At 41.8% G+C, this 285,654-nt stretch overlaps 5 protein-coding genes, 2 long non-coding RNA genes and 1 pseudogene across 20 annotated transcripts; 4 read left to right on the forward strand and 4 right to left on the reverse strand.

Moving 5' to 3' along the window:
* Nucleotides 1-11,717: 11,717 nt before the first annotated feature.
* Nucleotides 11,718-14,307, reverse strand: FGFBP3 (fibroblast growth factor binding protein 3). The gene is made up of 2 exons (XM_083740010.1): nt 14,173-14,307; nt 11,718-13,184 (listed from the first exon to the last, which is right to left on the reverse strand). The coding sequence occupies exon 2, from the start codon at nt 13,092-13,094 to the stop codon at nt 12,309-12,311; it is 786 nt and encodes a 261-aa protein (XP_083596136.1). The 5' UTR covers nt 13,095-13,184; nt 14,173-14,307; the 3' UTR covers nt 11,718-12,308.
* A 10,014-nt stretch (nt 14,308-24,321) lies between these two features.
* LOC310845625 (D(1)-like dopamine receptor pseudogene) lies at nt 24,322-27,002 on the reverse strand (annotated as a pseudogene). The gene has a single exon. The product of its transcript is annotated as a D(1)-like dopamine receptor pseudogene (transcript).
* An 11,303-nt stretch (nt 27,003-38,305) lies between these two features.
* Nucleotides 38,306-83,691, forward strand: TBC1D12 (TBC1 domain family member 12). Of its 4 annotated transcripts, none has more exons than XR_014564864.1 (14): nt 38,306-39,918; nt 51,996-52,119; nt 62,042-62,098; nt 68,095-68,210; nt 68,718-68,800; nt 70,759-70,876; nt 71,412-71,518; nt 72,509-72,589; nt 74,557-74,651; nt 77,609-77,680; nt 79,190-79,318; nt 79,946-80,055; nt 80,438-80,842; nt 82,015-83,691. XR_014564864.1 is itself a non-coding variant. In XM_083740881.1 (14 exons), the coding sequence occupies exons 1-14, from the start codon at nt 39,140-39,142 to the stop codon at nt 82,081-82,083; spliced, it is 2,199 nt and encodes a 732-aa protein (XP_083597007.1). In that variant the 5' UTR covers nt 38,314-39,139; the 3' UTR covers nt 82,084-83,691. The 4 variants fall into 4 exon arrangements, 2 of the variants coding, with proteins under 2 accessions (XP_083597008.1, XP_083597007.1); XR_014564865.1 differs by having other exon boundaries at nt 80,653-80,842; XM_083740881.1 differs by having other exon boundaries at nt 38,314-39,918; nt 80,584-80,842.
* Nucleotides 83,692-86,473: 2,782 nt separating this feature from the next.
* NOC3L (NOC3 like DNA replication regulator) lies at nt 86,474-104,719 on the forward strand. The gene is made up of 21 exons (XM_083740880.1): nt 86,474-86,624; nt 87,384-87,591; nt 89,903-90,020; nt 90,806-90,963; nt 91,063-91,122; nt 91,792-91,919; nt 92,996-93,157; nt 93,506-93,599; nt 93,971-94,146; nt 94,319-94,447; nt 94,728-94,859; nt 97,199-97,279; nt 97,845-97,945; nt 98,531-98,603; nt 98,679-98,742; nt 99,304-99,375; nt 99,655-99,836; nt 101,470-101,598; nt 102,176-102,273; nt 103,451-103,535; nt 103,635-104,719. The coding sequence occupies exons 1-21, from the start codon at nt 86,616-86,618 to the stop codon at nt 103,764-103,766; spliced, it is 2,391 nt and encodes a 796-aa protein (XP_083597006.1). The 5' UTR covers nt 86,474-86,615; the 3' UTR covers nt 103,767-104,719.
* Nucleotides 104,720-107,682: 2,963 nt separating this feature from the next.
* Nucleotides 107,683-235,582, reverse strand: PLCE1 (phospholipase C epsilon 1). 7 transcript variants are annotated; one of them, XM_083740820.1, is made up of 36 exons: nt 225,109-225,677; nt 224,785-224,913; nt 205,964-207,463; nt 173,757-174,039; nt 162,754-163,070; nt 149,056-149,201; nt 147,746-148,004; nt 144,674-144,888; nt 138,559-139,234; nt 138,110-138,292; nt 135,774-135,891; nt 135,020-135,182; nt 134,622-134,744; nt 134,391-134,527; nt 133,438-133,676; nt 132,324-132,385; nt 132,075-132,240; nt 130,745-130,852; nt 129,421-129,537; nt 129,155-129,313; nt 128,884-129,013; nt 127,868-127,909; nt 127,048-127,172; nt 124,838-124,955; nt 122,914-123,045; nt 120,513-120,806; nt 119,053-119,216; nt 118,284-118,545; nt 115,274-115,392; nt 114,460-114,588; nt 113,385-113,594; nt 112,176-112,337; nt 111,404-111,622; nt 110,710-110,910; nt 108,337-109,135; nt 107,683-108,078 (listed from the first exon to the last, which is right to left on the reverse strand). In XM_083740820.1, exons 3-34 carry the CDS (start codon nt 206,915-206,917, stop codon nt 110,731-110,733), a joined length of 6,711 nt encoding a protein of 2,236 aa, XP_083596946.1. In that variant the 5' UTR covers nt 206,918-207,463; nt 224,785-224,913; nt 225,109-225,677; the 3' UTR covers nt 107,683-108,078; nt 108,337-109,135; nt 110,710-110,730. The 7 variants fall into 7 exon arrangements, with proteins under 7 accessions (XP_083596946.1, XP_083596948.1, XP_083596945.1 ...); XM_083740822.1 differs by lacking the exons at nt 224,785-224,913; nt 225,109-225,677 and adding an exon at nt 235,510-235,582; XM_083740819.1 differs by lacking the exon at nt 224,785-224,913.
* Nucleotides 235,583-246,809: 11,227 nt separating this feature from the next.
* On the reverse strand, nt 246,810-264,560 carry SLC35G1 (solute carrier family 35 member G1). Of its 4 annotated transcripts, none has more exons than XM_083740927.1 (4): nt 264,227-264,560; nt 263,129-263,186; nt 256,310-256,490; nt 250,227-254,340 (listed from the first exon to the last, which is right to left on the reverse strand). In XM_083740927.1, exons 1-4 carry the CDS (start codon nt 264,533-264,535, stop codon nt 253,581-253,583), a joined length of 1,308 nt encoding a protein of 435 aa, XP_083597053.1. In that variant the 5' UTR covers nt 264,536-264,560; the 3' UTR covers nt 250,227-253,580. The 4 variants fall into 4 exon arrangements, with proteins under 4 accessions (XP_083597054.1, XP_083597053.1, XP_083597052.1 ...); XM_083740926.1 differs by having other exon boundaries at nt 263,129-263,210; nt 264,227-264,556; XM_083740928.1 differs by lacking the exon at nt 263,129-263,186 and having other exon boundaries at nt 246,810-254,340; nt 264,227-264,553.
* Nucleotides 257,542-261,251, forward strand: LOC310845643. The gene is made up of 2 exons (XR_014564877.1): nt 257,542-257,679; nt 260,810-261,251. It is a non-coding gene; the product is annotated as an uncharacterized lncRNA (long non-coding RNA).
* Nucleotides 264,561-264,663: 103 nt separating the features above from the next.
* Nucleotides 264,664-270,311, forward strand: LOC310845652. The gene is made up of 3 exons (XR_014564885.1): nt 264,664-264,973; nt 268,167-268,286; nt 269,561-270,311. It is a non-coding gene; the product is annotated as an uncharacterized lncRNA (long non-coding RNA).
* The last annotated feature ends 15,343 nt before the right edge of the window (nt 270,312-285,654 follow it).

Raw genomic sequence — 285,654 nt, forward strand, 5'->3', positions numbered from 1 at the left:
GACTGTCAGGAGCAAGTGAAGTAGTTGTTTTGGAAGTCCTTGTTCTTCAAGTAGCAGGGTTCCCTGTACAGAATGAGATTTAAAGTGACCCCCACCCCCCAAAGTTGGCTATACAAAGGAATAATCATGTTTCCCCAATCTTTGAGTTGCTCTTTGGACCACAAAGGCAGCTATGTAGGATAGGCACAGACACACAAAAGGACATTTCTATTGAGAAGTTACTCACTTTTGCCAATCGACACTAAATCTTATGATTATTGTAATTAACCTCCTTCATGCTTCCATATCCTTGATGGTGTGAGTGAGCTTGCTTTGCTCTCCGTTCTCACCTATGTAAAGTAGCCATACACATACTCCTGAATGGGAAGTTTTACATTAGTTCAGCTATAACATCATCCCAATGTTCTAATAAGTGGTTAGCATTGTTGCAATGCTGCCACTTTTGATTGACAATTCTCTCAAAAAGTGATTTGTAATAGTGCTTGCACAGTAGCTGCTTTTGTAGCATTCCTGGAAATACTTGGTTCTGGAGAATTTCACTTCCTCAGAAAGCTGACATGCACACAGGAGAAATGTAATTGTTACAGAAATTGTACCCCCAGCACTTCCTAATAGTACAGCTTTTTGTTTTCTATTTTTGCACTAGGGGGCACTAGATCCCAACATTCAAATGTGCCGGGGATTGACTCCTGATAAGAGTTGTCTTAGGTCTGTAGTCACTGGAGGAACTATAGAAAGCAGAATTATGTCCTTTTATTTTTACTGTGTTACTTTAATAGATAAAATAGGAAGGAGTTGGCATATCTCCTAATTGTCCAGTAAAAAGAAAGAAAACCTCCCACTTTACAGTTCTGCCCAAGCAGCAGAAGATACATAACAAGATTTTTAAACGCTAAAGATTTTTTTAAAATTAATAACATTAAAATTATTGTAGATTAAAAACCCATCTTTTATAAAATAACTTAGTGGGCTGCCCATATGGGACTCAACCCCATTAAGTACAAGGAGACTAACTTCTGAATAGACCACTGTACAGTGGTACCTCAGGTTAAGTACTTAATTCGTTCCGGAGGTCCGTTCTTAACCTGAAACTGTTCTTAACCTGAAGCACCACTTTAGCTAATGGGGCCTCCTGCTGCTGCCGCGCCGCCGGAGCATGATTTCTGTTCTCATCCTGAAGCAAAGTTATTAATCCGAGCTACTATTTCTGGGTTAGCGGAGTCTGTAACCTGAAGCGTATATAACCCGAAGCGTATGTAACCCGAGGCACCACTGTATTTATTATAAGTTAACGACACACTGGATTCTTAATGACTAACTGGAGCTCTGCTACTTACTTACTTATTTGTAGGGCGTACCTTATCTCAGACAAAAGAGGAAAGGTGCATCTTGTTTGGAAGAACCGAAGGGGCAAGGAATCTAGAACGGCCATGTTTACCGGAAATGGTCAGTTAGGCTTTGGGTACTCATGTTTTCCAAGTAACGTGGGAGCTGCAGCAAGGCTGATCTTCCCCATGTCAACAGGGTGAGACCTTGATGTGACTTCCCTGATCCCAGTCACAGTTTCACCTGATCTGCTCTTGCATTTGCACAGAGCATTTAATGCTAACCCCACGGCCAGTGCTGGATTTATGTATAAGCTAAACAAGCTATAGCTTAGGGCCACACACTCTTGGGGGGCCCAAAAAAAGTTAGAGGGGAAAGAAACTTGGATGTACATTTCCAAAATATAAGATAAAAAAACAAATAAACTAAAATCTACATACAGCAACAGTGGTTTGTGTTGTGTAGGCTCCTATGATGTAAGTAATGGGACCTAGCTGCTAGCCTGCTCCCTAAAATATCACTGGTTTGCTCATTTCTATATATAGGGTGCCTACATCCTGCATGGACTGGTTGCATGGCAACATGTACAAATAGCTTTAGATACCTATTAGGTCCATTAATTACAATATAGCATATATTCAACACAAAAAACAGCGACAATGTGTTGTTGACAAAGGACAGCTGGACATATATATGGCCCCATTACCTTCAGTAGCTTAGGGCCTCATCAAACCTAATTTTGGCCCTGCCCGTGGCGCCAGAACGAGCAGTGCTGCTGTAGCTCCCATGCTATCACGTGACACAATGGCCCGGCTTTAACATCCATAGTATTTTGAGGTAAGTTCACCATTCAGTTTCATCTATCCTGCTACCCTTCTTGGCCTCTTCTTTTCGGAACCCTCTTCCAGAAAAGCTCAGGTGGGGCTGTCACTTTCTTCCATAAATCCCTTCGTCAAAACCCACTTTCCCCATGAAGCTAACCCAGAACATGCTGCTACCTGAGGTAAAAGAGAAGATGGCGCCTCCCCACTACTAACTACAAAAGCCAACCAGACTGGTCATTGAACTTTGTTTCAAGCGTGCTGCCTGAGGTAGTGGCCTCTCACTGCCTAATGGTAGAGCTGGTTCTGACACCTGCACTCTTATCCCCGCTTGAAACAAAGTATAATAATGTATGTTTAGGGAAGTTTTTAATGTTTAAAGTATTCTTCTGTTTTTAATGTTTTGTTGAAAGCCGCCCAGAGTGGCTGGGGAAACCCAGCCAGATGGGCAGGGTAGAAAGAATACCGGTAAATTATGATGATGATGTCTGCATTCATTAATATACGTCCCCAGTCAGAATAAATGGGCGTGGTGTTTCATATTTTTTTTAAAAAATATCTCGAATAGTTTTTAAATGTTTTGTATACGAAACTGCTTTTAATTGCTTTTACATTTTGCTTTATGGCTGTAACATGTGTCATTTGTTTTATAATTGCGTATTTTATTGTTATAACCTTATGGTAGCTGCCTCAATGTAAAGGGCAAATAAAATGTGATTATGATATGACAGAACAAATAATGCTTATCGCCGTTCAAGCAGAATAAGCACCCCATCATGATATGAAGGATAATGTGAAATTAGCCTGTTCTTCCAGAGGTCTGCTATATACCTCATAGACTCATTTAACAGCAAGTTAATTTCAGAAAAAACATGGCTGCTCTTTGCTTTAAAAACACTTAATGCTGGTGCGAATCACTTGAATTTACAACCTTAGAAAATCAAGTAGCTTTCAATTTAACAGTTAACATGAACTTTTGAAAACTCGGGTCTTTTAACTGCATGTAAGTTTTCCACCCACAGGTATATATACCAAAGGTCAAAGTATTATTGTCAGAAAAACCCAACAACTCTGGCGGCAAAACGAGAAGCTCGTAGCTCAGTATGCCGAAGCCAGCACAAGAGAGACCACCAGTTCTGACAATCCGTCATTCACGTTTCCCACTGTTTGGCTCTATTGAGGCAAAATGTGAGAAGCTGCTCCCAAGTCCTCCCCACACAAAGCTCTTTATGAGTCTTTACTGAGGCGTGATCCAGGCAGCTACGCTGAAGTTGCCAGCCTGAAAGCAGCCCCCTCCTCGTGGCATTTGGCAGGCTGGCTTTGGGAGGAGGATAGATTTATGAGTTGTAAAAGATGGGCAAATTAAAGTCCTGGGCATTCTTGATGGGATTAGACTTTCTAGGGCATGGCATATATTTGCATATGGCTCTGACTTAGCACATTAGCATTGTCTTCCTGGCTCATTTTAATATGCTTCCCAGCCTCACTTCCCTGCCTCTTCACCCATTCGCCCACTCCCTCCTCACAGCAGCTCCTCTCACATCCTTTTGTTGCCTACCAAGATAGTAAATAACGGAGAGGCCACCTTCGAGTTCCAGTCAGGAGCATGGGAGGGTTTTTTTGAGCCTGCCGTTCTTTGCTTAACTGCTGAATTAAAAATGAAGAAGCCCTACATTTTCACAGAAGTATTCCGGTTTCAAAGCCCCATTTCATGTTACCACATGCTTGTTAATAGAGGGTCCATAATGCTCCTCCTACATACATGATTGATTGTCATTGCTGTTGCAAGGGCCTGAGAGACTAGTCAGTGCTATGAAGTGAGCCGCTCTGAACACCCAGGGAAAGTGCTGTACAAATGGTAAATAATATTATAAAACCTTGCTTTAAAAAATAAATAAATCCCCAGGCCCACGTCTAATAAAAAACACCATGTTTTCTTCTGGGTCATACCAAGTTTGTGTCTCTTTCAATTTCCCCTCTGGTATAATTAATTTGAACCTTCGCCCAGGCCCCCCAATAACTCTTTTCATTGATGGCACTGAATACTGGAATGTATCAACCAGGAGATGAAGAACCTGTGTGTCTTATGTTGTTGGACTACAACTCCCATACCCCTGACCATGCATGCTGGCTGGGGCTCATGGGAATTGGAGTCCAACAAGATCAGGGCAGGGGGGGGGCACAGCTGTTCCGATCTCTGGTTTAAGCTAACGTGTTTTCTAAGCACGTGGAGAAACATTTAACCCAATCCATAGGCAGCTAGGGGGGTTAACATAAAAAACACCTTCCAGGTCAAAGATAAATCGGTCTGTTTCAGGAAGTCTGAACCTTCACAGCGCTTCACTTATTATAATGTAACTGCAGGCAGGGCCCTATGTGTTGTTGTTGCCGTTGTTGCCATTGTTGTTGTGGTTGTTGTTGTTGTTATATTTATGTATTATGTCTATATCCCACCTTTTTTCTTCAATGAGCTCAAGGTAACATACATGGTTCTTCCCACGCCTCATTTAATCGCTCCAACAATCCTATGAGGTAGGTTAGGCTGAGAGGTTAGTGACTGGCTCATGGTCACCCAGTGAGCTTCATGGTTGAGAGGGAATTTGAACCTAATCTCCCAGGTCCTAGTCCAGCACTCTAACCACTATACACCACTGTTGGGGCTTCTAGCTGTTGTGTAGAATATATAGGCTGTTACACTTGGATTAGAAAGACTTGAGTCTGAATGCCTGCTGAAACATGAAGTTCACCAGCTCAGAATGTGTGGGCAAGTCACATACTAGGAACGGGGCGGCTGTAGTGAGGTTAAAATGAGATGATGCCGAACTCCACACAGCACTGAACATGAACATGGAGGAAGGATGGGATAATGAATTAACAGCTGGGAACTTTGATCTCTCACGTTTCCTGCTTTTGGTCCTAATTTTGCATCGGTTCTAGTGTGCCATACCACGCCTTCTCTGCCCTCCTACATGTGACCTTGGCTTTAGCAGACATTTTCACCATCACTCTCTGTCTGCATTTTGCCTTCATTAAAGAGCAGTGTGCAGCTGTATCATGTCCTTCTTTAACCACAACACCCATGCCTGGTAACACATAGGAACCTGCCTTTCACAGAGTCAAATTACCGGTCCATCTAGCTCAGTATTGTCTACACTGACTGGTAGCCTCTCTCCAGGGCTTCAGCATGGAGTTGGTTACATCTCTAGCTGGAGATACATGAATTTCCTGAATTTCCTTTGGGAGTTGCTTTTTCAAACACTAGAGCCTGCGGAATTGCTGTCAATAGGCACAGTAGTCTTTGTTATGGTCCAGAGCAGGGTCCTTATTGGTCCCTCTCTGGGTGGCATGACATCATGCCTTATCTTCAATAGGTCCTTTGGTTTGCCTAAATATCAGCGGATAGCTGTTAAATAATAGGAGAACCACACAGGAGGGGGGTATATGCTCCCGCTATGTGGTCTCAGATCCAATGAAAACACAACTTGCCTTGGGATAAAGGAAACCCTCCCTCCGCCCTACCCGCCCTCTCCTCAAAGTTGCTTGTGGTCTTGCCTTTCCTGTTAAAAGGGTGATGAATTGCAAGCTACGATTTCATGTCAAGGTACATTAGACAACAGAATCTGAAAGAGCTGTTAACCCTCAGCCCAAGGTGTCGGGAGGCCTTTGCTCTCTGGGCAGAGGCAGGCAGATAATTTTTACATCATTCGTCCTTGGACAGAGGCAGTGGCTCACTTCTAAATCTCTGACATCTTTGTGCCTATCAGCATGAAGCAATATTCCTCTGTGACCTTCTTGCTTATTCTTGTTAATTCTTTCCTACCAGTATAATCTGAGCAGCAATTTTATTCACTATTATGAAAGGGCTTTTATTTGCTATTACAACAACAACAACAACAACAACAACAACAACAACAACAACAATAATAATAATAATAATTTAAAAGCAACTCTATCCAGTGGTGCTGTTCTGCTCAAGCAACAGGCTGCCACTACCACAGTAAAACTTCCCCTTTGTCTCTCCTGCAGCCTCCTCCACACCTTCAAAATATGCCCCACAGAGTAGAGGGACCCCTTGGAGCAGATTTGGGGAACATGTGAAAAGACGAAGGGAAAGCCCGAATCATAATCATAGCCGTAATAACAATGGGCAGGAGTATTCATTTAAGTACTAATGCAATATATACTGTATCTCTTTGGTGATTGCTATAATAAGCCAGTCTTTTCCTGATTTCTTGGCCTTGGCTGGGGAGGGCAGGGTATAAATAAATTATTATTATTATTATTATTATTATTATTATTATTATTATTATTATTTCTGATTCCATGTATTTCATAGAATCATAGAGTTGGAAGGGATCCTGAGGACATCTAGTCCACCCCCCTGCAGCTGTCCAATATGGGGCTCGAACCTGCAACCTTGGTGTTCTCAGCACTACGATCTAACCAACTGAGCTATCCAGCTTTTTCGTTCAGAAAAGCTTTAAGCTACATGGATGTGCCTGCTTTGCAACTCCTGCAGTACATCTATATATCTTGTACTCGTGTCCACACACCCCAGTACAGAACGTACAGCGAGAAATGTTGCTGAATAGAGAGCATTGACATGAATAATGTCCCCTTCTAGGTACTACGCAGCTATTGCGGTTGACGTGGCATTTGTCCTTTCCCCTTAGAGTTTTTTTTTGCAACCCTGGGAAATTCTCAAGGCCTTTGTCGCATTGAAAACTGTATGTGAGCGAAGTGGAATGTAATGTGCCTGTAACAAGGGCCTTGGTGCATTCCAGGAGGGGAGGGTCTTGTTCTGTGGGAAGGCTGGCTCTTGATGAGTAAAATCACGCCATCCCCATCACGCCACTTCCTCTATTCAGGAAAGTGGGCTGAGTTAAGGGTGGCCCAGCCTTCTCTCTCCTGCCCCTCTTTCCCTCTTTCCCCCAAAGGTACAGGCATAATTAACCTTGTGAACACTTGAGAGCAATACAAACGAAACATTGGCCCTGAAGTGAGGGTAGCTTGGGATGTACAGTGCTGTGTTTTCACCAAGTAAGGCACGTAGAGTGGGGTGGGGAATGGCTAAGCTCTAAGGCGCCAAATTATTTCCAAAGCTGTTTAATATTTTGTACAGGATCTTGCTTTGGAGATTCTTTTCAATAATGAAAGGTTTGTGGGGGGCAAGAGAATTAGCTCCAGCCTCTAGCATTTCCAGCTGAAAAGCCTTGGTGGTGTTTAAACATAAAATCCTTAGAAATCCAAAATGAATGAAGTAACTTGTTTTAGTAAGGTAAGGAAAGCCTGCCATGGAAATGCCTATTGTTTTATACTCCCCCCACCTCACCCGCTGTTCTGTGTTTCAGAAAAGCAGCCGTAGAGCAATAGAGAGCAAAGTTAAATGAGAAGCAATCTCTTGTACATTTAAAAATTCAGCTTTCTAGTCTGCTTTTGTATCAGCGCTTGGGTTTTGTTTTTGTTTTTGGAAAAAAACCAATATATAATTTTAATTTAGTTTTCTTTGTACTGTAATATAACTATGCAAATGATTATTTAAATAAATTATATGCATGAACATTATAGTTAAAGTTTCTTTTCAAATATGAAATGAACGAGATCCACTTTTTTACAATTTTGACCAGGCAGGTACCATCTGTGTCAGACTGGTATAAATGAATTTGGACTATTGCACTTCAGATCAAATTTATTTACTACAAGAGCGAGAAAGAAAATACATCAATGGTCAAATGTCAAGCTCTTTTTCTTTTGAAGGGTTGGTTGGATTTTGTCGCATCTTTCTCCAAAATCACAGGTCATTTAACATGCTTGTAAAAAAAAGAATCACTTTCCAACCAGTTTCAATTAACTCCGGTGATCAAGCATACTTAAGCTATTAACTAATGTTCTTCACTACATAACTAAAGGCAAGTTTTCAAAGTGTTTCTTTCATCTATAGTGAGTCTGAGTTATATCTTTGGTCCAAACATGTTATATTTGGTTGCACGACTCCTGCAAAAAAAAACCACAGCCTCATGTCTCACCATCCTCTTCTTTTGTGCAGGAGCTTTTAGTAAGGGAAACCATGTAATGTGATGCCATTAACTTTGCAACTTTCTCTGTATTCTAGCAGATAGAGGAACTTGCAGTGGTGTCACCTGTTGCTTGACAAAGGAGGGAGAAAATGTGATGTCATAAAGTTGTGGTGGATCCTGAAACAAGGCTTAATGGGAGCAAGGGCACTCACACAAGCCCCACTCCAGTAATCTTCACATTTATCGTAGTCCCAATGCTTTGTTGTGCTGTTCAGGGAAGGTTGAGGGGGGTGGTTTCTACCCTTGTAGACCTTCCCGACATACCATGGAGGTCAAGCAAACACAACCCCCTTGCTCAACATGGAAAGGTCAGGGGCTGAATGCGAGATGTGATGCAGAGAGGGATGTTGAAAGCAGTAGGGGTTTTTGTGTGTGTGTCCCTGTTCCCCCACCCATGATAGTGTTTCCATGTTCAGACAAATGGCCAAGCACATCTCTAGCGTGTGTATCAAATCATCGAATCAAGGAATTGTACAGCTGGAAGGGACCACAAGGGTCATCTAGTGCAACCCACTGCAATGCAGGAATCTTTGGTTCGCCCTAGGGCTCGAACCACAACCCTGAGGTCAAGAGTAAACGGGCAAGAGTAAACGAAAGTAACAATATCCACATTGCTGGGGCAGGGGAGCAATGGCACTTAATTTCATGTAAACTCATTTCATGTCAGAGCTCCCGAAACAGTATTTACTAAAGGTCAGCCTTATGAGGTGGAGAAGATGAAAAATGTTGAGGTGTTTAAAAGCCTGAAGGGAAGTTAAATGAGAGCTATAAATTCCCTTAGGTGAAAAAAGCTTCTTCTTCCATGTGCATCTCTCTCTCTCTCTCTCTCTCTCTCTCTCTCTCTCTCTCCACTGCTGCACCAGCAACTTCTTCACCATCCTCTTTTCTGATTCAAACATTTTGGTGCCTCAGCAGCACCCAGTGTGGGGCCTTGGGCCCAATCATTCCCATTGTGCTTCTTGCTCCCAAGAACAAAAGAACAAATAGATCAAAGATTTGGGGAGGGGGGTGCTGCCTAAACAGTGTCACGTGACCAGCTATCTCTGGGGTTTGCAACCGTCAAACTGCAAACAGGCCCCAGTTATCCTTCACTATTCATGTGGAGGCCCAGGTTACCTAGCAACAGCTTCCTGCAGTCATTTGCATAGCTTTATACATGCCTGCGGCTGCTTCCTTATGATAGTTTCTAAACTTTTAGCTTTTTCGAGCTTCATTCTGGGTGCCCCCATGGGTACAGCCTGTCTACACATGTGGTTGTAGTACTGTGAAGCTGGAATAGTTTCTGTTCCACAGAAGCCCCCAAGCACCTTCATTCTTCAGCATTTAAGATTTTGTACAGGCACAAGTATCTCCGCAGTACTGGAATGTGTTACTTTCCATGAAATACAATGTGCTAGGTGAAATGCTTAGGGCAGTGGTTTTCAAACAGTGTGCCGTGGCACCCTGGAGTGCCTTGAACAATGGTCAGGGGTGCCGTGGGCAACACTGGCCTCTACCCCTCTTTCCTTCCCTCCCTTCCTCTGATGCCCTCTCACATCTCTGCCTCTGAAAGGCTAGCACAGCTGTTTGTTGCAGCATCCCTGCCTACAAGCTCCCCAGGTGAATGATGCCTCTGGGGCTGGCCAGGGGATGCTTCGCAGGCCCCTGTGGGGCAGTGGGAGGAGGCACCTCTCTTTGGGGTGGGGGCAGCTCAGAGACCAGAGGCAGCAGCTGCGGCTGCCCAGAGGACTCTCAAGGAGAGGGGAGAAGAGAGGAGGTTGAGGGGAGCCTCCACAAGGGAGGGGTGAGGAGCTGACAGCTCTGCAGGCAAGGGGTGACACAACAGGGCTTCTGATCCCCACAGGGGTGCCGCAGAAAGAATGTAGTTGGTCAAGGACTCAAAAAGGTTGAAAACCTCTGGCTTATGGCATATTATCCAAGCTCGGATGCTATCCACTTCTGTATCACTTCTGAAAAATCAAAACTGATCACCTGATTGTGAAGTTGGACCCTTCTTGTCTCAAGGGGCCCCTACTTTTATATGTCGTGGAAAATGCCAAGATAAAAAGTCCCATTTGTTATGTCAAGCTCATTAAAAAAAAAACACCTCTCTGATTACCTTATTCTTTCATTATCGTTATTCTTTCCTTATTTTATGTGTTTGTCTCTCATTGAAACATAAGCTCCTTAGGTGTTTTTTTCTTAAAATTCCTCAGGTAGAAGAAGGCAAATATAAGTCTCCCTTCAAGGCTTTTAGAACAAAGATCAACATTCTTACCCTCCAAGATTTTCCCAATTGTTCTTTTACTATAGAAAGCAATACCTCTTCCCATTTATCATCCTCGTATTTGTTCTTCAGCATCTGCTTAAGTGAAAAGGAAAAATTGGCACATATGTGTAAATGCAAGCACCATTCTCCCAATCAAAACAGGGCAAGTTTTTAGGTAGCTCCCGGCTTGCAATGTTCAATGCTGTAGTCTCAGGGAAAGTTGACCATGCTCTACAGCTGCATGTACAGAACAGTCCTAAACCTTAATATTGAAAGCAAATTCTGAGCTTGATCTCTCTTGGAATTTACCACTGGATAGAAGCTTTTTAAAGGCAAGGTTTAAAATGTAAGCACTAGGCTTCCCTTGAGAGAAAGTGACATTCTTTGGATCGACTGCGGGAACTATGTCCTATATATCTATATTGTATGATAAGCAAAACTATTGTGCTCTATGTAACCAGTGTGAAATGGGCTATGTGAAGTAGCAAGAGCTCTGATAAAAGTTAGAACAGTCTGTTGATAAAATTGCTGCCACGGCTCTAAGCATAAATCCCAGCAACTGTGATACAAACTATGTGCGTCAAGAACATTTTGACCGATTATGTTGTGGAAGAAGAAGAATCTGACTGAGAGTGGGAGAAAAAACACACCCTACCTAACAGAAAGAAGGTCTCCTTCAGTACTTCTCAGAGGCTCCACAGTGCAAGGGAGGTGGAACACAGAAAGCAATAGCTTATTATGGTGACACTTCTGTTGGCCCATAAATACTGGCTCTTAGCTATTTCAGGCATTTGACAATAGGGTGGTACATAAATTCAACCAAGTCACTCTGCATCAATGGCTAGATTCATTAAGAGGGAAGGCTAGAACAGTGAATTTAAAAGTGATGTGTGTGCGTCCGTGTGTGTGTGTACACACAAAATACACAGTTTCCCCAGGACTGAGGAAAGTCCTGTGAAGATGTAGGGAGCTAATAACTTGACTGCTCAGCAAACCTCCCTCATATGCTAATGCTTCCTGGGGCATGAGGGCACATTTACTGAAGCTAAGCTGGTTTGGGACTGGTTAGTGGCTGGTTGAGAGGCTGCCTGGGACCTTCATGTATGCTAAGTTGCCTTGCATTTCATCCTGCTTTGGAGGGATACAAACACATTTAAAAAATACATAAATAAAAGTTTGTAAAATGTGATAGCATTGATACTAACAGCAGAGATTTTGACACTGCGTAATGAAATAACAAGCAGGTTGCTGTAAAATAATTTCATTTATTATTATCATTAATGTAATTACGCCCAGTAGCATCTATTGTGTTAGAGAAAGAACCTTGCGATTATTTTTTAGACATGGCAAACCCAAATATCTTTTATTAGCTGAGAATTAGCTACTTGATTGTGGGTAGGGAATAAACAGCCTGATGCAACAGGACAGTTTACTTAACAGCTGGAGCACATCTAGCATGGAAGGAACAATATGTCTTTCATCTTAACCTACCTTTTTCTAGTGCACACCCTTGGCCACTTTGTTAGCAGCTGCTGCAGGATTAGTAGGAATGAGTAAGTTATACATCCCATAAAAGCACAACTGCCGCATCCTGCCTCCCCTTCCTCACTGCCCCAAATCTTCACCCACACTCTGTTGGCGCTCAAAAACTCCCATCCCACTTGACTCTATTCACCCCTGCCTCCATTTTGCCCTCGTCCCAAACCACCACATTTGCCTTCATTCCTTCCAACACTATCTCTACCTAGGCTGTCTGCTGTACACTCTGCCTTTAACCCCCTTGCCTTTAACCCTTCCCCCCACCCCGTGCCCCACCCTTCTCCCAATTCTCCAGGTTCAGCCGTTCCAGAAATTCACAAAGAAGTTACATAGCGAATGCCACTTCTCTTCGCAGTAGGCCTCGACCACGCCTGCATTGAGCTCTGTGGGCTGCTCCGTGCCTCCTGCGACTGATGTAGGTTGCATGCTGGAGGGCTGGGTTGGGGCCGCTGAGGAGCCGGGGCCTCCTTTCCTCTTCCCCTCTTTGTTTCGCTTGGCTGGGGCCTCCGCCTTGGCTGGGCTGCTGATTGCCCTATTCCTGGGCGCCTGAGGTGGCTTCTGCGGGGCTGGCGCATCCTTGGCACGGCCTTTCCCCTTGGATCTACCTTTAGCAGTCCCCTCAGTGGCCCCCGGGGCGTCAGTGCCGGGAGCGGTGGGCACCAGGTGTAGCTGCGCTTCAGAAGTCCCCTTCTTGCTACTGCAAAGCCGGGATTTGAGTGGGCTGCCGTCCTGGCATGGGTGCTGCTTCTTGCGGAGTTTGCCCAGGATCTGCTTCCAGAACTGGCGGCCTTTGGAGCTGTAGGCAGCGCATAGCTCTGGCTGGCCCCGGTAGACGCATTGCTGCCTCTTCCCACCCTCCTCTCCAGGCTGGTGGCAGCTGAGCAGGAGTTCGGTGGCTTCTTCGCCAGAGATCACCTGCCAACTGCACAGGTGTTTGTCACGGGTGGAGAACTGTCCAGACTGTGCCCATGGCGAGGAAGCGGGCTTCACTTTTTCGCTGCTCTCTTTGATCTTCCTGCCGGTGGTGCCTTCCAGGCAGCTCAGGAAGAGAAGGGTGAGCGGAAGGGTTTGAGGGAGCCTCATTTCCTGAAGTCAGAGGAGCTGTTGACATTTATCATTCAAAAGCATCCGTGATAGAATCTCAGATGAGGGGCCCTCTACATTCCCAAAGTCCTATAGAGGAAAGAGATATAGGTCAGCTGTGGACACACACTGGGCAGATAAAGATGAGCAGTGATAGCTCATTGCAAGCAATGCATTCTTCTTATCTTCAATTCTCAAACCTTCACTGGCATAAAATTCTTTTTAACTCACTGTGTGACCCTCAGCAGTGGGTAACGCCTCCAGTATCTACCCTCTGTACAAAGCAGACACTTGTTATGTTTGTTATGCATGTGTGCCAACCTGGTCTTTTGTGTTCCTAACAGCACCCCCTGGGATACCCAATAGTTTTTATGCAGTTATATCAATGGTGCTGGATTTTGGTAGTAAGCAAAACTCCTCTGCATCTTTTGTTTTACACAGAGAAAGACTAAAAACTTGGCAATCTTAAGTAGAAAAGCCACCCCTGTCTACATTCAACAGAGGAGTTGCATTCCTGTTTGAGTGCCATCCATGTGGTTAAAGGGATTGTCCTGACAATATTATGACAACATTAACAAACAAACACAAATTCGTTTAAGATGCATTCAGAGTAAGCACCATTGTTCTCAATTGGCTTACGTCTGAGTAAACACATATAAGATTGTGTTGTTAGAAATCTATCAGATTTCTTTCTATGATACCAGAAAAGTGATAGCAAGGTTTCGTTGAAGTGCTCTTTTCTACTGCTGCCTTCCTCTCTTCTCCACGCCCCCGTCCTGCTTTTAACAAAGACATTTCAAACTCCCAATTTCTTTCCTGCTTTCCAGGTTTTCTTTCATGCATTTTCCAAATGCAAAACCATCTCTCCAGTTTGGTGCTGCTCTTAAGACATAATGAATCTGTTGGTTCATTTGGATGTGAGATCACTGGTTGCATGGTGCAAAAAACAAATATTTTTGCTTATTGCAGCACCAAAGAAACCGCATGGGAGGATCCCCAAACTTGTCACCAAGCTAAATTAAACAGTTCCAGTACTAATCCCCCCCCCCCGCCCACTCCTTCTGGCGGTTATACTTACAGTTCATTGCAAGAGGCAGAGAGCTCTCCAGGAAAACTGCAAGCCTGCATGTAACCGTAGTCTCTGTTAGAGAACTGTACAGAGCATGCATGTGTTATCAACAGTCCAGTAGGGGCCAGCCACAACCGAGGCCCCTCCCCAGTTTTATGCATGCAAACACACACACACACACACAAACACACACAAACACACAGCAAGAGGAGAATCCTGAAAAACAAACCTCTTGACAAAGAGCAATCATGTTGTGTTCTTTATGTATTTATAGGCAACGTACTGAATAGCTAAATAAATATGATCCCAATACTCACTGGCAGAATTTGTTACTGCTCATCTCACAGTAGCCCCCACTATCTGCTCTGTTCAATTTAATCACTCTACAGCATTAGATCTATTGCAAAGTAATGATCATTCACGGTACCCATTCAAATAGTTCTTACTATTAAGATGGCCATGGCAGGTTCTGCTCTTTGTAGGCAAAGCGTTGCATTTGCTTAGACTACAGCCATTTGTTTTGTAACGTTGCCTAACACCTCAAAAATGAATTTAACTGTCAAGGAGCCAAAGCAACACACCTTTAATGACAACTGTCTGTCGAAAGTTTGGAGCAATGAAATCTTTAAGCTTGTACCACTTTTAGAGACAGTACATAAGATGTTGTTTTGCTGGTACATGACTGCAACCAGATTGAATAAAATTGTACAGAACACATTCACACAAAATGTAAGATCAAGCCTTTTCAGTTAATCTTTTATGTTGCAAAGGTAATTTGTTGGAAGCCTACAGAGCTTGAAGCTCAGTGACTGCTAAAGTTTTTTAAAAAAAAATAATAATCTCTACTGCAGTTGCTATTATTATTATTATTTTACAATGCAGCCTTGTAAATAAGCGTGCTGAAGTTGCTAGCCGATTAAACATTGTGCTAGTCTGCCCGTACATAGCAGTGTTGCTCATTTGTAGCATGTCAGTGACCTTGAAAGGGGGGGGGGACAGCTTGAGAGAGATGGAGAGTTTTTCTTTAATTTTAAAAGTTTCATACTTGGTAGAAGTGACTGAACTGGTGGTTTACTTATAAGTCAGTCATAAGGGAATTTTATGGTGTTAGTTGTAGAATTTCTTTCGAATGTGTATGGAAAAGAAAGGTATACATATTTTAAATAAATATTGTTAAATAATTACATTTCCCCTCCTTTTGCAACACAGCAGATTTAATACAACGGCTGCACGAGCTATTTTCATAGTCTCAGCTATTCAAAAGAGCAAATTAGAGACAATAATCCATTTTTCAGCATAAAGGAGACACCTAGTGGCCATTTTTTAAAAAGCAGGGATGCCTTCTCTTCTAATACTGTAGTGCAGGGGCTACTGAAAGTGGATCCTGAGAGGTTTCTTACACCTTTTTCTTTGAAGAGTCTTTTTTTTTTTTTTAGAACATCTGAAAAGGGCACGAGACGTGAAATATTGAGTATTCTGATTACTTGAAATTAATTGTGGTGAGAAGTTGTTCGCTGCTCTAAGTGTTCAGGCTCTGATCAGTTAAAAATGTAAACCAACATAAATAAATGAGATTAATGTGCAAAGGTAATCTCAGAATTCACACTCTGTGTAGGATTTCTCCATGCAATCTGACTGAATAGTACCAGACGACACGTAGATTGTTCATACACAGAGCCTTTCCACAAATAGCTTATACATGTATAAGCTTTATGTTTGGAGGGCAAGAAGAGGTTTTCTGTCATGATCCTAATTCCTTTCCATTTACTGAGTCTATATAATTAATATACAGTGTCTGTGGGAGAAGTATCAGAATTGCTCACAGCTTCCCTTTAAGGCAGGGGTCACTCATGCTGCAGTTACAGTGCTGTGGCAGGAAAAATGTGGCTCGCATCTCTATCTCTAGTGGGTCTGCAACAGACACAAGTTTTGGAGCAAGAACTTTCTATTTCAGATCCTTACAGTGAAACCCTAAGGATAATTACTCAGAAGGACAATGCACTATTATGTTCTATGGAGCTTACTTACTTCCAGGAGTGTGTACATTGGATTGAACCACTTACCCAGGAGAAAATCCCATTGAAACATACCTCTGAGTAAGCATACTGTTAGGAAGGTTGCACACCACCCTTAATCTCTGCCAAGGGGGTAGCCAAATTCCTGGGGGTTCCAGGAGATCACCCACTGCTGTGTTTCTGTTGGAAAAATCAAGACACAGCGGAGGCTAGTGTCTTTTAAGAAATATGGTTCATTTTGTACCTTCAATGGATGGGGTGCAGAACATTATATCCCAAGAGTGTCTCTCCTTGCCCCTCTCATAGCTTCAGCAAGGCTGGGTCCAAAGCAGTGCTCAGTCATGGCTCCCAATTTCTCAGTGCAACCTCCTCCAGCCAGTGCCAAGATGGTTTTGCGTATTTTCTCCTTCTTTCCGGAATACCTTTAGATTTCAAAAAGGACAAATTTTCCTGTGACATCACACACACACACCACCTCCTGGTTGGGGAGGGGGACAGTTCTTTTCCATTGCCAATGACCCTTAATGGCTAAGTACTGGTTCCCCATTGTTCCTTAATAGCTCTGCATTTAACGAGCCTGGCCAGGCTCATTTGCTAATTGTCTGGCACAGTTCTGCAGCTTCTATTTCCCCCCCATATCTCAAGTATTATGTAAATACTAGTGTTTATTAATTTCTCCTATTCACTAACAGACTCTGGTACTCTAGATCTATGACACTATCAAACCAGCTTTCAAGCCTCTGCCAACTTCCCTGGTGCAGCTTACTGGCAATTGTAATAGCCAGAAGGTAGGCAACCCCAGCCTTCATTTGGATGCAAAATTGCACTTTCTTATATCACTTGCATACCAAAAATGATTTAAAACATGAGCGGCTTCTGCCTCACACTGTGGAAATAGGACTTGGATAGAATGAAAATGCATTGATCTAGGGAAGAAAGAGGTTGTTTTCAGCCTGAAATACACTGCACAGTTATCATCCTGCGTGTTACTGAAATCTCTGAGACAATTACCTTAAGCTTCTGAACCAAAGGATTTATTAGCACACCACACTGGCTTGAACATGAAGCAGCTCATAATGACAGGGGCGATAACTATGGTTAGCTTTCAAAGCAGGACTGCACTGTTCTGAGAACCTCTGATACCCTCTCAGGAGCTCAGCCACTGGGAACAGATAGATTTCTCTGAGAATGAAAGCAAAGCTTTCCAAAGAAGTATTGCCGTTCACTGAAATCTGTCCTTGTAAGTCTAATTTTCATATGGCTTTAATGCTAACCTTGATTGTGTTGCTTTTTACACTCATTTCTACTTAGAATCCACTATCATGGCTGGATTTGCCCCAAAGGCCAAGTTCAGCATGGAGGCTGCTCAGCTCTTAATCATCTGACATCACCTAACAATGTTAGGTGACCAGCTTTTTTTGTAGTGCAAACCCACCTAGTGTTGCACTTGCAGACAGCCTTGTGCAGTGCTTTAAAGCCTCACCGATGACCAGCTGATTAACAGGGTTTCAGAGTGCTATGCTTAACATGGGGATTTGTAGATGCCACCAATCAGATGACCAACTTTCCAATAGACAAATAGTTGCTGTTGCACTCAGGTCTTGTGAGCTTCCTAAAGGCCCCTGGTTAGGTCCTATGACAGGATGCTGAACTAGATGGTACTTTGGCCTAATCCAGTAGGACTCTTCTTACGTTTTTAAAAGCCATATGTTGTCCCCCAAAAGCAGCCAACAATATGAGGAGGCTATTTTGAAGAGGGTATGGACTGAGGATGGGATAGTGACCAAGAACCCACAGTTCCTTAGTGTAAACATAACAAAAATGGGAGGCTAATGAGGTTTTCCAAAAACGAGCTATGACTAACAAACAATTTCATTTTTCACTTCCTGCTAGTATGACTGCTCCAAAATGAACTAAGATTGTCAGCTGAGGACACTGTCCTTCAAGTCTCACTTCAACCAGAAAAGTCACCATCCACAGCATACATTTAATGCACATTTAAAGGGCATAGCTTCCCTCAGATAATCCTGGGAATTGTAGCTTGTGTGTTAAATCATGTGCTTGGACTCTAGTACTCTCCAGATTTTCTGCTGCGAACTCTCAACATCCCTGACTGTGGCTGATGGGAGTTGGCTCCAACAACAGCTGGCCACAGGTTCTCCATCCCAACACAAGGTGATATCATCATCATCATCATCTAGACAGCTGAGGCACGTTCTTCCTTCTACCAAAACAGATGCTCAGGACAGCTGCTGGAGTGATGCACAGGTGTCAGAATGCATGGGAACACTGTGTTGGTAGAGAAACTAGGAAGTTTATTTGCATGACCAGGATGAACATATGTGGAGGTGAATCAGGAGACAGGAACAGGGAGAATGACAGGGATGAATGTGGAGGTGGAGGTATATTCACAGCCTGTTCTTTTCTTCCCATAGACCTTGCAAGCTGTGAAGATATCGATCAAAATGTAAACACGCTCGCTATGGTGTGGGGATTCAAATGACGGCCAAAATTAATGGAGTAAAAATGTTCTAGCAAAAAACAAATAGAACTGCCAGCAAACTCTTTCAGTGCTTACTACAAAGTCTGCTCTGAAAAAATGTGTGCCTTGCGATGGAAGGTGTGGCAGTTCTACACGGTTGCAGGAGAATTCCACTGAGGGTGTGCAGCGTGGCACAGTTGAGAAAATGTGTCAAAATATCCGTTGTACTGTTTGCATAGAATCAGACCCCAATCAAGGTGATCAGGGAGAAGCTACAAGTGACTTCTGTTCTCCTTCAAATTACCAGCATAGGAGCTTGATCCAGATCATGGGTAGGGAGCATTGTAACGTTCACTGGACTTTCTTTTCTTTCTTTTTTGGTAATCACCACCATCATTTTATTTGTACACCGCCTTTCCACAGTTAAAACAATGCTCAAGACGACTTACAATACGAAAAGATTTGCATAATTACAAACATAGCAAAGTGGTCATAAAAATAAATAAAACACATTAAAAACTACATAACCAAACTGGACCATTTCCACATAAAAACGACGATACAAAATGTTAATATCCGTAACAACAGCAAAATCTCCCAATGAAACTTTCCCCCCAGTACCCCAGTCCATGCTGGGCAGCAGCCTCAGCAGCAGTCCTTATGAGGCCAGTCAGGCCCTGTCCTAGGCCAGGTGGAGAGAAGCAGGAATGGGACCCTCAGGCTCTTGGCAGGGGAGATGCAAACTGCAAGTGTGGGTCTACCCTTTCCTCCACAAAAATATCTATTATCCTACTCTCCCCCCTCCCAAAAAGAGGTTGGGGTAATGTTCTCCTCACCTGTTATCTTCACAACGACCCTGTGGACACTGGCAGAGGAAGGGGGGGTGCGGTGGGTGTGGTCCGCCCCGGGTGCCATCCTTGGGGGGGGGCTGATATTGCCACCCTGCCCCCCTGGGACGCTCACCGCTCACCATGGGTGGCTAGCCCCAATCTCTGCCTGTGGGGTAAAATGGACTAAGAGATAATGACTGACCTAAAGTTACCCAACAGATTTGCTAGCTGTGAGGATGTGTTGTCACATAATCCAGCTAATGAGTTCATTTCACTAAAACTCAGACAGGGGGAACCGTTTAATACTTTTGTTTTTACTCCTAGTTGTTGTCATCTTTGTGCCCAGTTTAGTAATTAATATCACATATCTGCTTTATGTTCAAATGCACTTTGGGGACCAAGAGAGGGAATACTGGGATATGATGGCATAACTGTTGATAGGTTTCTTGACAAGAGGTTCATTTGGAGCTCAAGTGAAACAGATGGATGCATCACAGTTTCTTCTTCTGCTACATAACCTAGGGGCCCATATTGAAACTCTGTCTAGATAATTATTCCTAGAGTTCTGTTTCTGTAATAATAATAGTAAGTTCAGTTCTACTCAAAGTAGAGCTCACTTTCAAAATCACAGTGCTACTAATTTGGAAGAAATATACGTAAAAGGTAAAGGTAAAGGACCCTGGACGGTCAAGTCCAGTCGAATTTGATTATGGGGTGCATCACTCATCTCCGCTTTTGGGCTGAGAGAGCATATAAAATGCCTGGCAGTTGTATCTAAAGCTAGCAAAGTTCATGGCACTTTCATTCATCCAGGAAGAACTGTAATTTTTCCCCAGCTACGTAGTGATTAATATTCTGTATTCCCATGCTAGCTTTCACCTTGTTATATTTCAGCTATTTTGTGTCAAACCAATGTACTGTATACCTATCAAATTCTGCTTTAATTTTAATGGCTTTTCCCCAAGAGTAATGGGAAATGTAGTGTGTGACCTCTTTGTGTTTAAGCCACTAATGCGTACATACCCTCAGTTAAGTGTTTTGCAAGAAAATGGATATTGGTGATCTGACTGCTACTTGCATTTCTGAGAAAACAATCATACATTCAGACTGCCGTCAACTGTATAGAATTACACTCAACAGATATAAAACTTTGTTGCTAAGTCAGCATTCATGACTTTATTTTATGGGGAAATTGGCAATATGCATAAAGCAATCTTTTCCATTTTTGTAGGGGTAAGCAATAATTTTGCAAAGTACTTTTAATCCTTTATAATTTATATAAAACATTTAGTGAAATATATCCAACTGACTACTTACATAATGACTTGACTGGGTTTCATCTGAATACAACCTTCTCAGGAAAAAGTGTTAAGATTTTGCTGGCCTAATATTACATTCCTTGTGCAAATGTAAATCAAGTCCATTCAACAGACAATGGGCGACATCCAATGATGTCTGCTCGCTTGTGCAACAGAAATCCATGTGTGCAGGGGACTCCCAGCTTGTCTTTCCCCCCATCCAGCCACTTGCATGTCCTCAGAGCAGATTTGGGGCACACAGGGGTTCCCATATACCAGCAACCCATCATATTAACTAGGGGTTAGCTCATCTTTGGTCCTCCAGATGTTGTTTGACTCCAGCTGCCATCAGATTCAGCCACCATAGCAAACTGCCAGGGATGAGACAGCCATTGACAACATCTGGAGGGCCAAAGTCTTCCCACCTCTGCTTTAGTTGGTCTTGTGCATTACTGACTTAATTCAAAAAGTGGTAGGTCTGTTTGGGCGATCTCCTACTCACTTTTCTGAGTGGAACCTTGGACTTCTGCCTCCAAGCCTTGATAGCCACGGTGCCTGAAATCCATCTAGGAAAACTATATACATGCATTTCCCAATTCAAAAACAGATCTGTAGCAGCTCCCTTGCCTGATAGGAGTGTTTTTTAAAAACTCAATATACCAGTGTGAGAGCTTGGACCATATAATGAGTCTTGATCTGGTGACCTGGCACAAATGCTACAAAATCTAGAGGTAATACAGATTATGGTTGTTGTTATGAACATGATTTTTGTCACTGAGACAAAAGGATAGGAAAACAGTACGCCTGCTTGATGTAGCTGTACTATTACACTGGATTCAAATGAAAGAAGTGTTCATTTTGGCAAAATTGTACCAAGCTTTTAAAGAGCCTTTCTTTAATAGCCAAGCTGGATTTTTTTCCCCTTATGGAAATGCATTTCTGCTAGAAGATTTTATTTTCCAGAGAGCCAAACAGTACCATAAAAAAATGAGAAACAAATAATTACATTTCCCATATAATCATATCTTCATTAGAACTTGTGCAACCCCACTGGCTTCACATTTCTTTTGAACAGCATAATCCCAATATAGAGCAGCAGCCTATACAAGCTAAATACCAATGCAATAGATGATATTTTAAGCCCAGAGCAAGCCCTGTTAAATACAAGCACAGGGGCTAGGTAACTGTGCCCCACATGATGTATTTTAAATAACTTGTAGAGTATTGTTTTCATAGAGATCTTGGGGGGCTTTAAACATACATACAAGAGGAAGGCAAAAATAAACTTCCATTGATTTATACATTCAGTTACCATCAAAGAAGATTTAACATTATAAATTGTACAGCTCTGTTAAAAGTTGTGGGCAGCACAATAAGATGTGAAATAATTACTGCACTGCGCCTGGGCATAATTTACACAGCTCATTACCATAATGTCAAAGCACATATTTATATATGTACAGAAACATGCAATTAACCATCTGTCTTCACATCCCTGGTAATGAAGCAGATGATAATGCTTTTCTCAGTCCAGTCCACCCTTCTACAGCTGCTCTGCAACAACAGGAACTCACAGTGCCATCAAAGCCTTAGGATCTTGTACGCATTTACTGTAGCTCCAGCACACTCCCACTGCTGGTGCTTGAAGCCGTGTACACATGGCATTGGCCAAAATTCATACCTATCTTGCTGCCACCCCATTTGCAGACGTGAGCCACATTCACTTTGCAGTGAAACTGAGGTGTGTACACTTGAGACAGCTGTTGCACATGCACAGATGACAGTTGGTTGCTTTGGGGTGGATATTGCAGTCCAACAATATCGAAAGCAACATCTGTAGACCTGTTCTCCACCCCGTGCTTAGGGCAATCAGGATCAGGGGTGTACAAAGCGGGGGGGGCGGAGGGTGCCCGGGGCGGTGACAAGGTGGCCCGCTGCCTCCCCCAGCTGTAGAGTGATGGAGGGTGCGCACACAGTTGGTGTGGACACCGCTCACGCTGCATTTGCATGGCGTCCGTACAGGCTGCCACGCCTCCACAGTCCGCACGGGCTGCCACTTGTGCACAGTGTCTGTACGGGCGTCCGTATGGGCTGCTGCTCGCGTGGTGACCATATAGGCTGCTGCGTGCGCAGTCCCTACAGACGTCACATGTGCACAGTCCCTACAGACGTCACACATGCGTCACCAGGCGATTTGCCCCGCCCCTCAGCAGAGAGGGTTCCTCCGCCACTGATCAGGATGATGTCAGCACCAATATCTTGGCAGAGTGAAAGAGGGTGGGGGCAGATAAGTGTTGCACATGGGGGCTTCCTGTTCCAAAGACTGGTGAATGCATTAAGATACAGTGGTACCTCGGGTTACATACGCTTCAGGTTACAGACTCCGCTAACGCAGAAATATTACCTCGGGTTAAGAACTTTGCTTTAGGATGAGAACAGCGGAGGCGCAGCGGCAGGAGGCCCCATTAGCGAAAGTGGTGCTTCAGATTAAGAACAGTTTCAGGTTAAGAACAGACCTCCAGAACGAATTAAGTTCTTAACCCAAGGTACCACTGTACTTCAGTTTCTTAAATATCTGTTTCAGCTCCTCTCACATCACAGAGTTGGGAATCATGGCTCTTGTGTTAGACCATGCTTGCTCAAACTCGGCCCTCCAGATGTTTTTGGCCTACAACTCCCATGATCCCTAGCCAGCAGGACCAGTGGTCAGGGATGATAGGAACTGTAGTCTCAAAACATCTGGAAGGCCGAGTTTGAGGAAGCCTGTGTTAGACAATCAACCTTCAGTCTTACCATTGCCTCTAGATACACCCTAAGAGAAAGACTAGTAGATCGCTACTCAGTTATGCAGGAAAGAACTTTCGTGCAGATTGTTGCAGACTCAGGAGTAATGTCTAAGGCTCCAAACCAATGCACATTTACCTAGGCATAAGACCCACTGCACACGCTAGGACTTCTGTTCTGATCAAACATGCAAAACTTCCTTGGACCCAACCATATGAGCTGAGTGCCAATGGATGGGTCCCAAGTGATCGGGCCCTTACATTTTAGTTAGGTCATGATCCCAACTGTGAAGAAGCCATGCATGGCAGATAGAGCTATCATTGGCTATTAAACATGTAATAGTGAACCCCTGGAGACAGAAAGACAGACAGGCCATGTATCCATAGCAATGACCAGAGGAGGAATGACAGCTGGGTGGAACACAGAGAGGAGAAACACTAAGGTGCACCTGTAGAAGCAAAACTGGACACCTTCATCTATCCCAGCTGCAATCAAACATGTCTCTCCTATATCAATGTCTACAGCCACAGCAGGCGCTGTAACTCTGTTTGAGTAAAGCTGTTTGACTTTACCCTGAAGGCGCACTCTCCTAAGACAGACAGATGCCAACAACAAGTGAGCCATCCTCACAGTTGATTGGACAGCATAGATATCCCTAAATAAATAAGTAGTTCTGACAGCTATGTGATACCTCCAGAATCAGAGCCAGTGCACCTCTGAATACCAGTCACTGGGGAACAACAGTAGGAGACAGCGAAAGGCCTCGTGTCTTGTTTGTGGGCTTCCTATTCACATCTAGTCGGCCATTGTGAGGAAAGAAAATGCTGGACTAGATAAGCCTTCAGTCTGAACCAGCAGGACTCTTCTTATGTGATTGTGTTCCTTTGTGGCCACTACATGGTCCCATCCACATACCGCTGGGATGTGGCAGTAAAGATTCTAGTGCCCAGTAATCTCTGCAAAGGGATCAAGAGTCTCCAAAGCTACCACAGCCTCACATTCAGAGGGGAGCAAAGCTGGCAGGTGAAGCTTTTTGCTGTTGCTCCTCTGAGCGGCCTGACGTGAGGACAACGTCTCTTTCTCTGGCAGGGTTCCTCCATTGCTCTCTCCTTCTCCTTGGGAGCTCACTGTGTGGGGCAGGGATCGATGCCAGGCAGCAATGGTGGGGAGAGGTGACGGAACTGGCTCTCCTCCGCTCTTGTGGGAGGAGGAGTCGTGGTGATAGGAGACCAGCTCGTGGCTCAGGTTGACTCTCTCCACGGCGGACCTGCCTGGAGCCCAACAAGGGCGGCGGTGGCAGCCCAACAGGCTGCTGAAAGCCTTCCGAAAGTCTGCATTGAAAGCATAGATCACTGGGTTGACCGAGGAGTTGGCCCAGCCAAGCCACATGAAAATGCGGAAAGTCGTCTGGCTGACGCAGAGAGCTTGCCCAGAAACCCTGCAAAAGGGTAGCAGGCAGTTAAGGACAAAGAAAGGCAGCCAGCAGCCGACAAATACCCCCAGGATGATGGACAACGTCTGGAGGACCTTGGTTTCCTTGCAGAGCGAACTGCGCAGTGAAGAGGTGAGCTCTTCCCCCTGCGCAAAGCCCAGCCCTCCAGCCTTTTCCAGAGATGAGATGCGGCGGATCTGAGCCTGGGCGATGCGGTAGATTCTTGCGTAAGTGCCAATCATGATGGACACGGGGATGTAGAAGCTGACCAGGGAGGAGGTGATGGCATACGTGGGGTTGAGCCGGGCGTCACAACGTGGCAACTGTGGGTCAGTCCCCTCCTGCTCCTCGACTCTGTGCCAATGGAGCTGGACAGGGATGAAGGAGATGAGGACAGAGAGGGTCCAGGCCAGGGCGATCATGGTGGAGGCCAGGCCCCGGGTCATCCGCCGCTCGTAGCGGAAGGGGCTGGCGATGGCCCAGTAGCGGTCGAGGCTTATGATGCAGAGATGGAGGATGGAGGCCGTGGAGCACATGATGTCGGCGGCCACCCACGTGTCGCAGAAACGGGTGCCAAAGAGCCACACCCCGCCCACCGCCTCCGTGACTGCCTGCCAGGGCATGACCAGCAACGCCACACACAGGTCAGATGAGGCCAGTGACAGCACGAACCAGTTGGTGACTTTGGCTCGCAGGTGGCGAAACCGGACGATGGCCAGGCAGACCAGGGCGTTGCCCAGCAAAGTGCTCAAAACCAGCAGCCAGAGCAAGCAGACGCTTAGCACCACCCCATTCCCGCCAGGGACCCGGGGCTCCAGGGGCCCCTGGCTGCCGTTGGAGGCGTTCTCCATCAGAGGGCGCGCAAGGGCTCCCGGAGCCGACCGCCGTCCAGGAGGGTCTCCTATGGCCGCCACCCGCGCGCCCCAGAGAACTGGGTCCCCGCGGCCCCTTCGCCTGCATCAAAGACGTGGCTGCGGCTCCCGCAGACATCGGGGGGAAGCACTCGATCCTGAGCCTGGACGGGGCGCATCAAGAACTTCGCGCAGCGCCGCCGGCGCCGCGGCAGAGAGATCTTGGTGAGCGGCAAGTTGGCTGGTTGGAATGAACGCGGAGCCGAGGGCGAAAGTTCCCCGACGCCGCTCGCTCGCTGCCTTCCTCTCGCAACCAGATCCAAGCGTCGTCTGTTCTCCCCGGGCTTCTGGGCACCCTCCGGTGCTGGAGGAGAAGATGGGGCAGAGAAAGCCGCGGCGCTTTCCGCACTATCTGTCCGTTTGGGTTTGCCAGTCGGGGCGACGCCTTGTTCCCTACGTCTCGTGCGCGGCGGCGGCGGCAGGAGGCGAGAAGAAAGCACATGGGGAGGATCCGTGCGCGCGATCCTGTGAATTGATCGGCGGTCGCCTTGCGGGGACCTCTTGCGCTGCTCGCTCGGGATCGCTTCACTCAGCCAAAGCTTACGAATGGATAAAATGTCAGAGATGGCAGGGCTCAGCTGTGGCTGCTCAGCAGAACTGATGGTACACAGTTCAGTCCTTCGTCGGACCCCTCTCCGCGCCCCAAAACTTCTTCTCTTGTCCTGCCCGTCGCGCCCTCTGATCTGCCTCCTTTCCTGCCTCCCCGCCCCCCCCCCACTGCGCCCTGCTGAGCTTCTAACAGGCACAAATTCTGTAGGCGCAATTTTCACTGACAAGAAAAAACTGCGAGCAAGGAAGCTTTACTTGTTGAAATTTTGCCTGCTCTACAGAATACCGTCGTCAGAATCACAGGTGTAGTCAAAGCACATAGAAATAAAATATGTGTTTTTATTATTTTTTAAACGCCAGCGGCAATTGTGGCCACATTTGAGGAAACTTAAGAGGATAATTGTCAGACTTATTTTCTAAATAAGAGAATGCTGCATCATGGACGGTGGTCCTTTGCATCATTGATCATGTAGCTTAAGATGCAAAAAACGGAGGAAAGTGGAGATAGGTAAAGACAAGTACAAAAAGCCATCCTGGGTTCCTTTACCTTTTATAATAAATACTGCATGACACACTGTCTGAGTTATCATCTTCCAGCACACCCCTTTTGATGATTAAAGCAGACACAGCCACGACTTTTAAAAAATGTTAGAGCTGTGAAACTGATATGACATCTTGCGAAAAACTGTTGCCTTTAAAATAAGAAGCCAGCTGGATTTAATTTGAGTGTGGGAACTGCTAACAACACGATTAAAAAACAACTGTTTTTGTGCTGCAATGGTTGCAAATTGTGGAGGGAAATCTGAAGCCTTGTATGTGCTGCTGGAGGGAGTTAGGATGAGACAGAGGTGTCATGGCTTCATGGCTACATAACCCCCCACCCCAAAGACTGCTGAAAGTGCCACTGCCAGTCAAAATGGAGTGACCCCAAATGGGGCATTACAGGGGGGGGGGAGAGAGAGAAACTAGGAGATGGATGGACTAGGAGATGGAGAGGCCATTTTCTGGAGAGAGGCCTGATCCCAGAACCTCTGCTGCAGCAGCCTAGAGCTGGCACAACAAAGGGAAGTAGGAAATATTTGCTCTGCTTTTATCCTGGCTGGTTGTGAGTGGCAGTTCTTCAGATACAGCAGTAGACCCATTGCTCTATTCTGCTGCACTACTCCTGGCCTGTGCTTTAGTTTTCAGTGGCTCTAAAATGCAAAAGAAGCCTCTGATATCCAAAGCAGGAAGTCTTGTTTGAGCTTTAAGGTAAAGGCAAAGGGATCCCTGACCATTAGGTCCAGTCGCGGACAATTCTGGGGTTGCGGCGCTCATCTCGCTTTACTAGCCAAGGGAGCCAGCATACAGCTTCTGGGTCATGTGACCAGCATGACTAAGCCTCTTCTGGTGAACCAGAGCAGCGCATGGAAACACCGTTTACCTTCCTGCCGGAGTGGTACCTATTTATCTACTTGCACTTTGACGTGCTTTCAAACTGCTAGGTTGGCAGGAGCAGGGACCGAGCCACGGGAGCTCACCCCGTCGCAGGGATATGAACTGCCAACCTTCTGATCGGCAAGTCCTAGGCTCTGTGGTTTAACCCACAGCGCCACCCGCGTCCCGCTGTTTGAGCTTTAGTGTTCCAAAATTAGTCATGATCTCCGTTTGTGTGTTGTCCTTCCATGTCAACAGATGCTGGTAAAATGCTATGAAAATTATTATTCTCTCCCCTCCACCTCCTAGATTTCTGCTCATCAGAATACTGGATACCTTTCAAGCATTGCTGGATGAATTAAAATGTTTTGTATGTGACTTGTAGAAAACTTGCCATTTTTCCCAAACTAGCTTGGAAAAAATAGATTTTCACACAAGAGGGAGACCATTCACCAGAAGCAGTAAATGCAAGAAAGAACTGGTGGGTTGACTTCATAGTGCCTAGTTCCAGTCAAACCTCATGCTGCCATTTTTTAACCTAGCTAAGCTTTCCAGACAATCTGCAAAGACAGTCCCAAGGGCAATGCATTGCAATCATCTAACCAGGAGGTTTATCTAATGTGCATTCCAAATCTAAGGCCTAATTTCTTTTAATCTTAAATATGCAATCCTAATCTAAGGTCTATAACCCCTTTACTTTTTATTTCGTAAAAGATGTTATTGAAATCTAATCAGAAGCTTTAAAAAAACACACAAACCACTGATAAAATATTTTTATAACATCACAGCAAACAAATTTAGAAGAATAATCTGTTTCTTAAAATAGTGTTTTTTGTTTTCTGTTAGGCTAGATATATTGTGTACTCTCAGAAACACAAATGTAATGTATTAAATATGCAGGAAATGAGGCTTTGCTGATAAGACTAATAAGTATTGTAATGCGGACTGCAGCACTGTTCTGGGAAAATTTAATCACAAAGAATTTATTTTGCAAAGCAATGGTTTTATTATGGCCCAGTTAAGCTTTCTTCTAATTTTAGAAGAAAGTGCTGCTGTTTTAGGACTGGGAGATGCAAGGAAAGTGCAAAAAGGTCATTTCCACAGTGCAAAGTGAGTGCTTGATTGATCAGAGACCATGTCCATTTCCTGAGGATATATTCTGATTTGTTTGCTGGGAGGTTATATGATATTGTGCCAAGCAGTTGCTATCCCACACTTTCCAATGCATTTTCTCATCACTTTCCTTACTGCAAAGTAACCTATATTTGGGGAGAGGAGCGGCTTTGTTGTGCAAGAGTGCCAAATCAATTTTTTATTGCACAACCTAAACATGTTTGTATGTGATTGAATCCCAGCCAAATATAGTGACAATCTGGAAGTGCCCAGAATCTGCAGAACAAGGTTAGCTCAAACATTCTAGGGCATGCTGCCTCTGACCATGCCCTAAGCCTGTGCCTCAGAAACAATTCAGATTAGACACGACATCTCATTGAATGATCCCTTCAAATAGAAAACGAGCATGTCAAGGAGAGAGCTAGGCCTGAACCCTTTCTGTGGGATTTAGAATTCAGTATGCAGGAAACATCATTTGGCGGAAGAGCATTCCATCATATAAGGCACCATCTGCAGTCTGATGTGGTACATCCTAGAGAGGACCAGCTCTGGGGTTATGGGGCCCCTTGGCAAAGTGTAGGGGTGCCCACTTAGGTGGACTACCTAGCGCTGACTGTGGGCCCCTGAGAAACTACTATTTTAAATGTCCTACCATGCTCCCTAGTGATGCAACGTTGGGCATCCCAGAGCATTGTGGGAAATTTAAAATGGCCTCCTGACACCTAGTGTCAGGGACCCTAGCTGGCATCAGCTCAGGTGCATAGCTGTCAACTTTTCCCTTTTTTAAAGGGAAATTGCCTTATTCCGAATAGGATTCCTCTCAAGAAAAGGGAAAAGTTGACAGCTATGCTCAGGTGGGTCCCGTCAGGTGCTGGGCCCTGGAGCTACCCAAGGGCGTTCATAGTGAACCTGACCACAGAAACAGGTTTATTACCTCAGTGAGAATTAGGTTACTATCTCCACCTTTTCTGGTAACTACTTTCACAATTCATCATTACTTACAGGTCTCCTGCAGCGACTGTAGTGCCTTTTCCACTCCCATCAAGAACGTGGGAGGGAGAAAACTAAGGGTTGTATCTAAACTCTATTCCCAGAAGACTCATTTAAATTAATGGGCACAAGCTACTCATGACCACCCATTGCAATGGGTCTACTCTGAGTGGATCTCATGGAGGAGTCAACCCACAATTACATGACTATTGCCTGGGTCAGGAGAAGCCACAGGGGACAGGATTAACCATTTAACGGCCTGATCCTGATCCACAAGCCTTTGCCAACATGATTCGTTCCAGATGTTTTTGATTGCAATTCACCGCCAGACAGCATGTGCTCATCCCTGCCTCAGAACAGAGAACAGCTGTAAATGGAGGTATATTCATGCATGCAGATGAACATTTTGTTCAACCAAACGATTTCAGGGGAAACGGATAAAGCACAAATTCTTGAATTTTGATTTTTGTTCTGTTTACTGTTTGATACCTTCTGTACCCTTGACAGCATTGAAAACGCGGAAATGCAAACAAAAGGAAAAGTGCAAATCTCAAAAGCTAACACTAGGTGGTGCGCTCAGCTTTATGAAAAACTCCCGATTCTGGCTGCAGGGTCGTCCCTCGAAAACCACTTCTCTTGTTAAATTAATATTCTAGTCTAAGCAAAAATAATTCTTTCCTTTTTTTAATGCTCGCTTCCTCTTGGTCTTGTTAGAAGACAAACTGAAGTTGCAAAGCATTTTGGACAAATACAAGAGGTAAGGAGAAAAAGTATATCTGGTATGAGTAATCTCTTTTAAAAAAAAGTTGTAAAATTGACTTTAGGCATTAACATAGAATGTTGAAAATTGACTTGCAATTATATATGATATTGGGTGTAGTTTCCAGCTTGAGCTTTGAGGAATAGTAAAAAATAATATCAGCCTAATGAATAAATATTTTAGATAAATAAATACTTTCTCATATTTAGGAAACATTTAAATTCTTTTATTTTATTTATAACAATCCAGGATTTGGCCCACCATTTTCATGAAGTTTCTAAACTGCTTTTTCAAAACAGTTGTCAGAAATATGTTGAAGTGCTGCTTTAAAATGCTCTTACTGATTATTTTTTTTAATTGCGAGTTGTACATGCAGAAGTGAATGTCTGTGCTGTAGGATTTCACCCTAGAAAATAAAAAAAAATTCTCAAGTAACTAGGTCTCTCCCATACACCCATCAATTCCACGATTTAGACCAATTGAATTTTTTGTTCCATGCATGTTTATTGAAATTAAAGTGCATAGTTTTAGCAGACGTACATTTACCTATCTGGTAAATAGTCCAATGTTTACGGCATTGGTGGTGGAAGAACATGAGACTGTCATGGGTGTAGCCAGGGTTTATGTTGGGGGGCAGGGGACAGAACTGAATTATTTGTGACACAGTTGGTCAGTTAACTATTTTTATTGATTTACTTTATTTAGGGGAGGCAACTGCCCCCCATGCTATGCCCATGGAGACAGTTAAACCACCTGACAAGCATATTATTGAATTTCATATTCAGGGCTAGTATATCTGAAGGATATACCTACATATACCGATGTTTTGCTATTACATTGTTTAAAAGCTTTGTGTCGCTTTTTCTCTCTCTTATCGCTTAGTTACTGTAAACAGGCTGTTCCTCTGAGGGAGTCACCAATGAGCTATAGAAGGACACAAAATATTCTGCAGTGACAAAACTATAGTAAGTGTCCCTTGAAACTGCCACACATCCACACCCATTTCTAGGACCTGAGATTCCCCCTCATTTTGAGTCGTCTCAGCTTATTATATTTCACAACTGAGAACAACGGAGAGGTTCACATGACACCCTGTCACATGACACTGCTGGTGTAGACAACACTGAGCAAGATGGACCAGTGGTTTGACTTGCTATAAGGCAGCATCCTATATGACTCCGTGCTGGGAAGTGGTACCCATGTTTTAGAAAGCAACATTGTAAGATTGTCATATGTGCCCTGTTCATCCTTTACTTGCATGTGGTTCCTCTGCTGATGTAGGAATGGGCCATATTTCTGCCTTTCCCCATCTCATATGTGCCACATTGCTTGGGCTATCTCCATCCTCTCAGTGGTTCCCAACCTTTTTTTGGCCATGCCCCACCTAACCATCTCTAAAACCCTGATCCCCCCCCCCAGTGACATATAATTCTTATTATTCAAAAAGTGAACTCCTATTCATGTGGAGGAAGACTAAAAGCCAATTAACTTGGTCTAAGCAAGCTTCCAAATTGCCCCCCTTAAAAAATCAAATTGCCCACCTGTGGGGCGTGTGCCCCACATTGGGAACCATGGCTCTAATTATTAATTGGGGGGGGGTGGAGATTCTTAAGTGTTTCTTTGCTGATGACAGCACTCAGCACACAGACATTGGCTAGTCCAGGAGGCAGGACATTAGGGACTGAGTCCATTCCTGTTTCATCACCGGAGTGTCCCACAGGTGAGAAAGGTGTGAATAAGCCTGTACAGATTTATTGAAAGTGTCTTTCCGTGGTAGCTGCGGGATTGATTCAGCCTGTGTGCATGTGCAACCTCACTGCGTGGCTCAGCTAAGCTCCCCTTAGGTGGTTGGATGCCATGCTTCCCCCAGGAACCTTTGGCTGTGATGTAGACACCAAGCACGAGGCCGTATAAGTAGCGGGCCCAAATTGCTTCCTGCACGCAGCAGCTGCCTTGTCGAAATAGTTCAAAGAAGCCTTCGTGAGCTACTCATCTTGCAAGAAGGCGTCCTTTTGCCTCTTGCAACAAGGAAGCACTTCCTATTGCCCAACACAAAAAGAGCGATCGTTCCTCATGTGCCAGAACCACTCCTCAGCTGAAGGCAATAAAAGAGAAGGCGAAGGATTGCCTGTGAATTGGTGGGACTAAAATGAAATCAAACCCCAGTGCACCAAACGGATGAAGAAAGGGCAAAACATTTTGCTAAGGTTTCTGTGCTGGCACCGAGTTATTTGGAGGAAAGACGGGGTAAAAGTGTAATGAAACAGTGCTTTTAAAAAAAAGGGTTGAAATCAAATAAAAAGATATTCAAAAATTGTACTACCAAAATGACAACCCCAGGATCACTGGTAGGGATTGGAAGCAGCTGTGACGGCTTGCTTCAGGGCACTCACGTGAATTAAGGGGCTGAGCAAGCTTTGAAGTGGGAACTTCTGATTCACAGGTCATGTGCTGCTCAGCAACTGTGCTGCACCAGAGCCATCCACGTGTTCAGAGCTTTGCAGGGCTGCTGTCGAGCTGAGCAATCCAATCCAGCTGTTTATGCAGAATAGTGAAAGAGGCCTGGGAATCGAGCCCTGCTCACAGCCAGGCAGCTTTCCAGGGTGCTGTGAGGCACGGAATTGAACATTATTGAGAGCAGTCATTTTATCTGAACAAAGGAACTCTTTGATCCCCACCCCCCACCCCAGTCTGCAAACAATTTTATTTCCTTTTATTACTTGGCATGGAGCATGCGATTAGTATAGGAGATCTGGCAAAGTTTAAAGACTTGCCTATACGTTAATACAATTTTGCTCTGAATAAATATATGAAATGAAACCTCTGAGACTTATTCATCTGTCTCTGTATGTTAAGGAGGGGATTTTTATTTGTACTGGAAAAGTCCTGCAAAGACTAGGTTTGAAGGAAACTGACAATAACAAATAGCCTTTACAGATAATACATTAGTTGAGAAATGACGGCATTACTGTAACTCTTTGGCATCTGGAGATATTGAAGTCTGTCTTCCCTTTCAAGGCTGTGCTCAAACAGACATTTGTGAGGCAATTCTCCTTCTAGCTGGGGCAGCCGTTGACACTGATGTATGCAAAGTGGATGAATGGCCATCCCAACTGGCAGACCAGGCTCTTTCAGTGGTTGCTGCTCTGAAGGAGGTGTACCCCATGGAGGAGGCTTTTCAGCGGTGTCTCCATGGCTGTGGAATGATCTCACAGAAATACAATTACCAGAAGGATTGGTTGTTAAACCACTCGGTGAATTACAGCTGTGTCAGGGGATTGGGAGACTTCTGACAGTTCTCAGCAAACTACAGTTCCCGTCTTTGGCAGAAGCTGCGACTGTTTAAAGTGTTATGCTGCTGCTTTAAATGTATAGTGCAGATGGGGGTCTCTGCTGGTTTTGCAACAGCAGACTAACACGTGGATACCCCTCTGGAAACTATATATGCAGGGCTTTTTCCCCCAGCTGGAACTCACCAGAACTCAATTCTGGCACCTCTCAGATGGTCACCATTGCAATTATAAGAGAACAAGGGAGTTCGTGGTGAGTTCCAGCACCTCTTTTTTTAAAAAAATATTTTTATTGGTTTTACAAATATAAAATTTTAACCATGAATCAAAAAGTATATCCATATAAAGAGATTCATCCAAATCTCAGGACTCCCCCTCCCATGGGGTCCCATTATGAACATTTAATACTGCATATTTTTCTCTATACTCCAACTTTTATATCAGACCATATTATCCATGGTAATTTTTAAACTACAAATGAAATCAAAATCCTGCTAACGTTTCCATCTGCTTACAGTGGTCTCCTAAATAGCTTATTTCCCCCATTCTTTTATAAAGTTTTTATCCTCTTGGTTTCTGAGTTTACCAGTCAGTTTTGCCATCCCGGCATAGTCCATCAGCTTGGTTTGCCACTCCTCTCTGGTAAGGACTTGGTCTTCTTTTTATGTATGGAACAACAGTCGCCCGGATGTTACTAGCCTAGAGAGGGAAAGAAGACCAGCACCTCTTTTTCTAGAAAAATAGCATTGCATATATGTAAGTTGCTGCTGCTGCTGCCGCCGCCAGTAAAACAGTGAGGTTTCCTTTTCTGCAGGGCAGCTTCTAATTTAGGACATGGAGGAAACAGCTTTGATAGAAATGTTTCCAGCAGCTATCTAGACAACACCAGCTTCCTTTGGGGTCATTGTCATTTTAAAGAATGGGTAAAGAAGAGTAGGGAAGCCACATAGGGGAGCAGTGTGAAGGGAATTAAAATTAATGCGAGAACTTAATACTGTTGACTTTACTAGCCTTGAAATAGGAACTGTGTGTGTTGTGGTATCATTGTACAATGCAGACTGGATCCTGCTTACAGACACTATTGTAATTAAAACAATCAATAATAAATGAGCTCAATAGGTTTTGGTAATTCAAGGTGGGCATCTAGCAATATCTCTGCTAGCTTTGCTGAAATACTGTTTTTGGAAAGGTTTGTGAAAAACAAATATAAATATAAATATTTTAAATATAAGCTGCTCTGAGTGAGAAAGAAGTATCAGCTTGATGGAGGAGCTCTTATTTGAGTGTGTGATGGGACACCAGGGTTCCTGGGTTTTCACCTGGCCATCTAAGTAGGACCTGGTAAGCACCAACCAGGCAGTGGCTCCTAAGGAGAACACATTTGGACATTGCCTGGAGACTTCACCTATGGGAGAAGGGTGGAACAGGAAGGAGCCCAACTGCTGTACCTTAGGCAGAATGAAGGGTGGGGAGACAGGGAGGCTATAAAATGCCTCAGGGAGAGGGAAGAAGGGGCAGAAGTTCAGTGGAGATCCAGGGATGAGTGTGGGTAAAGGAGATTATCAAATAAGGCTCTTCCACACAGTCTTTGCTTTGCTGCTGGATACGGCATACCCAAAGCCTATAATTACCTAGCATCTACCCGCTCTACTCCCTGGGTATAGGAGCCGTGGATTTAAGCCTGCCAAGGGCATTAAGGTAGACTACACCTCTCTTCTTTGGTGGGGTGGGGGAGAGAATTTTCCCTGGAACCTTAAGGCATTGTGAGGATCCTGACTGTCCAGGGGGCTTTTGGACCTACTTTTGAGGAGACTTGACTGTAAAAAAAAGGGGGGAGACTTGGGACACTCCATTGTAAGAACAGCACTGAAGTAGCTACCTTGGAAGAAGAGGTCTGCTAATGGGTTTATTGCTGAGAACATACTGGGCCCTGGGGGAAAGCAGATAATGTGAAGCAACATTTCTGAAATGAAGTCTGACGTACAACTGACCAAATGTGAGTTGGTACCTTCTTTGACTCCCTTTGCTAGTTGTGGCCCATGGAAAGCATGAAAGGTGCCTCTTCCCCAGCAATACGTAACAGTGTTAGCAATTTGGTCTTGATCTTCACTATCGTCATACACAATTAGTTGTGCACCGCAGCAAATGGCTGTAGACACCAGCAAGCACCTTTTGCATTAAAGGTGTATCTAGCCTTTTAAGTGGGTTTTGAATGATTTGTAGAATGGTAGGCATGTATTAAGGTGCATCATGGATAAATGGGTGTGTGTGTAAGGGGGCAGGGAGATGGAGAGAAGCGCAATCCTCAGTAGACAGTGCAATCCTATGAATGTCTACTGAGAGTAGGTTTCCTTGACACACTCCCAGTTTAATGTGCAGTCTGAGTGTGGTATTTCCAGATCTGTAAAAATAAGATAGAATTGTAGAGTTAGAAGGAACCTTGAGGGTCATCTAGTTCAGGCACCCCCAAACTCAGCCCTCCAGATGTTTTGGGACTACAACTCCCATCATCCCTAGCTAACAGGACCAGTAGTGAGGGATGCTGGGAATTGTATTCCCAAAACATCTGGAGGGCCGAGTTTTGGGATGCCTGATCTAGTCCAACCCCCTACAGGAATATGCAGCTGTCCTATATGGGGGTTGAACTTGCAAACTTGGCATTATCAGATCTACACAAACACCACTTCCCACTTACAGCTCCCAGTTAAAAACTCTCACATATATCCTCATTGATCTCCACAGCATTCTTTTTCTGGAAATTGCAGCTGTGCGAGGAGAATAAGGGTCTCTCAACAACTCTCAGCACCCTTAACAAACTACAGGTTCCATGATTATTTGGGGGAAGCCATGACTGTTTAATACGTATAGTGCAGATGGGTCTTAACAATGGAATCCTATGTATATACATTCAGATATAAGTTCTACTGAGTTCAATGATACACCCATATAGGGATGAGGTGTGTGTGGATTTTCAATTTAATTTGTATTTAAAGGTGAACGTATGAAATTTGCACTTTCCAAAGCAATACAAAGACTGAAACATGACCATTTTTCAAAAAGTTGCACTTACCTGAATTTTGCAACACAGTTCTCCATCCATACTAAAGTGTGCTTATAAATACATACATTAGTGAAAATAACTTACCAAAACACATATTGGGGGAAATGCTTTGTAAAAGTGTGGCTGTTAGTGTCATTGGCACTAAAATGCTGATGAACTGAGGACTTACGGTATCTTAAATAATGCGAACTGATGTGGAAATGTGGAGAACTGGGAAAATGCGAAACTGCAGGAAACTGAAATTGACATATTTCGCTTTCCACACTCCCAGGTAAGTCTTTGCAAAGGACTGCAGCTTATTAGAATTAGCCCTTTGGAAGTTTTATCTGAATGTTTCAAAATTACCTGTGAACTATTTAATTTTCAGATAGGGGCACACTATGACAAGTTTCATCTGGAATGTACTTTCGTGGCTGAGTTACAAACCTGTGGAAACAGTGCACTGTAACATTAAAGCCAAACGGCTCCTGAATGACAATGTAGGAGATGCAACACAGGGTAAGAAAAGTTCTTAGATGAAGTGTAAACAAAATAATAAGGGTGACATTGAGTTTGTCACACAAGATTGGCTGTAGACAGGATAAACTTGTTTTGGCCTCTCTGCAACAGGATACTCCCTGCAGTGTAAAGTTATATGGGGAATACTGTATGTTGGCCTGTTATCTTGAGTAGAATGCCCCTTTCTCCAAAGTATTTGCTTTTATACTACAAATGCAATATTCTTCTAGAAAAAATATATTAAAGAGGACTGAATTGCAAAAGTTTAAAATTCCCATTGGGTCAAATGGGCTCAGTTCACTGTCCCAATGTGACAGAATGGATGAAGCAATTCAGAATGAAGGTAAGAGGATTCATGTTTTGATTCCTTCCAGTGTAAAACAAAACATTCCCTGTAAGCAGAAAACCAGACAGGCAGGGAGAGGGTTATGCTAGAACCTTTATTTATCCTTACGATAAGAGTTTTGGTTTCTAACTGCAGGGGATTTCATTACACAGGGTGGCTGGGGGCATCCAGAAATTGTAACCCCAACTTGAGTTCTGGTACAGTGCATTTTACCATGTCACTGCCTACATAGACAAAGTTCTTTTGATGCTAGCAGGAGACGCTTGAACACGTGTCTTGGGCTGGATGCAGACGAAGCCTGCAATCATTTACAGGCATTCCTGTGTTCTACGAACACGCAGTACTTCCAAGCACTGGTTTGCACTTTTAGTTGAGGTGAGGCTACACGGGAACTTAGTGGAGCAAGTTAGTAATTTCTTAAACTCCACGGGTGGGAACTACCCGTGCTTGTACTCAGAAGCAAGTCCTCTTGAGTTAAGCAGGGTTACGAGGGCAGCTGAAGCTCAGCCAACCTGGGTCTGGATCCAGCCCCATACCGTAGCACGTGATACCTGACGCCGTAATCAATGGGCTCCGGTGGCTGGATAATGAACTCTGCAGAGGGAGACTAAGAAGCAGCTGACACCTTGCCTGTCACCCGGGATACCGGAAAAAAAAATGTCAGAGGTGTGTGTCCCTTCCCGGCTACACACGCGCACTGCGAGTGGAATACGGGAAACAGCGCAAGGCTGGCTGAGCTGCCCCAACGGGCTGGTTACCAAGAGGGATATGTAACAATACCGTACCGCCCTTTGTTATAGGCGGGAGCCTTAGATGATATACGGTAAACCTGCGAGCCTTCCATCGGCCCGCCATGGGCGTCAGAGGGCCGGATGTTTACAAGGCGCCACTTCCGCGCCAGCAACGTCGTCTCTATGGTCGGCGGCGATGACCGCCGAGAGGCCCCCGTGCGCCTGCGCGAGCCGGGCCCCCTTAGGCCGCTCCTGCCGCCACCATCACCGTAGTCGGCTGCGTTGAGCGGGACCGGCTGGTGGAGCCGAGGAGCGCAGCAGCAGCAGCAGCCGCCGGCGCCCCGCCCCGTCGGTCCCTGTGCGCCACCGTGAGGGGCCGGGCCGCCTCCTCCTCCTCCCCCTGCCCTTCCCCGCTCCCCTTCCCCGCTCCCAGCCGCGCCGCTGGCTCCCCGGGGGTTCTGCGTCGGCAAATGGTTGGGCCGGAGGATGCCGGAGCTCAGGGCGGCGCATCCTTGCTTCCCTCGGGCCGGGAGAAGGAGGAGGCGGCGTCGCCGGAGGAGGAGGCGAAGGGCGGCAGCGGCGACGACGACGACGCGGAAGCGGACGGCAGCCGAGAGGGCCCCGGGGCCCGGCTGCGCTGCTACCTGGCCGGCAAGAGGCCGCCCAACGGGGACGCCTGCGGCGCAGGGAGGATGACCAACGGGGACGCCGGCTTCCTCCTGTCGCCGCCGCCGCCGCCTCCTCAGGGGGGCACGTCGAGCCCCTCGGAGCCGCCGGCTTCGCAAAGCACGACGCTCCACAACGGCGGCTGCGCCTTTTTCCTGCCGGTGGCCCAGAGCGCGGTTGCTCTCGAGGAGGAGCCGCCGCCGCCGCCTCTGTCGCTGAAGAGCTGCGGCCTCGCCGCCGCCGCCCCGGCCATGTCTCCCTCGCCGCCCTCCTCGTCGTCGTCCGCTTCAGGGAGCCCTTCTCCGGCTTCCGAGGAGGCGGAGAGCCTGGCCTCCCCGTCGGCGAGGGCTCTCCCGTGCCTGCCCTCGCTGGCTTTCATGGACATCAACCTCAACTCCCGCAACACCTTCGAGGTGAGCCGCCGACGCAGCGCCCCGGAGCATTTGCAGCCGCAGCAGCCGCCGCCGCCCGCCCTCGCCTCCGGCGCCAATGCAGCTGCCGCCGCCGGCGGCTCCGAGCAAGGGGACCGGGCGAAGCGGCTGGGAGGCCTCGCCACCTCCAGCTTCGCCGAATTCTTCACGAGGTGAGTGACTCAAGCGGCCGCTCCCCGGGACTCCTGCGGGGAAAAGGGGTTGCCGCATGCGGGAGGAGAGCGTAACCTTGTAACTTAATAGCAGAGAAAACCAGCCGGAATCCCCCTCCCCACCCGCTCTGGAAGCATGCTTTGAAACGGTGCCGGAGCTGTCATTTTAAACCTTAAACCTCTTGCTTGAGAGTTGTGGCCATTACGGTCAAGGTGTCTTGACTCTGTATCCCTTCAGATCCACTACCTGCAGTGCACTCTCCCAGGTGTGCTTTTTTGCCCACCCCCTTCCCCTGGCTAGTATAATTGTAGCTTGGTATATCGTTAAGTCTTATGAAGCTGATCTGCAACAAGAACTCCTTTTTAAAAGTTAAAACGGTTGTGATAACTCTCTTGGAAGAGGAAAGTAGCAGTGGCCAAGGTATGCTTAAGCACCCTTTGTGATGGACCTGTTTTTGATGAGAAGGTTTTAAAGATGAGGGTGTGGGTGTGTAAAGAACCTTCATAGAGAATTTGCCCTTGTATTACTGAGCTCATGGGTAGCCTAAATCCAAACTGTGGTCAGTCTGGCATAGTGGTTAGAGTGTTAGACGAGGAAGGGGGAGACCCAGGTTCAAATCCCTGTTCACTTAGTGACCTCTGCTCACTGGGTGACCTTGGGCCAGTCACCACATCTCAGCCTAACCTACCCTGCATGCTTGATGAGGATAAAATGGAGAAATGGGAGAACTGTTTATGCCACCTTGAACTCTTTGGAGGAAAGGTGAGGTATGAATGTAATGATGCAGTAATAAAAAACTTTTTTTTGGTATCTTATTTAATGCTTATACATGAAGGATGACGTTTTCTATGATGCTTTTGTCTCTACTCAATTGAATCTATTTGACTAAGCATGCAGTAGCATTTTATGCTTTTCAGCGTCACTAATCTATTTTCTGAACTGAAGACTACCATGTCAACAAGAAATTGTGATAGCGTTCTGTGTAAGATGTCCTGCTAAATAGTTGAGTCTCAAGTTGTTTGCTTTACTACACATATCATATTGAATACTAAAGCTGCCTCTTGTTGCATCTTTTCTCCTATGTTTGATTAAATAGTTGTTTAGTTAGAAGAGAAAGGGAAACAGTTCAGCATAGTGATACTGTACAAACATTTATATATTGCTCTTTAGTAAAATATTGTTCTCAGGTGTCACAAAAGAGGAATGTATCATGTACTTGCCCAAGTGTACACTACTCTTTGTGGCATCTTTACATGACATACCTTGATAAACAGAATCATAGAATCACAAGAGCTGGGGGGGATCACAAGGGTCATCTATTCCAGCCCCCTGCAGTGCAGGAATATTTTGCCCAAATAACTAGCACATATTTGATTGGGTTTGTCTAGTGCCTTTGCAATTTTCTGGAGTGACTATCCAAGAACAGTTGAGTAGGCACTGGGAGCAATGCTTATTTTGTCTAGTTAAAATGCTAATGGAATTCTAATGACTTCCTGCCTTGTGTATATTTTGCTGTATAACAATTGATTATTTCCCCTTATTAATCTTTACTTCATGTGAATTTCAAAACTTAACTTTATTATTTTTATGATAATGGGGAAGATAATGTTCCCTTTGTAAGCCAGCTTTGATTCTTTTTTTTCCTTTTTCTTTTCTGCAAGCAGAAATGAGATGTTCCAAGTTGAACAACTGTTAGCCAAGAATAAAGTAAGGTTTTGTGGCTATGTTGTAGCCTGGACTTGAAGAATCAACACATTTTTATACATAGCTGGTTTCTCTGGTCACAATGATGGAAGACTTGATGGGTATTGGGATTGAGTGGAATGCAAGTAATATACCATTTTAAATTATTCATTTCTCCGAAGGGGTTTTAGTTCTCTCATCTGCCAGTTTTCAAAAAGCCTCATTTGCTTCCTGGATATTGAAACTATGTCTTAGTACTGATTGTTTATGGCAGATACTCGATGCTGATTTTAGCATTTTGGTGTTATGTGAAATAATGTTAGGGATACCTTATTCTTTTCCACATACTGTGGACTCTGTGTTACACTTGTAAGGCATCTGACGGGGTGCAAATTAGTTCCCTCAAGCTTAGGATGACTGAAAGGGCTGGGAGGTGCTAGAATGGACAAGCCCAATTGAATATCCCACAGATTACAAACTGTTATGTCATTGCCCTGATAGGATTGGTGAAAGTGTTGCACACTGACGCTGCATCATAGTGTGTAGGTCTTGTGTTGGGTAACCATTAATGTCATTCTGTTATTTACTGGTAAGTTTTTCTAGTTTCTCTCTGGCTTGGCTCTCACCACACCTCAAATGTGTTTGAACAGCTACTCTAGTATTAATTACTGGTTTGACTTTTCCTCTCTGCCTGAACTGAACTGCTCACCATTTCATAATATAACTTTGTGTGGTAGAAGAAGGTGCTAGTACACATTTCCCTAGATGCCATTATCTCCTAACAGGTGGTTGTAGGATTGTACTGTTGCTATCCCTAAACTCTATTCTGATCTGTTTTTTAGTACTTCCTTCAGTATCCTTCATTGATGTTTTCTGATTGCATTCCTGAGTATAAGTAAAGTTATGATGATAATTTATTGGGGAAATTACTCAGATACCAAAAGTCTGTGTAAATATTGGGTCTTTAAGATTCTAAAGCCATCGCAAAAGTTGGTTGTTCTCATTCCTCATTTTGTATTCAACAATTTTTTCATGGTCTGGCGAGTTCCAATAGGAAAACATCAATTTAAAAAATGCTTTTTATAAATATAGGTGATGATGTCAAGTAGTTTCAAGCTTTGTTCATAGAACAGGAAGAGATGCTATCTTCCATTGAATCTCCGGGAACAATGTGGAATGCTCTTTGCATTTTCTTATGCATTTTCTTATGCAGTTTCTTTTTATGGTTGTGACACATGCTGATTTGGTTCAGATGACACAGTAAACTAAACTATGGCTTACTGAGATCGCCCAGACACCCAACGAGGGGTGTATACTCACTTTGCTCTTCCCCAGTTTTGCACTACACCAAGCTAAGTAAACGTTTGGTTTAACATGTCACCTGAACCAAGACTTGCACTCCATGTCTAACCTTGAGCTGTAGCCAGGGTTTGTAGAATATAAATGCTGTGGGTTGTTGTTTTTTTAAGTCCATAAAAATGGAGCAAATTTATGATTTGATGCTTGTGAAACTGACAGAATGAAACTGACATAGCTACAGATAAATATTAGGCAAGCTTGGCAGCTAGGGTAATTCTCTGATGCAAATTACTGTATCCAAATTACCCTAATTTGTATAGGAAGCATCTTTCAGTTCAAAATGTTCAGGGAAAACTCGCATCACTGTTCTTCCTCCAACCAACCACATTCCTTTTGGAGCTTTTTGGTCAACTCTGAGGAGACATGGTAGTTCAGAAGCTTACAACTAGCATGATGTAGAATAGGAATACATTTGCTTGAGTTATAGCATACTAAGTGATTCATTGATAGTGCTTCTGTGTAAGTGAGACATGCAACAAAATAATTGTAGTGTGGAATACTCCTTTTCATTATTCTAGCCACTCTATTCTGTCCTGTCCTCCGTTTTCTATCGTCTCAATAGTCAAGGCAGCATTTTGTGGCCATTGAGTGTGCTTAGTCCTTATTGAGCCGTTTGTGAGGTTCCCTCCTCATGTTTTTTCTTTTAAGGTTTTGTACTTCTGCAAACCGTGTGGTTTTTCTGAGCCCCTTGATACCTCCCTCTTGTGCATGGGTGGAGCTATGTTGATACTTGCTGAATTTTGCAAATCTAAGTGGTGATCTGACTTTTAAAGAAGATACAATATATCTAGGTTAATTCCTTTGGTTAGGTCAGTTTTAAAGCTAAAAATAGAGGAACAAACCTACCAAATACTGTCTCTGCTGAGTCTGAATTCTGGAATCTGTATTGGAAGCTGGTTATCTCTGACCCATGCGTTGTATTAGTAGTGGGTAATAATTCTCTGTCCCTGGACTGGTGAGTGTCTCTCAAGCATTCTCCCTAGCAACTGCATTACAGCAACCTTAGGGGTCTCAGGTTCCGTGGACACGAGCTTTGTGCCACAACCCTATCACTAATTAAGCACTGGGATTCCTGGTACAGAGACCCATAACAATTAGGATGTTAAAATTAGGACTCAGTGAAATAAGTTATATTTCAGTATTTGACATTTTTAAAAGCCATTGAATCTTGCTCAGAAGCTTGGGGCAACTGTGTCTCAGTAATGACATTGTATTTTGATTTCTAGAGGTTAAGTATTGTATTTTGAATATCTAAAAATCTGAAAATCATTGTTGGGGCACTTAAAGTATCCTGCCATGTGGGCACTGATTGGGGCAAGTGTTTTTACTTTTTAAATTGGCTTACACTTTTCTGATTTGACATCAAGCTTCTTCTTTTCAATACTTTTATTGAACATTCAGTATTAATCACACAGGGCTGCACATTGACATTTTGAGCTTATGAACAAAAAAGACCAGCGAGTAAAGAAAAGCAGAAATGGCTAAATATAAGTGTTAAAAGCTACAGTATGCTTTCTTGGACATCTTATGAAGACTGTTTCAAACAAAGATATCATAATATATAAAATATATGTTTTTCTTATACTAGCTATTATACCTTTCCTGTATTACTGTGAAATCTGTAACTATGATTTCAATCCTAAACACACCTACTAGGGAACAAACCCTGTCGAACATGGTAGAACTTCTGAGTACAACATGCAAAATATTTCATTTCCCATTGTTCACTTTTTAAAAACATATCTATTAGTGCTCTAAGACAACAGAGAAATACACAGAAATGTGTTCTAAATAGTCTTACCTGCTTTAAATGGAATGGGTGAGAAATTGTTTTCCACATTCAATTACAGGCTTGTATGAGGATAGTACTCCACATAACCTACTTGAGAAGTTGTTAAACTTGAATGTTGAAGTAGTATAATGTGCAGTGGCATGTTTCACTGTGCTCTAGCTTGTAGTTGTGGTTCTTTGGGAATCTAATTCTGTTCCAATTAAAACAAATTAGAATGACACAAATAGAGGCAAAAAGCCACAATTTATTTTCTTGGTGGTCCCCTGCGATTGTACACTAACATTGCCATTGTTAGTGTAGTTCTGGTAGCAAAGACGAAATGAAATGTTTTGAAATTTAAATTCGTATTGCTCATAGATGAAACTTTCTCCTGGTATAAATGTTTCTCTTTCCTATATGTGGAGGCAGTACTTACCTGTGTGCTGAATTACTGTCACAGTATTCTTTTCACCTTTGTTTCAACTGGACAATGCCCTGGCCTGCCAGAAATTCAATTTATGTGTAGGGGCGAATAGTAGGAGCTATGAATGTTTTCCCCACCCTGGGTCGTCCCACCCCCCAACTCTGCAAACCTTAGTTAGTTTAAAACTAACTTTGATTTTCTGTGTAACTTTTAAAGGATGTGGGGGGAACCTGTGGCCCCCAGATGTCACTTAACCACAACTCCCTTTATCCTGGCCATTGGCCATGCTGACTGAGGTTGATGGGAGTTAGGGGACAGGTATCTGTTGGATCTAAGTTCCCCACACCTGTGTTACATGTTGGTGAGAGTTGTTTCTCTAGATCTGCAAGTTATTTGTGTCTTTAGTTCTGTGCACAGTTAAGTAGAAGCAATGTATAGGACTGTAGCTGATACTGTAGTGCAACAATGGGAGTGTCTGAAGATGTCATATACTATTTATTGTTCCTGTGATGCTCACCTCTCATTTACTCTTCTTCCACAGTTTGTCTGTCCATCTCTCCCTCTCTCCCCCCCCCCATGCACCCTGCTGCAGCAGATACAGTGGTACCTTGGGTTAAGAACTTAATTTGTTCTGAAGGTCCATTCTTAACTTGAAATTGTTCTTAACCTGAGGTACCGCTTTAGCTAATGGGGCCTCCTGCTGCCGCTGCACCGCTGCTGCACAATTTCTTTTCTCATCCTGAAGCAAAGTTCTTAACCCGAGGTAATATTTCTGGGTTAGCGGAGTCCGTAACCTGAAGCGTATGTAACCCGAGGTACCACTGTATAGGGGATGAAGTGGCAGCCTTGAGTGTGGGGAGAATAAACTGATAAAAATTGCTTAACACTATTGGATACCATGCTTACAATTGCAGATATCTAAGGAGACGAATCCACTTTCCTTTTCAGGGTAGCATGGAAAATTTAGCAAAATGGGTTCATTATGTATGAAAATTTTGTTTTGTGATGCAGTGATGGCCTATTAACGTGATATAAAGCTTAACTGCATCTGAAGAACCAGCCATGCCTCCTTATGATGTGCATTGGTAAAGGCAGGGCTTCTACCTTAATTACTTTAGAGGTGCATTAGGGGCATACTTAAGAGCTCTTCGTCACTTTTTACTTTGACGGAATGTCTCTGCAAGTAATTCTTGGTGATAGTGTTTGAATGCAGGGACAGAATTCTCTGCTGTGTTTCTACTTTTTAGGCTTCTTCCTGTGTTTCCCTTTTATCTCTGATGTTCTAAAGAAGTAATGTAACAAGCACCAGTGTAAGTTTCCCTTTAGAGTTAGACAATAGAAAGTAAAATACCAGTGATGGTAAAGTACTCTATGGTTTTATGCAGTGCTTTTTTCTGGGGGACACACAGGGGTACGCATACCCCTAAACATTTTGTGAATCTTTGTACTTTTGTCCATTTACTCTATTTTTCCTGATGTGAACTATAAAATGGTGATTTTCTTGAGTCAAAATGAGAATACCCCTAAACATTTTTTTTTAGAAAAAAGCACTGGTTTGGTTTTATGTATTTTTTATTGTAAACCGCTTTGCTGTTTCTTCGTGTGAAATAGCAGTTCATACATCTTTTTAAAAATAAAGAAATAAAATAATTTGTTACCAGTTGGATACTTGTAATGCAGAATGGTAGCTTAGGTTGGACAGACTCCATGTGTCTCTTTCAGTGAACAGATAAACCTGGGAGTAAGAGCCACTATTCTGACAATGACAGCCGTCTAGTTCCAAGGTAGTGATGAGGCTGAAACTAACCACAAGATAGCATACCCATATTGCCTTAATGCATCTGTTAAGCAGGTGGCCCTTTTTTGTTAATTGCATTTTATTATGTTTTGAGAAGGCTGTGTTGACAATTCTCTTATGGGGCAAACTTGAAAATGAGAAAACTCAGTGAGATGAGAAGCAGGACTCATTCCATCAGCTCTTTTGAAAGGCCCCTGAACTGTTTCCATCTGGTTATAAGAACTTTTAAATTTTAAGAATTGGCAGCTGAGTTTGCTTTTTTCCTCTTTCCCTTGTATGCTATGTCTTTTAGGTTGTCAGCCTGCAGTGCAGGCAGGGTCTGTCTTATTTAAACAGACTGTATATGCAAGCCACTCTAGGAGTCTTCCTGACTGAAGAACGTGGTACAAATGCCCTTAGTAAGTAAGAGAGGAAGAAATAACCTCATCAATAAGAAATAACACACCATTTAAGAGGGTACAAATGGACCTGCAACATTCCTATTGTAAGGCTGTTAAGTGAAATTAGGATTGCCAACCCTTGCTGGCAGCTGCTTTTTCTTTTCTACATCTAACAACCTGCTCATTGGGTGACATAGGGCACGGGAATCAACATGACCCCCTATTAATGTTACCCATGCTCCCCCCCAAAAAAAATCATTTATGGTTGTTAAAGGTGCAGGAGCAGAGAGACCAGGGCTTTTCAAGTTAATTGGCAAGCCTAAAGAGTATCAGTGCCAGAGGGAGAAGGAAATTCAGCAGATAAAGCAGACTCAACTCCCTACATCTTCTTCCTTTTTCCCTGAAGGTTATCCTTCAGCTTCAATAGCTGCCCGGAAGATGCCCAACTGCTGTGGTCTTTGGAGATTTTCTCCTCTTGCCCCTGTATGATGTCGTTCTCTCTACCTAGAAAGTCAGCATGTTGGAGAGGGCTAGGCTACAGTCTCTCCCCCACCCCCATACTTGATTTCTTTGTAGGACAAACTTATTACATGGAAAAGCATATGCCATGTCTGTCTGTCTCTGTCTCTGTCTCTGTCTCTGTCTCTCTCTCTCTCTCTCTCTCTCTCTCTCTCACACACACACACACACACACACACTCAAACTGTTCATTCAGACATAGCCTTACCACTTTCCTGAGAACTAGGCCAGGGAACTAGGAAAAAATAACATTTAAACTGCACATTCAGGCAGTTTAGTGCTGTGTTTTGTTAAATATAACATTGCTTATTCCTCTTCTTGACTTTGATCCATTACAGGTGTGGGGCATCTGTGGCCCTCCAGATGTTGCTCAACTATGGTTCCCATCAGCCCTAGCAACCATGGCCAATAGTCAGGGATGATAGGATTTGCAGTTCTGCAGCCTCTGGAGGGCCAAAGGTTCTGCACACCTGGTCCTGCTAGTTAATATTATAACAAAGAACCACAACCACGGCTGCAGATTCAGCTTCACTCATTTATTCTAACCTAGGTTAATGCACATTTTAAGTGCCCGGTTTTTACGGTTTCTTTGCAGGTGCTTGCCAGGGCAAGTGAGTGGGAAGTTAATTCTGGACCATAACCTTGGATTAGATGGAGCAGAAGCAATGTTAACAGCAAGAATAAAACACTCTGAACTACTTCAGCTTTGTGAAACAAAGTTCAAATAGCTTCATTATGTGTAAAAGGTGACTTTGTTCTGTGTGTGTGTGTGTGTGTGTGTGTGTGTGTGACATAATACTTGTACCTTTGGAACCAAGACTCAGGTTAGATTTAGATGTGACTTGCTCTACTGATTTCTTAACGACAAACATGTAAGCAGTTCCCTGGTGCTGGGGACTAACACCTAAATGTGGCAGAAATTGTCAACCTGTACATTTTGATTGTTCATTTATAAAATAGTGGGTTGGTGTTTTTTTTAACATAGTCCCCTCAAGATGGCTTACTCAGTACAAAAACAGAATGTAATAAGTTTACAATAGGAGCAGCATTAAATATTTCATACGTTGGTCACTTAAAACAGAATACAATTCATTCACCCCTCCATGACATGTCATTCTTTCCCACCAAACCATAGCTTTTCTCCCTGCAGAGTGTTCTCTAGGGTTTAACATGTTGCCTCATCTGCATAGTGGCAAAGTAATATGTGTTGTGGGGCTTAGAAGCTTTGGGACATGGCAGATAGTGACGACTGAGATGGAAAAATAAGCCTTGTGTTGCCATTGTGCTATCAAGATTTATGTCCATTTACCAGTGCCTGGATTGGCAGCTTAGATACGGCTGGGAGTACTGGTCTGCATAGAAAGAGCAATATAGCACCATAATGGCTGCTTATGCATACTTTCTTCACCTTTCCACTTTCCTCCCCCTCCTCCCATGTTCATGCGCCTTCCCTGGCTTCGTATCTGCTGCCAGTGACAAGAGAAATAAAGGGAGGGGCCTGTTGACACCCAAGGCTGTGCAGAGATGCCACACCTGGTTGCTGTTTATGTGGCCAGGTTGACTTTGATAGGTGCCGATACCCTATTACAGGTGCTACAAAATGCATTATTTGGACCTGAAATATTGGGGGGCGGGGTGGGTTTGCTTGCTTAGTTGGGTGACTAATGTGCCAATGCAGTGGCAATTCTTTTTATAAAATTTTAAAATGTTATACACTGCGGCTGCTAGAGCAGGATACCTTTAGTTGAAAGTTTCTTAAACGCCAGGACGGTATTTTGATGTTACAGAAATGGCAAAGGTGTGCCTACATTTTCATAGATGGTGAAAAAAAACCATGCTTTCTTGGTTCACCTCTTCCTACCTAGTATAAATGCCAGTTAAATCACTATTAGACACTAAAATAGCTAAATCAAAACTACTTAATCATTGGAGCCCATTCAAATATAAAATGTTCATGAGAGCAGAACAGCATTTGTTGCATCAACTTTAGCTCTTCCAGCCCTGAACAAAATATATGGACTGTATAGCTAGGCTGAGATTGGATGGTTTAACAAAGGTTTATCGTTTGTATTCTGTGTAGGTGACAGATTTCCCATCACTGTCTAGGGGTTTTTGCCGTGAGGGATATTCCTCTGATGGACTTGCTTGGCAGGCTTCTCTGCTGTGGTTGCTTCTTTGCATTACAACATTCGTCCTCCTCCCACAGAACTGGAATGTGTATTTTCACTTTCCAATAGAAAATTATGGAAGGAAGGCTAATGCTACTATTCTGTATGTGTTACCTATTTTTTGCCAACAAAAAGGAAGCAAGAAGAACAGCCCTGTGTTCTCAGTTGGAAAGGAAATATAGTTCATAAAATTAATACTTGTACATCAGCCTTGTGAATAACTAGCAAGCAGTGTTTGAAACTCCCATTGTTCTTGGCGCATTTTGTGACTGGGAATTTCATTAACATGAGCAGTTTCTGAGCTCTGGGCGCAATACTGTGCCTAAGAGTTCAGATTAAAACTGCAGTGTAAGGAAAGGAGGACCCCTTTCTGCCTCCCCAATTCTAGCTCCTCTCTGAAGACTGGAGAAGAGACCCTCTTAAGAATATTAGGGGGGGTGGGCAGGGGAAGGACCAGACCATGTGAAAAATGAACATAATATTTTAGCTGCAGTTCATTCATTTTCAGCTTTGTATTCTTGCTATAAAAAAGCGTGCCTAGACATTTTGGGGGAAGGCTGGTGCTGCTCACACAGAATGAGAAATTGCTCATCAGGCATAAATGCTTCCTTGCAGAACCAGGTAGCCAACTAAAGATACATAACCATATAACATTGATTACACAAGCTCAATTTCATGTCGATACAAGTGCTAAATACTTGCCAAACATTAGATTACTGTTTCTCCCTGGAACCTGTCCCCCCCCCCCCCCACACTGTGCATGGATTATTTTTGCTGCCATGCCCACACTTTTAAATCTTACAGAAACCACAATCAGATTTCAGAATCTAGTCCCAAAAATACGGTATTTCTTATTTAAAGATGGTTAGGCAAACTGGTACTTGTTTTTTACTTGTGCATGTCTTCCTAGCCCTTTCTCTGCTAGAATGTATACCTTGAAGCAAAAAGAAAAATACACTGAAATATCACTATTTATGTTTAATGATAATAGGCTTCACTCTAATGATAAAGGGCCTCCTTTCAGCAAGATGCTATAAATCAGAAATCTTTAACAGGGAGGCCATTCTTTCTTTTATTTTGCAAACGTGGACCAAAAAGTAAGAGTAACGGCTTACTTCAATATTACTTGGCTAGGAGATGGGACTTAGGTCAGTTTTCTTGCCAACTCCTTTTCCTTACAGCACGCCATACTCTTCTCCCCTTAGACTTGTTCTTCCATGGCTTGCCTGGGCCACCCACCCACCCACCTCTCTCCTCTGACGTGGTAGCATTGGTGTGACGTGGGCTGCAGCTGCAGAGCAGGATAGTTGATGTGATGCTCTCTTGTCGTGTCCTGACTCCTTCTCCACAGCTTACCTGGAGCCCCCAGTCACCTACCTCCTCCTAAGTGTTGTGCTGTTAACTAGGCCTGACCAAGGGAAAGTTTAAAAAGTATTAATTTCATAAGTTTTGACATAGCAGTCTCTTTCCCTCTCCTTACCCCCCCACCCCAAAAAACAATCTGTAGAAAGTAAAAGGTAAAGGGACCCCTGACCATTAGGTCCAGTCATGGCCGACTCTGGGGTTGCGGCGCTCATCTCGCTTTATTGGCCGGGGGACCAGTGTACAGCTTCCGGGTCATGTGGCCAGCATGACTAAGCCGCTTCTGGCGAACCAGAGCAGCGCACGGAAACTTCGTTTACCTTCCCGCCGGAGCGGTACCTATTTATCTACTTGCACTTTGACATGCTTTTGAACTGCTAGGTTGGCAGGAGCTGGGACCAAACAACGGGAGCTCACCCCGTCGCGGGGATTTGAACTGCGGACCTTCTGATTGGCAAGTCCTAGGCTCTGTGGTTTAGCCCACAGCGCCACCCGTGTCCCACTCTGTAGAAAGTAGCTGTGATTAATTGTTAATCTTGATATTTAAGAAATTGACATCAACTCCAGCAAACACACCTTCAGTTTTAAACTTCTTTGTGCGTTTTTTAACAGGAACTTCTTTGCTAAAAGGACAAAGGAACTCAAACCTGCTGTCCACAGTGCTCCTGGCTGGAAGTTGTTTGGAAAAGTCCCACCGAAAGAAAACGTACAGAAAGACTCCAAGATTATTCAGCAGGTGAGCATCTGTAAAATGATATGCAAATCTTTCCCCATTTTGTCCTTGAATTTCATAGAGCAGACTTCTGTAAGGTAGTCCTGCTTAATGTTAATTTATTTACTAGGGACTTCCACTCCTGCTAGTGTTGCTTGCCCACCCTGCCAACCCCACTGTCCCTCACAGGTCCTTCAGCCCTCCCAGACCCCTCACAGCTACTTCAGCTCCCCACCTGCCACCCCATTCCCCAATCTTCCTCTCCCATGGTTTGCCCCAAACTCTCCTCTCCCCCACAGTCTGCTGGAAACTCTCTCCTCCCCACCCTTTCACAGATCACCCCAATCTCAAGATCCTGCTTCTCTGCCCCTTGCAGAGGAGAGGGGAATGAAGAGAAAGTCTTTCTCCCCATGCTCTGTGACACCGGCAGAATGAAGGGTGCGGTTGCCCGGGGTGAAGAGGAGAGTTCTCTTCTTCTCTCCCCTTTTCTCTGCAGGTAGCAGTGGGATCTTGAGATTGGAGCAAGTTATCTGGGGATGTGGAGTGGGGAGGTTTCAGTGAATTGTGGGTGGTGGCGGCAGCAGCAGCAAGGGTGGGGAGCATGGGAAGACCTGCCTGCTTGCTCAGCTGGGCTGCTTGCACATTCAGACTACTGTTGTGGGTGCAAAGGAAAGGGTGGGTGCCGGGTGGTGACACAAGGAGCATGGAAAGGTCTTCCTGGGGTACCTGCCTGCTCTCTGTGCTGGTCAACCCACTTACACCCTCAGCCTGCCTGCTTTGCTGGCTGAATCTGCCTGCTGTTGCCGTGTGACTTGCAGCATGACCACTTTTTTCCTTACAAAAACATTATATAGTAAGATAATCATTTTTACCCTGCTCTGAAGAGTTCCCACAGTACCTAAAAGAAAATGTTTAGGGGTACTCTCATTTTCCTACTCATGTTGAAATACTGTCCCTGAATAAGGCCAAACTTAGATTCACAAAATGTTTAGGGGTTTGTGTACCTCCAGAAAAAAGCACTGCCTAAAACAATTAAAAGAAGCTGCGGCTGAAACTTTTCAAGAATAGTTTTGAGTATATGTTTGCCTTAACAAATGGATGGAAATGTAAACAGAAGTTGCTAGTGCTTTGTGGCAGTCACTTGCAGTTGAATAGTTTACTCAGAACCCAAAAAATATTTTAGTCTGCATGCATAAGAATAATAAATTTTCTGTATCTGTGGAGGTGGGGAACAACTAATTTGGATTAGATGAGTCATAAAATGATGTGGCAGGGGTTCGAATTATGGCTTCAATTTAAGTTTAAATAGACAGGGTAGTTCTTGCATAAATGTACAAATAATTGCACAGTTGTTGCTTGGTAGTTGCTTGTGTGAATGTAGTCCATTGAAGAGATCTATTGGTAGAATATATTAAATCAAAGTAATTTAAATCTGCAAGAAAAGAATGGCTTTAAATTAGTTTTCCTATTCTGAAATAAATGTATTTCCTGAAACAACATGCATCTTAGCTAGTTGCTAGAACAGAGGATGCTATTCAACGTTAGTTATACTTGGACCCATTGTAATCAAATATGTTGCCCCTTCTGAGTGTGACACTCATAGTCTTTATGCAACCTAGAAACATAATCCAAAATCTATACTTTTTGCGCTGCAGAACAGTATTGGTTTAGAGACTAGGTACATTTATAGTCATCTTGAATCAAATCCCATTGAACAAAGTGGGTTTTTGGATGGGATTGGACTGTTAAGAACTTTGTCTGGAATTTTGTAGATGTGTACGCTGGTTGTTATTAGGCAGAAGTAAATATCTGTGGTGTGTGTTTGGTAGTCCTAAATATTCATAATTTGCAGCTGAACAAGTTGCAGAACTCAAGTAGTCTGCTTATTTATGAAACTTGTAACTCACACTTCACTGGCTGGCTGGTATTGCTACAAATATTACAAAACTACCAAAACAATAAAACAGCAGTGCAGTGCAAGATAAAATGGCTAACCAGTAAATTTAACTGCAGTTTAATTGTGAGCTTAACCTTGCAGCAGCAGTTAGAGGACACACAAGAAATGCAAGATTTCTCATATGGGTTTGGTGGATGATACTGATGAGCTATGAGTTGGCTCTCATGAAACCTAGAGCCCTTGACAACTTCCTGATCCCAGTCTGGAAGGAAGCCAAAAATATGACTTTGTTATTTACAGTATTTCATCTTAGACATTTTGCATTACGGTTCATTCTTACACAGAAAAGCAACTATTAACTCCCTCACTCTCTCTCTATGCTAAATGGGGGCATGTTTTTTACATGTAGGCTTTAAACTACATGCCCTTTCAGATTTCACTGGACTCCCAACTCCCATGGTCTCTTACTTTTGGCCGTGCTGGCTGGGGTTGATGGGAATTGGTGTCCAGCACCCCTTGCTCTATGGGTTTTATTCGCTGTTGCCTGTGATATCCCATTCACACATGCAAGCTCTTGGCATAAATACCCATGTTCATTCAGTGCTTCATGACTTAGTGGCTGCAGCGTTGACTAAAATTGTTCCTCTGTCCTGGTGTAGTGAGTATCTGCTTGTGGGACTGATTTGGCCCACCAGAGCTTCCCTTTTGGCCCACAAGGCTGTTTTGACCAACCCATGCCCAGCTGCCCTGGTAAGGCGGATCATTGCTGTGTAAGACTCTGCAGCTCAAATGGGAAGATATGGTGGGGCAAATCTGGCCTGTGGGCCAGAGGTTCCAAAGCCCTCAACAACTAGTTGATTGTCAGGTGCTTCAGCACTGCACTTTGAGATGTGTCCATCACCTGATGTCATTGTGACATCAGAGTGACTGGTAGCAAATTTTGGGGGTAAGCATGGGATTGTAGGGGGAGGAGAGGAAAGTGAAGTTCTGTTGTGGAAGTGGATACAATCCTTTGTCTGTAATTCCTGAAAGGAAGATAATCCATTATTGTGTTCAAGCAAGGTGTCTCTTACCTTTGCATAGAACTTCAGTAATGAAGAGAGAATGAAATTCATGTTTTTAATCTCTACTGCCAGTCAGTGTTTCAACTTTTGACCCAGTGTTGCTGTGTTACTTTCCACACAACACTAAGGCAAATCTGATTGTTATACAACTGTGTATTGGATGCATACCATTGAGACGTGCAACTTGCTTTCAGCTGCTAGTTTGTTATAAGCAATGGTTATGCTGTTGTAAATGTTTGTTTTGTTCTTTAAAAAAAAATCTGAATAAAAGCAATTGGTAAAGTGCATCTTCACTTGTGAAAAAGCCAGAAGATTTTACTTGAATCTTACTCTGAACCATTTTCCCATCATCCATTTTTAATAGCTTCGTTTGAAGTTTTAACCTCAATACGTTATTCATACTATGGTCTCATTTCTCTGTGAATAAACAAGCCATTTACTGTTACCTTGCACTTGAACCCTAAATCTAGTAAATCTATATATAGTAAGATATTCTAAAATTAAAAGCTGAAGCTGAATACAGACACTATGAAATTAACTTACATGCAGAAGTGCTTTAGTCGTAGAAGTTAATATTTCAGATATTGAAGTTGGATGTATTTATCATTGTGATGGATTTTGTTAATTGGATTTTTAAATCTCTGGCACAACACATGTGGCTATATACTGTCATTGGCAAAAATAATAATAAAAGCAGTAGTAACATTTTTTTCTGCACCATAAATGTGAAATGCATTTTTTGTATTTAAAAACAGCAAATAATACATAAGTTTTATGTTTTAACTTGCATATTGTTCCTTTTGTTCTAATATTTTCTTTAAACAGGAGTATTACATTTTCTGAATGCATGGCTTAAAAGAGTTATGCATGTATCTTATGCTTTGTATAGTTAGAAAGTGGTTTATCACAATGACAACGAACTCAAAAGTCGTTGCTTTTGGAGGCAGAGAAATTGCTCTTATGTAACTTATTCTCTTTCAATCCAGACTCATTGAGACTTCCAGGGTTTCTGGGAAAGCATTCAGCTGACTTCTAGAAATAGTTTGGTGTTTAGAAAATAGTGAATCAAAATGCAGAACACTTCTGTGGAATGTGAATGATTTCCTGTAGAGTAGCTGTCAGTGAGGGTAAAAAGCATATTACCATTGACTAAGGCTGCATTCCTAGGTACACTTACTTGGTAGTAATCCCCAGTGAAGTCAACAGAACTTACTTCCAAAAAGGCATCCTTAGGGTTACACTGTTTATGATTTGGACTCTTGTAAGTTTACAAGCAAAGCTACAGAAAAATCAGTTATATCAGAGGTCTGGTCATGTTTCAGTTGCTTTGCTTCAGGATAATGGTCAGGGTCCAGGGTGCTATGAAATTAGTTTTGATCACTTCTCCATTCCCACTTCCTCCTTTTATTTCGTCTGTTCTCCTTTCCTCATCTGTGCTGCATGACAATTTTTAAAACAAAGAACAGTTTGCAATAATGTCAGAAAGGTTGTTCAAAGAAAATAATAATGCAATCCCAGTGGAACATCTGTATCACTCACTATTTGAATGCGACTAAGCAGCTATTTTGATCTCCACTGAAGAATCAGGCAGAGCAATTCTACGGTTGGGTAGGGAGGAGCAAAGGTAGAAGAACTGCCAAGCCTGCGCCAGCGGAGCAAAATAAGTTTGTGTGTGTGTGTGTGTGTGTGTGTGTGTGTGTGTGTAATCTGCAATCTGCATTTTCCTTCCCCCTGTATCTTTCATCTTTTAAAAACTTTGCTTCCCATTGGTTTTCCCTCACTCCAGCAACATGTCAAGCAGGGCCGTCTTAACCATTGGCGCTAGGGGTGCACGGCACCCGGGCGCTGGGTTCTTAGGGGCACCAGGCCGAGAGTCCGGGGCCAAGCGTTGGAGTCCGGGGAAGAGCTGCTAATAGCCGAGCAGAGCAGAGCAGAGCCTGTCGGAGCACCACGGGGTCTTCTGCTGCGGGCGGCTCTTTCCCGGACTCCAACGCTCGGCCCCAAACTCTCACCAAGCCGCTTGCGGCGCTCCAGCGGGCTCTACTCTGCTTGGCTGTCGGCTCTTGCTCCAGCTACATGGCGGCTAACTGTTTCGGCACCATGCCCAGAGCACCGTATAATGTGGGCACTGCATGACACATCCTGTTCCATACACTGAGCTGCCTAAGGTGGGTGACAGCGCAGAACGACAGGGAATGCAAGCAGCAGCAGAGGAAACATCTCCGGGCGGGATCCGCCGACGGCAGCAACAAAACCTGACGAATAGGAGTGCGCGGATCCCATCCAGAGATTTTTCCTCCGCTGCCACTTGCATTCCCCATTGTTCTGCGCTGGCACCTCACGTTGGGCGGCACTGGGAGCGTGTACCGACAGCGGAAAAGCCAACAAAGTAGCCCTCAGCTTGGCACACGCAACAGGATGTGTCGCGCAGCACCCACACTACGCGTGCTACACATGCGGCCAAAACAGTTAGCTGCCATGCAGGGGGGAGGCAGTGGGTGTACAGCGCTGCGACTGTGCCACCCGACATTCTCCCCCCCCCCCAGCATGGGACCTGCACCCACCTTCATATGCCCCACAACCCTTCTAAAGGTAAACAACTATTTCTTTTAAAAAAGGTGAACTTTGGCGGTTCTCTCCCTTAAAAAAGTCAACAACTTTGGACAACCTAGGGGCGCCGAGCGGATCTTTGCACCCCGGTGCCGCATATGCTTAAGATGGCCCTGATGACAAATGTCAGGTCTGGAAGTGGTTGCTCGTGAGTAACCAGACAGGACTCAGACCTGTCTTTCACAGGTTTTATTGGTGCAAACTATTTACAGTGCAGAACCCCAAAGTTCATGTCCATCTCAGTCACTTGCAGAATCCAGGAGTGGCCCCTTCTGGTTTCTCCCCCAACATAAGAACTTAGACACCCCAAATCTCCGCCTCCCCTCCTTACGTTTCACCCCTCTGTGCAAGCTGGGTGACGGAAACGGCATGTCTGTTTCCTGGCCAGCTGGGCTAGGTGAGGCGCTTGGGCTCTCAGTCGCATCTTCAAGCCATCCCCTCGCCTGGCTATCCACTTCCCGCTCTGCTCCACTGGAGGTGTGGCTTCCCTTGCTGCTGGATGAGGAGCTGCTCCTCAGCAGCGTTGGAGGCACTCTGTATTCTCCTGCCCCCCTCCCCTGTTGCGATGGCAGTCCCCTGACATCAAGTATAGCACACTTTGCTTCCCTGACACTCCCTTGAAATACATACTCCTGCTGCCAGAGAACCGAAGGCAGAAGAGTAACAGCATCAGTGATTTCATTGATTGTAACAAGGTAAAACAAAAAAATTCCTTCCAGTAGCACCTTAAAGACCAACTAAGTTAGTTCTTGGTATGAGCTTTCGTGTGCATGCACACTTCTTCAGGTAAGTGTGCATGCACACGAAAGCTCATACCAAGAACTAACTTAGTTGGTCTTTAAGGTGCTACTGGAAGGAATTTTTTTGTTTTGACTATGGCAGACCAACACGGCTACCTATCTGTAACTGTAACAAGGTAGTCTCTCTTTGCCTGCAGAGAGGAAGATCTGGAAATTTTTATGGGCTCAGATCCCTCCCAGTGTCCATAGGATTGTGCCCTTTAAAAAAATAATCAGTATATTATCTGGCAGAAAAAAAGAATACATTTTTCTTCAGCATACAACCACTTACTTCTAAATACTTGTCATGGTATCAGCATGGATTGAAATATGTGATGAATAGCAATATTTCATGTTTTTTTCTCTATCTGAAAAACGTATGTGATAGACTGCATTCTTTAAAGTGCCTCATTAGCAGTTTTTGTTTGGGATGGGAATAATTGCAGCTCCTAAAATCAGCAATGTTACTTCCTTTTTTTAAAAAAAAAAATAAGCTTGACTTTTCTCTCCTTTTTGCTCACCACTTCCTTTTATTTCTCTCACTGTCCTGGTAATCTCTCACTATACATGTGTATGAAATTTTAAAGTTCTTTAGCAATCTCTAGAGTGTCAGGCTTCCTTAGAAATTGGTTTAAAAGCAGCTGAATGGTACTAGTCATAGGAAATTGGACAGGGTGTCTGTCAGTGTTCGAAACTTCCATTGTTCTCAGTGCATGTTGCGACAGGGAATTTCATTAGCACAAGCAGTTTCTGAGCTCTGGGCGCAAAAGTGTGCCTTAGATTAAAACCTAAGATTAAAACCACAGAGTGGAAGGAAAGGAGGACCCTTTTCTCCCTCCCCAATTCTAGCTCCTCTCTGAAGACTGGAGAAGAGACCCTCTTAAGAATATTAGGGGGGTGGGGAGGGGAAGGAATAGACCATGTGAAAAATGAACATAGTATTTTAGCTGTAGTTCATTTTCAGCTTTGTATTCTTGTTATAAAAAAGCGCACCTGGACATTCCATTTTTGCGCCCATAACCTAAATTTAAGGTTCTATTTGGCTCCTAGCTTTCATATCTCAGTTTCTAACACTGCAGGGTGTCCAAGGGTGGTTTGAGCTTTAGTTTATTGAATAGTGGTATTTCTAAAAAGCAATATGATAAGGACACATTGGTTTGCTATTTAAAGAAAAACTTGGTCTTTCTGTCCAAGCTCCATGGAGTGTCTAAAATAGCTCAGCAAAGGTGATGTTAATTGACACTTTCCAATTAAATTGTTTGGAACATTCATATTGATCCTATGACCTACAGCATTCTGTAACATCTGTTACCCATAAATGAGCATGGTTTAGTGCCCGCAAACAATGAAGATCAGCGAAAGTATGTTAAACCAGTTAACGAAGTTCCTTGCTTGCTAATACAACTTACTACTACACTGACACAATGTGGGGAAATGTTTATCCCATCAGAGAGGTGCTTCCAAGGTTATGGGAAAAGATTCCTAGATAACTTGGTGCGCTTGGCGCGTGAGCTTTTGCTATCAAGATTCCTGGTATCTTAGTTAAACTACCTATCCCATGTTCATAGACTTTCTGGAATAATGTTGCCATAGTGGGTGGCCGATCTGTCACTAGATCTCCCAAGGACAAATGGAACTGGAGAGAAATTTGCTGGGCCCTAGAAGGCTGCTAGTTGATTTGCCAACCAGTGTTCATACTGAGGTCATTCGCTTTTTCTGGCATGGCGAACCTCTCTAGGTTTGAAGTATACGTTTGGTCACCTTGCTATTAGTTTGGCAGGGTTTACATCTTATTCTCAGTAGTCCCTGTTTCTGCCCCTCCTGATACGCGAAGACATAATATTAGTCAATTTGTACAGCCCTTTCAGTACTGCTTCAGGTGTGACGCAGTCTGTTTTTGTGTTAGTTACTGTATTTTTTGCTCTATAAGACGCACCAGACCACAAGACACACCTAGTTTTTGGAAGAGGAAAACAAGAAAAAAAATATTCTGAATCTCAGAAGCCAGAACAGCAAGAGGGATTGCTACACAATGAAAGCAGCAATCCCTTTTGCTGTTCTGGCTTCTGGGATAGCTGTGCAGCCTGCATTCGCTCCATAAGACGCACACACATTTCCCCTTACTTTTTAGGAGGGAAAAAGTGAGTCTTATAGAGCAAAAAATACGGTATGTAGGGAGCAATCTAAACTCCTCCCTGGCACGAAAGGGGTTTTATGGAGTAGCAAGACCATCACTGCATCTGCAGCTGTGCTGCGCATGGGGGTGAGCAGGCAGATTGCTCTGCCAGTCTGGAGCTGGAGCAGTGACCAGGCCCAAATGGGGCCCAAGGCCACTATGTGGCATCAGCAGGGATGGCTTGGGATATACCGTATTTTTCTGTGTATAACATGACCCCTATTTTGTGGGACTCTAAATTGAGGAAATGGGGGGCGATTGCCCAGAGTTGTTGAGCTTCTATGGGGGGGGGGTGCCAACGGTCGTTCACCCGCCTGACCGTCGCTGCCAAACAAACGCCTCTACGAAGCCACCGATCGCCTGCCCGCTTCTGCCAGCAGCCGCCAATCGCCAGCAGACCTTGCTGCACCATCCAACCACCCACTGAATCGCTGATTGTAATGTACTGCATGCGGCCACCAGTCGCATGTCCCCCTCTGCACTATCCGTGTATAAGACGACTCCCAATTTTTAAGAATTAATTTTAATATGAAAACCTTTTTAATTTTAATATGAAAGCCTTGTCTTATACACGGGAAAATACGGTAATTTATCCTGGCCAGCCCAGCCCCTTCCCCACTCCTGGGAAGGGGAGCTCCGCTGCTTTTACTCCAGAGGCAGTGGAAGGCTGATAAGAGACCAGCAGCCCTGTTGGGAGGGGTTTGATTTGGGTGGAGGTGCATTTGCCCAATCCAGCCCCTGCCAGCCTAGCCCAAAGGAGGTTTGAATTGCTCTGCTAGTTTAGGACATTGGTCCCTTGATGCATCTTTACTGCTGTGCCAAATGCTTCATAAACAGAAATGAATGCTAAGATAGATCTGAATTTAAAAATCCAAATCATTTCCTGTCGACTTTCTTCCCTGCTTAGTCCTCGTGGAACCATTCATTTTAGCTATCTAAAACATATGCAGCTCACTAAAAAGATTTAAAACTAGTAGAATTTACATATAAGCTTATCAAAAATACCAGAGAGAAGCCAAATGTATGTTTCCACAGATGCTAACCATTTAGAGTGGGCCTTTCTAATTGAGAAGATCTGAAGACTGCTGGCTAGGGCATGACTTGGCTATGAAGGCCGTAACGGATTATTATTTTTGTCCTCTTTACGTATTATACAATCTGTGCCTTAAACTCTCGGTGATTTTTTGATAGAAGCTTTGAATTTTAGCTTTTAATGTAGAGTATGGGTATATGTCTTAAATCTGCCCAATGCCTCAATCTCAATCTGCATTGGAATTGAACATGAGCATGCTTGAAAAAGCAGTACGCACTGGTGGTCCATATAAACTGTAAAGAAGAACATAAAGTTTGCATGCATGTTGCTGTATATTAATGACTGTCAATTGTTTCTCTAAGGATTTACTTCTGTTTTTCTCATTAGGATGAAAGTTCTGGCAGTGTTGCATCAGTATCTACACTCAATCTATTAAACACAGGGGTATGAAATTTAATATTTTTCTATCACATTATATGCCATGCATGGGATCTTTTTAGCAATCATTGAATTAGATGGCATATCACATAATTGTAGCATGAGTTAACAGTACTAACTCATCAAGTCACTGAATACCATTATTGAAAAGCAAGTTTTACTCATTTCCCTTGTTCACAATTTGCAAATTTGATATGAATTTCTTTGTTTCATTTCTTTCATTTGAAAATGTATCCAGATTAATTGTTGCAGTTCAATGAAATATTCATTCTTGTTCACTTAGCATGTGGCTTTCAGCGATTTTTAAGCAATAGTCTACAAATGTTTTCAGCAACTTCACTGATGTCTGGCTGTATAGTGAAATTAAATAATTGTAACAGTTTCCAATGTTAAAGGTCGCCATTCCAAGTGGACTGGTGAAGGGAAAATATGCCAGAGTTGAGCTTGGCAAAGGCTGCAGCTATATTATAGTGCAAGGAGAACTTCCTTAAAAGCAAAGGACTCGGGTTTTTTTCTTGACTAGCTGTACTCATAGTAAGCTCTTAGCCATGGAGCAATACTTTCCCATTGTATTAAGACCAGCTATTGCTCTCTGTTCTGCCACTATTATCTATGAGCAATAAGCCTTGGTGCTTTTCTAGATAACTGATTAAATAATGAATACGCCATCTAAATTGGGGGTGTGATCTACTTAAAAAATGTGTACCCCTCCATTCTCTTGTTCACTCAAAACTCAGGGTGGCTGTAGATGCCTGCTTATTAACATGTTAAACTAAATTCTCTTAGTATCTTGAACCTTAATCCCAACCCAGTCGAAAGTAGTATGTACTGTATTTGAAAAGCCGATTTTCAGGCCATCTTGATTAATGAGTCATTTAGATGTTATTTCCTCTTTCAACCATTTAATCCCCTAGTTTCTAACTATTCATTTGTTTAGTAGCTTTGAATAGGGAACAGCCTGCAGTAAGAATATTGGCATTTGAATGGGGTCATGTCAGATAGGAGTCCTATTTTCTCCTCTTCGTCAAATACACTACTAGATCAAAGTGTCAGGATCCCCATCTGTTAGTAACATAATTGGACACATGCTGAGAGAATAAAAGAATATTTTGGCAGATGTAAGAGAGCTCAGATTGTTGGAGCTAGTCCCTTTCCTCCCTTTTCTTCCTGTTTATCTTGGTTATGTTAAGCATGCTTTTCTGCCTTTAAAATATTTGAGTGCCTTTCTTTGAATTATTATTATTATTTGCTTGTTAAGGCCTTAAGGGTTAAAAAAGCACAAATGTTAACCCTAAAAAAATGGAACACCCTTTCCCCCTCCTCTGTGTGTTTTGTTGCTGTGGGGGTGGGGGTGGAGTGGGAGGAAGGATGGCATTGAGTTGCAGTGCCTTGTGAATCCTGACACTTGAATCTATTGGAACTTGATCATCAGTGGCACTGAAATGATATTGTTTTCTTTAGAGAGAGTGGAAATGCTGATAGGCTGACTCTGCTTCCTCATCTTTCATTCTCTCCAATTTCCCTTTCTTGGGGTAATTGTATGTCTGTTGCCATATCTACTGCCATTCACACTCTGCTTTTTCAAATTCCTTTAAACCTCTATAAAAGGCTTGCTTTTTAATATCTTCTGAGTTGCCTTTGCTGTAATGTATCAGCAACTCCTCTCTCTGATGCAAATTCCTGAACTTAAAAAGGTACACCTCTATACACTGGCTTTTGACACTTGATGTATTTTTAGGACCCAGGTTATTCTGTAATTTTAAGTTGTTTTAAGCTGTTTTTAAACATTGTGCTTTTATTATTGTAACCCACCTTGGAACAACAACAACAAGCTAATCCTTAGGTTTGGAGTTCTTATTTGTTAGTGGCAAGGTAGACTTGACAAGAACAATGAAGCACTTGGGTTTCAGTTTGATGAATATAACATGTAGTGGATTCTGCACTTCATTTGAACACAGTCTTTGTTTCATATCCCAGAGAATGATGCTACTTACCGCAAGGGGGGGGGGGAGTGAGTGACATGGTGCCCCTACCAGAGATTGTCTAAAATACACTTTCATAACACTATGATAAAGGGTTTTCTTCTTTGCTTCCCACAGTTATCTTGGGATCTCCATTTATAGATTATCCTGGTTCAATTTATTGGGTGGATGGTCGGAATTATCAAGAGACTAGACAAAGTTGGAGAACTCTGTTCAGTTGGCTGGGTATCTGCGATCTGATGCTAGGAATCTATTTTTTTCTTCAGTGCAAGGACCAGGAATAGTATTTTATCAGGCATCTGAATCTTACAAAGCACACACATTTTTTTAAGAGTGTTGCTGCCTGAAAGCTTATGATTTAATAGACATACCACCAGAGGAAAAAGCGATGGAGCAGGGAATATGTATAGAACTATCAGATGTTTAAAGTTCTAATGAAGAAAAATTCCCAACCCAGTAAGGTATTATTGGAGCTGGGGCGCTTTAAGATCAGCCTTCCCCAACCTGGTGCCCACCAGTGGTCATGCAAGCTGCGACTGATGGGAGCTTTAAATATATGGAGGGCACTAGGTTTGGGAACACTGTTTAGGATGCTGTTACATGCTTCTCAACTGAACATTTGAGGCAGCATCACACATTATGCAGTGATTACCCTGTTACACTAGGGTTTCTCCCTGAAAACATAACATGTGAATGATATGCTTTCAACCGATGCATTACATATTTTTGGAGCTGTCATAATCGTCTGATATGGTTAATAACTGGTGCACTCCAGATATGTTGGGCCACAACTCTCATCAGTTCCCACCAGCATGACCCAAGTCAGAAATGCTGGAACTATTATAGTCCAAGTATCTAGAGGCCACCAGGTTGGGAAAAGCTCCCCTAAGGGTAGGAATAGTCAGTTTCTTGCCATGCATGGTTATCTTCATAAGAAACACTGAATTTCATCTCTCTGATATTCCTTCCATACCTCACATTATGTCAAATAAGGTTTGTCAATTGGCAATCCAGAAACTCAATGTTAGGAACATACAGTAGTTATTTTATTTTTACTTTTAGTCCATGCACATAAAGTAGCCTCTTGAAATGCTTGCTACGCAGGCAGTTGAGGTTCATGAACATATTTGATATCTCCTTGGCTGGTGTTTATAGCCAAGAACAGTCACAAGGTAACAGTGTTAACTTTAATTTTACACAGTCAGAAATACACACAATTGCTCAAATGGCAAAGCATTCAAACAAGCTTGCTTTCAGTTTGTCACATCACAAAATAAACAAGGAGTTAAGTGTTCAGAGTCTTGCATCCCTTCCTTGCCCTTTATGCATTCAGTACTGACACAAGGAAACTCGTGTCCAAAATGGCATTCTTCATTGATTTTCTGTCTTACAGACAGTAGCAATTGTCAAGAAATTGCTGTGTATAGGAGGTACCTGTCTCAGCTAGCCTATCTAAAAGTGCTTTCGCAAAGGCTGAGTGTAGCTGGTGTTTGCACTGTGCAGGCACAGAAACTGGTATTGGGTCCAGAATTCAGTAGCCTGATAATTTCTAGTCTTTGTGGCTGGGAAGATAAACTTGGAAATATTGTGGGTAGTGCCTGGTAAAAATTAAAACAACAAACAAACAAAACAGATGAGGCAGAGTAGGGTTTCTAGCGCAGGGCTTCTAATGATCACAGGGTGAAGCTTTATTGTACTGAAGAGTTTCCTTCTACTATCTACGATTAGCAGACATTTAAGCAGAGTGAGCAAACAGAATTTATGCAGGGTGCAGATCTTGCATTATCTTGGCACAAACCTTTTACCAGCATAAAGTATACACAGCCCTAACTGTGACTAATCAGCCTGGCAAGCATCTATACTTCTTTGTGTCCACTGGAACAACATTTATCTTTTTTTTGCACTCCATTGCATAACTTATAAAAATGTATTTATTGCTTCTAACATTCACTGAATAGATGCTTTTCCCAGCCTCTTAATTTGACCTTCTGAAAACGTCCAAAGGTCAGTTACCTTTCCCATGTCTGGAGGACAGTAGCTCCCATTAATGGGTCTGTTGAAGTCTTCTAGCCATTGTAGTTGTGAAGACAAGCTTGGAAATATTATGGGTAGTGGCTGGTAAGGCCAGCCATGTTTGGCAGAATTGAATCTTGCTGATTCTAGTGAGTCATTTCATCCCCAAAAATTAAGATTAGGATATCTGCTACATCTGAAAAATGTAAATTATATTTCTGAATATTTATGTTAGGCTGAAAAATCATCTATGCAGTTGCCATAAATGTATTTAACGTAGTGCCAGAAACATGGTAATGTAAATGGTGTGGCCTTTTCATTTATGTTGTAGCTGTCCCAGCAGCATTCTCTAAAGCAATTATAATGCTGTGGATTGATGCCAAATAAGTGCTGCAATCTATACAACCCTGTCGCTGCATCAGGCAGGGAACCCCTCTTTTAGCTGTCTGACCAAACCATAACTGATGAATTTGATGCCACAGTAACTTGCCATGGTTGGATGCTTTAAATGAAGTGGTATTCTTGTTCTCCAGCCAACATGCTTGCAAAAGCGAAGCCACAAGCCTCCTGTGCCTTGCTCCGATTCTGAATGCTAGCAAACAGTGTCCAAAAGAGCCAAACTCCTTTTAAAAGGTGGCACCAAACTTTTATTATGTTATGAAAACTCATCCTCTGTTAGGCCCTCATATAGTATTGATATTTTGGCAGAAGGGATTTCTGAATAGTTGAGGGGTTTGGGGGGTTGGTTGGTTTTTTGTTTGTTTGTTTTGTTTTACATTTTAGGTGAACCAAATTAATTAAGGAGCTTTATCTGGTTGGCCACAGTCAGAACAGGATGCTGGACTTAATGACCTTTGGTCTGATCCAGGAGGGCTCTTAGGTTCTAGCCATGCATTTTAAAGGCGAAGATAAAGTTTTCATGAGAAAATTAGTGTGCTTGCTTTGTACCTCTTGGTGCATATAATTTTTATCTCTGTAGCTGCCGCAAATCCAGTTATTTAGAACAGCATATTTTTTCAGTTCAACTGATTTGTTGCTTTTTATGTTTTGAAATGGGCTAGGTCTGTGGAATTTAGCAGTGTATTTGAGATATTTTTAATGGGGGGGGGGGGATTTGATTCAGTATGTAGCAGTATTTTGCCCTGATCTCCTTTATACTAAAGAGTGGCCAAACCTCTAGTGTAGTTGTTACTGCAAAACCACTGTGGGTACAGTTCTTTGATACAAACCTTTTAGATTGTGGTTTGGCCACAATTAATGTTTCACCTCACTTTTTAATACAATTAGCAAGAATGTGTGTTGGTGAGGAAGAAACATATGCTTTATAATTATTTTCTGTATAATCAACCTAAGTTGATCAACATTTTTATCTGATAGCAGGGTGGTGGTATACATTCAGATTACCATACTACTGACAACTGAGATAGTAAAGACAGTGGCTTCGTCAGACATGGTTTATCATTACAGGAATGAGCCCATAGTAAGCCTTGTGCTTGTAGACTTTCCGTCCCCCTTCTGTCCTTCCTGTGTGATTGGGAAGAGCAGTTCAAATGCACTTACTTCTGTTTTACACTAATCACAGTTAAGTGTTATGTCTAAACCAGGACAAACTTAACTATGGTTAGTTGAAACTTGTGAACTTCAAACCATAACGGTAAACCGTAGTTTAGCACTAGGTTACATCAGAATGGGACCAGAAACTTTCAATAAGTAGCAGATTATTTCTCTTGTCTTGCTTCCTCCTTTTATATGGATTTTCCACACACTGTAATTTGCAGAACGTTTACTCTTTCAGCTTGTGTTGGTTACAACACGATTACTAAATGCAGCGCCTTTCGCTCTGTCCTGAGTCTCAAGCTGATACTGTGCATGGCTGCTAGCAATATTCATCTGACTCTGAAGTTGTCGTTACCTAGGCGACTCATAGCTTCATTGATGGAAGCTTAAACTGGTGCCATTTATCCCATCTGTGGATCAACTAAAATTATATCATTCAATCTTGTTTAGGAGTATGAAGCACGAACAGGAAAAACATGTAAACCTGTACCCCAAGCGACAAGACGTAGACACTTTGAATTTGAGCCACTTTCAACTACTGCTCTTATTTTGGAGGATCGACCATCGTAAGTCGCTACGAGTTCTTTTGAAAGCAGAGTATCAGTTTCATGTTAAAGCAGGTTGTTATGACCAAAGTTATGCCTGGAAGGATTTGCCTACCTCCTCCTGAAGATCATATCAAAATTTAATGTTGGTTTTTGTGGTGCACAGAAATGTTCATTCAGGTAGCCCTTCAGATACCCTTGCCCTAAGTTGTAAATGACTTCCTAGATCCATCCCAGCAACTTGAATTATGTCCGGAAACAAACGATGAAGGTTTGTACTATAAATATTGTATAATGTGGGTCAGTCTTACCTTTTCCCTTATTTATAGTCTGCCTGCCTCCTGAGATATTGGGCATAAATCTTTGCTTCAGTAAGGTAATTATGGTATCTTGCACGGCTCAGACGGGAAGGTCCTATTGGGAGTAAGCAGAGTGGAATAATTTATTCCCTTGTATAGGAAATGAAACAAAACAGAACTTTTTAATTTGATTCATTTAATCTTACCTTTGCTTATGTTTCCCCCCCAGGAACCTTCCTGCAAAATCTGTAGAAGAGGCTTTACGTCACAGACAAGAATATGATGAAATGGTGGCAGAAGCAAAAAAGAGAGGTATGGCTAGTCTTACTGTTCATAATGCTATTTTCTAAAAACGAAAATGTGGGAATATAAAAAATAGAATGCAAATTATCCTGGACTAAAAGAAAACTCTTCTTTCTTTCTTTTAACACAGAGGTACAGTCTTAAAATGAAGCTAATTTGTCCTTCAAAGTATGGCTGCAATTTTAACACTTTAGCACACTCTGTGTGGAACTGAAACTTTCACATTTGTTTCATTCATTGCTTTGTACTTGGGATTCTGAAGACAGATATTCATTAATGCTTTGTGGGTGTACACACACAGCACGCAAAGCTAGATATTTCTCTCTAACACACACAACACATCTATTTCACTGTTACACTCACCTCTGCAGCTTAACATGGCAGAAAAAGCCAAAGCAGTAGCTTGGTAGCTTGTGTTCCGCTGGAAAGAGTCACAGTTTAGATATGTGCCATTTGTGTATGTTATGCTGTTGAACTGGTATACAATGCAGTTAGTGTATATGGAAATGCAGGTGATCACTGCCTTTTCAACTTCAGCAGTCTTCAGCAGATGGCGTTTAGTGGATTCTATCCTCAGCCTAAAACCTGTTGTCATCCTGCACCAAGACTGTGTGCAAGTTGAAAGACTTGAGGCCTTGACCTTACAAAGGATACATTTGCTTATCTACCCCTCGGAGCTCGTGCCAGTGTTGAAACCATAACGCTGTGCGTGTTTATTAATGTTTGTGCATAACTTTCTTACACCCTTGCAAGTGCTTACCCATGATAGCATAGATTAGCACTCCAGCGTCAATTAAAATATTTTCTCAAAGGCAACTTGCTTCTTATGTTGGCTGGTCAGTGCAGTCAGCAATTTGTTTTAACAGCCTGTCAAATAGAATTGCTTTTTTTCTTACATGAATTTGACCCTTTACGTAAGGGAAAGTACGCAGGTGACATGTACAGTGTGGTACACACACTTTTTACATAAAACCTGCAGAACTCATGACCTACCTTGCCAAAACCAACCCACCAGCCTTGTATTGTGGTGGGTACCCCTCCTATTCTCCCTCCTATTCTCCCTGTCCCAAGCAGGCAGTAGCACCACAAGGGTTTCAGTGAACCCCTCTGGCTTAATTGGGTTTGGGGTGAGAAATTATAGAGGTCACTCATGTCTGTGTACAAAAACCAGTAATATTTGAAACAGTCCTGAAAGCAAGGCGGATTTCCATGAGCTTCCTGCATTGCACAGGGTTGAGCTAGAGGACCCTTGGGATCTCTTCCAACTCTACAATTCACTAAATAACACAAATTCTAACGTGATAAAGGAAAATACAGGATTGGAGACTGAAACAACTGACTTGCTGTTGTGTTTCATCTTTGCCTCTATATACTGATGGTATCTGAGAAGGTGGATTTTTTTTTGGGGGGGGGGGTAAATGTTGGAGTTGGAAATGTAATCTCTTACTTGAAAAATAATAATCTTTGTTACTCCAGTCATTCTACTTGGAATCAGTAATATTGCTTCTGCTCCAAACTGCTGGCTCTCTCTAATTTCCCTTAGAATTCACTATTACATTACTCTCCCAGCTTTCTGAGATTTAATTAGTCATCCAATAACATCTGTCCTAACGTGGCTTGTCATGGTTCATGCAACAAGTGGTTTCTTACGAAGCTCCTCTAGAACAGCTTATACAACATTATTTGAGATGTTGGTTAGTCAGTGTGCAGCCCTACTTCTTCTTACTAGATATACACAATTGCAGACATCCACTGTGTCTTGCAAACTTGGAAGAGGAAATGGGGAAATTGACAGTATTGGGAGATTCATATTTCTGTCGAGAGCTAATCTCAACAGCGCCGATATGCAAGACATTTTGGCAGTTGACTTAATCTGGAGAATGTAACCCCCAGAACATTTTCTATCTTGATACATTTTTGAAATGTTGATTTTAAAATTAAAATTAAAAATATTCTGGATTTAATAGAAATTAAGGATGCACATAGAAGGAAGAAAATAATGAAAGAACGCTTCAAGCAAGAGGAGAACATCGCTAGCGCTATGGTGATTTGGGTCAATGAAATACTGCCTAATTGGGAGACTATGTAAGTATAGATGACTTTGTAACATCAGGAGCCTTTTTACTGATGCTTGTTAGCTGCTATGGAAGCCTTTTTGACTGAAGAGCAGGATGAAAAAGCATTAAATATACGCTTCACAGGCTTTTATATCCCTCAAAAGCCTTGAATGTTTTTCTTTCTGTTCTCAAACATGTATTTGGGCTCATGATAGCCTAGAATTACTTTTTCTGTTCAGTAATCTCTTTAATAAATTGTTGTCATTAGCAGTTTGTCTAAATGCTCACCCTGTGCGAAATTGCGGTCTTCCAGGGCCAGGGGGTTCCCCTGGGTGTGGCATCTAGGAGAAACCATAAGGCACTGTTGGCTTAAATGGGATAAAGCTGTGTCAAAAGCCCTCTCAGGTGATCTGGCTTCCATAAGGGAAAACACTTGACTTTCCACTATATGGAGCCAAAGCTTGCTGATGTTCTTTGCTTCTGGGGCAACCTGGAAATGCCAGGAATGGCAGCTAAATTACCTGTACTTACCAAAACAACCCCCCCATCTTCTCTTTTTTTAGGCGTTCTACAAGGAGAGTTCGAGAATTGTGGTGGCAAGGGTTACCTCCAAGTGTTCGTGGGAAAGTGTGGAGTCTTGCTGTAGGAAATGAACTGAATATTACTCCTGGTATGTGTTCTAAACATGCAAACTCTTATCTCAGTAGGATGGTGGTCTCAAGAAATAACCCAACATTTCTTCCACTGAGTTTGTAATAGCTTTTATTGATACAGAAAGAAGTTGCTTTTAGAAGAGATGAATTTATGCCACAGAAGTTCAAAAATGTATCTGTTTTGCTTCACCCAGGAGAGGTAAACTGGCCCAGTCTCCCAATACCAGTTTTAAATTGAAGCCATTTAAAGATGATAATGAAAGGGACAACTTTTTCTAGCTGTCAAATACTTTTCAAAAAGCTAGAGCTTGTTAATGGTTTTGTTGGGTTGGGGAGGAGACAGCCTTTAAATAATGGGACTTGACTAAATATTTTAGTTCAAGAGACTGTTTTTAATATGCAAGAAGACTCACTCTTTTTAGGAAGAGGTCACTTGGTTAGTAGATTTTAGCATGTTTCAGTTTCATCTCTTTCAAGAAAGATCTGTATAGCTGGTTTAAGAACTGGAACAACGTAAAGATTCTAACAGTTCACAAATCTTTGTATGGAGCATGCCTAGATCTCTATGTACTTGTTTGGACAATCGCGTCTTGGATTAATACCCAGATACACGAAGGAGCATTTTAGCTGAGCATGAAGCCCTTTTACATGAGTTTCCATTAACAATTGTTTCCTGGTTAATCTTAACTAGGAATATATGTTCAACAGTTCTGGAATATGAAGCCATGGTTTGAAGTTGGTTAAATTTTGTTAATGGAGTACCTAGTGGTCTGTTTGTGTGTGCAACGGGGGATATACAAGCAGCCAAAAGGCTTGTTCATGTCTCAAGCTAAAACTAAATTCAGGGAAGCTGTCCCGAGTCAGTGGCTGGATATTACACAGTATGATTTCCCTCCCTGGTTTTTATAACTAAAATGCATATAATAAAAAACAGGATTACTGTGAAAATTGTATAGTTCTTATCTGTAAATTTGCCCTTTGGCTCCATTTTGCTGTCTGTTTTGCAGAACTCTATGAAATCTTCTTATCTAGAGCCAAGGAACGATGGAAGAGTTTTGGGGAGATGGGTGCTGAGAATGATGCAGAAGGTAGGTTACAACGATACCCGTTACTGCTTTTACATTCTTCTAAGTAGAATGCACATGATTAGCCAAATGACACATTCAGAAATATAGCACAGGCTTTTTGGGACTAGATCATTCATTGTAGGATCAAACGTTTGATACTTCCACATAGAAAGCTAACGTTATCATCAGCTAACATCTACAGTTTGATGTGGTATAGTTCTGAGCAAGTTGAATCCCAAACAGATTTCTGAATTTGTTCATCTCTTTGTTTGGAGATTCAAACACAGTGGCAGAAAGCTTAAAATTGTCTGCTTGTTGAAACGAGGGTTTCCTTCAGAGAATATTATACTGTTATGATCCAGTGGATTTGCCATAAATACTGAAGCTGGAAGAGCTTAATAAAAGTAGGTTTTGCAGGGAGGATACCAATTTATCAAACAGAACTGGCAATATCAGTTCAGAGTAAGTCTGGTCATTTGTGATCCAACCTTATGAGCAGTACAAAATTAGAGGGGTGAGGGAGAAGCCCTTTTCCGATATAAACGTATGACGTGATGATATCTTAGCATGCTTGCTTGGGAAGAACAGTATGTCTCTAAAGAAGTCTGAAACCTGATTTCATGTTTGGGGAATAAGCCCTTCAGGAACAATAGATGGATGAGGGAATATAGTGTTGTGCTGAAGAGTCTCTTTTTTCTATGGGCCCCAGCTCTTTGTGCTGGAGAGCAGGCTGCTGTCAGCCTGGAAGAGCTGGCCAAGAAACTACCATGCTTTCAGAATAAACAGGAGCACAAACTGGGTAACTTAGGTCTTTGGCTTGAATAGTGGAACACTCCATAAGGAGTGGAAAACAACTGAGACTTCAGGATGTAACCCTGAAAAGGGGAGTTTTAAAATAAATGATGATAATGCCCAAATCACAAGTCAAGTGCTGAAGGCTACTGAGAAAGGATGGAGAAAGAATAGGACAAGTGGCCACAAGCCCAAATTGCACAACTCTGTTCTAGTTGAAGGGAGAAGGTAGAGGCAGAGCAAGGATTAGAGAGAGAGGAAGAAGAAGCAAGCAAAAAAACCAGGCAGAAAGGGAGGAAGAGAATTAATGAAAGTGAGGTTTTTTCCCTATCACAGAAGAAGGACTGGTGAGAAGGATCCTTGGTGGAGTAAAGTAAAAATACAGGACACAGTAGAGCTTTTACTGCGCAGTAAAGCTTTTACCAACCCAGAATGAGTTGGGCACTGTGTCTGCTTGCAGGGCTGCTCTCAGGAGATATCATTTCCCCAGAATTCTAAAAACAATTAGTTTTGTAAAATTGAAACAGGAAGTCTGTTGAAAGGTGTTTTCCAGAGGAACAAAAAGGGTGGATATGCTTTGGCTGTTTTCTAAAACAGGGAATGAATGGTGTGGTTCCATTGTGTCAAAAGGGCATGGGGATCTTTGTATTGCCAGTTTAATGAGTAGCAGGGTATTGTCCAAATTTAAATTAGGATGCAGTTGCTTTTGACTCTGCAAGTCCAAGAAGTCTGTAGCTCCTGGACATTTAGGGTTTAGGAACTCTCTTTCCCAGGTCAAGAGAGAGTAGTGCACAGTCCAGATAGCCTGACAGCCTTGTCCTGGGTTGCCGAGCCCTTGCCAACTATAGGACGGAAATTCTGAGACAAAATGGAGGTGAGGGGACAAAATGGGAGGACTGTGGCAACACATCTGTGCCTGCTTGAGTTAAACCATTTTTTAAATCACCTCTTAAAAGCCTTTTTTTATTTTTGCAGTGGTATACCAAACACGACTCATAGGTTAAAACGATAGTTGAACGAAATAGTTGTTCTCTACACCTTTTCCTGCTTTCTGTAAATTAAGTTAGTATTTTCTTAATTTCTGATTGGAAGTAATAGTCAGACTACGTAGAAGATGGCCATAGTCTTACGTTACTGTATAAATAACTCTACAGACATATACATATATAAAAATCTGCATGCTTTAATCTCTGTAGATGCTGGAGTATCAGTTGCTGATCGGGAGGCTAGTTTGGAGCTAATAAAATTGGATATATCCCGCACATTTCCATCCCTCTATATTTTTCAGAAGGTAAAATGTTTTTGACTTTGTTTAGATACAAACATGTTAAACATGAGGTCATTTTCCCTGCTGTGGCTGATTTTCTTAAAAAAAAAAAAATCTGTCAATGAAAGGTTGTTTTTTTAAAAAATGGAATTTTCTGCCATGGATTCAAGCAGCTGAAGAATTCCATGCTACATTAATAGTAGTGTGACTCAAAAATAATTTGAAAAGGCACTTGTGTCTCAGGTATTAACTCTATAACTTCATCTTCTTGGCATGGTACTTAGAGAGAGTGTTTTATCTGACCAGGTTAGCAAATGTTCTGTCTATGCATCTGTTTCCCTGCAGTCGAATAGTTAGATCTTTGACTTGCTTTACGTGCTTGCAAGGGTGGAGTGTGGGAGGGAACAAAGCAGCTATAGCAAGCAAGCTAAAATTCATTTTCCAGGCTGGCGAGTGCTGGGGTTTGAGGAGAGGTTGATTGATGTGTCCAACTAAAGCAATAGAATGTAAAAGCAGCTTGCAAACCTTGTTGCCTTCATTCACTGAGCAAACATAGCAGGTCTTCCAGGACTTAAGCCATTGTTTCTGGGGGGTGGGGCATAACTGCAAACAAAAGATCACCTGGTCAGCTAGACTTCATGCTTGCTCACCACTGCCAACTGGGAAGGTAAGCCAGTTCCACGTCTGTTCAAATAACAATATTCTGGCAGAAGTACAAGCGTACAAATCTGCAAGTGTTAAGTGTTTGGCTTTTTAAAAACATGAAAAAATGGCATCTTACTATACTTACAAACAGATTTCAGAGAAATGTTTGATAGTATATCAAATAACTAAATGAATGGTATAGTATAAGGGGAAAAATATACTCACCCGCCTCCCTTTTCGAATATATGTCAGACCTCTGCATATGTTTTAATAGAAAAACGACAATGCCTGCACCTTTTAACATTTGTGGACTTGGAATTTTAGTATTGGCATTCCAGTCTATAATGCCACGTAAGAAGAAGCCCCTATGCAAAGTTTTTTATATACCGTATTTTTCGCCCTATAGGGCGCACCTAGTTTTTTTTTTGGGGGGGGAGAATAAAGAAAAAAAATTATTTCCCCCCCAGGCGCGGGGCTGGGGCAGGGGAAGGCCGAGCTTCCCCCAACCCCAGCCCCCAGAACAGGCTGCTATCCGCAAGCCTGGGGAGCCCGGCGGGAACTCCCGCGGGCTCCCCAGGCTTGCTGATAGCTTCCTGAAGCCTGGAGAGCGAGAGGGGTTGGTTTGCACCGACCCCTCTCGCTCTCCAGGCTTCAGCGAAAGCCTGCATTCGCCCCATAGGACGCACACACATTTCCCCTTCATTTTTGGAGGGGAAAAAGTGCGTCCTATAGGGCGAAAAATACGGTAGTTCCATCTCTGTGTATGCTGTTACAGTGTAACAAGCAAAATAGCAGGTCCCTTGACTCAAAGAAGCTTTTAATCCCCAGAGTTAAAATAGGATTTGTTTACTCAAGAGACTTGAGTGGTCTTCCTCTTTTGTTCCTGGTGAAACCGAAAGTGCATTACAACTAGACAGAATAAAAAAACCCCAGAGAGCTGTCTATTACAGAGTTAGTTTGCCTTGCTCAAGCCTCACCTGAAACTTTGTGTCTAGATAGTTTCCCTTCTTTGTTTGCTTAGCCAATTTGCATTCCTAAATGAACAGCCTGCAAACCCGAAAGTTAATTTTCAGCTCCGATATGAGTTACTAAAGGATGAAGTAACAAATGTTCAGGTGTGAGGCTTTCTGTTTTGTTTAGTTAACCTCACCCCTGCTGCTACTAAATTGCAAAAAGTTTCTGTAATTTTCATTTATATGACAACCTAATGCAGCGTTGCCAACCTTTCTGAGCTGCAGTGGCCGCTGTCGGGGGTTTGGCATAATGGCTGCCACATTTAAAAGCGCAGAAGAAAGGACAGGCCCTCAATGTGGTGCTGTCCTATCCCCCCCCCCCCCGCCATCAGCCACCTCATCGGGGGGGGGGGGTGAGATGCAAATATCAACCACTGCTGCAGTTACTTACAACGAGAAGCTGTTTGTATCTCTATTCAGAACGGATGAGGAGGTATGTGTCAAATCCTGGCATCCAGGGAAATGTAGACATGTTTAAGGGAGTGTGTTCAGTTTAGGGGAAGCTGAGTCAGTGCAAGGAGGAGCTGAGCAGGAAGAGCAAACAGTGTCTCATGGATATTTGAGTGGATAGTTACTGAGACACGTTGTGGGTACTGTAGGAGGTACAGGTGGGCACACTGTAACAGTGTTGGTGACCTCTGACCTAATGTCTCCACTAAAAAAGGAGGAGGAGGAGGAAATTATTAACGACCAAGATTCTGTCTGAAATTACTTTTTCACAATCTGGGACAGGGTGATAGTGGTGGAAGAAAATACACAAGTCGTTGTATGCAAGGCTTTTTCCGCATCTAAAAACGCTTGCTGGATCGAAAGTGTTGTGAATTCAGAGTTACGTTTTGTCAGCACTGAAACAGGTCTTGGCAGTATGTATAGTCCAGAGAACATTAGGAGAAACAATGCACTTTGTCTATACAGTTTGGAACTGGGATACTAATAACCAAGTTCACCCTCTGGGGGTGACTGCCAGCGTTCCTAAGTGTTGACATTTTTTAGCTCACTGTCCCTTGTTTGCTTGGAGGTAGTAGAATAGAATGGAGAAAGTGTGCACTCGCCCACACATGTGTTCATGGGTAATGGGTGGAGGGTTTTTTTTTTTACTCTTTTGGAGCTGTTACAGTTCTATGCAGTCAGGAACAAATGGACTTGTAGGAATTTCAGTGCTGCTGTCACACATATATAGCCAAGCTTCTGGGCATGCCTAACTTTGTATAGATTGAATATATTGTGACCCAGTGGAAATAGTCTTCTGAATTCAAAATAAAGCTAGAAAAACAAAATAAATGTTAACATATACGTTTCTTTTTTCCGTTGTTTTCACTTCAGGGTGGCCCTTATCATGATCTTTTGCACAGTGTCCTGGGAGCATATACATGTTACAGACCAGATGTAGGATATGTAAGTATCCTTAAAACATTGCCGTTCTTCACATTATAATGACGTTTCATACAAATATTAGCTTGACGTTTATTTTATTTTTTTATAATATTTTTTATTGAGTTTGTAAAGTACAGAAAAAAGAATAAAGAACATATTATAAGAGTAAAGTAGAAAGGCTACAAGTTTTCTTGTTCTTCTTTCCAAAGAACACACAATATCTCCATAGATACTTCAAAACATGATAGTTTTTTTAATACATACATAACTTCTATTTGACTCCCTACCCCTCCTTTCCTGATATTTATTTTATTACTCCTTTTTATTAGCTGTTTTAAAACACATGTTTTTATTATCTAAACCCGATACCATTAATTCTTTCAATAATCCATTGCTTATATTTCAAATCCTGCCTGCAACTTCATGTATGGGTGATAGTTTTATAGATAATCCAATTGCTCTGTTGCATTTAGAGGAGTGGTGGGATACCACCGGCCAATGAGCCTAATTGGATCTGGCAGGGGTCTTACTCTGGCTCACAGGATCATGTTCCTCATTACACACCCGCCTATCCCACACCTGGCATCAGATGTGGTGTTGCAGTGAAGGAACAACTGGGAGCTTGAAGTACACTTCCAGTATCTCTTTGACAAGGAGGTATTGTTGATAACATGGCTCAGCTGATTGGCGCTTTGAAGTTGTATGTTTACAGTTGTGGTTTAAATTCAAACTGCATCAGCAAAGGGATGTTTTCCCTCTACTGACCAACTGTGTGGACAGCTTTGCTGGTACACAGAGAATAAATGTCTGTTTGCAGATGTGGTTTGGATTCAAACTGCACCAGCAAATGGATAAAGCAGACGGTTAGCTGCTTGGTGCTGATGACAAGCCCCTTTGATGTTACATGACATACCGATGTAGCCTCTTGTGGATGGGAAAGCTACGAATCTATCCTGGAGCTGAAAATGTTTCCCAGCCCTGGTCTAGAGGTAATGGCTCAACTGTAGCCTGCAGAGATGAGTCTGTAAATCCTGTTGACATGTGATTGGGACTTCCCAGTAATTGTGCACCAGATTCTACTATAGATGTTCCTTCCCTATGGCATTAGCCCCTAGAAAAGCAAGGGGAGAAAATCCCTGAATGTATATTATTCACGTGTTGGCTTCACCACCTTATATTTGTCTGGTAACCACCTGCCAATTCTTCCTACTGAAGCTATAAAAAATACATTAGCAACCTCACCCCAGGATGCTGTAGATTCCACCCATACATCCATGAGTGGAAACTTCAATGACTGAAGCAGGTCTAAGTTGCCCTAATCACTTTACTGCCTTGAGCATTTGAATGATAACTCATTAAGTACTGAATTTAGCATTTCTGTGACAGGTTAGCCTGTTTTTTTTTGTCAAAACTGTAAATAAATTTGGTTGCGTTCTAGTTTTTACTAATACTGTAGCTTATAGATCCCTACCTTAATATAAAAATGAGACTGTTTACTTAATGCACTTTCACTGCTTTTGTTTTTTGAAGGTCCAGGGAATGTCCTTCATTGCTGCAGTCCTTATTCTCAATCTGGAAGAGGCAGATGCGTTCATTGCCTTTGCAAACCTCCTGAACAAGCCATGCCAGTTGGCCTTTTTCCGTGTGGATCACAGCATGGTATATACAATTTCCAGTGTCTCGTAACTTACTGTTACTATTTCACTTGAACCATTTTGTGACTACTAGAATCTTTTTAACAGGCAGGAAATGGGTGTCAGTCTACACCCAGTAGAATTTCTGCTTTCCTAAAGAACAGTGCTTTGCATTCATACTTGCCACTAGCAGGGGTACTTGTGTCTCTGGAATTAAATCGGCAACTATTTCTTTTCTTAAAGTTTACCATCCCTTTTCAGATTTCTGTTCTTGTAGCTTCCTCTCCTATAATTCGTTTTCTGGAAACAATGGGCTAATGACTACCCTACAGCCAATCTCTTGCTTTTGTGAGGATGGAAAGATAGCAATGAAAACGTGACTAACTCATTTTTCTGTTGTCTACACTGTAAGTGTAGTTGGCTAAATTTGTTGCTGGAGAAGTACAGACACTACAGTTGTCATAGCAACTGCACTGGATGTTTTACTATTTAAATGATGTGTGCTGCCCTTTCTTCACTAACACCAGCAGAATATGTCCTGTAGACAGGCGTATAGCTTCCTTGAAGGCTTCATTAGTTATGGCACCCCGTGCGTCGTCGTCCCCCCCCCCCCCGACTTTTATTAGCATTTTTCTCTTTTTTTTCTTTACAGATGCTGAAGTACTTTGCAGCATTTGAAGTATTTTTTGAGGAAAACCTCCCCAAATTGTTTCATCATTTTAAATCCTACAAACTTACCCCTGACATATACTTGATAGACTGGTAAGTTGGAAGATTGGTTGAATAGGTTCTGTTTTGTTTTCTGTGTTAAATGGATAAACTTGCAGCTGAAGTTTGATAATGCAGATAATGGGCTCTCTGTAGAAATTTCTGTCTGGTTGAGGCGGGCGGGGTGAGCAGTTGTTGGGGCAAGTTGGGAACACAATTCCCATCTAGCTGTGATTGTCGGTGTCTAAACAAACGTACGCGAGTGAATGTCTGCTCACGCAGTATAGCTTTCCCACTCCTCCTCTCTTGCAGCTTCTTGTACCATGCTTCTTCAGCCAGGAAAAGCCTGGTACGGGGGACTGCAGTGGATTGGGAGGGGGAAGATCAGGGTAGTCAGCTTGTGTGAGTGGGATACCTATCAGTGTGTCTTTCCCAGATCCAAAGTATTAATGGACTTCTAAATAAAATACCACTGACAGTGAAGGAGCTCAAAGTTCACTGCACAAAAGTGATGGCATGTAGTTTGTCCTCATGTTCCTGATACTTCTGATTTCCAAAAACAAACAAACCCCACCCCCCCAGGATCTTCACCCTGTACAGCAAGTCACTACCCCTTGATCTGGCCTGTCGCGTCTGGGATGTCTTTTGTAGAGACGGAGAAGAATTTTTGTTCAGAACTGGATTAGGAATTCTTCGGCTGTATGAAGATATCCTCCTGCAGATGGACTTCATTCATATAGCACAGTTTCTAACAAAGCTACCTGAAGACATCACGTCAGAGAAGCTCTTTACTTGTATTACATCTATTCAGATGCAGAATAGTAACAAAAAATGGGCTCAGGTAAGTGTTCATTTTTATTATAAATAAATTGGGTCACATTAACTGTTGATTTTCTGCCCTCAAAAACATGTTGCCTAGGACAGCTTAGCGAGAATAAACGCAGTAAACAATTAAAATATATGAACATACTTCCTCTCTCTCTCTCTCTCTCTCTCTATATATATATATATATACATACACACACATAAAACAATATTAAACCATCAGCAGAAATGGGAGATAGGCTCTGGGAATCTGTGTGCAAAGGCAAAATCACATAAAATCAGGAATGCCCCTGGAACAGGACCCCCCCCCCAACCTCTATCTGTCCAAAGCCGACGTGCTGAGTAGGCCTTGCCCCCCACGCATGATCTCGGGATCCTTGCGGGGTCTTACCAGAGGCTGGTAAGCAAGGTAGAGGGCGTACAAATCTCCCACCTTGCTTAGCAGGTTCTGGGAAGGTCTCATGAGGGCCCTGGTGTGTTCCTGAAAGATGTTCTGTGTCTGCCTGGGGAGGCAGTACAACTTGCCTACCTGTCATTTTCAGGAGGGAGTGGGGCATGCTGTCACGGTGAGAGAAACCATTCAAGCCCCCTGAAGTGTTCTGCTACTTCATGGGTGGTGTACTGAACTCTTATTAAATGGGAAATACCTTTAGCTACACTTCCTTAAACTCAAAGCATTTGTATTTTAACCGCATGGCGAACTACTACACAGCTACAGTGTGCAGCAATATTTCTGTTCTAAGTTCTTGACCCCGCAATTGTCATCTAAGGCCCTTGTGTGCCTCCTGCTCTACAAGAGTCCCAAAAGAGCAGGTGGTGTAAAAGGAACAATGTATCTTTCCATATTAAACCCTTCTGTAGACTAAAATGGAAAATTAGCTGTGTTGTTTTAAATTGTGGATAACCCTTGTTGACTGGAGAGCAGAAAGAAGGGCTTCATGTGTTTCTAAGGCAGACCATTTTCAAGAGTCATGGTGCTTTTTGTTCCCTATTTTCTATTAATCACTTGGGGATTGATACTTTGTATATTGGGTTACTCGGGGGAAAAGAGATGAAGTGGGAATGAAATAATCTTCAGTGATTATGATGGATGCAACGAACCTGCAATGAGGTATCAGTATTGATAAAAGTTAATGGGAGATTGAATAGTGTCTAATTTTTAACACTTACCTAAAAATCAATTTGCAGGTGTTTGCATCATTAATGAAGGATAGCAAAGAAGGAGACAAGAACCATAGTCCAGCACTAAAAAGTTAATTTCAAGTTTATTGGAAATAATAAAGAAACCACTTGCTTGTTAAAGGATTCTAAACATCTTATCAATGAAAACCACTAAGAAGAAACAGCTTGGGAAGACCTAAGGAAGAGACAGTATTTGACTGAGTACAGTGGTGGAATTTGATGAAATGTTCACCCTGTTGCCAGTATTAAAGAGCTTTTTGTGGGAGGAGCCCTTTTCACAGGAAGCAAAACAATAAAAACTTACGAAACTGAGAAAGTGGCTAATGCATATTTAATATTTAAAGTTGAATGCAATAAAAATTTGTAATAACTTTTGTTGGTACTTTAAATTTTTAGGGATACCTTTTTTATGATGATCACAAAGGCACTTTTGGGAGGAAAGCAGGCGTTTAAAAAGTAAGGCCCAAAAACTGCTACCTGAACCAAACATTTTGGTACAAATACCTCCAAATTTAACCAGTGAAATTCTTAGGACCAAATAAGTTTTTTTGCTTTGGTATACATGCCAGATAATAGGAGGCTTTATATATGTCTTGCTAAACTCCTTTTAAACTGCAGCTTCACTCTTCGGTTAAATGAATGTACGTAAGGTGGAACAGAGTATGCTGCGTCAAGTCTTGCCGCAAAGTCATTGGCAAAAAGTCTTTTGGCCTAAAGATGGCAGTGGTTAAGAGAACTATTTTAACTGTGTGCTTGTATAAGCAACTGATGGGTTTCTGGAATTTTGCTTCCTGAAGTACTTGGTAGGTAGCTTGCTTACATTACAGAAAAATTGGATTCCTATTCCACGAAAATCAGATCAGTTCTTGATTTATTTTTTAAATCAAAGTGACTTATACTTGATGATAAACACTAGTATAATTAATAAGCTAGTGACAAATGCTTTTGCACATTTTAAGCAATGTTAATGTGAAAGTTTGAGTCCCTGTATATTAAAACCTTTCTCACTTAAATGCAAAATGGAATAGTTTTGAATTGCAGTGTGTACAATAATTAATACCCTAAATCCATACTGTCAGTCACATCTAACATCAGCACTGTACTGTAAATGTGATCTATGGAAGCTCTTAAACTTCCTTCACACTCCAAAACATTTTTAAAATGACATTTGAACTGGAGGGGAGATGGAAAGGATACCTCTTAAACTCTGAGCAGCTAATGCTTGTTCTTTCTAAATCCATTTTGATAGTATTAATGTAAATAAAAATGCATTATGATTTTTTTTTGTACCTGGTCCCTGTACGTGGAAATGAAGTGGAAATTTATCATTGCATTAAAAAATTGAAAGAAAAGAGAGACTACTTCAGCTGTCAAGTGTTAAAAGAAGTTGCAGAACCGGTTTTAAAGATTTGGGTTACAGTATGTTGGAATATTTATGTATCGTTATCAGATTTAAAACTACACTTTATATTACTTACAACATACAATTTGAAGTTAAAATGTCTTTCTTTTCTTATGTATTTACTTACTTGGTTCCCGTGTATGTCCTCTGTTTGGGTTCTCTTGTACAGTTTTCTTACTTTTCAAGTAAACACATGTATATAAATTGTAAATAGAAGGTATTTTGCCTTCATTCAAGACCACTAGTAACTATTCCTATGTAAATAAAACTTGTAAGCAGAATGAGTGATGTCTCTTCATTTAATTCTCCCGCTCAGATGCAAAGCTATATTGAAAACTTCTGAATCTTCAGTAGCTTCTACAGATTTATATTTCAGACATCATAACCCCATCTATAATGGAAGCTGGGATTCTAAGGGGTGACATTTTAAAGTCTACAAATAAAGTTCTCGGTAAAAGGTTATGATTGGTTGAAACTTCACAGGGAATTACAATCCTTCTCACAAACATTAACTCGGTTTGGAACAAGTCTGTGCAAAACTATTTTTTCTTAAACAGAGTGGCTAAACAGCTGGCCCTGTGCCAGGGAATGTCTTGGCAGAGAAGCAGAACGCAGAGAAGCAGAGCTCAGACATAAACCGTAGGGTTTTTTTACCCATCCCTGTTAGTTCCTAAATGTGGTAGTTTGGTACAAACCTAAGGCAGCTGCCTACAGGACCAAATGTAAAGTACAATTTTTAAAAATCAGGATACATGTATAGCATCATTACAAATGAACAGATTTTTCAAGATTCCTCACACAGACTAGGAAAGAATACTGATTTCTGCGTTTTTTTTTTATCCCGTGGTTATCAGAGTCTGGACACCTTGACAAGGCATACATCGAGAATGCCAGCACCATGATTTGGGGTTCTTGAATAAGGCAAGCCTCGGTGTGGAAGACATGGGGTATGCAATAAAAGCATTTTTTTCTTAGATTTTCTATGATGTTTTATGTAAATGGAGTGGTTCTGTTGAAAGGCCCTTTTGCTGCTGCGGGGGCTACAGCAAATGCCTTTGGAGCTGGAACTGAGGTCAGGACTCTGAGAGAGAAGTTCTTTGATAAGTACACCCATTGCATGAATGAGTTGCATGAGATGAGCCAGGTCTAATAGGTGTAAGACCTGTGAATTAATTCCAAAGCAGTGTTCTTGTGAAAACTTAGGCCACAGACTCCCCTGAAGCAGGCTGAGGCTTAAAACAGTGATAGGTACCTGAGCAGAACAATTTAAAGATTTTTTCCCCCATTTGTTGCCATCTACATTTAGAAACCACCTTTCTGCTATGTGATGCTGGGTTGAAGTAATACGTAATTGCATTCTGAAGAATACTCTGACATGTGCCTTGCTGGCTAAACCTCCCTTAAATGTTTAGTATGTACTTTTTCAGGATATTGGCACGGAGAGCTGAGCTGCATCAAACCCATGTACTTGCTTATAGCAGTTTTTGCTAGTCTTAGAAAATGTCCGGCAAGTAATTTGCTATAATTGTTTTAAAGCTTAAAACTCTTGCTATAGAATTTATACATGCGAGTGCCTCACCCTCTGCTATTTTATATCCCCTTCCTTCTACGGGGAAAAAGGAAGCACTCAAGACCTTTGGTTAAATGAAATTTGTGTTTTAAAACCCCATGTGCAAATCTTTGGGTTTCTAATGCCACACGTGAGATGCTATAGCAGGCAGGTTACAGGTCTGGATAAATGTAGGTGAACACTAGATTAGACAACACTACTATCTCCTAAAATAAACTTTGCTTTGTTCCTTGGTAATGTGCACCTCCACAATCGCAACTGTTTTCTGACCCCTTCAAATGCAGCCACTTTTTTTTTTGGCTGAAAGTATTGATGCTAATAGGACGCGGGTGGCGCTGTGGGTTAAACAGAGCCTAGGGCTTGCCGATCAGAAGGTCAATGGTTCGAATCCCCGTGACGGGGTGAGCTCCCGTTGCTCAGTCTCAGCTCCTGCCAACCTAGCAGTTCAAAAGCACATCAAAGTGCAAGTAGATAAATAGGTACCGCTCCAGCGGGAAGGTAAACAGCGTTTTCGTGCGCTGCTCTGGTTCGCCAGAAGCGGCTTAGTCATGTTGGCCACATGACCTGGAAGCTGTACGCCGGCTCCCTCGGCCAGTAAAGCGAGATGAGCGCCGCAACCCCAGAGTTGTCTGCAACTGGACCTAATGGTCAGGGGTCCCTTTACCTTTACCTTTATTGGTGCTAGTCTCCTCATCCCATTTCTTGGCAGGTGGGGGAAGCTGTTTCTGTTTAAGAGGCACAAAAATGAAGCCCGCCACGATTTGAGAATGCTTGATAGTGGACAATCTCTGATAGGGTAGGAGGCATTAAACCTCATCTCTTCCTAACCTTTTTTTGTTTTGTTTAGGCATCCTAAAGCCTGTCCCCACAAAACCAAAGCCTTGGCGGGGCGGGGGGGGGGAGGCAGGTACATCTCGATGATGCCGACCTTTCCTCAGTCATGTTGCCGTTTTGATTAAGTGGGGGAACCAGTCATGGGTGTAGCCAGGATTTATATTTGGGGCGGGGGGGCAAGGCACCCCACCTGTCATCACCCTCAGTCTGGCTCTTGTCTAGCAGATTCAGAATGAAATGTCTTGACAACAGTTGTTCTAAATTTCTTTTGACCCCAGGAAAAAAATCTGTCCAAATCTTTCTACAATTTCTACTTAAGTATTTTTTATTTATTTACTTGATGGGGGAGTGTGTGTGTGTGGAGCTGCCTCCCCCCCCCCCCACACCCAGGGAACCAGCGATGGTCCACGCATGGGAATTGAGCAAAAAAAACCCAGAAAGCTCTTCCTGGTCTCATTTTATGTCTCTTCTTCCCTCTGCGACTATATATTCTGGGACCGAGCCCCATTTCAGCCTAACCCACCCCTTTGTGCGCCCACCAAAGCGCTCCTGTGGGCTCATAAAAAACCCTGAGAAAGTGAGAGTCGTCGCTGCCCCGCGCTGGGCTTGCAGGGAGAGATGCCTTTTGCCTTCCTTCTCCTCTCCGACAGAGGTCGCTGTGGGGAATCAGGAGCCGCCTGACCTGATGACTTTTCCGGCCTCTCACTGCCCAGAGAGAGCCACTTCCGGCGCCTCGCGTGGCTGAGGCGTGTCGGTTTGCTCCGAAGCCGAGCGTGTTCGCCTTGCTTGCTTTCCGCTGCCATGAAGCCGGTGAGAGAGGGAGGGAGAACTGGGGTGGGGGTTGAGATTTGGGGGGCGGGCGGCTGTTTTGGCTGTGGGGGGAGGAAGCCTCGGGATACCCTGACGGGGTTGCTGGTCGGCGCTTGGGCTGCAGGAGGTGGAGCGGAGGGATAAATGGCGAGGCGCCGCGGGAGCGGCTCGTTCAGGTGGGCTTGGCGGAGGGAGCGCGGCAGGTAACAGCCTCGTCGTTAACAGCGACGTTAACCCCCCCCCTCTCCACCTCACATGTTGTTGGACTACAACTCCCGTCATCCCTCCCTGCTGGCTGACGCTGGCAGGGAATGATGGGAGTTGTAGTCCAGCACCCTATTGGTGTGCAGAGTGGCTCCTCTGGGGTGCGCGTGTGATTTGGAAACTGGAATTTTCAGCGATAGCGTTTATCCCCCCCCCCCCATTTACAAATCGTCTTGCATAATTTGGCTTTTCACTCTAGGGTTCCTTAGCCTTTATTTCTATATTCCTCTTAATCCAAATCAATCAATTGCGTTCTTAAAAGTAGATATTGCGCCTTAATCAAACTCATTCCTACTAGCGTGTCTTCCGTCTATCCCAATTCTTCTTTCCCGTGTGATGTTAGCTTAATATTTCCATCTCAAGCATTTTGAAAACCTTCGCCGTCATTTATGCTGCTGCTGCTGCTTAAATGTTATAGGGCTTAAGTTAAAAAGGTCTTAGGAATATTGTGGATAGATGTGTAAGGTCAACTAACTCAGCCCTTATCGCCTCCAGAGAAAAAGCAAAAAACGGGTTCCCAGCTTCCGCAAGCTGTTGAAAACAAGTAAAATAAAACTTGACAACAAGTTAAAAAACAAACAGTTTAAGCAGCAGAGTACTGCCAAGAAATACCGAAAAGAACAAAGGAAGCTCAGACAAGCTGTCAAAGATGCTGTATCCAAGAAGCCAATGCCTTTGGAGGATAACAAGAAAAAACATCCAGGTGAGACTGGTGTGTGTGTGTGTGTGTGTGTGTGTGTGGTGTGGACATAATAGTAATAGGCTTCTATGGTACCCAGAGGTTTTCACTATGGCACGGAATATGAGGTCCCCTTTTAGACTGTGACCCTTCATGTGATCGAAGAGCTTTTCATATTGTAAAATGTTATGCATATGTCAAATCAGGCAGTTCGCATGTGAGCAATACAGGTTATTGAAGTAAACCTTGGCAGTTAATAGGCTGGATGCAGCCTACAGCAGTTGCACCATCTTTCGGTGTTCCCTACCCCACTAGAGCATTTTCTCATAATGTTTTGATTTTGATAACTAATTCTAGGGACTGATTATATTTTTGAGCAGTGATTCTCAAAATGAAGCTGCCTTACCCATAGAATAAATGTAAGTAACAGGGATTCTGGTACAACAGGTCATCCATTGCATCTGAAAAAAATGGGCTTGAGTCCACAAAAGCTTGGGCCATAAGAAGGTTGGAATTCTATACTAACTTACATTGGAAGTCAATCCATTGGGACTTAATTTTAATACACATGTATAGGATTGTGCTTTAATGCAGTGTTTCCCAACCTTGTGCCTCCAGATGTTTTTGGCCTACAACTCCCATCATCCCTGACCACTGGTCTTGCTAGCTAGGGATGATGGGAGTTGTAGGCCAAAAACATCTGGAGGCACAAGGTTGGGAAACACTGCTTTAATGTATATATTTTTATTTAGTGCATAATTCTGTTTCCACCTGGACAGCTGGGTACCTCTGGGTAACCTACAAATAGAGCATGATGGGAACTAGCTCTTCTCTGGGTTGTTGCTGTTTTTTAGCCTCCAGTATTTGGCATTTCAAGGTATTATGACTAGTAGTCGTTTAATTCTACCCAAATTTCTAGCCCATCCAATTCAAAAGGCCTGTGGTAGATAACAGCACTTATGAGTAATGTTTTGAATTATTCATTTAAAAGTTGGGGTCATCACATTAGTGGTTAAAGGTAAGTATAGTCTTCATATAGTTTTTTTCAAGGCAATCCATTTTTAGTGCAACAAAATTTAGTGAGGAGAGAGACTCCATCAGGCAAGGCCTCTTTCCACCTGCTTGCCCCACCCCCTAGCCCTAGGTTTCTTCATAAGGAAGCTGTGCTTGGAGGAAGAACAGTGAGGGGAGAGACTTCGTCAGGCAAGGCCTCCTTCCACCTGCCTTGCCCCACCCTCTACTCTCTGCTTCTCAAGTTGTATTGTATTATTTTATGTACTGTGGCTTGCCATTGTTTTATTGATTATAGTTTAGAAATTATTTATTGCAACTGTTGAGTGGATTTCTTTTTAACTTTTATATGTTGATATTATTATTTTGTATAATTCTAATAATTGTTGAATGCTACTTTTTGATGTAGGTTGCTTATTTTAAAGTTTTGTTTTATTACGTTTTTGTATTGCATTAGATTGTTATAAGTTGTACATTTTTTGTTTCTTCAGCTTGGAAACCACCTTGAGTATTTTAAAATAGAAAGACGGTATACAAATAAAAAAAGATGATGATAATTGAGAATTGCTCAGTTAATTGTATGAAATCCAGATGTCTTTACTCAAGGAGTGCTTCTCTTTCAGCGACTGAATACTTTTCCAGTATTCAAACTGCAAAATATTGTTGCTTTGGGAATGTGGAAATGCTATGTGGAGTGAAGTAGTATTTCAGTGGATAGTGTCCTTGATGATACAGAACTGAAATGCCCACATTGTCTTTGGATTAAGTGATCACTCAGGAGCTAAGCAATGATGTAATGCCAAATCTCAAAGCAAAGGTTAATGCCAAATCAATCTTTGGCATTCTGTGAGTGAACATTGAGATCATGCTCTCTCTTGAACATGGCCATTCCCTCCCAGGCTCTGGTCCAGGTTTGAGGCAAACCATAGCTTGCAGGTTGTCTGAACAGCTGAAGTATAGTTTACCTGGAAGCTATGATTAGAAACCAACATTTTACCAGGCACACATGAGCTCTACAGAGAGCAATATACAGGTAGAAAAATACAGTTGGATTCTACATACAGGGTGAGTCCTTTAAAAGAGGCCCCGTGGATACAGAGTACAGTACACATGTTCCACAGGGCCTCTTTTAAAAGACTCACCCTGTACAAAGGTAACTGTTTACTCACAAGTGTTCTTTTATATTCTCCCTCGTTAAACTAATGTGCCGCAGTTGTGCCCCTCATTCAAGAAAATCAAAGTAAAAGGTATTTCCATCTGCCTTTTGTGGTGTGCATCTCTCTCAGTGCCTCTGAAGTTATTCTGATTTTATTTGCCTTGGCAGAAAGGGAAGAAGAAGAAGAGGAAGCTCTTCCTCTGGATATGATGGATGAAGATGATATGAAATTAATGGAGGAACTTGCTCAAAGGGCATCTTTTATTACACGAGATCTTTCTTCCAAGTAGGTGTTTGCAAAGTAGGGAATAGCGGACATTGCAGCACTTTTGTTGTCTATTTGTTCGTTGAGAGTTTATTCAGCGTATGTTGAATCTAAATTTGCCCCTCAGTGTCAGACCTTTAATACAAAAGGCCTTTTTCCTGCATGACTAACTCTTCTCTGCTTGTTTTACTATTCCAAGCAATATCAACTTCTCTGTGTAATAAGAGTGAGTTTGTTTGTTTGTTTGTTTGTTTGTTTGTTTGTTTTGTTTGTTTTGAAGTCAGAAGTATGTGGTCAAGTGTTGCAGAGAATGAGTTCACAGATTCCATATGGAAGGGAGGAAGGGACAAAGGCAGAAGTTTGATGGTACATTCACAATAGCATGGGTAGTTTGCAGAAGAATTCCATTGCACTTTAAAGTTCAGGGCATCTGTGACATTAATGGAATCACAAACCCCACAGGTTAAGCACCTGCTGTAGTTATACTTGCTGTGAAAAGAATCTCTGCTTGGCATTAGCTTGGGCTAGCTGTTTGTAGAAAATGTAATGTAATGGAAGCACTTAATAAGGGTCTGGATAGTGACAATTTCATTTGTCCCCATTGGTAAACCCCATTTGGAAAAGCCTTCAATGGCAGATAGTTTGACCAGTTTAATCTTTTTTAAAAGTCTAAGTGGCATCATAGAGAAAATTATATGTGTTTTCAGTGTAATCATTCCTTTGTAGTTCTGTTTGTGAAAATAGTATATTTAAATGTAAGTTATAAGTTATCCATATGAGAGCCTGACAAGTCTTTCACTTTATAGTGAACCTGTTCATGCCAAGAAACGTAAGAATGAGAGTGTGATTGAGAAATATGAGAAGAAGCCAAGGCGCATGCAGACTGAGCCTGAAAAAGAACTTATTCATCTGCTTCCCATCAAAGACAAACGTGGAATTATTCCACAGACCATGGAAAAGCCAGGTGAGGCACAATCAAGATTGCCAGGCAAGCTGTCAGTTTGATTTAAGAACTGGATCATTCGCAATGCTGAATTTTTAAAGAGCTTGCTCTTTCTTGTAGTTAAAGAGGAAGAGGAAGAGGAAGAGAAGGATGAAATAGAAGAAATGGAAGAGGCACAAGGTATTTAAGACTTTTTTAAAAAAAAGATTTTGTACAGATTAAATATTAATGGACATTCAAATGGTGTTACTGTTCTTGAAGCATATTAGTGTAAATTACTTCATTGGTTCAGAGAACATTTTGTGGTTTGTCCTCATTGCTGAGTTACTGGATAGATCAAGTAAAATAAGTATAATACTGCCAAAGAAATGAATTGCTTTTAAAGTGTTTCCAGATGTTGCGTTTACGGAGTCAACCTAAATTGAATAGAAACCTGACTAGGGTAGCTCACAAAGGAGAATGGAAACCTAAACTATTATTTGAAAGTCTTGGCTGAATACAACTGATTGCCACCCCCTGAAAAACTCAACCAACTCCTAAAAGGTCTGTTTACCTGAATAAAGGTTTGAGCAGGGGCTGATGAGAATGCCAGCAGAAGTTTCCAGTCTCCATTTCAAATGTTCAACCTTTCCAGCTGTGGTGTGGAGGCACACACGTGCACACGTACGCTCTAAGACAGGCTTCCTCAACCTCGGCCCTCCAAATGTTTTTTGGCCTACAACTCCCATGATCCCTAGCTAGCAGGACCACTGGTGAGGGATGATGGGAATTGTAGTCTCAAAACATCTGGAGGGCCAAGGTTAGGGAAGCCTGCTCTAAGACATGAACAGCGTTTTTCTTTATCACCAGCTCTTGAAGAACCATTACCTGTTCTCACTGCTGAAGAACTGCTAGTTCATAGGAAAAAGAAGCTACAAGAGAAAAAGATGCACATAGCTGCCTTAGCATCTGCCATCTTGTCTGACCCAGAAAATAATGTAAGTAACATTTCAGTTGAGTTGAAACTGGCCATGCTATAAAAAAGTAAGAGAATGATTTTTACATGCCAAAGATTCAGATGCATCATATTTAGTGTGGAAACAAATGTTGGCTTTTAATGGCTTGGCACAGTGAGGTCTCACGGGTTATGTGCTGTTGTTCATGCTCTCATCTCACAGATTTTGTGTGATTGCCTTCTGGATTGGAAGGGATAGTTTCCTTTCCTTTAGGCTCCTTTTACAGTATTTTTCTTGGATGCTGTTGAAACAGTTTTATGCATGGAATTAAATGAATACCATTAACCTTGCTTTTATTTTTTCCTCTCAATGTTTTTGCCATCCTTTTGAGAAGTTGTTCCCTAAAAGCAATGTTCTGTAACTGCTTCACAGGCAGTACTTCAATTTAAAAATTTGACTTGTCACACACACACACACAACACAAATCTCTGGGGGGAGATTAAAACTGCTTTCATACCCTGAAGTGAAACAGTTGGCAGTGTGAAACTGCAAACTGAAAGGCTTAGAGAGACAGGAAGAGCCCGTGGATTCCAGGTATTTTCCATTTGAAATGTAGCCGCTGTGATTACTGCTTTTGTGATTGCTGATGAAAACAAACTGGTCCTTGCCAATTGTGAGACTGTGTCTTTTATTCTTTCCAGGGTACATTGGGAAGTAGACTTGATGTGATCTGGCAGTTTTCATATAGTCTCAGAAGGTGTAGTTGTTTGGTTAAACTAAAACCCCACCACACAAGCTAAAACAAAAATCAGTGGGGGCATGACCTCAGTTTTGGGAAAACCTAGCACCTCCTCACTGATACAAATCCTTTAAAGCTTCCTTTGAAAAATGGGTGATACCACAGAAATTGATGGTATAAAGGTAGAGTGTTACTAAAATATTTTGCACCATATGAATATCTAGAATATGTTGCGATCTTGAATTCTGTGTGTATGTTCTCTGAAGATGGCAGTAGTTGTTGCTCCTCACATTACAATGACAGTATATGCATAAATTTTGTCTGCTTTACCTGTAGTTGCCAATTATATTTCATGGTTATGTCATCCTTGCCTGAACAGATAAAGAAGCTGAAAGAGTTGCGTGCGATGTTAATGGAACAGGATCCCAATGTGGCCGTGATTGTGCGAAAGCTGGTGATGATTTCTCTGATGGAGCTTTTCAAAGATATTACTCCATCTTACAAAATCAGACCTTTAACTGAGAAAGAGAAAAACACAAAGGTGAGGTTGTAGTATGTTTCAGAGTAGCTTAATGTCAAGTTGGGAGAGTAATACAACTTGTTATATTTATGGAGGAAGGAATTAAGAGTTTTTATCTATGAAATTATTTCTTTCCTTAAAAATAGCCCACAGTTTTTAAGCTTAGTTGTTGAAATGTTGGCATTTGGGGTACCAAAAACGAAGAGTACACCTTTCTCGCAAAACTGTTGGGTAACTAATTTTCCCAAATACTTCTTGAAAAGACTTAGATACTGCAGAGGGTGACATCTTCTGAAACTTAAAATGCGTTGCAGTTGTCACACAGATTTATGGCAAGATATTTTACATTGTTTCTTTGTTTATCCACAGGTTAGAAAAGAAACTCAGAAATTAAGAGAATTTGAAGAAGGCATTGTCAGCCAGTACAAGTTTTATTTAGAAAATCTGGAGCAATCTGTGAAAGGTACAGCAGGCAGGGTGTATAGCTGAGGATGGGGATATGCTCTTAAATGTTAAGCGCTAAAATTGTTTTGTTGTTGGAAATAAGCAGCTATTGGTAGTATCCCTAATACAAAGCATGGAGAAGATCCCCGTTTTAAACCCTAGAATCTCAACTCTTGATCCTGAGTTGCAGGGCTAGGAAAGTGTTTTTCCTAGTATTTTTTTTTTTTAAAGGCTATGGCGTTGTGTTTGTGTTTTCATTCTAAGCCCTATGTGTCATTGTGGCAGGAAATATGCAAGTAATATATTTTTTCCCCTACCTGGAAATAATAGTAGTAATTTCAGAAGCTGGGATGGCAAAATACTCAGGCTTTTATGCAATATTTCACTTAGATTGGAAGCAAAGGAAGCTGAAGAAAAGCAATGTGATTTCACTAAAAGCATATAAAGGCCTTGCAGAGATTGCTGTGAAGTGCTTGTGTGAGCTGTTGGTGGCCCTGCCTCACTTCAACTTCCACAATAATATTATTGTACTCATCGTGCCACTCATGAACGATGCTTCAAAACAGGTAGGCATACCCCATAGTCATGACAGCAGCGGTTACTAGTATATTGAAAGATTGCATGTCATTTCACTTTCTGGAAGGGTAAAAATCTTTGTTCATGGCATTTTACATTTTTTCATCCAGAAAGCAGTGCTGGTTGAACAAACACTGATAATTGAAACTTCCAACTTTCCAGATTTCTGAAATGTGCTGTGGTGCAGTAAAGACCCTCTTCAAGCAGGATAAACTTGGCTATGCATCACTTGGTGTGGTGAAGGTGATTTCTGGCCTTGTGAAAAGCAGGAATTATGATGTTAGACCTGAGGTAAGTTCCTTCCTTCCTTCCTCTCCAGTGTGGAGCAATAGTTAAAAATGGACTTTAAATATTTACTATCCTTGTTGAAGTACTATGGCATATCACAAACAAAAACCACACCAATTGTCTCCCGAACCTTACTCTTTCCATTCTTCATGAGTTGTTGGCAAGGATGGCATCTATGCACATGTATATAAAAGAGAAAGAAATGGTCTCAGGCAGTTTTATGTTTTGTAAGATCTGTGCTTTTAATGAATTTGAGAAATAATTGTTACTGGATTATCTTTAGGTGCTAATGACACTAATTCACCTAAGAATTAAGGAAGTAGAAGTGAAAAAAGATGCAGAAGACATCACGCCAAAGAAGAGGTTCATGTCTTATCAAGAGAAACGGAAAAATCTGTCAAGGATGCAAAGAAAGGTACTTCTTATCCTGTAGTGTACACGTATAATTTGAATTTCATTAGAAAATGGAACAGTTTCTGGCTTGTATCCAAATAACTAACCAGTGAGTTCCATTGTCCAAGGATATTTTGAAACAACACCTCCTCATGACATCCTCCTTTTGAAACTATATTATGATTTGGCGAGGAAGCGACTGCTGTTTGAGAGAAAGTGTAAATAAATCTCAGCTGAGCTTGCTGAAATTCTTGGGTGCCCCTAAATTAGCTCTTGGGTTCATGTCTCAGGACTTTCATTTTGTGGCCATGTGAACACTGCAAAACACAGTTCTGCAGATTGTTTCTTACTGGTTATGTATGGGAAGATTTTTTGTTAAAGTGATCCCATCATGCTTTTGCTGCTGAGAGGCTTTTAGTACAGCTGAAAATAGTCCCACCCCTGTTTCTCATGTTGCTTTAAACATCATGGTCAGTTCACATATAATCAAAATCATGGTTTAGGGCTACATGGGCAAACCTCCATGAGACAGAGCAAAGCATTGGGCTCGTGTACACACCTCACTTTTCCCCACATATCTGGGATAATGGTTTCGGTTGTGTTTTTCTCAGTCTCTACTTAGCACTGTGTATAAATAGCTGTCAACATTTTCCTTTTTTTAAGGGAAATTCCCTTATTCCGAATAGGATTCCTCGCAAGAAAAGGAAAAAGTTGACAGCTATGGGTTAGGTGCTAAACAAGCCAGCTTCTTTAGGAACTACCGTATTTTTCGCCCTATAGGACGCACCGGCCCATAGGACGCACCTAGTTTTCAGGGGGGGGGAAATCAAGGAAAAAAATATGATTTCCCCCCCGCAGCTCTGGGAGCAGCGGACAGGCTGCACGCAGCCTGTGCGCTACTCCAAGACCTTCTTCCTGCTTTTGTGGGAGGTGGCGGAATTCCCCCACCTCCCGCAAAAGCCCACAGGAGCCGCGCGTGACTCCTGCGGGCTTTTCGACCAGGAGAGAGAAGGGACTGAAACGGCCAGTCAGTCCCTTCTCCCTCCTTGGGGAAAAGCCCCCAAGAGCGGCACGCTCTTTAAAGGCTGCACGGCTCTTGCCGGCTTTTCTGCGAGGTGGGGGAATTCCCTCACCTCCCGTAAAAGCCAGCAAAGCCTCGCAGCGCCTTTAAAGAGCGCCCGGCTTTTGCCGGCTTTTGTGGGAGGTGGGGGAATTCCCCCATCTCCCGCAAAAGCCCACAGGAGGGAGAAGGGACGGACTCCGCCAGTCTGTCCCTTCTCCCTCCTTGGGGAAAAGCCCCCAAGAGCTGCGCGCTCTTTAAAGGCTGCGCGGCTCTTTCCGGCTTTTCTGCGAGGTGGGGGAATTCCTCCACAAAAGCCCACAGGAGGGAGAAGGGACGGACTCCGCCAATCTGTCCCTTCTCCCTCCTTGGGGAAAAGCCCCCAAGAGCTGCGCGCTCTTTAAAGGCTGCAGGGCTCTTGCCGGCTTTTCTGCGAGGTGGGGGAATTCCCCCACCACCTAGAAAAGCCAGCAAAGCCTCGCAGCCCCTTTAAAGAGCGCCCGGCTTTTGCCTGCTTTTGCGGGAGGTGGGGGAATTCCCCCATCTCCCGCAAAAGCCCACAGGAGGGAGAAGGGACGGACTCCGCCAGTGCGTCCCTTCTCCCTCCTTGGGGAAAAGCCTGCTTTCTATCACCGCCAGCCTCCAAGCTGGGTTGGAGAGTAGCAGGAAGGCTTCGCGCGCCTTCCCACTGCCCCCCATCCTCTGGGGCTGGCGATGGGGGAAGCACTGCTTTCCCCACCGCCAGCCTCCAAGCCGGGTTGGAGAGTAGCAGGAAGGCTTCGCGCGCCTTCCCACTGCCCCCCATCCTCTGGGGCTGGCGATGGGGGAAGCGCTGCTTTCCCCCACCACCAGCTTCAAAGAGCAGACTCTCCTGGCTTCAGCAGAAGCAACGCGAAGCCTCTGGAGCGCAGGCTTAGGAGGCTTCGCGTTGCTATCGCTGAAGCCAAGGAGCCTGCATTCGCCCTATAAGACGCACACACATTTCCCCTTCATTTTTGGAGCTGGAAAAGTGCGTCTTATAGGGCGAAAAATACGGTAACAATGGTTTAGAAGTTTTTCAAACATGGCCTGTGTTTCCAATCCAAATTTGCAATTCTGGTTTGGAGAGCAAGCATTTGATGAAAAGCCAATTAGGTTGCCTGTACCAGGAAGAAGTAACTTATCTGACCACTCATAGTCCACAAGAGGAGGAAGGAGCATGCGGCATGTTCCTGATCAGAGACATTACATCTGAACTGACCCAACGACTGCATACTACCAGAATCTTGTGTTTTCTTACAAAAAACCTTTTACATTTTCAGTGGAAAAAAGCAGAAGAGAAACTAGAAAGAGAACTCTTAGAAGCAGAAGCCTCAGAGAGCACAGAGAAAAAACTGAAACTGGTAAGTATATTTTCATGTGTGTGGTGTACTGCTGAGTTTTGTATTATGCACAAGTAAAATAAGACCAGATATTGCCAATTGTAATATTTGTTTCAAATTCTTGCTTTGGTTCTGTGGTTCCTTAGAAATGAGTTTCTAGTCATAAAATGTGGGTGGGCTGTATGCACAGTAAACACAAAGACTGATACTATAAGCATGGATTTATCCCTCATTGTGGTTAATTTTTATTATTAGTAGTTGTTTTTGCTCAGCACAATAGTTGAGGGAGTATAAATAGTGCAATAACAGACTAGGGGTCTGTTTTTTCCTTGCAATTCAATAATTACTGGTTTAGGGCATTATGTATTACAATAGCGGTGTCTATCCATAGCTTTCCCTGCTATGACTCATAATGATGTAAACCAGTAATTAGGAACTGATCTTGCTAGCAATTAAGTAATCCTAGGAAATTTAAAGTGGTTTTTGATTAATGGCTTTCAAATCCAGGCAAGTGTGAACAGAACTTAAATACGGTGAACTCGGAATGTTCCATATGTGTTCATTTGTGGGTGTCTTTTCTCTACAGCACACAGAAACCTTGAATATTGTATTTTTAACTTACTTCCGAATACTGAAAAAAGCACAGAAGTCTCCCCTTTTGCCTGCTGTGTTGGAAGGCCTTGCAAAGTAAGAATTTCAAAGCAATTTTTGAGTGACCATTCTTTATAAAAGTTCCTAACAAGGCACATTATATCAACATAAAAACTTTCATTGAAAAGGTTTTACTGGAGTAGGCTCATTGCAATTAATGGAGCTAAATTAATCATGTCCACTAATTTCAGTGGGCCTGGGTAGAACTTAGTTAAATGCAACCCAGTGCTTAAATTTGTTTAAACACTTCGCTTAAAATTACTCAGAAAAATTAAATAAAAATCAGGGTAGAAGAAAGTCGGAAGAATAAAAGCAATTGAAATTCAATGCAGTTCTAAAATAACATTGCTAAAAAGTTTGGTATGCATTTCATCTGTTTCATGCTTTGCTTGTATAGCATCCTGTTTTGTTTTCAAAATGATAGCTGGCAGATGGAGGAATGCTGTTGTTTTTTGGATTACAAGTAGTGTGTGATTAATGAACATATTGCAAAAGAGAAGACTACTTAAGAATGTTGCTTAAGATAGTTGCACTATAAAACAAACTATAATTGCAATGACATGCTTTGAGTTTGACAGATAAATCTTCTGTAAATTCACAAATCTAACTCCTTGATTTTAGGTTCGCCCACCTCATAAATTTGGAATTTTTTGATGACCTTTTGCTTGTTCTACATTCTCTTATGGTCTCAGGGGTAAGTTTATCCTTTGTCTAAAGATATATAAGACTTTTGGTCTATATCTTTCTGATGCATTTCCTTTATTTTCAGGTGTTAAGCCACAGAGAGAGTCTGCACTGTATTCTTTCTGCTTTCCACATTTTGTCTGGTCAAGGTACAGTTTAATTTTCATATTGCATTTCTTTTGTGATTAGCCTGAATGGGACCATTGCTAGGTTTGTCTGATGGGCTTGAGTGGTCAAAGATTTAACAAAAAGTTCCATCCAAGGAAATGTGATAGACTTTGAGGAAGGACTAGAGAGACAGCGAGAAGACACTTTTTGTTTTTGCTCTGAACCAGGATCAATGTTGCCTGTTTGTTTTAAGGAATCTGAATTTTTCCAGTTGACTTTGCTTGTATATTTGTAACTAAAGGAATATATTGCACAGGTTCAACCAGTCTCCAGCATGCACTTAGCTCCAGAGGAAACTAAACCCCACAGCAGTGTTTTTCAAACTTGGGTCTCCAGCTGTTGTTGGACTACAACTCCCATCATCCCTAGCTAGCAGGACCAGTGATCAGGGATGATGTGAGTTATAGTGCAACAACAGCTGGAGACCCAGGTTTGAAAAACACTGCTCTGAAGTATTCCCTTTGAACGTCTCGCCATTTGAGGAAGTAAGTTGTTTTACGGTTACAGCAACAAACCTACTTAACTGGAATTATTTTGGATAGGTGATGTCCTTAACATTGACCCTTTGAAGTTCTACACACACCTTTACAAGATACTACTTAAACTACATGCAGGTAACTCCTTATCTCAATGGTTTCATGATAACAAAGCTCAAGTACTGTCTTTTATATACTTCTATGGTAGATAGAGTGAAACTGTATGACTTGGTATTTTCTCTACAGAAATAACCCATCAGTGGGTTTCAGCAGTGTTTCTTTCTTTGCTAAATAGCTGGTGTAATTGTTAATTGGTGAATCTTGAATAAATTAAAAATAGAATCGGGAAATAGCGGGTGCCTTCAATCTCTCTGGCGTTCTTTTGGATATATGTTCAACCACACGTGTTGTTTTAAGGTGCTACAAATGAAGATGTGGCGATAGTGCTGCAGTGCCTGGATGTGATGCTCACCAAACGTAGGAAGCAGGTGTCCCAGCAGAGAGCTCTTGCTTTCATAAAGCGCCTCTCCACAGTAGCCCTCCATCTCCTTCCAGACTCCTGCATTGGTATCTTGGCAACCAACAGAACATTAATGCATGTAAGTTCTTAGAAAGATAGCTAATGAGACCCTTTAGCTACTGGGATCTAAAATTGTTGGATGTTTCAAACTCATTCTGTTGAAACTCCTACATCATATTTAAAACATGTCATGCCTTCACAAATCTACACATGTGTGTGCAGACACACACCAGCATAGAGGGTTCCATTTAACTTTTAGCTGTGCCAGGCCAAGTTTTCATTCTTGTCAGTAGAGATGGAGTCATTCCAGCATTCTCCTAGGGCTGCCATATGTCTGGATTTTCCCGGACGTCACTGGAATTTCAAAGGCAGAATTAACATCGGGGGGGGGGGGGGATTTCTGAAAGGCGGTGTTTTTGTTTAAAAAAAAAAAGCCCAACAACTTTTGGATTTTCCAAAAAACAAAACAAAACAAAACACCAATCTCAACAATTTCAGTGGTTTCCTTAAAAAAAACCTCAACAATGTTGTGGTCTTCCTGGTATTTACTTTTTGAAATATGGCAACCCTAATTCTCCAGCTTTCCTGCCTTGTTGTTTCTTCAGTTATTCTTTCTGCTAGGGGCATCAACATCTTAGCTCTTTCAGTGCATTGGATTTAGTTTTTAGAGGGGAAATGCCCACTGGGCCCAAGCTGTCACTCAGAGAATCAGGGTCACCTTTTCACTGGAGTTGGCCTATAACAGTCTGAGGGTGTCTGTTATAGATACCTTGTATAAAGGATAGCTCCAGGGGCTGAAAGCTTGATGACTGGCTGGTTCAGTATGCTGATGGCAGTATTTCAAGAACTTGGGTGGTGAGACTGATTATTGCTTTTCCACTAAGATGCAGGTATTTTAGTTGCTGCAGTTTGAAAAAGGTGTTTGGATTCTGATCTTAAAATGACATAGTTTGGTTGTTAATTGGAATTTCTTACATATTGCACTAAATCATGATTTACCCCCATGTGGCTGAGCAAGAATGAAGCATTGGGCTTGTGCCCCTTCCCTAGCTCTCAAAGAATCTTGACTTTGCATTTCATACAACCCTGGTTTAAAACAAACAGTGGCTAGTTTTCTTAAGAAGCCAAATTCAAACAATGGGCTATTTGAAACCGGCTTTTTTAAACCTAACCATTGCTTTAAGCCAGGGTCTCTAGCACATATGTAATACTTGTTTGAAACTGATACTCAGTTTGGCAGAAGTCCTGCTCCCAGTTGCATTTGATTCGACTGGTGGAGTCTCGTCCATTTAATGCTAAACTGTTGTTTTAGCATTAGGTGAGAAGGCAGCAATTGTATTTGACTTTTGTAGGTTTTTCTTCTTCTTGCGGCCTACCCTGAGGTAGGCTACAAATAAAATGCCCCTTCCAACACAATGAACAAAATGGTCCACATGTGAAATATTCTTAACATATTTTGAAAATTATTACAGCAGACGTGAGTTCTCCAGAGTTGGCTCATTTTGTTTTAAATTAAAGCAGAGACGTTCAACATGATCCATCATGCTATATACATATTCAGATATCTTAAGTTTCTTACATCAGTAGTTATCTTTTCGGGGAGATATAATCTTGTTTTCTGAGGCAAACATGGTAACAACTTTGTAATTATTATTCCATTTCACGTGGGACTCTTTTCTTTTTCCTTTTTCTTTTCTTGGATGGTATTGAAGACTTTCCCAAAGACAGACCTTCTCCTAGACAATGAATCTCAAGGGAGTGGACTTTACCTTCCTGAACTGGATGAACCAGAGTACTGTAATGCTCAGAACACAGCACTGTGGGAACTGCATACTCTGCGGGTGAGTGTCACAGAAGCTAATGTCTTGTTGCCTTATTCTACACAAGTAACTAGGAAGCTCTTTTTCTGTTCAGAATACATTTTTTTAAAGTCAGAATTTGCAGGAATGAATGTTCTTGAGTATTCTAATTCTATTTACAACATTTTTATATTGCAATTAATCAGTTTTCTTCAGTGGCAAATACGATTTTGAACTTCAGTAACCCTTTTCACTCTTTTAATTAGACTGATTAGCTCCATCATTCTGCTTTGCACCTTTCTTCTTCCTACCTCATCTTATTTACTGAGAAAGTAATGAGCAGTGATGCATGCGAACCACCCAGCATCTTCCCATCTTCTCCATTTAATTGATCTCCACTGCTAGGTGCTTTAACTCTCTTCTTGGAAAAGGCTTAAGATTACCCTGTCATAATTGTCTTGCATCTCATGGGATGTTTAACCAATCGAGCTTTTGTTCCTAAAGCTGAGAGAATACAATTTTGATGATAACCTTTTGTTCAAATAGTCAAATGCATTACATTAATATAGAAAAATTTACATTCCCAATTTCTCATCAATGCTCTCTCCCTAACCCCCAGAGACATTATCACCCAGTCGTTCAGAAATTTGCAGCTCACCTTGTGGCTGGTGCCCCAGCAGAAGGATCAGAATCTCTTGGGCATGAATTTAGTCGGAGGTGAGAGAAATGTGTTTGCTTTGAAAAAAAAGTGTGCATAGATTCAAAAGCACAATTTAGGAGCCAGGCTTTCAGTGTGGTGGTCCCTCCTCCTTAGAGCTCCCTCCCATAATGTGTCACACAGGCACTGTCTATTATCTTTTTGATGCCTGCTGAAGACCTTCCTTTTCCCACAAACCTAGTTTTGTATTGGTCTGTATCCGTATAGAACCTGAAATGGTTTTTATCGTTATATTGCTTTGGAATGCTTCACGGGAAGCAATTCATAAATTATATGAATGACGTTTAGCAAAGAAAACCCTGCAGTCTTTTCTGATATAGAACCAGAGACTCAGCAGCTTACGTATGTATACAGGGATGGGGAAATTTTTGACCTGGTGGGCCAGATCTTTATCTCCACCTCACACCCTGTGGGCCAACTTTGACAGTGGGAAGCGCTAGCTACCCATCAGTTGTCTGAGGTCATGATGATGAGGTCATGGCTGATAGGTCTTGCCAGAGTTGAGCCGTGGGGTGAGCATGCAGCAGGATTGAAATCTTTGCTCCCCAGCTGAGGAGTGGAAGCTGCAATCCTTCTCCCTGGAGGGATCTGATTTTCCCTCTGACAAAGATGGGACAAGATCTATTACCTTTTTCTCTCTGTGCTCAGTCAGGTGCTCATGGGGTGTGCACAATAGCTCTTACCCCAGCAACTGGCATTCAGTGGCCAGTTGCCCCTGAACCTGGAAGCAGTACTTAGCTACCATGGCTAATTGTCATGGTAGATGGATCCAGTTACTGAGTTCTTTTTATGAGTGGAAAGTACATTACTACTGTTTAATATTAGCTTCAACGTGAATTAAAGGAGCAGATTTTTAAAAAATGTAGCTGTGTAATGTTCACTTTCAAACTTTTTATACAATAATCCTGGATTCCAGTATCGATGATAGGAAAGGAGGGAAATGTCTGCATGCAGAAGACTTCAGTCTTGCTCCATTATTCTGTTCAGTGTTTTTTTTGTGTTCATTTCTTTGTTTGCCTCAATTTTTGACATATTTAAAAGGTGCTTTGCAGGGCTGTTCAACTCTCCAAAGAAATACTAAAATTTAGGGTCTTTGGTTTTTCCCCAGTCTTGCTTTAGGACACAATATATATTTTTGCAAATAGTATATTAAAATGAAACCTGTATCCATCATAGGTTGCCTACAGAACTTTTTGAGGCCTACAGTATGAAAGGAATGACTTTTAATCCTCGTGTTGCGTCAGTGGCACCCAGGAAAAAGGTACCGCCTTGCACCATTCTCTTCTTAAATCACACACAATGATTGATAATGCAACATTTTTATTTTACTTCGTAAAACTGTAACACTTGTTCATTTCAGGGTAAATTTTCACAAGAGGCATCATTTCTGAATGAAGACTTGAATGAATTGTTTAAGGTTTATTTTGGAAGGCCAGTTCCACAAGGAGCCCTCGATTTCACGAAACACTTAAAGGGATTGCCAGTTTCCTAAGTATATTACAAACCATTGCGATCTATTTAAAGGAACTAAATACATGAAAGAAATACTGACCTGGTCTACAAATAATTTAAATAAAGTGGGTCTTTTTATTATGGATGCTGGATTTCCAGGAATGAAAAAGCAATTAATGAACAGCACTGTACTTTGGAATCTTAGGACCACTGATTCCATATTTATTGCTGTAGTTATTATGGTTTGTAAGCTTTGAGTTTATGTATAATATTGTACAATATTTTCATTGGAAATGGATGATTTTTCTAAAATGACATGAATTTGAATTGATTCTAGAAAACTATTTTAATTGTATCAATATATAAACCTTTTTTTAAAAGAAAATAAGATTTCAGGCCAATCGTTCTGTTGTTATCTCACCTACCTATGATATAAACGATAAGCAGGTATTGAAAAACAGTGGTGCGTGGATATCCACTCCCACAGAGCACAATCCCACCGTTTTATGTTTATTTTTTAATTTAATGTCTCTATTAAATGGGCTATGAGATAGTGACTGCAATTAACATTTAGCCCCTCTCCCCCTACATTGAGATTCCCCACACCACAATAGTTTGTACAGATATAAGGTTACTCTTCCTGTATTGGGCCTAGTATCACAAAAGCAAATGGGGATTCATCATAGCATCTACCAAAAATTTCTGTGCATGGCCTAAGTGCCCAACCAGACATTATAAACAACTGCCCTGATGCTTTTTTTTCTTTTTAAATGACATGTGGGCTAAATGTTAAGTGGGGAAGTCGTGGGACAAGGAAGGCTGCTTAACTGTTTTCCGTCAGCTATTTTCCTGCTTCAAATCTCCCTCCCTACTCCTGCTGATGGAAAAAACCCAACTTTTTAGCAGGGAAACATTTTCTGTAATATTGCCATTTCTTCCTTTACATTTTGTGTCCCGAGGCTGCTTCCCACTGAAAAATAAAAATTGCACCCAGCTAGGTGTAATGTGTAGTTTTGCCCTAAATTGTAGACCAAGTTAGTATTTTCCTGCTGCAGTGTGAACACAGTGCATCTATTTCAAGCATCAAAAGGAGTAGTGAGAGATGGATAAGGTACGTAAGCATTTTGTTCTGCACATCCTCTTTCTCTCTTCCTACTAAGAGGTTGGTATTGCTTTATGAACTAATCTTCATTTTCTTTCTAGTTGTTGACCTGCATAAGAGCAATGAGCAAGTAAGCATTCTGCCCTCCTTATTTGCTAGTGGTGAAATGTGCAGATAACTGGAAATATATTGCTATTCAGTACAAATGTTTTATGGTTGCACTGTATTGTAGCTGAAAGAAGTTTGACAACTTTTGGCTCTTCATTTGTTATATTGGTGATCTAGGTCTCAATTTGAGTGTCAGCCTGCAATCCTAGACTGCACACTTACCTGAGAGCAACCTCTATTGAACTTTCTGGGGCTTACATCCAAGTAGACATAGTGCAGTCTCATCATTTGGGAAATGCAGGTAGGTCACCTCTGTTTCATCCACACTCCCTTCAGTACAGCAGATCAGGGATTTAGATTGCTCTGCTTGAATGTAACTATTGAAGGGTCCATGTTTACTAATTGATTGAGACACCTTGTTTAGACGGCAGTACTCTTGTGATAGTAATTCACTGTTGCTGGAGGTGGGAATACTGACAACAACTGCTCCGTATTGGTCACACCCCCCAAAATTGCCACTGTACCACAGACAAGTGGAAGGTGATGGTGGGGAACAAAAATATGATGTACATATAATTCTTGGGTTTTTTTTCTAAACACCTGGGAGCAGATTTTTACATTGGTGGCTGTACTGCTATCCAAGCATTTCTAGATGGGATTTTTGGCTCTAGTTTCCATCATGTTCCTAATAGAAGCACAATGTGTGCAAAAGTAAATAAAAAGTAAAAACAACACTTTTTGAAATTCTCTAGGTAGCCAGAGACTCTTAGTCATCCATAAGGAGTTCTATGATTAAATTTGATTTATTCCACCACCTCCTCTTTAAAGGACCTTATATAACATGTAGCTTCAAATTTAAATGTATGGTACTTACTGTTAAACATCTCACATTGACTGTTTAGGTCTGTCTGCTGTTTTCAGAGGCATGGTTTTTCTGGCAAGCCGTGGCTTTAGAGCTTGTCTAAATGCTATGAACTCAAGTTGGTGTGTAGAAGTCATATGATAGCACTGTGTTCCATTTACTGAGGCTTTTTTTAAAAAAAAATTGTCTTTATTGAAGGATTTTCATAGACAACAAGGGTACATACGGTTCTTTTCTCAGTTCCTAAGAGTCCTTTATATAGGTCAGTTACATTCAGTGTAAGACACTACTGTAATACATATTGTGAGGTTGCGGGGGGGGGGGGAGAATGAATTGGAGGGAGGGAGAGAAGAGGGGAGAATGATCTCGTTCTTTTGCTTAGTGTGTTTTGGCAGTGTGAGAGGTTGCAGAGCCCAGAGCACCAGCTTCCGAGGTGTTAGGTACCATTTATAAAGAGTGGTTTAGACCATTGGGTAGGATGTTGCAACTTAGTCTTTGATTTTGGTGAGGGATTTTGTCGGGTCTTGGAATAGTATTTTGTATATTGTGTATACCATCACCTTGCTGTGTCCCTCTCTTGTCAACAGAAGTTTCTCAAAGGTGGTCAGAGGCCTAGTGGCTGCTGGTTTGATTACTGGGTTATTTAAGACGATGTGTTGTTGGTGATGAGTCAGCCAGAGTATTTGGGTGTCCCCTAGTTTTATCTTATACTTCTTGTGTTGGTATGGGTTTGCGATTGTTGTGGCAGTATAAGCCTTTGGCTTGCCAAGTTTCTGTTTGGGAGCTTTGGGCTGCATGGTAGGTCAGGAGAATTAGTGGGGATGGGGTTTGGACTGTCTACCTGCTTTTTCCTTCTGTGCTTCAAGTGTGAACCTGCTTAGCATTGTGGGAATGGACACACTGTGGTGGGGGTGTTTCTGATTGTGTCTATTGCCATGTGCAGCCATTGTTTCGTTTTGTCCTCTAGGATGTAGGGGGTTATGTGGTGCACTTGGTTGGTGATGTAGTAGAGTTCTATATTAGGAATTTTCCAGCTTCCTGGGGGGTGTAGGAACTTGGAGCTTACTCCTGGCTTTTTCTGTGAGAAGGTAAATGAGTGTTACTGTGGCATTTTTAAAGTGTGGTAATCAAAACGTCATCATTTTCTTGGCTAAGAGATGGATGACCTGCTTACAGCAGGGATGGGAGACAAATGGTACCTGTCCAGGCCTCTTTGCCTGCCTGGAGGGAGGATAGAGATGGCTGGGTTTAGAAACTTGCTCACTGTAGAAACCCAGAAGTCACATTAGTTGTTCTGCCCACCCCCTGGCATGTGGGGACTGATCAACACAATTGCAATCTAGAGTCCTGCCTCCAGAGGGCACTATGTACATACAGCTGTGTTGTTGTTTTTTGCTGTGCCAGTAAGGCATTTATTTTCTGTTTATAACAAATGATTCCCCTACCAAGCCCTATGACTAAACATAAACAAAACAATAGTCTTTTCTGGATTTAAGTCCTGACCTTCCTCCCCCCTTAGCTAATTTTTTAAAACTTTTGGAGTTAAATTGGCTTTCCTTAATATTAGCTTCCTACTGGCTGCTTCTCTGAGGTGAAGGGGCCTTGTGGGGATTAGAGGTGAATGGCTACATTTTGCAAACCATGAGTATTAAGCTTTGTAGAACATCCAATCTGATTATGACTCTGCATTCCATTCAGGTTCAAATTGTTTTTCAGCATTTTGCTTTGAACTTCAGTTAACTGAACAAGCTCTTTTCTTGATTTACTCTCACAATATGATCCTGGTGAACAGCAGGTGTGTTGATGTAGGTTCCACAAAGCCTGTTTTTGAACAGTTTAAAATTTGTACTATCATTATCAAAAGACAGTCAAAACCAGTTACTATTTCAGTTCTTGCATGCTTTATATGGGTAGTATTAAATTGCTTTAATTGTATTATTAACAAAAGGAAGGGAAGTTACAGCCGGTGTTAACAGCCTTATAAAAACAACAAAAGCCCATGGTTTTGCAAACATATACAAATCTTTACAAATACTTTTATGTAAACAGAGATTGCAAGGTTTATACTGAAAATGAACACACTAGTATGCTTTAGGTTTAAATTTCTTATTTAAGGCTGCCAGCTATGGTAAGAGTGAATATATATTTGACGTTAACAATTCAGATAGAAAAAACTTCAAGTTGTTAATTTCTCTCAAAACACCTTTATAATAGTGAATTGATAGTGAACATACAGATTATGTTTCCTGAATGTACTTCTCATTATAATGCTTATCTTCTCTAAACAGAACAAAAAAAATTCCTTCCAATAGCACCTTAAAGACCAACTAAGTTAGTTCTTGGTATGAGCTTTCGTGTGCATGCACACTTCTTCAGAAGTTAGAACTAACTTCAGAAGTTAGTTCTTGGTATGAGCTTTTTCGTGCATGCATACGAAAGCTCATACCAAGAACTAACTTAGTTGGTCTTTAAGGTGCTACTGGAAGGAATTTTTTTTGTTTTGACTATGGCAGACCAACACGGCTACCTATCTGTAACTTCTCTAAACAGAGATACATATAATTTTCTGTAAAGCAAGGCATGATAAATACATTATACAGTGGCACATACCTTAGAATATTAAAATAAATAATCATTTTTTAAAAAAACAAAAACTAGAATACATTGCATGAAGAAATGTTGCTCCTAATCAGTATCGCTATTAAAATAGGTATACTTACAGCTGTACACTGACAAATCATAACTTTTATATTCACCATACTGAAATCTATGAATTACAATGTACTTTTTATCTGCCTACAACCACCTAAAAGTGTGTTTAGAAGCTGCTTTTAAAAAGTGCATTATTGTTATGTAACACACTACAGAACATCCTCAACTTTCATTTTCCCTTAAGATGTCTAATTAAATTATTTTTTTCTTAAAAGGCAGATTTCTGCTTGCAATGGACAATATAAGGTGCTTACTTTCCCTCTTGTCCAAAGGTAGTGAATATGAAGACAAAAGGAGGAACATTCACCAATGCTTCCAGGGTATTCTTCCAAAGCCTCAAAAACATAACTTCCTCCACTGTTCACAGACTTGGCTCTTGCCAGCAGAAGCAGCAACTAGATTGCACCTGCACTGGTAGCAGAGATTCAGCTGGGCCAGCCAGTTCCTTAGCAGTGACTTGCTCCACTGTACGAAGGTTTGTCTCTTATTTAGACACGTTCCAGTTACACCCCCATCTCCTCCCAAAGCAAGACTGCGCAAAGAAGCTGAGGGAGTGAATCCATCGTCCTTTTCTATCAACTTCACTGCAGCTTTTGTCTCTTGTATTTAAGGCCTTTGTAATTTCCTAGAATCAGGAGGAAATGCAGAGAGGTTTAAATACATTTTTTAAAAAGATTTTGAGCAATTAATCACTTAAATACTGCTGCCATATGTTGAATGAACAAAATCTAGCAAAAGGCAAGTACTGAGGTTCTGTTGCTTAAATTTCTCCCCTTAAATGGGAAGCTCTTATGCTGTTGTCATTAAATTACCGTATTTTTCGCTCCATAGGGCGCACCTAGTTTTTAGGGGGGGAAATTAAAAAAAAAATTATTCCCCAGCCCCAAAGAGCAAAGAAGCCAAGACAGCGAGCGGGATTCATCCCGCTGGCTGTCTTGGCTTCTTCTTTAGCCGCGGGGTTGAGCTTCCCCCAATCCCAGCCCCCAGAATGGGTCTGGGAGCAGCAGCGAGGTTGCATGCAACCTCGCCTTCGCTCCTGGAGCTTGCTGCTATCCGCAAGCCTTCTGAGCCTGGCAGGAACTCCCGCCGGGCTCTAAAGGCTTGCGGATAGCTGCCTGAAGCCTGGAGAGCGAGAGGGGTCAGTGAGCACCGACCCCTCTTGCTCTCCAGGCTTCAGTGAAAGCCTGTATTCGCCCTTCATTTTTGAAGGGGAAAAAGTGCGTCCTTTAGAGCGAAAAATACGGTAGTTCAGAAAATAGCATTTCCTTGGAATTACTGATTAACAGGAAAGAGAACCTCTCATGGATTTCATATCTGGTTGCCCCATTTTAATGTCACATTAAAGATAGCCTAACATGATGGTTTAGTGTGAATAATGCACACTGCTCAGAAGTTCCCAACTCTGCATCTTCCAAACCTAGGTTCATTGTTTCTTCCATGAGCAATAAGGGAAAAGCAAACCAAGGTTAACAATTGTTGCTTGTTTGGAGGAAAGGCAGCCTGGCTTGCCTTATTCACCAAGCACCAGAAGTGTGGGGGGGGGGGTGCCATGGGAGCTTTGAAGCAGCCTGCATCAGCACAGCTTGTTCACAATAAACCATCTTTCAGCTCCTCTACAAGTAAACCTAGTAAACTGCATTGGTGGTACAAGATGCTACTGTTACGGGTGTAGGAAACTCACCAACCATGGTGACCTGCACAGTAAAGTTCCTGTGACAGTCACAACTACACTGTACACAGGCAGATCTGTCCTTGAACCAGAAGCACTTGCTCAGTGGAAAGTATCTTGATCCCATGCAACAAATTAGAAGCAAGCACACGTAGACTGCTCTATATTCTGATTGTCTGGAAAAGCCGTTTTTGGGGATTAAGCTCAGCTGGGAGCGTGAGAAGTTGCCATCTGGATGCATCCTAAATTTAACTCGATGGCAATAAAAGTCTCCCAGTTTTTTCCCTTCTCTTACAGGGTAACTAGCTGGAACAGCAAAAATGAAAGGGAAATCTGTGTTAACTAAACCATTCCCCTACTTCATCACTGATTATAGAAGACAACGGTATTTTAAGGAAGGCTTCACAGCATTAAAAAAAAAAATATCAGGAGTTTATTACTTGGGTTATTGCAAGCTTAGCAATGCTTATGTAGTTTAAATTGGTATATAAGTACACTACATTATTTAGATCTCTGCCAACATGTCTTACCTGAATACAAATCTCTGGAGGTTATTCCATCGTGTCGCTGTAAGTCAAACTGCATGCAGTCTTGTCATCTTTACTTTGCAGACCCTCTGAAGATGTTTGTAGAGATGTGGTTATAAAGCCCCTGTACTGCTTACTTGATTTAGTTAATTTCTTAAACTCATTAGCAAATGAAATACCTTTTCTTTTATCATCTCGGCCTGCCTATGAAAAGAAAAAGCCAGGGAACCAAAATAACCAAGTTGCAAAAACATTGTCAGTGTTAGCTTGGCTTGTGGGGTGAACAGTTCTGCACAAAAGAACAGTTCCATGTCAATCCTCTATTATATCATTTATGGCAGGAAAATGTCACCACATGGTGACTTTGCCCTACCTCCCCTCCCCCTTTCCTTCCATAGTGAAACTTTCTCATGGGTAAACTTCCACAGAATGAGCTGAATATTCAACCACATCCTGAAGAATGCTTTAAAAAGGAATTGAAAATGCAAGTTGAGTTGCCTTCAATTCTAACAAATGTCTTGATAATCCAAAGCTATTAAATGCCAATTTAAAGGATTTGTTATGAATCTTCTGCCCATAGAATGAATATAAAACTTTTGCCATTTTTGCTAGAGATGATAGTATGTTCATTTTCTAAATTTGCAGAGCTTTATAGAACAGCAAAGTTTATACAAATTTAGTAGAACAATTTACTTACTTGGACTTGTTCTTTAAGCTTAAGGATAAATTTCCCAGCTCCCTTCCACCTGTTTTGAGCCTGAAACACACACTCTTGGTCAGCAAGGATCCTCCGAGACATTTTGGGTGTAGAAGACTTCTTGTTTGCTGCCTCCTTTGTCACTTCCTCCAAGAGAACATAATCACTTGGGTTGGGGTGGTTCAGAATACTGTAGGAATACTTAGCCTTGCATAAAGTCTGTTAAAAGAAAATTAAAATGCAAAACCGAATGCTGTTTAGTTATCATTCACTTCTAAGGCAGATCTCACCTTGCGCAAACAGAAGGGATAAATCATTCATTTGCTGGATGTACATTTTGTCTAACCCATGGGTAGGCAAATTAGGGGCTGGATGTGGCCCAATTGCCTTCTCAATCTGGCCCGTGGACGGTGCAGGAATCAGCATGTTGTTTTTTACACAAGTAGAATATGTGCTTTTATTTAAAATGCATCTCTGTGTTATTTGTGGGGCATAGGAATTCGTTCATTCGCCCGCCCCCCAATATAGTCCAGCCCCCCACAAGGTCTCAGGGACAGTGATCCGGCCCCCTGCTGAAAAAGTTTGCTGACCCCTGGTCTAACCTAAATCATTTACAGGCCAAAACACATTTAAAACCTAGTCCTGTGGGCAGAAGTGTGTTAGCAATGACAGCCAGTAGAGACAATCTTTTTGACATGATATTCTGCTGTTCTTTATGCAAGAGACTGGTGTAACTCAGCAAGTGAGGGGAAAATGAATTAGGACATCCTACCTGTTGGATGACATCCTGGGCTGTACTGAAGCGAGATGCTTTGATGACTGTACGAGGTTGCTCTGGGGAAACGTCATGAACTTGAACAAAAAAGCTATCATCCTCAGAGCTAGCAGTTGCATCATCTTTCTCCTCCAGAAAAAGATTTCTGTTGTTTAAGTTCTATAGAAAAACATGCAAAAATATAGATTTTCCTGGCTCTGAAAAGGAGACCTGTTGCTTAAGGAAATGTGGAGGTAGCTTCTTCGAAAACTAAAATTATGGTATTCATTCCTTGTTTTCAGATTTAATATGTTGTGAAAAAGCAAGAAGAATCAAGCTTTGATGGCAAGGGAATGGCAGTTGTGCACCTAGTTGCACGAGTGCTAAAATAACTGGAAGTACTTTTCTCTTTCTTCCAAATTGTGTCAATGAAAAGCATACTCTTCTTCCCTATGCTGTCCAAATGAGAAAATTCAGAAGGCCTGTTGTTGTTTAAACACACCTACACAGAGGGAGTGGTTTATGTGGGGTGGCCTGATCCTCACTGTAGTCTGCCTATGTTGCGATGGATCTTACTACACAACCAGTATGCCACCAGAAAGCATAATCAGCTGGGCAGTGGCATGTTGCGCTTGAGTGATCCCTCTTGCTGTTCTGGCTTCTGGGATCGCTGCGCAGCCTGCATTCACTCCATAAGACGCACACATATTTCCCCTTACTTTTTAGGAGGGAAAAAGTGAGCCTTAGAGCAAAAAATACGGCAATTTGGATAAATCTCAGTTGTTTAATCAAGCTTTGACGGCACTTTGGGCACAGTCCAGTCAAAATTCATCACGCCTAAGCACCAATGCTAGCACAAATATGTGCAACTATTCACAGGGCTTTTTCCCCCCTGCTGCTGCTGATCCCTTTCTATACATCGTCTTTCCTAATTAAGCATATGTAAAGTTTACTGTATAGATCTACCTATAAATAAATAATGTAAAATAATTGCCCTTAGGATGAGTTCATGTATTTAAGTGTTTCAGCAAGCCATCTTTTCAGTGGTGCGTTGTAAAAAAATAATAATACACCATTAAACACTGCTGGGCTTTTCTGTATTACTTCCTTTCCTAATGCTCTATGTCAACAAGAACAAGTTCCAGGAAGCCAAGCAATGAATATGTTCTTTTTGTCACCCTCTTGATACTATCAGCAAGCAATATATGTCAAGGCAAATAGACTCACTTCCTCGCGGGTTTTAAAGATAATTCTTCCGACGTAGCCTTCTTCTGGGAACCAGCTGTTCAAAAGCTGGACAATCTCTTCCTCCGGACTGAGCACTCTTTGGAATGGTGGCTTCCTGTACTCATTTCTTTCTTTAGATATAAAGCATTTCTCCTCCATCAAAAAATAGTCTGTGGGATACTGTCCAATACCTTTTGTAGTCGCCAAAATCTAAAGCAAAAACATGTTAATAATTAGAATGGCAGAAGGTTGCATGTTCAGTAAGCTGATTGTGTTGACAACAAAAAACCCTTTATGATCAATTTATCTTGTGTACAAAATATGCTTTTGCTGTATTGCTAGCCATTCAAACTGTCTTTCCTGGGGCTATGTACTATCTGGGTAGCTGACTATTTCAGCAAAGGCAACTGCTGTTTAATCTTATTTCTGTCCAGCTTGGCTTGCCAGACAGTTTATTCAAATTCCCAAGACAGTAGAGCATTTTCCCACTGCTGGAAAACAGCCTCCACTGAGATAATCAGCTGGAGGTTTTTCCACTCATGAACTTAGCCCTTTTAACTTTTATTCTGCATTTCAATGATGTTTGAGAAAAAGACATTATGCAGAAAAGCCTGGCCCCTATGACAAGGGCAACCAACTTGGGCCATCGTTCAGAAAGCAGCCCCCTTCCTCCTTAATAGACATATTTCTAATACAGAACATGCTGTCCAAGCAAAACTTCATAATAATAACAGCAAAAGCTTTATGACTGTCAGTGCAATTCACTTTCAGCCTGTGCTTGAGGGATCTGGATCATTCTGTACCTGAAATGCTTTAGCTCCACTGTTTCAGCATTACAAATGTTTTTGGCAACAAACAAGCCTCTTTGCCTGTAAAGCTCCAGTAACTAAGGAAGTTAGGATAGGATCTGTGTTTGTCACTAAGCTTTTGCATGTCTCCATATCAGTAAATTGGGCTTAGTTATTTTGGGGCTTAGGCTGCCCAAATCCAACAGAAATCTTAGGGAGCGAGTTACACAGCACATGGTTGGTTACTACAGATTTGAGTCCTGAACATCTCAAAAGTGCAGGCTTACTTGATGCAGAAGCTGAGCTGCTGTGGTTCCTTGCCTTATCGTAAAAAGCGTGAAAGGTTCTGGTCCTGGAACTCCGTGTATAGTGACTTTGTACACTGCAGCCTCTCTCCTCTCTGCAGTACTGAAGCGCTGTTTAAAATAAACATGCATCTTTAACATTTATTGACTATTTCATGATTTAACCAATGCAATAAGTAACAAGTTCATCCACCACAAACATGGCCACAGGATATCTGAAACATGAGGAAGAATATGAAAGATAGCAAGTGGATGCAGAAAACTTTGAACTGAAATAAGTTATGAAAAATGATCACAGATGGCCATTAGCTAGCTTCCTTGTGGTCTAATAGCCTGTCTTCAAATAATATCAATTTAAAGACACAGCCAGGAAAAGCTTGAGGGTAAGCCTCTGCGCCAAGCTTCTGAAACAATGTGCTGGACACAATGTACTACTGAATGGAGAAAGAGTGGGCAAAAGGAAGACCGAGATACACAACAGCTACTTTGATTTTGTCTATATAAATAAAGTAAGAGATGACTCAGTAGCAGTAATAAAAATAAATGAGGATGAACAAAGGACAGAACAGCTAAATAAACTTAATTAATTCAAATTAGTAGAGCTGAATAAATTTCTCATATCGATAACTCATGGAGAACTGGCAAGGTTCCAGGAGACAGGAGATAAACAAATAGAATTGTCTGCTTAACAGTAAGGGCTAGAGGAAAACAGACAGACCACAGTCATTGTCTTCCTGGAAGAATCTTCTACATTGACCAGGAGAGCATGCTGACAAATCTATTAGAAATAAATTACCAAAGAAGCAGGCACCATGTTTCCAGAAGGATTCTCTTCCATTCTTCGGCTGTTAATAAACAAACTCGAGATTTCTAGTGCTTCATTGTGCAGGCTTCGTAGCTGCAGATGCCTGTATCCTTAAACAAGATAGTAACACAAAATTGGGAGGTGGGAGAATAAACCAGTCAAATAGACTACATGTTCATAGGTTACGTACGTTGCAGAGACAAATGTAACAGTAGACACTTAACTGTCCCTGAAGTGTAAGGATATTTGTCATTTCCTCTTTCATAAAATATCTATTGGCTACACTCCAGAGAAGCTCTGCGAGTAGACAAGGGCTTGTGAGTGCATACCAGGACATTGCGCTATTTTGTTTTGAAACACAGCTCCCCAAGCAACATTGAGGGCTACTGTAGAAGTTCCTGTGAGAACTCAAGTAGCATATAGGGCCTGCTTGCTGGAATGTAGTATCATCCTGCTCAAAACATGCTGTATTAGGTGGGTGAAAAACTGAAATATATAAACACAGGTCTTCTGGTCTATTAAAAGTTCTTTTGAGTGATTTACCTTCATAAGACATTTGCCCCCTTACATTACAGAAGCACCAAGGTATTTCAAATGGCCATTGCAATCGACGCTGCTTCACACGAATGGCTGAAAATTTTGAGATGGATACCAGCTTATATACTGTGGTGCCCCGCAAGACGAACGCCTCGCAAGACGAAAAACCCGCTAGACGAAAGGGTTTTCCGTTTTGGAGGCGCTTCGCAAAACGAATTTCCCTATGGGCTTGCTTCGCAAGAAGAAAGCCCATAGGGAAATCTCCGGGGACCTCTTTTAAATGCTAGCGGTGGGGAGCAAAGACTTCCCCCCCCTCCGGCCTTCAGAAGAGGTCCAGGAAGGCCGGCGGGGGCCGAAAGGCTTTGCTCCCCACCGCCAGCATTTTAAAAGCAGTCCGGGATAGCAGGGAAGCGCTTCCCGCTATCCCGGATGGCTTTTGAAGGCAGGCAGGGGGGAGCAAAGACTTTTGCCCCCCGCCCGCCTTCAGAAGAGGTCCTGGACCTCTTCTGAAGGCGGGCGGGGGGCAAAAGTCTTTGCTCCCCCCCTGCCTGCCTTCCGGGAGAGCGGAGAAACGCAGCGCTGCGTTTCTCCGCTCTCCCGGGAAGGCAGGCAGGGGGGACAAAGACTTTTGCCCCCCGCCCGCCTTCAGAAGAGGTCCAGGACCTCTTCTGAAGGCCGGTGGGGGGCGAAAGTCTTTGTCCCCCCTGCCTGCCTTCCCGGGGGCTTTTAAATCGCCCCGGGACAGCGGAGAATTCCTCCGCTGTCCCGGGGCGATCTTAAAATGCTGGCGGGCGGCAGCGCTGCTGCCCGCCAGCATTTTAAAATCGCCCCGGGAAGTCTCCGCTGTCCCGGGGGCTTTTAAAATGCTGGGGGACGGCAGCGAAGGGTTCGCTGCCGCCCGCCAGCATATTAAGACCACCCCGGGACAGCGGAGAAGTCTCCGCTGTCCCGGGAAGGCAGGCGGGGGGGGGAGCAAAGACTTTCGCCCCCCACCGGCCTTCAGAAGAGGTCAGGGGACAGACTGTCCCCGGACCTGGTCTGAAGGCGGTTTCCATAGGAACGCATTAATTGATTTTTAATGCATTCCTATGGGAAACCGTGCTTCGCAAGACGAAAAACTCGCAAGACGAAAAGACTTGCGGAACGAATTAATTTCGTCTTGCGAGGCACCACTGTACATATTTATTTGGACATGCTAAAACTTGCCTAAAGATTGCACAAATATTGTAGGCACCTGCCTATGCTGTAAAGTGTCCACTTGCACAAAGGTCTGGTGAAAGACGACAAGCGGCAGCTGTTAGGATATTTTGGAACTAATTGCCTGTTAGCTAAGATTTCAACATACACTTACTGAGGTCCAGCATGTTCTGTCTATACACATACACCAACAGGTGTAATACCAGAAAAGCCTGGAGTCAGAAGTCCATTCACAAACACACCGTGTCCCTCCTAAAACACTAGTGTTTGAAACGCTGAAGGTCTATTTTTTTAACAATACACTTCTGCTGAAGCAGGAGTGTCGGGTTCATTTCCTTAACCACCTGGTTCCATCTGTTAGAACCTCAGGGCAGCGCACACAAATAATAGTTAAAACAGTACATTTAATAAAAGTAATTTACAACCTCAATCAATGCTTTTGACCATCATCTTAGAGCAGTAAAATACAGCACTAGTCTATCTGACCTAGAAACAATTAGGCTCTCCTGAAGGTCTGAGTTAAGGTATGTGTCTTGAGACTTACAGAAACACATTGGAAAACCATAATAGATCCTGGGACCTCTTTCTGAGGTGTAGGCAATTATTAAGAAAACAAAACAAAAAAATTTAAACATCATACATTAAGATGCTTAGAAAATTGAGTTAATTTTTAATCTGTTTTAGTTTTTTAACTTTTGAATGTTTTAAAGTGCTGGCTATGATTTCCCCCCTCATTTTCTTGTTTTATCCTTTTGTAAATTGCTTTGAAGGTGTGTTTTTTTACAATCAATCCGTATATAAATTTTATGAAATAAATGATTTAAATAAGAGTCAGTTTTACCAATGCATGCAGCCCAAGCAGCCCCTGCTTCACCCCCTCCCTCCCTAGAGCGAGGAAACAAAACACAAGAGCAGCTGGTTAAGCATTATATATGATCCAGCACTTGTTGGGTTGCTTCTGTCAAATGAACTATGAGCAGGATACCAAGAACAAACCTGGGCTTCTGACTGTGGTTTGTTTGCGGAAAAAACAAACCACACACATTGGTTCGCACATAAGCAAGTCACTCAGTGGTTTGTTTCCCTGCTGTAGGAGGGGAGGAGCAAAGGAGGGAGTGCTGCAGTTAACAGTTACTCAGACGGTGCACACACTAATTTTCCTAACCACAATGTGTGGTCAGTCCTACATGCAAAAATGTTTGTTGTGTATCACAGCCCTCAGTACTCAGCAGCTCTGTCTGGGCCCTGCATACAAACTTCAATTTACCTCTTTTTAAAGCCTTCAGCGGAATGATTCTTTGAGCCATCACAGCTGAAGAATTGTTTTCAACAACTGCAAAACGAAGGAAGACTAGATCTTCAAAGTGAATCCGGAAAAGGAACTGTTCATTCCACATGGGGTTGAGAGTATTGCGATGAATGGGCTTAGTGCGGAAATGGCAGCTATCCAGTGGAATCCCAAGCACATCAACTTCAATGCAGGGGCTTCCTGTGCTGTTGCTAGGACAAACGTTCTGTCCAGACACAATCTGGAAAACAAAGGCCCAGAATGGAAACAGGGTTCTTGTTGTTTTAATCAACTCTCTCAGACTGAAGAGTGCTTATGCTTTAAAGAACAAATTAATTAAAAATTGGTTTCAGAAGTAACAATAAGTAGTAATATACATAACTAAAACTGAAATGGCAGTCTTGTAATTGCTACTTGCTTCTTCTTATGCAAAACAGCAGCTGCTTCTGGGCAAGGACCCAAGTGGAAAACTGCCACACTATTTGAGGCCAGATGTCCCCCACCCAGCATCAAATCCAAAAATATGCATCTAAAAACTGACATGCACTTTCTGTGCTGCATCAAGTTGAAAGTTTTGTAACAACTGATGATCGTCTCCTTCCCTCTCCTTGGTCCCACATTTAATTGTAGCTGTCTTACTAGCAATACCAGTAATAATAATTAGAAGACACATATTAAAATTATGTCATGTATAGAGTTAACTGGTTGTGTTAGGCTTATTAAAAGATTAATATGAGTTTTCACTTACTGTCAGTGAATAAATAGCTGGCTCCATATTGTCCAAATCTCGCTCTAAAGGACAAAAGTGTTGATACATTGGACAGTTCTTATCCCACAAAACAGGTGGTTTCATAACATACCCACAGCCACCATTTGCTTCAAACATTGCTGCATTTAGGTGAAGAGGGAGATCTATAGGTAAAGCATTCAAAGTGTTAACATTGCTAAGACTTGATTGTAAGATAATGCATTTTTAAAAGAACATGGTGAACAAATGTGCCGTTTCATTCTCAGCATGTACAGTTGGCTTCAATTAATTGCCAAAAGGCAACGGTAAAACTGAAAAACTAATCAAACTATAAGAGCTTTGAAGAAATAGAAATAGTTCACAAAACAGATTACTATGCAGTTAAAGGGCTCTTTCGCACAATTAGGTTTTTCGCAATAACATCAAGCAAAACCATGGCTTAGTGAAAGCATGCAAGCATTCCCAAAAAGGAGATTGCTGTTGCTGCATTCCTCCACTAGTCCTGCTGCTGCTGTGAGCTAAGCAGAAGTTTGGCTTAACATACCATCTGAATTTGGGCTCCTGGTTTGTCTCCTTCAGGCAAACCACAAGCTGCAAACCCACTGGTAGCAGCACATGGTTTGTCCGAGGCAAGACAAAATACAAGTCCAGTTTTGGATAACACATGAAGCCAAACCATGGCTTAGCTCACAGCAGCAAGAGGGACTGAGGAAGGAATGCACAATCTGTTCTCTGGGCACTCACAAATGTGTTTGCACTAAGCCACATTTGGTCTAGTGTTATGGGTGAACCAGCTTATTATCACTCACATGGCCAAGAAACTGCAGTGATACACAATATAGAAATGGCAGTATCTAAAACCAGCAATGACCGCTTCAAAATCTAGAAACATCAGTTCTGTACACCTGAAAGGAGCATCTCCACCCCCATCGTTCAGCCCGGACACTGAGGTCCAGCTCCAAGGGCCTTCTGGCGGTTTCCTCATTGCGAGAAGTGAGGTTACAGGGAACCAGACAGAGGGCCTTCTCGGTAGTGGCGCCCGCCCTGTGGAACGCCCTCCCATCAGATGTCAAGGAAATAAGCAGTATCTTATCTGTAAAAGACATCTGAAGGCAGCCCTGTTTAGGAAAGTTTTTAATATTTAATGCTGCATTGTTTTTAACACTCGATTGGGAGCCACCCAGAGTGACTGGGGAAACTCAGCCAGATGGGCGGGGTATAAATAATAAATTATTACTATTTGTTTGGGGTTACAGAATGACGCATGCATTTGTGTGGATGCATGTGGTATTGTTTGAAACCACAATTATTTCTGTGAAACTTGAGTACCTCCAATGTATATTCATTTTACATCTATAAAAACGCCAAGAAAGGAAATGCAAGATACAACCAAAAAGGGAATGGTTTTCTTGTAATGTTTCAAGTGCACATATCTTTTTAAGGAATGAGTATGCCCATACCATCCGTCTGGTAGTTGAGTGCCACCAGCTGTACCCCATGTAACCAGAACAGAAGGGGATGAGGATTGGATGAGTCAATGCGAGTAGCGGCCGGGTATGTCCTCAGCAGCTGGCAGGTGGTATGTTGTATCAGCTTCTGAGAATATCGCCTGCACAAGCGCTTGGCAGCATTTTCATTCAAAGAGGAGATATGGTAACACCTAGGTGTCCTTATTATAGAACTGAGAGAAGTTGTTGGGCTAAGAGCAGGTGAAAAGGGCTCTTCCCAGATCTGCCGTGCGCTATCAAAGGCACCTAAAAAAAGAAAAACAAAGACAAGTTACAGGTGCACATTCTGGTAACACCACCTTGTCTTCCCCTCATCCCCAAGAAGAATATACTAATAGGAAACAAATGCATGCATGGCCACAATAGTAAGGAAATCGTATGCATCGCCAGAACTCTAAAGACTTCTCTGCAGGGAATTCTGTTCCTCAGAGGAAAACCCAGTTTAAAAACAAGAGCCATGGCTTCATAATTTGGAAATACTGCAGATCTTCAAATAAACTACAACAGGAGGTCTAGTTTTCTTCTATGTGACTTAACTTTGGGAAAAAAAGATTTTTTTTTTCATTCCTATATATTGGTAACAGTAATGAGGTAAGCATTAGGAGAAGATAACTACCATGCTCCTAACAACATGATCTGAAGGAATAGTGCAGCAACCTTGTGGAAGCTAAGCAGGTCTGGAGGCAAGGTTTTCTGAAAACCCCATATAAGCTGCCCTGAGTTCAATGATGGAAGGAAGGTGTAATATAAACCTAATAATTTAAAATAAATAAAGCTGCACATGCTTACTCAAAAAATTAAAGCAGTGTGATAATGAACGAATCTCAGTGCAGACACAGAATTCAGGCAGATGTGAAGTTGCAAATTTCTGAACCGTGATTTAGAAATTTGGAGCGGGCTGCGGGATTGCGTACTTCCTATTCCACTCTTACCTCCTACCTAGAGCAAATATACCACTCTGTTTGCCTTAAGCACAGTTCAGTGTAACATTGACCATGGTCAATGTTAATGAGGTCCTACTTAATTTGTAATGGATTTGAAAAACGTGGTAGGTGTTAGTGTAGACATGATGACTCCATTGTCTGGAGTGAGAGAAACTACAAGCCTGGATTTTGACAGCATGCAAAGCCAAACCATGGCTTCACTAGCAGCAGCAGCAGCAGCAACAACAACTGGACTATAGGAGGAGCATTTCTCTGGGAGCCTGCATGCTTGTGTGTTCATGCTAGGCCATGGTTTGGCTTAGCATTATATGCAAACGGAAACAATGTAAAAGAGGAATTCAGACTAGAAGAAATAGAGGGGAGAATGCAGGAGTCCAGAGTTCACAGCACACTACCAGTTTTTTCATCATGGTTAAGGGATTGGTAGAGTTATGACTGCACCATACTTTTCATATAAAACATTAGCTTCTTTCTTTGGCAATTGAAATCTTTTCATTTACCATTCCTTTCCTGAAAAGTTGGGGGGGAAACACCTTAAAAGTGATGAAGGGCAACATCTATCTTGCTTTTCTATTGACATCTCAGACCTAAATGGAGAATATCATTCCCCTTTACTCAGAAATCACAACTGAAATTGATGGACTATGAAGAAATGACTAAACTCACAGAAAAGCTTGGAGACAATGATAATGAGAAATTTAAAAAAGAATGGGAAACATTTATTGTATATGTACAAAAATACTGTAAACAAGTAGAAACATTGGCAGGCTTTGATTAAACATTTGCAAGCAGTTAAAAATGAGATAAAGGAAATTTGAGTTGAGATATTAAGGTTTGTTGGTAATCAGTTAAATATTGATAAAATAATGAGAATAAAAATAAGAGGTTTAATTATAATTATGCAGAAAATGGATACATTCACTGAACCAGAAACGGAAATGGTTAAAGAGGTTAAAGAACCTCCAAAAAGAAAGAGATAATGTTTATATATTGAAAAAAGTGTTAATGTCTTATATTTCTGTTTATATTTATATTTTGTGTGTGTGTGTGTGTTTCTGTTTTCTTTTTCAAGAAGAATAGTTGTTGAAGTTAAAACTGTAAAAATCAATAGAAATTTATTTACAGAAAAGAAAAATGGTTTGCCAATTAGTAAAATTTAAATTACATTTAAATGATTACATTTATATTTCTTGCAATTAAACCCTGTCCCAACAGTTTATTGCTTTACAGTAGGTCTTTTATTTACAGTGAGGTCATTGTAATTGTTGCACTGCTAATGGAAAATTATTTCAAACCCTGAGTGCTGCATGTGCAGAGCAATACGTTTGATCTTTAACTAGTAGGTCTGCTATATGTGTTGGATTACACAGTCAGTCCCTGTGATTGGTAAAGGAAGATGCTGACTTTACCTTTTCCAGATGCTTTGGCAAGCATTGCTGGCTCCCCTGGGCTCAGCCTTCCAGGATTGTTGCCAAAAATGGACTTCCTGCTCTTTCTTTCCTTTCCTCTGCTAGAGCCAGATGGATTTAGAGTTGACAAACCTAATTCCATACAAAATAAAATAAATGGACTGAAAAACACAAGCGAGTGGGCATGATTCCCCCCCCCTTTAAAAAAAAATTCAGTTTATTCTGAAGGCTTTATAATCTAATGCTAATGTCTTATGCAGGAAAACGCTAGTTTGTACTGCATACGTAGACAAGACGACGTATAAAATCGTACACCAATGTTCCAGTATGGATGTCTCTCAAAGGCATGTGAGCTTCAACGTAAACACTAAGCTCCCTCGCTTTCAAGAGCTTTCTCATTCCCTTCTGTTTGCAAGCTGAAAAAATGTGTTTGTGTATGAACCGCCTTGCTTGTGTCTTGGAGCAACACAGGAATCTTCATTAGGGCAAGAGAACACCGGGGCTTGGATCCTAACTTCTAAGAGTTTGACTTGTGGAAATGGACTTTCTCATTCCCCTCCTCCCTTGCGGACCTTCTACAATAGAACTGCATACAGCAAGGGGAGGCAGCAGTAGGAAGGGCAAATTGTTGAAAACTGCATGATGGGAAAAGCCTTCCCACTTACAGGGGTATCTTTGGACCCAAGTGTATATGAACAGCAATTGTGTTGGATTTATTTCTGAAACAAGACAACAGGTTAACTTGTGCTTTCATCCCCACCACACCATATGCAAGTAACCCTGCCCACGGAACTGCAACTGTGTAAGGACATGCATGTGTGAAACAGGCTGTACACAAATACAGTCAGCAGAAATACCTATTTATCAATATGCTTATGCTGGGATCAACTTCTCCAATGAAAAGAAAATGGACAAAAATGCATTACAGTAGGAAGAAAAATTGCTGCTTATAAGCCTTATGCAGCATTTCGCTATAACACAGCAGCTAAATAATGGAGTATTTCATTCCTCCACAGTGGCGAAGCTGAATGCTCCGGCACCAGGGACAGAGAGCAGGCGGGGTCGTGGCTGGCGCGTGTCCCGGGGGTGTGGTATGCCGCCCGCGGGGGTGTGACGTTCATCCCAGGGGCGTGGCACCCAGCGTGGGGGGGTGCACGACACATGTCCGGGGGGGGGGGCAGCCATGATGGTACCCTCCCCAATAGTGCCGGGGCGGTGCGCTCCCCCCGCCAGTGTTCCTCCATACAACAAAATCAAGACATGTCTGTTCTACCTAGAGTGGTATCTAGTTACGAACTTAATTCCTTCTGGAGGTCCATTCTTAACCTGAAGCTGTTCTTAGCTAGAGGCGCGCTTTCGCTAATGGGGCCTCTTGCTACCCCTGCGCCACAGGCACACGATTTCCGTTCTCTTCCTCGGGCAAAGTTCTCAACTCAAGGTAACTCTTCCAGGTTAGCGGAGTTTGTAACCTGAAGCGTTTGTAACCTGAGGCGTTTGTAACTTGAGGTACCACTGCATTTCTCTAGTACTTGTGCAAATCAATCCTTCCTTCTTGCCATGGGTTTTTCCTATAACCAATCCACTGTAGTATGATTGGTTCTCTACACATTGTCTATACTTGCTCCATTCCAATTTACTGTTTGTGCTCCTATCCCAATGTAACTCACTCTTTCGGTTCCCTAATTGGACTGTAGCCCAACCTGCACAGAAATGATTGGGGGGGGGTGTAAGAGATAAATGGAGACCCAAGTTTGATTTCCCACAGGCCATTCCTTATTCCTATCAAGACACCTCTCTTGGGAGAAAACACTCAGAATCAAAGCTGGTTCTCAGCTGCCATAAAATGGGAAGCTAGAACCCAGGTTTTTTTCCCTTGTCATAGCTTGATTCGGAACAGGTAATAATTAAGGCCAATGTAACTTACCAGGAAATTTCACAGCTTGGCAGTAGATGACAAGATCTGACAATTCTGGTGCTATTTGTCTGCTTTCTTTTTTATTTTGAGAAAGATAAAATTCTTCCCCTAATTCCATGTCATAAACCTATATATCGTCAAGTGAAAAAAGAGAGGATTTCATCATATTTAATATTGCAGTCTAATCATGAGCAATGTCACTTATATGGTAGAACACTGTTAATTTGCATTTATAGATGTCCCCAATCTTTTAACATTTCTTGTTCCCCACATTCAGCCACCACCCCTTCCTCTAAATCTACTTTCCACAGGCCAGCAGGGAAAGATTAGGAGCACTACTGCCTCTAACTTCTTAGCAGCTGGAGACAGGATGAAATTACCTTAGTGGAACAGGACAATCTGCCTGATCCTACAGTTCCCTTCTCACATGCTATACCTCCCTTTCCACCGGCCTCGTGAATTACATGTACTTTCCCCATTGCAGCAACTAAATATTACTACACAAACATATGCCCGAGATCTAAAAACAAAACAGAAAAGTCTATGCTCCCTTTATTGAAATAAAATCAAAAATATTTAACAGCAGTATTCCCATCTTGTCTAAATATATATACAACAGGGCAGTGTTGTGCAGTGCAGCACGCTCACAGAAAACAGGACATCTCAGCGTGAAGTCAAACCATCTGGCTTAAATGGTGAGTTTATTCTGGCAGACAAACCACAGTACTATTATAATTCTCCCCTGGAAAAAGCTTCTGCTAGTTCCAACATTCTCTGCACTTTTTTTTGTGTGTGTGTGTGTGTGTGTGTGTGTGTGTAGTCTCTATGGTAGAATTCATAGACTTCAACAACATCCACTAAACTGTATTCCAAATACTAATGTACAGGAAAATGCAGCTAATTTTGTGGGTTTTATGAAAGACATACATGCAGTGGTTAAGCCTTGCAACTTCAAAATGCACAGTATTTTAAAAACACACAGCATTATAAATAACCTTGCAATCATCTACATTACTTTTTATAAATTAAACAAAGGTCCAAAGTGAAGACACAGAAGAAGGCAAGGTTGTTATTTAGTCGTGTGCGACTCTTTGTGACCCAATGGATCAGAGTACGCCAGGCACTCCTGTGTGTAAGGTAGCTTTAGCCCACTTATCAGCACAGCTCTTTCCAGGAGAATGAAGGCAAACTCTTTCTCTTTGTTCCCCCCTCCTCTTAGTGCATTCTGTAGCTGTTCTTTGCAGGAGATCTGGTTTGCAGCCACAGGTCTGCACCATCCATCTAAAGTACATGACTTTCCCTAAAGAATCCTGGGAATTGTAGTCTTCTCCTTACAGAGCTACAGTTCCTAGCACACTTAACAAACTATGCTTCCCATGATTCAGTGGGGGATGACGACCATATGCTCTAAATTCAGCTGAGCCTAGTGTTCTATACGCATTAATGTATGTTCAAAATATCACATTTTATCATGCCAATGGAAAGCAGCTGACTTGTAAGGAGAGGGGTTTCACTGGCTGAGATCATAGAAATGTAAAACTCGGCAACGGTGCCTCAATGGATAAAACGCTAAACAGACTGGGGAAAACAGCAGCTTAAGATGCAAGCAAAGCCAGTCCCACTATGAGCTTCCCTAGGCAAGACTCTGCTTCGTCATACACATGAAGTAAATTGGGAAGGTAATATATACGCTGAGCAAAGTGAAGGCCAAGTGGTATTTGACAAAGTGAGACTGAAAAACTTTTGTTAGGAAGGCAAAGAAGCTCTCTTGAAAACCAGGGAAAGAGTCCAATACTCAGCCTAAAGAAAATCTACATCTGTTGAGCCATCAAAACACTGCTAAAAGAACAGCTGGACATCAATTTATTTCTGAGGTGAGAGAACCACCCTTATTTAAACTATGAGGTATATTTTATGAAACAAAAGAGGAAAAACCTCAGAGGTGCACAAGAAACACTCAATGGTGCAAACTTGTCTACTCAGAAGTATGTTCCACGGGCTTAGTAGGTACAGCTTTGCAGCCTAAAACATTATTTTTTTCCTCAGGGGAAACAGAATGGCACACTAAACATGAAGGAAGTAGATCAGGGCATTTAAACGTGGATCTTAGATGCTACAAGAGGCCAGTGTGTTTTTTAATTTCTTTGTAAGTTTCAGTTCTAGACTACAAGCCACTCCCCGTATGGAAGCTTGAGAAAACAGATATGAACAAATACTACCTTTCCTTTGTTGTTGTATATAGCGCTTTCTGTTTTCTTTATTCTCTTTGCAGTTTCTTCGCTATATTCAAATTGAAGCTTATCTATGGTTAACTTATTCTCAGGTCGGTCTTCCAAAATGTTATCTGGAAAGTAAGCATTATCTGACTGAAGAGTTGAAAAGGCAAATTTTACTTCAACTTAATGCTTTGAGTAAAAGCAGCCAATATTATTCTGAATAATCAAAATATTAAACAGGCAAATAATTTCTCCTTCAATGCAATGCTCTTCTAAGTGCGAGTCAGTTTTTATCCTACCTTTTTGAGCTCAGCCAGTATTCTCTCAAGATGCAAAGCAGAAGCTGGTTTTCCACTTTAAACCATTTGTGGAATGATATAATAAATTAAGCTGCATCATCATCATTATTTAATTGAAAATGTTTTAAAAGTTTTCTGCCTCAAATTTTGTACTCAGCCCTGTGCATGAGACATTACTTTGCAGATAAGGGAGTGGGGGGTGACAGGGGATTGAAGTGCTTACTAAAAAGTTATTCTCATTGTTCCACCCAAAATTATAACCAAATAGAAAACTATATTTGTGTATTTTGTCAACGTACACAAACGTGATTCACTAATCTATATAGCTATAACCAAAGTGTATAAATAAGAAACTAGTGTGGAACATGCAAATATTGCGATCCTCAAAAGTAAGTAATGGAAAATTATAGAAATGCAAAAAAATGTGTTTTTACTAAAATGTGAAATGCAAAGAATGCTTCTAAGTTGGGAAATGCAGTGCTGAAATTCATGCAGTTATTATGCTTGACCAAGTGGCCTTTTACCTTCCTGGCTGTTAGGAGCAGGAGAAGCATTAAGGACATCAGCTACAGGAAAACAGAGTCAGAAAGGGAATAAGAGTAAAGGAAATTAAGAAATAAAGCCAGAGAAATGAAAATTACATTCAAACTGTGTAGAGCTATCATCTTCGACACAAAAACTTGAAGAATTGCTGCAGGGATATAAAACTGAAAATGCTAACTATTAGAACACAAGAGTGTAAAGATGAGGTCAGACTTTATATAAACACATCTGAATCTAGGTTAACCCAGAATGGACATGATTTCATAGCGTGAGAATTCAGAAAACTCATGGAAACAGGCAAGATACTAAGTATGCTCGAGGTCTGGCAGAGAATTTCATAATATTATAGATATATACTCAATGTACATATCATGAAACTAGCTGAAAAGGCCCCAACTTGGATGAGCCAATGGGCACATACTATAATTCAAGGCGGCAGGAATCCAATAATACAACAAAATGTGCCTTCTGTTACTCTGTTTTGCGCTGTGTGTCTACCTATTCAGATAGAGTATCAAGTATAAGACGGGCACTATTTTCCTGGACATATAAAACATGCTTCCTAGCCATGGTGTTTTAATTTATGGTACTGAGTAGACTTTCTGAAAAGCTAAGTCCTTAGAACAAAAGCTGCTTTGTGTTGCTGGAATACAGTTTAGAGCAGAAACCCAACTTTAAAATGTCCTTATTTCAGTACACATATCAAAACAACCACCTTATGCAATAACAGAAATGATCACTATGTTTCCTAATAATATTCTCACAGCTACATCACTATGATGATAAAACATAATTCCTTTCCCATCCCTTCCCATAAATCATAACCTTCTCTTACTATTTAGAATGGATATGAGTTGTGTAGTGACAAATGCTTAAAAGTTGTAACTGAATAGGTTTTGGGGGGAGGGGAGGCAACTTTAAGTGTAGTTATGGTTGAAACTGTGCCCATGCCATAAATCCAAAAAATGCAACCCTATTAATAAGTATGTTTGTTTACCATCAGACAGAGACTCATAGTCATAGTCATATTCATCTTCTTCATCTTCTTCTTCTTCGTTAGCAGTGGAAGGGTTCCCCACATTACCACCGTTGCTCGCCTGAGCTTGCATGTATGCCAACTGATGAGCCTATTATATTAAAATAACATTGAAAAATACAATGGGAAATTCATTTAGAAAATGAATTGGGTAGCCAAGGGTGCAACTGACAATCCAAAAAAGGACTGAGTGTGGCAACTCTCAAATATTTTTTTCAAAGAAAATTCACACCTTCTGTTTTAATATATCCACTGGAGTCTGGTGAGCTTTGAGCTTTTTGTTTTTAAGCAGAATCTTTCTTCGCAGTTGGTGGGGAGAAGGTAACATTGGGTCGTCGGAAAAATCGCTTTCAAACAAAAATTTAGTCACCAGCTTTTCTTCAAATGTATTCTGAAACATCAGTTAAGATATAAAGTCATATAAACATGAGTTAAGTTATAAATTGGATCAAAATTCCTATTCCACTCTGAATGGCATTCTTCTCTCTCTTAACCTACCTTGAAAATGTCAGCCATCTTTCGCTGCTGTGGCAAGGAACAGTGGTTCTCAATCGATATGATGACGGGCATGTCTGATGTGGTGAAAGCATTGCGATCAATAGCTTCAACAACTTCCTGTAAGAATGAAAACCAAAACAGGACTACCTAATTATTCTGTGGCATTCAGGGCACATGCCATTCTGCCCCACAAATTATTGAAGGAAATCTAGCATAAAACATGCTGTCCCCAGACAGAAGGAGGAAAAGCGATGTGCAAGTGGGTGAAAATGCCCACTTGGAAGGTGGGGGTAAGGAACTTGTTCTCCACCCCTGTTCCAGACAGAGATAGTCTGACCATGTCTAAGCACATATTGGCAACCTCTGATTTAGGCCACTTTAGTGCACTGTATATGTTGGGTCATCTCTGAAGTCTATTCAGAAACTTCAATAGGCACAAAATATTGTTGCTAGATTGGGAGTAGGCTATACACCTCACCAGTCTTGAAACAACTGCACTGGCTCTGGGTCCATTTCCTAGCTTAATTCACAGTGTTATTCTAACCATAAAGCCATAAACAGCTGGATATTTAAGAGACCGTGTATTCTTGGATGAACTTGTCCCCAGTATGAACATTCTCCTCGGAGGACATTCTGTCCCCACTACAACAGAAGTGAGGGGAGAAGGGACTGAGGACTGGTCCTCTTCAGCTCTGGCATTCTGATTGTGGAATGCTTTCCCAATGGTGACTCTTTCTGACACCATGTCATACATTTTTGGTGGTGCCAAATGGAGAGAGGAGAGAAAGAGGGTGGATAAATCTCACATTAGAAATATTTCCATAGGAAATAATGGAAATTGTGTACTCGTTATGTGAACGCTTGCCTGAGAAACATTTTCCAGGGAACGCAGAGTAAGCAGGACCTGAGTGTCTTTTTCCACAAGAATAATCTCTACTACAATAGACATTAGTAAGAATATAGTAAAGGTAAAGGGACCCCTGACCATTAGGTCCAGTCGTGACTGACTGGGGTTGCGGCGCTCATCTCGCTTTATTGGCCGAGGGAGCCAGCGTACAGCTTCCGGTCAAGTGGCCAGCATGACTAAGCCGCTTCTGGCGAACCAGAGCAGCACACGGAAATGCCGTTTACCTTCCTGCCCAAGCGGTACCTACTTGCACTTTGACGTGCTTTCGAACTGCTAGGTTGGCAGGAGCAGGGACCGAGCAACAGGAGCTCACCCCATTGCGGGGATTCGAACCGCTGACCTTCTGATTGGCAAGTCCTAGGCTCTGTGGTTTAACCCACAGCGGCACCCACGTCCCTAGTAAGAATATACATCTACCTTAAAAGGAATTTTCGTAGTTAGTGTGTGGCCATGATAAATTACAGGCATTCCATCATCACCATCCCAGCAGTCTAATTCCACACTCCGACAGCCTTGCAACAGAACCTGAAATAAAAAACAAGAACAACATGGTGTTGCATTGCTTCTACAGAACCATACATTACTTTAAAGGGCTGAAGTTTCGAACTTTTCAGTGAGCCTACTATAAATGACATACAAAGGATAGGGAGATGGAATACAGTGAAGTGCTGTAAAAACACTTGATCAAATTCCTGCACCACTGACAAGTGTTGCTTGAACAGTTTTCTCACAAAATAGGCTTCCAGTAAAACTACTGTATACACAATTCAACCTTCCTACATGTTTAACTGTTGAGCCCTATATTGATCCCTCTGCACCTGTGTTTAGTTAAGAAAGACCAACATTACATAAACACACACACATTTAGTTGTGCATCTGCAGCATCTTTCCTAGGCAGCCATTCTGTGCAGGCTACCAGCAAAGTTTTCTTGTCCTCCAAAATATGCACATCTATTTGCACATAAAAGAAAAGGCTTAAAACACTATTTTTTAATGCTGCTAGATCATAGAAAATATATCCAAGTGGTTTACAACATTAAAAAGATTTTTTTAAAACCGTACAACGAAAGTGCAAAAAGCTAAAAACAAATTAAAAGCAAAAAAAAAGTTAAAAACAAAAATGTTGGGCTCTGGAGGGTGGCTCTGTGGCCCCGTGCTAAATGCTCCTGTCTGTTGGTGAGGTATGGAAGTGTGGTGCTTCTGTAAACTCTTTTAAACATGATGCAACTCCATCATACACAAGATATAACTCAGCCCATGGAAAGGAGCACTTATTTTCATGTGGGTTAATGCCCATAAACAATGTCTGAAATATTATGTAATATTCCTAGAAGCAACAAACACTTTTCTGAGTAATGGTGCTGCTTCAAAGTCATACTTTCAGCAGAACTTGCATTATTCTGAATGGTGCTTTGACATTTAAATGAACCAACGTATTAGCTCAAGTCTTTCCTGTGGGAAAGTCTAATTTTAGCAGGTTAGATCAGACTGGCTAGTGTCTAAATGCTGTGACTCTCAAACCAACCCACCCCTTTTTGTGCCTTAAGAACAAAGCTTAAATATATTATTTTAAAAAGCATCTGAGCACAACTGTGCACACAAGCAGGTTTTCCCACAGATCTTGTTTTTCCTATGCTTTACAAGCAAGTATTCAGGACATTTAGGTTTAGAAAGCAGGGGAAAGGTCATGCTTTTTTTGACATTCCAAACAAACAAACAAATTCTTGCAAAAAAATGAAAAAGGCACCTGGCTGTAAAGTTCTACTGAGGATTCTCCTTTAAGCTGATGTCCCGTGAGATATGTATTGTGTGAAGACTCAATGTAGTAATATGACAGAGGGAACAGCAAATCTTCAACATTCTCTTGGGACTCGTTGTTCACGGATGCAAAATTATCTTTGTCCATCAAAAACCTAGAGATACAAAAGGCTAAAATTCATAAAAAGAAATGCAGGGCAGGTTAAGAAAATATCAAGGCGATCTTACAGGTGATTACCGTGCAAATCCTTCAAAAGACATCAGTCCCTGCTGGCACATATTGATGCTGGGTTCAAACTTCTGTAAGAGGCAGAACAGAAATGTCAATAAATGGACTAAAATAAATTGGCATTTAAAAAATGAAATGTATTTAGAAGCTATACACAGTTTTGGCAACATAATTTATTCAAATCCAGCTAATGCATTTCTGAGAATTAGGCATGACGGTGTCAAATTCAGGTCTTCAAATGCAGGTCATAACTCCCAGAACTATGGCAATGCCTCTGCCCTGCTCTCTCCTGGCTGCCAATTTATAACTAGGCAAAGACCACTCTCACATGAGAAAGGAAGATATAGCAAGCACAGCTAATATTGGTGAGGGAGATGCTACCCACAAATACATAGCCCCAACAGCCCCAGAAGTCAAGCCCAGGAGGTTTATTGGCCAATCAGCCAGCAGGGGTGAGCTAGCTTCTCTCTGCTAGCCAGTGGTGGGGAAAGGCCAGCTTCTGAAGGAAGCTTGCAAACATTGACTTGTGCAGAAACACTTCACAAATTTATCGCAGGTCTCCCATTAATGCTTATAGTGATCCCTTAGTAAAAATTCCAGTTTCAGCGTAGATGTCTTTAAGACCAACATCTGTGTGATGTCTGCATCCTCCTGGAGCTATCAGGGAGTGAGCTGAGTGAAAAGGTTATGTTAAATTGGTACACTGGTGAGATGTCGCCAGTTCTTCCCTTCCTAACAGGCTTGCTTGCAGATGTTTATTTCTGTGCCCAGTATGAGTTTTGGCCATGATTCAGCTACGTGCCCAAGTTTTTACTGCTGAAAACAATGGGAGTTAAAAACACTAAATTTTAATTAAACTGGGGAAGGGCCATAGTTCACTCTCCGTATCTCAAGGTACAGCTGGGAATGTCCCATTCTGAAACCCTGGAATGTCACTGCCAGCCAGAGTCAACAATACTGATGGGCCAATAAATCTTCCTCAGTACAAGGCAGCTGTGTGTGTTCCATGTTCTCTATGTTACTGATGCTGCCACACCAATTTAAATATGGTGGTTGCTCCTGGTTCTAAGAGAGGAATTAAGAAGCCCTGTGATTAGAATTCCAATAGCTTAGCATTACACACCTGAATAATACTGAGGATTTCATCATATGTGTAGTGTTCTCCTTGGCAATTTACTAAGAAGTCATTGAGTTGCTGGATGCCCACTCCAAATATTCCCAGAGATGTACTCTCTACTCCAGTGCCATTGGTAACAATGCTTGCGGCAGCAATAGCGTCAGAAATTTGTCTCTGGTTGTCTGATAGCTGCTGTCTGCTCTTAATGAACAAGCCCAAATCAGATATGTTCCTAGTCAGTAAATCTGAAAGATAAAAATATGAACATAAATGCTTTATACGATGGTCAAACTGCTAGTTTTAACTTTAAAGTCCTAAATGGTCAAGGAACTTTGAAGGAACATGACTGAAGATTTATTCTCTCTCTCTCTTTCTGGAGATGTGTGTGGCGCTGTGGTCCAAACCACTGAGCCTCTTGGGCTTGCCAATCGCAAGGTTGGCAGTTGGAATCCGTGCAATGGGGGAGCTCCTGTTGCTCTGTCCCAGCTCCTGCCAACCTAGCAATTTGAAAGCATACTAGCACAAGTTGACAAATAGGTACCGTTGCGGTGGGAAGGTAAACGGTGTTTCTGTGCACTCTGGCACTCATCACGGTGTGGTGTTGTGTCAGAAGCAGTTTAGTCATGCTGACCACATGACCCAGAAAGCTGTCTGTGGTCAATCGCTGGCTCTCTCAGCCTGAAAGTAAAATGAGTGCCGCATCCCACAGTCAAATTCGACTGGACTTAACCATCCAGGGGGTCCTTTACCTTTTTATTTATTCATTATTTATAGAACATTTTTAAATCTGTGAAGCGCTTGATAAAACTTAAAAATATTTTTCTTTCAGCAACTGTTCAGTTAGGCATGCCACTGTTCATATCTTACAGAAATGGAGAGAAAGTGACGTGACCAGCACCAAACACTTAGCTCCCAGGTTCAACTCCAACACACGACCAAGTCAAATTAAGTTATCTTACCTAAATCTGGCTGAAGTCCATTTGTGTTCTCATCAATCTTCAGAGAGGTATACAGTGGAACGGAATCAGAACCCAGTCGATTGCAGGGCACAGCGTATATGTCGAAAAGATCCTTCAGATCCTTGCGGCTTCGAACGCTGTTCATATATGATGCATTTTATTATCAATTCTTGTTAAAACATTGGTTTTTAAAAAAAACTCTCAGGTAAGAATCAATAAAAGAGATTTTACCTGAAAGACTTGAAGAGCTCTACAAACTCAACAAAGCTCATGTTGCTATCGGAAACCATACAGGTTTGGAAGCCCTTCAGCCCCCCTTTTCCTCTTCCATGCCAGCTGCTGCTGCTCCATGTGCTAAAGAAATAAAGGTATGTAATGGAAACTATCACTGCGTCTGCACACACACAACTAAAAAAGCAGTCCATTAGTTTGCCAGCTAAAAGTAAGCCACTTATTGATTGCTAATGGGAAAAAACTATAAAGAAATTCCAGATGCATCTGTAGATTTCAGACACCTCGATCTCAACTTCACAGCCAACACTCAACATGGACTAAGGAGTGATCTCAGTATAGGTTTTAGAATTTCAGCACACACAAAAACACACATGTTCAGTGATGCTTTCTCTTACCTGGATTGACCTTTTATTGATGATGACATCACAGGAGAAGACACCGGCCTGACAGGTGACGAGACCCCAGGTGTTACATTAGGTGGCACTGAGGTAATCAGGGATTGTGTTCTTCTGGAAGGCAGAGTGTTGGTAGCAGGAAAAGTCACCAGAAGAGTTGGTTCTAAGAAGGAAAGCAAATTTGTATCACAGCATTTACATGTCAATTATGCCCCCTTTAAAAAAAAAAAGAAAAAAGAGCCCTATTAGAGCAGCAAAAACGAAACTTACAAGAAATAAAATATAGCTAAATGAATATATTTTACAACAGTTATCACCAGTTTATGAAAATGTGGCCAAGTTTTCATACTGCACAAAGCCATTCGTCAGATAGGAAATACTGAAGGAGAAGGCAACTGATCTTTAATTTATTTTCTTTGCAACTCCTACGCTTTCACCCAGGACTGGGTACAGAGGATAGCGATGTGGCTGGCCAGCAGCCAGCAGGACTCCAGACTGAGCTTTCTTTTCTTTTTAAAAAAGCAAAATTATAGTCTTCCTAGAAGAAAGCTATACACACACACACACATCAATGCTTTGAACCCCCCCCCCAATACTGTAGTCTCCTACATTGCCCCCAAAGATGCTCCTAAACATTGGAAGCAGCTCAAGAAGCCACAATCAAACAACAAATAAGGGATAACTCAGTGCTTGGAGATCCCCAAAGGATTATTTGAGGTCCTTTGCAAAACACACACACACCGAAAGCACGTACCTGCTTCTTCCTGCTCATCAATATCCTGAGGGTCTGAACCACTTCTACTCCGATTTTCCTTAAAAGGTCTTGCTTTTCGGGTTGCCATTTCATCATCAGTGCCATCTCCACTTTCACCCTTAAAACAGTGACCTTCATAATGAACATCTTTAGAAACACTGCATATTAAAACCAACATCCATTTTGTAAGTTACAAAGCTGTATGTGGAACATTTATTGAGGCAAGCTATTATCGGTTTGCTGAGACAAAAGGGATGCAGGTAGCACGTCAAAGAAAATGATCATTAGGTATTCATTTGAGGTCTAAGCAAGGCATTTCATCCATGGATGAAACCATCCAGAGATCCATGATTGAGAGCCCATGGGGTTTAAAAATGTAACCCTAAGGAGGGAAGGGCAATGGTCCAAACTGGAGGTGCGATACTAGTGGGATGGGGAGATTAAGCCTTTCCTCTGTGCACTTTGCCAGGGAAATTAGTCCTTCCCAAAACTGCTGTTTGCCTCTTGGAGCAAAACAGACAGGTACCAATTTGATACCTGTACATTCTTCCTCACCCTTATAGGGCAAAGTGTAGTTTGGGAGGCTTCTCCCTAAGGAAGGGGGGAAATGGGGAAAGTTGTTTTTTAAAAGCCTCCCCTCCCTGCAAAAATGCCAGAGTCTGGATCCAAAATGAAGGGCTCCATGTTTGCTAATGACCGTTTTAAAACACAAACAAGCAAACCCACAGGCAATGCCCCTGAAGGAGCGTCTCCACCTCCATCGTTCTACCCGGACACTGAGGTCCAGTGCCAAAGGCCTTCTGGCGGTTCCCTCACTGTGAGAAGCCAAGTTACAGGGAACCAGGCAGAGGGCCTTATCGGTGGTGGCACCTGCCCTGCGGAACGCCCTCCCACCAGATGTCAAAGAGAACAACAACTACCAAGACTTTTAGAAGACATCTGAAGGCAGCCCTGTTTAGGGAAGCTTTTAATGTTTGATGGATTACTGTATTTTAGTATTTTGTTGGAAGCCGCCCAGAGTGGCTGGGGAGGCCTGACCAGATGGACGGGATATAAATAATAAATTATTATTATAGAGAAACGGACCATTTTATGAAGCCTTTCAGCTGTCTGGCTTGCCCTATCCCATTGTCATAAACCAGCTGAATAGGATATCAATTTGATAAGGGTACATTTGACTAAATCTTACTCTTTGCCCACAGGTTCAAGACTTGATTAAGAGTCTTGCAAAAACTTAAGAAACCAAATTTTCTACATATTAGCCATGTTCGGATGTACAGTAATGCTAAATAAACTATGGCTTAGTTCTATATGAATGAACCAAGCCTTCTCCTGGGCTTGTATGTTGTATGTTCCTCTGTCCTCCACTGGAGGCATTCAAGGGTGAGAAACCTCTGGCCGGGGGCCATTTGGGATAAGCCACACTCACCCGCCCTACACATAACAGCATACAGGTGAGGATGGAGTTTGACCCTATGGTTAACCAGCTGGTTGTTGGAAGTCTTGGAAGCCCTGTGCAAAGCAGGAAGCCAGCACTAAGCATGATCGCTCTCTCTTCACCAACAGCCAATGTAAAGGAATAACAATCCTACTTAGTGCTGAGTTCGGGTGCAGAAGAGCGCTCCAGCCCCCTGAGTCCAACACTAAGTGGGACCCAGCTGCCCACTGGCTGATGCAAAGGGAGAGCAATCCTGCTTAGTGTGCCAAAGAGCTCCTTGATGTGGGGCTGATCCTGCTTAGCATGGGGTTTGGGTGCTCCAGAGCTCTCCGAAGAAACTTCCTGTGTTTGTTCTCCAAGTGTTACAATCTATTAAGAAGACGCTTTTGAACTTAAGATTCTACCACTGCCTCCTTTTCTACCACCTTCCTTTTTGCAGCTCCAGTACAGAATGTTCATTGGCAGGTCCACAAGTTTAGCTTGACTTGATTTTGCCTTTCCTGCAAGTGCTTTTCTCATTGAGTTATACTTTCTGAATAGGCAAAAACACTACGTATGCTTCAGATGTATGATACTTCCCTTCTCTTTGCTTTCCATAATAAAAAGTCTCTACTCAGAAGTAAAAAAGATACCACCCAGAATATTCTATTTCAGTTTAAACATAGGCAAACCTCTGTATTATGATGCAACAAACCCCCCCCCACTGTTTTGAAGTAAATGATATGCAAACAAGTTGAAATAGAGGGACGGTCCCCTACCCCACTTTCTGTTCTGGAGGTTCTCCTGACTCCCCACCCTCTGCAAGCCAATTTGGGGGCCATGTGGGGGGAAGGGAGAAAGTCCTGGACAATGAAGCTTCAATCATGCCTCCAATAATATTAAATAACAAGCGTCCTACCCTCATGAGTACTTTCTTCTTTTTCTTAGCTGTGCTGATTCCTAGTGTGTTGTTTCTCTGCACGCTTGGCTTCTCTACATTTTTTGTCAGGCTTCCTGGGCTTGTATTTCTTGTACTCCAGCGCCTCCCTCCAAACAATTCAACGGCTTGAGCCAACGTTGGGCCTTCATATCGACCGTCCTCCTAATAAAAGTCCTCAGCTTTATTAAAATGCACAAGATACGGAATTTATTAAGAAATATAATGGTGTGGTGGTTTTCTTTAACTGCACAGGAGCAGAAGAACATTGAGTAGGCTGGATCAGGGCCCCGAGGAACTAACATGAGCAACTAATAGAATTATGGAGTGAGGAGTGAGGAGAATGGAAAAGAGATTTCTCTAGGGGGTTCAGTGGGCGAATTATGGCATGTGTTCTGCCTGCTAGGGAACAAGGAAAATCAACCGTTTACCTGGTAGAGACTGACATATTGTTTCCGCAGCCACTGCAATCTCTGATCAGGAAATCTCTTCATCTTTCTGATAGCATTCATTAATTCCATCAATCCATCAAAGAGCATTTTAGCAGTATATTTTGGAGCAACGAAGTGCAACAACTTATTTTCAGTAGTTTGAAGACCGTATAATAGTGTCACACCGTTTTCTTTAAGGGACATGTTGCAAAGTTTGTTCTGAACACACACAGCATGCATATCAATGCCAGAATGCCCCATATATACAGCCTTTGCGGAGAACAGGTCTAAGCAACCCTCCACAAGTCCATTTAATCCAGTATTGCCAAGAAACTGAAACTTCCCAAGGTCAGCTGTGCTACCCAGCATGCTCAGTTTCACTTTAGAATTTGCAGTGCAAGCAGTGGTGGGTTTCACCCACGTCAACGTACTACTGTCAGGCTGAAGCTGAAGGAAGCACCGTGCTGAAATGTGTGTCTCTTGGTCATAATGTATGACTGTTGCGCCTTGCAGCATGAACTGGTGGATGTCAGCTCTGATTGACAGCACATACCAGGGAATAAGTTCTATCCCATGACTAAAAGCTTGCTGCTGCTCTTCAGCTGCCTGGGTAGTCCATTCTTTGAATTGCTCAAATATGTCGCTTTCAGAATCTGACAGATCTCCTGTTAGAAACCTGCACAGAAGCAAAGATACAACAAGTCTTTCTTTAGCACATGCAATCATAGAACAAGCTATTTCATCATGAAATTTCTGTGAGCGTACAACTGCATTCTTTCATATTTATGAATAAAAGTAAACCATTCCTAACCTGAATCTCAAGAATGACTTTGTTCTGTCAGAAGGAGGAAGGACTGGAGCAAACATGCCACACCGGTGGACAGTATTGGCATAAATGGCATAAGTTACCTTTATTTCAGGCAAGTGAATATTATATCCATGGAGGCAAAGCAGCTCCAATAACACATTCATGCCCAAGACTATGGAGGTCTTGCTTCCTCTTGCCTGCTTACGCCCTACTAGTCTCCCTTACATTGTTGTTCCTTTGCAGGTAGGGCCTCCTCTATCAGTATTTCCTCAAACTTCGATCTCCAGCTGTTGTTGGACTACAACTCCCATCGTCCCTAGCCAGCAGGACCACTGGTCAGGGATGATGGGAATGGTAGTCCAACAGCAGCTGGAGACCCAAGTTTGAGAAACGGTGCCTAAGTCTTAATGGGGAGCTCCACTGGGATCAGCTGCATTAGGGAGTTCCTGGTGGGACTGTTTGTAAATGGTCACAGGCAAGCAGACTTTAAACGGCCAGCTCTCTGCACCCATCAACTAATCAGCACGGAAAGCCAGCTCTTTAAACTCTGCTGGCATTTACAAACATGCTCCACAGAGGATGGCTCTTCCTGCTGATTAATGCAAGAAACCAGCCCTGTGATCTGAGTTTTCAAGTGGTTTGGACAAAGGGATTTCAGAGGGCGTGGCTTTCCTTGCCTATCAGCTGATGGGTACAGAGAGCCAGCCCTGTGAATTATTTTTTTGTGGGTGGTTTGTGTTCAAATTGCTTGCAAAGGGATCTTAGAGGAGAGGGCTCTCTACACCAATCAGCTGACTGGTGCAGAAAGCAATCCTCTCAAAAGTGAGCTCTCGAGCCAGACTCTTGGAAGTTATCACCTGATGTCATGATGGTGGTCTTTCCCTCCCGTCAAAGTTGGCCCATGAAGGGCGGGGAAAGGATCAAAAATGAAAGCACAAAAGGTGGGTATGCAAAAGCAAGAGGAGAGGGGTAGCCCCTGTGACAGCTTCCAGAATGGGCAGACTAAAAAGGTTTGACAACGATCTGTTCCCAGCTGCTAAACTAGACAATAACAGCATGCACATTACAAATTGTTCAGTGCATTCCTAAACCAAAATGACAGTGTAGCAATATGCCAATCTGTAATACGGTTTTTCAACAATAAATAAGAACAAAGAATGTAGTCCTATTCTTCTGCTGATATCACTCACTGTGTACATCCACACACACAATAATTATCAGCACTCTCTCTCTATATGTCTGGATGCAAGTCTGTCAAGGAAAAAGAGTGGCTTCACAGAGGTTTAGTCCCTTATCAACGGCAAGTACAAAAAATACTGCAAGCTTCTTTGGAATGAAACAGCATAAATTCTTCCAAGTGTTAAAGCTACCCCCCCCCCAAATCCTATCATATAAATCAAGTTGCTTGATGAAAAGCTCTGATCAAAAGTGAAAGAATGTGAAATTTAGCTTGAGGGGAAAAACATGACATGGAAAACATTATGTCACTGAAACTCCCCACTGTCATATTAGAGAAGTTTCATTTACCATAAAAGGGTATTACTATCACTAAAGAATGAACTATAGGCAGTTTATAGATAATAGTTCCTTGGCACAATCAATTGTCAGTATATTCTTCAGGAACTTATTACAAAGGCCAAGATATATGAGTGGTGTCTCTCCCCACCCCCACTGCACCCCCCTGGCCCCCACTGCTCACAATGCAGAAGGCAGCTGTCACTGAATGCTCCTTTCAGATCAGTTCTCACAACCCCATAGCTAAGCAAACTCTTAAGTTACTTGTGTTAACTACCATATTTACTCGAATCTAACGCTCATCTTTTTTGGCCAAATTACTTTGTGAAAATTAAGGTGCACATTAGATTCAATGGCACATTTACATTCGCCAGCAAATACTTCTTTTGGTTTCAAGGTTCTGAAAATTGAGGTGTGCATTAGATTCAATGGCGCATTAGACTCGAGCAAATACGTGTGAGATTATCCATTAAAAAAGTACCCCTGTGTTTCATTTGTGCCCTAACTGGTATAGTATAATCATTAAATATGAATCACATTACTTGAGATAAATAAAAGCTTAAGTTTACTCTCAAACAGCAAGATTTACATAACAGCAAGATATAGTACAGGCAACGACCAATTTAGGCGCATCTAAATGATGTGCGATTGCACACACACAACAGCGAACCTCAAAGTAGCCCCAAAACGTCATAACAACGTCACAAAAAGAGTTGCATTGGGCCAGAATGGGGAGGGTAGAACAGGAGTGTGGGTGCAGTGGAATGGGGCAGAGCAGGCTTACACATGCTCCACTGACACGGGAGACTGGAACATAACCTCTGCGCAAAACAAGGATTGCCTGTATGGGAGCATAGAACATAACCAAAAACACAATAGTGGTAATTGTAATAAGTAAATAATACTAATAATAATTTTCAAAAACTTCTAAGGATTCTTTAGGACTAGACTTCCTTTACCCAAGTGATCTCCTAAAGGAGGAGGTGAGAAGCCACCTCTTATTTCTAATCTGTACTTGTCAAATAATCAAGCAAACCAGCACTCTCATTGGTTTTTTTTAAAAAAGGTGGCAATTTGAGAGATCAAACTAAAAACTAAAAACTCTGCTTCAGCCGCCTTCTTCTGATATTGGTCAGTCAGATACCTTTGGAAAGGTCACAAGCAAGTCACAAAGGCAACAATCTTCCTTTGGTATTCAGTTGCATATTAGCCCTGCTTTTCTGTTCTACTAACAAATGGAAGATTTATACTCATTCACATATTATATTCTAGAGGAAATGTTTAAAGTTTAGGATCTGATTTTTTTTTTAAAAAAAATTAAATGTAAAGAAGTTAAACAGTGAAGAAAAGAAATGAAAAGATATGAACTATTAAAATAATGGTATAAAGAGGCTTTCTAAATACTTTTCAGATGTCAAAAGGTGAATTGAAAGGCTTGCTCAACGTCAGATGTTGCTCAACTGCCCAGAAAGAAATATTGCCAGATGATAATAATTCTATTAGAAACTATTTTGTCAGGAAGCAAAGATGACTTCATGCACATATTAAGGAAATAAGGACATTTAGAACATGTTGCTGGTGCTACGTGCAGAAAAGGGCATTTACTGGACGTGTGGTCTTAGTGGTTCAGTAAGTCTTAGGATCAGAAATAAGGAAAGAAAAGTCATGATACATAATTGAACAACTGTGATTCTTTCCCCTCTGACCAGCATTGTGAAGTCTAAGGGCCAAAGTACTCATTACATTGCAGCTCCTACCTCCTTGGTGTGGTATTTTGCAATGATTTAGGACAGGCATAGGCAAACTCGGCCCTCCAGATGTTTTTGAGACTACAATTCCCATCATCCCTGACCACTGGTCCTGTTAGCTAGGGATGATGGTAGTTGTAGTCCAAAAACATCTGGAGGGCCGAGTTTGCCTATGCCTGATTTAGGAGCAAGTTGATGAGTATATTTAATCCTTCTCCTGTCAGCTGCTCCTGTCCCTAACAATTTTTATTTTCTCCAGTGTTGCAGAACCATGTTTACCCTGCAAACATGGATCCATATGCCAGGAAGAGATGAATTATCCAGGGGAAAGTATCTGGCATGGAAAGCACTCCCAACACTTTCAACTTTCTGCTCCAAGTGGGTTTTACAACAGAGAAGGAGCTATGCTACATATAGCTGCAGTATAATGTATAATTTAGACCCAATAGCCTCTATTAAGATAATTAATTGCTATGTTCCATGTAACCAGAACAGATTTACTACTTGAATTTAATGTATACTGGGCAAGAAAGCAAAATTAATTTAATATTTATTTCCTTCTTAGGGAAGATGGCAATATATCCAAACCAAATTATAACACCTTCTCAAAAATCCTAGACTAAGAAACAGTGACCTTCCCCAGGACCACCCACTGAACTTTACAGATGAACAAGATTTTGGACCTGGGACTTCTTGTGTGGCCAACTGCAAAATGCTATTCATTATACATCACAGCTGCCGACCTTTAAGAAGTATCCTTCATGAAGAACCACAAACAGATATTATAATTCTTCTTGCGAGTACAGATCTAATAAAATCTTTCAAGCATTGTCCAATAAAGTCTCCACTGCTCTTATATAATTTACATTTAAGTGCACCGTGTTCTGGACTTTTAAGCGGTTTTCTCACAACACAGAGAAATTGGGGATCCGAGGTCAGAGAACATGAGCTTTCATAATTAAAACAACACCTGTGCTGAATGGCTGCACTCTATTGTGAATATTCAAAGAGTTTACTAGTCTGATAAGCTTTCCCCAAGATAATTTATGAGCCTCAGATAACTTGCCCTTAAAAGTAGTGGGATTAGGAACAATAATAAATAACCTTTATTTTGACTGGGTCAGAATGCTGTTCCAACAGGATATAATGTTCTGAGCTAAGATCAACAGAGATGCCATAGTGCTATTCCTGGCATCACTGAACAAGCCCTAGTAGCTTTCTAAAAGCTGCATGCACAAGATGAAACGGCTTTGCCTAGAAGTAATTACATCATGAGGGAACATAAAATTTAATGAGAAGGATTCTAAACGTCTGAGTGACATGATTCCATGCATAACTCTGAGAAATATCTGGAACTGGAAGCAGTCCAATATAGCAGATATGTGCTTTAAAGCAGCCTTCCCCAACCTAGTGCCCATCATATGGTTTGGACCTCAGCTTCCATGACTGCCAGTGAGCGTGGTCAATGATCAGGAATTAAGAACCCAAAACATCTAGGCAACACCAGGTTGGGGAAAGCTGCATTAAAATGACTTATTTCCTAAATTAATTACTTTTATATAGCAAGCTCATTAAAATAAGAAAACACATATAAAACTGACAGGTTGGGGTGGTTTACACATAGTCTTGGGATTACACGCCACACTTGTCCTCCTCTGGCCTGGTTGTGAGGAGGAGTTCAGAAGCTTCTGCTTTCATTTAAGATCAACCACAGTTTACAATGTCATTTCACCTCCAACAAACTGCAGTCACTTTTAACTATGAGATTAGTGGGGGGGAAGTCAACTTCAGATCATAGTTTATGAAGCAATTTTGCAAACACAGTAACATTTCAGAAGTACAGAAAATGCATGGTTAGATGCAAAAAGCCTTTTAATTGATTGCAATAGGCAATTTGATTAGACTGTTCCCTTCTAAATATTGTTATTTTAATTTTTAGTGAATGTGTTATAACAGAATACTGTAAATGGTTTTTTGTTTTGTTTAGCAAAACAAAATTTAAAAAGAATTAAAACAACAACAAACCCAAACCATAAAGCCTTACTGATAGCGGTTTCTGTCCTTCAAAGAATTTTTTCTGGAATTTCCATTTTCATAGTCGATGAAATTATCTTCTCCATCTTCAGATTCCAAGCTACGATTACAACTCCGAATGGTTTGAAAGATGTAGTTAGCTGTTGATTCTTTTTCTGTATTATGTAAGCCATCTGGACCTATCCGTTGTAAATAGTTGTCTTGCCCATTGTATTCTGCAACAAACTAAAAGAAAATCCATGCAAATCAACAACGTTTCGGTAAGCATAATTACTTCAGATGGGCATTTCAATCCAAAAGATAACAGCAACAGCATCTTGTATGTGGGAGGTGATTCTGTAGTGCCCTGCCAGCTGGAATCCTGTTAGATCTACTTACATACAATAGAAGTCTACACATGCTTGCTGACCAGCAAGTCTCATTGAGTTGCATAGGGTTTGCTCTCAGGAAAATGGATATAGGATTGCAACCTTAATTACTACCACGTTTTAAGACACATGCTGGCTCTATGTGACCAAAGCGCTGTTTGCATAGCATACATAGTAGGAACTCTGAATTCCTCGGTCTCTGTCTCTCTCTCAACAATTTTGCCCTGGAATGACTGAATTTATTGCCTCCACATATTTGCTGGCACAATACCCAACTGATTGTTTTACCTGACAGTGACACTGAATATCTCATACCATAATTTTATATATATTTTAGGCAATAGTTATGAACACACGAATTTGGAAGTAAGTTTAATTAACCAAAACAAGGGCCCGTTCCAATTACATGCCCAAGGCCCGCATCATTTCCAAATTAACGTTACGATAACAAGGGTCTACCTTTATATTTAAGATAAAAGCTGAGGCTTTTAGAGTATTTCATTTAAGCCGCAAGCTGCACATTATTTCATAGGTACATATTGCATGCCAGTTATGACCAAAATCAGCCTGCATGCTTACGGTGTCAAACATTAATTTTGCTTTATGTTAACAATGAAATCACTGTGTAATATGTGAATTTGAAGATGCAAAACCCAAATATTTAACAGAGGCAATATTGGAAATTAATTTACAACATTCATATTGATTCAAAATGCACAGACAAGGTCCAAAGAATGATAGACTCAGTTCCATGAGCCTTAGGGAGCTTTGTCCTTTGTCTCTCCCCACTCCCATCCCAGCTGGGTGCCAGCTTTTCAAAGAATAAGAGTAACAACAACAACAGGTCACAAGCCTCTTGAAGACCTTTTGGATCATAGTCTAGATTTCCAACACTGAACACATACGGTACATACTACTGTTAGATAACAAGATTATGATTAACAGTAGTAATCTTATTAATTAATTGTAATTTGGCATTGGGAATTTACAGACTTTGCGGAGGAAAAAGGCAGCAAACAGCACTATAAAGTGGGGATCTATAATTCTTTCATCACCTAATCCAAAACAGTCCAATTCAGCTGCTAGACAAGAGAAAGCTATTGGAAGACTTTTCTATATTCGGATGATTCGTGTTGTGCTTTTACGTTACACATCAATTTACTTTAGAAAAGGGACAGAAGGATCTGTTACAGAACCATAGAACTGTAGAGCTGGAAGGTCCAATTTCACTTTCTCATTCTTCCAGTCATAAATTCTCCATATTTCTGCATCAGTTTACATTTTTTTTAAAAAGTTGTCATGAAAAATCACCGGCATTTTAATCTTCGTTTCTCCTAATGCATGCAGTTTTGCCTAATACACAAATTTTGAAAGACTTTTTTTCCTATACATTTCTGTGCATTATTTTCGCCGGTATATGCATCTTTATGCACGTTCCCCTAATATATAAATTTCTCCATACTTCCTTTGTTTGGAGAACTGCATTGCAAAATTGCGAAAGGCTGGGCTGGATGAATCCCTAGCCGGAATTAAGATTGCCGGAAGAAATATCAACAACCTAAGATATGCAGATGACACAACCTTGATGGCAGAAAGTGAGGAGGAATTAAAGAACCTTTTAATGAGGGTGAAAGAGGAGAGCGCAAAATATGGTCTGAAGCTCAACATCAAAAAAACGAAGATCATGGTCACTGGTCCCATCACCTCCTGGCAAATAGAAGGGGAAGAAATGGAGGTAGTGAGAGATTTTACTTTCTTCGGCTCAATGATCACTGCAGATGGTGACAGCAGGCACGAAATTAAAAGACGCCTGCTTCTTGGGAGAAGGGCAATGACAGGCCTAGACAGCATCTTGAGAAGTAGAGACATCACCTTGCCAACAAAGGTTCATATAGTTAAAGCTATGGTTTTCCCAGTAGTGATGTATGGAAGTGAGAGCTGGACCATAAAGAAGGCTGATTGCTGAAGAATTGATGCTTTTGAATTATGGTGCTGGAGGAGACTCTTGAGAGTCCCATGGACTGCAAGAAGATCAAACCTCTCCATACTGAAGGAAATCAACCCTGAGTGCTCACTGGAAGGACAGATTGTGAAGCTGAGGCTCCAGTACTTTGGCCACCTCATGAGAAGGGAAGACTCCCTGGAGAAGACCCTGATGTTGGGAAAGATGGAGGGCACAAGGAGAAGGGGGCGACAGAGGACGAGATGGTTGGATAGTGTTTTCGAGGTTACCAGCATGAGTTTGACCAAACTGCGGGAGGCAGTGGAGGACAGAGGTGCCTGGCGTTCTCTGGTCCATGGGGTCACGAAGAGTCGGACACGACTAAACAACAACAACATGCAGTTTTGCCTAATACACAAATTTTGAAATACTTTTTTTCTATACATTTCTGTGCATTATTTTCGCTGGTATATGCATCTTTATGCACGTTCCCCTAATATATAAATTTCTCCATACTTCCTTTGTTCGGAGAACTGCATTGCAAAATTAAGAGGAGTGTGAAAAAATAGCTATGTTTCCCCCCAGTCTGCAAATAGTTTCAGGAAGTGCAAATTAGACAAGGCACTAAAATAAAAACCAATCCAAAATCCACCCCTATCATTCCTGTAAGACTGCATGTATGCATGTACATTTTCATATGTGGACAATTATTAATAAAAGCAGGAACTATTGCTGGTCTTTTAGCAATTAATGCTATCTCTCATTAGTTTACCTCCAGTGTTTCATCCTGAGAGTTATACTGAGGACAAAGTCTGATGAGACTTGCAGTCCCATCCAAAACTTCACAGAGTTCTTTTAAAAATACACCACAGAAAGGAACAACTTTACAGCCTGGGATATTCAGAGCTCTGTTGACAACTTTTCTATATTCGGATGATGATTCGTGCTGTGCCATTGCATCTTTCAAACTTCTCATTGTTTCAATATCAGACTGGTCCATGAATTGCCACATTTTCAAAACTTTTCTTGACCTATTTGAGAAAAAAGCAAGCAAATCATATTCTGAAGTTTATTAATTCAAATCAGACTGCTGCATGATAAAAAGCTTTCGTTCACAGTTCATTTACACTGTTGGTCTTTTTTGAAAAATGAAACTCACATCTACTTATGTTACTTATGTATGCAAAAATGGATAAAAAAGCAGGGTTCCTTTAAAATTCCTAACTGGGACAATTTGTATAAAAAAGCTACCCAATCCAGCCCAATCGCCTTCTAAATCCGGCCAGCTGACGGTACAGGAATCAGCGTAGTTTTACATGAGTAGAATCTGCCCTTTTATTTAAAATGCATCTCTGGGTTATTTGTGGGGCATAGGAATTGGTTCATTCCCCCCCCCCCAAAAAAAAATATAGTCCAGCCCTCCACAAGGTCTGAGGGACAGTGGACCGGCCCCCTGCTGAAAAAGTTTGCTGACCCCTGGCTAATCTAACCCAGCACCCTGTTCTCACAGTGGCCACAGTGCAAAAAGGAGTTGGCATTTCCAGGATGCTAGGGAAGAGACTTAGCATTACCTGTAATTCTTGCTTTGTATTTATATTCTTTTGATTTTCAATAGCATCAATAAAATGTTAATGAAAAATGGAGTAAGAAGGGTTTTTAACATTTTTGAGTTGGGTAAGAAACAATTTCTATCAAAAGTTTTGTGGTCTTCCTTTTAATCCCTAGAATGCCTTTTTCTGTTATCTATGCTCTTAGAAAGCTGGTGTTTTATTTTATTTTTAAGTTTCCATGTTTATTGTTTAGAAAGATAAATGATGTGGTCTCTGGAGAATTGTGAGAAAAGACCTGTCTTTCACCAATTTTAACCTCCGTCATCCATCTTAGTGAATTTTCCCAAAACAGCCTGTCATAAACTCCCTGGACAAGATAAACGAAGCAACTTAGCAACAGAACACTATTTAGCAGTGTGACTGATGGCGTGTAGTCCACTGTTTATTTTTTTAAAAGGACAGCTGCAAGTAACAGAAGCTGTAGTTTAATCTATGATGAGTCTCCATCATTTGAAGAATGAGCTGCGAGTACCTTAGGCCTGCCAAGAACTCCATGACAGCGTTGTAGTTGCCCATGTTCCAGCAGCATTTTGCCACGTGTACCACATAGGAGAAGACTTCTCGCTTTTCCTCCATAGATCCAGCAGTCAGAATCAGCCATGTCACCCAAGAGCTCACCTTAAAAAAAATAAAAAATACAATACAATACAAAAAAACAAATCACTCATATTTGTATCCTATTGTTTATACTCACATAACCTATTAAATAAGTTATCTCAGTTTTCAAGCAACTGACTTGAAAGGGCTGGATGACTAAGCAAACTTACTTGGAAGTACCTCTCAAATCAATAGGACTTTCTTTAGAGTAAACATGGGCAGGATGAAACTGAACTCCTGCAAAAGTAAATCACTTTAAGTCCACATCAGGCAGAGCCAACATGGTATCCTCCAGATATTGCACCTGATTTGGTGCTTCTAAATAGTGAAGAGAAGAGCAGGTCTTCCCTGAGATCTTGCAGGGCCTCGCAATCTCACATGGCCCTGTGGCATCTTTGAGAAGGGAGTGTGGCATTAGATGCCTTAAAATGCCAGGTCACCTGCCATTACAATGGCCATATTTCCCACCCCTCCCTCCTTTTATACTGCAGTGGTACCTCAGAAGTTGAATGGAATCTGTTCCGGAAGTCCATTCGACTTCCAAAACGTTAGGAAACCAAAGCGCAGATTCCGATTGGCTGCAGGAAGCTCCTGCAGCCAATCGGAAGCCAAGGAAGCCACGTTGGACATTCAGGTTCCAAAGAACGTTCACAAACCAGAACACTCACTTCTGGGTTTGTAGCATTCGGGAGCCAAAACGTTTGAGTCGCAAGGCATTTGGGGTCCAAGGTACGACTGTAGAGTCAGGAAGAAATTTTAATTTCCATCACAGTTGGCCCTGGAGTTAAGAGGCTTTTGCCTTTTTCTCAGTCAGTAGCATTTATTTAACCTATCTACCTGTCACAAATTAGGCAGGTATGGCACTGGGGTTTTGAGAGGATGCACCAGCTCCTGGCCTGAGCTCAGGTGGCCAGGTATGGTGCCACTCACCTCTGGTTGACAGTTGCATTGACCTCTGCTGCGCTGGGTCCTTTATGCTCATTAACTCCCACAGAATTCCCCAGCGGGTGTGCTAGAATGGTGTATTGAACTTCGTATCAGAAGCCTTATTGGGCAAACAGATCCTGGCTCCAGTTCCATACCAACCTCACTGACTGCAGTGTAGTCAATAAATCTGTCATCTGTTCCAACCCACACTCAAGTCCAATCCATTGTGCACCCTCATTTTGGCCCAGGCGAGAAGTGTGTAATATGCCTACCACACAAACAAGCTCTAGCCCCCATTAACCTTGATGACTGGCCATACTGGCTGGGGCTGATGAGAAGCGGAAACCAACAGCATCTAGAAGGCACATTGACCATCCCTGGTCTACATGGTTTGGGGGTTGGAAAACCCCAGTAGCACAGCTCAGCATTCATCAAAAAATATTTTATAATGGGATCTTCTCCATAACACTGTCCTGAGGATGCAATAACTGTAAAGAAAAATTAACAAACCCTCTTGTTTTTGAGCAACATTTTTTCCAAAAGGAAATTTAAAATCATGTCACTTGTAAAAATGTATAATGATGCCCCTCCATCTATAGCTTTTGGATATACATAGTACTTCACAAAAAATATAGAATAAAAAATATTGTTCAATATCAGAAATAATTTAGAATAAATAGATTTTGACCATAGGTTGAGTTCTCAGAGCTATACTAATATTAACATGCAAAAAATCCCAGCTTCAGTTTGATCTAAAATCCCATTTTCCCACTGTGACTGTACTTGCACTGCTCATATTTCATTAGGTTCAGTGAGAACAATCATCTTCATATATAGATTTTTCTATGTTCAAACCCTGATCACATATAGATGGCTACTATTTATCACTCAGAAAATGTTCCATTTACTTTCCCACAACTTTTATTAAAGGGAAAAAAAAGTAAGTAAGTAAAAGCTATATTTCACATGGAAATCTAATTCAAACCAACTGGACTATTTTACAACGAAATTCCCTAGGGTTTGTTTTTCCCCCATTGTGTAAACACTTATCAACATGAGATAAAAATGTGATTTTTTTCTACATTTAGTTTCCTTCTTGAGTTCTGAAGGATTTGCAATTTATGTTTGCAGAGATATCTTCAGTGATGAGAGCTTCACATAACAGATAAAAACGCATTTCCCTTCAAAGACAGAAAACTATTTCATCTTCTACTGACAGCTAAATTTAAAGACACAAACCTTGTAAAGTCAACCACAAGAATGTGTTGAACTAATTTAAAATTATCTACAAAAAACAGATTATACAGTATATAATTTTACTGTAATTTAGGTAACATCTCCTGAACATCTGATTGTTGACTGATAGAACAGCAAATCAAATACTGTACAGCAAAGTCCAAGAGAGAGACAATTTTATCTGCTTTTACTCAGAGCTTCAATTTAATCCAGCATAGGCAACCCCACAACTTTAATTATTTCTTTAAAATAATATAAATTTTTTTCGGGGGGGGGATGTAAAGAGGCCAACAATAAAAGCAATCCACAGTTCATTTAAACCCTAATTCAAAATATCACCATAAAAATCAATGGCACAGTCACAATTACAAAGCAGCTATCATAATTCTTAAAAGGGTTCAAATTTTACAGTAGCAATGAGTTACAAGGATAACTGCATAAAAATGGCAGTACAGTGGCAATGGAACTCATTGAATAATAAAATGATAAATGAGAGGGGATGCAATAAATGTTGGATATGCCATGATATTCTTTTTCCACATGTGGTGGAGGTGCAGGAAGTCTAAAGCACCCCAGATCCCTCAAGGGGCCTTATGCCTTGAGTCCCTGAGTTGTACCAGTCTTTGCATCAAAAAATAAACTTCCTCACTTCCTATCCTGGCTGATGCAAGCCAGCTAGGGTTTGGAGGCCGTGACTGTCCTACTGCTCCACCTTTCTGCTCCCTGGGTAAAGATTGCTCTGCCCAGCACTATGGCCATCTTATCAATGCCAATGCTGAACTATACTTTAAGCACCAATAAAATACTATTGCACCGTTATATTTTATAAGATATTTACATAAATGAGCCAGCACTTCCTTGGTTTTTAAATCAGTGGAAGTCGAGAACAAAATGAGCACAACATATACACAGCAGAGCCTTGAGTAGAGCATGAGACAGTTCACATGTAGCACAAAGTCAAGCAGTGGGTGAGCAAGGAGGATAAAATGTGCAAGTTTCCAGAACAAAGATCATGTTGCAGTGTCTCTCCTCTGCTCCTGCTGCTGTCATGCTAGCCAGGGGAAAGACAAGGTTAGGATTAGCATTTATGTATGCACTCAAACTTGTGGTTGTGTCCTTCAGGCAAATGGTTTGGCGGTGAAAGTGAGGCAATAATATTTGAGTATAGGGGTGTTGCTAGCATGCCCTTATTTTTATTTTTAAGGATATGTATCTAGCCCTTAATTTTAACATACAAAGGAAAATGCTAATGGTTAATACAGTGGTACCTCAGGTTAAGTACTTAATTCATTCCGGAGGTCCGTTCTTAACCTGAAACTGTTCTTAACCTGAAGCACCACTTTAGCTAATGGGGCCTCCTGCTGCTGCTGCTGCTGCTGCACCGCCGGAGCCAGATTTCTGTTCTTATCCTGAAGCAAAGTTCTTAATCAGAAGCACTATTTCTGGGTTAGTGGAGTGTGTAACCTGAAGCGTATGTAACCTGAAGCGTATGTAACCTGAGGTACCACTGTAAACAATTTCCCTTATGCTAGTCCATTAAATGCTTTGGGGAAATCCAAAAGCATGAGTATCTTATTCACAGTTTCAGCTGTGCACAACACTGCTGAGGATGTAAGCTGCAAAGTTCTCGTTGTCTCAAACAGATAAACATTTCAGAACAAAAAAGGGACATCTGCAAGGCTAGCGAATCACCCAATTAACTACTATGCTTTCAGAATCTCAAGTAAATAAATCACACATAGGCTGCTATCCTATGCTCATTTTCAGAGGAGCAAGCTCCACTGGACACAATAAGATTTACTACTCTGCAGACTGGCATAGGACTGTGTTGTTATGCATATGCCCTATGAATAACCCATAAAGGAAAAAACAAGACAAGCAAACTGGTTGATAAGTGAATCACGAAATTAATAGACCTTTCAGACTGTTTACTTATTGTATTACACTTGTTGTAAGTGAACAAAGTAAGATGGATAATTGCATAACCTAGAACTAGATCACATTTACCCATAGCAGAAAGAATACATAGCTCCAGTTGGAATTATTCATAGAGCCTCCTTTAAACTCTACACTAAGCACAGCATAGCTTTGGCCAGTTGTCCTGGTAATGTAAACAGAAGCTTGGAAAGCCTCAAGCACAAAAGAGAATATGGAACTATAAAAAGGGTTTCAGATTTCTTTAGAAGTGCTACTGCTTAACTATTTAACCTGTAAACAGCTTGGCAATACAAATGTTTCATACTTTCACATCTAAAGCAGTAGGCAATATTCAGAGGTGCATTTTGAGAAGCATCTCCATTAGACAAAAATAAAATAAAAAGAATGAATTGTAAGACTACAGAATCTCCCCCTCAAAACATTTTAAATACTTGTGATTATTATAAAAGAGCTTGGGTTGTAGCCAACAGTGTCCCTCAGGTGACAGACAGACTTATTTCAGCGGAACAAGTGGGGGAAAACCATTTCAGCTCTCCCCTCTAATCCAGAACTAACATGCTCATGGGAGAAACACTGATAGTCTTTTTTCACATTTTTCCTCATATGAGGGAAAAAATGCACAACCCTAACTGGAACTACAGTGAACCCTCAAGTTACGTACCACTCTGGATATGTAACTTTTGGGTTGCGAACGCGGCAAACCCGGAAGTGTATACTTCCAGGTTTCGCCACGCACACATGCGCAGAAGCGCTCTATCGCACCGCGCACGTGCACAGAAGTGGCGCCTCCAATTACGGACTTTGCAGGTTAAGTATGGACCCCCAGAACGAATTTAATTCGTATCCGGAGGATCCACTGTATTCACAGAGCCCCCTTTAAACTTTTCACTAAGCACAACACAGCTTTCCCCGATGGTTCTAGGTTACTCTGTCTTTCCACTAAATGTGCTCTACAAGGTAGAGGGGCACCAGAGCCATTGCCATGCCTGCCTCCCTCTGTGGCTGCCTCCATGCCCGTCTGTGCAGCAAAGTTGGGGCAGGCAGCATTCTCTGTTTTGCTTAAAGCTGCAAAATGTCCTGGGCTGGCCCTGATGGGCACGTTAGATTTTGTCACCCTATAAAGGCACTGCGATGCAAGTAAGGCCAAGACAGAGTTATCTGCCCTTGACCACTTTGCTCTGCAGAAGCTTGACCACTGCTCTGCATATCACCTTGTTCAAATACACTAAATAATTTACAAAGAAACAACAAAGGATATACAACAGTCTGTATATGATGCTTGTTAGTTAATGTGTGGTGTGTTATGCCTAATAAAGGATTTTAAAAAATAAAATAAAAACAACAACAAAGGAATATAGTTGTAACCAGTGCTGAGGACACCGAGTGACAAGCCAACAACAACAGGCCATACAGTGTTTGTAGAACAGCTGCTGAGACCAGTTCCCTCCTTACTTCTTTGGTCAATAACATGCTACAACAGTTTGGGGGGTGAAAATAATAAGCTGGACAGACTTGAACAAGCATAACAACAACTGCATGCACATTAGTAAAGCCAAGCTTTTACAGAGCAATGGCAAACGTGCAGTCAAACCCCAAGCTTAAGCTATAACAGCTTTTATAAAGTCACATTAAGCCCAATGATGTTATCTAGTGGATCAAAGTGTTACATCTTTTAATTTATATCTTAGGCAGGAAACTTGCTTGGAAGGATTACAGTGAAATAACTTGAGTGCTCTAAAATTATGCATTTGTTTCTAATTAATTATGAATATAATTATGAGCATATTGGAACAAGTAATTGTTTTTGCAATTACTAGACAGAATTTTAAAGCTGCTGTTTGTGAACTGAGTAGACACATCAGTAAAAGAAAACGTTTTTATCTGAGAAAAGATCTGGCACAAGCAGGAGGAAAAATTCTTTACAGAGCCATGAAGACAGAGAAATATAGCTATAAACTGTGGATGAGAGTAGGGACCCGCAGAGACTAGTACAGCAAAAAGTACATATATTTCTAAACCTTACAGTGTAAACAAATAAATATAAACCTGGACTGGAATGCAAACAAAGCCTTTGAAAAGTGAAGCAACATGTCCTAGACAAAAAAACCTATTACAAGTAGAAATAAATGTGGTTCAAGAGATAAAACCTGAGGATTCCGACTTATAGGGCGGTATTCAGCTAATCTTTTGGGCTAGGGCAATAATTATTGGTAGTGCAGGGGGATTTCTCCCTCTTCTCCCTCTGCATTGTCCCCAGATCTGCTCTGGAGGACTGGGAGAAACTGCAGACCAGATCTAGGAGACACACAGGAGAAATCTTTGCACTGATGGAACATTTACTTCAGTGCTACCATGAATACAAACCATGGTATTTTCTCAACTGATTCACTTACTTATATACACCTTTTCTACCTATAATACAAAAGTAAATTTCAAAAGTGAAGATGATGTAATGAACCCCATTTCAGGGGAGTGGCAGGGCAGGGCGAGGAGAGACTTGCACCTATTCCAAACCCCATTCAGCTCAGTCATGGGACCTAGGTCTTAATCTTAAAAACTCAGGCCCAAACATAAATATTTTATAAATAATAAATGAATAAATTCATTGCATCTCCGGTTCAGATATATTATTCTATATCAGCTGGGTAAGGAATAATATTCTCTGACCTATTTGAATGTGAACAAGACGTCCATAGGTCACAGCCTGTTCCTCTTCTGAGATAATCACATAAAAATATCTCCACTTAACCAAAAATTAGCACATAAGGTACGTAGCTTAGCTAAAGGCTGCTATATGAGCTGTACCTTGGTTCCTAGTGAAAATTTCCATCAGCTGTTTCTTTAACATTCCTGAATAAGATCATATCACATATTCATGCTTTTATTGTCACTCAGTCTACAGAGATGAACAGTGGATATGATTCTGTAAGTAAAACACATCTGGTTGAATGCAGTGGAGCCAGGAAAGAAAAACCATTTCAAAGAAAGGACTAAAAACACTAGAAGTACGGTTTGATGTACTTAAAACCAAAAACCTAGATTTGCTCTTGTAACCCCAAAGGTTAAATCTCAGTTGTATACACTAGGGGTAGACAATATGGTGCCCTACAGGTGTTCCTGGACTACAACTCCCATGCTGGCTGGAGATCTGATGAGAGTTGGAGTCCAACAGCATCTGGTTCAATCATTTACACCGGGGGTAGTTAGACTGTTGCTGAAGACATTGCCCCCCTTCCAAAGCCTAAGTAGGTCAGTTCACAGGTACATCTGTGTATTTGTACAGCTGGTCCCCTGCTCTCTGCATGATTTTGGCCATAGGTCAGAGATGGGACCTCAAGCCTAGGGCCCAAGCACAGCTTGCCAGCCTTCCCCATCTAGCCCTCTGAAGTCTCCCCAGGCCACCTCCCTCACTAGTCCTGCTTTGCTCCCACACTCCCCCCCAGCTGGAACATGTCCATGAGAGGGATTAGTACAGCCAGAATCTAGCCTTTGGGCCAAGAAAGGTTACCCAATTCTGCCCTAATGACACATCTCATGCTCAAACAGAGGCAATGCTTCTACATATAAAATTATATAGGACATTCCTGGGTATATGAGCACTACAAAAGCTATGTGCAGGGGGGAAAATAGTGAAAGGCAACACAGCATTCGGGTGTAAAAAGGTTCTCTGCTCCTATCATTGGTGAACCATGAACACAGCCATCTATTGCTTGGGAATATCCTGCACCATTGCTTTTAGTCCTAGCATGAATATTCCTTAATGGATTTGACTATTCCTTATTACGGCTTTCCTGCAGTTTCCTCATACAACCCTAGGTAATGCTTTCATGCTGTTGCTACATATTATGAGTTTCATACAATGCTGTAGTCAATGAAGATTATTTTGCCAAGATTATCTAGGACACGTATCCAGTACAAACACTAACTAGGAATATTACAACATTTTGATACATGGATTTTTGTAAGAGCTGTAATTGTCCCTGTACTAGAATAAGATTGACTGGCTAATTTGCTCAGGAGGAAAGGAATATCCTAACAAAGAACCTTGGCCGTTTTAATATGATTATACACCACTTTAAATGTACTGTTCCAAAGAAGGACTGGAAACAGTTTGATACTTGTACAAACATAATCTTTTCAAAAGGTTTCTGCAAAGCCAGCTAGGCATTCTAAAAATCCTGAACTAGCAGAGAGAAATATTTATTTACATTCCACCCACTGCTGAAGCACAATGATAGTTTTAAGACATCTCTATTTTCTGTTAAAAGGCTAAAGTGGCAATGCTATACCAGTCTACTCAGAAGTAAGTCCCATTGAGCTGACTGGGTCTAATTCCCAGTTAAGGGGGTGCAGAACTGCAACCTATGGAACATACCCAGATGGAAAGCAACAAAGATTGGGGGGGGGGGGGAGGCCAAGCACCAAGAGAAATGGTGGAAGGAGCTGTGTGTGCTTAGCCTGGAGAAGAGATGAAAGGTGATATGAAAGCCACCTTCAAATATTTGAAAAGGAATTACCACATTTTTCGCACTAAAAAAGTAAGGGGAAATGTGTGTGCGTCTTATGGAGCGAATCCAGGTGGGAGGCACTGCTCAGCGTTCCCTTTAAGAGCCGCGTGAAGCATGGGGGCTTTTCCCCAAGGAGGGAAAAGGGCTGCCCTTCTCCCTCCTAGGGGAAAAGCCCCCAAGAGCCACACACACACTCCACGCGCTCTTTAAAGGGAGCGCAGCTCTTGGAGGAGCCTTCCTCCCGCTGCCCGGGAGAGCCTGTGCACAGCTATCCCATAAGCCAGAACGGTAAGAGGCTATCCCAGAAGCCAGATCCCTCTTGCTGTTCTAGCTTCTGGGATTCAGAATATTTTTTTTCCCTTGTTTTCCTCCTCCAAAAACTAGGTGCGTCTTATGGTCTGGTGCATCTTATAGAGCGAAAAATACGGTACATAGGTGATGGTCCAAATTTGTTTTCTACTGTTTCAAAGAATAGGACCCAAACCAACATGTTCAAATTACAAGAAAAAGGAAGGTTTTTCTTTAATTCTTAGCATTTTTAATGCATGTTTCCCCCCATTTTCTCGGTCATTCAAATAAGGATAGAATTGAACTTACAATTTGCTAAGAGAAAAAATACAAATAAAGTATAATTTTTACAGTGCTGCTGAACAGCATTGAACCTTATCTGTCAGCTGAGAGCTAAAATGTATTTAAACTAGTCTAAAATTGGTAACGTGTACTGACTGAATGGTTAGCCTTCAGGTTTCTAGTAGTTAAATATATGAAGCTATCAGTAAAAGCTGGAAAGAAATGTATGCCATTGGCTCCTGGAGATAACCAGTTATCCTTTTTTTCTGTACAAAAGCATACAATTTGTAAAACAGCTGCACAGGATATAAAAAAATGCCATGCAGTATTTTCTTTCTGAATTTCTTGGTCAGCCATAATTGATGTTTAGAGCATTATACTGACTAATTTGGTTAAAAATTCTACCCCAAGGGACAGCCCTCTGAAATGAATGGGTAACTACATTAAACATGAAATGCCTTTGTCAGGAAGCAAAAACTATTAAGTAATATCAATTAGCACTAGCATTTATCAAAAATTTACGAAAAAGCAGTGTTACATGATATGTCATTTGCATGCAATAATTGCGCAGTGGAAAAAAAGGACAATGGTATGAAATAGTTGTCTCCCATTAAGTATCAAGAGTCTGTCATCTAAAAATTCATTCTGGCTCCCACAATATAAATATAGTGAATTATTTTTGCAGGCAATGCCAGAAGTCAGCAAGCAGTTACTGGTTTTCGCCAACCAAAGCATGACTCTTTCTGTAGGAATTTTCTTTCAAATAGATAAACAGCGATGGACAGAAAATCCCTGTTGCTAATGGAGTATGTATGACAAACATATTGAACATGCAGCTAATATTGTAAATAATGTAAAGACTTGATATATCAAATTTTCCCCAAAATTGTAAATTACATTAAGCAAAAGCACATTTCACTATCTAGTATATAAATAGAAATAAAGTTTCCAATTTCTACTACATTAACTGAAGTCTCAATGTAATAAGCTTAGAATCTCAGCTAAAGCATCCATGACAGACGGCCATCTAAACACTGCTTGAAAACCTCCAAGGAAGGAGAGAACACAAATTCCTGAAGGAGACCATTCCATTGTCAAACAGCTCTTACTGTCAGATTTCCCCCCATATGTTTAGTCAGAATGCCCTTTCTTGTAACTTGAAGCCATTGGTTCGAATCCTACCCTTACCTTAGGTAAGTATTCTGTGAAGCAACAAATGAGTAGCATTTCCAGGGTTCTTAGGGTTGAATCCAACTAAGTCATTGTGTGAGCGGAATAACTTCTGTCAGAGCAACAGAACTTTGCCTCCTCTCCCCCTCAACATGTCTCTCCCAGGACCCCCAAATCTGACCCAGAGGATCCAGATACATGAGGAGAGAAGACAGAGGGGAAGTTTCACTATATGAATGGACAACCCTTAGATAGTGCAAACCATAGAGGGGAGGTCCATACCTCAGTAAGAAAGGACCATAGCTCAGTGGCAGAGAACCTGCTTTTCTTGCAGAAGCTTGATGGTTCAATTGCTGGACTCTCCAAGTAGGACCAACAATTTTCCTAGTCTTTGAGAGCAGCTGCTATTCAATACACAGTCTAAATAATACTGAGATAAATGGTTTGACTTTGTATAAGGCACCTTCCTTTTTTTCCTATGAAAATTATCTTATCTTAAAAGTAATATGTGAAAACAAAGGCCTGAATATAGCAGAACCTTCAAAATCAAATTTCTACGCCCCTATGAACTGTTTAAAGCGGTGGAGTTTTCAAGTCAACATTTGCCAATATATATACAGTGGTACCTCGGGTTACATACACTTCAGGTTACAGATTCCACTAACCCAGAAATATTGCCTCAGGTTAAGAACTTTGCTTCAGGATAAGAACAGAAATCGTGCTCCAGCAGTGCGGCGGCAGCAGGAGGACCCATTAGCTAAAGTGGTGCTTCAGGTTAAGAACAGTTTCAGGTTAAGAACGGACCTCCGGGACGAATTAAGTACTTAACCCGAGGTACCACTGTACAGCATTGCTGCTGCTACTACTACTATTTAATATATTTATATCCCACCTTTTTCCCAAGTTGGCAAGTGTCCCATATTTTAAACGAATCAGAGGTTGTTAAGAAAAGGAATGCCTTATTTCAGAATAGTACCCAAAGCTCTACTGAACTCTGAACACATTAGCACGTATCTTTCACTTCAGAGTACAGGGCTACCAAAGCAAAAAATAAAATAAATAAATAAATAAATACAAAGACTTCAAAGAAAATATCTATAGTGTTTCTGATTTTATGGTTTTAGCATGTTCCCATCGTATAATTGGCCGAGTGGCTTTTGTGATGAATGGATCATCTCCAAACTGATATTTAGAGCAACGGGAATGTTGTTCTCCTTTGAACAAACCGGACAGTGGTATGAGATTGCCTTTGATTGTGAAAACATCGCAAAAGAAAAATGGGGGAGATCACAAAACAGAAGGAACAAGCAGGGGATGGAGGGGGAGAGGAAGAAAAAAGAGGCAAAGCCTCAAAAATATACAGAAAAAATATGAAATTGAATCAAATAGTAAGATGCCAAATGCATTTCAATAAAGACTTTCTTCAGGATTTCCCAGTAAAGCAACATCTCTCCCACATGTTGCCTTATAAGGAAAAATGTTGCCTTGCTAGGAAAGGTGTATTTTTGTGCCCTCAAAAGTCTTTAAAGAACTACTTTGGGCATTTTACTACAGTGTTGCTATTGCTACAGTATTAAATTTCATTTCCCTCCCAATGTCGTTTTGATGCTTTGCCCCTTCTTATTTTGCTTTGCTTAATCTTCTCATGGAAAGTTACAGTAGCTGCTGTGGCTGATGAGAGGTAACATAAATGTATCAGCAAAAAAAGGTCATGCATACAAAAGGACATTGAACATGTCTCCCATGGCAAGTATCCCTCTTAGACGCTATTCAAAAGAATATTGCCAGCTGGAAATGCAGATGACTCACACATACAAATGATAGAAACTCCTGCAGTATCTGAAGGTGAATTATCATCCTTCAAGGGCTTTGTGTTCTCCCCTCATCTCTTACTCTCCTTCGCTCTCACTCTAAGCTTTTCTCATTAAAACTGGGGAAGGTAAAAGGTAACGGTACCCCTGCCTGTATGGGCCAGTCTTGACAGACTCTAGGGTTGTGCGCTCATCTCACTCTAGAGGCCGGGAGCCAGCGCTGTCCGCAGACACTTCCAGGTCACGTGGCCAGCATGACGACGCTGCTCCGGCGAACCGGCACCAGAGCTATAAAGCGGTACCTATTTATCTACTTGCACTTAAGGGTGCTTTCGAACTGCTAGGTGGGCAGGAGCTGGGACCAAAAGATGGGAGCTCACCCCGCCACGGGGATTCGAACCGCCAACCATGCGATCGGCAAGTCCTAGGCACTGAGGTTTTACCCACAGCGCCACCCGCGTCCCAAAAAAACTGGGGAAAGTGGCTACCAAATAACAAATCAATGATTAAGATATCTGTTATTCACAAAACTTTAGTACAGCGGCTCTCGCTACTGTTGACTTAGCAAAGCAAAGAGTCTCTGCCGCAACAGAATGCCATCCTGAGTCAGTTCAGGACACCTGCTCAACACAGTTAAGTTATACCACTGCAGTGGTACAGGAGGCCCTCTGTCACACTCAAAGCAATTAAGCATCTCCTTGAAAAATAATTGAGAAAAAGAAACTGGGCTAAGGTTTGCTGCACCAGAAAACTACTTAGAAAAACAGCGCAGCTTCTTGAAGAACAATCCCAGCATATGAAAGTGCTTAGTTTTCTGCAGATTATGGATAAATACATGTGAGCTGTTAATGTAATCTAGATACCCCTGTTTCATAATGCTGCATGTAGTCCACTAAGAAGATCATGTTTAGCCTGCAACAAAACAGTTCAAAGAATTAAGCAACATGGCTGCTTTCCACAAGAGCATGAGTTTATAAGAAACCAAATAAACTAATTTATTAAAACCACTAGGCCCTGATGGCAGCACCCAACACGCTCAGGCAGATGACAGGTCCCTAGTTCTAGATCAGCACTCAGCGCAGTGCTGGCAGCCGGATCTAGCCAACATTTAAATTTCTCATAACGCCCATCACATATTGTTGCTATAGGGCACTGTGGAAAACAAAATGGCACCCTCAGTACCACAATACATTAGGAGCGTTGTAGGAAATCGCTGCTAAACCCAGTCACTGTTGCCATCTGCTACAACCAGCTAGTAAACCTGCCAGTTCTTGTCAAAGGTTAAGGGCCCCATCAGTAAGCCCTATGGCCAGGTTCCTCTCAAATACTGAAAAAATGTACCCTTTACCCACTCCACAAACAAGATAAAAGAAAACCAACCATGTGCGTATGTAATCAAAATCCTCACCCTACCTCGTTGAATCTTGTCACCAAATCTTCAACAGCATTGTGTTCTTCATCTGGGGCAGAAAGAAGACTTGCAGAAATAGAAGCCTTAAGAGTTGATAGTTTGCTCTGGCATTCAGCATTCCCCAAATCTCTGGTTAAGAAGCAGAGGTAGTCGATTGGCAGTACTTTTCTGTAGAGATCCTGCTCCTGCTCAGTCAGAATACTAGCAACCTCCTCTGGAAACTGAATGAGATGCTGAAGTTCTACAAGTTCTTTACTGACACCAGCTACAGTGGAAGCAAGGGCATTTGATCCAGCCATAGATGAACTCAATTGTCGTTCTAAAAATAAACAAAATACAAAATTTTAAAAGAGGTAGATTTCCTCTTTCCACCTATTATCCAGAATTTCACAATAAATGCATGACATATTTTGTGGGGTTTTAAAAAATATTAAATATTAAATATTCAGGTGGATAGCACCTGAAGTTCCGTTTTCAATATCTGTACATCATTGTCCTCCAACACAGCTCCATAAAATTTCCTGTAACACAGGCAAATTACACTTTCAAGTAGACAGCATCGGTCTATGGATGATGAACCACTTTATCACCTGCTAATGTAGCAATCATGGCAGCTCACCAATTGATGGCTGTTGCCAGCTATTTCATATATCAGGCATAGGCAAACTCCGGCCCTCCAGATGTTTTTGGGACTACAACTCCCATCATCCCTTGCTAACAGGACAGTGGTCAGGGATGATGGGAACTGTAGTCCCAAAACATCTGGAGAGCCGGAGTTTGTCATATATGAAGGCTGTCAAACAGTAAGTTCAACTATAATGTCTACAACAGCAGTATGAACTTACTTTCAGATGGGCAGTAAAATAATTGTATCTGCTTCAGAAATGGAAGGGTTTTTTTTGTTTTTGTTTTGCTCTAGGATAACTCCCAAGTGGCAAAAATAATTGATATTTACTCAGTCACTCTGCAGCACCAAGTGAAGATTCCCCCAATTCTTTGTCAAGGAAGCTCACAAACACACCACAATATGACATCATCACAATAATAGGGGAATGTGAGTAAAGTTATTCCAAAGTGAACAGGAAACTACAGTGAAGAACACAAAGTAAATAGCTAGGGTTCTGTGTGCCCAAACAAAAAAATAGGCTTGGTGAACTGAGCTGGCTGAATTTTTCCTGAGTAAATCTGCATAGTGAAACTAACAGAAATTTTGTACAGCATTGTATGAGACTGTGGCTCTGAGAAGCTAAGTCAATCATTCTTCCTTTTACAATTTATTTGCTTATGTACTTATAAAGTTACTACCATGAAACATACTACAATAAGACATACCCCCACTCCCAGATGCACAGAATCATGCAATGGAAAGCAATATAGGTAGGGAGACAGAATAGGAAACATAACAATGAATTTTAATGGCTACCATCATCATCCCAATAAGACAAAGTTCAGTGGAATACACAACTCAGCACATCTGTTCTAATGGGAACTCCAAATAGGAAATCACTGTCAAATAAGTATTGTGTTCAAAAAGAGTACTACCGTTTATGTTGCCAGTACTAAAAAAAATAATCAGTGTTGATCAAGGTCACTAGCAGGTATGCTAACTGGCTTGCCTGGTAAACAAGCAATCAAGCTGCAGCACAGCTCACTCATATTTATGCTTGATTATTGCAAGATTCTCCACCTTCTGAACCCAAAGGAGGGCCTCTGAAAATGATCTCTTGCAGGCTGGTGTGGATTTAACACTCCTAACTTTCCCTTTTCTGCTTGCTTTCAACTAATTCCATTCAATTCAAGTGCAGCCTATTCCTTTTGCACAGGTTTAGCTTGTTCCAAAGTCTTCCTCAGTAACAAACCTATTGAAATCCTTCCTCCTGAGCAAATCTCTCTCTCTCTCTCTCTCTCTCTCTCTCTCTCTCTCTCTCTCTCTCCCGGCCTCTCTTACCTCACACGTTGTGAGGACAAAATCAAAACTCTACAGTTTGAGAACAAACAGGCCAAAGAATTCTGAAGATCTTTGAAAACAAAGCTTTTATCTTGGTCTCCAAATGGTACTCCTTGTCCTCACACAACTGCACCTTCAATTCATTCCTGTGATGAAAATCATAACATTGGAAGTGGTTATATGCCTGTCTCGTTGCAAGTTTAGACAAGAGCTTGCACAGCAGCTCGCAGAAGCAAGCTAAAGGGCTCTACAGTATTGGTGTCAGGCCACATCTGAACTTGACTAGAATCCTCTGCCCTCATCTAGACCACTAGACAGACCTAGAACACTAGTTTGTTCCCCCTAGGCTTTTCTTTTATAATAGGCCTTTTAATCTGTATTATGGCCGCTTCCATTTAAAGGATTAGTGTTTGCTTTTACAATAGGAACATTTCTGGTTGAAAAACTAAATTGGAGGGAACCGATGTCCTTCACCAAAGTGGTACCCATACAACTAACCGGCACCACTTGTGCCACGGGCTCAAGGTAAATGCTCACAGTCACTGAGAAACCATTATCATGCTTAAATGATACCCCCCCCCCAAAAAAAACACCGTATTTAGGGTATCTAGAGGGGCTAATCTAATGACATTTCCATAATTAATTAATTCTGCACTCCATTTTGGCTACCACACAATCCATAGCTTTTTCTACATTGTTGCTCAACATCTTGCTCCCAACTTTGTGAAATCTTGGTTGGTTTTGATAAAGGCTAGCTACAATTTGTGTGCTCTTTAGCTAGTATGACTTTTTCTGCCTCTCTTATTTTTCAAATCTCACTTGCCTCTTGCCACCGCTCATAATTTTTGCACCACATACTTTTATATTTGCATATCAAGCTGCAAAGCCCTTCATTTTTCTTTTAAGCTAATTTTAGAAATAAGCATTCAACTTTTACAAACTGTGTGACTTTTGTTAATTCTCCAAACCAAGCACACTCATATTGACCTTTCTGGGTCATTGCTGAATTCCACAACACCAATAAGGTAATTTGGTTCACTGCAATATAGTCTATTTTACAAAACTGTCCAGTAAAGGTCCTAATACTAGTGATATACCTGTAAGATATGGGTTCATGGCCTTGTAACTCTATTCTTCCCTGAAATGTTCTATGCCACATCTGATCTGTCTGCCTAAATCTTCCAGTAAGATCTTTCTTTATACTTCTCACAATCTTTGTTCCAGCTTTGTTGCTGGAACTCAGTGCTACAGCTCTGCTGGTACAATGGACTTCTGTGCATGCTATAGACTCTCATCTCCTCCAACCCACAACATGCCCTCCAAATCAGTTCCACAGTTGCCAGAGGAGAGGACATGGAAGTCCTGGCATGCAGCAGAACTGAGGGTACACCACCTTTCATTTTCATACTTTAAAGTTATGTTTCTTCAAGATGCTACTGCAAAAAAAATTAAAAAATTACTTATGCTTTGCAGGCTGTGCAAAGATTAAAAAAGACTAATTCTGAATGAAATGCATAAGAAAGTAATCTCTCCAAGAACAGCCTGGTGTTTTGTATTAAGAAAGCCAGGATTTTGCTTGTTTTTAATGTTAGTCAAGTCTGCATAGACATACTGGGGACAAACAGGTTGTTCCAGTCTGATACACTATAAAATAACTTCTCTCAAGTGAGGACTGTAGGGAGGGAGGGATATTTGCTCTCATAACTAACTCTTAGGTCTAATCATGCCATCTAAAAACAAAGAAAATGTACCTCAGATAAGTTGTCGCTTGAACTGTTCTGAATCAGTCGGCCAGCAAGTTGCAATTAGTCCATGCTTGCCTAACCCTCAGTCAGAAAGCAATGGTTTAATGTCCTTGCCTTTTTAAAGTATCCACATAACTTACACATTATCTGAGAAATCCCATAGGATGAATGTGTCTCAGGCTTATAATTGCTAGTTACCCCCTCCCCCCTCCCAAAAAATAGGCACAATGGAGGATTAAAAAACCCTTTTTTGGCTGGCCTCATTCTTTAGTTCAGCTCTCTTGTCATTTTTGTGGCTGGAGAATTTGTATGTAATTTATATAAGTTTCCCTCTGTATGAAAGCCTGGGAATTTTTTAAAAACACACAAGGGAGTGTGAGCCAAGATTTTTTTTTTTTCATTTTTCTTGTCTTTTTTCTTGTAAGCTAGGTTCTCAATACTGCATCTCTGTTCTGTCGTTTCCCCTCCTACTTCATGTCTGTGTTCGCTAATAATGACTGCACATCAGGGTTTTACTTATTCCTATACATTAGCCTTCATAAACTTGGCTAGTGGCCTCCAGTTGCTGGCTGGCGTTGATGGAGACTTGTAGTCCAAAACATCTGGTGAACACCAGCCAGATTGGCAAAGGCTGCTCTATATATCAACAGAGGAATTCACTATTTCTTACAATCTTTACATTAAAAAATCTAGTTCATCAATGGTTGTTTTTTCTTTTCTTTTTACCCTGAACACATCACCATGTGTTACCATTGTATTTAGTGAAGTACATTGGTCACACGTTTCAGATCATGAGAGTTGGACATTTCAAGAAATTGTAACAGCATTTTCAGAAAGCTAGTATATTTAACCGGAACTTTGGTTTCAGCATTGTTGCCTGCTAAAATAACTCTAACCTAGATGTTCTTGACATAATTGCTTCTAATTTTAAACCAAAGCAGTGCAGATGAAGCTTGTAGAATTGTGACCCAGATTTAACATTTTTCAATTATTTAAAAATTGCTCAATACAACAGTCAGACATAATGAGGCACAGCAGTGTGGTAATAGCAATCACACTCTAAAAAAACAAGTAATGGTAAAAGTCAGGCTCTTCCTGCAGAGTTGAAAATTGCTTTGCTAAATTGTTTTGTGACCCCATTTTATAAATGATGTGATATAGTGCCTATTATATGAACAAAACATCTTGGGAAAACTCAGTGATATAATACAAAGCTGGAAAGGCAATCCTGCACTTTCTTTGAAGGTCACTTGGCATTGGCTTACGGTTATGGCCCCTAAACTAGAGATTAGTCAACTCTGATTTATAGGGTGCTTCTGAAAGGTGCTACAACAACTTACCTCACCAAAAATTAATGTAATAATAATCAAGAGTGTATCTGTTTCAACAGTGTCTCTGTTTCTATGGGGCTCTAGGATGCAGAAAGCTGAACACCCCACCCTCCAGCAACTTCATCCTTATATCCTGAATTTCTGTTCATCTCCTAACAGGATGCGGAGAGTACATCAGTCCAGGGGCTCATCAGGGCTAGAATTCAAGATCTGGTCTCACAGCCAGTCAATATATGTCACACACACAAAACTAACTAGACGAAGGTGTCTTCTACCTGCTTCAAGTCTTTGAACATACTCACAAAACAAATTTAGGAATTGAAGTCTCCCTTCCCAAAAAACTATTTCCACTAGCTTCGTCTACTGACCTCTACTGTCTCTTCTCCACCACCTATTTCCTTTGTCATGGCACCAATTTGGAACAACCACAAACGTGTGCCTGCTCTGCATGTGAATTGTGTATTTTAAGAGGCTGTTGTACAGAAACCAAACAGTGTAGCTTCCTTTGGTTTATTTTACTGACTTCATCAGTGCCAAAACAAAAGTAATTTTCAATAGTTGGTGATTTTCTGTCGTTTCCAAGGTGTTCCACAAAATAGAATGGGTGGGAAGGGAGAGTTACAACTTCTTTATTAATTCAGCAGGGCTTCTGTTTACAGAGCCTCTCCTCTTTCCAGAGGGGAAGGATTGTGAGTGGAAATTGCTTCCCGAGGTCACGGGGGGGGGGGCCTGGCCAGGCCCCCTGCATCACTGGAGTCCTGGGCCCCCGTCATGTCCCCCAGCCAGCCAATCCGGCTGGGTGAGGGGCACGGTTTAGTCACATTTAAACGGCTGCGGGCCCACGAGCTCTTCCTTGTTTTGTTCCTGCTTCCTCGGATCTGTTCACAGCTGATTTAGGTCTATTCCTTGAATGGGAACCAAAACTTTTATACTGAAGAAATTTGACTACTACTCATTCTGAATCCTGCAAGGGTAAATAAATGCTTGTTGTATGCGGCACTTGAAGCAGAGAAACAGTGGGTTTGGACAGACTCCTCTACCACATTTCTCCTGTACATCCTCTTCTCATAATGTTATTTTACTTTAAGAAAAATGTTGGGGCACCGTTACAAGCAACGTAATGTGCAATGTGAGCTTGCCCCCACTGAGTAAAGTGGAATATTATATTGGCATTTCAAATGATGTGGGGACTATTTTACTGGAAAACAAAATGCTTTAGTTTTGTTTTATTTATCAGATTTTTATACTGCCTTCCAATATAAAATTATCAGGGCAATTCACAAAGTTTAAATAGAGTAAACATACAATAAAATGTTTTCAAATGTTTCTAATGGAAGTAGGTTACTACTAAGGTTATTATTGCACTAGTGAAAGGAAAATAATAAATAGCATTTAGCTTTTCCATTTAAGATGACATTTCCTGTGCACACAAATGTGAAAAATTAATCACAAACCATAGGGCAATTAAAATTAGCCTAACTTTTATAATCTCCTATCACAATGACATCTGTTTGTGATATTATATAAGTATTATATCTTGCCATTCAAGTATTAAAACCGGACAGCTATTATTAGCCATCTTTCTGGAATCCCAAAGACAGTGCCAGTAATTCTGCAATACAACAGCTATGTAATTGAGCTTAGTGACTCAATACAGTCATCTTGATCCTGATCCTCCAGGGCATGGTTTGGATGTTCAAGACCATGCTGCAGGATCAGATATTCCCCCATTCACTCCTGCTTCCCTTCCCTTCCCCCTTCCACAGCTTACATAACCAATGATGTCCAAATGGAGCAAATTATGGTTAGAGCCAAACAGAAATTATCCGGCATGTGGGAGAATTCGTGGCTCCATGAGACTACCTTGAAACATGACTTGAAGGACTGGAAACATCTGAACTGGGCAGTGATTGTAACAGAAGGAATGCTTCAAGTGATATCTAAACCCATTATTCTTAAGGCTTGCATCACTCACAAATGTTAACATTTGTGCCCACACCACAACAAACAAGATATTAAGGGAGTGGAAATGTGTCACTAAGAATTGTAGCAGTGTGAAATAGAGAGAAATTTGATTCAGTTCATACTTAAGGCAAATATATCCAATTCTCACTTCCTGAAACAATATGTAGACTGAAATATGTAGACTGAATTTTGCAATGTTGTTCTCCAACCAAGTAATATGTACCAAAATGCATATACAAAGTAAAGTGTGCATAAAATGCATTGTATTAGAGAAAATTGCTTGCAAATGTATATGCTGGGCAAAACTGCACAGGAAAAAATGTGCATATTAGGAGAAATTCATGCTAAAATGGTGAAGGATTTATATGAGAACTTCTTAGAAAAAGAACTTGCAAATTGATATGGAAACATGGAGAACTGAACTTAAGATCAGAAAAACGAGAAACTGAAATTGACAAAATCACCCTTCCTAGTTTTGAAGTCAACTGCAACTGTACAAGTCAGCCCCTGGGATTAAATACTTGCAAATTATTCCAAATAACATTTGTTTGTTAGCAGAGAGAACATGTTTTATCTGTTAACGCGATTTTCTGAACGAAACATCCAGTGAGAGTTAGCGACACCCGTAGAAAATGGCTAAACAACATTACACTTGTTTAGTAGAGGAATGTTTAGGCTCATGCATTTCAATGTTTACTTATATTAGGTGCAAGTGTCACAGGCTTGCTTGTTGTTTAAGCATAAAGGCTGTGATCAGAAAACCATGAATTCGCTAACAGGCAACTAAGAAAAAGCAAATGCTGTATCTATATGTCAGGTGTTCCTTTCCATGGTTAGTAAAGGAAACCTGTACCCAGGTCACAGTACATGACAGTAAAAACAACCTCCTCTTATCTCCATCTCAGAAACTTTTTTTTTTCATTTTAAATTTAAAAGTCAGCGGCATATAGGCCATAGGAATATTAAGCTTACCAGTAAACAGGGTTGCTCTTTTGATTTCCTTCTAAAATTCCAGAAGGACCGATACTTTCAAAAGCAGAAGAATATCACACACTGCACTTGTTTGTCCTAGCTGTCAGGAACAGCTGCTCAGTCTGAAACTATGAACTGTCAAAATGCACAACTAGCATGCTTTGTTTAAGCCACAAAGAAGACATGCGGAAAGGTCAGGTTACCCACTTCCCAGATAAAAACTGAAACGCTAAGAATCCAACGGGAGGTATTTTACATTTAAGGACAGGTAGACATTCCTACTAAGAGGAGTAATCCAATCTACAAGAAATCCAAGTCAAAGTATTTGTAAACCTGTTTGACAGTACGATTGAATATACATGCCCAATCAGAAGCACGCTCCAGTGACTACAATGAGACTACTCCCAAGTAAGTGTGTGTCAGATTAGTGTCTTAGTCACACACACAAAATAAGAACACTGACATCTCATGGAAATCAATGGGACTTAGACTGCAATCTTATACAGTATCAACTTACCTGGGAGTAAGTCACTGAATTGAATGGGACATACTTCTGAGTAAACATGTATAGGATTGTGCTCCAGAACATGTCTTGGAACTGCACACCTTGTAATCAATAATACTAAATTGATCTTAACATGCAGGTAATATAATTTTTTTAACCTGGGGGTGTCCTAACCTGTAGACCTCAATATGTTGCTTAATTACAGCTTCCACCATCTCTGGCTGATCACCACTGGACACAGCTTATCCAACCCTCAGTCAAAATAATTATTTCACATCTAATACATACTGGTAAATTGGTTTAAATCAGCATTCATAATGTTATTTCTGTGTTTGAAAAAGGGCGGCTAGTTTCAATGAGTACAGAGTTATTTTATCAAGTATTCCATTTTTGGTTTATGAAAAAAAGTTTTAAAAACATATGAAGATAAACAAAGTCTCATAAAGGAGAGTGGCAGAGGTTCACACAATACATCATTAATTTTAGGGCTTGTTCACATAGGATATTATTTAACTGTTAATGCATTCCCACCCCCCTTTGGAATTAGACCAGAGGAGGGCACATCTGCACATATTTGAATCTGTATATAAGAAGCAACTTCAGTCTTTTCCATTCATACTAGTAGGTATTCCCTTTCTAATTTGTTGATTCTATTACACCAATTAAGTACTGACAGGGCATTCATGCAAATAGTTGTGTGCATATATCCGTTCCTCCATTCAGGAGCACACCAGAAATAGTTATGAGCATGGCTGGAAAACAAATGAAGGAATTAGTAGCCATTAAAATGGAAGTAACAGAAAGTGATGATTGAAGCTAGCCACTCCAAAATACTGAAATAAATGATATGCAACGCCCGAGTGCAGCAGTTTGGAGCCTGATTTCCCTCCTTATCAGATTATCCCCATATCTAGAAAGAGATAATCATCTCCTTTGATCATAGGGTTAGGAAACAGCAAAAAAGCATATCACTACATAAGAAATATTTATTAAGTTAAATCTTCCATTTTTAATATGCTAAACAAGTGCATGATAGATTCTTGAGGTCATAGAATCATAGATTTGTAGAGCCAATATTAAGAAAAGAGATTTGAGTGTGGAAAGTGAAACGGAAGGGCAGAAAGAAGCTCAGAAACAGATGACAGTCATGTTGCCAGATCCCAGATCCTGCTTATCTGCTGTCAGAAGGGGGGCAATTTGTGTGCAATAAACAGCAGGAAAGGATGGCTTAACAATTCCCCTGCCTCTTTTGCACTTCCAGGGTTCTAGACCTGCAAAATCATGGCAGGAGGGTGGGGGAGAGAAGCTGCAGTTTTCCCCACAGATTGCCTCCTTACAACCTCCTTTGCAGTGCAAAAGCTGCAGTCAAGGTATGGAAACATAGATTAGCCATGTAATATGTAGTTCAGGCCTTAGTAAGCTACATATTTCTTCCACAAAACAAAGGGTGAAGAGCAAAGTATATCTAGGTCATTTTGCACATCAATGCATTCACCCATCTACAACAGAGGTACTTAAATATAACAATATTTATCCATCACAGCTTCCTGTTAACAATCTATGCACTAAAAATGGAAAATGTATTTATTTGATCCCTGTTTTTATAAATCTTTTGACAAAAGACCCGTTAACATTCAGGAACATAAACAATCTTGGCTATTTGATACAGAGACAGAAATATATTTTGAGTGTATCCAAAACAGTTATGACCTGCTCTGTTCTTTAACTCCAAACTCATTAAGGCCTGCTCTAACCCCACTACTTCACCTAATGTAAGCATATTTGAAACACAGTATCTTTATATAGTGGTGTGCTGACATTATAATCTAAAGTGTTTTACAATCCTTTAAAAGCAAGAAATTCTAGATGTACACCTACGCACTTCTAACCTACTCAACAATGCAATGGCATGACTTGCCCTATATAGAAACCAGGATAGTTGACCCGTGGACTTTTAGCTTTAATGCATGTGCAATACGTTTGGGGTCATTAAGGAACTGACTGCAGAGCATAAAAGCAAAAGACCAAAATCAAGCTGCCCGCTGAACGGTAATGGACACTATCTGATTATGTCAACTCGGCCTTTGCATGCAATGCTTATGCTAGTGTTCTGAGCATTTCTTGTCTCCCCCCCCCCCCCAAAAAAAAAACCCCACTTCAAGTGTCCAATTAAAATAAAATAAAACTACAAAAAAAAGTAGAATCTTTGTAAGCAGAGAATTATACAATCTTAATTCTGGAATGTGAAAGCCTTTGGCTCCCATGTAAGCGAAATAAAAACTTTGGATCTACTGCTTAAGAGTAGACTCACTGAAATCAATGGGATTACTCTAAGCATGACTAAGTCTGGATCTGACCCACTGATTTAACACACATGGAATTATTTAAATATATACAATGTTATTTTGAATTCTTAGAACTTGGGGAGAGCATACAATCAGTCCAATAAGTTTATCATCTCCAATTTGGAGAAGAATTTGAGGCCGTAGGAGCTCCCCATTGCCACACTGTCAAAGATGATTAAACTTCCCTTAATTACCTTTTAGCATGGTCTTTCCAGTTGATCCTCCTAAAATATTTAGAGTACCACTTCTAGCTCCCAGTGACGTGGTTGCTTCTAGTAGAGCACCAGTGATAAAATTGGAAAGGGAAGTCCTTTGTAAAGTAGCACGGTATTCAGGAGCTCTTTGAAAACATGGTGCTACGCAAGGGCCGTTGCCTCTGCAGCACCAGTCTGCATGGTGTTGAGGTGTTAGTGGTTCCCTCAAAGGGTAGCAAAAATATTCTGAAGAGTCTTCTGTTCCTTTTACTGACCTGAAGATCTGTGAAACACAAAGAGAGAGAGAGAAATTAATTTGACACTTGGTAGAAGAACAAATAGTCTATTAAAATGCTGACCTTATGTATTGCACTAAAACGTTATTTGAATCAAAGGTTATCTGATCACGGCTGTAAATGAAATTAAATGAAAAGAAGTGTTGCAGAAACAATAGACTGAGGAGGTCTCTCTGCAGCAAATGGTGGGTTTTAAAGGAGTATTTGAAGAAAGGGAGAGGTGGCGGAAGGAAAAAATCCCAGCATAAACAAACATCAGGAGAGAACAGATAGAGTTGTTTGAGGAAGTAGTCTCTCTGAACATACCTGTGAGATGCTGAGAGGAGTCGAGTAGGAGGAGTGGAGGTTACAAGAGGTAAGAACAGAAAAACAGGATGTGACAGACCTGTGGAGACTTCTGAAAGTAGCAACAAGGAGTTTGGAAGAGTGCAGGAGGGAATAGGGAACCTGTGCAGGGATCTGAGGCAGGGCTTCACATTGTCTAAGTAACAAGCCAGGTAAATGATTTTAGCGACAGGATTCTGGGGACTTGAATGAATGGCCACTTGTTTTGTCCTTTTTAACACAGCTAGCTGTCATGGGAGCTTAATGGCACTGGGCGTTTTTATGGGTGTAGTCTCTAAAATGACACATCATGCTCTTGTTGAATCTAGAGGCCTGAACTCCTCCTAGTGTCTCAAAAACCCTAGGCTTAAAAAACAAAACCTAAAATTCTAAATTGCTTCCGATAGAAGGGATTCACAACAAAGGAGTGCTATTCCTTCAACTTGTGCATTTCAACATACTAGTTTATATAAAATATCATTTATGGTATATTTCAAGAACTGATAATTAGTGCATTTGTTAATGTATAAAGTCAACCATTTCTGTAAGTCCTGCTTCCATTGTCTGACAGACAGAATTGATTTGCCAACTAAGGATAGCATATTGTGTATTTTGTTTAAATGGGCTGTGGCCCACTAAAGCCCACAGTATACCGTATATACTTTTAGTCTTCAAGGAGCCACAAGATCCTTCATTCTTTATAAAATAAATAATTCAGAATGTATTTGCAAAGTCACCCCTAGATACTGTTATTTAGTAAGCCAGAAGACAGTATTTGTGACACATAAGGTTGAGACAACCTGACCTTTAAAGATTATCTTTTTCTGCAGAGCAGAAATCAACCAGCAGAATCAATCATATTCTTAATTACTACAAGATAATATATAGGGTGTAAGTCAATTGTAGAGCAACAGTATTTTCCCATGGTGGCTTCCAACATTTTAAATAATTTAGAACTATATACAAAGTAATCACAATAAGAAGAAAAGTAGTTCTAAACACTTCTATTTCACTTACTTCTTTTCAATATAGCACAGCCACACAGGTATAAGAAAAAGAATTAAGAGAACAAGCTGAAGGCTCCAAGCAGCTTGTCCACATCGTAAGGCTGCACAAACGACACCCATGTCCTGGCTACATCCATCTCTGACTCTGCCAAAACTGTGGCATCCAAGTTGGAGCCAACATGAGTGATTTATCTGCAAAATGCAATGAAAACTGGTCGCAGTGATCCTCTGAGGACTCTTAACACTTGGTTATCTCTAGACCTTTATACAAAAAGTTCTTCATTGCTCAAAAGTGTTCTGCTGGCAGGGAAGTACGTTTCTTTTTCATTGCCACGATCACCACGGAATCCCTACAATTGTTTTTTATTTGTCTCTGGTAGCACTCATTACAAGTTTCCCCTATTCCCTTTCCACTCCCTGCACCGTAGTCCAGTTGTCATCAGCTTTCCAGAATATCAGGCAGCTGACTTTACAATTGGGTCAAAGACGTTTCAGGAGGATTGCACCAACAGACTAAGCCTATCCCTGACTGTGACTAGAGCTTCCACAAAATGGCCAGTTAAAACATGTAGGAAAAGCCCCCAGGGACCTCAGGGAACCTTCTGGATTCGTCAGCCTTTAAGAGTAGACCACAGCAATTGGTTCTCCATCCCTGCAAGCATTGTGACCTCAGGTGTGACGCAGCTCCTACAGTGGTTGCAGGGCCTGCCAATCAGCTGATAGGTGGCTCCTGCAAAGCTCTGTGACTTGCAACAAGGCCCAAAGTCCTGGGACTGTTGGTGCTTCCAAACCCATGCCTTTGCAAGCATTGATGACCACAGCAGCACTTGCAGAGGGTCTTGGCTTTGCAAGTATGACAACCGGCTCATTCTTGTTGGTGGTGCCTGAAAAATGCTGAGCCTTTCCCACTATAGTTTGAAACCATGTGGGCAAAAGAAAACAGGGTCACATGACAACATAGTGAGCCCACAATGACCTGTGGAGAGAGGGAAAGATCCAGCCCATGGACTGTATTCAATTCCTCCCCTCTGATCTGGGTCTTGCTCTTGTCCCAGCCCCATTCAAATGAGGAGGAATGACTGCTGGGAGGAGCACAGAGAGAGGAAATGCCATGGTGTATCTGCAACAGCAGGACTGGACGCCTTCATCAGCCCCAGCTGCAACAAAAAATGTCTCTCCCTTATCGGTCTCTACAGCCACAGCTGGTGCTGCAAGCATCCAACAGTTTGACTTCACCCCCAAAGGTGCACTCCATTGTCTCCCAAGACAGACAGATGCCAACCAATCTGAATGCTCACTGTGGCATATGGTTTTAAAAGAAAATAGAACAAATCATAAAATCATCATTTTAAAAGATAAAACCGTAGAAATAAAATCAGAACCAAACTAAACACCTCAATAAAACAAAAGACTCAGAGAAATAAAAGTGTGTAGTTCAGCTTGGGTTGAAAAGACAACACGTTCAGGACCAGGAAAACCATCCTGGGAAGGGCATTCCAAAGCTGGTGTGCCACTACCAAAAAAAGAGGAGACCACTAAATCCAGCCACATTCCACCTCACTTTCAGGGGTATAGAAGGCAGAGGAAGATCTTACTACGTATCAGGAAAAGGCACCAAGGTTCCTAAGAGCAAAAAACAAACAAAAACACCAGCACTCCAGATTATGCTCGGAAAGAAGGAGCAGTCCAGCTGTTTTAAAACGGACAAGTATGTTTTTTAAAATCTGAAATACATGGGGGGATGGTGTCTTTCCCGTTATTAGCTGCACAATGGCAAACAGTGCTGAAAGTATGCAAAATGCCCCAGCATTTAACTATGCAGCAGTCTTCATCTCACCATCCTTTTTGCCTTTTTTCAATCAATCATCCCTAGTATACCTCTGTTACTTGCATAAGAAGTCTTCTTTTCTCTGAAAGTATTTGGCTAGCAAAAATAATTTCTAACGGCGGTAGTTGCTTTCCAAAACCTTTTAATGAAGTTGATATCTGTTGCTTATGCTGCATTCAAGTTTTTCTTAACTGCTAAAACAAAGAAACCTTTTGTTTGGAGAGAGAGGCGACAGTGGCTTGCTGCAAAGATGATATAAAGAATAATAATGTTAATCTCTAGTGCATGGAAGGAGACATTGGGGCACTTAACTGTCTCCAAAAATGCGCATTTCACCAACTGTTTTCAAAATAGTGTCTGGTTTTCTGCAGTGTACAAGAACTCTGCTCAATTATATGCAGAGATGTAGGTTAGAGACAGGTAAATGAAGCACATGCTCTTCTGGAACCTGATGTCCAAAGAAAATGACAAGTGTAAGTAAAGAAAGAAAAGTATATTTTAGTTGACAGTGTTTAACCATACAGCCATGTGAATTTCAGAGGAGAGATTATATATATTTCAATAAAGTGTTGCCTGGCAAGTTTCCAGGCCAACTTCAGCACACATGCACTCATCACTCTCTGTTACTGTAAGAAAAACTATAAGGAACTGGGACAGAATAGTGGTTGGCAGTGTCAGCGATGAGCCAAGAATCTAAAGTGCTACATAAATGCCAAGAATAAGGATAAGAGTCACCAGATGAGAGTCAATGCTAGAATTCTGGAAGGAATTGCAAACGATGGGCAAGGGGGCTACTTTCATCAGAGAGAAAAATACAAATTATTTCCATACATTATCTGGCTAGGGAGCAAAAGATATAGAACAAGGATATAGTGTTCTCCAAAGATCTAACTGCACATTTCATGCAGACATGTTTAAACAAAATGAAACCCACCTTCACCACAAAAACACACTTTCAAATGGGATTATCTAACAAAACAACAGCAAAAAATAATCATCATTCTCTCCTTGCTTCAAGACATTTCCTCAAATTCCTTCCTTTCCCAAACATGTGTTTTGAACCCCATGCAGGATGAAAGTATATTGAAGCGGATTTGGAAAAGGAATAGCATCAAGTCCCCACTATCACTATTGCTGCTTATCTTCAAATTGCTCGGCCCCATGAAAGCTTTTCCTGGAATAAAAGAGGGATAATGGTTTTAACTACATGCATTCACATGCAACATGTAGTTCGTTAGGCTCCATTTAAGTGAACCTGAATGTCATTATTCTTAAGGAACTTTATTTCATCTTTAAACAAAACAAAATAAAAAACCTTTCTTATAAGGTATTGCAAATGAAAATATTGTTATATGTTTGTGGGTGCCAGATTCCCCCAAATTCCTGGGTCCAGTAAGTGTTAGAATTTAATTAAGGTTTGGAGTATTAAGCAGGATGCCAGACACTGAACCTGTGGATTTAGCAAGTGTTAGAATATAAGCCAGGCTGGCTCCAGTAAGTGTTGGAAGTGTAAAGAAAAAGAAGGCACATTTTTTTATATGTGGCGGAATTGTAAAAAAATTAAAAATCATTGGGAAATGATTTATAATGAAATGAATGTTTAAGACAACCTTTGTTAAAAGACCAGAAGCCTTTTTGCTAGGCATTACAGGTCAAGATCTGCCAAAAGAGGACAGGAAACTTTTTATGTATGCTACAACAGCGGCTAGGATATTGCTAGCCCCAAAATGGAAAGACGATGAGATACCAACTAAAGAAGAATGGCAATAAAAACTGATGGAAGTTAACTGAAAGACTTACAGACAAAGACAATAGAGACTTTTAAAAAGACCGGGAACCATTTATGTTGTACCTACAGAAACATTGTAAAGAAGTGGACTCACTAGCAGGGTTTGAGTAAACACTTACAATTAACAAAATAAGCATAGAGATTAAGATATAGTAATTGGAAAATAACAGAGTATAAGAGGTAATTTGAAAACAAATATGGTGTTAAAACGATAAGAACATAACAATATTCAATTTAAAGAATGCAATTTTAAGGTATAATAAAATATGCAGGAGAAGTTAATATGTAAAAAAACAGAAGAGAAAGTTGAGGGAAAATGGGGGGGGAGCTGGTGATTTGTATTTTTCTTTTTATTTGAGATGATGTTACTGTGATAACTATAAAATTGTAAAGCTCAATAGAAACTATTAAAGAAAGAATGTAAGCCAGGCTAGTTTCCTGATGAGATAATCGCCAAGATGACGAGCCATTAACAAAACAAAGGAAATGTGCTGGCCTATTAAGAAAGCTAAGGAAAAGGGGTTCTGTGCAAGGCAGCAAATGGATGGGGCTCCTCTTTCAGCTCTTAGTTAGGAGGACAAAGTCAGAGTTCAGTGTTTAGAGTCAGCTGTGATGTGACCTAGACTGGAAAATGGTTGCAGGCTGGTAAAGACAGCAAGCTGGATGACTGATTTCTGGCTGAATCGAAGGCTGCGGGATGGGAGAAACTATACCCTCTTGGGATGTTAATGCTATGAACTCCTCCATCATAGGATAGGGTTGTATATATGTGTAAAGAAACCATACATCATAAAGAAACCACAGTCTCCGCTGTGCCTCATTCCCAAAACACAGGCCCTGGATGAGCGTCTGGAATCCCTGGAACCTCACATAGTTCAGAAATTGGGGTGGTTTGAAACAAATTTTTATCCATACAATTTCAGTAGTAAAACAGTATTTACTGTCAAATGTTCTGCAGTGATAGGTTTCAAAGATGACACACTCAAGACGATGGACAAGCCATTCTTGGATCTGTAAACTATCTCAGTTGCAAAAGGTAAACAATCATAAATAACTTGTGGAAGAACTAGACTGGAGATATAGCTGGCCTGTAACTCTATATAAACAGGCCGTAACTCAGGAAGGTGTTGCAAATCACACACACACACACACATACATACATACAACTCAGAACAAAACCTTTATGTAACAATTATACAATGGAGGTTTCAGTGTTCTGACTGAACTATGGTGGTTGGAAACAGAATGGTCCTGAAAATTTAATTACTGTACTGAAACCCTTTTTCAGGTGTAAAGATTAAAACTCTTCCTGAGTTGTCAAAAGTAGCTTGGCATTATAATACCTTAAAAACTAACAGCATAAACACCGCAATGGAAAGCAGATTTTTTCTCATACTGTGCCAATACGCAGATAGGAACCATAATATTAATATAATATATGATAATATAATAAGCAATAATGTGAAACCTGCCTGGTTTCTTTTTATTACTGTTTTCCTCCTGAATAACAGCTGGGTTGTGTTTTTTTTTTGTTCTCAGAGAATCATGTCATGTTCCTTCTTCCCAGCAGCCATTTGATGGAACCCAAAACCTACATAGCACTTAACAGAGCCTATTTAAATGCCTGCTACATCTCCTCATTTTACATATTGAGACTGTGTGTGATCAGATGTAGACTTACAGGCAATTTTCTCCTCCCCAGCCTTCACTTACCATCTAGCCTGACAAAGAGTTCTGCAGAACTCAAAAGCATGCACACTATTTTGTGATATTTTAGTCAGGCTCACAAACGTATTGCCCAAAAATGGATTCTGGAATAATCTTTATGGAGCAGAAGTTGAGTTTCTACATGTGTAATAAGCAAAAACGTGAGATAATAAAATCCATTGTCCTGGGAGCATCCTGTATTCTTCATAACACTTGAAAACAGCAAGTCTTGTTTCTGAATGACACACAGGTATTTTCTGGAAACTCTCATCTCACACAAACAAGAATATTCTCTCCCTATGAAGTGTGTCAGAACTTCAAGACATACTTTTTGTCCAATGAGCACTAAATCCAAGCAAAGCTGTCCTTTCTCCTCAAAGCGTTCTATGGCTCACATGCAGACTTTGAAAACGTACAAACATGACTGGAAAAATGAAGTCATTGTCTTACCCCGAAAGCTGTGAAAAGAATTCTAGCACAAATATATATTGCAGTAGGTTTTTAATCTTTTAGTTTTGCAACACTGGGAGGTGGTGAAAAGGATTTGTGAAACAGTTGCACATATCTTTAAAGTACTAGATAGGAAAGCTACATATGGGCACAATCCTATATACAGCTACTCAGGAGGAAATTCCATTGAGCTCAATGGTACTTACTCCCAGGTAAGTAGATCTAAGACTGCAGCCTTAAAATGTGAAGTTTAATCAGCCCTGATTGAATTTATTTTGCATGGGGGAGAGGAAGAATGGGAAGCAGCAGCCAACTAATCTTGCCCATCTAGTGGATAAATCTATAACTCAAACCAAGCCAAGTAAGAGTCACTAAAGGAAGATCATTTTCACGAGTAACACTAAACTATAGTTCAGCACTACATGGGCACGTCTGGATTAGCCTGAGGAAAGTATTGGGTTCACACATTCCCTACTCCTCTTCCAGTGCAACTGGGAGATTTTAGTTTCACCTTTTAAAGAGTCCTGCTGCCTTAGCATTATGTTTGAACCAGGGATATTGGTTTAAGAAGCCAGGTGCATAACCCATCATTTTAAATTGACTTGTTATGAAATTTACTAATGGAAAACAAGGTTTCTTTAAAAGCGAAACAAAACTCAGTCAAAGTCCTGCTCCTGGCTTGTTCAACTCATCCATGTAGTACTAAACCATGGTTTAGGATGATGTGAGAACATGGTCACTGTGTAAAAGTCTACTTAAACCAGTAATATATTAAAGGTCTAGGATAGAGCTTTTCTGTCTTTTCTTGCTGGAGTTCAATGTCATATGAGACATCTGAATTGAAAACATTTGGCTTAGGACCAGAAAAACAAAAATACTTTATATTAACTTCTCTTATTCTCTGGAGACTAACATAGAGACAGGAACTGCAGTTCAGGCATCCATTAGATTTATTTTGTTATATATGTGTTAGCTTCAACTGAAATTCTTTGTATATTACAACTTGCTTGCAAAAATTGATGTGCAGTTATGCTCCTTTAATTTGTAATGTTATGGTCAGTGGTATATGCACTACTATGATAACACCTCAAAAATATGAAGTGACTGAGTTGAACTGCCATGAGATACAAGAGAAGGGCTTAAGCCTTCTTTAGAATTAATTACATGATAAAAACTGGTTGACTGCCTTATATTATACATCTGAATGAGCAAACAAAGTCTGGTGGCTTGCACAGACCCACAACTACAGCTCACCACAATCTACCACTACACCCACATAAATTGTCCCTAAAGCATTTGCAGGACTATGAGGTCAACATAGTAGGGAAAAGGAATTGATTTATCAAGGATGGCCACTGAATGCCTTAGCATCAGCTTCTTCTATTTAAATTAGCAGGATGGGCAATGCCAATTGCTTTATTCCAGTGTTAGCTAAGGTGGTGTCTTCTGCAAGTTGTGGACTACAAGACCCATCCATCCTGATCACAGGCCATAGTGGCTGGGGCTGATGAGAGCTGTAGCTGATAACCATGTTAGTGACCTCTGCTTTAACATGTGAGTAGATTTTTAAGGGCAAGGCAAAGAATGTCTAAGGCAGTCTCAGATGGCGGGCAGAAGGAGGGAGAAGGAAAATGGGATAGTGCTGCTGCTAAAACAGTGACAGGGATCCAGTAGCACTCCGTATGTTGTTGAATTTACATCTGTCCCTAGCCAGTGTGGCCAACAGTCAAGGATGGTGGGAATCATAGTCCAGCAACCTCTGGAGGGGGCCACCAGTGTCCCCCCACCCGCATGCTAAAAGAATGTTGGCAAGCAAGATGCAGACGGGTTGCAAACTGAATTTGAATGATGTAGGGAAGCAAAACTGGTGATTCAGTTAGAGATTCTGGGTGTTGCCCCTTGTGCCTCCACTGGGCACACAATTCAGTCCTCCAACACATTTGAGTTTGGCACCCTGCTTTATATATTACTGCCAAATATTTATATAGTGCTGCCAAATATTATCTGCGCAACCCAAGTAGACAAGGCAAATTGTTTTTCTGAGTGCTGGAGCCTGAGGAGCACAATGAACCACAAAATAAACCCCAAATTGCTGTTGAGTGCTTTAACTGTTCCCCTAATGTTGGCACTTCTTACTATTTCCCATCACATAGGACACCACATGGACACTACCTCCTATAGTCCCCAGAGAGACAACTCCCAGTGTTTAAGCCGACAGATCAATATTTGCTAATCTTGGACTTCCAATCAGAGGCAATTTCTTTTCTTACTTTCCTCATTTCAAATGGACAAAAGCACAAAAGAAAACTAAACATTTCAAGCATGTTTTGTTATTTGTACGGAGGAGGTAAATCTGCGTCTCAGCTGTACAATTTCAGATTGGGAGCTCAAATGACTGGATCTTTTACAAAGAGACAATTGCATACAGAAAACGAGCATGTCAGAGAGAAGCTTTGCTCCTGACATACTAGTTCTCCATGTGCAGATGTGTTTGCATGAAAGAGTATTTATTTAATCAATCAGTCAGTCAATCAATCAATCAATCAATCAATCAATCACTTGAACCTGCAGTCTGAAGCAGTACATATTGATCACCTCAACAATATATCAGATTTGATAGTTGAAGAGGACTGTTAGGGTGAGTGTATGAAATCAACATTTACAGAAGGAGGAGAAATTCAGTATTAGTGCTGGGTGCTGACATTAATCCTCTGTCTCTGCCTTTTCTCCTCTTACTAGAGCAACAGCTTATGCCCGATACAAAAACAGTACAGTTCATCTCTGATCCTCCTTAACATATAAAGATTCATATAGTCCCAAGTACTGGGGAGTGAGAAAAACTGACAGAATCCCACTGGTTAGGGACCCTCAAGCCTCTGTGTGAAGAATGGGTCTCATTCAGTCTAGTGCTGTAACAGCCAAATAGTTTACAGAACACAAAAAACCACAATAAAGGCAGATGTTTAGAAACTCCAATACTATGTATTAGCTCCTTATCACCATTTCTAAGATTCCCCCCTCCTCCTTTCGAGGGAATGTAAAATGGTCACTGATGAAAAAGTACAGAAATATTATATTACTACCAGTATATTTACTACAAGTTTAGGGTGATATTTTTCAATAAGTTTACCTGTTCTTAATTCATATAATAAATATCGGTCTGTGAAACCATAGCAACATAAACAGTCTCTTCCATGTATATCTTCAACAATACAAGTTAAGTTACAGATTCTGGCAATCCTTTGCAATGTAATAGTAAAAAAAAATTTTTTTTTAATTGTATAAAGTGATAAAAATAAACATAGAAATATAGCAAAATGCTCCTTTATGCTTGTATGATAGAGAACAGGGTTAGAGAGAGAGTATACTATCAAAACTTCCAATTAAGTCATTAATGCACTGAGCCTTAGTTTTCTAAGTGAGCAGATTCAATAAAGCTGTCATTCAAGTTTGAGTCACAGTGTAAGAACTTTGCTTTCACTACTTAGAATAGGACAACTTGTCACAGTTACTGTAATTTTTCAGAACTGCCATAATGTTTAAGATAGTAAACAGTTCAACTTATCAGAATGGGTAAGTTACTATGTTAGTCATGTAGTCTTGATTGCTTAAATTCCTAAAATACAGTACATATTGTAAGTTCCAGTAAAGTACACTGACATAACCATTAAAAAAATATCAAACTGAGCTATTTTAACTACAACAGTATGCAACATAAAGTAAGCAAATAACTTTATTAGGATTTCTATCATATATATTTATAACAGAAAGTACCTAAACATTTTATATGGAATACACAAAAATTTGATGAGGCAAACATGAACAAAATCTTTCAAAAGTAATCTAAATCTGATTCTGTAAAAATGTTTCAATACAACTGCAGTATGAAACCTCAAAATCATACACAGATTTTCAGCTATCATGTTAGACTCACAGCAGAAATCCATTTCATCCTCCAAGTAAATACAAGTCTATTATTACATGCAGCTTACTTAATATTAAATTTTAATGAATAGATTGGTTGTTCGAATTGCTAGCATTTTAAAACCATGCCTCATTAAAAAGGTTTCTAATGCAAGAAGTTTAATTCTGCAATTGTACTATGATTATACAGCCAGAATGAGAACCAGTAACCAGATACTTGTAGCAAACATATTTAAAATTGGCAACAAACGACATAAAGATAATATAAACTCAAACACAAACTGGCTTTAAGGCCAGCAATGATCTAGGAAACAATAAAAGCATTTCTGTGTACAGAGTTTAGCAATTAGTTAGAAAGGAAGAACCTTGTTTAAGAAAGACCCGTTTATTACTTTTGAACACATTAATAAATCTTGATATAAACACAGAGCATGTTTCAATGAAAACAGCATCCCGCTTATTACTGCAAAAGGTCTTAGAAAAACATACTCTTCTGCTGTTTAAAGGCAGTTCTGTAATTCATACTATGAAACAAAACCTTTGGTTACAATGAATGAACCATACCTTCTGCAGTCTAAGTATCCACAGCCTGCTGAACCAAATCACATCCACTTGAAGCAAAAGCTACATTGGATATGGAATGCAAGAGCACACACACACACACCAAGCTGCCCAAACAAGCCAACTGTATTCAGCTATACAGGATGACAGTCTGCTCTCGTCTCAAGAGGCTATGTCTAAGAGCCTGTACAGAAACTAATGTGTAGTGCCAAATCTAATCCTTTTGCTGAATTTCACATGCTGCTGCTTCACCTCTTCAGTTCCTAGTTTCTCAACAGTCCCATTTAAAAAAAAAAAAAAACATCCACAAACAAACCTGTAAGAGTCACACAGAGAAAGAAAATCTGGATCATATCACTTGCTGAGACATTTCTGGACCTTGCATATCTGGTGCTATTTTAATTTTTGCAAACTGAAGAATTTTTAAAAATAAAACTGAAAATGCCAATTCACATATAATTATAGTATAGCATGAATTCTTCTCAAGACTTAATTCTTGATCTCATTGGGTTATTTTAATTAGTAATAGCTTACAAGACCTATAACGGATATGTTTTTAAGTGTCCTCGAGGGAAATAATGATTTAAAATAAAACAGCGGAGGCTATCCCCAATACCCAAGTTCCCCAAATCCTAAAAATATAGTGACACTTCTGCCTACTTCTGAAGACAAACTTCTTCAGCACAAGCAATGTGAAGAATTGTGGCAATAGGCAGTGACCCTCCATGACAGCCTAGAATCATAGAATTGTAAGAAGGAAGGGACCAGGGGGTCATCTAATTCAGCCCCCTGCAATGCAGGAATCCTGCCCACAGCCTCCCCTGGGTGGACTTGAACCACCAACCTTCTGGTTTAACAGCCAGATGGACATGAATTTGGGCAGGTCAGAAAGGGAAGTGGGACTCTGCTTAACACACAACACTGCAAGCTCAGGGTTTCTGTTTAGGCAGAGAGATATGAACCACCTCACTCATCAGTCCATAATTCAGAGGACACAAGAGTTGCACAAGTTCACCTTTATGATGTTATCTTCCTTTGCTTCTTCAACCAATGTCACATTTTTACCCCATGAGAGAAATCTAGACGGCAGCCCTGTTCCAAAATATTTAGCAATATGAAGCTACTTCATTAAAACTGACCTTGCAGTTACAGTGGAATGACTAAGAGAGGGAGAGATATGCATGAGTAATAATTGCTGCTTGTAGCAAAAGAAACCAAGTAGAGTTACAGAGAAAAGCAACACAGATAAGCCTTTTGAATGGTATCCAATAAATGTCAGGCATTGTTTGGGGGTGAGGGTGAGGGTAGACCAGGGGGGGACTGAGCTATGGCTCTTTTGTGGTGGGTCCTGGGCCTCCTGCCCCCTTCTCCCCTTTTAAAACTTAAATAAACCATTGTTTATTCTAGGGCAGCTGGGAGCACTGCAAAGCACCGTGCTATTGAGATCCCACCCAGCCGCCATCTTAATTTGCCAGAAGCATCTATACATATATATTAGTAGAGGCAAATCTTATATAAATTTGTGACATGGTAGTATGCTCCCAGTCTTTTAATTACTTAGCAATGACCCTATTCATCATATGTAAGCTTAGAGTTAATACAGCAACCCTATACACGTTTACTCAGAAGTAAGTCTATTGAGCTCAATGGGTCTAAATCTCAGGGAAATGTGCAAAGGACTGCAGCCAAAGTGTAAGGGAAAAAAGGTGGTCTGCAGTGCTCCATTAGCTGCAATAAATAAAGGATGAAAAATTTGGGAACATGCAATTAAACACTTCTTAAATGGCTAGTCTGTAAAGATACAGGATATCTTTTGTAAACCACTTAGAGGTTTTCCTACAATCAAACAGTATATAAATTTTGCTACATAAATAAATAAATCTGCACTTGAAGGGGTACAGTCTCAGGAGCCGCAACCTACAAAGGCATACTGGAGTACAAACCTTCTAATAGAGACTACGGTTTCTTAAAAAAAAAACCTTTGAGGAATTATACTGAAGCATTGTTGAAGCTAAGTGAGTGTGGATCCGAGTACATGACTGGTAGCCCCAAGATTTTACAAATATGCTTTTTTCATTTTTTTAAAAAGGTGGGATATAATAAACACTTCAAAACCTATTATGTGTTAGTAAGATTAGAACTGAGATTATAAGAAAAATGCATTATCATAGAATTGTAGAGTTAGACTAGATGACTCTTGGAATCCCTTCCAACTAACTTCTTTTAATACGTACAAGAATCTCAACTAGATCATACATGACAGATGGCCATCCAACCTCTGCTTTAAAACCTCCAAGGGAGGAGAGTCCACCACGTCTCGTGAGAGTCTGTTTCACTCTGAAACAGCTCTTACTGTCAGAAAATTATTCTTGATGTCTAGTTGGACTCTTCTTGTAACTTGAAGCCATTGGTTCCAGTCCTAGCCTCTAGAGCGGGAGAAAACAAGGTTCCTCCAACCTCCATGTGACAGCCCTTAAGATCTTTAGAGATGGCTACCATACCTCTTCTCAATCACCTCTTTACCAGGCTAAGCATGCTCAGTTCCCTCAGCCATTCCTCATAAGGCTTGGTTTCAAGACCCCTTTATCATCTTGGTTGCCCTCTTCTACACATATTCCAGCTTGTCAATATGTAGTGCCCAGAACAGGACAGGGTACTCCAGGTTTTAAGGCTCTGCACAAACTAACAAACTGAGAAGAGACTTTCATGGTATTAGTCACTTTTTGACCATTAGCACCTCCCAGAGTGCTTGTATGCAACCAAGTGCCTGATGGAAAGATGGGAATGACGTCCAGGCAACTTTGCAGTGGTATTGTATCCAAACCTAGAGAAGTCTTTTTTGGGTGAGAAGGGGCGGAATAATCTATGGCTGTGTGCACATTACCATTTATTCTGGCTCCAATGCACTCCCTAATGCTGGTGTTTAAAGCACATAGCATTAACTACTATCAGAAATACTGCCGATAGATGCATTTCCCCTCAAAAGAACTTCCACCTGGTTTGAAAAACAAGCCACACTCATTTTGCAGTTAAGCTGAGGTATGCACACTTGAGGCAGCTGTGGCACATGTGCAGACGACAGCTTCATTAATATGAGTTGGAGAGGCTACAGGTACAAGGAAACTACACAGGTGAAGACATCCTGTTCCCTTCTCTGGTGTGTACAGAAGCATGCAAATACAAGAAATGCAGCACTGTGTTTTAAGCCGCTAATGTTGATAGCCTGTGTTAGTGGGGAAATGTGCTAGTGATTTCTATTGACTTATGTATACTGTCTATAGCAGCCGCCCTATGCTGCAAGCTGAACAAGGTTAGGTGTGAAGCTTTCCAGGGGCAAGCAAATATATTTTTAGATAGGTAACATGCATACTAAGCTATTTTCCCTATGCCCCAAATATACAGTGGTACCTTGGTTCTCAAACTTAATCTGTTCCGGAAGTCTGTTCCAAACCAAAGCGTTCTCAAACCCAGGCACGGTTTCCCATAGAAAGTAATGCAAAATGGATCAATCCGTTCCAGACTTTTAAAAACAACCCCTAAAACAGCAATTTAAGATGAATTTTACTATTTAATGAGACCATGGATCCATAAAATGAAAGCAATAAACAATGTACTGCATCTACACAGTCAATCAGTAGCTGAACTAAGTTCCACACAGTCACACAGAAAAAAGAGCCACAAAAACAAAAACACAAAATAAATACCAAAAACAGACAGACCTCAGTATAACACTCAAAACAGAGGTGTGGCACTCAAATCAGAAGCGTAACACTCAAAACAGAGCATGTTCAGCTTCCAAAAAAAGTTCGCAGACCAGAACACTTACTTCCAGGTATTGCAGTGTTTAGGTTCCAAGTTGTTTGAGTACCAAGGCATTTGAGAACCAAGGTACCACAGTATGAGGGAGGAATTATTCATCATGCAACTGGCACAGCAACAACAACCTACCCTTTGCAGCCCACTTTTTATGTTCTCTCAGCAACAATATGAGGCAGAGGAGACACGATCAGCAATGCACCAGCCCTAGAGCAACAAAATTACTGCAGCTGTGGGAGAGCCAATCAGGGGTGCAGGTGGCTTAGAAGCAGGGCCTAGATGGCCCTGTTAAGTCTGATAGCTTTCACATGAAGGGGAGGGGAAGCAAGGAAAGTATCTCCCAGGATTCTTGCCCTATCCCTGCAGTTCTGAAAAGCCTTCAGCTTGTTACATTAATACTTTAAAAGGCAACTGGGCAGAGTTGTTTGCTTGTTTTGGGTGAGTGGGGGGTTAAGGCAAATACCACTGACAGGGAGTTACATTAAGAAAATGAAGTGGGGAACTCTGAACCATAATTCCAGCAACTAAGAGGTTTTACTCCATTCCCATCTCCAGCACCAAAGACACTAATTATAAGAAAGGATGGAAGCAATATTTTTGTTATTGTAACTCCCTGCCACTTCCCAAAAACCATTTAAAGCCAAAAATATTCAAGGAATTCATGAATACATAGTATTCTGAGATAAGGACATGGTAAAAAAAAGTTAAAGTAAGGGCAGGAAGATTCTTGCTGGCATTCCTAACTTAAAAGTTTTACTACACCACTTATATTTTCCATCTAACCAGCTGGACACTTCCTTCTGTATGTAGGTTATTTCGGCCTTGGCAGATGAATAAAAAGAGTTCATTTTATGAGCAGTCAGAAGAATGACTCAGGCTGAAAAACAATGACTGTCTTGGAAAGGCTCTTTTTTGCCTCGGTTTTGTAAGCAGCTCATAGATTCTTGTTATTTTGATTAAGCAGTGTATAAATCTTGCTAAATAAATAAACAAGCATCCTGGAGATGTAAGGCACAAGAGGTCTCATTTTAGGACTCCCAATGGTGGTACTCAAGTAACCTTTGTTTCTGTGGCATGAATCAGTGTTGCTGTTGGCACAGTGCTGGATTGGCTCTGCCAGTGCATTTGTACCATGCTGAGCCTGCTACCACCTTTACCCTCTACTCCCCAGTAAGCAGCAGTGATGTGCCTGACTGCAGGGCTGTCAGGTGAGAGGTGGTGATGTGCCATACTATCTGCTACTTCTGGTAGCTTACCAGAATGAGTGTAGCGGGGGAGGGGGGAGAAGCTGCCCCCCTCAATTAAGTACAGTGGTACCTCAGGTTAAGTACTTACCGTATTTTTCACTCCATAGGGCGCACCGGACCATAGGTAAAGGTAAAGGTACCCCTGCCCGTACGGGCCAGTCTTGACAGACTCTGGGGTTGTGCGCCCATCTCACTCAAGAGGCCAGGGGCCAGCGCTGTCCGGAGACACTTCCGGGTCACGTGGCCAGCGTGACATCGCTGCTCTGGCGAGCCAGAGCCGCACACGGAAACGCCGTTTACCTTCCCGCTGGTAAGCGGTCCCTATTTATCTACTTGCACCCGGAGGTGCTTTCGAACTGCTAGGTTGGCAGGCGCTGGGACCGAGCAGCGGGAGCGCACCCCGCCGCAGGGATTCGAACCACCGACCTTTGATCGGCAAGTCCTAGGCGCTGAGGCTTTAACCCACAGCGCCACCTGCGTCCCCTGCACCGGACCATAGGGCGCACCTAGTTTTTAGGGGGGAAATAAAGGGGGGGAATTATTTCCTCCCCCCAGCCACAGGGCTGGGGCGGGGGAAGCCCGAGCTTCCCCCAGAACAGGCTGCTATCCGCAAGCCCGAAGGCTGCCTGAAGGCTCCCGCTGCGCTCCAAAGGCTTGCAGATAGCTCCCTGAAGTCTGCATTCGCTCCATAGGACGCACACACATTTCCCCTTCATTTTTGGAGGAGAAAAAGTGCGTCCTAAAGAGCGAAAAATATGGTAAGTCGTTCCAGAGGTCCGTACTTAACCTGAAACTGTTCTTAACCTGAAGCACCACTTTAGCTAATGGGGCCTCCTGCTGCTGCCGCGCTGCCGGAGCATGATTTCTGCTCTCATCCTGAAGCAAAGTTCTTAACATGAGGTAATATTTCTGGGTTAGTGGAGTCTGTAACCTGAAGCGTATGTAACCTGAAGTGTATGTAACCCGAGGTACCACTGTAAATAAATAAAAATACTTAACTGACCAACTGCATCACAAATAACTTCATTCTCCCCCCCCCCAAAAAAAGATGCCTGCCCCCCTTAAAATAAATCCTGGCTATGCCCATGTTTTCCAGAGAGTGGAACTGCTAGATTGCTTCATTCTGTGCAACAGTTTGTAGATCTGAGGCAATCAGGTGACGCAAGTATTCTGCCTAGTCCATCTAGCACAGACCAAATTCTCACCCTACCTATCTGCTTTCTGGTTCACTTGCATACTGCCACATCTAAAAGTAAAGGAACTGGAAGTTTAAGAAGTTTAATTTGCTTTGCTTTGCCAGATTTCCAGTCCCTATCCATAATTCTTCAACTCACATAAGCACTAGAGCAAGTCTGGGGAATGTCAGCCCTCCAGACCTCTCTATCTGACTCTAAGGCCTCTCCCAAGCCACACACAAATCTCAACCACAACCTTAATCAGACTAGCATACATACTATTCTTGAGTGTTTTTATCAGGCTAGCTGAAGGATAAAGACAGGTGTGTGAGTGTATGCTGAAAGCAGACAACTTGCACAAAGGTAAAATTTGTATTCGCCACTTTGGTTACTTTTGCCTCTGGCTTGTGAGCTCTGGAATGTTGCCCAGAAAGGGGGGGGGGAGTTCCCCATCTCTGCATTAAAGGCAGAAGGAGACCCAACTATCAGTGACAATGGCCAGGATTTAATGCTGGTGCACAAACAAGCTTAACAAGGCGGACACAAACAATCGTTTCTGGTTCTAATGTAACAACAAACTATGGTTTGCCAAAAAAACCTAGGAAGTAACTACTCTGAGCACACAGGAAGGACAGTGTGCAAGCCGAAGGCTGTTTCCAAGGTCATTTCTGTCATGTGAACTGAGTTGGTGCATTAAGGTTTAAAACGTTTACCTTCAAAATCTAGCATGATATGGTTTAAATGCTTCACATATGGGCAAACTACCATAACTGCAGTCTTTAAAGACTGGTAATAAGGAAACTGGCCTACGATACCACAGTTTTGCCCTGGTGGAAGTAACCCTGATACCATCTAGCACGAGGACTGCTTTAGTCTCTTAAGCTCCTTTAATATGCTATGATCCACCTTACAATACAGCCAATCTGTTCTTGGCAGCCCTAGTGAAACCAAAAGTATATCAGGTTTGTTCAAACACAGTTTAAGTGCTTTCCTGGCATATAAACAATGGCATTCCCTTTCTTCTTTGCAAACTTGCAGCTTGGGCAGGAGGATAGTAACAGGCTATTTAGACATTATGAAATTTGATGTTTGCTGTGGGAGTAACCTCGTGACTTGTACTCAAGATCATCTAGTCCCTAAAGATACGGCTCTGAACACGCTATTCTTTCAATGAACCTGCCTATCATCCTAATTAAATACAGGAGCCAGAATCCAAAGAGCTGTGCAACTATTTCTGTGTGTCCAAGGGGGATCCAGGGCTGTGTTTCTCCCAAGGAGATATTCATACACAGTTTGTGATATGGTGTTAGTTGTGGTGAGGTCTGCTGGACAGAATGAACAAAAATCAATGAGTCCAATCTTCAGCCCCAGGTCCTCCTTGAGGACGTTTCCCTGCTGTATATGACACTGTGCTGTAATAATGCCTCATTTTTGGGATTTAGGATGGAGAGATATGGGTGGGTATAGCAACCTTTGACTTAACTGGAATATAGCCTACTGAGCCATATCTATATTGCGACCCACTTGCTCCTCTAGCCCAGTCCATGCAGCCCCCCGAAGACTGCCCACCAGAGAATGTGGCCCTCAGCCCCAGTGCTTTAGGTTCCTACCTTCTCCCACCCCCTACATGCACTCCAGTTCCCTCCTTTATTTAATGTGGTAAACAAAGGGTTAATCTTGAACTCTGCAGAATATGTAGCAGGCTGTTGCAGGTGCAGTTGTTCGTTGGTAAAAGTGAATTCCCAGCTTAAGGCTGTCCTTGGTTAGTGCTATGTATCTTCTCTGCAAGCTAAGCCCATATATCCCAGCTTGATCACTGAGATCCTCTGCAGGAATATCATTTCTTGCTGCTTGAGTTGGTGAGGCTCATTTGACAACAACAAGAAACCAAGCCTTGGTCCATACTCTGCCAACAGAGATTCAACAGGCACCTTCTGTGCCAACTTTTTAATGCTTGCTGAAAACTTTTCTATTTCACCCGGCCTATGCAAACAATTAACCAATAAACAATGGTTAATCAGTGCGTAGTTTTAATTTTTTTTAACGGTTTTATTGCCGTAAACCACTTTGATTCTAACTGGTGTATCCTTCAAGGGTATTGCTATTTCAACTGCAAAGCAAAGGTCATGAACCCTCTCTCATGGGAAACTACTGGCTTAGATCAGACAGTCCTCCAAACCATGATTTGGAGCCCTCTGCTTCTCTTGGTTTCTACTCTCCTAATTGATTATTTTATCTCTTGAAGCCACTGTACCCAATTACTCTGTGTCTTTCCCATCAACACTGGATACAAATGAAATCTTGCCACCAGAGTGAAAGAAACATACGGATGGAATATTAAAAAATTATTTTCTGCAAAATGTAACACATTTTGGGGCATGTTCCACAGGGGGAAATGCACTGGGACAACCGATCTCAGTGATCACGGGTAGGAAGAGGAGTTACGCTAAGACCAGACCATGTCATTACAGAGGAGGCAGGTTTAGTCATTGTCTGAGGACTATTCCTGCCTCCGGGTCTGGTCCTGACCGGATGGATACTAGAATCAGCAAGGGATACCCACATGACCTGAAGGTGCTGCTGTGCAATGCCAGGTCAATGATTCATAAGACCACTGCCATCCATGACTTGATCATGGATGGAGGACTTGACCTGGCATGTGTAACAGAGACTTGGTTGGATGAAGCAAATGGGCCTGTCCTTGCCGCTGCTTGTCCACCAGGTTTCTCTTACGCACAGCAACCCAGGTCATGTGGGCGGGGGGGGGGGGTTGCAGTGATTTTTAGAAAGTCATTAGTTTGCACCAGGCGTCCTATTGGGAAGACCCAGTTTTCTGAGTGCATGTTCTGGAAGTTGGGCAATAGGGGCAGTACAGGATTCCTTTTGGTGTACCGACCTCCCCGCTGCACCAAGGATTCCCTGCCCGAGCTGCTTCAGGTCGTGGCAGATGTTCTCCTGGAGACACCTAGCTTGGTCGTCCTAGGGAATTTTAACATCCATGCCGACACGACCTTACAAGGGGCAGCTCGGGACTTCGTGGAAAGCATGGCCTCCATGGGGCTGTCCCTGAATAAGTCTGGCCCAACCCATAGCCGCGGACATGCCTTGGACCTGGTGTTTACCTCTATGGATGTTGGTGATCTGACACTAAGTAAAAGTGAAACAAAAGAAGTGCCATGGTCAGATCACTTCCTGGTGCAACTGGACTTCTCTGCGACCCATCGCAGAGAAGTCTGCAGGGAGGTGGGACCAATTCGGATGGTCCGCCCCCGCCACTTAATGGATCCAAATGGTTTCCAGAGAGTAGTAGGGGATGCTTTATCCCATGTTGATGGCCTTTCAGCTGATTCCCTGGTGGCCCGCTGGAATGCGGAGTTAACCAGGGCTATTGACTGTTTGGCTCCGAAGCGCCCTCTCCGATTGCATGGAGCCCGGAGAGCCCCGTGGTTTTCCACGGATCTGAGGGCAATGAAACAATTGTTGAGACGGCTAGAGCGCCGGTGGCGGATAACTCATTCCGAATCTGACCGGACACAGGTTAGAGCTCAACGTCGAGCCTACCAAGTGGCAATAGCGACGGCGAAGAAGAATTTCTTCACCGTCTCTATTGCATCTGCAGAAAACAGCAGCAGGAGACTTTTTCAGGTGGTTCACAATTTAGCGGAACCACCTGCAACATCGGGGCCCAGTACGGGCCACATGTTCTCCTGCAACGATTTCGCAAAGTTTTTTGCAGATAAAATCGCTCAGATTCAGGAAGAAGTAGACTCCACCGTGGGAGCAGGACCGGGGCGGGAGAGTGCTAGAGTTCTGTCTAGTCAAGTTGAGTGGGATCAATTCCAATCTGTTACCTCCAAGGATGTGGACAGGCTGCTTGGATGAGTGAAACCAACCACCTGTCTCCTGGATCCTTGCCCATCCTGGCTTATAAAAGCTAGCCGGGAAGGACTGGGCGATGGGCTTCGTGGGGTGGTGAATGCTTCCCTCCGTGAGGGAGCCTTCCCAGACCTGCTGAAAGAGGCGGTTATTAAACCGCTTCTTAAAAAACCATCTTTAGATGCGGCCACGATGGCCAACTATCGCCCAGTCTCAAATCTTCCATTCTTGGGCAAGGTGATTGAGCGAGCGGTTGCCGAACAACTCCAGGCACGCCTGGAAGAAGCGGACCATTTGGATCCCTTCCAGTCGGGATTCAGGCCTCATCATGGGACTGAAACTGCCTTGGTCGCACTGGTTGATGATCTCCGGCGGGCTAGGGACAAAGGTGAGAGCTGTTTCCTAGTTCTGCTGGATCTCTCAGCGGCCTTTGATACCATCGACCATAACATCCTTCTGGACCGTCTTGAGGGGCTGGGAGCTGGGGGCACTGTCCTACAGTGGTTCCGCTCCTTCCTCCTGGGCCGTGTTCAGAAAGTGGTGGTGGGGGATGAGTGTTCAGACCCCTGGGCTCTCACTTGTGGGGTGTCTCAGGGTTCTGTCCTCTCCCCCATGCTTTTCAACATCTACATGCAGCCGCTGGGAGAGATCATCAGGAGGTTTGGGCTGGGTGTTCATCAGTATGCAGATGATACCCAGCTCTACCTCTCTTTTAAATCAGAACCAGTGAGGGCAGTGAAGGTCCTGTGTGAGTGTCTGGAGGCGGTTGGAGGATGGATGGCGGCTAACAGTTTGAGGTTGAATCCTGACAAGACAGAAGTACTGTTTCTGGGGGACAGGAGGTGGGCAGGTGTGGAGGATTCCCTGGTCCTGAATGGGGTAACTGTGCCCCTGAAGGACCAGGTGCGCAGCCTGGGAGTCATTTTGGACTCACAGCTGTCCATGGAGGCACAGGTCAAATCTGTGTCCAGGGCAGCTGTTTACCAGCTCCATCTGGTACGTAGGCTGAGACCCTATCTGCCTGCGGACTGTCTCGCCAGAGTGGTGCATGCTCTGGTTATCTTCCGCTTGGACTACTGCAATGCACTCTACGTGGGGCTACCTTTGAAGGTGACTCGGAAACTACAACTAATCCAGAATGCGGCAGCTAGACTGGTGACTGGAAGCGGCCGCCGAGACCATATAACACCGGTCTTGAAAGACCTACATTGGCTCCCAGTATGTTTCCGAGCACAATTCAAAGTGTTGGTGCTGACCTTTAAAGCCCTAAACGGCCTCGGTCCAGTATACCTGAAGGAGCGTCTCCACCCCCATCATTCTGCCCGGACGCTGAGGTCCAGCGCCGAGGGCCTTCTGGCGGTTCCCTCATTGCGAGAAGCAAAGCTACAGGGAACCAGGCAGAGGGCCTTCTCGGTAGTGGCGCCCACCCTGTGGAACGCCCTTCCAGCAGATGTCAAAGCGATAAACAACTACCTGACATTCAGAAGACATCTTAAGGCAGCCCTGTTCAGGGAAGTTTTTAATGTGTGATATTTTATTGTATTTTTGGTTTTTATGGAAGCTGCCCAGAGTGGCTGGAGAGGCCCAGCCAGATGGGCAGGGTATAAATAATAAATTATTATTATTATTATTATTATTATTATTATTATTATTATTATTATTATTTAGCAACCAAGCAAGCAAGCAAGCAAACAAACAAACACCTTATAAAGTCTGATGCCCAATCACTATCTGGGAAATATCAAATGTTTATAAAATTAAGATCCCCATTCAACAAGATGCAGGTAAAACAAACGTGAAAGGTTTTCATTCAAAAGACAAAAAGTTACCCAAATAATTTTCATGATGAGATTGACTGCTGAAAGTTAGAGCAAACTAAGAGCAGAAGCAGCAGAGGCAGCAAGGCTGCTGTTGTTTCATCTGCTGTTGTGGTTTACAGCGCTGTTTTAGTATCGCTGCTACTATTGTTGAGATTTTTAAAACTGTGTTTTGGCTGTATTGTGCCATTTTATCATTTATTATTCAGACTGCCTTGAGCAGGCTTTGGCATTAAAAAAATATGAGACTAATATTGCAGCAAATAAAGTATTGACGGTTTAGAAACACTTGTAAAACTACACTGTGTGCTTTCCCTCTCTCCAGCCTCAGAAAGATTTGAAGTGTTTTAAAGAAACTTACAGATGCATAGAAAGCTGGAGCCATATCTTAGGTTTGGTGGAACCTGGATTCTCAAACAGCTTAATTGACGAACAAATTGACTCCCAAACGCCACAAACCTGGAAGTAAGTGTTCGCTTTGCGAATGTTTTTCGGAGGCCAAACATCCAACATAACTTCTGCTTGAGTACAGGAAGCTCCTGCAGCCAATCGGAAGCCGCACCTTGGTTTTTGAATGGTTTCAGGAGTCAAACGGACTTCCCGAACGGATTAAGTTCGTGAACCAAGGTACCACTGTTTTTCAAAAAGTAAAACCTAGTTGTTGTTATTTTTACAAAAACTCCCACAGTTTTTCGATTTTAAGATCCAGGACAAAGTGTCACATTTCGGACCCCCCCCCCCCCCGGGCTGGATGTCAATTCTGCCTTTGAAATCCCTGTAATGTCTGGGAAATGGCAGCCCTACCATGCATTGAATACAGAATGTTCAACGCTTAGTGGCACTGTGGGTTAAACCACAGAGCCTAGAACTTGCCGATCAGAAGGCCGGTGGTTCAAATCCCTGTGATGGGGTGAGCTCCAGTGGCTCGGTCCCTGCTCCTGTCAACCTAGCAGTTCGAAAGCACCTCAAAGTACAAGTAGATAAATAGGTACCGGTCCGGCAGGAAGGTAAAGGGTGTTTCCGTGCGCTGCTCTAGTTTGCCAGAAGTGGCTTAGTCATGCTGGCCACATGATCCGGAAGCTGTACGCTGGCTCCCTCGGCCAATAAAGCGAGATGAGCGCCACAATCCCAGAGTCGGTCACAACTGGACCTAATGGTCAGGGGTCCCTTTACCTTTACCTTTAAGCCAAGGCCTACAAAAGACCTCGGGCTGAAATCATTAATTAACTGCTGCCAGTGAGGGTAGACAGGGAAGCTGGGTGAGTGAGTATGGGAGTGATGACGGTGTTGCCATTGCCAGAAACCTGAGCAAAAGTGCATTTCTGGTGGTGGGATTAAACAATACTGTTTTATTTTCATTATCATATCTTTGAAAACACTCGGGTTGTTTGAGGTTTGCTTCCCTTGCTCAGAATAAAGCCAGCTACAAAATAAATGCTGAAAGTTTTATTCAGTCTCCACCTGCTGGCCAGAAATTCAAATTTCAACAACCCAAGACTGAGAACAAAAATCATAAAAAGTGTACATGGCTAAAGGGGAAAAAAAATTATAACTGAGGATTCCAGTACTGCAGCCGCAACTGCAGTCGGCTATTTTCAAAATACTAATAAAAATCCCCTAAGCTGAAGAGGTATTTGAATATTGGTTCATAACCTTTAGTGAGAATATTTAAGTATCCACACAGAGAAAAGGAAATACATGTGTAACATACGTATAGTATATATGGTGTTCATTGTTTGTTAATTATTTTTATATTATCTCAAACTTAGTTTTATAATTTAAGCCACTTTTGTTAAATCTGGACAAGTGTTTGTGTCACTATGGGATCCTAAGAAAATGTCACTATTCTCTTTTGGCCCGCTAGTTACATCCTAGTAGAAGTTGTTTCCTCAAATAACCAGGCAAAGAGCATGTAGAAACGGAAATGCAATTCAGTGTAGAGAACTGGAGGATTAGGCAACAGCCTAACTCTAGCTTCTTTTCAGAAGCTACAAGTAATAATAATAATAATGAAAAAAAATGAGCTCTTATGCCCAGTGCACTTTTTTTGGGTTACAGTACTCACCAGTACTATTGATTGATTGATTGATTGATTGATTGCTGCCTGTGACAACCAGTTTGTGCTGATATGGCACCCATATCACTTTTATCAAGATATGAGTACTAGCCCCTCATTTTTTTTAGCCCAAAAGATTACTGATTATATCTTTAATAACAGAATGTTGTGGGTCACAACTGTTCAGCCATTAAGAGAAAAGGCATTTAGTAGCATGCTTACTTACTGCAACTTTTGAGTTTTGCAGCTTCCACTTCTTCAAAAAATATGAAACATGAAACATTTCATATGGTTATAGTTTTTAGTTTTTAGAAGCAGGTATCAAAGGCAAGATTTTGCCTCATACGTTTGTATCCTTTTATATTAACCTTTGTCTTGTGATTAGCTGATGCTGCATTTGTTTTGAAAATAGGACAAAGTTCAAAAGTAGTCCATATCATATTTATTTGACCAAAATTCAGAAAATAGTTATTGTGCAAGGTCTATATGTGTAAATTTTTGTTGTGGTTCAGTGTACTTGTCTCACATATTTTGTGCTGTGTTAAGTCACTTGCAGCAAACAACAACACAGCTACCTCTCAGGAATATTTTTAATATAACTCACCATTTTTAATATGCAAAAGATTGGGAAAATCTTAGGATAAATGAGGCTGCAATCTGAAGTCCTCAGTCATCAAATACCAAATTAAACAAAAGTCTAATACCCGGTGTTTGTAAAAAACAGAACATTAAACGTTATGCAGAACAATTAGTCACATGCTGCGCTTACAAACACAGTGACTTTGTTTTACAATCTCTTTTCAAAATCCACATACTTCTGAAAATAAAATCTCTCTCTAAATCTACCAAGACTACAGCATATCAGAAAATGTCAATGCTATGAAAACAAGCTGTTTATTATCCCAGTATAGCAAGGGATCTGTAGTAATAGATTTCTCCACCAGAGGGTATATCCATCTCACTTTCAAATGAAAAGATTTAATAGGAGTCATACAACATACACCTCTTAAGTTTTACCCATTAGACAATTTTACCTCATTGGCTAGACAGTAGGGCTGGGCTATCACCAGTTAAGCATCACGGTATTTTGATATATCACAATATCTGAAATAAGGCTGGAGCCATGTAGAGGTGAACATGCTAATGTCCTGGCAACTGCTACTACTTATGGGTCAATCTCTAAAGCTGATAAATGTTTACTTACCTTTAACATATTGTTACGACTGTTATGTTATAGTACTACTGTACCAATAAGAGTACATTTTCTCTAAAATTTAAACCACATAAGTAATTAGTAGCATAGATATCAAAAGTTCCCTAAAAATAGAAATAGAGCAGGTATTCCCCCACCACCACCTTAAAAAATTCCACATGATCTGCTCTGATGGGGAAGTGATAGTAGTTACCTGAGTCATGGAAAGCAAGGCAAATCAGGACCCTGGGCAGCTCCTAGACAACCCTCCAGAAATGGTCCATAGCAGGTTTGGTAGTCACCATGCTCCTGCATGGCTGTGGGACAGGAGAAGCTATAGGGGAGTCAACCTCAGAATCGGAGGATGATGGGAGAGCCTTACCTCCAGACAGACTGGAGGGATGTGTGTCAAGGGCTCCCCTTCCCCTATGTGCGGTGACTTACAAATCATATGTATCAGAGTCTTTGGGGCAACAACTGAGCACATGCCCTGCCCCCCAAGCTGCACTTTGAGATGATTGAGGTCTCTGCTACCTGATGCTGTTTGACACTTTCTGGGCCTGTAAATAACCTGTAAAAAAGCACTTAATTAGGCCCCAGTAAGGTTGTAGGGAGGGACACGTGTGGTGCTGTGGGTTAAACCACAGAGCCTACGACTTGCCAATCAGAAGGTCGGCAGTTCGAATCCCCGTGACGGGGTGAGCTCCCGTTGCTCAGTCCCTGCTCCTGCCAACCTAGCAGTTCGAAAGCACGAAGTGCAAGTAGATAAATAGGTACTGCTCCGGCAGGAAGGTAAACAGCATTTCTGTGTGCTGCTCTGGTTCGCCAGAAGCGGCTTAGTCATTCTGGCCACATGACCCGGAAGCTGTATGCTGGCTCCCTTGGCCAATAAAGCAAGATGAGCGCTGCAACCCCAGAGTTGGTCCCGACTGGACCTAATGGTCAGGGGTCCCTTTACCTTAAGGTTGTAGGGATAGCCAGTTCACTCATCCTGAACAGGATCCATCTTCACCCCCCTGAAACTGTTGCGATCCACAGAGATGCCCATCACTAAGGAGGAGTGATGGTCCAAGCAAGATCAACTCCTGATTCCACAGACTAATGCACCTTGAAGGTAGTGCAAGGTGTGGGTTCAGGACCACCAGTATTGCTCCTGGAGTTGAAGCCTCATGTAGTCTCAGCAAGATCCTCGAGCAAGTGGGTGAATTTTATAGGTAGGTGCTTACCAGAATCAGCAGCCTCTGAGGCTGTCTCCTAGCCAGTTAAAGGGTTGGTGCCTGCCACTGTAGCAGTTGGCTCCTTCAGGGTAATGTAGTTTCCACCTGTGAAGTCTCTGGGTTTGCAGATGTGTCTCTCCTTGGAGGTCGGGAGAGGCTCTGGTGTCCCCTGACTCACATGGGATGGACCAGGATGGGGATCCAGCTTTGCGGGGGGGGGGGGCATCCTGATTCTGAATATCATCCAAATCATCAAAGGGGAAGAAACCATGCAGCTACAGTGAAATGGATTGAGGTAATGAATTCATCAGCACCCATTGGTGAGAAAACTCAATGCATCTGAAGACATTTTGGGTGGGAAGAAAGGAACTTTGAAGGTCTTTGAAGGAATATATATGGGGAAATAGTTAAAAATACTATAGGGCTTAATGAAGGGAGGGGTTCATTTGTGGATTGAATGGAATGAATTGGGGGAGTTAACTGAATAAATGAGCACAATGATTTGGGATAAAGAAGTAAAATCAATATAAAGAAGAAGGAAGAAGTAAAGTATAATAATAGTAATATTTTATGATTTATACCCCACCCATCTGGTATAAATATACTTTGTGGCAGTTGTAGGAAAGGTATTAAATTTCCTGCTTTGGCCATGCCCACTTCCCAACTTGGCCACGCCCACTTTATCACATGGCCCTTGGAGAGTTGAAGCAAGACAGCACTCAGCTCAAAAGCCACACCTGCTTAAGGAAGCTCTATGTTCCACTGAGGGTACACACAGGTAACTGAAATACTATAAGAGAGAACGATCAATTAGCTGGTTAAACTTAAGAGATAGCCATGCTACAACCCTGTTCTATGTTTTAGTTTATTGCAGACCAATTGTATTACTCTGCAATAGCAGAGCATGACGTGGCTTAGAGGTTTTACTACAATCAAGTGGCATATAAATTTGGTTTAAGAAATAAATGCTACAGGCATCGCTGAGTAGCAAGCTGAAAAAGAAACCAAACTGTGACGGCCTTGAAAGTTTGGTCACTGATTAAGGCATTTGGATGATTCCCACATCTGCAACTCCCTTTGCAACCTGTGACTGGAATAAATTGTTTCTAACCCCTGTGTTTTATTCCATTATTCTCTCTTTTAAATAACAGAAATGAAAAGGAAGGTTTCTGCCACCCTGCCACTTTGCTTAGTTTAAAGAAGACTGCCCTCTTTTATCAGGTGTTTCAATGGCTACCTTGCTTTATTTATTTATCTATTTATAACTTGCTCATTTAATAGTTTTCGAAAGCAGCTGGCAAAATCAATTCCATGCTGCTGAATTAAACTGATGGGGTTTGGACATTGATGAGGGCGTTCCACCGACACACCCACCCACCCACCACACTTCCCTGCCTTGGATTCACTGAGTCACAATCATGTGGAATTTCCTTTAAATCTCTGCTAAGTTTGGCACTCTTCTGACACTGCTTTTGGCATCTTGATGGAGCTTAGAACAAGTCAGATGAGTTTGGCCTTTAACTCCTAATATGGATATTAAACTCATTACGGCGGAGCTTCAGAACAAAAAATCTCACCATCAAAAAACACTTTTTTAAAAAAGAGATTTTATATTATAGATAGATAGATAGATAGATAGATAGATAGATAGGGCACATGATATATTAATGCTAGCAACGGATATTTTTTATATACAGGAATCATTTGACTACTATGTATTATGATTATTATTTTTTTTTATGCTTATTTGATTATTATGACAATTATTTTTTTATTCATGTAGCACTTGAAACTATATCAGTATATATAGTGTTATTGGGTTGTTGTTATTTTGATTATGTATTTTGTGGTTTTATATTTTTTATTTTATTCTGTGAACTGCCCCAAGACCTCTGGGTACAGGGCAGTATATAAATTCAATAAATAATTATAATTATAACTCTTTTAAACCAGGAGTCATGGTTAAGCTCTTTTCCCACTAACCGCAAGCTGTAGCTGAGTAGTGTACAGTATTGTGCAAGTCAATTCAGCATACCATATGGGAAGTTCTTAAATACCGGTAGTTACCATACCATAAATAATTATTTCTGCCAAAGGAACATACCCAGAGCGAGATGAGGACAGAAGTGCCCAGTGCTGGTGTCAGGGGTCAGTGCTTGAAGGAAAGGTGTTTTGAGTGAAAAGGAGTTGAAAGCACAACTACAAGCCAAGCCAGTTTTTAAAATATACCACATATACAACCTGAAATACTAAGCAAGTGAGGCTTGTACGGCAGGCTAAGTAGGAGAGCAGAAAAAGACTGTTTAAGCGTTGATTAGTCAGTCAGGCAGTCTGTGGTCTTTCTTCACACCAAGGTAATAGCTTGAATATTTTCATCTTCTAACCTTTGAGTTAACTCTCTCAGAAACTTTATTCTTTTTCTGTCTTTCAATGATAATAACCTACCTTTCTACAATTAATTAAAATGCAAGCTGTGTTAATGAGAAAAAACATAAACCACAACTAAAATTAACCAAACAGAAATAGCATCATAAAAACTATATCAGCAATAGCAGAATATCAGACCAGCCTTTTGACTGCCATCATCTCAATATAGGAAAAACCACGTGTACACAAATAGGGCAGCTGCCATGTGTGTTAACTAATATTTGCATTTGTGGCAAAATAAGATTGCTCTGCATTTTACAACTATTAGTATGCACTTCCCCTGCCCATGTAGAAAGATTATATCAATGTTATTGCATATGACATTGCCTCCAAGTACTCAATTACTAAAACTAAATTTTGATGTCAATGTGTTCAGCCACTAAGAAATAAAGATTTTTTTTAAGCATGCATTTTTTAATTATTTTTTTAAAGGCATAAAAGTAATCTATTTGAATCTGGTCACAAACATGGTTTATAACAAGATTTGAAAATGAAGTATTTTCCTATAATGAAAATGTGCCAGAACCAGAGTTAACATACAGATAAATGTATTTTCACAGAATCACACAACTGGAAGAGCTAATGCCCATAAAATCTCCCATTTGTCTCAAGGCAAGTTCTCACCAAATCAGTCCCTCATATATTAATGCACATAAAATAAGACAATAATAATTTAGTCTTGTTCTCGGTCTCAAGAAGACAGAAGAAGCAAATAAGAGCACAGGAAGGGTCTGGATGAATCTGACCAAAGTCCTATTTAGTCCAGCATTCTGTTCTCACAGCCTGGTTCACACATAATTCTAAACAATGGTTTATTAAGCTATGGTTTATTAAACCATGGCTTAGCATTGTATGTAAAGGCTGCCTGCAGCTTAACTATGGCATGCTTACTGCCAACAAACCATAATCTGAAGTTGTGGTTTGTTGCTGAGAATAGCAGAGATAGTTACTAACCAACAATATGCACCACACACTTAAGCAGAGCCGTCAACTCTAGATGGTTTTGATAGCAATATATACTTTATCCACACACACAAAGAAAATAAATGTTTAAGTATTAAAGCTCTTGCCACATTTATTTTAAAAGAACTGATAGAGATGGATTGTAATTTCTTGCTTTAATTTAGAGGCAAACTAGATCATTAAACATAATGTGATTTTTCAGTCTTGAATTTCTCAAGCACAGATGTGACAGGCATTTGGGGGGGGGGGATGGTGCAAAGCTGTCCTCCTAACACCTGTCAGGAGGAGGATGCCTGGATAGTGGTGGGGAGGGGGAGGACTGCATGGGTACCCTGGCAGAAGTGCCGCATTGGTTCCACTGGTGCACCCTTCCAACTCCAATCTCACCAGAACTCTGACCCACTCCTGGCATTGTCCAGGTACATAGAAGCAACAGCATCATCATGAAGATGGCTCTACAGAAGCACCCAACCAGCTGCTCTCGCTCAAGCACTAAGTTTAGAAAGGCATCTGAAAGTTATAAAAAGACACTTACCCCATGCCATATGGACTGCAGAAGGCAAGAACTTAACGCTTGGCTCACTGAAATCTGAAAGGCAATTAATTCTTCTGATATAATCCTAGAGTGCCTTAATTCATCATGGGTTCTCTTCCGGTCAAGACAACTCCAAGCGACAGCTCCTATGTGCCCCGACGGTAAAGTTTTAACAATAGCTCTTGTTCCAGTATAGACCGATTTCTTAACCTCCTTATCATTTTTGCAAAATCTTCTGACTAATAAAGTGGAGCGCTCTTTCTTAGTACGAGAAGAATCTTCATCCATTTCTTCTCCGTGGCCTTCGTTGCAGTTTTGATAATGGCTCAAACTGGGCTTTGAAGGCAGTCTTCCAGTAATATTACCGCTAGAAATATTGTGACCTGAGCATGCCATGTTGAGTTTTGGGGTTGTTCTTTCCAAATACAAATAGTTATCCACTGTAGTGCCATAGGAATCACACAACTGTTGTCCAGTTTTATTCCCACAGGTAGCTGGTAGTTCCACTGTTTTACAAGTGCAAGCTGCAGAAATATTGGTGCAATCGTTATAAGCCTGTACTGGCTGTAAGCATTCGTTCCAAATGAAGCTGTTGTGCAAGGTACACAAACTTTTTGAGATGTTCTTTCTCTCTTTAACATACTTGAAATCAGCACTCTCAGTTTCATTTTCATTTTTATTTACTGAGGACTGGCTTCTTAGTGGCTTCAACTCAACTTGAGATCCATCCATTTGTAACTGAATTTCAGCATACACAGTTCTTTCCAGTGAAGAAGGAATTCCAGTTTCTAAACATTTGTCTTTATTTGCAAATGAGTCACATGCTTTATATAAGTGGTTATGTATAGTGTTGTTTTTGTAGCTTTTCTGTATAATGTCATAATTTATGTTAAGAAACTCCACAGAAGCAGGGATACATATGCCTCTCTCCCAGGGTTTTCTGCTATCAGTCATTTCTTTCTCATGTGGTAAATAAAAACACTGAACAGCTTTTCTTCACGTTTTTGGAAGAGAGAGTTGTGTGCATCCAATTTCTTTGTACTTTCATAACTGGCATCTAGGGTGCTTTATCTTTATCGCCATTTCCTTTCTGGTGGACTGAAAACTCTGCCAAAGACCAAATGCAGACACTGCTGTCTCTCTTCAGAGAGCATCTTGAAACACAGGCTTCAGACACTACCCTGCTTTCCCTCAAATACTATGAATTACATCATAGCACTGAAAGAAAAGCAAAACACTGCTATATCTTCACAGCAGACTTACAGCATACAACACAGCTGTATTATTAATGGCCTTCAGAATGCTGTTTATGGTGGATTGCCACATAATGCTTGAGTATTTGTTTGTAATAGCACAATTTTCTTCTCTCACAAGCAAACACTTCCATCATAGGATATACCTATACCCCGCCTTGTTTCTTGCTACATGCCTTGGAAGAGTAAGTTGGGGAGATGTAATTAATTGTTCCTTAGGCCATGGAACTTCCAGTTAATCAGTAGCCTGCAAAACAAAAAACAGAACCATATTTAATACACAGTGCCAGGTGTAACCTGCATATCCATAACGAAAGAGTATGAAGTGTATTAACAGATGCTTAATGGAAATGCAGAGCATCCTTAAGAATATATTCCATTGTGCTTTTGTTTATAGCTGAAGTTTTCCCTCCAAGCTCCCTTTGAGAGATTCAGAATATGTGGGATAAACAGACATGCAATCTACCACCCCAACCTTACCTCTTCAGACAGAATCTGATCAGGCACCATCCCATCCATTTATTTGCAGCTAAATTTGCAGGGAGGGATGCGGGTGGCGCTGTGGTCTAAACCACTGAGCCTCTTGGGCTTGCCAATCAGAAGGTCGGCGGTTCGAATCCCCATGACGGAGTGAGCTCCCATTGCTCGGCCCCAACTTCTGCCAACCTAGCAGTTCGAAAGCACACCCAAAAGTGCAAGTAGATAAATAGGTACCACTCCAGCGGGAAGGTAAACAGCATAAACAGTGTTTCTGTGCACTGCTCTGGTGTCGGTGTTCCATTGAGCCAGAAGCGGCTTAGTCATGCTGGCCACATGACCCAGAAAAACTGTCTGCAGACAAAAGCCGGCTCCCTCAGCCTGAAAGTGAGATGAGCGCCACAACCCCAGAGTCGTCTGCGACTGGACTTAACTGTCAGGGGTCCTTTACCTTTTTTAAAATTTGCAGTCCCACAAGGTAGCCAAGACCTTCTACTTTCCACCAACCATATCTCCCTCCCCTCAAAGGCTTCCATTTTAGGAAACCCTTCTCTACAATATATTTCTGAGATAAGTGTGGAGGAAACAAAATGGGAATTAAAACAGCATTATCCAAAACTCTGTCAGCAGATGGGACATTTGGATTAAAAAGCAACATCTTTCACCATCTAAACCAGAAATGGTTAGCCTTCAGGTGTTGTTCATATCAGGTCCAGACAGCATGGCCAAAACATCGGCATGGTGGGAGTTGCAGTCCAGCAACATCCTTCCCAATGGCTCTCCACTCCACAGGAAAGCTGCGAGGGCAGACCCAGAATCCCTGCTGCCCCTTTGGCTGAACTTGGGTTGAACAGGTAAGATTATCCCCTCCTCCAACTCAAAGTTCCCACCATTCAGGGTCCTGCTCTGTTTCATCCTTTTCCATTTGCATCAAAGCCTGCCAATCCAAGCCCGATCCCAATCCTGACAGCACTGCAGGACTCATGGCAGATTAAACTTTTTCATTACTTCTATCAAACAATTCACAGAAGCCTAAGACTACAAAATAAGGTGAGAGTCCTTTAGCATCCAGCCAGCTCCTTCAAGGCCTTCGGATACATTTATGGTAGCTGCCCCAGGAAGAGAATGCTTTGGCCGGCACTGTCCTCTCATGGAGCTATCAAAGATCCTTTTCTTACTTGCTGTCTGCTTGGATTTAACTCAGACCAGACACTGGCCACTTCTCAGCTGCCTCAAGCTCTCATAGTTGGACAGAGGTTGTTATTTTAAGGGCTGGAATGCAAAGCAAAGAGCAAACACTACCAGGTATGGACAGAAGACTGGATCAAATTGATCACTTTCCTAAAGATCAATATAAAACCAGGATGGGGCATGAATGTTTGCTTTGTAAACAGCAACCATAGTAGCTAAATCTAGTTTTGTCAACAGACTAGAAGAGTTTGTGTCAGACTGTAATGAGAAACAAGAGGAAAACCAGATGCTCTCTATTACTTTGTTTATTTACGGTAATCAAGCCAGTTTTCTATGTGCAAAGCAACAATGATATTCTACCGAATTAATGCATTGGTTTGATTCCCCCCCCCCCCCCGGATCATGGTAATCACTAGAGAGGTGAAACCATGAGCCAAACCAAATCAAAATAAGTATTATATTGAACAGACATAAAGATTAGGAGAATCTGGGCTGCATTTAGTACACATACAGATCTCTACCAACATAAATGGAATGTTTTGCTACACATATATCATAAAAGGTAAAAGGACCCCTGACAGTTAAGTCAAGTCGCGAATGACTCTGGGGTTGCAGCACTCATCTCACTTTATTGGCCAAGGGAGCCGACGTTTGTCCGCAGACAGTTTTTCTGGGTCATGTGGCCAGCATGACAAAGCCGCTTCTAGCAAAACCAAAGCAGCGTCGGAGCGGTACCTATTTATCTACTTGTACTTTGACATGCTTTCAGACTGCTAGGTTGGCAGGTTTGCTAGCTGGGACCGAGCAACGGGAGCTCACCCTGTTGTGGGGAGTCAAACCACAACCTTCCGATCGGCAAGCCCTAGGCTCAGTGGTTTAGACCACAGCGCCACCCGTGTCCCTCACATATATACAGCCTGTGTTAATTAATCTCAAATAAATACCGTACTCTGGCTCTGCAGTCCTAATCACTATCAGTTAGAATCCTGATTTTATATTAGAATCCTGATTTTCTTTTTTTTAAGCATTATTAACATTTTAAACTACTTATATTATAACTGTCATAAGCACAAAAGGAGGTTTGCACTAATGGAACTTGGAGCTACATAACAACCCTTTTGATAAAGGCATGGATATGCCTCTGTCTATCTCTTTCACATGGATATCAACATCTATTTTAGTGCAGTACCTGCTACTAACTTTCCCAAGGACTCAGTCCTCTACACTGCAGTAACTACATGCAGAGGGATCACTACAGGGTATGTATAACAAAGCTCTCTTTCTTCCCCAACCAAGCCACTGTGAGGAATCAGCCACCTCTGCTCACGCAACAAATGCAAAGCATGGAGACTTGCCATCACACCTAAACATCAGGTGCATTGAATGTCTGCTCACAAAGAATGTAAGGGAGAACTGGCTCTGTTATGCCTTATGCTCCACCTGCAAGTACTGCACCCACCATGGCCTGAATTAAGCCCCATAATTTCACAATGAAAGATTCAGAAGATATAATCTGGATTTGTTTAGAGCTGAAAGCACAATATCCCGTTAGTACATGGGAAATGAATGTGAGGCAATGTGCAGGCAAAGGTTACTTTCATTAATACCATCACTAATCCAGTAAATAACAAAAGGGCTAATTTTGATACATCAGAGAAATGTAACGTGTTCCATGCCATCAGCAAAGCAAAAAAGACTGAGAGGAAACAGATTCAGCACGGATAAATCACATTAGATCAGAGGTCAAACAGCAGAAACAATATAAAATGACACATCATGGCAAACTGTCAGTATTCATGGTCACAAAATGTTACTCTTTACAATGAAAATTATAACCTACAGACATAAAGTGAATTTAAAATATCTAGAGTAATATTCAATATGGCATTTCTAAAATTGAATTGAATTAAAGGTGCAAATAAATCAACATAAATCAAGAAAAGTGCTTTTGGGGTGGCATGTGCTGCACGTGCTGTTTGAAAGAAGGGGAAAACAGGAAACCTATTGGAGTAAGATTACGCCCATGCTGGAGTGTAGCAGCTGTGAATATGACGACACTTTTCTCAGGATGGGGGAAGTGGGGACAGCTACAGCTTGGAAAGCTTGTTGCCCAATTTATTGTACTTTAAAAGAAGCTCTCCATGCATCAATGTGTGAAACAACCAGGTCACATAACCTGACCAGCATGCTTACTGAAATTGGGCAGAACTAGATTACGGTTGTCAACACAATTGACACAAACACCCCATCAATGATGGAGTGGTGGTGAGTTGTTTTGTTTTGCTTACTTAGAGGTTTAGATTTCAAGTTTAGATTGTGAGTCCCATTTACCACATTGGAACTTACTTGTATGTAGACATACATAGGATTGCCCTGTAAGAGGCTGAACTAACTCACTGGCCTTAGGCAAGCCATTCTCTGTCAACCCGAAAAAGAAAACAACTTCCTTTCCATTGCCCAGTAATGGCATTAAGAACTGCAAATGAAACTTATGCAGTTTTGCCATGGCTGAATGTGTATTGGTTTGTGGCTTTTGCACTGGTGGCATCAATATTGTGGAACGCTCTCCCAGCTGAAATAAGTGTGGGCCCATCTACACTGGCATTCTGCTGGCCCTTGAACACATACCTGTTTAGACAAGCATTCCCCTGATCTCCTGACCTGAACTTTGGGTCTTATTATACCTAAGCACTACATTCTAGGTCTCTTTGCTGAAGGATGTTAATATCCTCAACATTTTCCATTGATTTCAGAGTGTGTAGATAATATAATAGAGAGCAACAGCAGGGAAACTCTGACCCCCAAAATAGAACTGGAGCTGGAGGGTGGGGGGCTATCAGCTGGCTCGTGTTAAGGAATGATAGACTATAAAGTCCAGAGACTAGCATCTTGGTAGAGAGAATCTAAGTATTAAATGTCAGGGGTCTATTGATAGAGTTGAAGAGTTATTTGCATGGCTGCATATTGAACAGTGAAGCACTCAGACTTCAGCAGAGCACTGAATAAGTACCCAAACTCACTGGGTTCAGTCCAGATGATGTTAGTTTAACTTATATCCATTAGAAATCAGTGGGAGTTAATGTCAACTTTAGTCAGGATCCAACCCATGAAGTGTAAAGAATCTGAATGATTTGGATTGTGCTGTCCTTGCTCATGAAAAAAACATCACTTTGGCTTTTCCACAGCTTGGTCATAATAATGAATGCTGATTAATGAGCAGTTCGGGCAGCAGATCAGCTGCACCACCTTTTAAAATAGTCAGCTTGCAGTCACCTGCAGAACAGGAGAAAGATGTGAAACTGGCTTCCCCAGTTTCTTGGGCTGAAGCGTCATGAAATCTCCAATGGAGGTAATTCAAACTAAACGGGGGGGGGGGGGTTAGCTCTCAAAGTCCACCTTTGTGTCTAGCCTGCAAAAAAAACTCTTTGTTTGGGGTCTGGTGTTGCTGTCTATCTATTACAGTCTACTTGTGCTTGTTTCCTTATCCTAGCAGCACCTGGACTATTGAAGGTAAAATAGAAATAATATTACAAGAATGATTCCAGTCTCTGTTACTCTGTTACAAATTAAATTGACCGCATTGTAGAGCACTGAAGTACTCAATCTCAAGCAAGTAGGGAGTATTATCCCCACCAGAAAAGAGCAAATGGATATCCAGTTACCAACAAAGAGATCTTCTTATTTTTTATTCTCTATTTTCATACTCCCACAAAGTGTCTATCTACATGCAGAGCTCATCCTACTGCATATTCAAAACTGAGTACGGTAAATATCTGTTACGGAATATTTATTCAACAGCATTCTTCTTCATTTATAAAGTAAGTAAAGCTGAATTTTTGAGTCACACACATAAAAGACAACTTCATTCCTTTCAATGTGGTCAAAATCTGCTGGTTTTTTTCATGTATTTTAGTATTAATGGGAACCCTATTTAGAATGCCACAAATAATATTTGGTCAGCAAACAAGTACTGTGCTTACTTTAGCTTTGCCAATTACCTCAGTCTCTGGGAAAAAGCCCACCTCAATAACTGACTGTTCAGAGTGTGAAATCATTTGAAAGCTCTGTTACATTAAAGCAGGAAAACAGTCAAAACAGATTTTTTTTTTTACAAAAATCATTCTTACTGCCTGATATTTTCTGGTTACTCATCAATATGGGTAATTAGACAGTTTTCCTAAATTTTAAAAATAAACATGTCCTTGTTTTCAAGCATATTATTTTATACTTGTCCCTAAATATCAGCTAATAACAGAGTTTAAAAGTTAGTGACCTACATTTTAATCCAATATAATGAATTCAGAGGAATAATTTGTAACTCCCAGTTCAAAAGTGAAACATACCTAGTCAATGAAACAAAAACAGCTGAAAGTCTGTAAATTTTGGTTAAAAAACCCGATTTGCAATGGGGGTTGAATAATTTTGATTGCAACTGTAGGAACAAGCTATGAATAAACGATACATGTTATTTAGTTTCTTCACTGACATTTCATAGTGGTTCATGTTTGTTTTAATACTGTGTTACTATGTCAGGAGTTTTGAGGACAATGCACGAAAATGTCACCAAATTTTCTTCACCCAAGATTCTAGCTAAAGCCCCCCTTTGGAATTCTGTCCTCAGAATTCTGTTTTCCCACTAAGCAATTCTCATAGGAATTCTGCTTCACAACCACTTTACTACCTGGTAGGTTGAGTACCTTGAGAGGGAAAAAGCAGCTGGTAAACAACCAACCATTCAGCGGTTCCTAGACTGCGGCTAGCAAGACAAAGAAGCCCACAGTCTGGTGACATTTTTGGACTATGCCCCATCTACATGATTACAAAACACCATGTTTAGAACGGTTTTGTAACTGTACTTCTCACAAAGAAAAGACCACTCACTGTGAGCTGCGCTCTGGACATTTTGGATTTTTCCAGCCTTCAAGTTGCCATAGAACTCTTGTTTTTGTTCTAAACAAACCAACACAGCTATCCCCTCCCATATTTTCCAGAATGCATACTAGAAGGGACTGGGGAAATTAATCAAAGGACAAAGAGTGCTAGAGAGAGCTGGGGGTTTCTGAAGCGCAGAGGGAAGGTGTCTAGGCAACTGGGGATGAGAATTGATTTCTCTCTATAAATCTTGTAGGGCGGGGACAGGGGGGTTAATAATACAAGCCAGGCGCAAAGGAGGAGTCAGTGCTACAGTGAAAATATTTATTCAGGGGAAAAAATATGTCACAGCTTTCTAATTAGGACTGTAACTTGGCACTGATGTTAATCACTATTGATCAGTAGACATCACTACAGATTTTTTAGAATAATTCTCACAGCAAAATTCAGTCGGCCTCTCAAGTGGCAGTCAAACAGAATCTTCATGGCAATAAGTCAGTGCCAATGTCTATTTTATCTGAGAAACAATTGTATCATAATTCCTTGTGAGTAAAGAACTAAGAGTTCCGTCAGCTTTTGAAATGGCAGTCCCAGTAATATATTGATTAGCTGCTGAGAGTGGGCAATAAAGTGACCAGCTGAACAAGTCAATAACAAATTAGCTAATATTGTAAAAATAATATTGGCTGAGAGGCAATGCCATAAAAGTTGAAACTTGGCTTAAAGAGAGGATGAAGAAGAAAATGGAATAGCAAGGTCTCAACCATATCCAAAAGTAATTAATATACAATATGGGCAGAGTCCTATTTCTAACTAGTTGAGAATTCTAGCAAAAGAGAATTTCTAAAACAAAGAATTTACCGTTGTTACAGGAGGGATGGTTTGTTTTGCATACAGTGGTACCTCGGGTTACAAACTTAATTCGTTCCGGAGTTCCGTTCTTAACCTGAGGTGTGCTTTCGCTAATGGGGCCTCCTGCTGCCGCTGCACGATTTCCGTTCTCATCCTGGGGCAAAGTTCTCAACCCAAGGTACTACTTCCGGGTTAGCGGAGTTTGTAATCCAAAGTGTTTGTAACCCAAGGTACCACTGTATTTACTAGCATCAGCCTGGGTCTCTAGTTCCCAAATTGGGTGGAAATTAGAAGGCAGGAGGGAGGGAAGGATTACCCTTCCCACTAATTCTACTCTACAATAGATGTATCAAGTTAATTTCCCCTTCAGGCAAATGTCAAGGCTGACTGGGGGGAATGGGGTGGGGAAGTGTTGCAAAGGAGAATCAGCTGGCAGGGAAGATTTAAAATGGCGCTTCCCATGTGCTATTTGTCATCTGTGAATGCCCCTTGCATTATAAGGCAAACATGGGTCTCTCTGTGCAACATTCCACAGGTATTATTATTCCAAACATTTGCATAAACCTGTCTTCAGCCAATATATAATCTCTGTAGTATCAACTGAACAGGGTTTGCAGCATAGAAGTAATGCTATACTCCACCCAAAGTAGTTGTTAAACAAACAAACTTAGATGTGGTGCAAATAGGACTAGCAATGCAATCCTCTAGATGTTACTTTAAAGTAAGTACCACTGAGTTCAAAAGTACTTACTCCTTGCTAGGTGTTTATAATATTGCAGCCTAACTGGCTCAATTTCATTTTAGACAAAAGAAAAGCCATGCTTTATATCACTGAAATGTAAATGAAGCACCATGTAAAAAAAACCAGCCCATACTATGCGCATCTACATTTCAGGCCATCAGTCAAGTGTGTTATCTCATGCACATTAGATATTTTTGTTATAAGATATATATGCAAACCTAAATTTGGCAAAGCTACCAGTATATATTTGCAGCCTAGTATGTCAGTTGTTATGTTATCTGTCTCTTCTAAATATTTATGTTCACATTATTTCCATTTTTCTTTTAGATTAAAACTTTTGATAGAAAACTGCATCAATACAGAAACAATTACTGTTTTGTGAATGAAAGTTTTCCCTGACCTACTGAATTTCAAGTCCAAGTCCATGTATTTTATGAGATTTTATGAAATGTCAGCATTCCACAAGGATGACAACCCACTTGCCAATAGAAGAACAATAAGTGATTACTCAAATTTCCTAGACTGATCTTCTACAGCTACTAGGGAATCATCTGGGTGGAAGTATACCTGGGAAACATGAGGACTAGTAATAAAACAACCACTACCAAGATAAGGGCATACAAATGCTTGTTATAACAAGCATTCATTATATGAATTTACAGTGCTCTTTCAAAGGACTTTGGCTTTCCAAACAAGAGAACAGATTTTACTCTCCTGAAAGTGCATTTCTACATCTATTGTCAAGGCTAAGCCATAAAGGCTCAGTTTTACTGTTTCTTCATTTAACTACTACAATGAAAACATTAGAGTAATCGGGGATGGGACATAGCTCATTTTGCAGACTGAGTTGCTGGCATCTCCAAATATAACTTCTCATCAGGAGATGGGGGGTGGGGAACCTGTGGCTCTTGAGCTGTTGTTTGACAACACCAGCTGATGACTGGCGATTAAATCCTGATACCTAAACTGTTAAATCCTGTTCCCAGTTCTCCAAGAATTCTCCAGGATTATAGATAAGAGGCTCTGAGATTACATCTGCAAGTTCCTTAGTAACCTTGTAGTTCCTCAGACCTTGGCGATCTCATTTAAAGTTGATAGGTGTTCCCTTATCACCTCTTTTTCTATCTTGGGCTGTAGCTCCCTCTCGACATCATTTATTCTATTATCACCAGTTTAGGCACTGTATTCCTTTTGAGGGAAGACAGAAGCAAAACAGGTGTTGAGCTGTTCCTCCTTCTCTCTGTCACCCAAAGCCATTATTCTGTCTTCTACACACAGAGGTCTGGCTACTTTTTTTGTTCTTCCTCTTGCTTCAAGCATAGTAAAATACCACCACCACCCATTTTATTATTTCTAACCTCTCTTGCAAGCCTGACCTTGTTCTGAGCTTTAGCCCACCTGACCCTCTCTGCAACTATTGGATGATCGTTTATATTCTTCCTTCATGATTTGCCCCTTTTTCATTTTTTATATCTGCCGCTTTTAAATCTCAGCTCAAGGCACAAAAACTTCTTCAGATGCCTCCCACTTTTCTTTCTTACTGGAATTGTTTGCACATTTCAGTTGTGCCTTCTCACCTTTAAGAAACTCCCATCTATTGTGGACTCCCTTCTCTGAGTATTTCTGACCGTGGGATCTCACCCAGAAGTTTCTTAAGCTTTTTGAAAACAGCTTTTTTAAAGTCCAGAGTACACATCTGACTCATACAATCAGCTTTTTTACATTCAGCCTTTTGCTCTACTGAACAAGATTCTCTACACTGTAAAATGATATCCAAGCAGAAAATTATTTAAATGCCGTCTGTTGGTGCCCTGTCCTGGTATGAAGGGGATGTTAGCCAACTAAGTCACTGAAGTGTTGTTCTGTAGCAGAACTCTGAAGATTACTATACATAATTCACTTCAACAGCATTTTTGCTGTCCACAGTAGCACAAGACAAACATCGTGGGAGGAAACATCACACACCAGAGCACTGCTCCTGTCTGAAACAAACAGCAAAGTCCTCCAGCATTAAGCAAGGTCACAGGCAACTGGAGAATCATCTGTTAAAAAATGATGCTATTATTAGATGCAAGTTATGCAGCAGTTGTGCACAGGAGTAGAATTAAAACATTCTTCCAAGATAAATGCTTAAAATACTATTCAAATATACACCTCTATGTCACCACAGGAACAATTCATATTTTACTATCAAAATAAATAAATGAACAAAAACTTGGGCCATTAACTACATAATGAATGTCAACTCTGTTAAGGTAAAGTGCACACCTTTGGATCCTAAGAAAAGTCAGTTTAAGGCATGGCAGAGGGGAGGGGAGAGGACTTCCTTTTGCAAACCTCCTTAAATTAATTTATCTTGGAATCCAAGTCGTTACATGTAAACTACTTCAATTCTGTGGAAGTCAGTTAGATGCATAATCCAACACACATGAGTTACATCTGGGAATATATGATCTCCCCAGCGCAGGCACCGCAACGTGGACCTGCTTGGCTCCAGTGGTGAGGGCTGGGATGGCACGGTGGGCTTCAGTCACCCTCTGAGCTCCACCCCTGCCCGTGCACACGTGCCCGCCTGGTGATGGCAAACAACACTACACGGCTGCTTCCCTGAATCAGGGTAAAAGGTACTAGTCCACCTGTTTGTTATCAAAGCTTCTAATTGCACTGGGGGGGGGGTAAAAAAAAAGAGAGAGACTTGTTCGATATGTAACCTGCAGCCTAAAGTGGTACAGTACACTCTAGTGCAGGGGTAGGCAACCTAAGGCCCGCCAGCCGGATGCAGCCCAATCGCCTTCTCAATCCGACCCACAGACGGTCTGGTAATCAGCATGTTTTTACATGAGCAGAATGTGTCCTTTTATTTAAAATGCATCTCTGGGTTATTTGTGGGGCCTGACTGGTTTTTTACATGAGTAAAATGTGTGCTTTTATTTAAAATGCATCTCTGGGTATTTGTGGGGCATAGGAATTCGCTCACTTTCCCCCCCCAAAATATAGTCTGGACCTCCACATGGTCTGAGGGACGGTGGACTGGCTCACAGCTGAAAAAGGTTGCTGACCCCTGCTCTAGTGCAACGCATTGTACTTATTTTTAATGGTAATGAAGTACAAAAAGAAATTAGGCTCAGAACAGATGGTTAACACAGTCAGGGGTGGAGGAAGGGAGTGCAGTGGGTGTGGTCCGCCCTGGGTGTCACAAAATATGGGGTGGCACTCACCACGGGGCCTGCAGTGAGCCCGAGCCACACATCTCTCTTGGGTGGCTCCGTGCTGCCCAAACGATCCGCTGCCTCCCTGCCCAGCTGTAGGGCAGCTGAGTGGGAGGAGGCAGGCAGACTCCAGAGGCCCTGTGGTGTGCCTCGCCCCTATGGCAGCTCGCTCCTCCCTCACCCCACTCCTATGGGCGGTTCGCCCCACCCCTATGGGTGCGCAGCCCCAGGCGCCCAAGCAGCTTCCTCCGTCGCTGAACACAGTCTATGTTGGGCAGAAGTAGTATTGTGAATTCCCAACCTAGGAAATATTTGCACAAGCTTTTTGCAGCAAACACCACATGACACCGACTCTTGTGCTTGTATACCAAGTACTCAGTCAGTCACACCCTTAACATACATAAATACAAGCACAGAACTAAACTTGAACTGAAAGTAGAATTTCTCTCTGCAATGATAAAAAGTGTTCTAGCCCCAACACTTTTAATACAGCAATGTGAAAACCATTGAAACCATTGCAGATTTTTTTAAATGTGAAAAAACATACACATTACTGCCTATTTTGTGCCTAGAAAAACTTTCAGTCTTCATGGGCTGTTTATTTAAAACATTAGGCCCATTAGTGAAACAAAGGGCACAATCCAGATAAAGTTATTAAAGGGATTTAAATAAGCTCACATTTCTCTGAATTGCAGCCCAATAGAGTAAGTAAACAATCATACTACTATAGAGTTAGAAGGGACCACGAGGGTCATCCAGTCCAACTGCCAGCAATGCAGAAATCTTTTGCCCAATGTGGGGTTTGTATTTATGATGGACCATCACCTGGAGGGGAGATTATGTTAGCCTTTGAGACGTATGTCTAGTGGAACAGGAATGCTAAAGATGAGTATATGGGGGTTTTGTTGTTGTTTTAATAGCATATCTTTACTGAATGTGTGAAGTACTAATTCCTCTTTGTGTATAGTAATGTGGAAAGGCAGTATACAAACTGAAAGTGAAGTGAAATGAAATGATGTTCCACCAAAATCTTGTCTGGTGAAATTAAATAGCAGTTTTTCTGAAGCGTTATTACATAGCAGTTTACCAACAAGGAAGGGCGGGGGGGGGGGTGATCTGTCCAGAAAAGCACAGGACAAAGCGGTGGTGAAACAGCACTAGTCCCATAAAATAGCCCCTTACGCTGTGGTAGCCACAAGTTTGAGAAAATACCCAAACTATAGCCACTATTTTTCCATACTTTAGAATTTTTTTTTAAAGCAGATTAGCTACATTTTTAATACACTCCAACTACCCTTTCAGACTTAGTGTGTAGTTTTCCACCCTTGCAACATATGGGTAAAGTGAGGTTACTAATCTACTTTAATTACTGTGAACGTGGAACAGATTTACCATCACAATATTCATGGGTATATGACCTCGTGTTGGGGTTCAACAACCTCCTATGATGAAGAGCAATGGCACCGGGACTCTCCAGCAGATCTCCAAAACTCCTAATGGCCTCAGTGAGCCATCCAAACTGAATATCCCTTTCCCAGTACCAAAGGCCCCCACAACAGCTACCTAGGTTCCTAGCCAATTCTCATACACTCTCGTTTCTCCCCCAGGGCCACAAAAGCAGAGGTGATGGCAAGTCAGGCAGGAACTTCAGAGATACCAGTGTGAGGCTACCCACAAGGAGCACATAGAAACCCCTGATCGGATCAGGGCCTGACTGAGAGCCAGGAAGCATGGAGTCTTCGGCTCCTATAGCCCTTACAGTCTGTGCTGCTTCATTGCTGAAGCAAAAGTTGCATCACTGCTGTCCCCCCCCCCCCACATAAATTCCAGCTCCAATGTGAAAATAGACGCTTTGTTTGTAATGTCAATTCACTTTTACCTTGTTTATTTTGTTTTTGTTCTTGTGTTTCTTGTCTTTTGTTCTTGTGTTTATCTTGTATTTTTGTGCTGTAAACCACCCTGAGATTGACAAATGAAGGGTGGAATACAGATAAATACTACTAATAAAAAACAATTAACTACCATCATACCATCTTCTCTACAAGGCATTTAAGGTGGCATGTTCAAAATCATTGTATTGTGGGCTGATAATAGATTTATGAGATAGACTAAACTGAAATATAGTCTCAATGCCTATACAGTGGTACCTCTAGATATGAACGGGATCCGTTCCGGAGCCCCGTTTGCATCTAGAGGTAAACGTAACTAGCGACGGCACATCTGCGCACGCACGCGTCGCTTTTCGCCACTTCTGCGCATGCACGTGACATCATTTTGAGCGTCTGCGCATGCGCAAGCAGCGAAACCCGGAAGTAACGCACTCCGTTACTTCCGGGTTGCCGAGGAGCGCAACTCGAACACGCTCAACTCAAAGCATATTTAACCCGAGGTATGACTGTACTGTGAGGAGAAAAGAAGGGTTGTGGGAACGTAGGTGGTTGTGTGTTTCATTTTTAGCTTTGAGTGAATAGGTGCAAGTATTGTAAAACTGAAAACTGTCTTGGGTACCTTGGCAAAAAGGCTGTACGGTATACAAAGCCTAATGATGATGCTGATGATGATGAAGATGATGCATTTCACATCTAAGTGGAGATCTGAACCCAAGGTTTCTCCATTCCAAATCCAATACAGAGAAGTTCCTTCCTTTTCCTGAAAAAGCCTGAAGGAAAGCTTTTTTGAAACTTTTGACTCATTCTTTGTGATCAGTAGGACAAAAAATGCATCATGCTCCCATACAGAAATGAAGAAAGAGCTTAGTCAGGCCACAAATTTAGAGGCGGTGTGTGGAAGAGATGGCAGCCAACCCCGCAACAACTAGCTCTCAAAAAGGCCTGGGAACTTCGTAGAGCTGAGAGTGGTTTTCAGCATGGGAAGAAAAGGAACATTTTTTTGGAAACTAGAAGCAAGCAACGGCCTAGTTTAAAACCAGTTTAAAACTACTTCTTCCTCTGTGCATGTGTGTGCATATGTGATGACAAATTCAAGTGGAGGTCTTAGCTTCGCAGCAAAAAACAAACAAACGTTGATTATTGGGAACTTTAAAGACTGGAAGCAAAGGTCACAACAAAGCTGTTAGTGCTCCAAATCCTATTCTAAAGTGAAGGCTATTCAGGGTCACAATGGATTTTACTTCTCTTTTTCTCACGTGTATGTGGGTGCAGAATATGACATTTTGACACAACTGCTTGCTACCTTAGGCCCTAGGGCATTATTTCTGCTTGATTCTAAGTAAACAGAGGATGATAGAATCATAAGAGTTGGAAGGGATCCTGAGGAGCATCTAGTCCAACCCCCTGCAATGCAGGAATCTCAACTAGATCATATATCACAAACAGCCATCCAACCTCTGCTTAGATTAAATCTGCAACCTTGATGTTATCAGCACCATGCTGAGTCTAACCAAGTGAGCTATTCAGACTGAGAGTGTAAAGAGGCACCAAGCATGCTTAGTTGTATACCTGGGGGGTGGGGGTGGCCATTTTGTGTGCAATTTTTGCCTTGTTAGTACCAAAACGATCGCAGACACCACACCAGTTTGGGTAACTTAGACATAAGTCTGGAGGGAAATCTGGAGTGTATTCACATCAGTGTATTCAAGCAGATTTATGCAACAGATGCTCCTTCAGGAATCCCAGGCCATCTAGGACCTCAAAGCAGCATTTCCACTTAACAAGTCCCATGAGCAGAGCACTAATATATTTACATACCCAGTATAGAATTGGTGTTTCTAGGGCAGACGTTCTGATTTCAAGGACGTGTGGAACCAATACAACTTTTCATTATAGAAGCTAAACATTAATTGTTAACACCAGTAAGGGCATTGCTGCACAAAAGGTGTCCCAAGCTTGTACTGGTTGCACACTAAAGACACCAAAAAGTGCAGCATTTATTTATTTTTTTTAGTTATTTAGCAATTTTATTTTCAAGGAGGCATTTGTATCTTCAATCTTAGTGTCTAATCAAAAACATAAAGATAACATTAAAAGGTAAATAACTTTCACAGTTTTATTTTTCTTGTACATCCATTCTCTGGAAGGGTTTTGTGCAACTCACAAACCAGTAAGGCTTTAGCTGAGGGGTGGGAAATCTGTGGGCCTCTAGGCAGAGGCATACCCTAGGGTCCCTTGCACCCTCGGAAGGGAGATATACCAACATGGGCCCCCCACCATCACTTTACTGCAATAGCCAAATTAGAAATTACTACATTTTACGAGGTCCAAGTACTCAAAGCATCCGGAGTCAAGACAAGGTGAGGAGGAGGAAGGGCAAAAAAATCCCACACACCTTTATGCCGCGGTGCAAGGATGGAAAGATTCTCCTATGTTTGATCTCATAATAATAGTGGCATGTCACCATACACATATACATAATACACTCCAGTAGTCTGCCTTCATACCGTTTTGCCTTTTCTCCTATCGCTCAGCTCCCAGCTCTTGTCTAAATTCAGGACCTTACACAGATAACTGGAGACATTTTGGGGGTGATTTTTGCACCCTTTCTGGGCCTGCACTCCACTCCCAGTGAGGGGGAATTTTGCCAACCCCTAGATATGCACTCGGTGGCAGGGCTATCCAATCCAAGCATGGACCATCACCTTTCATGAGCACTGAACACCTACATAAGGCTATCAAAGTGCAGGCCAGACATTTGCTTTTTAATAATTACAAAGTGTTTCAGAATTGGAGTTCTAACAGTGGGAAAGATCAGTAGAGTTTTCAAATAATTTTCAAGACTCACACTTTCCATTTTCAAGGCTGAAACAATATGCAACTAAAATGACTTAATACCATGACCTCACTCGGAGCTATCCAATTTTTAAAAAATAAATTTATTTCTTGTGTTTAAAATCCTCTTTTTTTTTAACATCCAGCCACAGGAAAAGTTCTGTGCAATTAAAAACAGTAATCAATACTCCATTGTGAACGCTGGCTTTAATGACTGAGCTTGTTAGTTTTGTTATGGCGGACCACAGGAGTTTGGACCCCCTGGTTATACTGAAAATTAGTGGAAAATAAGTGAGCAAGATGGGAAGACCTGAGCATCTCTCATAGCCAACAACATCACTCACATTTTAAAATAATGCACATCCCACCCTAGTACAAACCCCAACAGTATCAACTAATGTAGAAGGAGAGTATCACATCTTTCAATGAGCAAAATATTGCCCATTGGAACGTCCCTGAAGAAAATCTTTGAGGGAAGAGATGGGGGCTGTATGCAACACCTGGGATTCACGAAGGTATGATGCAAGAAACTGATGCTGAGAAATCATACCAGCAGCCAAACGTCTTCATCCTTTTGTCCTCCATTCACCATTTCCCCCTCTTTTCCTACACAGTCACTCAGCGCAGGAAGAGTTGGGTGTAATTGAAGAAGAAGAAGAAGAAGAAGAAGAAGAAGAAGAAGAAGAAGAAGAAGAAGAAGAAGAAGAAGAAGAAAGCGGCGTTGCCAAAGGAACCCTTTTCTCTTCCCCTTAGGAAATATTCAAAGACTATCATACCACGTGGGGGAAAGATTAGCATCCTTACCCTGAGACAGCCGGTCCTTCTCCCTCTCCCCCTTTTTGCAGGCGACGATTCCACATCTATTGAAAGGTGACAAAACCTTTCAAACAGACAAACAGAGCTGCCCTTTAAGCGACCCTGCAGGCCAAGGGATGGAAAGGAGTCGGCTTCCTTCCTCTTGTTCTCGACTTTGGTCACTGAATAATCGGGGGTGCGGGGAGCCCTTTCTAAAGGGAGTTCGTTCGTTCGTTCATTCATTCATTCTTTCCTCCCACCTCCGCCTCCCTAGCAGGGACCGCCTGGGAGCGAGCCCTTTTCATTGAGATCAAGTGCCTTCCCACGGGACGGAAGGGGTTTCCCTTCTCCGCCCAACCGCACACCTGCCAGGTGGTGGTGGAGATTAGCATCTGCCACGGCAAGCAGAGCCAGACCAGGCAGCTAAGCACTTGCGCAAAGCTTTCCTTCGTTGGGAACTTTTACACGTGCGCACGCACATACACGTGTACTCCCCTCGTTGGACTGCAGAGACAGAAGCTCCGCCGCTGCCTCTGTTGCCGTTTCTTCCGACGCATCAGCCTCCAGCAGCCAGTCTGCACTGTGCAGACTTGTCTCGTATTTCCCTCGGTCCATCCAGGTCTATTACAATGTGCCCCTCTAAAGTTTCAGTTCCGGGAGGCAACTCTCTCCCGCCCCCTCCGGCTCGAAAAGATTGCAGGGATACCTTTGGAGAAGGGCTCACAGCTCAGCTCCTCGATGCACTCACCGGATTTTGCCCGGGATCTTGCAAACTGGGTCTCCTGTGTGCGTTTGCACGCGCGCGGGGAGTCCCGAGTTCTTTAATGCCCTGGATCTGTAATGAGCAGAGTGGTCGAGATAACTCACAAAAGATCTGGTGTCTTTTGTGTGCTAAATCAATCCAATAATCAACACTTGCAGAACAGGGGGATGGTCAGATTTTTTGTTTGTTTTGGAGCGGGGCGCTAAAAAAAACTAAGCAGAAAAGAAACAGCTGATTCCCCTCCAAGTTTCCAAGTCATCCTCTTACCTTCGAGGCGCGGGAGGCTTGCTTTTCGGAGTCCCGATCCGTCGTTCTCAGTGAACGGCGAGCAGATCCCCACAATTTTGCAGGCAAGGACCTGGTCCCGAGCCATCGCGTCCACCTTTCATCTCCTCCCTACCTCCCACCGCCAACCCACCTCGTCCCCCGATTGTGTATGCGGACTCAGGAGAGGAGAGGAGGAGATCGGCTGATCTGCCGCTTCTGGACGAGGAGTTGGCTGCCTCGCTCTCTCGTGTGTGTGTCGAGTGAGTCCCCGCTGCTGCCTCACTGCATTGGAATGTCTGAGCTGACTGGGCTTCCAGGGCTCAATGAGCGAGCCGAGCTGCCGCGCTCAGACCTTGTGGAGCTCTTAATTCACTTCCAAGCCCTGCCAACAGTTTTACACAAGGTGCCTTTTTTACACCCTGCTTTCTCTGTCCAGTGAAAAAATGCAGGCTATCGCAGTGGAAACAATGGCTCGATTCAGGACTTTGTTCAGAAGTGGAGCGCGCAGCCTGGGCCCTGTACCCTGCTGCCAGCTATTATCTATGGGAAGAAAGGCAGTAAACTAAAAGGGCTCTTTGGGGAGGGGGCAGTGTGTGTGTTTGCGGGGGGAGATATTGTGAAGTTTCCATCTGTTTTTTGGAAAACTATCATTGGACTGGACTGGAATCTTTGCATGCGAAAGATCACACACACACACCCCAAGCCAAACAAGGAAATTTTTTGGAACATTAATTTCTCAAGTTGAGAAGCAAAAGTTGGCCGAAGGCAGCGGACCATTTTATTCTGGACTTTTATATACGAAGAGCATGGCAATTTTCATAATTATGGTTTGTGGAGACCATATCCCAGAACTGGGCTGTAAAACTTGCAGTTAATTTACTACATTCTCTTCCAGTATCAGGAACACATCATTACTTAAAAAAGAAAAGAAAAAGTGGGGTGGGTCTGAACTTTTACAATTCACTTTTACTGCTGTACATTAGCCATATACCAAAACATATTCTGAATACACTAGGCATGGTTACTTTATTCAGAAACCATATTGCACCGCTCTACACTGCAGTTTGAGCAAAACTATTTTCTGTCTTATGAAGCCATTTAGTTTGAGATGGGTTGGGAATAGTTTTTAAATGTTGTACAGATGGGATACAAATCAAAGGTTAGTAGCGTTTTATTAGTGCTGTGGCAATAACATTTACAAGTTAATATAATATTTAAGTGGAGGAAAATAAAGGGCAGTGCCCAGCTTTTAACAGTTAAAGCACTTTTAAAGTTGTGTTGACTTTAACAGGATAAATTTAAGCACATGCTTAACTCCCACTGAAACCAAAGGAAATGATAATTTCCATATGGACTACTAACTAGCAGGGGACTTAAGTGTGTCCAGACCATCACAAAGAGCTGCTCATACGTAATACCAGAAGAGCATTGCTATGCTCCTTTCTTGATATTTTTATTAAAGGGTTACCGCTTTTGTATTAACACTGCTGTTGATTTGGTGTTTTGCATGTTTCCAGAAGCCCAGCAGGGCTTACTCCCAGTTGTGCATAGGATTGCAGCCTTAATTTTTTTAATTTATGCTTTGACTGGTCCATGCTTCTGACTTAGGAAATTTCCATGTGCCTCAGTTTTATTTCCTACTTTCCATGACCATACAATGGTCAGTTGGGCAGCTGTCAACTAGCATACTTAAGGAAGCACAATTGCTGTCTCCCTCCAAGGACTTTGGCAGCATCAGTTCTGGATCTTGGACTCCCAAGCAACCTGTGACTTACCTTATTCAGATATAACAGCTTGATTTGTATATGTGTTAGGTGGGTCCAGATATCAGTGGCAAAGCAATTCCCTTCATAACGGTCCATCAATAAATAGCTGTGTCACTAGATAAACCTTTAACACAAGTTCATCCTGAAAGTAAACATAATGACAACAAGATCCAGTTTCATGATTCAGTTAAAAAAACTGAAGCAACTATATCCACACGCTCTTGAGGCGTTATTTTCAGAATGGCAAATCCTGTTTCAAGTTCCGTCTAGCAAAAGTTTGATCGCTACTCGGAGAGTCCAAACAGACACCATACTTCTGTAGCAACTGCAGGTGTGTTCCTTGCTCCAGGCACAAATGCCCCTTTTGTCCAATAGATGAGCTGGCCCTGCTCCAACTTCCACCGTCAATTTTAAAAGCAGACCTGTGGAGCAATTTTTCTAGCAGATTGAAATCCTATAAAGGCATTTTATGTCCATTTTCTCTGGGACTATTTGAAATAAGCTGAGCTAGTTCAGATAGTGTGCCTATATGAATAAGCCCATTTGTATAATTCCATTAGTCTCTTTACTAATCTTGTTAGGCAGTATTCTTATGTTATTTTTAGGTCCCTTTTTTCATGACGGACATTTCTAAAGAGCACTTATTGATCAATATGCTGCTCCAAAGTTGTAAGTCCTCCTTGTCCATGTTATTTATCAGATTGCTGTTCATCTTACCATTTGAGACTTGCTACACAGGCATCTAGCACAAGGCTCACTTCAACTATATTATGACTATCTGTCAACACAGCAGGATCTCTGCCTGCTGGTGTGAGGCAGGCCAGCTGATTCTGTGCATCTTTACAATGAAGTCACCCTCAAGTAAAGGTGCTAAAAGGCTGATTTGGTCTTTGAAGCTGATCACCTGACATGTAGTCCCAAAACCTTACTTTATATAGATATTATGATTGCATGCATGTTAAGTTGTGTGTGTGTGTGTTTAATGTTAAAAAGACACTGCCAATGCATTGTGGAGGTGAGGTCAACATGAATGAATGTCTTGTATACAAAGCAATTCCTTTGTGTGGCTAGGGACAGAGCAGGAGGCAGGAATACACAGTAATATGGGAAGGTGGAACTACTGTCCTGTTCCCAACTTATAGGTTGCAACTTGCAGGCAAGGAGCTGAAACCTTAAGGCCAAGTATGGAACTATGTCAGAAAGATATTGGAACTACTCAGGGCCAGGATCCAGAACATGTATGGGAACTGCTGCCTCTCACTCCTGAGTAGACTACATAGTTGAGAGACCAGATAGATGAATTTCAGCCGAGGCCCTTTTGGAGATCTTCATGGGAGATGTGCTTCAGCCTGGGTCCTTCACAGCCGCTGCGCCTGGAATCCTGATGGAGGGGGAAGGGGGTTCCAGAGCTGAAGTGGGGGTCCTGATAAGGGGAAGCAGAGCCCCTGCCGTTGGAGCTCCATCATGTAGGGTATCGTCTGTGGATGCAGCCTCTGGCTGTTGCTCAAGAGGTAAAGAGTATCTTGGGTTCTTTGTGCTAGGGGGCACTGTACCATCTCTTAAGAGGAGGCTCTGCTAAATGTTCTGCCAACCTCAGACATATAGTTGGAAGAGACATGGAAGAGGTCCACCCTCCACTGTGGAGTCCAGGCTGATTGTGGAATTTCTTGCACTAGGAGATTAGATTAGTCCCTTGGCTCATGACCTTTAAGTATGAGACCAAATACCTTTCAAAGCACTTTCATTCCAGCAGACTTATGGTTTGGCTCCTGAACCCTGCTGCTGTATATTAAGCTGCTGATTGCCTGCTGCAAAATTTGCTATACCTTGTTATTAGCTTCTCCTCGTGCGCCTGGTTTTGAATTGTTGACAACCAACTTGGATGCCTCCTTCTATGAAATGCAGAATAAAAATATTGAAATGGATAAATCAAGCGAGCATATAAGTCCAACCGCAGAACACTATCAACCAACACCCAGGGAAGGTAAAGTGCATACATTGGGGGGTGGGTCCTTCCAAAATACATTTGGAGGTGTGCAGTGATATTTAAATTGGGAACAGCATAACTTGTGAAAAGTGATATTATGCAATAACTGGGTCATTCCCAAATTACAATAAAAACACTTTGAAATGCCCCTGCACCACTGAGGCACCAACTGCAATATAGTAGAAAACACAGAATTCAAACCATTAGTCCAACTCTGAGGTCTGGAAAGTTTGTGTAAAACTGCAAAACAGTTTCTCTAGAACCTATTAAACACAAGAGTATTTGTGCAAGTGTTAAAAAAACACTGTTGTTTTGAGATATGAATGTAAATGAACAGGTTTTTGGAGTTCCCACTTGCATTACACAATTTAGAACTGAAAAAAACACAGGGCCACTTTAGCTATGTCGTCTGATGGATGAACAAGAACTCAGTACTGTGCTTTTCTAATTAAAACTGCTGAACTGATGTGGTTTTCCAAGATTTATTATAATTGAAGGGGTTATTACGACTTAATAATAATAAAAATCCAGGCAGACTTTATTAAGGAAGCATAAAAATTGCTGGTGCCATATTCCAGATAAAACTGAAAGAGCTGTAGCTCTGCAGGTTAACTAGATGGTTTGCACAAAAGTGTGGAATGAAAAAGAGCAGATGTGGGAATGTGGATTTTGAGCAGAGGTGTAGCGTGGATCAAGGTGGGTTGGGGAAAGCAACTAGTAGAGAGAATCCTCCGATTCTGACCAGCTCTTCACTCCTGGTCCGCAACAAGGCCAAATCCTTGAAGCTTTACCCTTGCAAAGTTTTAGAGGGCAACATCTACCTGGCATGATTGTCAGAGCAATCCTATCACCCAATTACTCAGAACATGGGGTGAGAGAGATGCCATCTCTGCATTTGTGCAATGGCCAACATATCCAATACATGATCGGCTGGAAATCACAATCAAAGCTCACCAGTCAGGGGCTATACCAGCAAAAGCACCCACCAAGTCTTGCCCCCACACAGAGGGAGCCAGTGAACTCGCAATGGTGGGAATATCCCTGCAGAAGGTCACCTTCTTGCATTCACAATACACACAATGACCCCATAGCATCTCCCACTCTTGTGGTACAGATGGCGATGAGTCCATTAACCCCCATTGCTGCAAGTCCTCTGCAGGCAGAGGTTCAAATCTCCTAATGCCGTAAATAGATCACATGCATTATTTTTCAACACAACATTCAGGAAGGAGAGATCACATGACAGCATACAGTTTCACTCAAATAAAACGGGAAACTGTTGCTTACCCTTCACAGAACTACAATTCCCTGTACCCTGAACAAATGACAGCTCCTGGGATTTTTGGGTGAAAGCTATCGGTTTTAAACGTATGATCTTCCTCAGGCCCCTGCCCCCAATTGTCTTGAAGGGGATCACCCTTCAAAAGGAAGCCTCGTTTCAAAACTCTGCACCAGCCCAATAAATCCCCATGTTATTCCTATTCACACATTAGTTGTTTAATTTAGGCCAACTCATAATCTAGGCATAGGTATGGGAAACTACTGTTTGTCTACCTACACAAAGTCTTTTTGTTCAGCCTAATGCTTTATTCCCTCTGGAATAAAAGTTTTCCAGTTTTCTCTGCCAACTCCAAATGCTTTCCTTACCTTGTTGAACAGGCAAAGTCTAAAAGCCCAAACAAGACTTTAAGCAGAATCACCATTTTAAAACATCCCCAATAATGACAAGCTTCCACTGTGCCCACCTTGTAAACTAATTTTTTGTCTGCTTTATTTGTGGACCAAAATTCTTCCTTCTAAGCCATCTCACATCTTTAGCCTATATAATGCCTAAATATTTATATACTTTTGTGCCCCATGTTTATCTTCATTTTTATCTTGGATTAAATAAACATTGCTCCCGAATGGGGCTATTTGAACACATAAGCTCCTACTTTGCAAACGGTCAAACCTGCCATCTCCTGGAACTCATTTGGTCTGTGCATCAGTAAATCCATCATGCAGTGCGTCCAACAGTTTTCTCAGTGCTAGTGATATGTCATCAGTAGTAAGCTGATAGCATCAGTCTCTTAGTTTCAGTTTTAAATAAATAATAAAGCAAAGAGCATTCCAAGCCTTTGCAGAGAGAGCTTGTCTGTCACAGGAAGCAACCAGAGCAACCACAGCTGGCCTCCAGACTGCCACAGAGGAGAGGCTAGAGATTCCATTACACGGGGCAAGTTTTCCAAACACAGGAATTAAGCAGTGACAACTATTTATTACACACACACACACACCAACATATATAGTATGCTGCATACGTAGTAGTGAGTTAGTAATAAATCAAATATTATTTATAGAATAGCACATGCTGGCATGCAGATTTCAAAGGTCAGCAGCCCATTCCTGAACCTGTTTTACTCAGAAGTAAACGCCACCAAGTTCAATGAGTAAGTTCCACTGGGTTCAATGGAGCTTACTTCCAAGAAAGTGTGCGCAGAACTGCAGCCCAAGTTACATGTAGAATGAAAGTCAAACATCCCACATGATAACCTATAAAATATTGTTGGAGATCAGTTGTAAAATGTGAAACTTCCAAAACTGACAGTGATCAGATGTCGCCTGAGGGATTTTCTTCTATTATTTATTGAGCAGAAATTGTCATTCATCCTATCCTCCAGCACTGGGCTGTATGCTGCAACTCTGCTAGTGCAAGAGACTTCTGTGCATGCAAGGGAGCTTCCTCTCCTTCTACTGTCTTCCCCAGCCCCCCACCCCACCCCCATTTAGATCTGGATGGTTGGGGGCTGTGCAAAGGGGGGAGAGAAAATAGAAGTCAGTGGGATTACATGCACAGAGCACTAGATACGATTTAACAGCCTTAAAATTCAATAGTCACGCCCACTGGTTCCTAGTCATCAAAAGCCAACTGAAAACTGACTTAGAGTCAAAGCCCATTTCTCTAAGACTTGAGCCTGTTGTGTCTCCAGGGGAAAGGTGGTGCTCAGTTTTGGAACAGTCACTGTGAATACCCTCTGACAGGGCCAGCCCAAGACATTTGCTGCCTGAAGTGGAAAACCTCCATTTAGCTTAGAAGCGAATCTCCAATGCATGTCAAAACCCAGTATATTTAGAGCTTTATAGGTAAGACTCAGTCCTGAAGTGGATCCACGAGACAATAAAAGAAACTCAGGTAAATGCTGCAGATCCCAAGGTCCTGAATTCACCAGGAAGAGGGCTGCAACGGTTAATAATAGCTTAAGTTTGTGAAGCAAGATCCAAAAAGAAAGATCCAATGAAAGCTGACAGCCTTACAAAAGTCTATGATAGTATGATTATATTATATTATTATAGCGGACAACCTTGAAATCAAGTATTGAAAGCAAATATATGTCAAAGGAACCTATTGAATATTGTCCAGGTTCAAATTAGCTTTTCAGAACAAGGCGTTAAGACATAATCATAAATCTATTTTTAAGAGGATCATTACACTTTACATTTGAAACGGGTGTATCACCAAAGGCAGTGTTACTAAGAATTTGGAGGCTGTCCATGTGGTGTTGATAATTTGCATTGTCATCACATCAAAAAATTACAGCCATGATGCAGATAAGCCAATACAGCAGAGGTGGCTAACCTGTGGCCCAAGTTGAGATTGCATTGCAGCAAATTGGACTAGATGACCCTCAATGTCCCTTCCATCTCTACAGTTCTATGATTCCATGAACGCCCATCAGCTACAAACATCAGCCATGCTAAGGCTTGTAGGAGTTGGAGTCCAAAAACACCTAGAGCAGGGGTAGGCAAACTAAGGCCTAGGAGCCGGATCTGGCCCAGTCGCCTTCTCAATCCAGCCCATGGATGGTCCGGGAATCAGCATGTTTTTACATGAGTAGAATGTGTCCTTTTATTTAAAATGCATCTCTGGGTTATTTGTGGGGCATAGGAATTCGTTCATTTTTTTCTTCTTCAAAATATAGTCTGGCCCCCCACAAGGTTTGAGGGACAGTGGACCGGCCCTCTGCTGAAAAAATTTGCTGATCTAGAGGACCCTTTCTTGGTTAACCCTTGCTCTCCAGGGAAGCTGTTAAGTGCAGCATCTATACTCAAAGTGTGACATTATATGATGCGAGCTCTCAAACTCATATGTCAACAGCGACGGTCAGTTTGATATGCAGTTAACTCCATTTTCTATGTTTAAAACTCCTGTAGAAAAGGTAAGTGAAGCATCCTACTGAACACAATAACTGCAGAGTTTTTATTTTCCAGGAGGCAGTGACACATTTAATTCAGATTCCAATACATTATTGCTTTTCTCAGATTCAGGCAGTCTGATTAGGTGTTTTGAATGTAAGAGTACTTACACAGCTTTCCATGAAGCTTGCCAACCAATCACTGTGCAAGGAAAGAAAAATGAAATTGGCTGTACTGTATTGGGCTAGTACAATAAAAAAGAGAAGGAATGTTTAAACACCACATGTGTTATTTAATTATTGGGGATTATTAAGCATTACTATTTTTTAAAAAAAGTTTCAACACAGTGGGCCTGCATAGGTATCTTTTGCTCCAGGCAGCCTACTAAATTTAAAGGTTTGAGCAATCCTGTATTCTATTATTAGTTTCTGGATACTATTGAATTGTTGTCTTCTTTCTTTGGCTTTTAGAATAGCACCACTTAGAGATTTTGTTTTGATAAAGTGGTTTATAACATTTCATAAATATAAATAAAATATTTATTAAAAGCAGCAGATATCAGCGAAAGTTACAACTTTTTTTTTAGTATTTCTGTGTACTAGTTATTGTTTAAAACAATACAACTAAATGTGAACATCCAGTAAAAATGTAATAAGAAGTAACAGAGCAATGTATAGGGCACTAAGCAGAAAGAGGTTTTAATATAAAATCATGGAGATACAGGCCACTTTATTTTCCAACCCTGCATGGAATTAGAAATCCAGCCAGATGGGCAGGGTATTATTATTATTATTATTATTATTATTATTATTATTATTATTATTGCTGCACTCTAGAGTCGATTGAGTTAATCACCATGACTTCAAGATCTTTTTCCTGGTTAATTCCAAGCAGTTCAGATCCCATAAGAATGGATGTTAAATTAATCTAAACCATTATAGCATGGGGTCCAGATGAATGTTAAGGGCTCTCCAAAGCCTAGGTGCTGCCATGGCAAGAGATCAGCTCCTAAGAGATGCAGAAAACATACTTTACCCGAGTTCTGCAGATCAAAGTGGTTGAGCAGGCTCCTAGAGGAGAGTTAATCCTTCAAATAAACTGGCTCCAATGTGCCAAGATCTTTATATACCAGTAAAATCTTGAACTTGGCCCAATAACAGGTCAGCAGCCAGCACAGATCTTTAAGCAGAAGTGTAATATGTTGACAGAACCTCACTGCAGTCAGTAATCATGCTGCAGCATTTGACACCAATTGCCATTTCCAAACCAACTGCAAGGGGTGCCCCAGGTAGAGTCCACTGCAGTAGTCCAGCCTTAAAGTGACCAATGCCTTGACTACTGTGGTTATGCAGGTACCCAATGCTCAGGTCAATATGAATACACAAGCGCCTCTCCCCGGGAGTGAAAATACAACGATAATACAATTTGCTGCCCTTTCATGACATCCTAAAAAACCTGTCTGGTGAAGCAGCCTCATTCTACCTAATGGGGGGCGTGCCTTGGTTTAAACACAGCCCTAGAAGTGCTTTTAGTTGAACTGGCTAGTGAATATTCAGAAGAGGATTTGATAGTTGTTGTACAAAATGGTTATGCATGTGGAGAGAGTTACACTTTTTCCACCAGTGGTTAAGAAAGTATCTTCATCAAGAAGTTCATACCACAGACAACATTGTGATTTAAGACAAATCTCCTGGAGTTAGAATATTTCTAGTAAAACCCTACTGCTGTCTCTTGGGAAATTATCAGTATTTTCCAGCAGTTTATAGCAGCAAAATTAGGAGAGACTCAGAATTGTGAATGATTCATAGGAAGCTAGGGTGTGCAGACAACTTGTGCTTTACCAGGAAAGCTTGTAGTGTGCCATAGGGATGGAGGAGTCAGGTTGAGATCGCAGAATATGTTTTGCTTCAGATGTTATGGGAATTCACGAAGACAACTCTTGTGGCATCAGAGGTGGGGCTAATGTTTGATGTTTTAATTTTCTGGAAGCCACTCAGGGTGACTGGGGCAACCCAGCCAGATGGGAGGCACATACTATTTTATTTTATTTTATTTTATTTATTTTATTACTACTACTACTACTACTACTACTACAGAAATAAGCTGAGAGCAGGAATGGGCAGGCAAAGATTCCTGTTCTAAGGGATCTTTTAACCATGTTGAATTATAATATAAACCAGAAATTCAAAAACAGCAGGAGGAATTCTCAGGGTACAATTCAGGGAGGCAGAATACTTATGAAGCACTATCTTTTTGAGAAAATGGCAAAATATGTTGCAGTCTCAAAAACATATGGATCGTGGACAATAAATGCAAACCTTGCAGTGCTCTGGGGAGTTTGGTCACATTTACCAACAAATTAATAACCCTACCGCAGTCAGCTTTTATGACTATAAAAGTCCAGTCCTAGTAATTCAAGAGGGCCCTCGCAAGAGTTGTGAAAAGCAGCCTGATCTTTTAAAGGAGGAAACTCACAGTTGGAGAAAGTTTTGAAACTCTGCTTGTCACCAGAATGTGCGTCGCCCACAGGTCATGACTCAGCAATCCCTTCCCCTCTGCCCACACTGATTCGCTTGCTACTTTTACATCTGAAGAACAGCTGAAAGTGGGGGGAGATGGTCAGGAAATGTGATCTTGCGCAACATTTCAAGCTGGCAACCAATCTGGGTCTCCCTACTGCTAAAGCCATGCATACTGAATAGACCAAACACCATCTAGGGAGGCGAATCAGCAGTTTAAGATGTCGGGTGCTGGCATAGTGAAGAAGGCATAGCCACCTCGCTTTAAAATTGGCTCCACAACAGTGGGAGGGGAGCCCTGACCACCCTAATTCTGACTAACAAATTGACTCACCATGTGGCTAGCAGACGGCCTTATTAAATGTGCACCACTCTCTTCTAGTATGTCTGCCTTAGCCTAGCAAAGCCAGCCAGCTCTCAAGTCCCACGGGTAGCCGTTTCAGAGCAAAGGTAAAGAGAGATGGAGATGAATGGAGTGTGGAGTGTGAGAGAAAGGCTAAACAAAAGCAAGTTGGAGCAGTAGAATCTATAAACTGAGCACAAACAAGTCAGGAACTATGATCAAAGGAACTTGGATGTTGTGGATATATGGGATTGTGTGAGCCGCTGAGTTAGGATGAAGTGGGCAGTGGAAAACACTATTGCCAGACTCAGGAATATTTTTGGCAATGGCAGTAGGATATCTTACATTGAGGTGGAGCACCACTGGCCTGCAGGCCAATCCTGTCCCACAAAGCCATTTTTTTAAAAAAACATGTCCACCTGCCAATCAGCTGACATCACTCTGATGACATCCTCTGATGGGCAGTGGAGCGGTTACATTCTCCATTGGCTGCACATGCCAGTTCCCATTGGTTACATGTGCCAGTCACATATGATGATGCAGTATTGCTTCAGAGCTGCCAATAAAATTTATGGCTTCTGCTAAAGGGGCTTGCATAGTCTCCCCCACTCCTAGATCTAACACATCCCTGGGCTCTGTACTCATTGGGTCATCACTGGACCACAAATAAAATTCCTGCTTAATATATATATAATTTTAGTATTTTATATTGTATTATCCTTTCATATTTTTTGTTGTTTTATATTGCAAGCTGCTTTGGGTGTTATTTTAACAGAAGAGTGGGGTATAAATATTAAATCTAAATCTGAACAATTTTGATTCAATTTTATACCTTGTGATACTTTGGCCACATCATGAGAAGAGAAGACCCCCTGGAAAAGACCCTGATATTGGGAAAGATTGAGGGCACAAGGAGAAGAAGATGACAGAGGACGAAACTACCAACATGAGTTTGACCAAACTGCAGGAGGCAGTGGAAAATAGGAGTGCCTGGTGTGCTCTGGTCCATGGGGTCACGAAGAGTCGGACATTACTAATCGACTAAACAACAAAAAATACCTTGTGAATCAATTGATAGAGAATGTTGTTTCAACATATGTCCATGCCAATCGACTAAACAACAACAAATACCTTGTGAATCAATTGATAGAGAATGTTGTGATACCTTGGGAATCAATACCTTGGGAATCAATTGATAGAGAATGTTGTTTCAGCATATGTCCATGCCAATAGGCTGGCTGAAGGCATGTACATATTCATTGTTTAGGATCAATAAACTTTGCATTCAACATCCAGTCTCCTATTTCCTTTCAGTTAAAAAAAGATTAGATTCTCAGAGATTGAAAGCATTGTTTTGGCAAACCTATTATGAAGAAAGTCAATCCACAGGCAAAATATTTTAGTCAGAAATGAAAAGAACACACTTAATATAGAACAAATTCATGTGAAGTGAAGTTGACTTTCATTGATGGAGGAATGGACAAGGATAAGTGAGATACTGTATACCATATTGGGAAAGAACAAATAAGCTGCATTGTGGTGGTTAGAGTTTTGGATTTGGACCAGGAAGACCTGATTCAAATCCCTGCTTAGCCAAGAAGCTCATTTTGTGCGGCTTTAGACAAACTAGTAAGATTCATGCTGCCCAAAACTCTGTCTCCACAATTTTGTAGTGGCAAATAGCAAGTGCAGAGGGTATGATCATGGTTGGTGGGCAACCTGAAGAGGGAATTGTAATTTTTCCTCTCCCCTTGTTGTCCTAATAGAAATTGTTTTGCATTCGAAGTTGCTGTTAGCCCTAGAAAGGAAGCTCTGTTTGATACCAACTAGTCTCTCCCTCCTAGAGCTAGCAGTAGCTTGGAGAAGGGTGATTTTCACAGAAACTGTTGCAGAGGGAAAGGGGTGAAACTCCCCTTCCATCATGTCCTATTTCATGTCATATGTAATTTGGCCCTATCTCACAGTGGTCATGGGAATCAAGTTGGGGAAGTGCACGAATGCTGCCTTGATGGCCTTGGAATACCATAACCAGTACATAATTTCTCTATCCAATATGCTGCAAACTTCTTAGAGCTGCCTACTTTGATTTCCCTTTGCTTATCAGAGACTTGGTTTGAATAAGTCATTTATTCATTTGCAAGACTGGTCTTTTTGCTCCACATTTCTGATATTTGCAAAAACAATAACGATGCAAAGAAAGACCTGGAAATAAGGCAGCATTTCTTTAAATTAAGAGAGTCCTTCCTACCATTCATTAGAATTTTAATCCCGTCATTGCTCTGTCTCATGGTTTTCTGACAAAAACAAACACACCCAATGAGCCAATAAGCACGGTCAAAGTCTAGTCAAACAAAACCAAGCACTACATTTCAAAGGTAAAAGAAAACAGAGGGAAACATTACTTTTCTCTAGGAGCACATGTACATGTGCAGTCTCAGTCTAAAAGCAACAAATTTCATTGTGCATTAACACAATTGTTCTTTTTAGTAAGTATTTTCACCATTTCACCATATATCCAGATGAGCTAGATAGATGATAGATAGATGATAGATAGATAGATGATAGATAGATAGATAGTTCTTCTTGAAGGGTAAGGTATAGGGAGTTCAGTGTGCTCCTGGCCTGGTGCCAACATCAATCTGCTGCTCCTGCCACTGCGCACTGCTGCTCTCCCTTTCAGTAACCAGCATAAACAAATAGGCATTGGGAAGCCAGGTGAGCAGTGCCGCCCTGTCTGTGCCGCCCTGTTACCTGACGCTGCACCAAGGAGCTCAAGGTGCATGTGGTTCTCCCCCCTCTCCATTTTATCCTTGCAACCCTGTGAGGTATGTTAGGTTGAGAGCTGGTGACTGGCCAAAGGTCACCCAGTGAGCGTCATGACTGAGTGGGGATTTGAACCCCCATCTCCCAGGTTCTAGTCTGGAACTCTATAACCGCTATACCACACTGGCTCTCTTCACTGCTCTGCTGTGAAGTTACTCTGCTCTAGTTACAGTACTCTGCTCTAGTTAACTAGTTAGATAAGTAGATAGAATGTCTATACATTCTGAGATAATTAAACAAAAAACAAAAAACAACCAGACTTGTTTCAACTGCTGCTGTGAAGCTTGATTTGCATAGCTTCAACCAAGGCCAAAATAATTGACTAATCCAGGGGTCAGCAAAATTTTTCAACATGGGGCCGGTCCACTGTCCCTCAGACCTGGGGGGGGGGGGAACTATATTTTGGAAAAAAAATATGAACGAATTCCTATGCCCCACAAATAACCCAGAGATGCATTTTAAATAAAAGCACACATTCTACTCATGTAAAAACACCAGGCAGGCCCCACAAATAACTCAGCGATGTGTTTTAAATAAAAGGACACATTCTACTCATGAAAAAACACGCTGATTCCCGGAACATCCGTGGGCCAGATTTAGAAGGCGATTGAGCCGGATCAGGCCCCTGGGCCTTAGTTTGCCTACCCATGGTCTAATCCAGGGGTGGCCAACTTCCAAGAGAATGCAATCTACACAAAGAGTTAAAAAGTGGCAGTGATAGTGATCTACCCCCTTTTGGGGGTTCAGGTCAAAGTTGTTGAGCTTTATTTAGGGAGGAGGACAACCCCATTTTGGGGGCATGCAGGGCAAAAAAAGTTGAGATTTTTTTAGGGGAGCCATACCACAGACATCCAGTGATCTACCGGTAAATCACGATCTACCTGTTGGACTTGCCTGGAATCCAACAGGAGTGAATTAGTTCTGCCCCATATGTATGGAACGGTTTCCTAATTTGTGCTCATTGTGGGATGAGTGATCCACTGTGTCCAGTACCTCCACAAGGGGAAAGGGGCACATCGAGGCAGCAGGAAGTAGGTACTTGAGATCCTGTCACTGCAGCACATGTCCCTTTGCAAAGCACATTTGTGCTACAAAGTAGGTGTGATAAAATCACTGTCACAAGTTCCCCAATGTCAGGTGGTGGGTGAGCAGGTCATGGTTCCTTTTTTGCCTTTGCCAGTACAAAGCTGAGAGTCAAGGTCCTTGCTCCATATCATGAAATTTCTGTGTGCTTCCTAACCAATCCTATTTTGGCCTCTTTATTTAAAATATCTGTAGGCTATCAATGGAAAAGCTCTCCCAAGGCAATGTACAATAAAAATACAGTACAGAACAACAGCAATAAATTAAGTAAAAGTCAGTAAAAGTAAGCCGAGCCATTTCAAAGAAGTTCCAAAAAGCCATCTCATAACTACCACAAAAAACATCAACAGGACACAACTCAAGATAAAACAGATTAAGAACAAAGGAGGAAGTCATTGCTCTTCCAGAAACCTGGACGTGGTTTAGATTGAAACACTCTGAAATGACTTCAGTATATGCCTTGAAGAAAAGAGTCTTTCCCTCCCTACAAATCTAAAAAAAAGCCTATTATGCTGCATTAAATGCAACTGGGCTGGAAATTGTATAATATCAGAGCAGTGCAGGCCTAGCCTACAGGCAAGTTAATAGAGATTAAGGAATAACTTTTACAACTGTCCCATATAGCTGGGTTACATCTGATAGGAAGAGGAGAAGTGAAAAGGAACAAGCACATAAAATATACTCCAGAACAAACAGCCTGGAGTCACACTGGCCCTCTGGGAAAGGATCACTTCCTCCTCTCGGAAAGATAGAATCGTCACATATTAAAATGACCACATGGATGTCGCTTGGGAACATTTGTCTCTCAGGAACTTTTAACAGCTTCTTGTACAGTTATGACAACTGAAGCAGGAGAACCAAAACAATTTAGATGGTCTCTGCAGTTGCCATTTTCCACAGCCTTGACTAAAGCCTTTCAAAGTTGGATGAAATTTGATAGATGCTGCTCTCTCATCACTGCATATTTATCACTGGATGAATATTTACCTGCCTTGCTACTGTTAAAAAGATACAAGCAACCTAATGCATAATCATTCCATAGACAGAAAGTGTAAAGAATCTCATCTATGAGGAAATGGAAGTACAGTATGGGTTTAACCAAGACAAGCTTATCTCTCTGTGAAGAAAGACCAGTCTGTGAAGAAAACACACTCATAAAAACATCTCTGTATAAAGGTGTTGTCACACTCTTCCTCTCTTTCATAACTAAACAAGGACATATGTAGCAAGCAAAAATACCATTATTTCCACTGAAATATCAAGGAATGGGTGACGCTCACCTTTCACACACAAACACTCAAATCTGACTATTTGACAGGTCTCGGGATTCTTCAAAAAGGAAGTTCCCTCTTTTGATTGCATACAGAGAAATAAAACTACATTGTAAACATATCATCCAATCATCCTCAGACTGGTGAAAGAAAATATCCAAAGACTATATGATATGGAACAAGATAATAGCAGTGAATAGTGGGTGGGACAATTCTGAACAATAGTTTCTTGTGAGTGTCTTTCTCTGTGTGTTTATCTTCTTAATTCCTTATAAAATTTGACACCCCACCCTCCAGTCCAAGTAGCACTTACAATTTCAATAGAAAAGTAAACAAACTAAAGAGCCAAACCAAACTTAACATTAAATGCATCGCTTCAAGTGCTGTAGTTATTCTTTTATTGTTAAAAGCTGCCCGCAGGGCTCTCTAAGGTTTATCTTCTCTCAGACTAATTGTGTCTTGATGGGGAAAGAGAAATGGGATGAGAGAGTATGGGACCTGTTCCTGGAGAGGAGCCCAATGGCCTGGGAGCTGCTGATCTGGATTCTGGAGAGAAGTTCAGCTGATTGTCAAGAGTTAGCCCCAACTCAGTAACAGCAGTCATCCCAAGCATGGTAAAAAAAGAGGTGTCTGATTCTTTCTCGGTTGCACCTCCTGTTAGTGAGGCCCCTCCCAACTCTGGAAATGCTTACGTTGGGGCAGTGAATTGGCTGTGTTCACTCATCTCAAATCACATGGCATCAGCATGAGCAGAGCCAGCCCACAGAAGTTTCCCCTAGTTTGGCCAGTCGTTTGGCTCAGAACATGAGCCACATGATTGACTCTGTCCACCCTGCTTTTCAAAAGGGGAGCCTGGGATGGTGTCAAGTGTTGAGACAACATCTTAGCTCACAGCTAGCCATAAACCTTGGAACTCTGCTTTCAGTGCTTGTTTGCACACCGATCTATGTTTGGGCTTTGGAATAAGGCCTTTGAAAATAATCATGCCAAGAGTCCAAGTACTGTGTCTGCAAGTGGGACCCAGGACACGAATGAGGGCCCACAAGGATGCCACAATTTGACAGAAACTGGTGGCTGTCAAATGCCTTTGTGGGGAGGGCTTTCTTCTGGAGTTAGAATTCCCCTAGGACTCCCAAACAGCAGATGGCCCTTTCTGGTGACAAAAAAATGTCCCTAAACCTTTTTTTAAAGTAGTAGAATGAATGAATGAATGAATGAATGAGCAAACAAACAAACAAACACCCAGCACCTGTAGAAGGAATTTGATCACAGAGCAGAATGTGACAACCAACTTTTCTTGAGTTTCAAGCTGGACCTGATCCCATAAGAGTAGCTACATTTCATAGAAGAGAATGTGAGCCAACCAAAAAAACTTCACTCTAGCAAACAAAGAAGAATGTGACCTTGAATGCTAACAAGGCAACAAGGACTTGTGAAACCTCAACCTCATTCTCCCAGTTATAAAAATGATTTTATTTAATTACTAGCCGAAGGAGTTTCCTGCTGAGCAGCAATATTGTGAGTTGTTGCCTAACTGTGGTTTGATATTATTGTGCAAGAGAATTACTGATTAACTGTAAGGGAAGAAAACATTCTTATCTTCCATAGGTATGCTATGCAATTCTGATACAATGCAGATGCAATCTTCATTTATGGGTTTTCCCATGGTTTTAATTCCACCAAATACTCTGAATACAGAGAAACAGCAGCTTCTACTATTCCCCCACCTTGAAATGATCCAGTACAGTAATAAAAATTTAGCAGTTTTTTAAAACACACACGCAATTAATAAAGCTGCCAGTATGTTTAGAAAATGTAAGAGCTATTATCTTGCCTGCTGATCAAAATGTGGTTGTGGCTGAAGAAGTATAGTACTGTAGTATCCTAACTGGAAGATTTCGTTCTCCCTGTTATCTTTCTTGGAAAATACAACATAAAACTAGTTAGACACTATGTGGCCAGATCAAAACAGGAATGACTAGAAAACACCTATTTTAATAATAAATAATGCAAAACTACTCTCTGCCCCCTTTTAGGGTGGTGGGAGAATTACTGAAACTTAATTATAAACTCTAAGAACTGATAATAATTTGTGTCACCCACCACTAATAAATTTTCAAAACCCTGGGACATAGAAATAATTTTAGGGGAGTGCCTCAAAACACACAGAGTTTATTTGTCAAGCCATCAAGAAAATACACCCATCACCACGCAAGATTATTTCTCAAGAGTATGTGGTTTCTTAGTACCTCCGTGCTTAGAACTGAAGGACTGGCACTGTGCTATTGAACAATAGTGACATCTGCTGGATAAAATAAGCTATCTTTCCCTTGGCATTCATTTTCAGGTTAATAGCTCCGTTTCTCACTTCACATCACAGAATGCTGACAATGAGCCCATAAGTTATCCTGTCCATTTTCTTTCCTCTTAAACTGAAAATATGAGATTTTCTCCAAAGCTCATAAACATTGTTGGAAATCGTTGGCAGATTCCTCAAGTGGCTTTGGAGTTTTAAAGCACATAAACATTGGTGGAAATCGTTGGCAGATTCCTCAAGTGGTTTGAGAGTTTTAATGCCCTAGTGCTGTGCCAATAGCTCAGCAACTCCTTGTGAGACATGAAAAAGTGATGGTTACACTGGAAAGAAACAGATACGCAGGAGGAAGATTGTGTTTTTGTTGTCTTCAGCAGTTCTTCAAAAATCAAGTTCTTTTGGGCTTTCTTTTCAGGGAAGAGATGGTGGGAGTTATAGTCAAAGGAATTCCAAAGAAGAGAGATTTCTGAAATAAATCCCTGGTTCTGTTCTTACCACAGACCACTGAAGAATAAATCTCCATGTCATTCATTTTATGAATTTTTCAGACAAGCACTTGCCAATGTCATGGACTGGCCAGATGCAGAGGAATGGTGTGTGTGTGTCTGTGTGTGTGTGTGTGTGTGTGTGTTTTAACAGCACATCTTAAAACATGAAACATAACATTTCAAAATATCAGAGTAGAACATTATAGATGACAAAGACTGCAATGTTTATTTTTTATAAAAAAAAATTATAATCATCATCATTCATCACAACAAAAGATCATGGTAAAGTAATGTATGACTATTAGAACACTGAAATTCAAGTAAGAGAAAATACGCAATAAAACTCTGTACATGTGTTGTACGCGAGGTATCTTTACAAACAAGAATATTGGGGTGGGGGTTAAGTATTTGGGAACTATCTCCACAGCAACAGATTTTATCCCTTTGGCAAAAATGCCATACTTTTTGGAAGCAATGGCAGGAGATGAGGTAATTTTACCCGTTCAAGGAAATTCATCACATCATTGCTGTTCAGGAGAAAATTGATTTGATCATTTCTGTAACGATTCGAAACTATTTAAAAGTGAAGCAAGCAGGGATTTTGTATTGCCAACACCAACAAAAGCTGCTTCCTGGAGGAATCTTATGTAATGCTATGCCACTCCTGTTTCACAGTCTTAATGCACACAAAAACCCTTAAAGGCCCCAGTGAGTGGATCTATGGCTCAGTCACGTTCCCTGTTCCCAATTGCATTTAATTAGAAGCCTTCAGCTCAAGATGTGGCTGGTTGGTCCAAAATTGCTGTGTGAAATTCAGCCCACACCCATATTGTTTCTTGTTCCTCGATGCCCACCCAAAAAACAGCGACTTCAAAGTGTCTCTGGGAAAGTCAGCAGGAAACTATTTCCCCCCTCAGGGCAGGCTTTGAGAAGCCAGCTGTAGAGATTTTGTGTGTGTGTGCTGGGTCCTGTTAAGAGCCAGAAGCCTGTTTGGGCTGAAACATGACATATATTTGCAGAATAAGTTAAATTAAACTGAGGAACTCCTTGCCAATAGAAGTTTGATAAGCCTTTAGAACAGGTGTGGGGAAAATTTGGTCCTCAAGGTGTGCTGAACCACCACTCCCATCATCCCTGGCCATTTACCATGCTTGCTGGGGCTGATGGGAATTGTAGTTCAGCAACAGTGGGAGAACCAGCTTGATTTAGAGCATGGCATTTTGTACCAACCAGTTTTCATTCATACATTCTTGATGCTTTCACTGTTGCTAGAGTATTGTTTTTATGTTGTACACTGCCTTATTATATAATTTATGAAAGTGCAGTTTATAAATATTCCAATAAACAAGGTAAATTCATATATAAATCCCCATAACTAAAAAAAGAACCCGTTTAATTTAAAAACAAGAGACTTACAGTGAATTCTATGGTGCTTGCTCACTCAAAAAGGCTGGTTAGGAAAGGGAAAGCAAATAGCAAGGCTATTCAGGATGCAAATGCTCTCCTGAGGCCTGGCTGTGTTGGTATGGCTTTCAAGGAAACAGCTGTGCACACGCTCAGAACTATTGTCAGTGATTCTGATAGGCTAATTTGTGTACCACAGCTGCAGCCCTACTTATGTGGTAATGAGGCAGTATGTTAATCCCTGCATCCTGATTGGCTGGATTGCCATAATGACAAGAACGGGAGGGGAATTTGCAAAACAGGTAAAGTTAAGGAGACAATAGTAAAATACAGTTTTTCAAATGTTTTTTCTGTCTGGAGATGGATGGATCTCCGGGCCACAGCAATATAGTTTTGGGATGGGATTTGCTGAGTGCTGCAGCAGATTGGCCAGAGACTGGAAGATACACTGAAATATCTCCAGGAATCTCTCCAAATTCAGATCAAAGGATACAGAGTAATAAAAATAATACTTTTATTATTTATAACCCACCAATCTGGCTGGGTTTGATACCCCACCCCCCACCCCCAGAAAGAATAATGGGAACTGCAGTTTAAGGATGCTAGGAATTGTAGCTTTGGGAGGGATAAACTAGTTTCCAGAGTACATTGGGGAAAGCCATATACTTCAAATGTATGGTGTGGATGTTATCATAGTATCTGTTTAAGCCTCTGAACAGCCTTGTGTGGGTTCCAGTCCTTGTTGGAGGGTAGGTTTAAGGTATTTGTTGTTTTCTGTGGTTATATATGATCTTAATATATGATCTATGATTTTTGGGTAATGGTAGATACCTCAGTGAAAATGTCAACCCAGTGTGTGGCAGCCATTTTAAAAAAGCAAATTCCATGTTAGGAAAAAAGATTGAACATGAAGCTGCTAATATCATAATGCTGTCATGCGGCCCTATGATGGGGCTGTATTCACAGTGCATAGTTCTGGTGGCCACATCTAAAAAAGAATATTGAAAAGGTTTAAAAAGCGGGGGCAACTAAAATGATAACAGGGCTGGACCAACTCCCCCATGAGGGAAAGTTACAAAATGTAGGGCTTTTAGCTGGGGAAAAGCTGTGTGGGGGACACAATATACAAATTTAATTAATTAATTAATTAATATTAATAATAATAATAATAGAGATGTATAACATTTTGCATGGTGTGGGGAATGTAGATAGGGAGATGTTGTTCTTTCAGAAGAACGGAACCCAGGAATATTCAATGAAGCTGCATTTTGGAAGATTCAGGGCAGACAAAAAGAAGTGCTTCACAAGATGTGGCAATGGCCCCCAACTTGGATGACTTTAAAGGGGTTTAGAAAAATTATTGGAGGATAAGCATCTAGTTGTAAAATGTGAGAACTGGATGCTGGATTTAGATACATCTTTGGATAGATTCAGGAAGGGCCTTCTCACGAAACCACAGCTTATTGTTTATTCCTTCATGTCAGCTTGAATAGCTGCGATACTCTTCTGATATCAATGAAACCAAGCGTGTATTTTTCATTGTATTTATTAGAATTTATGAAATCATATAAACTTATTAAAATATACTTTACATTTCAAAATCCAGGAAATTAAAAAGTTGCCTATAAAAAAATAAGCATCTACTACAAACAGCAGCAGCTACAAAAACAGCTTAAGAAGGTGCAATAAAGTTGATGAAAGTAGTGCAGCTTAGCTCCCTGATATTTTGCAAAAATAGAGATTGCATATACGGTATTCAAAAGCATTTTTACACTGGTGGTTCCTTAACGTCAGAGACACTAATTTTTAAAGAACCAGATTCAAGAGTTGCTGCTTTATCATGACGACTGTCTACTGGCAATATAGCAACATATTGGTATTGGGTACATCAAGCAGAACCTCCAAAAGACAAAAAAGATACACCATCTTTTCTGTGTATATTTGTATTATTAGGTCTATCTTATGTTGAACAGTCCATAAACAATTTACTGTGCTGCTCATTCTGATACGTTCTCTTTGGACAAGCCACCGCAGGTCACTATAATGTGACTAACCCATAACACCTTGGTAATTGCTGAGGAAAACTGGAAGGAGACACAGGAACAGGGCAATTCAAATCTACTTTCCCCTTTGCAAAGTATAATAGGTTAAAGATAATCCATTGGCATTTGTATGCATTAATGAAAGCTACATAGGATTAAAAATTATTATCACTTAAAAAGGCTGAAGAGACTTCTACAAGACTAGCACAGTGCTACATATGGAGTGCGCATATCAGGCAGTTGAAAGCTACCCTGAACTATTTTTTATTTAGTTTGAAGTATTTTAATGCTGCCCCTCAATTAATCCCAGGGTGGTTTGAAAAAGAAAAGAAAAAGAAAACATAATTGGAAAAACTAGTTTCTCAGGAGCTTAGCACCATCCTAAACAGATCTTTTCTAAGTAATGCCAGTTTTGGATTAGGTCAGGCATAGGCAACCTTCGGCCCTCCAGATGTTTTGGACTACGATTCCCATCATCCCTGACCACTGGATCTGTTAACTAGGGATCATGGGAGTTGTAGGCCAAAACATCTGGAGGGCCGAAGGTTGCCTATGCCTGGATTAGGTAATTGAGGATTAGCTAGATTTAATTTCCCACAGCAGCACTGGGGAACTTGTCCCCACTCACACCCCAGATGTTACTGGACTTCACCTCCCATTAGACCCAAAGAGCACAACCAATGGCCAGAAATGATGGGAGTTGCAGTCCACCAACATCTAGAGAGTCGCAGGTTCCCCACTCACCCTAGAGAAATATTGGAAACATGTTTGCAATGGAATAATAACCATATGCCATTTAACCAATGGTAAGGGAGCTTTACAGCGGAATCCTATTCATTACTCCATGGCTAGTGTGTACAATACTGCAGCTTCAACAGACCAGTTCACTAAAGAAATGCACACCTCCGTGGGACAAACACATTCTGACAATTTAACTGAGAACTGGTATCCATTCATAGCTTTGTACAAGGGGGTCACCAACTTTTGGGGGCCAGTGGACACCTTTGGAATTTAGAGCAAGTACTATGGGGGCACCAGCCACAAAATGGCTGCCATGGGGATGTGACGTAACACAAAATGCCTTCCACACCAAAAAGGGCAGAAAATGAGACAAGACACAGAATGGTGTGGTCATGCCCATTGATGGAAAGGAAGCACCCAGCTAGTGTGGCATTCACTGAAAGAGCTCTTTGCACCTCTCCAGAAGAGGAAGGAATGTGAATGCCCAAAGATGGCATCCAGTGAATACGGACCTGTTTGTAAGAGGACATGTTCAATGTAAGAGAGGCCAAGGCAGTATAAATAGAAACAACAAACAGTTTCTTATGCACTGTAGATTTTTGAAGGACCTGCTGTAGGTGCCATAGGAGGTAGTTGGGCACACTGGTGCCAGCCCAGGGCAGCGCATTGGTGACCCCAGGCTTATGCCACGAAACAGTCAACTTATTAGCATGATACTAAACCTCATGAGTTGTTCTGGGTAGTTATTTTATCCTTTTAGAATTTCACAATTACTCCAATATAATCCTATTCTTCTACTTCTGCAACTTTCCTTACTTCTATTGCTGTCCTTGTGTCCTTGTTGCTTTGCTATAGTACAGTAAGCCCGCAACTTACGTGCACATTTTGCTTTATGCGCTTGGCAATCAATATTTTTTAAGGGGGGTGAAAATGGAGTGATGTCCGGGAAAATGACTAGCAATCCCACCTGCCATTGAACCCAATGTGTTTTGACTATACACTATTTTGGCTTTGGGCGCAATTGTGAAATGTAATTCCTGTGTATGTTGAAGTCTCACTGTACTATTCTTCCTGTGGGTTATTTGGTTCCCTTTTGTGACTGTTACTTTTATGAGAATCATGAAAATGTAATTAAAAGCCAAAGGATATCTAATAATGCAGTACCAGAGATAAATCTGCATTACAGTAGCACCCTGATTGTAAATAAATCAGCTTAAAAGTGCCATTTGTCTAAATACAGTCAAACTTCGGTTGTTGAACGTAATCTGTTCCAGAAGCCCGTACGGCTTCCAAAGCTTTCGACAACCGAATCGTGGCTTCCAATTGGTCATAAGAGCTTCCTGCACTCAACGGAAGCTGCGTCAGACGTTCGGCTTCCCAAAAACATTCGAAAACTGGAACATTTTGGTGTTCGGAAGCTGAATCGTTCAAAAACAGAGCTGTTCGGGAACTGAGGTACTTATTTTCAAGTAAAAGTGCCTATGTGCACTTAGTTGGCAATTAAGTCCCACTAAATATAGTGGGTCTTGCTTCTAAATAAGCGTGCATATAACTGGGTCATTCAGTTAGCAAGGACACTTTCAACTCACATAAATGGGATGAAATGCTGGGTTCATGAAATCAAAACAAATATGAACCAAAAATCAGACCAACCCTTTGAAAGAGAACAGAACCCAAACCTTACCTGAAGGGATCTGTTAAACCTGAACAGGACTCTAAATTAAGCATAGAGGTTCAAGATAAGGGATCCATCCATTCATTTTTAGTGTGATAACACTCACAGGTCAACACTATCAGGCCAAAAGGAATCATGAGCATGTGAAATCTGTATTGGGAAGATTTTTACACATCTTGGGCTTGTCCCAAGATTTGTCCTCTTAAAATATTAGGCTGTTCAATAGTATAAAAAAGTCTAGTACTCTAAGCGTGCAATTTAAACATTACACTCTTGTATCAAGTGTTCTATTTCTACTGTAGGCATACTTTAGGGAAGTGCCACTTCATAATACTTACAGACAATGGCTGATACTTAAGGTACAATAAACGGATTTTCTGTATATCCCATGAACTGAAACAATTCCAGAGGTGTGCTAAACTGGGATTAAACAAAAACAGTGAGATGGGTTCAAGTTACTCATATTGCTTAAAGAGGACAACATGGACATTTTCTTTTCTTTTTTACATGAAAATAAATCATGTCTATCCTGTCCAATGGATTTCCTGATCACCTGGAACAGGAATAGCATATTCATGCTATGAGGAGTATGAGGCTGCCATGTGCCCATGTCTCTTCCCTCCATCTCCAAGTAATATTAAGGCTGCAATCCTATGCACACTTACTTGGAAGTAAGTCCAGTAAGGCTTGTTTCCATGTGGACATGTATAGGCACACACAGTTAACCAAGATAGAAAACAGCATTGGTAACTAGATGGATAACATGTCTGAACTGATGTCAACGCAGTTTCCTCAAGATCAGCTGCAGCAAAAAATAAATTAAAAAATGGGGTGGTTGAGTTGGTGGGTAAAATACCCTTGACCTTCAACCCTAGCTGGATTGAGAAGCAGGTATTCAGATATGGCAGCGAACTTGCTCCTTCCTGGCCCCATTTTGGCTTGCTCTGATAGATGTAGCACTTTGCTTACCAGAGTAAGCCTCCTTGAACTCTGTGGGACTTCCATCTGCAATACTAGCCCTATACTTCTTCCTGTTCAGAGAACTGGGAAGCATTTAACAGTACTTAGGAGGTCATGGCTCAAAAAGGCAGTTGGGATGGGGGGAAAGAGATTTTGAGAACTTGATTAGATTCATGCAAGTATTTTTCTAAGCACATGCCTTTTCCATGCTCTGAGCACAGCCCACCACACTGCATCAAAGGAGACACCTGAGTTTTTGGAGCAACTTGTTTTAGAAGTCTGGCTACATAGGACAGCTGCTCATGGGAGAAGCTGAGTATTTATTTAGCATTCCAAAGTATCCTCCACCCACAACAGGCAATGAAGGCTGGAGAGACCTTTCCCTTCTCTTTTTCTACCCTCTCAAGAAGGAGAAAGAGCTCTAGGAAAATAAACAAAAACAGCTCGTCGGAGGAAAGAAGTCATATCATTTTAAAACTTAGCTAGGCTCACAGTGACTGTGTCTTTGGAAAGAAGCGGTTTCTCGTATTGCAAATATTTCCAGGCTCGTTGGTCAGACTTCCCCACAGTTGCAAGTGAGGAAGCTGTGCAGTGCAAATGACTAAGCTGTTTTTTTATAGACTAACAACAACTTTGTGCAATATTCTTACTGTACAGTCGTACCTTGGAAGTAGAACGGAATCCATTTCGGAAGTCTGTTCAACTACCAAAACATTCGGAAACCAAAGCACGGCTTCTGATTGGCTGCAAGAAACTCCAGCAGCCAATCAGAAGCCCCGTCGGATGCTTGGCTTCCAAAAATAGTTAGCAAACTGGAACAGTCACTGCTGGGTTTGCAGTGTTTGGGAGCCAAAACGTTCGGGAACTAAGCTGTTCCAAAACCAAGGTACAACTCTATATTCAGAGAGTACTGACATGTATAACATGTTTTTATTCTGAATACTGAATATGCATTAGGAATTTTATTTATCACAATTATGTGCGCAATGAAAGTGACGTCTGGTGCTCTTACTAAAATACAATCCACATACTAAAGTACATTGACACTAGGAAGTTCTGGGGTGACTGGATTTGTGTTTCAATGAATGCTTCATGATATGCTTTTCACATTAGCTAGCTGAAAATAAGGTGCATACAGGGAAATGCTAGCCTAATCTGTTGCATATTGTACTTGGTTTTACTGATGTTTCCATCTTGACTTTTCAATAACAGAATTCTAAATGAAAACAGAAATGGGTTAGCATCCAGGTTTAGGGGTAAACTACATGAAAACAACACCATTTGTGTTTTAAAGAAAAACCGGCTCTGAGTGATGAGATTTGGAATCTCCTGAACATTGTTCTATTTTTATATCTGGTGATGAAGACACCAATGTAACTATGCATGGGAACTTGGCTTGGGTTACACCAAACAGGAAATGTTAGCAATGAACAAGCAGTGAGGAGAAAGAAAGATACAAAACGCTGATCACACTGATACCATCTCTGTGGTTTAGCTGACCATATTACACACAGACATGCTGCTCTCAAAAATGCAACTCTAACACAGTCAAATGTGAGTGCGGGCAACACCTGCAGAACAAGTCTTGTTGGTTGTAAAACCCTGATTCATCCAGATTCTAGTTCATGTGAACATTTTATGATTATACATACATTTCAGACATTTTCATGTTATGTTGTACACATCCATCACAACTACTGCAATACAATGTCATTTCATGTCTGAGCAAGGCTTGGCTTTCTGTTTTTGCACCAATACAGTGGTACCTCGGAAGTCGAACAGAATCCGTTCTGGAAGTCCATTCGACTTCCAAAACGTTCGGAAACCAAGGTGCAGCTTCCAATTGGCTGCAGCCAATTGGAAGCGGCGGAAGCCACCTCGAATGTTTGGGTTCCAAAGGACGTTCACAAACCAGAACACTCACTTCCGGGTTTGTGGTGTTTGGGAGCCAAAACGTTCAAGTCGCAAGGCATTCGTCCACCAAGGTATGACTGTACCAAGAAAGATCTCTATGCAAAGACCTGCTGCCCCTGACTTCTCCACTATAGTGAATGGGATGTCTATGACAAGCCCACAAATCCAGGGCAATAGATCAGGCCACTTGTTGTTTTGTGTTGCTACAGTATATGTAAACACTGTTCCAGAATTATTATGATAGGCAAAAACCACTTACGCCAAAATGCTTGGATTTAAGTTGATAGACACAGCAATCCTGAGAATGTATACTAACATAATTTGCAATGGCATGGGGCAGTGTTGATGCATCATCAGCGTACCAGCTTATTGTGGGTCTCTGGAATGCAGTAGCTTCTGGTGCATCCCACTCTTAGTATATAGGGGCTTAAACTGTCCACCATCCTTAAACCCAAAATTCTGGGAAAACTGACAAGTAGGTGCTACTTTAATTGCATAGTTAAACAGACAGACATTCAAAACATTTTGCATAGTACTGAGCATGGGTGCCATTGTCTTGGCCATTGTTTTTTCTTTTCTTTGAATCGTAGCAGCTGAATAGTAGCAGCCAATATGGCCTTTGCTTCGTCTACTCAGGCACAATGTAAAAATATAAAAGATATATATTGCTATAAATACATTTTAAGATCTGCTTCACCAAAATATAGAAAAATAACTATGCCAAAGCAACAACTAGTAGAAATAACAAAACAAAACGGGAACATTACTGGATTGAAACATGAACTGGGCACACACTTCAGCCCTACCTGTGCAGGCGCAAGTCTCCCTCTTTGCCAGAGAGAAGTGCCTGGTGCCAGAGTTGGCACATGGGAGCACCATCTCCACGAAAAGGAAAGGTTGCGGCAAATTATTTAAAATAAATACTCAAGTGCTTTGCTCTCTTTCAGCAGTGAAATAACACCCCACTTGTCAAATTTCATTTCCTGTACTTTTTTTCGAGTTTTGATGCCACTTCCGAATGACTGTTCCGGAACTGCTAGCTACTACGCAAAGGGCACCTCCAACTGTCCACCACGTAGGCAAATGATTGAGGAAAAGAATTTGGAAGATAAAAGCAAACACCACGTCCATTGTTTTCATTATAGCAACAGGACCAGCTTTCTCTATCTGTAGTGCTTTTGTGAGGAATATTTGGCCACCTAGACCCAACACTCCAATTAATACCAAGAGAAATCTATCTATGCCACAGTTGGGTAAACTCCACTCACCCATTACGAAAAGTGCTATTAGGCAAACTATTAACCCAATTACTGCATAATACCAAATGGACAAAAAATAATGCACTGATTTCCCCACCTTCCTTAGTATAACAAAAGTTGACGCGGCAGCTACGGCACTTGAAACAGCTGCTATTGTTCCTTTCAGGCGATCTCTGTACTCTTCTTCTATTCCAGCAACTCTGGATCCAAATAAAAAAGGTGGTCTTGCAATAAGCACCACTCCGGTGATTGTAAACAGAGTGAAAAGAATATCCCAAGGACTATACTTCTCCTTGAGAAATATCCAGGCCAGTAGTGACGTAAAAACTGGGCTGCTGAAAGTAATGACTGTAGCGTCAGCAAGAGGCATCACTTGGAAAGCATAATAGAGAAGAATCATTGCACCAGAGCCAAGCAATCCTCGAAAGAAAAGAACGAGTCGTTTGCCTTCTGGTCCCAGAAATCCTGTTCTAAAATGAAAGAAAGAGAGATGTGTATAATTTAACTCATGGCTTAAGGTTTCCATATTCATGCATCAATAGGACTTGCAGTGCATTTCAGATCACAGAATGTTAAATAACACTATGATTTTTCCAACGCTGACACTACTAGGACTTTCACGTTCCAATAGTGTCCCCAACTTTGATGCATTTTGATCAAATGGTTATAAAGACTCTTTGGCATTCCGCTCTTAGTTTGTAGCTAGAAGCCTGAGATGCAGCAGCTGGGTGACTTGAGGAACAACTTGTTATTTCCAGGACACATGGAGACCAGCCAGCCAGCATGTGAAAGGGCACCAGCAGACATCAGGGAAGGTTGTTATCAAAGGCTCCTTTGGGTCATTTTATTGGGTGGCAGGAAGACTATGAATTTTAAGCTTGTAGTTGCATGGGGCAGCTTGTTGGGCTTTTCATTTTTGGAGCAACTATCAGTATTCTAAGTATTCCTATTTTTATTATACTTTTTAGAATGTTTTTGGCAGTTTCCATGGTCTTCAACTAGTCCAGACCCAAGACTCACCTCTGACTTCTAACCTGTTACCATGGGACCCACTTTCACATACAGTTATTCACTTTTGACTTATACTAACTGTGCTAAAAAGGTACATTATTAATACTAAAAATGGCAATTCATTACCTTAGCATTAGAACTATATGAAAACCAGTGATTTTTACACTTGTTCTGAGCCAAAAGGCTGAGAAGCTATTGAAAACCAGTGGGTTCTTTTTTTAAAAGACTCACAATTTCAGTGAAGCATCTGGGCATGTTTGTTTTTCCAGATATAATGATAACAGGGATTCCAGTGACTCTACTGTGGATGACGACTATATTCACACCCTTAAAATCTGCTTATTAGCTTGTTTTCTGGTGAACTATAAAAGCAAAGAGTGCTGTGCTGAGCTCTACGTTTGTGTGTTGTAGGCTAGATTTTAGGGTATTTGAGGGAATCACTGCGGCTTCTGTTCTGGAGAACTGAAGACACTTCTGCATTCTAATTACTGCAACAAACACTTCTGCATTCTGGTCCCCAGCAAACATCGATTATGCAAGAAGTCTAGAAAGCCACAGGAATAGATCGGAACGTGGATGGAGCCCCCATTCCAGAGAGTTCCCTTACTATGGGCATAGCTACAGGAAGGCGGGGCATACATTTGGCTAGAAATATCCTCTTGCCTTTCTCGTGCCACTTTGCAGCACTCATTGAAATTGATAAAATGAGTGCCCCATCATAATGATGTGTTCTAGCCCAAACACTGCATGCAGTGCTCTTTTGGTTTGGTCAGCTATAGCTGGAGTCCAAAATGGCAGAAGCAGCATTGCGACCCACAGATTGAAGACCTACATGTTTGCCTTGAATCCCTGAATAATTAGAATGGGGGGGTGGTGAGAGCAACCTTAGTTATTTTTGTTCACATAAGCATTTCTCATAATCTCTTCAGGCCTCTAGCCTCACAGAGGGTGGGAGGCAAGGTTGGTGAGCTCATTATTCTTCCGCCCAGGGAAGGCTTTTCTCTGCCCCTGCTTATATTGCATCCCTTGCTGATTTATGGCATTTTGTTGAATCCTTACTGAATACTTGGTCCAAAAAGCGGTATAAAGTTGTACCTCAGCTCCTGAACACCTTGAAAGTCGAATGTTCCGGCTCCTGAACAATTGAAAACCGGGAGTGTTCCAGTTTTCAAACATTCTTTTGGAAGCCAAATGGCCGAAGGGGCTTTTGTGGTTTCTGATTGGCCGCAGGAGCCAATCAGAAGCTGTGCTTTGGTTTCCGAACGTTTCAGAAGTCAAACAGACTTCCAGAACAGATTACGTTCGACTTCCGTGGTTTGACTGTATAAATAAATGGCAATAATAATAATAACCAAAACAACAACAATAAATAATCCGAAGTGCATTTTTTCTTAGCCTTGCCTCATACAAAGGAGGCATAATACTCACCTGTAGTATATTAAACCAGGAAGGACAAATGTCATTTGGAAAACACATCTAATGGCACTGACTTCCACTGAATGCACACCTTCAATTTTCTTGAGGAATAAAGATGCCACAGAGAAGAGAAAGGCAGATAGCAGCGTATAGAACAGGCCAAGTCCTGGACAGGTCCTTTTCCCCTTTATTCCTGGAACAAAACAGTTTCCAGTTAGCAATTACCGTAACAATTTAGCTGTAATTTCTTCAACTGAATTTGGAACGGTTCTTTTTTTAAAAAAAGTCTACTTTGAGGAGGGAAAGAAACAAAAGAAATACATTTAGTGCAATTGAAGGTATACGGTTGGTTTTTCTAAAAAAAGTTAACAAATTTTTTTGATGTTATGGTATGGACTATAATTTTACTCTTTCAAAAAGTTCTATGTTTATCTGCATGTTGCATTTTTTCAACTTTTTTTTTTAAGTAGTCTCAAAGTGGGATGTATAAATCCATGCACCATGTTTGCAAAATAGGTCCATTTGCCACATTCATTACATAGCCCAACCAACCATTCTGATAAATTTTGGCATCAAGAAATATTAACCTGCATTCCCGAGGCTATATGAATGAAAATTACCGCAGGCTCAAGCATCTATCCCAGTGTTTTCCCAAGCATTGTTGGGTAATACTTAAGAAACCAACTTTACATCTTATTTGTATTAGGAAAAATCTTGAGTTTTTAAAGCAAATGTAAAATATTAGTTTTCTTATTTAACTGTAATGAATAAAGATATAACTTACACCCACTAAATATGGTTATTTCTACTTGTTTCATTATATATACAGCGTGATACCCTATTATTTTACAATGAGCTGGCTTCTTAGAAGAAGTTATCCTGTTGTGCAAATATCTTAACTCTAGTATCCCAATAATATGAACATAACTCTGGGTAGAGGTGGTAGAATGCCACCAGAGTTTCTTTCCCACATTTATATCCAAAACAAATATAATGCTGTTTTGTTAAAAAAATAATATAAAAAAGAACCTTGAATCCTGGAACTGTTAGCTGTGTAGGGATACCATCTAAGAAGATTAGAGAGGCAACAGAGTTATCTTCAGAAGAAAACAGTGGTTTGGCAGGGCATTTCTGTCGGTTGCTAAGCAACTTGGAATCACAACCTGGAAGCTGAGAATCAATGTTTTCTAACATTCAACTGCTGTGAATCCAAGGTGACAGAATATGCACAGACATGCTTTGGTCCCAGGATTTCAACTGCTAAAGTCAACTTCTGAGCAGCAGCTGTCTCTCTGTTTTGAAAGGGCTGAAATCTCCAAGTGCTGGACACACTGAGGTTAGGCTTAATGTGAGAATGTAGTTACAGGTATGAGTAGTTACAGGTAGGTAGCCATGTTGGTCTGCCATAGTCAAAACAAAATAAAAAAAAATCTTTGCAGTAGGACCTTAGAGACCAACTAAAAGCTCATACCCAGGCTTCCTCAAACTCGGCCCTCCAGATGTTTTGAGACAACAATTCCCATCGTCCCTGACCACTGTTCCTGCAAGCTAGGGATCATGGGAATTGTAGGCCAAAAACATCTGGAGGGCCGAGTCTGAGGAAGCCTGCTCTTACCAATAACAAACTTAGTTGGTCTCTAAGGTGCTACTGGAAAGTATTTTTTTATTTGGTATGAGGAGTTGGACATGGATTTTACCACGGTTAAGTAGACAGGGTCCTTTTACCAGCCTGCCTGCATGAAGGTGCAAACAACTCACTTCTCGATAAAATCAATTCCTGGGAATAAAATCTGAGCACTTCTACTTTTAGCCGATTATTTTGAATCTAAAAGTCATCTGGTTAGGTTTCCCACTTAACACAACACTTTCCTTGTATTGTCCTAGAAGAGGAATCTACTTATGGAATTCTCTGGAGGCATTCCATGGAGCAGAAGAGGAGAAATTTGGTTCAATTTGCATCTAAAGGCAAACTATATCAAATTCGCACTTCCTAAAACAATGAAAGAATCAGAACATTGGCATCCTCCAAAATTGACGCTCATCCAGAATTTGCTGTGTAGTTCTCCAACCAAAGAATGCTTATGCATATATTAGGGGGGAAAGTGTGCATACAAATGAATATATTAGTGAAAATAACATGCAAAAATTCATAAAATTAGGAGGAATTGATTGCAAAAATGTGCTCATGAGTCAAAACTGCACATAAAAATGTGTCAGGAAAAATTCACACTAAATGCTGAAGAATTTTCAAGAGGATTTTTTTTTTAAATTCACAAATTGCTAAAGAAATGTAGAGAACCGAGAGAACTGAAACCAACAATTCTTCCATCCTTATGCGCGATGGGTCTGTTGTGGCCAAGTCTCCAGAAAGCTTTAGCATCCCTTCTGAGTAAATTGGAATTTTAAATATGCTTTAGTACAGCCTTCAGCAACCTAGTGTCCTCCAGATGTTTTGGACTACAACTCCCATCAACACAACTGACTGGGGCTGATGGGGGTTGTAGTCCAAAGCATCTCAAGGGCACCAGGTAGGTGAAGTCTGCTTTAGTATGTAAGAATATATGAAGAGTTATGCCATAACAGACCCATTGCGCATAAGGATGGAAGATTACAACACTGGATCATGCAGCAACAGGATGTAAAAAGGATCTGACCAAGCTACTTAAAAAACACACAACTGAAATCAATACAGATAGCTTGAGGTTCATCCTATGACGTTGCATATTCTCATCTTGCGAAATCCACCATCTCCTCTCGCAATCTCCCTATCTCAGATTCTCTTCCTATTTTCCTAATCTATCTCAAAAAGCCCTTTCATTTTCTAGCCCTTTTTCTTCCTGTTTATCTGTGGAGATGTCCTCCTTCACCTCCACATATTCCTAAACACCAGTTCTAGCTCATGTTCAGAACTTTCTCTTTGTTTTCAGTCTACTCCAAAATTCTAGACTGCCACGGGCAAACTTGGCACAACGTATAGGTTCTTCACAACAAATTTGTCTTCAAAATCCCCAGAAGTTCTTAATATGGCAATTTAATGTGACCACATACTGTTGTGGTGGAAAGGCAACCAATAAATGAAATGAAATGAAAGTTACATCTACATGGGCTTAACTTTCACTGCATTTCACTGGCTTTCTATCAGACCAGTACAATGGTACCTCGGATTACATACACTTCAGGTTGCATACGCTTCAGGTTACACACTCCGCTAACCGAGAAATAGTGCTTCAGGTTAAGAACTTTGCTTCAGGATGAGAACAGAAATCATGCAGCGGCGGCAGCGGGAGGCCCCATTAGCCAAAGTGGTGCTTCAGGTTAAGAACAGTTTCAGGTTAAGTACGGACCTCCGGAACAAATTAAGTACTTAACCTGAGGTACCACTGTACTTGAAGCACCTGGGCAGTAGTTAGTAACAAACAACACCTGGGCCTCTAATTTGTGCATAATCTTATGCATGTCTATCCAGATTTAAATCCCACTGAGCTGAATGGCCCTTACTCCCATGTAAGTGTGTTTAAAAAGACTGCAGCATTAATACAGGAGAATCCCCAGTTATGTGAGGGTTCTGTTCCTGGCCGCCGCATGGATCACTGGGATATGTGTAAGTGAGGATTCCCCCATTCTGCCCCTACCCAACCCCCTTTCAGCACTGCAAATGGTGTGTGTGTCAGTGGAAGCGCATGTGCTGATTGTGCACAAGTGGGGAGACACCTGTACAGGAAGAGGCAAAATCTGAAGAACACATTTGGTAGGGGGGGTTGGTTTCAAAATATCATCTGTGGCAGGTGTATAAGCAAACTCCAGTAACAATGAACTAAACAGGGCTGCCCACTCTCTTTCAGAAAAGCTCCAGAGAAGGGGCCTCTATGACATATTGGAACAGAAAAGAATAGATTTCAAAGGATGCTAAATCTCAAGGCATATTACTGCTTGAGGTAAAGCACACACAACTCTGTTTAATCATAATGGGTTTTAATCTAAAGTGTTATTAGAAGAACAAACGTGCCATTCTCTCTCTGAACCTACAGTGTAGCTGTTGGCAGAGCTTCACAACATTAGCCAATACAGACCGATATAGATTTGATCCCTTAATTGCATTATTGCCCCAATTTGCTCTTGTTGTCCAATAGTAAAGGCAAAGGTAAAGGTACCCCTGCCCGTACGGGCCAGTCTTGACAGACTCTGGGGTTGTGCGCCCATCTCACTCAAGAGGCCAGGGGCCAGCGCTGTCTGGAGACACTTCCGGGTCACGTGGCCAGCGTGACATCGCAGCTCTGGCGAGCCAGAGCCGCACACGGAAACGCCGTTTACCTTCCCGCTGGTAAGCGGTCCCTATTTATCTACTTGCACCCGGAGGTGCTTTCGAACTGCTAGGTTGGCAGGCGCTGGGACCGAGCAGCGGGAGCGCACCCCGCCGCAGGGATTCGAACCGCCGACCTTTCGATCGGCAAGTCCTAGGCGCTGAGGCTTTAACCCACAGCGCCACCTGCGTCCCCTTGTTGTCCAATACAGTCCCACATTAATGGAAATTTTTGTCTGAAATATTGGATTAAAATAAGGAGACTCAGAATGGACTGAAGCTGAAGAAGGGAAAAAAAGCCATGCTGATCTACAGAGTGAAGAATAAGAACAAAATATCAAGTTTCGGTGTAGTAGTCTACTTTGATTACCTAAAAGATAAAAGTGCCAGACTTCTGCACAGACTTCGTATATGACACTAATTCTCTGAAGTTGTTGCTGTATAAAAGGATGTTTAGGGATGCTGGAAAATGAACCTCTGCATTATTAACAAAACACCAAACTTTCATATTATGAAGGGAAGGTATCATAGTCAATTGTACTTTCTTTCTCTTTCTTTTTTTTTTTAAAAAGCTGGGCTGGTATTCCAGACTAGCAAAGCAAACACTGTAGAAACGAATGACCTTCTTACTGCAATTAAAAAGAAAGAAAAATATTATAGGTTTTAGAGCACCTGTCCTTTCAATGTAAACTTTAAGAACAGAATAAGATAACATTCCTCTCTTCTTCAAGCGCTTTCTTAGCGAATGGCTCCAACTCATTGGCAGAGCACATATCTTGCATGCAAAGGTGCCTCTAGGTAGATCTGGGAAATATGCCTGCTGAAACCCCGGAGGAACTGCTGCCAGTCAGTGTCAACAATACTGAGCTAGATGGATCAATGGTCTGACTTTGTATAAAGCAGCTTCCCATGTCCCTATGTTCTCAAAGCACAGTAGGTCTCCATTCAGCACTGACAAAACAGTGACAAAAAGGTGTTCAGTGCCAAAGCACAGCAAACAGTGACACCCACAATATCTCTGCTGGGTATATCAAGTTTTAAGACACAGTGTTATTCTATCAGTATTCCATTTGCCTAATGCTGTTTTATGGCTAGCTCCGCTCTCAAGAGAAGGATTAAAATGGAGAACTGAAATTACAATAAATAGGTATTCTATATGGAGGAGCATTCAACCACACGAATCCTCATCCACCTAAAGTTTGAAGTGGCACAATCCAGACAACATCCAAAATAAGTAGGTCCCCAAAATGGGATGATCCTACAACCTACTCAACAGCTTCCAGAATGTATCAATGCCCATGCTGGATCAGGCCAGTGGCCCATTTAGTCCAGTATCCTGTTGTCACGGTGGCCAACCTGATGCCTATGGGAAACTTGTAAGTCGGACATAAACACAACAGCACTCTCCTCTCCTGCAGTTTCCAGCAACTGGTATTCAAAAACATTGCCTCCAACTATGGAAAAAGAGTATAGCCATCCTGACTTATAGTCACTGATAGCCTTTACCTCCCTGAATTTGTCTAATCCTTTACATTATTGACAGACGCTTCAAAACACTGTGTGCAAGACCAGTGTCTCTGACTGTCATAGGAACTTACCACTAGAAATGCAAAATAATATTAAAGAATCTCTTGATTTGTAAAAGTGGTTGTGGCGGCAGCAGGGGGAAAACAAAATAGTTCCTGTGTTATCTAGGTCTCTGGACAATCCTTTGCTTTGTAACGTCTCGCCAACTCGTATAAACTTGGAATAAAACTTCTACATAGCAGATTTCTCCGCAAGCTTAATTCTACAAACTATGATTGCTCTTGCTGAAAGCACTGTTACTAGCAGCTCACAAAATGCTAGGTTGACAAATCACCACTCTTTAAAACAAAAATGGTTATGTTCTGAGTGCTTCCCTTATGGCTCCAAGGGGTAGATAATTTTATAATTAACTATTAACATAGCTTTTCAATGTATGATTAAAATAAACAATATTAGATGGCTTTTCCATTGCCAGCCTGATTAAACATGATAGTTACATATGTTGATGTAATTATTGTGTACGTTAGCAAGAGAGTGTGCCAAGTACAAATTATGCTGTAGAACAAAACATCCTTTGTTGCAGAATATATTTCATACTACAGTACTTCAGGTCAAGAGAGAGAGACACACACATAGTATGGGACCACCAATAGTTTAGTTACCCCTTTACAAAATATAACCACCCTTGTGTTTTCATACACAAGCTACATATCTTCCTATATACATAAAAACGTCAGGCTATCTACACGCGCATCCCACTTTGGTGGATTTGTTGTACCCCATCACAACCAACCCTGGATTTACATGAAGTCAGGGTGCAGTAGGGGAGCTAAAGAGAAGGCAGGTTGCACAACAGCGGTGGCCATGGCATGGGAGAGAGAAGAGAGGGATACTGAGGGGGGGAATTGGTGATTTCAAATAGTGGCAGAAGTCAGAGTAAAGCAGGGATGGAAGGAAGAGGGAAATTGTAGTTTTAAACAACAGCAGAGGTTTGAATGAAGTACCTTCATACAATGGAATATGTGAGGGTTCCGCATCCTTTATCTCTCTCACAAGAGGCAGCTGAGGAATGGAAGAAGGAGAAGTCTAAGTACGGCGAGAAGGGAGAAATGGGGTTGGGAAGGTGAAAGGCAAGTTTGTCCTTATACGAGGAAGGGGAAGTTCTATCTTAAAATGTGGGGAAATAATAATAATAATAATAATAATAGTATTTATACCCCTCCCTCCCTGGCCAGAACTGGGCTCAGGGCAGCTAACACCAAATATATAATACATTAAAACACAAAATCAAATGATGGGGAAGTTGCGACCAGAGAAAGCAGAGACACAGCCCCTAGTACTCTATAATAATTAAAATGCAATTCCCCAATTCCTTACTCAATATCATACACATCGATTTTTACACATAAGCACAGGATTTTAAAAATTGGAAGAAAAGTAAAGCTTATTAAGGAATAGATAACCTGTGCTAAGTGATCTTAGGAGGGCAAAGGTGTTAAGAGACCAGCGATGGGAAAGGTTTCTCTTTACCTTTTCAACTTGCCACCATGATGTGTTCTGTAAAAGCGCTAACCTGCCTTGAAAGGCGCTGGGAAATTCTAGGTTAAGCCCATGCGCCCTAACTCTTAAAAGTTTTAAAACAAAGGTGAAACGGAATCCCAAAACATGCACTTATTTTTGAAAGAGGGCCGCACGTGCATGGCACTTTATATAAACAGAACCACAAATCAAAAGAACCGAGGAGGGCCGAGAGAGAACAAGAGTTGTTGTTGTTGTTGCTGTTGTTGTTGTGACTACCTTAATCGGATGTATTCCAGGTTAGCAAGGATTTGGGCAGAGCCTAAAAGGCGCAGCTCGCGGGCACCTCGCGTGGAGAGAGGCAAGATGCAGCCGGCCTTGCCACGAGGCCAAGCGGCGAGGGAGCGCCGACTCACCCCGAGGGCGCACCAGAGCACTGAGACGCCCGCGGGTCTGAGCCTCCGCCCGAGGCCGAGAAGAGGCGCGCAAGGCGCGCGGCGTTGCGCCTCCTCGCCCTGCCTGTTGCCAGCTCGCCACCCTCCTCTCTCTCCGCCCCGCCTGCCCTCCCGCCTGCCCTCACCCACCGGGCGTCCCGCGTCTCCAAGGGAAACTTCCTCGGAAGCAGCCGCCGTCGCCAAGGCTGGCAGAGCCCGCTGCCACTTCCAGGTCGTGCACCTGGCAGAGCCCGCCATCCTCGCCGTTCCTGTCGTGGCCCTCGGGAGGAGGGGGATCTTCTGCCTCCCACCGCCCTCCTCCTCCGGCGGCGGCGGCATCCTCCTCGCCGCCCTGGCGCTGCACCATGAGGACCGCTCCTCCGGCTCCGGCTTCGCCACAAACTGCTCGCCGGCTCTGTCCGGCGAGGAGCCGGCAACTTCGGTGCGCGTGCGCGGCATGCCGGCCGTGACGCCGCCCCCCGCCTGCTTGCCTGCCTGCCTGCCTGCCGGCTCTGCGCCGGCCGGGCGGCCTGCTTCCCCGCCGAGGGGGATGTTTACATGTCCCAGCGTGAACTGCTGCGACCTCCGCGGGGAAGGTGGCAGCCGCGAAGGCTCCGTCAGGCCGCGGCGCGAAGCCCCCTCTTCCCCATTTCCCCCGCTCTACCGAGAGCCGCGCGATAAATACAGCTCTTCCCAATCTTCCCCTCAAATAATATCTTGGTGGAGGGAGAAACTCATGCCAGAAATCATGTGTTGATGTTGTTCCTGGATTGCCGAAATATCCCTTCGTGTGGTTAGCCAAGAGAAGCTAGGCTTCCTGCGGTTTAAGTCTCGCTTCTGCCCTTATCTCAGTAGGTGACCTTAGGCAAGCCACCTCAGTTCTCTTAAGACCTCCAGGTATAGGGCGGAATATAAATTCAATAAATAAATTAAATAAGTAATGAGATACATACTAATAGCCAACTTGCTTTAAAAAGAATTGTTCGGAGGTATGAAATAACGTGCGAAGCGCTTTGAACACCATGTGTGGTGTGCATGTATATGTTGTTGTTATTTATTATTATTTAAAGTATTTGTTCCCAGGAAGCAATGGGTGGGTTATTTGCATTTGCTACAGCTACAGCTGAAAATAGTACTTTTAGGCATGTGCCTGAAGGGAAGGGCTTGAGCAGTGCCAGATTTACATATAAGCTAAACAAGCTATAGTTTAGGGCCCCACTCTCTTGGGGGCCCCCAAAAAAATTAAAGGAAAAAACAAACAAACCTGGATACACATTTCCAAAATATAAGATTAAAATAAAATAAAACCTTAATACAGCAACAGTGGCAAATAGCTTTAGATACCTATTAGGTCCATAAATTACCATATAACATATATTCAACACAAAAAACAGTGACAATTTGTTATTGACAAAGGGCAGCTGGACATATAAAGGGCTCCATTACCTTCAGTAGTTTAGGGACTCATCAAATCCAGCGCTGGGCATGAGCATGCTCAGTGATGCATTTTGAAAAGCAGACCACCACCTCCCTCCAAGTATAAGCCATTTTTCGAACCCTTCAAACCGCCGGAGCCCCGTTCACATCTAGAAGCAAACGTAACTAGTGATGGCACATCTGCGCATGCACACGTCGCTTTTTGCCACTTCTGTGCATGTGCGTGACATAAGCGGCGAAATCTGGAAGTAACGCGCTCCGTTACTTCCGGGTTGCCACGGAGCACAACTCGAATGTGCTCAACCCGAGGTATGACTGTACATGCCTTGGAACTGTTTCTGACTGGCCTTGGTTTTGTGCAGCAGCTATATCAGGAAGTTGCTCAGTCAAGCCTGGCTGTCATCAGAAATATGCAGTAATAGGAACGGGGGGATCCATAGGAAGCGACCACCTCTTAGGAGCGCTTATATTCTTGTCCAGTGGTCCCTGCATTTTGGCACATTGTAAAGATTTGTTGTGGAACAGCCAAGTATGTAGCTAATCTTTGGGAAGTTAGCTCCTGAGCATGGGTAGGCAAACTAAGGCCCGGGGGGCGGATCTGGCCCAATCACCTTCTCAATCCGGCCCGTGGACAGTCTGGGAATCAGCGTGTTTTTACATGAGTTGAATGTGTCCTTTTATTTAAAATGCATCTCTGGGTAATTTGTGGAGCATAGGAATTAGTTCATTATTATTTTTTTCAAAATATAGTCTGCCGCCCCCGCAAGTTCTGAGGGACAGTGGATAGGCCCCCTGCTGAAAATGTTTGCTGACCCCTGCTCTTAAGGTTTGCAACACAGGGACAGGGGCATACCTAGGAGTTAGCTAGGCTGGCTGCTGCCAAGGACAGAGGTCCTGGCGAGTGCAGAAGGCACACTCCTCCACTCTGGTTTTGAGTGGCTAGGATCCCACCTGCTCATTTGCAAGCTCCCTGTTATGTACTGAAGTTCTCACCCTGGGCCAGCAGGGGGATACTGTAGATAGTTATGCAAATGATGGATCAAAAGTGACGTTCAGTGATTGGATAGTTTGTATGCAAATGAAGGATCGAAAGTGACGTTCAGTGATTGGATAGTTTTAGAAAGTTGCTACAGTAACGTACTGGAACTCTATATAAGCAGGCTGACTGAGCTCTTCAGTTCAGTTCTGTTCTGGCCTCTGAATAAACAAGAGCTGTTTGAAGAATCGCTGTGTCGTCTGATATGTTCACCCACAACTTAACACTGGTGACACTGCACTGGGCAGCCAGGCTCCTCTGTGCGCCTCAACAGAGGAATCCAGTCACGTAAGGGATGGGGGGGGGGGGAAGGTGCTGATATAGCTCCTTGCACAGGGGTGGAAACCCAAATGGGAAATTATAAAATGTTAGGTGCACTAATCCAGTTACTGGGGAAACAAAAGTTCCTGTGGGAGGCAATCAGCTATTTACCAGTACTTTATTGTGCTGTTTGCTAAACAGCAGGTCTGATTGCTCAGTATTATGAGTATACATAAAAACTAGTTGTATTACGGTATTTATGCAGTTTAAGCAGGGCCGGATTTAGATGAAAAGAGGCCCTAGGCTACTCCACTGGTGAGGCCCCTCCCCATCCCCCACCCTCACAACTAGAAGAAAATGGAAGAGTATTATAAACAAAATCGAGTGAAGCCAAGGATGATAATGGGTATTTAAAATTCTACAATTCACAATTTCTCCTCTAAAGGACATAAGATATTATTGTTAAATACCATGGTGTTTTTTTAAAAATGAATAAAATTAACACTGAAAAACTTTTGCCTATGGCCTGGGCAGGCCTGGTCGTCCTCTTATATACCTGCTGGGATTGACAAGGTATCTGACCCTCCCTTTAATCTCATAGCTGTCTTGTAGCTGCCTCTGATTGGTTATCATTTAACTCTCACAGGAAATAATTAGCATCACACGTCATGTGCATGGAAGTGGCCGAACCAATTAACCAACTAGAAGGATTACTGTTAATAGCTCCAGTTTTCCTATACTGTAACTTGATATTGCTGAATATGGGCAGGCCATTGTGTGTATATTTCAGCAGTTGAATGTACAAGTTTATGGCCATGCTGTAGTGTAGTGCTTATGCGACTGTGAATAAAAGCTGGCTGGCTTCATTGTCTTGGGGTTTGGGGGGGGAAGCGGTGACAAAACTGATTTCTAATAAGTGCCCCCCTTTGTTTCCATAACAAGTCCTTGAGTCTGTACTCTGAACAGTGACACCAGGGACCTAGAAGGTGCAGGGCTTGTCAGTCCAACCCCTGCACAGTCTCATTTTAATTGCTTATATGTCAGCGGCTCCAGGAGCCTTTTGGCTGGACAGTGGGAAACAAATGCTCTACTAAATAAGCCATGGGTTGCCCCCTCATTTTAAAAACAAAGCAACAGTACAATTTCAACTAGCTGAATAGTGTTACCTACACCCCTCAGTGATGAGAGGTTTCAGGGGTCCCCACACATACCTTAGGTTTGGGTTTCTTGGAATAATGGTTATTGGAAACTTCTGTCATTTGTGTGATTTAAGACTTATTTACACATGCATACACTGAGCATAATACAAAAAGCTTGCAGCATTAACACTTCAACATATCATGTTCTCGTATTTAGCTTTGCAGGTGGGCCCAGGTTCAAGAAAGACCCCAAAAGCAGGTTAGCTTTCCTTCTCCCCCTGCCCAGGCAGAGAACAAAAAGATGGGCAATTCTCCACCTTCTTGCTCATTCAGGAAGGTGAGCTGATAACAAAAGAGCATGCACAAGTAAAGAACTTGCCAGGCCAGTTCCTATACCTTTGCTAATCCTCTAATCTGTTTTTTATAGTCCATGGAGGGTGTCCTTGAGAATTTTTTCAAACTACCCCCACAAACACATTACAATAGTCTTCCACTTCCTAGGGAAGTCTGAAATGATAACTATGAGAGGGGACTAGGGATTATTAACAGAGTATTCTCAACACTCTCATCAAATTACAGGATTCTTTGGGGCAGGAGGAATGCCATGAGAGGAAAACTGGTTTAAAACTGATGGAAATTTGTATTTTTGGTAGATGTTAACTCCCATCTACATGTTTGTTGACAAACTCAGGGGAATTGAAATGTTTAATGAAGCAGGACACCCCTCAGGAGAAATTGTGCTGATTTTTTGGGGCAGCAAGGCATATTTGTTTAATAATTCTGTTTTAATAATGTTGCCTCAAAACTATCCAAGGACATACATTAGGTATTTATAATTTCATGCACTGCCCTCTAGATCACTTTTAAAGAAAGGGTATTACATTAGTAGGGTTGCTGTATTCCAGTTCCCCAAACCCAGGCAGCCTAAAGTTGCATATTCATTGTGAACTTTCAACACATGAGTTAGAAAGCACATGTATTCCTATCTTTGATGCTATGTTGATTTTTTTGTTTTTGTTCTTGAAAAGGGGGCATACTGCTGCCTAATCACACTCTAAAATACTAGATCTCTTATTTTTAAGGGTAGGTATCCCTTTTGCTCTGACAAAGAGAGAGAAATAGTTTCAAAAGAAACCAGAATGTTCTACCACACGATTGATTTGTGGCTCATATATTTCCTAATGATATCTCTGTTTCCCTTTTATTTTATTTCTGTTTCCGTATTTATTTTATTTACATACCACCCAACTGTGAGGGTAGTGGGGAGGGGGCTATTGGTCCCCCCCATTTTTATTGTGTATATTGTGTTTTTATCTTGCATTTTTATGCTGTGAACTGTCCTGAGATCTTCAGATAAAGGGTGGTATACAATTTTTTTCTCAAAGAATACCAAGTACAGTAGTTTGTTAAGGGTTGCTGGAAATTGTAACTCTGTGAGGTGTAAACTACAGTCCCCAGAGTTCTTTGAGGGAACTCATTTGTTCTGAATGTGTTTTGCGTACACACGAAGACTCTCAGAAGCATGCCAGCCAGACTTAGTAACTTTTTCATGTGCATTTTGTTGACAAGTCCTAGAACATCTCATCATCTCTGCTTGACTTGTCTCATCAGATATTCCCCCCGAAAAGTGGTTCAGGTGTGAAGATCTGTCAAACATCTTCCACAGTGAAGAGCAAAACAAAGAATTCTTGTAGCTTCTCTATGGTCTCCCTGTCTTCCTTCAACAATCATCCTACACATTGACTAACGATTCAGCAGCCTTCCTGGATTTTCTGCTTGTGATGTAAAGGAATCTGTTTTGTTTTGTTTGTTTTAAACTTTTCACAGTCTTGTTAGAAACACCAGAAGCTGCCTTATGCTGAATTAGACCATAGGTCCATATTCCTCAGTATTGTCTATGCCGAACCACAACCCTTCTCCCATTTATTGACAACATAAACTTCCATTTTCTAGACATCGTAATTTTACTTATGCATACCTATAAAAAGACAATAACATATTTACTTTATAACCTTGTTATTACTTAGGAGGTAATGTCCAAAACATCTACTCAGATGTAAGCCCAATGGAGCTTACTCCCAGGTAAGTGTCTATCGAACTGCAGTCTTCTAAAAAATATTGGGCTGCTTCTGCTGACACCAGGTACTGTGCTCTTGAGGAATAGGATCTGTTTCATAAGCCTAGGCTAATGTGAAAAGGGCTGAGCCATTTCAGGGCTGTGCTTGTTTTTGCCAAGATATACAAAGCATCCAATTTCATACTGGCCAAGCAGCCAATAAAACTGCCAAAGATGTGTCATGTCACAAAGTTCAGAAACACTTGTCCACTTTGATCCTATTTTTTGGACAATACGGTTAGACCTTCAGAAAATGTAGATGTGCTTTTTATAAACAAATATTTACTCTAATGACAAATTAACATAAAATATATTTTATAATAAAAAGGGGGGAGTGCTGCACCCAACTAATTTTACAAGTTGGACCTGTAACAAAATGTTGCCATGTGGAATCCAACCACTCCATTTCCCCTCCCTCTGATTTTCTGGTTTTCCAATAATAAGCAATAGATGCCCACTGAGCATACCAATTATCACTGGACTCATTTGTTTTTTTTCTCTTGGGAAGCTTCCCCCAATCCCTGTAAATACTTTTGTGCTTTGAAAAACCTCATGGTTCCCCTAAGTCTGCTGATAACTAATGTTTTGTCATATTGCTTCTAAAAAGACTGGCACTCAGAAAATTGAGGTCACTATTAGTACAGTGGTACCTCGGGTTACAGACACTTCGGGTTACAGACACTTCAGGTTACAGACTCCGTTAACCCAGAAATAGTACCTCGGGTTAAGAGCTTTGCTTCAGGATGAGAACAGAAATCGTGGTGCGGCGGTGCAGCAGCAGCAGTGGGAGGCCCCATTAGCTAAAGTGGTGCTTCAGGTTAAGAACAGTTTCAGGTTAAGAACGGACCTTCAGAACGAATTAAGTTCTTAACCCGAGGTACCACTGTATATAGAGCTGGATCTGCAACAAACTCTGGTGTTCTGGTTTAATTCCATTCACCCTCCACAATCAGCAATAGTGTTCTATTGCCACTGAGCATACTCAGTTCTCATTGGGCTGTTTAGTGCAGGGGTCGGCAAAGTTTTTGTGGCTTGGGCCGGTTCACTGTCCCGCAGATGCCGTGGTGGGCCAGAGTGCACGCACACACACGTGCGCAAACACTATTTCTGGCATGGAGCTTCCTGCAGCCAATGGGAATCCTGCCAGTGTCACGGAAGGTGGTCCCCGCTCTGCTCCGCGCTGGTTTAGCACGGCACACGGGAGCTGACCGAGCGGGTGGCAGGGTTCCCCGAGCAGGCGGCGGGGTCCATGGGCCGATTAAACAACCCCCCATGGGCTGCTTGTGGCCCATAGGCCTTAGGTTGCTGATCTCTAGTTTAGTGTATGGTCTGAAAGCACGAGTCCACCATCTTGTCGAAGCTTGGTAGGTCGGGGGCTCATCAGAGCCTGGATGGATGACTGCCTGGTAATCAGATGTACACCATCCTGGATTCCATGATGAAAGAAGGGTGGGGTTTATTTTAAGAAAATAAATGTGTATTTGTAGTTTTGAAAAGCTTTCACCCCTCATTTGTGCGAGGGAGTGGCATTTTGGCTACATAAGCACTGGCACAGCCTGAGCATCAAAAACAGAGCAAATAATGAGGAAATGCCGTGGCTTGGTGGTAGAGGATCAGCTTTGCATGCAGGAGGTCCCAGGTTCAAACCTGCCTTCTCCAGGTAGGTAAAGACTGCTATTTGAAATGCTGGAGAGCTGCTGCCAATCTGTGTAGAGTAGACAATACTAAGCTTGATAGACCAAGGCTCTGACTCATTATAAGGCAGCTTCCTATGTTCTTCATGTCTTGCTGCCATGGCTTTCCATAAAAGATCCTGGTAATTTATAGACACTGCAAATTCACTGTTAGCCACCCCTAATTCCCCTTACATAAATACAACTCACAGGATCCCTTGAACAAGTTTATGGCAGTAAGGTACCAATGTTTCTGAGTTTCTTCACAGAAATACATATATTTGCATTTGCCTACACCTGAATATTTTTTCTGTGGCAGTAGGCATTTGACAGTAAAAGTGAAGGTAGGTTTTTGTGAGGAGGTGATGCACTCTCTTTTTTCTCTCCCCCCCCCCCCTTTGCTCTATACCCTGGAATAAAGGATCGAATCTGAGTCAATATTTTCAGGGTGCCTGCTGCTTGGAATGTGGCAAGGCATCAGTTCAGGATTTGGACTTTGGATTGGAAATGCAAGCCTCTGAGTCACATTTAATATCTGAGTGTATTAGCAGCTTTAATAAATTGTGAAAAGGTGACCATCTCATTAACATGTGAAAAACAAATGCAAGCATTGTCCATTTCCACTTACGGTATTTACAAGGTGAGTTATCTTGGGATACCAGCCCCTGAATTGCTTTATTCCAGGAATGAATCAAAGTTTAAAATGAGTTTTAAACACATCCTGGCTAGAAAAGAGGCTTTAGAGCTGCTTCTATTTTACCCTGGATTACATGAACATATAAACAATAGTACTGAGAAGTTAGTTGTACAACTAAGTAGTTAGCTGGGAAGTCAATTATAAGTACATTGCAGAAAATCTGATCTAGTTTTTATGGTATAATGTGTAGTTCCAATATTTCTTGAAGCAAACACACGCACGCATGCGCTCATATATGTACATATGCCACATAGAATGCAAGTCCTGATACTGGGCAACTCACACCTGCGCGTTGCCCCCCCCAGTGGATTCAGACCCAACTGAGGGTTTACACTTGCTGTTTGCTTTGGAAGAGAACTTTTCTTCCAATGCAAACAGCAGGCACGAGAGCCGGACAGTATCAGGACTGCAGCAGGAGGGCAAATGGTTAAACCCCACTGCCTCCCCTGAGTCTCAATCTCTATTGGTTTGGGGGCCCCCACACCTCCTATGTACTATTTAAAAGCCATTCATGCACACACTAATCTCATCTAGTTTGGCCATGGCTGATTGCCATGTTTGATGTGGGCAGCAGATTTCCCCATCTGACCTATCAGGTCAGATTCACAATGACTCAGGTCTCCCTCCCCAACTCCTATTGTGAGTCATCTTCAGCTGCCTTGCATTCTCTTTATCCGTAACACAGTATCAACCAGAGGTTAGATGCTACCTTGATATTTTCAGCTCTGGAAGTATGTTTCTATCCTCTCCCATCCCTCTTTCCTTTTGTAGTAGAAACTCTTCTGTGGGCAGTGGGGGTGGGCAGCAATGCATCTCAAGCACTGTCTCCCCCCCCCCCCCAGGTTTGAGATGCTGTTTCTTCCCCTACATCCCCACTTTTCTGTTCTTCCCGGGCTGCCTCTTTTCCCCTAGCTCCACCCCAACTCCCCTCTGTGGCTCAGCAGCCTTGAACCTTGACCCTGCGTTTCTTGAAGCGGAAATGAAAATGGATTACCTCGGTCTTCGCTCTGTACACCACTGTCTTCTCCACCCCCACCGCCCACCACTTCCCTGCCTTGAGGGCCGCCCTCCCCAAACCCTTAAGCTGGTCTTAGCTATGAGGAAAGGCTACAACATTTGGGATTTCTTAGTTTAGGACACACGGGTGAGTAGGAGAGGCATAACAGATGTGTGCGAAGTTGTACATGGTATGGCTGAGGAGAAATTTTCTCCCTTTCTCATTATTCTAGGACCTCAGACCATCCAATGGAGCTGAATGTTGGAAGGAGAGGAAACAGAAGTCATGTTGTACCAGTAGACCTCCTATATATGTAACAGTGAACTATCACGTTACCAGGGGATGGTAAAGTGCTCCTTGTACCTACTTCTGCCAGCCAGTTTCCTGTTTACAGCAGTTTCAAACATATTTCCTGCTGTGACTTGGCAATATCCCAGTCAGGTGGATGGGCACGCCTGAGCTTGAAGCATAGCTGTTCTCACACATAACTGTTCTTATCACTTTGTCGTGTAATGCCCTCAATGACCTTTAACTATTGAAATTAAAATTCTGTTCTATTGAAAGGACATTAAAAGAAACTGGTGCAATCTTGGAACCGTTTATGACCTGAACAAATGTACATTATTGAACTTGGAGCATGTTAATGGACCTACCATTGCATATTTTGTTTACATGTATGGATAGATGAAATATTCAATTGACTGAGCATAAACTGGGGAAGAAATCTGATTAGAACTAGACACAGATCAGATGGGCACATGGATTTTTGCATTCCACTATCCTTTGCCCTTCTAGTAGCAATTTAGTGAATGCTGCTTCGACAATTTGCACACATGCACGAGAGACTTTTTTATAGAACCAATATATAACAGAGTATGAAAGGAGATGTATGTTGTTTATTTATCTCACACTTCCTCTCACAACAACCACACAATAACCCTGTGAGGTTGGATAGACTGAGAGAGTGTCCAGACCAGCCTTTTTCAACCTTGGGTCCCCAGATGCTGTTGACTAAACTCCCATCATCCCTGACCATAACTACTGATAGCTGGGGATGATGGAAGTTGTAGTCCAACAGCAGCTGACGTGTAACTTTTGAATAAATGTATTATTTTTTATTTTAAAAAAACATCCACACAAAAATGAACAGTGTTCATGTTTAGCATATGTAATTACAAATCTGAACATGTAGGTGCCGTGCTCATATTCATAGTACATGTTCACATGGATGAGAACATAGAAATGTGGATATTCTCTGCAGAAATGCCAACTCTACTAAATATGTGACTCAGCCCTCAAGATGTCAAGATCATATGACTGAGATTTTGGGTGTAGGAGTCACAAGAGCAATGAGATAATCCAGTTTGTTATAGTTGAAAGCTCCATACAAAAAAGTTAAAGCGCTTATGACTAAATGAGTGCAAGCCAATTTAAGCAAAGGAAATTGCAGAGCCCTGGGAAGGTTGGCACATGATATGTCCTGATAGTATCGGACAGACATTGAGGTACAAAGCCTACTTTCCAGCAAAGACTGCCACATTCTTTTATTTGATTTTTGATGACATATGTGGTATAAATCTCCCAGGGACATTGTTCAGGCAATTGCTTTGCTTATTTATTTCACTATTAACCTTGACCTGGTGTACAATTACATAAGGAAAGTAATTATATTTTCTGGCACAAGAAATATGGGAGGTGTTTTATGGAGAGACTTTGCTCACTCTGGTTGGCTGTGGATATCTTAAACCTTCATAAGGAGTTTTATGAAATCAGCTTGTAATGATTAGGGTTCCCTGCCTTCTGCTGTAACAACCGTCTCTCAGAAACGATTTCCCTATCTTTGTTTATAGGGGTTAATTCAATGGATAGCCATGCACAGTGCTGTTCCTCTTCTACTATACACGTGGATACAATTTCTTTTTTATTACTGATTGGGTCGCAATGGCACATGCTTATTGAACAGCTTAGTTTCAGTAGTCTGGATCCTCATATAAGTTAAGGAAGCCTATGGGAAGTTTCTCATCCTGTCCCTGTTCCCTCCAGTCACAAGCACCTTCGGCAAAGCTTTTTTGGAGTTTGGGAGATGGTTCCTTAACCATGTGTGATGAGGCATGGGTGAGGGAGGGCTTTTGGGGAAGGGGGATATCACTCCAAATCAGACTTAGATCCTAAGATATGCATATGTTTTGAGTAAGGGACTTCCAACCCTCCATAGTGACTTTGGGATGTGTGTGTAGATGGATGGGGGAAAGGGAATGGGGAACTTCTGTGAACTGCCTGAAGTCAACTATCTTAGGTTCTAATCCTGTACATCAAGTAGGGTTGAGAACCTTTGGCCCTCCAGAGATTATTAGACTCCAGCACCTATTGGCTTCAACCACCATGTCCAATGACCAGGGATGGCATAGTCCAACAACATAGGGCAACACATTCCCCATCATTGTTCTGCAACATATCATCACATACGAATAGGCAAAACAAAGGTATTTGTCAAACATAAACATTTAGGAAGATTCCTGTTGGACTGGCCAAGGTCAATCTAATCCAGAATTTGGTTTCCTTTGGTAGTACCCAGATAGCTGCTTCAAAGGGTGCTTACAAGTATGTCACAAAGGCCCTACATTGCCCCCATCATCTGATATTGAGAGTAAGAACATTACAAGAGCCCTGTTGGATCAGGCCAAAGGCTCATCCAGTGCAGTATTCTGTTCTCACAGTGGTCAGCCAGAGGTTGAGCGCCTTCATTTGCTGAAGCGTGTTAAACTTGCACAAAGGAGAGGGCATTTTTCTGTAGTGAGGCCTTAACTTTGGAACACTCTCCCTACTGAAGTGGAACAGGATGTCAGTGTTACATCTTTTCAGTGCCAGGTTAAAACTTGTTTGCTCAGGCATTTAAAATATTTGATTTTGGTCTGCTTATGCTTTGCTCTTCCACTCCACCCTATTATTTGGGTTTCAAAAGAGAGAGAAAATAAACTGATTGCCTAATAATGCATATAATTTCATGTAGACTGCATCAGATTTTGTACTCAGAGGCTGCAGTGGGCTATGCCACACAAACAGATTATGGCTAGAAAGGGCCGTAGCTTAGTGGTATCAGAGTATGTGATTTTTGTGTGTGCAGAAGGTCCCAAATTCAATCCCCAACATCTCCAGACTGGGCTGGGGAAGGCTCCCATTTGAAACCCTGGAAAGCCTCAAACAGCAGCCAGGGTATATGATGTGTGGATGCATACCCACCCCAGCTGCATCTGAGAGACACTTTTTCAATTTGCCACAATGCCTTTACAGCATCACTCTCACATAGTGTTGATCAAAATGCTTCTATTGTCACCAATAGGGAAGCCCTGAGGAGAACTCACCAACTGTCACATTAGAGCAATGTTCTTACAGAGTATAAAATAGCTTCCTATATTCATGTGCTGCCCATGTGAACTAGCAGCAATCAGCTTAGGAACCAGCATTGCTCTGGTGTGGGTTGTGAGTTTCAGATGTGCTCATTCAGTGTGCTTGATACTTGACAAATGTTCTGGGTATTCAATGCTACTCAGAATAGGCTCATTGGGTGGTATTAAACTAAATAAATGCATGAGTGGAAAAACTTTTGTTTGTGCAACAGGACTTTCCCTCCCCCTCTCCTTCCTCCATGCACATCCCACCCCCACCCCCCAAGATTTGCTCCAAAGGGTAGCAAGAACTCCCAGAAGAGATTTAAGGAGCACACAGGGAGAGAAGGGGGGGTGGGGAAGTCCTACAAAGTGCTACTTAGCACAGCATTGAAGACGGCTCATTTAAATTAATAAACATGACTAACTTAGGTTCATTCATTTGAATGGATCTACTCTGACTAGATGACTACAGACATTTATCTGGAAACACCAGTAGTCTAGAACAGATCTCCATGGAAACATACCAAACTCATGGGTTGGTGCTTTGCCGCACCAGAAATGTGGGGAAAGTCCTCTGGAAAAGATGGTACGACCAACACAGGGCTATTGTATACCGGAAACACACTTCAGAAAGTTCCAGTTCAGTGACTGGTAGGTCTTAGGCATTGCCCTCCCTCTAGGGTTGGGGTCATAGTGAGTCTTGATAGGAAAGAAGAAAATCATTATCACGATGTCTTTCTTTAAATCCTTGATGAGGTCTATAGTACTAGACAGCCTTCAGTTGTAGAGTGGGCTTTCTAGAAGATAGATTGATTTTAATACTACAGTGCAGAGCAAAAACAAGGTCTGGAAGGCATTGGTTATATAAAAAGTATACCGAAAGGGAGTTTAAACAGCTGCCTGGCTCTGCCCTTTTACCAGAAATCAAATGTTTTGACTACAAATGAATACCTAATGAAACAACTGAAGTAAACCCCACAGGCTATGTCTACAAAAAGGCTATTATATCTGATGCAATATAATATATGATATATATGATGTGATCTAACATTCCAAAGTGTGGGGTACCACAGAATTTTAATTGTGCTTTGAGGATGACTATATGTACGAGATAAAATGCCATGCTAGGTAACTGTGATGCTACAAACCTTTAATATGTAACTGGAGATGGATGGGATATAAATTTAGTTGGCATTCTTAACCTGCAGTCTTTTGCACAGAGATCATGTGGAAAAACAGAGAACAGCCAGTGCCATCTGCTGTTTACAAGTAGGAGCTACAAACTAATAATGGAATTAAGAACAGGCCATTAATGAGAGTTTCTGCCTCCTTCCTCACTGTTGCATTTTTTGTGTTACAAAGATCTGTGTGACAAACGTGCACTTTTCAGAAAAACAACAAATTTACACTATTTGTCAACTAATACATAGCAGCTGGGGGATGTGGTATTTACATGTGTGTGCAAACACAGCTAACTGATTCTATGTGAACATGGCATAAGTCACGGTAACTTATACAGTCATACCTCGGGTTGAAGTTGTTTCAGGTTAAGCATTTTCGAGTTGCACTCGGGTTTTGCCGCTCGCACAGACGGTCAAAATGACATCACACGCATGCGCAGAAGTGACGAATCGCAGCCCGCACAAACACAGATGCACAGACACAGGTTGCGTTCGCTTCAGGATGCAAACAGGGCTCTGGAATGAATCCCGTTTGTGTCCAGAGGCACCACTGTATATGAAAAGATATGGCCATCCTTCATAAAATCCTGAAAACCACCAAGACAACCTTGAACAATTATACAATTGTAATTTCGAAGGACTGCATCTGTACCAGGAAACTGACAAGACTTGCCTCATGTAGATGGTAACACACGAGAGTTATCCATCTTTCTCCAAAAGGCACTTATCTGGTCCTTTAATGAGGCAAACAAGAAACTTGTCACAGTAGAGAAGCAGGTACTTAGTGCAACACCACAATGGGAATTTCCTTGACTTTGCTCACGGCCCACGAAGAGGTAGGCAGCTGCACATTGCTGATATAAAACAAGCAAGGAAAACATGGTAGTCACAAGATACTCACATGCACTGTTGACACTGGTGTGATGTTGCTATCTGTTAGGGTGGCACAGATATTTCCAGCTGGTGACGAATTATAGTCGGTTCATGGATCAAGGAATCATTCCCACTAGATGTTTACTGCTTACTCATGAAATATCTGAGAAAATGAACGTTCTTCCAATGTTCCGTGTACTTAGAAGATGTGACATAGTGTTATTGCAAGTTTGCGGGTTTCCTACAGGCAACTGGTTGGCCACTATGAGAACAGGAGGCTGTGTTAGATATGCCATTGGCCTGACTGCACCTGCAGGGCTCTTCTTATGCTTTTATCATTTGGAAAGATAACAGCCTGGGTAAGTTATTATAGCAACGTCGCATTAACATACGATTGACTGATATTTAAAGTTGTATCCTTTCCTCTCCAGCAGAGATTCAAATGCAAAGAGCCCCCTCTGAGCTGCATTTAGCAAAATGAAAACTTGTCATTGCATACTGCTCAGTTGTCCCGATTCTACCGGGGCAGCCATGGAATTAGAAAAGCCACCACGGTTTCTGAGCTAATCCTGGGGTGCTCAGATTTCTCCCTGCCAGCGGACAGGGGCCATGGAAGCAGCTCCTGAGGCAGCAGCGGTGTTGGGAAGGCGGCATGCTGTTTCTTTTCATCCACTCAGGCCAAGCATGGCATGCTGACTTCGCATCTGTGGTGGCACTTTTCACAGAGATGAGGAATTGCCTCCCACACTGCCAGTTTCCAGCTATCCCAGCCCTAGTGGACTAGGCCACAATGGCTATTAGTATTGGCAGGAAGCGCTACTGAGGGAATTCATACCTCAGGGGCTTAAAGTACGCATGTGGACCAATCTCATAAAGAATCTGCACTTGGGAATGGACAGCCTGGGTGTTGCAAGTGGGACTTAGAGATATGCCTCCTTATCTGGGTGCTGGGAAGGGACTTCGGGAGAGGCTTGGCTCATTGCTGTCAACTTTTCCCTTTTTTTAAGGGAAATTCCCTTATTCTGAATAGGATTCCTCGCAAGAAAAGGGAAAAGTTGACAGCTATGTTTGCTTGTGCTGTCAGGCTAAATCAAGGGTCCTGAGAGGGAGGTGTGGACATGTAGCCAAGCCGCAAAATGTTTATTCCCCTCTCTCTTTCCATCATCTTTCTCCAACCCTGGAAAGCAGCAGCAGTTTGGTGCACATTTCTGCCCAAGCTACCTGACCCATGCAGCAACGCCGCACCAAAAGACAGTGTCCCAGTTTTCTTCTCAGAAGTGTTGGAGGGTATGCCATTCCCGCCAATTGACCAGTCAATTGACTGGTCCCTCCAGCCTAATTTGTAGGAAGCAGCTTAATCTATTGGACAGTGGATGCTGGTCCATATGGGCAAATGGATTCCTGCCCCACCATTCTGCCCTCAGCTGGCCCCCAGCTGCCTGCCTTCTTGCTTACTACAAGTCTAATGCCTATCAGCCTCCTCCTCCTTAGTCTCCATGTTATTCCTTGTAGAATTCAACAGGGAGGATGGAGACAAACTAGAATTAGCTGGCCTCGCCTGTCATTGTCTCTGCCTCGACTTACTGTTGGTCTCCCTGCCTTTCGCCCTGCAAGTCCATCAATGGGCACCATTCCATAATCTGGATACTGAAGAATTTTTTCAGGCCCTGCCAACCTTCCAGCAGCATGAAAGTAACTCATTGTACAGAAACTAGCTTTGTACTGGACATAGCAAGATATGTTTAAGGTATCCTGCTGCTGCTGTCTTGTTTCTTTGGGATTCTTACTGGACTAGTAACCTGCATTTCAACCTTTGCTACTGACTTTCCCTCTCCCTTGTTAATGCCACCCTAACTTTTATTCCCACAACTCTTTTGCCTGCTTGCTTCTGCCAGTTCCATTCTGCATCTGGCATGTTCTGGGTGCATGTCCCACGGCACCTTGAAATGAGTTGCATGCTGGTTGCTGTTGTTGTCAAAGATGCCTTGTACACAGTGGACATTGTGTGCGATTGCATCAAGAACAGGGCGATCTAAAATGTTCTTGGCGACTTCACTGGCCTGCTCCCCGAATGTCTTGTTACCACTTCCCATAGTTCAGTTAGTCATTTTGTTCCTTGTAATTCTATCCGTCAGCATAGTAGGCAAGGAGGAAACTGCAGGGGGTCGGGAGTTTCTAGATTAAATCAAGCTTAGTTCCCTGGTCTGTTTCCCCTCCCTGTGCTGCTGTTGGACTGATTTCAAAAGAAAACTTTCAATGAGTTTCAGATTTCACAAGAGGCAACTGGAAGAGAAAAGCCTTCCCATTCCCAGGGATCTATAGGTATGCAAAAGTCTTCCTTGACAATAGGCATCTAATTCTAATATCTTTGTTAGCGCTGGGACATGACATCTTGTTCTTCTCAATGCACGAGAAATAACAGTCAGGTTTTCATTTCATTTCATTTCCGTATGTTTGTTTGTTTGTTTGCTTGTAGCAAGCAGAAATGGAGTAGATTATTCATTCATTTATTTAAAATAATAATAAACTGCTGAATCCAAAAACTCTCTAAGTGGTATACAAGTAAACTGATAGATTATTTAGATTAAACCATGCATATATCTGCTATGTCATTATGAAAAACATTCTTTAAAAATAATTAAAAGCTTGTAACTCTATTTGGTGTTTCATTGGGTTTTCACCCTCTTTCGCCATTTGTTCTCATCTTGATCAGCCCATTAACTTTGCTACTGCTGCTTGTTGAGACGAAACGGTGTTTTTGACAACCTGGTCCTTCTAAGTTACTAAGCCATGGCAGTGATGAGAGAGGATTCCTCTCAGGTTGCAAATGCTCTCCCCTCTGATTTACTTGGTTGACCAGGGGAAAACCTGTGCAAATCTTTTAAGGGCAGGGGTAGGGTTCTCAATCCTCTGCAGCAATGTTGATGTTTCTGCCAGTAGAGAGGGATTTTAAAATGATCTTACTCAAAAATCTCTTTGCCAATGTAAAAATGACATTGGCTGCGATTCTCACTCATCTTATAAATGTCAGCCACCCTCATTTTATTTCCTGTAATATGATGGATGACTTAAATAGCATGAAACTGGCTCCAAGGTAATTTAAGCCTCATGTCCCACAGAGGAATTTATGGTCTTCAAACAAAAACATCTTGAAGGTCCCAGGCCACAGAGAGGTTAGGCTGGCCTCAACTAGAGCCAGGGCTTTTTCGGCTGTGGCTCCGATCTGGTGGAACGCTCTGTGACAAGAGACTAGGGCCCTGCGGGACTTGACATCTTTCCTCAGGGCCTGCAAGACAGAGTTGTTCCGCCAGGCCTTTGGCCAGGGCACAGCCTGACTCCCTCCTTTGGCAATTTTCACAGAACTCTAGCCCAATTGTTGCCATCAATTTGATTTGAATTAATTTTATAATGAAATAATTTAGAATGTTGTATTATTTTATTGTTGTTAGCCGCCCTGAGCCCGGCTTCGGCTGAGGAGGGCGGGATATAAATAAAAAATTATTATTATCATCATCATCATCATCATCATCATCATCATCATTATTATGTATTGGCCAAGATGAGAAGCAGAAGAGGCTGAGTAAAGCTTGCTTTGAATCAGGTTACTCTAAGGAGTTTATACAAGGGAGAGACAGAGAGGGAATTATTATGGTTTCCTAATTCCTGGTGCAAAGCTGGCACAAGTAGATGTTTGCCAAACAGCCTACAATATTGTGCTTTCCCTGTGTGTTTGGGAATGGGTTTGGGTTTAGGGTTATGCATTCCATGCTCCTCAAATGAGCTCACCAGTATGATGATGTCAACTTTCCTCTTAATGACTTCCTCCAGAGACAAGATCTCGGTGTCTTCTGAGCAGCTGAGAATAATTATCCATAGCTAACAGCACCAGAAAAGATGCCTTATTCATCTCTTCCAGTGGGGTTACTTGTCTGTCAAAACTTCTGTAGCTGAATTCAGCTGAAGTTCTTGTTTAACTTGGTTTGCAGGATGTTTGAACGCATTAGCCAAAATGTTAAAATCATTGGCATCTCTAAAACCATTTCCTAGCACCTCCCAGACTCCTCTGGGTGTTTTCTTTCAAAACTTGAACCTGCCTCTGGATTTGACAAATAACAGGCATTAGTAGAGCAGACCTGTCCTCTTTATTCAGAACATCACAGCATCAATTAGGGGCTAGTTTAAAACTCTGCTGTTCCTGCAAGCTAGATTGGAGCAGTGGCAGATCTTTGAAGCTTGTTCTTTACCAGATCTGTTTTAGTAACTTTTAGGGAAATTATCATTTTTTATTGATGATATTTTATGTCCTTGATATCGAAGATCAGTATGAAGAAGAATCTGGAGAAACACGATAGACTGTTAACAGAAGGCAGTCAGATAAGAGAAGCATTTTGAAAAGCCAACTGGTGTCATGTAGTCAGTAGAGTATTGAACTTGGCAGAGGCTATGTGAGTTCAGATCCTTCTCCAGCCACTAAGCTCACTGTGTAGCCCTCGCCAAGTCACTGCTTATTTCCATGCTATATCAGTATCACAGATTCTTTTTGGAGCACCTACTGGGTCTCCATGTCTTAAGTTTTAACTTAGAAGGAGTTCAATCCTGTTTTCTTAGATTTATATTTGGCACATCTAGATGTGTTGCCGATGCTGCTTTTGGAAACTGAACTAAATTCTTTGACCTTAGCTTGGATGTATTCCATTCACTTTTGGCTCCACTGCTCTTTTGCTTCCTCCCAGTGCCTTTGTTTTCCAGGTGATGAGAGACTCTCATAAGGCTGCCTAGATGAAGGAATTACTGCAAAATGTTACAGTGGTACAGTGGTTCTCAAACTTAATCCATTCCGGAAGTCCGTTCCAAAACCAAAGCGTTCCAAAACCAAGACACGCTTTCCCATATAAAGTAATGCAAAATGGATTAATCTGTTCCAGGGTTTTAAAAAGCAATTTAACATGAATTTTACTATCTAACGAGACCATTGATCGACAAAATGAAAGCAATAAATAATGTACTGCAGTCACATCAATCAATCTGTAGCTGAACTGAGCTCCATACAGTCACAAAAACAAAAACAAAAGAGCCGCAAAAATGCAAAATAAGTAGCAAAAACAGACAGACCTCAGCGTAACATTTAAAACAGAAGTGTGGCACTCAAATCAGAAGCGTAACACTCAAAACAGAGCATGCTCGGCTTCTGAAAAAGTTAACAAACTGGAACACTTACTTCTGGGTTTGCAGTATTTGGGTTCCAAGTTGTTTGAGTACGAAGGCATTTGAGAACAAAGGTACCACTGTACTTCAGTTTTCACCTTCTTATTGTCTATAGCCTATAAGCAAGTCAAGTGTGGCTTTAATGCTTGCATCCATCCCAAGTAAAGCGGTATATCAAACTATCTGTAGTTCCCTGGTTTTTGTTTAAAAAGGCGTATATAAACACCATTTGGCACCATCTTGTGATGACAAGGGCAGTATTTGTTATTTATAGGAACTTGGATATATGTTCCCCATAAAAGCTTTTGAGGGTTAGGCATTTAATGGTGCCAGATAAAAGGCTTTCCTGCATTTAGGAACAGATAACCATTTCAGATAAGGCATCCCATTCTTAGAAGTGGAATTTGGCAAACCCAGCAACTGAGAGCAAGGCTTCTTGGCCCCATGCCATACATTCTTGTAGGTTAATTGCCGTTAGTCTCTGTTTGACAATACATTTGGCTTGCTTCTAAGCTATAGATAAGTGCAAATTTTTGAAGAATGGCTGTGATTTGGTTCAATTCACTTTGCATTTAAAGGTAAATTCACATTTAAAAGCAGACTGAATCGGACTTCCGGAGGCGGCGCGAACGGCAATGGCGGTCCTTTCTCCTTTGTGAGGGGGAAGCTCCGCAGAAAAAGGGTCGTCCGTTACGGCGAAACGGAGACCCGTCCTGGAAACCCACAGGCAGCAAGAGCCTGTGGTCCTGAGACTCGGCGGGCACCAGGAGCGACCCCCAAATTGTTGAAGGAACCCCGTAAGGGGCTCTGGATCGGTGGAGGGGGTTGCGGTGCTGTGAGTCGGTTCGCGATCTGCGGAGTGAAGCCGCGCTGCTGCTGCCGGTGAGCGCTGACCTCTTTTCCTGTAAATTGGACCTGGAAAGCTACAACCCGTGAGTAAGGACTATACTTTACTGGAGACTAGAAAAATTTAACTGAATTTGGCCGAAAGCGGAGAGACGAAAAACAGGAAGTCTGTCTTCCGCTCCCACTGAACATCAAAGCAAAGAGCTGGAGAGTGAAGGTAAAGAGAGACTTTTTGAGCTATTTGATTTGAGCACCCATTGAACTTTACTCTAAGTGGCTTTAGAGCTGTAAATGGTGGGTTTTATGCTTTTTACTGGCACGGTGACATCTTCTTCTTGAGGAACCCAGGTGCAGGAGCTGCCTGTGCAATTGAGCTGTCAGTCTGCAGACATGGCTACTTTGAATCTGAACATTGAAACAGTCTGAGAAAGTCAGAACCTGCTATTTTGAAACATTGGGAATACGAGCTAGCACTATCTGAAACATTGTTATTGCCTAACAGCAAATTCTGACTCTGCTGAGAATTTTTTGTGAGGGCTTTGGACTTTGAATTTTAATAGCCATTAATTTTACTGGACTGGATTTTATTTCTTCCCCAAACTTATTTTAAACTCCCCCTAGAGGATTTGGAATTTACAACAGAGACTTTCTATTTCCCGGTCTCCTGTGTGACTGTTACTATTCTGGGCCGCTGCTTTCTCATGGGAACAACTCAGCTTGACCTTGAC

Source organism: Podarcis gaigeae, assembly GCF_964106915.1.
Source record: "Podarcis gaigeae genome assembly, chromosome: 5".
In the NCBI taxonomy this organism is placed as follows: Eukaryota; Metazoa; Chordata; class Lepidosauria; order Squamata; family Lacertidae; genus Podarcis; species Podarcis gaigeae.

What these genes read in the sequence shown, in the direction of transcription:
- SLC35G1 (XM_083740926.1), bottom strand. Translation starts at nt 264,535, where the DNA reads ATGCCGCGCACGCGCACCGAAGTTGCCGGCTCCTCGCCGGACAGAGCC. An exon ending in TTGGAGACGCGGGACGCCCG is followed by an intron (nt 263,211 to 264,226) that starts GTGGGTGAGGGC and finishes CGCCGTACTTAG; the next exon opens with ACTTCTCCTTCTTCCATTCC. An exon ending in ACATATTCCATTGTATGAAG is followed by an intron (nt 256,491 to 263,128) that starts GTACTTCATTCA and finishes GTTTTGTTCCAG; the next exon opens with GAATAAAGGGGAAAAGGACC.
- FGFBP3 (XM_083740010.1), bottom strand. Translation starts at nt 13,094, where the DNA reads ATGAGGCTCCCTCAAACCCTTCCGCTCACCCTTCTCTTCCTGAGCTGC.
- PLCE1 (XM_083740822.1), bottom strand. Translation starts at nt 206,917, where the DNA reads ATGACTGATAGCAGAAAACCCTGGGAGAGAGGCATATGTATCCCTGCT. An exon ending in TGGATATATTAAAACAGAAG is followed by an intron (nt 129,014 to 129,154) that starts GTGTGAATTTTC and finishes TTAATATAATAG; the next exon opens with GCTCATCAGTTGGCATACAT. An exon ending in ACATGGTGCCTGCTTCTTTG is followed by an intron (nt 114,589 to 115,273) that starts GTAATTTATTTC and finishes TATTTTAAACAG; the next exon opens with CGCTTCAGTACTGCAGAGAG.
- NOC3L (XM_083740880.1), top strand. An exon ending in ACACGAGATCTTTCTTCCAA is followed by an intron (nt 90,021 to 90,805) that starts GTAGGTGTTTGC and finishes TTCACTTTATAG; the next exon opens with TGAACCTGTTCATGCCAAGA. An exon ending in ACAGACCATGGAAAAGCCAG is followed by an intron (nt 90,964 to 91,062) that starts GTGAGGCACAAT and finishes TCTTTCTTGTAG; the next exon opens with TTAAAGAGGAAGAGGAAGAG.
- TBC1D12 (XM_083740881.1), top strand. Translation starts at nt 39,140, where the DNA reads ATGGTTGGGCCGGAGGATGCCGGAGCTCAGGGCGGCGCATCCTTGCTT. An exon ending in TCAATCTATTAAACACAGGG is followed by an intron (nt 62,099 to 68,094) that starts GTATGAAATTTA and finishes AATCTTGTTTAG; the next exon opens with GAGTATGAAGCACGAACAGG. An exon ending in GGCAGAAGCAAAAAAGAGAG is followed by an intron (nt 68,801 to 70,758) that starts GTATGGCTAGTC and finishes TGGATTTAATAG; the next exon opens with AAATTAAGGATGCACATAGA.